The 288,358-nt window shown below is 40.0% G+C and overlaps 2 protein-coding genes, 2 long non-coding RNA genes and 1 pseudogene across 4 annotated transcripts; 3 read left to right on the forward strand and 2 right to left on the reverse strand.

Annotated features, from left to right (window-relative positions):
* The first annotated feature begins 3,098 nt into the window (after positions 1–3,098).
* On the forward strand, positions 3,099–103,457 carry LOC110207463 (uncharacterized). The gene is made up of 3 exons (XR_002324168.2): positions 3,099–3,203; positions 97,719–97,853; positions 102,718–103,457. It is a non-coding gene; the product is annotated as an uncharacterized LOC110207463 (long non-coding RNA).
* On the reverse strand, positions 5,407–22,792 carry CUNH16orf78 (chromosome unknown C16orf78 homolog). The gene is made up of 3 exons (XM_020985127.2): positions 22,677–22,792; positions 11,805–12,066; positions 5,407–6,446 (listed from the first exon to the last, which is right to left on the reverse strand). Exons 2-3 carry the CDS (start codon positions 12,023–12,025, stop codon positions 6,299–6,301), a joined length of 369 nt encoding a protein of 122 aa, XP_020840786.2. The 5' UTR covers positions 12,026–12,066; positions 22,677–22,792; the 3' UTR covers positions 5,407–6,298.
* On the reverse strand, positions 89,675–139,689 carry LOC144455907 (uncharacterized). Its single transcript, XR_013484754.1, has 2 exons — positions 139,442–139,689; positions 89,675–90,141 (listed from the first exon to the last, which is right to left on the reverse strand). It is a non-coding gene; the product is annotated as an uncharacterized LOC144455907 (long non-coding RNA).
* On the forward strand, positions 117,812–118,577 carry LOC110207351 (peroxiredoxin-4 pseudogene; annotated as a pseudogene).
* A 642-nt stretch (positions 139,690–140,331) lies between the features above and the next one.
* On the forward strand, positions 140,332–144,540 carry CBLN1 (cerebellin 1 precursor). The gene is made up of 3 exons (XM_020985126.2): positions 140,332–140,602; positions 140,741–140,860; positions 142,160–144,540. Exons 1-3 carry the CDS (start codon positions 140,339–140,341, stop codon positions 142,355–142,357), a joined length of 582 nt encoding a protein of 193 aa, XP_020840785.1. The 5' UTR covers positions 140,332–140,338; the 3' UTR covers positions 142,358–144,540.
* The last annotated feature ends 143,818 nt before the right edge of the window (positions 144,541–288,358 follow it).

A 288,358-nucleotide genomic window follows, 5' to 3' on the forward strand; every position in this document is an offset into this window, starting at 1 on the left:
TATCCAAAGAGTTTATTCACTTTTGTATGTTCTCTGGTATATTGTGATCTGTATAACCACTATGATTTCTTTTTTTCTGTTTCTTAGATAAGGGTTTATTTCATATTCAAGATGCTTCCAGTCCCCTTTGCCTACTACACATACGGCAACTGGGGGCAGGTCTTGATCATCAGGAGGTAAGGTAGCACCTACCCTAGAAACAGCTGGCTCTTGGTCAGGGGTTGGCGGGCGGGGGGTGAGGTATGGGAGCATGTTATGTAGTAGGGACTATACCATGTATGAGTTGGACTAGAAGGCAGTCAGGGTCCCCTCCAACTCAAATTCTGTGAATCTGTGACTCTGGGCCAAACTCTTGGTTGCTTTGCCTAATGTTCTGACTTCTTGGGATTGTATCCAGTAAGGGGAATGGGGCGAAACAACACCCTTGATGTGAAATTAAACAACTTGGATTGGAGTCCTGGTACTTATACTAGACATGTAACCTTTTCCTCTTTGGGCCTGAAATTATTATTCTTCCAGAAATAGAGGGTCAGACTAAATGATCTTTAAGGTCCCTTCCATCTCTAAACTTTATGACTAGCCCTTGAGATCAAGGGAGTCCCTCCCTTTGAAGTCCGTCTCCCCCCCAGCCTAAAATAGAGACAAAATAACTAATGTCTCATGGGGAAACATTTCTGGGTGAATGCTCCATTCAAAACGTACTTGGCACCTCTTCTCCAACCCCCAGTGGCCACACGAATGGAATTAGTAGCACTGGGAGCACTAGCCTTCTAGTGTATGTTCTTCTCAAAGCCTCACAGGTTGTTTTGTTGCTGTTAATTTTGATCTATTCTGTTTTTATTTTCCAATGTATCCTTTTTCCTCCCCCTCCCCCAGAGTCATTCATACCTTATAACAAAGAATAAAAAGGAGGAAAAAAAAAACCTCAGTTCACCAAAATTGAAAAAAATTGACAAAGTATGTTGCATTCCCCATCCTTGTTCGTCCATCTCTGCAAAGCAAGGGTGGAGGTGTATTCCTTCCTCACCTATGCCTTTCGCACACCCTGGTTTCCTTCAAGACTCAGCTCATGTAACACTTTCTATAAGAAACCTTTCCTGAATCCCCAGTTTCTAGTGCCCCCACAATCGCCTTCTATTCACTTTGTATGTTTTCTACATATACTGGTTTGTGTACATGTTGTCTCCCATTAGAATATAAAATATAAGCTCTTTGAGGGCAGGCACTGGTTCATTTTTTTATTTGTATCCCCAGTGAAGAGCATAGTGTCTAGCTCATAGAAGGCACTTAATAAAATGCCTGTTGATTGATTCCCAAATCTCAGCGTTGGGCCTGCCCCATAGTTTTTAGAATTTCCAGACAGCTCCTTGCAGAGCTGGAGCTGATCAGCATATCATCGGCTGGACTTTATAGTTAACTCACCCAGGGTGGGAGTTTGGGTATGTGCTATTCAACCTACTGATTATATTTAATCTATCTATGATTTTGGAAATCGGTTACAACATTCCTGCCTTACGTAGGAAGAAGGAAAAGATGGGACCTATGTGCATGTATATGTGTGTGTGTGTGTGTGTGTGTGTGTGTGTGTGTGTGTGTGTGATGAGTAGGAACAATGTCAACACGTGTAGTGAAGATAACTCTTTTCCTGGGATCTAGAAAATATGATGAATTTTCTGCTGTAACTGAGCCCCACCTGGTGGTAGATTTCAGGAACTGATTTATTATGGAAGAAAGCTGAGGGGAAGAGTAGAAGAGTAGGTTAGGAACAGTTCTGGCTAGATAAGAGAGTGAGAGGTCAGGTCAGAACTCAGGGAATCAAAGTCAAAGATAAGATGAGCTGTAGAAAAGATATTTTCCCCCTCCGTTTAAACTATCTCAACTCAATTTATAGGGACATAGTTATATAAAACTGTAGTTCCAACTCCCCAGTTTTATAGATGAGAAAACTGAAGGTCAGGGAGGTCATTGGCTTCCCCATGGAAATAATAAGCAAAAGAGCTAGGATTTGAACCCAGGTCTCCTTAACCGCAATCCAGTACTAGTGCCACTATACCAAGATTCTTGGAAAGAGTGCTGGACTTTTAGTGAAGACCTGGGTTTAAATTCTAGTACATTTAATTAATTCATTCAAGATGTATTTATTAAGAGCCTAGTGTATGCATCACACTGTGCCAGGTGGTGGAAACCCAAAGTCAAAATCAAAAAGCCTGCCCCCAAGGAGTTTACATTTTATAAATTCTGTCACTAATAGATTATATTTATCACAGTGCCTAGGGCATATTGGTCCTTAGTAGATGTTTGTTGACTTGACTTTATTTGAACTACCTGTGTGATTTTGGGTGAGTCAATTCACCTATTTGGGCGCCAGTTTCCTCATCTATATAAAATTAGGAGTTGATGACCTCTAAGTTCCCTTCTGGCTTAAAATCAATGAGCCTGTGAATCTGATTTGATTCACTTCACCAAATATTTCTTAAGTGTCCTGGACTTATTAGGCTCGGATACTCCTTGCTGGAGATAAGACAAAGACCCTCAGGGTATTTGTACAGTATTAGGGGTCAGGCCAGGTATAAATATAAACAAAAAAGCATAATACAAAGTAGAATACAATGGAGATAAATGTGAGATCCAGACAAAGTCTCCCAAGAAATTTGAGGAGGCAGAAATCACTTACAGGTTTTAGATTCAAAAGGATCAGGGAGAAGTGGAATTGGAGCATTGCAGACCCCCATCTTCCTTCTATTCTTGGTCTCTGAAGTCCTATTTGCCAGTGAGTGGAATTGGATTTTGGAAAATTAGCTCTGATATGGTGCCAATTTCTTTTCCTTTTGTTCTTCCCAGGGTTTGGGGCTTGAGGGGTGGCAAATGTAGAAGCTTGGTTGTCTTTTATAAAAGCTGACTACTCTCAGAACTTTCCCCTGTTCTCCTATAGGATTGGGAGGTGATTGGAGTGGTAGGCAAGAACATTATGTCTTTGGCCACTTGTCCTTTGTAAGAGGAATAAAGGGCAGAGGTAAACTCTGGATCAGAGAGACAGAAAGACAGCTCCTAAAAGGCTTTCTGTGACATCACAGTCCTCTGGAACTAAGACTTCCTGGTCTCCTTACCCCTACTCCAGTAGACTCCCCTTGGTGGGTTGTACAAGAAGGATGGTTATGGAGCACAAGTCCAACAAGAAGCTCGTGTTCTTAGTGGGCCACAAGGTGAGGATGTCAGCTATGTGTTACCATTGGTAAAACGAAATGAAATGATGTGTACTGGAAAGAATGGTTTTTGGAATCAGAGTTTAAACTGGGTTTAAACCTCAGTTCTGCCCCTTGCAATCTCTGTGACCTTGGGGAAATTTTTAATCCCTGGGTCCCAGCTTTCTCCTCTGGAAAATGAGGGACTTTGATCTATAATATTTTGCAATTCTTTTGTCTCTTTTGTAATCTCAAGGCCCTTCATATACTTATCCATGTACATGTTGCTTCTGTTGGTAGAATATAGGCTCCTTTGGGGTACAAGATTGTTTGCATTTTCATCTTTCTCTTTGCAGCACCTAGTAGTTTCCAGCCTGGCACACAGTAGTGCTTAATAATTGCCTGTTGAATTGCTAAATTGAAAGTGTCTTTTAGCTCTAAATCTACCCTATGTTTTACATAAGTTCCCTTGTAATTCTAAATCCTATGAACATAAAGTGACATAGTTATTTATCAGGTATATGCTATATGCAGAAGTTGGGAAGCAATATTACTTTTCCTTGGCCAGAACTCTTACGTTTAGCCTTATGTGGGGGGAGGGAGCCGGGAAGATGAGGAGGAGGAGGTGAAGAAGTGTCTCGCTTCATTTTGATATCTGCATTTTAAAAATGCATGTGGCGAGGAAAAGTTAATGTAGTTTGAAGTCATTAAGCCTGAATGTGAGAAAGTGAAGGGGGACGGTATTGTTGCTTATTATTAGGATTGGAATTTTACTTTGTATACTACCCTTAACTTTTCAAAGCCCTTTGACCCTCGTAAACTCATTTGATACCTATTAAGCTCCTATCCCCACCCCCAAGGTAACTATGAGGAAGATGCTAACCTATTCTTCTCTTCCATGGATTACAAAGTAAGAGGAAATGGTCTCAAAATGCAGCAAGAAGTAGGTTAGATATGAGAAGGAACTTTCTATGGGTAAAGATGCTTTAAACACGAGAAAAGAAGCATCCATATGTATGTATAAAGAAGGCGGGGCAAAGATAGTTTTAACTTGACTAGGGAGTCTAAAAGTCTGAATTTGTCCTTCCGTAGTATTTTTCGTCTTTGTAAAAGGCAAAGCCATTTCCTTGTAGGACTAGCTGTTTGTAGATGACATTTTAAATGATCTGTTGCTTATTTCTCTGGAGACGAACAGTAAACCTCTTATTCATACCAGTTGTAATAGATCATTCAACACTGTAATGGATAGGGTTATTGGACTTTAAAAACAAAACAAAATATTGTTTTTGAGTTCTGAGCATCGATAGCTAACCAGACGGCTGGTTTCTTTTAATGGACTGAAACTACTACTACTACTAAATAATAATATCTGTCAAATAAGGAGATTGAAGTAGGATGATATAGACATATGGCACTTTCATCTCCAGCATTCAGTGGTTCAATGGCTCTATGGTGATTTAAAATATTTTTATATCTACCTTCTTTTGGGGTGCTTTTGGTTCTGAAAGGAAAAGAAACGTGGCCCTAGAATTTTTTGAGGAAGAAAGGACACAGTCTGGTTCCTACCTTTTGTATTATAGGAGTTATATAAGAGGATCATAGGTGAAAAGTTGTACAGTACAGTGGGAAGTGTAGTAGAATCTAACAAAGTCAGAAGACATGGGTTTTTAGTAAAGGTTTTGTTAATCTGCTGTGCAACCTTGAGAAATTAACTTTCTTCTTCTGTCACTCAATTTCCCCTTGTGTAAAATGAAGAGCCTTTTGTTTGGTTAATCTCTAAGGCTCCTTCTAACTAACGTGTTCCAAAGAAATTGGGTTACCTTTGAAAACTATGGACTTTGCTGCTGAGGAATCTGGAGCCTTTCAAAAGGAAATGCCCAGCTCTTTTTGTGGTGGCTAACAATTGGAAATTGAGGGGATGTTCCTAAATTGAGGAATGTAATTTTATTGTGCTAACAAGCGATGAGTGGGCAGTTAGGTGGTGCAGTGAATAAACTACTGGTCCTGAAGTCAAGAGGACCTGAGTTCAAATTGTTAGTTTTCCTTTAACAAAACCATAGTGTATGGCCTATGTGTTTGAAAGTGATAGAGTTGATGTTTGTCTACCGGACTCTCCAATATACAGGTTTTTCTAGGTTTTGAAGGCTCAAGTCAATTAACGAATAGAACTCAGACCCCCAGTGCTACAAATGTCTCTGATACAAGGATTTTAGAAACAGATGCAGAAAAACTCACCACCACGCAATTCAAGCAGATACCTGGCTTTCACCAGAAATTGTTGGGCACAGAACAAGGTTGGGGGTATGAGGGTATGTGAATGAAAGGAATTAGTCTTTTGATGCCCTTTCCATAACTCTGATTTTGTCTTTTCCATACCCCAAATCTTCTTGAAATCTGCATTGGAAAACTTGCACATCAGGATGGATTATTTTGACTTAAAGGAAAAATGAGTTTCTGTTGTCTGAGGACCAGGCTTGTTTTTAGAGGGTCTCATAACCAGATTGTCCTTGGGGAATGATGAGGGTTCCTTTTTTTTTTTTTTTGGTTATAACAATTTACAAAGACCACCATTTCCAGGGCAATGAGAGAGGTCTTAATGAAGGGAAAGAGGTTTTATGGCTTTGAAATTATAGATTCTTGAAGCATTGAAGGTGATTCGCCCTTTCTCTGTTCTTCACATGCCTGTTAATGAACCTGTACTAGTGCTTTGGTAGCCTTGGTTTCTTACAAGGGACTGGGCCTTAAGAGTCACGAGCCAGATCCTAACATTCCCAGGGAGAATTCTGGGTGGGGCAAAATGAGTCATTGACTTGTGATTAAAAAGCCTGCCTGTTTGAAGCCAATCTAGGTGAGTGTGAAACTTCTATCATTAGCTGTAGGTAACATTTTGGGAAAACTAAGTAATGGATTCTCCCAGATTGGACCCTCTCTGAGAAACACCATAAAGCATTACAATATGCAAATATCATAATCTTCTTTCGGTTTGCTGATTGTTACTGCTGTTGTTAAATTAGATATCAGACCTGCCTAAAAATTAGAGGCTAGCGGCATGGTTGGAGGACGGGCAGTATCAACTTTTTTTCAAGTAGACCCAAGTTAGCAAAAGAGAGAGTGACTTAGAGGGCTGTGTTAGGTTTTCTGCTGAATATCTTGTTGGCATTCATTTCAGATTCATTCATGTGAGGATGAATGTCTACATCCATTCCTGCATCCTTACACAGCTTAATCAAGGTCTTGACATTGTTCTTAGAGAGCCGCAAGTACCTGTAGGAGCAATTGAAAAAAAAAAAGATGTTTGGTTGAAAGTGTGAAGGTGAAACTGTCTCAGTATCCTTATACTTTATTGGAACTGTTCCAAAGAAATTGGGTTACCTTTGAAAACTATAGACTTTGCTGCTGAGGAATCTGGAGCCTTTCAAAAGGAAGTGCCCAGCTCTTTTTGTGGTGGCTAACAATTGGAAATTGAGGGGATGTTCCTAAATTGAGGAATGTAATTTTATTGTGCTATAAGAAGCGATGAGTGGGCAGTTAGGTGGCGCAGTGAATAAACTACTGGTCCTGAAGTCAAAGAGGACCTGAATTCAAATCTAACCTCAGACCAAACCTTGACACTTACTAGCTGTGTGACCCTAGGCAAGTCATTTAACCCCAATTGCCTTACCAAAAAAGAGAAGTGATGAGCAGGATGATCTCAGAAAAGCCTGGAAAGACTTGCATGAACTGATGTTGGGTGAAGTGAGCAGAACCAGGAGAACATTGTGCACAGTAATAATAATATAGTATGATGAACACCTGTGAATGACTCTGCTTTCTCAGCAATGCTATGGTCCAAGACAATCCCAAAGGACTCATGATGACAAATGTTATCCACCTCCAGAGAAAGGACTGATGGCTTCTGAATACAGACCAAAGCATACAATTTTTCACTTCCTTTCTTTTTTTTTTGTTCAAGTTTCCTCCACAAAATGACTAATATGGAAATGTTACACATGATCGTGTATGCATAACCTATATCAGATTGCTTACCTTCTCAGGGAGGGAGAAGGGCAGAGAGGGAGGTTTAGAATATGGAACTCAGAATAAACAACAAAAACAACAACAAATGTTAAAAAAGTTTATATGTAATTAGGAAAAAATAAAACATTATTTAAAAAACCAAAATGAATGCTACGCATATATTGGTGCTAAAAGGACACTTTAAATTACAGCATGGCAGATGTGAAAAGGCAGAAGACCAGGGCTGGGGTGCTGCCTCTGCTCAGTCCTGTTGGGAGACCTTGGACTAATACTTTGCCTTTCCTGGCTTCAGTTTATGCATCTGTGAATATGGGAGATAGGACTAGAGCTTTACGGTTCCCTTCCAACTCTAAATCATACACATCTATAATACATACGTGTCCCATGGTTTGGTGTAGAAATGTACTATACTAAAAATAATATATAATACATCATTATCATCTTCATCATTATAGTGGGAGCAATTATAGCCTCTGCCACTTGTTATTTGTGAGCGCTTAAGCAAGTCACTTGCTCCTCAGTTTCCCCACTTGTAAAATGAGAGGGTTAGACTCAATGCCTCTAAAGTTCCCTAGCCCCTCTTTATATATGTTTATGTGTATTCATATGCATATATATCTATGTATACATGTGTATCTATGTATGCATATATATCTATGTATACATTCATGCATATAAACAAATGTATTTATGCATACAAAGTACACACATGTGTGTGTGCACATGCAAGTGTATATATGTATGTGTATGTGTATATGTAAATATACACATACAATGAGAGAGAAACACACACAGAGGACCTTAGAGGCCACTGAATCTAACCTTCCCATTTTATAGGTGAGGAAACTGAGGAGCAAGTGCCTTGCTTAAACTCAGATGCTATAATTGCTACCACTATAATGATGATAAAGAATTACATAGAGATTTCAAGATTACAAAGCCAAACTCACTCGTGACCTTATTATAAAACTCACAACAAGCCAGTGAGGCAGGTGCTAGAGATATTATTTACCCCTGTTTTAAAGTTGAAGAAACTCAGTGTCAGGGATATGAAGACTACCCTGGAAAACAGCTAGTAAATATCAGTTCTGTGGACTCATACTCCCCCATTACATAGATCGCCTTCCATCACTATGGATCTCCTCCCTCTGGAGCTTCCAGCCCCTAGCTTTATAATGAAGAGCTATCAGACTTCTCCAAGTAAATGAGTTTCCTCCACAGATAGGGATAAGTCTGCATTAAGCAATGGAAGAGGAAATGTGAATTAGATGAACAAATTTCATGGCATTTCTGTTCTCCTCCCCCCAACTTTTTTCCAGCTAACTCTCCACCATTCATTTGTCAGGGTCCGGCCTTTCCAGAAAGATATGTACTTTCCCTGCAAACCCACATTGCCTTTGCCTGCTCCTGTAATGCCATCATTTTCCAGAGGAAGAAACTGAGGTCCTGAGGGCAAAAGTGACTTGCCCAAAGTTACATGAAGTCTTTCCCATGGCATAGGCTTCAATATATGCCTGCTGGGTTAAAATCACTCTCTAAGATTCTGATGGATTGGCTGGACTGATTTTGTTAGTGACCCCAAAACACTTTAGACTGCTTGTATTTTAAATAATGTGATATATGGCTGAGCCAGGATAGAAAAGTGATAAATTGTGGACCAGCCCTTGTTTATGGGCTATTGAAGTGACACCATGGATACTAAGCAGTCTTCAGTGGCTCTCTAGCTGGTTCCTAAGGAGTTAAACTGGATGAGTGTTCATTCATTCATTCAACAAATATTTGCTGTCGGATCAGTCCTCTGTTAGGTACAGAAAGGAAATGAAAGAAAATGGAAGACGTGGCTCCTGATCCCCAGAAACTTACAGTCAGCTGAGTTGAGGAAAAGACACACACAGAGAGTCAGAAAACAGTTAACAACACAAAGCAATAGTTATTAAGTGCTCAATGATGAGTACAAACTGTAAGGGCAGTCAGTGAAGGGGGCGAGGGCACCCTCCAAACAAAGAGAACTCCCAAGTTTGGGAAGCAGTTCAGAAAATATCACTGTCTGAAAAGAAAGGAAGCATGTGGCACGCTGGAAAGAATGGTGAATGTGGAATTCGGAAGAAACCTAATGTTGACACCTGTCTCTGACGCTTAATGGCTGTGTGGCCTTGTGACATCTCTGAGCCTTTGCTTCTGTACATGTAAAACAGAGAAGATAATAACACCTTCCCTTCACAGGGCTGATGTGATGATCAAGAGAGATAATGTATGTAAAGTGCTTTGTAAACCTTAAAGCCTCTATAAATGTCAGCTATTACTTTTCATTGAAACCAAAGGAAGCCACCAAGCTCGAATGCAGGCTGGCAGAAATGGTTGCCCTGTTTGGACCTGACACCCAGCTCACCAAGTAATTTTTTGATAACTAGTTCAATTCAAACCAATAAGCATTTATGAAGGGCTCTTCATAAATGTCAGGCTCTGAGTGAGGCATCAAAGACACAAAGACCAAAAAGTCAGCCCTTGCCCTCAAGGAGCAGACATCATACTGGTGAGAGACATGTGAGTCCATGATAAATATAAATTCAGAGTTTTGTGTACCAGGAAGTTTTGTGTACCTGGATAGCAGGTACGAAGTATTCTGCTCCTCCACCACATGCCGTACGTAATACATTGGCTTTCTAGCTTTTAAACCAACCTCTGGTGAATCTGGTTGCCGTGATTGATTTTGTATACCCTGGTCAGCCCTGGGCGAATGAGTAAAGTGGAGCTCTTAAATCAATGAGAAGCCTACAGGTAGTGGCTCATCTTGCCTGTCCAGTCAGCCTTCTTCTGACCCCACACTTTTCAACATCATTCTAATTACAATAAGTAACAGAGACAAAGAAGGCTCTCTGGAGAAGGTCAGCTTTGACTCTGGCCTAGGAAGACTGAGTGGAACTTGATCAGACATAAAGGAGGGGGAAGAGCACCACTGTATCTAGGGTCATGTGAAATCATGGCTTTGAATTAAAAAGCAAGTGTTTGTGTTGGTATGGTGTTCTCCCTATCCTGTAAAAGAGAATAAAGAAGAAAATTAGAGTCAATCCCAAAACAATCAATAGGACCTTTCTCTGTGAGAGTCAATTCCACCCACATAATGTCCAAAGGTTGGAGGCTGATTGCCTTCTGCGGCCTGAGAACCACCATGTTTTATAGTGGAAAGAGCACCAGGTTTGAAGTCAGAGGGCTGGGGCTCAATTTTTTCATATCCACATATTTTTCCATATTCACAATGAAGAGGGGCTAGATTAACAAAACCGCCTACCATTTGTATAGCACTTAAAGGTATGTAGAGGGCTTGACTTTAATTACCTTGTTTGATTTTCACTATAACCTCATGAAGTATATAGTGTTATTTTCATCCCTCTTATTTAGATGAGGTATCAGAGGCCCAAGGAGTTAAAGTGACTTGCCTGTGATCATACATCAGGATTTGAACTCAGGCCTTCCTGACTCCAGGACTGGAACTCTATCTACTAGACCATGTAAGGCCCTGTGCTAGATATGCATGGGCTAGATGGATTAGATGATAATGTCTAATCTAGCTAAAACCTACAATAATTAGATCATCTCAGGGGCAAATAGTACCTAGCAGAGTTCTCCAAGTGAAACTCAGTAGTAGGAATGTAAGAACATCGTGCTTATTATGGAAACCACAGCTTTAAGGCTATTGGGCCAGAAGTTGGTAGAAGCTAGTTAGAGGCCTAGCAGAACTCAGCAATAATATCTGAGTTTATTTGGAGTGATTCTAGAATCTGTTAAGAATTCATTCCTCTAGACATATATCATATGTTCTCTATCACAAATGTCCCTTAGATGTCCTTTAGAATCACCATTTTCTGTGAGTTGGTGAACTACGAAAGCTGTCAGCTTCTCCACTTGTAGCCAGGCTAAGAAGGAGTTATTCCAATGCCTAGAATATTCCCTGTATATAGTAGTCATGTTAACAAAGAATGTTTGTTCAAATGAATTGAGATCCCTCTAGAAGTGATGCTTTTCAGGTTAGGTCCACTTTCAGTGAATCAGACCATCAAGGTAAGGAAGGATCAGCTTGTTCACCTTTTAAAGGAATCAGTCCATGATTTTATCAGTCATGGAATCCTTGTAATCCACAGGGACCCTAGCAGTAATCTCACCTAACCTCTTACCCGAAGCTTAAATCCTCTCTTTAATCTCTAGAGAGCAGCTAGCCTCTTACTTGAAGAGGTTTAGTTTTGGGGAACTCACTATCTCCTGAGACAGCTGATTCCACTATTGAAAGGTTTTAATTGTGAGGAGGCACTTCCTTACACTGAGGTGATACCATCCTCCCTGTTTTTTTCCACCCAATTTCTCATAGTTCCGCTCTTTAGGACCAAGCAGAATAAATCTATTGCCTCTGTCAGCCTATCTGCCAGGCCATTCTCAGGTTGTTGAGTTTTGTTTTTGCTTTTGGTAATTTGCAAGGGAAGAGAAGATACCTAGGCCCATTGCCCTCTAGGAATTCAGTTGACCAATGAAGCTACTCTATCAGAGCCTTGGCTATCTGTGTCCACACCAGTTTCCTTGATAAACCCTGTTCCCTGCCCTCATTGTCCTTACCTACAGCTAAGAACTTCCTGAGGCTTCAATAGCATGGAGGTTGTTTCTGGCTTCACACTTGGAGTCTTCTCAATTAAATTCTTCATCTTCCAATCATACCCCTGGAAGCTAGTTGAGGGGTCTGTTAACTTTGTAATCGTTCCCTTACGGGAAGAAGAAAAGGTATCCTGCATAAACGTGTTGGCATTAGTATCCGTGCTGTTCCTATGTGGGATGTTCATTCGTGGGGTTACTGCTATTACAATTTCTGGGCTATCTAAGTCTGAAGAAGAAGAAAAAAGTAAGAAGAATCTTAATAACATTTATTTCTGGGTTCACTTTAAAGGTTTACAGAGAACTTTCCTTAAGATGACCATATGAAGTATAGGGGTGAACCTCATCTTAAGTTTACAGATGAGATAACTGAGTCCCAGGGTAGCAACTTACTTAGGGTCCCACAGAAAGTGTCAGAGCTGGACCATAAATTTAGATCTCTTGATCTCTTTCTACTCTACCACACAAAATCTAATAATCTTTGGAATTTGCCATTAGGGGATTGGGGTGGGGATGAAGGAAAGAACGGTGGTAGAAGGTAGAGACCTCAACAGAATTTTAATGAGAGGAAGTTCTTTGATAATTGTTTTTCAGACTACACTGGATACTCATCTCCTCTTCTGAAGTATCATGTGCAGAATAAGGGGAACTGGACTAGAGTTTCAATGGCTCCATCCAGCTCTGAAACTCTGATTCTGTGAGCTCTAGCCTCCATTTCTCCACCAGGAACTCCAACCTGATGCAGCATTCTTTGGCTATAGACTGAACTCACAGTCAGTCTAGGAAGTGGGATGGTATGATGGAAAGAATATTTAAACCTCGAGTTGAGACCTGTATTCAAGTTGTAGCTGCTAGCTTTAGCTGTGTGTCCTTGGGCATATTCCCCTGTGCTCCTCAGATTTTTTCCTATTTGAGAGCATTGGACTAGAAGACATCTAAGGTCCTCTAGTTCTCATGGTCTATGAATTATGTGAGCAGAGCTGCCTGTTAAAAGGTGTTTCCATTTCTCAGTTGTAAAACTGTGGAGTTAACATTTAAAGAGAAACCTGGTCTTCCTGCCAAAAGAGTAGCAGACAAAATGTTCTAAAGCCTTCATGAGAATAGTCATCCTAAGTGCAAAATCAGGGCCAATCCAATTCCCCCCAAAACAGTTATTAGATGCCTACTGTATGTAATGCACAGTGCTATGTTCTCAGGAGACAAGGAGCAATTTAGGGCAAACTTTGAGTGTTCTTGATGAGAATCATAGATGTTTTTGTTATTGTTAGAACTGGAAGGAACCTCACAGACCAGGCAAAGTGCTGGACTTAGAGTCAGAAAACCTGGCTCTGAATCCTGGCCCTGCCACTTATTCCCCATGTGACTTTGGGAAAATCATTTAATAACTGTGGGTCTCATTGTCTTCATTTGTAAAATGAAGGCATTAAATTAAAAGGACCTTTAAAGTCCATTATAGCCCTAAATTTATGATGATCATTTAGTCCAAACCTCTAATTTAATTGAAAAGGAAACTGAGTCCTAGAGAAGCCATGAGACTTACCCAAAAAGGAGTAAGGACTTAGTGGCATGGTTGATACCAGGGCTCAATCCTTGTGACCCTAGTCTTATGGTTTTTTTTTCTGTTGTAGCATGTTACCTCCCATGACAGCAGTAAAAGGAATAATTACTGATTGATATTATGAATGGTCAGAGAGAAGAAAGTGAAGTGTGGCATGGGAAACTGGAAGATATGCCTTCATTTTAAGGCAAATGAGAAGATGGAAGCATGGTACAGTGGAAAGAGCTTTGGCTCCAGTGCTAGACAACTAGGGTCCAAATCTTATCTTTGATGCCCTTGGGTAAGTCACGTTAACCTCCCTGTAAAATGAGAGGGATGAGACTAGATGGTCTCTGAGATCCTGGATGATTTCTCATGTCCTTTCTAAAGTCCTTGGGGCAGCTAGGTGGTGCATTGGATAGAGCCCTGAAGTCAGGAGGACCTGAGTTCAAATCTGGCCGCAGATACTTACTAGCTGTGTGACCCTGGGCAAGTCACTTAACCCCAATTGCCTAAAAAAAAATAAAAAAAAATAAAGTCCCTAGGGTTCAGAAAAGTAGAGATGGGGTAGTCATGGTTCCGACCTAAAAACAATAATAGAGAGATCTGTTGTATTCCTAGGGTATGTATCTAAGACATAACAGAGAACCTCCTAAGACTTATCAAAATAGGTGACAATAACCCACTTCTGGGTTAACACGGACACAACGACACTTCTAGAAGGAATTTTAAAAGTATTGCCAATGATTATGAAGCCTTGGGCCAGAAACTGAAGGTCATAGGAACATAGGTTGTTGTTTTCCTCACTGAAGATAAGGGATGTAGAAGATAAAAAAAAATTTGGGAAGTTGATAGCTGTTGTCTAAGAATAGGATTTAGATTTCTGCATCAGATCTTACAATATAGTGTTGGCAGATTCCTGACCAGAGATGGGTATGCATCTCACACAAAAGCTGGTAAGAATATATATTTGCCAGGTGTCTTGTAAATTTAATCAAAGGGCTCTAAAATATTAAGGATCAGGGAGGGAGAAGACTTCAGATTTGGGTAGCATTACACATTAAAAAGATGTACTCACATGAAGAAATCCAGGAACTGGAGTGGGGACGCATGATCAAGAATATTTGGGTGAAGGTCAGTGGAGGGAAAAACAATTTATTTTTTCAATAGAATATACTACAGACCACCTGGACAGAAAGAGGAAACTGATGAGTTTAGGAAACAGATCAATGCATTTGGCACAGAGGCATGAAATAGTAATGATAGGAGCTATAAGTAGTATTCAGACATCTGCTAGAGCTCCTTTTCCCAAAAGCAAAATAACTAATAACTTCTTAACTTGCTTTAGTGATAATTTCATCCTCTAAATCTTAGAGGAACCAAGAAGAAATTCTATTCTGGTTCTGATTCTCACTAATATGGATGAAAAGGCTGCTGGAGAGGAAATAACAGAAATGTAGGGAGCAGTGATCACCCCATCTGAGAGTCTGTGATAGAGAATGCGTGGAAATCTGAGCATAGTCTGACACATACCCTAGATTTTGGAAAAAACAGACTTCAGAGTGTTCAGAGGAAAGAAAGATAGGATCCCATGGACTAAAATGTGTCAGGGCAAGTCAGATCAGGAGAAACGGGACATGCTCGAGGGTGACATTCTGAAGACATAAAGGGAAACAGTTTTAACGAGGAGGAAAAATGGAATTTGCTTGAAGATACCATTGTGTCTACACAGGGAACTCAACAAATTTAGATTTTAAGAAGAAATGTATATGGGGCAGCTAGGTGGTGCAGTAGATAGAGCACTGGCCCTAGAGTCAGGAGGACCTGAGTTCCAATCCGGCCTCAGACACATAACACTCACTAGCTGTGTGACTCTGGGAAAGTCACTTAATCCCAATTGCCTCACCAAAAAAAAAAAATGTACAGAAGATAGAAGTAAGTCCAGATAACAGAGAATGACTATGAGTATGGAATGGTCCTGAAGAAATACTATCAAGATTGCTAAAGCTCAGAATGAGCTGGGGCTGGTGAGGGAAGCCAAGGTTGTCAAAAAGTTTTTTTTTTGGGGGGGAGTTTCGGGAAAGAGGGGAGGTATCAAAGAAGAAATAGGACCATTACTCAGGGTGGATAGGATGATATCTGAATGGAGAGAAGACATCCCTGCTCAATTTTAAATTTGTTTCTGTTTTCTTTGAAGAGGAGAATGCCTTTATATTGTAAATGATAGAATAAAAATGATTAACAGGGAGTTGATATCCAAGATAAGTGAGGAGACAGTAAAAGAGCATCTAGCTGTTTCTCCTGAATTCACATCATCACCTGGCCTAAATGACTCACATCTCTGGGTTCCAAAACAATTGGCAGATGTGATTTTTGAGCTATCATCAGAGATATTTGAATGGCCATGAAAAATAGGAGAGGTGCCACAAAATTAGAGAAATGCCAATGTTGTCCCAGTTGAGCCTGTACACACAACAGGTTAGCAAACTTGATTTTTCTTACTGAGAAAATTCTCAAAGGGATCATTTAGAGGGGTGGTTGGTGATCATCTAGAAAAGGAAGCAGGAATCCAAGGGGCCAGAGTGGCTTCATCAAGAACATAATCCTTTTCTGATGAGTTGGCTCTACCAGTAGAATGCTGTGGATATAGTTTGCCAAGGCATTAGCAAAGCTTTTGATAAAGTGTCTCATACTACCTTGTCGAGAAGATGGAGAGATATGGATTGGACAATAATATGATCAGATGGATTTGGACCTGGTTGGATGGCTATACTCCACAAGTAGTTGTCAATGGTCCAATGTCAACATGACTAGAGGTCTCCAGTAGAGAGCCCTAGGACTTCGTGCTTAACCCTGTGCTGTTTGACATTTTTATCAACAAATTAGGTAAAAACACAGATGGAACATTGATCAACTTTGCAGATGCTAATGAAACTAGGAAGGGAGGACTAATGTGGTAGATACCAGAGTCCAGATCCAAAAGAACTTTGATAAGCTAGAGCACTGAGCTGAATCTAATAAGATGAAATTTGATGAGATAAATGCCAAGTCTTGCACTTGAGTACAAAAATTCAGCTTCCTAAGTGTGAGAGAGAGGGATCATGGAGAGAAAACAGTTTTTCTTAAAGAGACCTTGGGGTTTTCATGGTTTTCAAGCTCCATATGAGTCAGCCATGTAACCTAGCTAATGCCATCTTGGGCTGCACTATGAGAGGCAGAGCTTCCAGGAATAGGGAAGTGATGATGGTCTTTGTACTTTGCCCTCATCAGACCTCCTCTGGAGTGATATGCCCAGTTCCTGATGCTGTGATTTAAGAATGACTTTGGTAAGCTGGAGTATGTTGAGAGAAGAAGATCCCTTAGTCTATGACCTACGAGGACCATTTGAAGGAACGGAGGATGCTTAGCCTGGGAAAGAGAAGATTCAGGAGGGGACATGATAATTAGCGATCTTCAAGCATTCAAAGGGCTTTCATGTGGTTTAGGGATTAGATTTGTTCTGTTAGTCCCCAGAGAGCAGAACTGGGAGCAATTAGGGAAGTTGCAAAAAGGTAAATTTCGGCTTGATATCAGGAAAAACTTCCTAACAATTACTCCTGTCCCTGCATGCCTTGAGAGCTGGTGGACCCCCCTTCCTTGGGTGGTTTTCAGTAAGGGGCTGGATGATCCTTTGAGGGTGTGTCATGCTGGGGACTCCTTTGTGGTAGGGGTTCAACTACATGGCGGCTGGGGCTCCTTCCAGCCCTGACATTCTGTGACCTAGTCTAGACTCTCTCATTTTATGCAGGGGGACCCTGAAGCCTACAGATGGGATGTGACTTGTCCAAAGTCACGTGAAGAGTTAGTGAATGAACCAAGCACTGGACTATAGCTCTTCTGGCTCTTTTTTCTATTACATCATATCACCTCCCTCCTTGGATCTTCAGGGGCCTCTGAGAGCCAGGTGATGCTTCTAATTCCCCTCCTCAAGTCTCAAAGTCCATTCTCTGGTCATTTCCTCTTTGCTAATAGGAACTCAAAACTCAGTGCCCCAAAGAATCAGTCCAAATAGGCCTTTTCCTTCCCGGCTGAGAGTCTCTTCTGATGACTTGAGTTATTTTGCTTCTGGAAAGTCACTTCTTTATATTAGCTATAAAAGGAGCCAACTTTGCCTCTTGCCTGATATTTGGGGTGGGAGGTGGAAGGTAAGATGGGAGGAGGAAAGCAGCATCTGACCCGATCTTTGTCAGTGTCTCCCAAAACCACAGAGTCCATCATTTCTAAAGGAAGAGAAAAGGCCTTCCCACTCCTGAGCCCATGTGGCTCCCTGCATTTGAAGATGGAGGCAGCAGGAAGGGCTGAGAACTGCTATATAGGTCAAATCAGAGGAGCCCTGTGAGCTCTCAGGAGGAATGTGGCTGCTTTACTCCCTCCACTGTTTTCACAAACTTCTGTTCCCCCTTCCCTGTGGCTGTGGGAGGCGGCCACTGCACCTGCCTTCTCGCCTCCAGCCTTCTTCCCCAATGCCCAAGGGCTCCTGCCTTGTGGGTCCCTTTGGCCCTCGTTCCAGTCTCTCTCCTCAGCCTGCCTCTGGCCCCAGGCTGTCAGCTCCTTATCCTGTGCCTTCTGAGGTGGCAGAATTCCCTTCCTTCATTTATATTGTCACCTTGCAGGTATTTATAGATTGCAGTGTCGTCCCCTCTCCCTTCCCCTTCCCCCCTTGGAATCTTCTCTTTTTAAAAATGTTATCTGCCCCAGTCTTTTAGAATGCAGGGACTTGAATTGAGAGATGAGATGGAGACAGAGACCAAGAAAATGATACTGCTTATAGTCTGTCTTTTCTTACTGATTCTGGGGAGAGGTCAGTCAAGGGAGACTGCTTTCTGGTTTTTATTATTATTTTGATTGTTGGCATTTCTTTCTAATAATCCTCAGGATTCCCCTGGCCTCATTCCTCTTTGGACATATTAAGCTTCAAGAGGAAAATATGCCGAGGTCCCCTTACCCTGGGTCTTTTTAGAACTTAGAACTATAGCTTCAGTGTGTTTAGGGATAACAAAAATAATAGGATCTAGAGCTAGAAGGGAAATTAGAGACTATTCCAACCCTTCCATTTTACAGATGCATAAACTGAGGCTGAGGGAGGTGAAGTAATTTGCTCCAGTTCATACAAGTAGTAAATTTCATAATCAGGATTTGAACTCAGGTTTTCTGACTGCAAATCCATGGAAAGTGAGCAAAGGCAACAGATTAAGTTAGAGATAGAGTCAGGACAGATAATCCAGGTCTCCCAATACACTAGATCAATGCTTTCCGTGGTGTGCTGTAAAGAATACTGGATTTGAAATCAGGGGGACCTGGGTTCCAATGCTGAATCTGTGAATTTTTACCTCTGCGCTTTCAAAACTATGTTTAGGAGGGGAATTCAAAACCAAGCAATAGATAGAGGAGACCACAATAGGCCAAATGGAGAGTTTTGACTTGTGCAAAATTTAAAAGCTTTTCACGGGCAAAATTATTTCAACTAGAATAAGAACACTATTGAGAGAGACTTCTGACAAAAGTCTGATGTTCAAGATATATAGGGAGTTGATACATGTAAGACTAAGCAATCATTCTGTAATGTGGTTAGTGGATATGATCATATAGTTTTAAAATGAAGAAATGCAAACTGTCAACAATCATATGAAAAATTCACTGCCACTAATAATAAGGGAAATATAGAAATTAAAACAAGCTTAGTGTTTCACCTTGTACCAGCACACTGGCAAAAATGATGCAAGAGAGAAACAGTCAATATTGGAGAGGCTGAGCTGGAAGGCACTTTAATACACTGTCCGTAGAGCTGTGAATTGGTCCAATTGTTCTAAAAGAAACAATTACAAATAACTGAAGAAAATCACAAAACCATTCACATGATCCAGCAATCCCCCTCTGGGGCACATAACTTAATGAAGTCAATGAGAGAAAGGTCCCATATATACCAAAATATCAGTAGCAGCACTTTTCATGAGAGCATGACATGAAAATTAAAACAGATGTACATAAATTGTGGAGAGGCTGAAAAAATTGTGATATATAAATGCAATGAAAGAGAAATATCATAAGGAATGATGAAAGAAGGAATTCAGAAAAATGGAAGATGTAGCAACTGATGCAAATAAAAGAAAGCAAAATCAGGAGAATAATACATACATACACAATGATTAGAAGAATGTAAATGAAAACAATGATTCAAGGCAGTGAACTCACATTAAAAGCAATGGCCAATCACGTAGAAGAGATAATGATACACACTTCCCTCTACTTAATAGGTTGGAGGGTTAGGAGTTTAGACTGTTTCATACACTGTCAGAGGTACTTACTTTGTTAGTTTTACTTCACTATTTTTTCTCTGTTACAAGGGAGGGTTCTGAGAGGTGTTTCTATTAGGAGATAAATTTGCAAATGCATATGGATGATAAAAGGCATCAGGCAAAACTTCTCAAATAATTGCTACCTATGTGACCTAGAGTAAATCATTTCTCTTTCTAGGTCAGTCTCCTCATCTGTAAAATGAGAGTTGAATAGGTTGAATGGGAAGCACTGAATAAGATGAGTTTTAAGGTCCCTTCTAGCTGTAAATCTCATAATCCACACTAACTCTTCCCCCGTCATAGATCTCAGCCTTTTTGCTTACAGTGTGCTCTTTGACAAAGGTAAGACTCTTGGGGTATGGTAGGACCCAAGTCTGAATATATAGATAAACAAAGTGCCCTGTAATGACTGGAGAACTGCAAGCTCTAAGTGAGAGGAATCCTCAGAAATGAGCAATGAAGTCAGAAAGCAGTGAAAGAGATAGTAATGAAAGTCATTCTGGATTGGCTGAGATTAGCCACAAAGGAAACACCCTCCCTTGGAGACAGCTTGTAAATGTGATGATAAGATAGGGACATTTCCTAAATCTGAAAGGACCTCTTTGTAGGAGAAACAGCTATTTGCAATGGAAGATAATACCATAATGTTGGAAAGAGTAGAAAATTAATCATGAAGAAATGTAAAGACAGAGAGGGCTTTGGTGACTGGGAAAGAAGGTTTAAAGAGGAGAGTTGAAGAGTCAGAATCTGTTGGTCAGTCAGTCAACAAACATTTAAGTGCCTGCCATGTGCCAGGTATCATGCTAAGTTCTAGGGATACAAAGAAAGGTAAACAAACATCCCTATTCTTAAAGGGCTCAGTCTAATGGAAGAGACAACATGCAAATAACTATGAATTAACAAGCAATATACTGGGTAAGTTGGAAATAATCACAGAGAAAGGGTACTAGAATTAAGGAGGATCAGGCAAGACTTCTCAAGGAAGGTGTGATTTTAGCTGGAACTTGAAACCAGGAAAGCCAAGAGTCAGAGATGAGGAGAGAAAGCTTTTCAGGCATGGGCAACAGCCAGTGAAAATGCCTAGAGATGGAAGATTGTCTTGTTTGAGAACAGTAAGAAACCCAATGTCACTGGATCACAGTATAGGGGAGGAGGGAAGTTGAACCGTCAAATGTCCAAGAGAGAGGGTAACCTGACTGCCCAACAGGAGTAGAGTGGTCCATTTATCCACTCTTTTTGTAGTCTTTTTAAACTTTGTATTAATATCCTTTGATTATTCTCTCTTGTAGATTCAAAGGCACAAAATATCAGAGCTAGAAGGGACCTTAGAGACCAAGTAATCTCTATTTCACATGGCAGATGAGGAAACTTGATCCCTGGAGAAGGAAGTTACTTGGTAAGGTCACCTACACTGAGGGAGAGGAAGAGCTAAAGCTAGAAGCCATTCATTCATTCTCTAGCATCTCATGTGGAGGAGAGAAGACAGTGGATGGAAGAAGTTATCTAAGGCTGAGGATTGGAAAGGCAAGATGCAGTGAGGGGTCAAGGGATTCAGGAGGACAGGGTAGGGTTGAATTGGTTCCCCAAGGGGTCAAGATGGGGAAGAGAAGAGAGTGTAGCCAGCACAGGATTGACAGTTTGGGAAAGAATTGAGGGGTGGAGGGATTAGAGGTCATGGTGAGGATGAAGAACAAGGGTTGGGGTTGCAATGCAGTGGGAAAGGTGGAATGACAGTAGACTATCATCAGATAAGGAAATTTCATAGTTCATGAACATGGAAGTGGTGCATTTCTGGGTGAATATTATTACAAGAAAGGATCAATATGAGAAATTTGGAGAACTATGGGGATTTTCATGAACAGATTGCAGAGTGAAGTAAGCAGAATCAGAAAAACAATATGCACAGTAATGAGTAATTTAAAAGAAAGAATAATCAATTGAAGCTCAGGGTTGTATACTTCTAATGGTCAGTGTCGGTTCTGGAGATAAAGAAGTGCTCTTCCTCCCGTCTTTAAAGATGGAGAAGACTATGGGTATACAATGTTGCATATGCTATTAGACTTGGTCCCTGCATTTTTGATTGACAGTTTTTGTTTGTTACAAGAGAAGGCTCACTGCATGGCTGGTGAAGGGCCACGGTGGTTAGGGTATATAACCAGAAAAAAAAAAAAAGAACTAGTATAAGAGCAAAAGGTATCAATAAAAGTTTTAAAAATGAAATGAATGGTTTGGATTGATGCTTTTTTTTAATTGAATTTTTTTTTTGGTGAGGCAATTGGGGTTAAGTGACTTGCCTAGGGTAACACAGCTGATGAGTATCATGTGTCTGAGGCCAGATTTGAACTCATGTCCTCCTGACTCCAGGGCCAGTGATCTATCCACTGTGCCATCTAGCTGCCCCTTTGATTGATTCTATAGTACTTATTTCATAGGGTAGCTGAATCCATTCAATTGGATGGATTGATCTATAGTACTTATTTCATAGAGTAGCTGTGAAACTTAACTGAGGTAATATAGATACAAAACATTCTGCAAGTCTTAAAGTGTTTTATAGATGTCAGCTATCATCATCATTATCATCATCACCAAACACCTGGTGCAATTCAGCCTGGAATTTCTATGATTCTATGAAAACATTGCTTATCTAACATCTCAAGAAGAAATGAGTTTTATCACCTTTTCCTCAGATCCTAGAGGGAAAGGAGAAGAGCACAGTAGGGAGGAGATATTGCTGAAGACCAACTTGGCCAACTTCACCACTTGACCAAGTTCTTTGATCAAGAATGTTCCCTGCTTTTTCCCATCGGCTGTTAAGAGAATATATAAATTAATCCTTTGCTTCTCCAGAGGAAGGAAATCCATGAGTCTCTAGAGGCATGATTCAAGGGTGCTGCTGATATCCTTTAAGAAACAGGAAAAGTTCCCTTTCAAGTTTGGGGGAAAGGCAAGAACATTATTCCCACTTACCTCCAATTAACTTCTTGTTTGCATCTTTCAAAGTGGAGAAAGAGGTGAGGTAAGGATCTTGGATTACTGTAGACTCCTCTGGAGATTTTTTTGCTTGTTTCAGGGAATTCCTCAGGAATAACTTAGTACAAGAAGAAATGGAATCATAATTTTGGTCTGGGGGGAAAGAGGCCCCAAAACTCTCATATCTTTCCCCTGTTCAAGAATAAATCTAAGCAATATGACTACAAAGCTATGAGCTTAGAAAGCCGAGTTCACAGGGGTTTCAGGAGATACCAAAGGGGTTCAGAATAAGAGATGTCTCCACTGGGGCCAGGAAGGTAGGTCACTTTTTAATCTTTTCCATTTTTACAACCCAGGGAACGTGGTCCCTTCTCTCTCTTAGAAGCAATTATTTGTGAGTCCTTTCACAGCCTGGATCTTATCTGAGCCATACAATAAACATACAAGATATGCATGGCAGGAGTGAGCATCCTCATTTAACAAAGGGGCTATTAGGTCTTTGCCTTCCCTTACAAAATTTGCCCATGGAAGAACTGAGTCAACTGAGAGTACTACCCATCCAGTCCCCCCAGATAGGAGTCAGGGGAGGGGGTGGTTGAATGTGGATTAATGAGAAGAACATGGGCTGAGAGACAGGAGATATTGGTTTGAATAACTATTCTGCTGTAATTAGCTGAATAACTTTGAATGAATCATTCTACCTTCCTAGGCCTTAATACTCATTTGCCAAATGGGGTTTATAACAAGCTACCTTACAAGAGGTGCCATGAAATAGAGACAATAAGTGAGGAAGTGCTTTGAGAAATGGACCTCGGCATGGTGAATGAGTGTGAGGTGGCATCATTAAAAATGAAATTCTATCTGTCCATGGATCTTTTGGGGAAGAGGATGGGAGGAGCTGGGGGATGAGAAGGGAGGATGGACAGGGATATTTGTGATTTCAGAAGGAAAAGGGCAAAATAAATGGACAGATGGATGGATGGAGTGAAATAGACACTTCTAAATACACACTGTTACAGATCAAGTAGCTTGAGGTAGCCACCAAGAGCTGTTGAACAGTCAGGTTGGGCCATTTGGTCTGCTCGCTGAGGCAGGCACCAAGAAGTCAGAGCTGCAGGCCTGACCATGTCTTTCTTTTGGTTTTCTCTCCCTGGGTAGTACCCAAGACTTTGGAAGTAGAAGAAACTGATTTACCGGGACATGGGAAAGCCGCTCAGTTGGTACTCTCTTGTAGGTTTCAGTAAGAGTTTTCTAAGCCTTTTTTCTTCTTGATGTATCTGGTATTCTTCAAGTTTCTTCAGGGTTTCCTGAAACTTTTTGTTCTTAATCAAACAGGAGAAAGAGGGAACATGGAAGAGATGAGTCATAGGGCTTAGAAGCATTCAGCTCAAATAGTTGGACCAATTGAATCTAATCCAATAAGCCCTTTATTGGAGCAGCGAGGTGGCACAGTGGATAGAGCACCAGCCCTGAAATCAAGAGGACCTGAGTTCAAATACGGCCTCAGACACTTGACACTTACTAGCTGTGTGACTCTGGGCAAGTCACTGAACCCCATTGCCTAGCCAAAAACCAAACCAAAACATAAAAAGCCAATAAGCACTTTATTAAGTATTTATTGTGTGCAAGGCAGCGGAGTACAAAGAGAAAAGTCATCCATCCCCTGCTCTCAAGGAATTTGCGTTCTCCTAGGGTTGATGCAACATACAAATGGATTGGTACTGCTACGGTGTGATGGAAAGAGTACTGATTTAGAGTTATTGGACCTGGCTTTGAATCCCCAGTTCTGCTATCTTTGTCACCTTGTAACTTCTCTAGTCCTCAGTTTCCCCATCTGTCAAATGAAGGTGGCGTTTGAGATCCCTTATGGCTCTAAGTCTATGAGCCTAAATATTAATTAATTAATCTTGGTAGCAGACTTGTGATTTCATTAGTACAGGGAACTCAGTGTGGAAACTCCTACCAGTTTGCTAGTCACTACAAGACAGGGGTGATTATCCTTCACCTTTGCCTTCCCTTGTGAAATCTGCCCATGGGAAAATAGTACCTGAGTCAACTGAGTCAACTGGGAGTCAACTGAGAGTACTGTCCATCCAGTCCCCTCGGGTAGGAGTGGGGGATTGAATGTGGGTTAATGAGAAGATCAGGGGCAGAGAGACAGGAGATACTGGTTTTGAGTAACTGTTCTGCTATTATTAGCTGAATAACAACTTGTCCTATATCTATATCCTACAACTGGGTTCCTTCTGTTTCCCAAGTTCTAGGCACTGCCCAGGGAGAGCAAACCAAAAGAAAGACATGGTCAGGCCTACTGCCTCAGTGAGCAGAGACCAAAAGGCTCAACCTTCAACAGCCCTTAGTGGCTACCTCAAGCTATTGGATTTGTAACAGTGTGTATTTAGGAGAAAAGTTTACTTCACTCCATCCATCTACCTGTCCTTCAACCATTAGGTAGAGTTTACCTGGGGTGCTGAGAAATTTTGACTTGCCCAAGGTTCACATAGCTTGTATGACTCACCAACAGGAGTCGAACCTGGAGGCCTAGCTAGCATAATGAGATGGATAGAGATCTAGCCTCAGAATCAGGAAGCCCTGGGTTTAAATCCTGCCATTGTCTATGTCTGCACATTAAAATTTGAGGAGGGATTTACTATTCTATGCATGTAGTCAGATCACTAAGGCTGAAAGTGAACTTTAACGCCATTGATCTGAAGAATAGGTTGCAGTGAATAACTGAAGAATAGGACTAGCAGTCTATGTAGCCAATGGCTGTGAAACCTTGGTTCGGGGATGTCAACAGAGAAAGACTGGCAACGAAGCTTCCAACTATTCCTAAACTCTCGTGATGGTGGCTTTTTAGGTCTAAGTGATCTCATTTGACTCCTTCTGCTGATCCAGGGATCAGTAACAGAAAATGTCAATTTTGTTCAGTTTTGAAAAAACCCTCCTGGGCATTATACCAGGAGGTGATTTACTAGGCAAACATAAACATAAGCTAGGAAAAAGTACTTGATAATTAGGCCTGGCTGGATTGAAAGTGGTAGGGGAAAGAGTACTAATAATAGTTCATAATTTATGGTCTTTGAAGGTATCCTCCCACTTGCCTTGAGAGGCGGGTCATCCAAGTAGCATCTATCTCAAGTGCCATATTAAAGATTAGGAAACTTAAGGCTCACGTAAGGTAAATGATTTGCCTATAGACACACAGTAGGAGATATCAGAATGTTGACTCAGTCTAATCTGGGTGTCTTGACCCTAATTAGACCAATGCTTTTTTCACCATGCCATCCATGCTTTAGGTATGAGCTGAGAGATGGTGAAGAGCCTCTTCTACTCCAAAATATCTGTAGCTGATGCTTGTGAGTACACGCTTCATAATGCGTCCTTTAAGTCTAAGAGCTGCTTTCTTCTAAAAATCGAAGATCTTTTTCCTCACTACCTTCCACTCCCATCCTCACAATACCATCAAGTCACTAAAAGCTTTTGTGAAAGAGTTCATGCCTCTCTCATAGCAAGACAGCATTGCTTGCCCGAAAAGGGGAGAGGGTGCTTATGGGAGGGAAAAGAGTGAAAAAAAGTTAGCCAGAAGTACAAAGACACTTTACCTTCTCTGCAACATAGGCTATGGAATGAGACAGCATTGTTCAGTGTCAAGAGGACTGAACATGAGTTGAGAGGCCTGGATTTAGTCTTGGCTCTGCCACAAACTCACTGTGTGACTTCCAACAAGTCATTTGCCTCTTTGGGCCTTGCTTTTTCCATCTGTAAAATTAGGGGGTTGGACATATGTGATCTGTCCAAGGCCCTTTTCACTGGGGTTCTATGAACTGGCAAGCAGGCAGCATCCTCCGTAGAAAGGAGACCAAATTCCACAGATACATGGCTATTCAGGGTCAATGGGCCTTGTGTTTCAATCCATCCCACTCATACTCTGTGTGAGTCAGATTATGTTCTAAGTGAAAGGAGAAATCAAAGGGGTCCCGCCCTCCAAGAGGCTTCACCTCTACCCATCCCATTTGCATACTTGGCTGCTTTCTTTCTTGGGGGCAACAGCCAAGGACTTCCCTTGCTTCTGTTCCAGCCTCTCCATGTTATATGTCATATCTGGCTGCTTTCTTTCCTTGGCCTCCCTCCATCCTGTCTTCTGCTTCACAGCATCCCATTTCATTGATTTTAAATCTAACATCTTAGTGTCCTCTGTTGGTTTTACATGATAGATGGCTTTTCTTTTTCCTTTTGCTGACGAGGATGAAGTGCTAGGTTTTTCTGTAGTATCTGGGATGTGAGGTGAGAAGGAAGACCGTGGTGCCAAGTTTGACATTTTGGTGAAGCATCCCCCGATCCCTGTTGCCTGCTGTGTGGGGCCCTCATGGCCAGTTGGAGAGACTAACATGAGAGGGAATTATGAAGTCACTTGTGGGACAGCTCCCCAGGCAGAGAGGAAATTGACATTGACCTCAGACTCCCCAGTACTTATCCTCTGGTAAAGGAGGTACCTGGTCCTGGTGGTGAAGGTTAGTGCTATATTTTAATCAGCCCATTCTCTGAGGGACATTCTCTTCCCCAAGTTCAGTGTTATCTGTAAGAACAGGGATGGGTAAGTAGATGCAACATGATGGGATGTGAAAAATATCTCCAGGAAAAAAAATTAGCATTTGTGCCTCTAGGATTCTCTTCTTCCAATTCCAGAATGATTAGTTATACTTGGTATAGGTACACAACAGTTTGCACATAAAAGATGTGTGTGGATTGAAAGCTCATTATGAGTCAGTGGTACAGTAACAGCATAGATGAAAAAGGTTAATGCAAAGTTAGGCTCTGTTTAGGGAAGCAGAAAAAGTGTTGTCTATACTAAGAGACTTCCTAATATCCTAATATCCCCTGCAACAGTTGTGATCTCTGTCAATAACCCTGGCTCCTATTGCCTGAAGATCTCTTCATATTTCACCCCTCCCTTAAGGGTTCTCCAGTATCCTTAAAGGAGGTTGGGGGGGGGGTCTCTAGTCTCTGTTATTGGCTCAAGCCCCCAACAACTGTGTTCCTCAATTTTAGAAGTCCAAGCATCCCAGTTCCATTTAACCACTCAACAGTGGGATTAACTTTTTGGAAGGAATATTTACTTCAAAACTATAGTAAGAACAATATACAAAATTCCTTCCCAACATCTGGTAGGGGGCATAATCCTCCTTACATCACGATTTTGGTCTCTTGGATTGGGAGTGGGATTAGGTTCACAGTTTAGCTCAGTTTCTAGATAGAATCACTCCCCCCAAGTTCTGAGTTCAAAGCTTTCTTGTTTTCAGCACACTGGCTTCTCAGGGCTTCCCTGCTGGGCCAGCAGTAACACTGTGCTTGGAATCTTGCCTCCAAGGTCCCCACGGCTCAAACTTCCAGGTGCAGGGACTCTATTCCCTGCACCAAGAACTGCAAACAAACCAAACAGACTAAAACCACGAGCTCATTTCTCAGGACCACTGAGCCTAGGGGAGTGGGATAGGTGGTGGCCTTTTTCCCCACCCAACATGGGTGCCCAGGCTGTGAGAGAACAAGATCTTTACTCCTGGATGCCACCAGAAAGAGAGCTGGAAGGGACCTCAGATGCCATCTAGCGCAGCTCCTTGCATTTTACAGATGAGCAAACTGAGGCCCAGAGGTGTGTTTGCCTGGGGTCACATAGGGAATAAAATTCAGAGGTGCTTTTCAGGTCCCAGGTGTTCCTCTGATTCTAGGACCTTTGTTATTTCTTTGTATTGTATCACACATCATTCAATCAGATATTTTTTATTATGTGCCAGATACTGTGCTAGATAGAGCACTGGCCTTGGAAGCAGGAAGACTCATCTTCATGAGTTCAAATCTGGCCTCAGACACTCACTACCTGTGTGACCCTGGGCAAGTCATTAAACCCCATTTGCCTCAGTTTCCTCATCTGTACAATGAGCTGGAGAAGGAAATAGCAAACCACTCCAGCATCTTTGCCAAGAAAATTCCAAATGGGGTCATGAAGACTCAGATATGACAGAACAAAATGAGATATTGTGTTGTCCAGTGGTAAAACAAGCTGCTTTGGGATGTAGGGGTCCCTAGCTATTACTGGAGCTTCCAAGCAGAGGCCATATGACCATTAGCTGGGATGCAGTGGGAGGTGTTGATACTCAGGTACAGGTTGGATTAGATGACCTCTAACCAGGCCCTGCCAACTCTGAGATCCTTTAAATCTTTCTCTCCTCTGCTACTCAGTTCTCTCTGTCCTCCTTGATCAGCATCCAATATTCCATTAGCAGCGAATTCCTTCTTTGTTTGACATTGAAAGTTTTGTAGCCTTACTGCCAATAAAAACCAGCTTTTAAGTCTTAAGGGTGCCAGCCCTTTTCCTCTGAATATCTTAAAACCAAATGTAAACAATCAGACCCGCTTTCAAACAAAGGTACACACTGGTTTCCTTAAGGCTATTAACACTTTGCACTGTGTTAGTTTCTCAGACCATTTCTGGTAGGGGCAGCTTGTTCAGTGGCAGTAATAGAATGAGGTGGACATGACCCAGTCCAATTCTGAGCAAGGAGAACAGAGCCTGGGAATGGCTTGGAGAAGGAAAACTCTGGCAGGAGGTTGTGTCTGTGGGGGCAGGTGAGGTGTCTGAGCGTCCTGGGGACACTTGGCTCTGAGTAAAGGACGCCAGGAGTCTGCTGGTCCTGAGATGCAAAATGGGACGTACCAAAAGACAAACTTGACCCATTTCACAATTTTGCAGAGAGTCAGACCTGCTCTTCCTCTTCCTGATACCCATGGATCCTTCTTGCTCCCGGTTGAGTTTGTTTTTTCAATTGAAATATTTATTAAGCTGCAACATGTTCAAGACACTGCACTGGATATTGAGGTAGGGATAACAGTCTTGAGGTAGGTCCTCTAGGTACTTAATAGGTAGTATAGCTATGAGGCCCTAGCTGATAGCTGATATTTTCTTCCACAATCATGAAATCTTCCATTAGGCACTACTAGATGGAGGAACCAAGGCCCACAGAGGTTTTGTAGCCTGGGCTCCAATGGAATCATTAACAATAACAATATTACTTTGATCCTTTGAAGATCCATGCTTTAATCCCTCCTGGTCTCCCATAGATCAGTGTAGTAGAAAGAGTAATGGATTTAGAATCTGAGGGCCTGGGTTCAAAAACCTGGTTCTATTACTACCTGGGGACCTTGGGCAAGACTTAATTTCCCTGGACCTCTGTTTGCTCTTCTGCAAAATGGTTGCATTAGATGATTTCTTTCTTTGTTTCTTTGTTGCTTTTTTTCCTTTTTCTCTTCCTTCCTTCCTTCTGTCCCTTCCTTTTCTTTATTCCTTCCTTTTTTCCCTCCTCCCCTCTTTCCTTTCTTTCTTCCCTCCCTCCTCCCTCTTCTCTTTCTTTCTTTCACAATCAGGGTTAAGTAACTTGACCAGGGTCACACAGCTAGTAAGTGTCTGAGGCTGGATTGGAACTCAGTTCTCTTGACTCCAGGGCAGATTAGATGATTTCTAAGTTCACTTCCAGATTCTAAATTGTATGATTCCTCCATAGATGACTTCATGAGGTCATAGAATTAGAGCTGGAAAGGACCTCAGAAAGCACCTACTCCAACGCTTTTATTTTACAAACTGAGGCCCAGAGAGCTTAAGACTCAAGGTCCCACAGGGAAATGAACAACAGAGTCGGGATATGGACCCTCATCATTTGATTCCAATGGCCTTTCCATTATGCAATTTGTGGATATAATGATGATAACAGTCAGCATTTCACTTTAAGGCTTTTAAGTGCTTTGCATACATGATCTCAGAGTAATGCTGAGGATACACAATGACCTCACAACCATGTTATGGAGCAGAGATTATTCCCATTTTACAGATGAGAAAACTGAGACTCAGAGAGGCAAATTTCATAAGCTCCCATAAGTGTCGGATTCTGGGTTTGAGCCCATGTTTTCTGACTCTCAGACTAGTGCTCGTTCCACTGTGCCATATATCTTCAAAAAGAGACCAAAGGCTGCTCTTGGGCAATGCTGTACTCCTTCAAAGATGCTGACCTTGGTGTCATCAAGTGATGGTACGTGCAGCAGCAAATTCAGGGGAGGAGGTAGGTACTCCCTGCCTTTTGTTCTTTTCCCAAATGTTCCTCATTCTGTGGAACAGAAAACTGATGCTAAGTTCACAGCTGCATTAAATTAAAACTAGAGCTCTCTGCAACAGCAGGGAAGTCACGAACCTCCAAATAGTTCTCTAATGGGCCTGGCTAGAGAATGAAAGGCAAAGTTCAGCTCCACCTTGCTAGGCTAAGGCTCAGATGAGCTGGCCTGGAATTCTCTTACATTTAGGCTGTGACCTGGGATGGCCACACACTAAAGGTGCAGAATGAAGAAATTAGCTAAGGGCTCAAATAATAAGTCAACTGAAGTTGACATGTAAATAGAAAAGGTAGGGGGTAGCACAGCAGACACAACTGAAAATCATAGGATGTAGAATAGGAGAGGACCTTAGAGATGGTCTACTGTTATCCTCTAATTTCCAGATGAGGAGACTGGCTTTAAGTGACTTACCCAAGGTCGTATAGGCAGTAAAAAGCAAAAGCAGATTTGTATTTCATAGCTCCTGACTCCAGATTCAGGGATGTTGCCACTACCCTGAAGCTGCTAAAATGGAGAATTCCACCATTTTGTTTTGAAGGTGCCTGGCTTTCCTTTAGTTAGGAACACAAAGAGCCGACCCTTTCATTTTGCCTTCATCCTGCTAGTGATTCTCATTGTCACCCTCTGAAGAACCAGAGGCTAAACTTAATCTAAAGTGGAGGCAGGGGTGGTGTCTAATCCTCTGAGTCAACTAAGCACCTGGTAATTGCCTTTCAGAGAGCACAGTTCAGCTCCTTTAGTTGTCTCATGGGTTCCATGGGTTGGTTGGCCCAGAGAAGCACATGAGGGACCATAGAAGGCCAGCTTCACAGATAATGCCCTACTACCACTGGGACACTTTGGTGGTCTATGGATCATCTGGGATGGGGCAGAGATTGGGTGTGTGTCTGTGTGTGAAGAGGCTCAGTCTGGGGCATCCTACCCTAGGCTTGGTGTCAACAGTCAGTTCAGCACTTACTATGTGTCAGGCATTAGGGATACAAAGAAAGGCAAAGATAATCCCTATCCTCAATTACATCCTAAAGTGGGGGGAAGGGGGTTATATAAAAAGGTATAGTTCAGATACATATAGAGTAAATGATAAGTAACCTTAGAGTGGAAAGCTCTAGCAGCCAGGATGGCCAGTAGGTGACTTTTGAGGTGAATCCTGAAGAAATTCTTCAAAATTTCTAAGGAATTCTAAGAGGTGGAGGTGAGGAGGGATCGCATTCCAGGCATGGGGATTATGCCAATCAATGCAAAGACATAGAGGTGAGAGATGGAGTGTCATGTTTGAGGAGAAATGAGTAGGCTAGTGTAGTTGGATCATACACTGTATAAAGGGCCTGGGGAGGAGTGTACAAATTCTGGGAAGAGAGGAAGGGACCAGGTGGTAAAAGATTTTTAATGCCTCCCAAAGGGCTTCATACTGGATCATAGAGGTGATAGACAGCTACTGGTGTTACTGAATAGCAGGGGGTGTCATGGTCATATTTATGCTATCAATTATACATATGAAGTCCTGTAAAACAGTTCCATGTTAGCAATATTGCAAAAAAAAAAAGGCAAGAGAAATAAAGTGGAAAAGTATGCTTCAATGTACATTTAGAATTCATCAGTTCTCTCTGAGTAGGTGCATAGCATTTTTCATCATGAGTCCTTTGGAATTGTCTTGACCATTGTGTTGATCAGAGTAGCCAAGTCTCATGGTTGATCATCGTTACAATACTGCTGTTACTGTGTACGATGTTCTCTTGACTCTGCTCATTTCACTTTGCATCAATTCACAGTCCTATGCTTCAGGATAACCACTGTGGCATGGAGTATGGTTTAGAATGAGGGGGGACTTGAAACAGAGAGAGCACCTAGAAGGCTATTGAAATCGTCGTGGAAGTGATGAGGGCTCGAACCTGGGCAGTCACTCTGTAAGTGGAGAAGAGTATTATGGGAGATAGAAGGGTAGAAACAAGATTTGGCAATAGGTTTGATATGTGGAGCTAGTGAGGGTGAGAAGTTGAAGATAACACCAAGGTTGTGAACTTGAGCAACCAGGAGAATGGTGGTGCTCCTGACAGTAATAGGCAAGAGGAGGGGTGGGTTTTGGGTAAAAGATATTAAGTTTGAGATGCCTTTGGGAACATCAGGTTCTAATTGTCCAATAGTCATTTTGTTAGGTGGGATTGCAGTTCAAGAGAGTGATTAGGGCTGGATAAATAGATCTGGGAATCATATGCATAGAGGTGATAATTGAACCCATGGGATCTGATGAGATCCCCAAGTGAGATAGTATAGAGATAAAAGGGAACAGGGTTTAGGACAGAGCCTGGGAGACACCTACAGTTAATTGGTGTGACATGGATAAAGCTCCAGGAAATGAGACTGAGAAGTGCTCAGACAGATGGGAGGAAAACCAAGGGAGTGAGTGTCACAAAAACACTGACAAGTATCCAGAAGGAGACAGGGTGATCAACAGGGTTGAATGATGCACCAGGGTCAATAAGATTAAGTTCGCAATTAAGAGATCATTGCTAACTTTAGAGTTTCTGTTGAATGATGAAGTTGGAAGCTAGATTACAGAGGATTTAGAAGACAGTGAGGACAGGAAACAGAGGCTCTGAGTATAGATGATTTATTCAAGGAGTTTAGCTGAGAAAGGAAGGTGTAGTACCTATATAGGATGGTAGTTAGCAGAAATGTCTTGATTGAGTGATTTTTTTTTAAATGAGAGAATACATGGGAGATACATGAGGATGTTTGTAGGCAACAGTGAAGAAGCCAGTAGCTAGAGAGAGATTGAGTGGGGAGAGAATGAATAGGGATAATGATAGGGGGAATTGGCTGGAGAAGATGAGAGAGGATGGGATTAAGGGTACAGTGAGGAGAAGGGCTACCTCTTCATCAGAGACTGCAGTGGAAGAGAGTGGGGAATGATTTCAGAGGAATGTGAGATGAAAAAGGAAGAAAAGAAAGATCTTGGCAAGTGCCCTTGGCTTTTTGGGTTTTTTTTTTTTGATGAAGTATGAGGCCCAGTCCTCAGCTCAGGGGGGTTAGAGTACTATGGTGGGCTTGCGTAGGGACGAGAAAGTTTGGAGTAACTACCGTTTTGAGTAGGATAGAGAATCATTTAGGAAAGTGTAGAAGGATTGTTTTGTTGCAGTGATGGCCTGGTTGAGATTAGATAACATAAATTTGTAGTGAACCAAATCAGCACGATTCCATGACTTCCTCCAGCTCCATTCAGCAGCATTTGAGTAGGAACAGAGTGAGCAAGATGGTGGGAGCAATCCAGAGTTGGGATATAGTAAACATGATAAGGCATGATGAGTGATAAGACTATGGGGATATTGGAGGGCAGTGTAGAGTTGGCCTCATTCACCAAGTGTTCAAGACGGAAGGGAGAAGAACGTAGCTATTGCACTGCAGTTGATGACCTGGGAAATAATGGAGGGGTGGAGGGACTGGAGGTCACATTGGGGATGAAGAACAGGGAGGGCCTAGAGAGCAGTGACTTTAGCAATTCAGCATAGAATAGGATAAATGTGAATATGTGTTTCAGAAATGCAGAGCTAAGGAATTTTCTCTCAGACTCCAGAGTACAGGTTCCAAGTGCTGGTCAAGGACAGGCAAAGCAATTCCTTTAATAAGCAGTCCCTGAAATCTGTAATCCTTATTCACTTTTTCATTGGAGGATCTCTAGATGCCTTCACAGTACATCTAAGTTGCTAGCTTCTACATAAGGCTTTTCCTGATCCTTCCTTCTTTCCTTTCTAAAAAATATTATGCATTACTTTGTATATTTCTTTGCATTTGCTAATGATACATATTATATCCTCATGACAGAATGTAAGCTGCATGAGGGCAGGAACTATTTCATTTTTGCTATCTACAGCGCCCAGCATAATTCCTTGTACATGGCAGATGCTTAAATAAACCTTGTTGAAATTAATTGTAAACTTTTCAAAGTACTTTATGTCATACAGAGTCAAAAGGGACCTTAGAAAACTTCTTGTTTAAACTGATTTTACAGAAGAGGAAACTGAGGCACTGAAGGGGGGGGAAGTTACTTACCCTAGGTCATATAGCTAGTATGGATTAGCATTCATTATTTTATTTGACCTATCAGATTGTAAAGATTTTGGGTCAGAGGGCCCTGAGTTTGAATTCCATGTCTGTTACTTATTACCTATGTGACCTTGGAAAAGTTATTTAACCTTCTGGTCCTCAGTTTCTCCATCTGTAAAACAAAGAGATTGGATGAGACAGTATCTAAGATCAATACCAATTGTGTTTTATGATATTATGATATGATGTTAGACACCACAGTGTCTAACAATTTGCTTTGTACACAGTAGTTGCTTAATAATTATTTACTAAATTTATCCTCAAAATCTGAACATCATTGTGAGTTATGTAGGGCTGGTCTTACATCATCTATCTGATAGATAATGAAATAGTCACAGAGTTAAGTGACATGTCCAAGGTCATACAGAATTAGTAACAAAGCAGAGATGAAAACTTAGGGCTCTTGGTGCCTTTTCCCCCTTGGCTGGAGGAAAGAGGCTCAAATCCTGAGGCCCAGAGGAAGGCTATGGATGACAAAAAGTACAAAACTCACCTGGATTGGCCTGTGCTGGGCCAGGCAATGGAATGTGGGTGAAATCTACAGAGACTTCTGTTCCTCCATGCAGCTTCTGGAAGGATGGTGGTTAGGAGTTTTTATTTTGTCCTACTTTCTGGTATTTTAATACCCAATATCATTGTAATTCACAGGGGTCATTTAAAATATATATTATCTTATTAGAGTGAACTGGCTTCCCTGTTGCTGGACCAAGTTCCATCGAAAACCCATTAAGTCCCTGAAGTCACAGCATGGAGCCTGAGTCAGTGGAGCTGCTGACAGACACTCCAAGCGCCGTATCTGCCCTAGTTTTTGAGGACACACCAAGCAAATGTCTCAATTAAGTCACTGAATGAATGTGCCAGAGAATGTTCCACAATTTACCTATTCGGAAACTTACTGTCTCTTTTTGGAGGGAATATCCCTTCCAGGTCTGGGAGGATGCTGGAGTCCTTGCAGGGGTTCTGGGAAGATGGGTACCAAAGGCTGGCTGTGTCTAACAGAGGAGGGTCAGGGCTGAAAGCTGGGGATTTTGAAAGGAGGTGTGTTTGGGGGGCAGGATACAACAGTGGATATTGAAAGAACATTGCCCTAGGCCTCGGTTTCCTCATCATAAAATGAGGTTAGAATAGGTGCTTTCTAAGGTCCCTTCTAGCTGTGGTATTTTGTACATGGTTCAGTGGAAAAGGGGCTGCATTTGGAGGATCTGGGTTCAAATTCTGGCTCTATCACTTATAGGTCACTACATGACCTTACTTAGTTTCCTTATCTCTAAAATGGGGGTGGTGGTGATGAAATTGATGACCTCTAAGGCTTCCTTTCACCCTGAAATCTGATTTTAAGTCAGGAAGCCAGGCTTGAATTTGACAAGATGTGTCAGCCTGGGCAAGTCATTTCATCTGTGAACCTCTGTTTCCTCATTTGTTAAAAGAAGCTATTCAACCTGCCCAATCTTCCCCACAGAGAAGTATTGCTAATATAACGAGATAATGGATTTGAAAATGCATTGTAGAAAAGAATCTTCATCCATAAGGGGCTGCTATGACACGGGTGTGGGTTTGGTCTTGGCTGATACCCAAGACTTGTACGTATGGCGCGGTAACTGCTGGCCCCTTCCTGCAGTACCTCCCAGGCCTGTGAGATCACTAGACCAGGGCAAGGAGTGATTTGACAAAGAAACTAAGGTCAAACCTCATTGAAGTACAACTTCTCCCCTTTTTCCTCTCTACATTTTTCACTTACAAAATGGGACTTGGGAGGGGAGAAACTGCACCCCATTGGCCTGGTTGGGCGCCCCATCAAGTATTGCTTGCTACATCTGCCCAGAAAGATCAAACTAGGACTTACTTACCTTTGCCAGGGCCCCCTGGGTAGGCACATGCCTTGTAGGAAATAGAGTCTAAGAACATTAGGGTTCCTGACCTCAAGAGCAGAGTAACTCGATTAAATGGAAAGGTTTAGGACTGACCATAATGAGCTGGTCCCAAATCATACCTCCAGGGGGCCGTCTGGCACATCCCAGCCCCTGAGCTCCAACTTCCTTTCCAGCCTAATTATTATAATTGTAATTTAAATAGGAATAAAACCCTAGATCTCCAGGGGCTGGAGGAGGGAGAGTGTGGATCTGCAGGAAAGAGGACACGGCACTCCGAGAAGGATAATTAGAGACGATTTAATTTCCCTCTGTCCAGAAGGAGATTGTTCTAGTAGCATCTCCATTCTTAAAAAGCCGGAGAATGAAGCTGACATTTCTCTCTAGGAAAAGGCCTCCCTGGTGGGGGACTGGGTAAAAGAAAGAGGTGACTTGAGCCTTAAATGTGCTCTTCAAATGGTCAGAGTTCTCTGTTCCCACTGATGATGAGAATACTGATATTTGTGAAATCATAGGGGCCCAATATCTTTGTGTATGTTATTTGTTTGGGGGGTGAAGAGAAACAGAGGTGACTAGAACCCAGGTGACAATATCTATATATAGTCTGTCTATATACATATCATCTATATTTATATCTATGTCCTATGTCATCTAAATTTAGGATGAGGGGATGAAAGATTTAGAAATGGTGTCCCAAAAGTCATAGTGCAATTTTAAGCTTTAATAGCTTATATATTTTAAGCTTAATTAGCTGTAAGAGCTCAAAACTGTATTATGACTTTTGGGTCACCCTGTATAGTTACTACATAATTTGCAAAGTCGTATCTTACTCTAGCCTCGACTGGCTGTGGTATGATGGTGAGAGCTGTCACATGACCTCAGGACTTACTTTTTTCCCTGCTCCCCCCAAAGGATCAATACACTGTATTAATCTGTGGATATGTGAATAAATGCATTATAGATGCATGTAATATTTCTCTATAGAATATAATAGCTTTAGGATCAGAAATAATCATGGTATAGTAGAAAGAGCCTTAGAGTGGGAGTCTGAAGGCTCTGCATTCTAGTTTTAACTTTGTTACTTATTTCCCGTGTGACCCTCAGCAAATCATTTAACCTCTTTGGGTCTCGGTTTTCTTATTGTAAAATGGGGAGTTTGTATTAGATCATGCCTAAAGTCCCCTTCAGCTGTAAATACAGTGAGCCATTGATCAGATTTTGAGTTTGACTACCAGCTGTCATTTATTCATTCTGTGGTCTTGGTAAATAATTTCACTTTTTAGGACTTTGGTTTCCTAATCTGTAAAATAGGGGTAATAGTACACACCCTTCTCATGTTACAGGACTGCTGCATGGAACAAACAAACACGATGTTTGTAAATTACCTGATATGTGTACACTCTTGGTGGTGGTGGTCACGGGGACATTCTTCTGGTTGAGTCCTGCTAGCCCAGGGTTGTCCTATCTACTATCTCAGATGGCAGCTCCATTGGCAGCCCTCTCCCTCCATTAGTCAAATATAATGTTAGGGGAGATGTTCTGGTGCCTGGGAAACAGCCTACCCTTCCACAGGTTTGTTACAGATCTATCCCCAAAATTGGGTCCTTTTGAGGGAGTGTTGCCCTTGAAATTCTAGGCAGGTAGTTAGAAGAGAGCAGCTGCCTTCGCATGAGCCAGAACTCAACTAGATTCCCCAGGCAGATTCACCAGTGTCAGGAGCCCCTCTTCCTGTCTTTGCTGTCCCATCTTGTTTCATGGTCCCCACCATTTTCTCACTTCCTCCTACCTTGACTGCTAGTGCCTTCCCATGGTGAGATCATGAGCTCCCTGAGAAGAGGGACAGGTTTTTATTTTTTTAAACTTTATTTCCCTAAAACTTTGCACAGTGCCTGGCTCATAGTAAGTGCTTCATAAATGCTAGTTTGACTGACTGATTGACTGATTCTCTATCTTGGATGTGCAGTTATTTGTATGCTCTCTTTCCCCTTGTAAGAGAATGTAAGCTGCTTGAGGGAGGGACTGTTTCATTTTTGCCTTTGTATCCTCAGAGCTTAGCCTAGTGCCTAGCACGCAATAGGTACTTAATAAATGTTTGTTAACCAACTTCATTATTTAAATATGTTATTTATATGTGCTTAAAGTAAGTAAATTGTTTCTCATTATGCACCATTAGGACTTTCTCAGAGTTTGGAGATTAGACTATGAAGATGATAATGGCTCACATTTCTATAGCTCTGTGAAGAAACAGAGCTGTGTGCAATGTATCACCACAGAAAAATATGCTTGATTGGGAGCCAGAGAACCCGGGTTCAAATTCTGGCTCTGCTAGCCATCTATCTGTTGCTGTGATCTTGGACAAGCTGTAGCTATATTTGTTGTGAATCCTGGATTCCTTATATACCCCAACCCTACCACATACAGACCCCATGCACGGACTAAAAATACCTAGTAGTGAATATAAGAGCACCAACCACATGCCCCCCCAAAACAAACACACACTCACAAATGCTCCTGTTGCATACCTTAGTGCCACCTGTACACAAACTCATCAGATAACAGACACAGATGCATAGTCTCCTTGTATACAAGCATATTCTACCCATAAATATGTTTTCATCACATGTTCACATGCCTAGGATTCCTAGGCTATAGAACTTGGAAATCAGATGACCTGACTCCCTCATTTTACAGAGGCCCAGTGAAGTCTGGGTGATTTGTTCTTACTATAGAAGTAAGCAGTGCCAGTAAATAGAAGTAAGAAGTTTCAGACTTTTTCTTTTCTTTTCTTTTTTTTTTTTTGCAAGGCGATTGGGGTTAAGTGACTTGCCCAGAGTTACACAGCTAGTAAGTGTTATGTGTGGGAGACTGGATTTGAACTCAGGTCCTCCTGACTCCAAGGCCAGAGCTCTATCCAAAGTAGTGGATTTTTAAACAAACCCAGGTCCTCTGGCTCCAAATATAAAATGATAGGCTGGTTTCCTGCAGGAAGGGGCCTCAGAGGCCATCTAGAACAACTTCATTTTGCAGATATAGGAAATGTGGCTCAGGAAGGTTAAGTCATTTGGTCAAGATTGTGTGCTTTAGTAAGTGTTAGAGGTGGAATTTGAATGCAGGTCTCCCGACTCCAGATTCCATTGTAACCTCACTGCCTCATTCCACATAAACACAAAAATCACTAAGTACACAGAAACCCCTCCCCCATCCCTTTCAGTCTATCTGTCTCTCTTCGCATCTCTTTGTCTCTGTCTCTCTGTCTTTTCTCTGTCTGTCTCTCTGTGTCTCTCCATACCTGTGGCCCAGCCAGACGCAACTTGACAAGTCTGGAGACGTATTACATGCACAAACAGCCATGCCTTCCAGGCACCAGTCTGAGCAGATAGGCAGTGGCTGCCTCCCTCTCAGACAGAGCTCACCAATCGCTTCTCTATTCCTCATGGGCACTGGGGGCCGGGGTAGATGCTCTCTGGTGGTGGCAGTAGCAGCAATAACAGCAGCCGCAGCACGAGCCAAAAGCACCAATTGTGTTACTGAAAGTGCTCCATCACCACAGACTGGGGGAAGCGTGATCAAATGTGATTCGCAGAACAGCTGCCCGAGATGGGTTGGCAGTTAATTAAAAGCACCATGTACTTAATGATTAACTAATCACAGCATGATGGCATTCAACAGTGATGCAAGAAACTTCTCTGCTGGATTCAACTGAGAAACTCCGAATGTCTGCCTTCGGGCGGCCTGGAGCAGTTTGTTTCAGTAACACCAGCAGAGACAACAGGAGTGCTCTGCCTAGTGCATTCCCAACTGCCTGGCTTAGTTAAAACTTAGAGAAGGAGAAGCAAAACATGAGCTTAGGAAACTGGAATGCTCAGCTCTAACAGGGCTGGCTGAGGAGGCATGGGGGTAGGAGACTGGGGATGTGTGGGGCAAGAGAAGTGGATTCCGAGGCATAGACCTGGGTGGCTCTGCCACTTACTACCTACAGGGCAATGGGGAAGCCATTTAACCTCCCCAGACTCAGTTTCCTCACATGTAAAATGAAGTGTTGAATTGTATCATCTTAAAGTCTCTTCTAGATTGAAATTTATGATCCAATGATAGGCAATTTAGAAAGTGTTGAGGGAGGGGGGGTTTTGGTAGGAGTGATACATTTGGAATCATAGGACATAGGTTCAAATCCTGGCTATTTTACATCTCTAAACTTATGATGCCATAGTCCTGTGAAGCAGGTGGTAATAAAGAGGGGTTCTGAACAGAGTCATCACAAACACAGGGACACTAGGTGGGTGAGAGAGGAGAATTATAGAACCTAGGTTCTATTCTGGAGCACTTAGGAGGCATTTGATCCAATCCACCAGGGCCAACACATGGACTAAACACACAACATACAAACAATAAACATACAACATATAAACATATACTAACTCTGTCTCTGGGGCTTCTCTGATTGGTATGTTCCTGTCAGGGACCATCATTTGAAGAAGATCCCAGGCCATTTGTGGTCTCTTCTTTCCTGGCTCTGATACTGAATCTCCAGACTTTATTTTACCTTCCTCTCATGCCAAACTCCCCTTTCAGCTCCCTTATATACATGTTGCCTTTGTCTGTTAGAATGTAAACCCCTTGAGGGGAGGCACTGTCTTGCTTTTTAGAAATTGATTCTATTTTAAATTTATAAAATAAGACAAGCATTTCCATAACATAAATAAAGATGATTGCACATAAAATTGCAAATATATTTTGCATAACTTTCTATTCCTTTTAAATACATAATAAAGTTACCATGAATTTACATTTCCCCCCTTTTTCTTCCTTCCCCTCACCCTAGAGACAGCTACCACTAGTCACAAATATGTGTATGTACACACCACACACACACACACACACACACACACACACACGTTATATATGGTTGTTCTTCATTCTCAAAAAGACCAAAATGATATCAATATGCTTGATTCAAGTTACAATATGTCCAACTGTGGCTGATCAGGCCATTACATGCTCATAATGCTCTAGCACAAGTTAGGCACAAATAATCCATATGCACATTTGGAGTGGATTCTCTAAATTTTCACATTTCACGTTTCTTTTGAGCTCCTTCAATTCTTCTTTGTTCGTAGAGCACAGCACCTTCTCTGATGTGGGCACGGCATGCTGGGCAGTCCCTGTGCCAGTGTCTCCTATTTCATGCAATCAATTCCAAAGTTCTTAAGAGAGACCTTGAGAGTGTCCTTATATTGCTTTTTCTGGCTACCATGTGAGCACTTGCCCTGTGTAAGTTCACCATAAAATAATCTTTGAACAATGCGGTCAGCCCACTGTAGTTGCACTCTCTACAATAGAGTTTGAATGTTTGGCAGTTTGTTGAGAAATGACTTCAGTGTCTGGTATCTTACACTGCCAGGTAATCTTCAGAATCTTTCTAAGACAATTCAAATGAAAGTGATTCAGTTTCCTGGCATGGCACTGTCTATACTGTCCAGGTTTCAAAGGCATACAACAAGGTTGGCACAACAGCTCTGTAGATCTTCAGTTTGGTGGTCAGTCTAATACCTCTTCTCTCCCATACTTTCCTTCGGAGCTTCCCAAACACCGAGCTAGCTCTGGCAGCGCGTCAACCTCATTATCAACGTGTACATCCCTGGAAAGTGCACTACCAAGATACGTGAACATATCCATAGCATTCAAAACTTCTCCATTTGCTGTAACTGATAGTTCCACATGCGGATGGTGTGGTGGTGGCTGATGGAGTACCTGTGTTTTCTTGGTGTTAATTGTTAGGCCAAAATTAGCACAAGCAGCAGAGAATCAATCCATACTTTGTTGTATCTCAGCTTCAGAGGCTGCATTCAATGCACAATCATCTGCAAAGAGAAAGTCATGCGCCAATACTCCCTCTACTTTGGTCTTGTCTTGTAGCCTTTTCAAGTCGAAGAATATACCACCAGTTCGGTAGTTGACCTTGATGCCTCATTGGAGGCATTTGACAATGTGGCTGAAAACATGCTAAAAAGCATGGGAGCAAGCACACAGCCTTGCTTCACTCCATTGGCAACTGGGAAAATGTGAGAGCATCATCCATTATCCAGAACCTCGGCAAGCATGCCGTCATGAAACTGATGTACAATACTGATGAACTTCTCTGGGCGACCAGATTTTGACATAATTTCCCATAAACCCTCAAGACTGACAGTAGCAAAAGCCTTGGTCTGATACATATGCAAAACCATTGTATACATACTTCTATTTGTCAGTTCTTTCTCTGAATGCAGATAGCAGCTTCCTTTACAGATCCCTTGTCGTTAATTTGGGTGTTTATGACAATCCAAATGACTTAGTTTCTCAAAGTTGTCTTAAAACAATATTTCTGTGACTGTGTACAATGTTCTCTTCACTTTGCTCAATTCGCTCTTCATCACTTTGTGCAAGTCTGTGTTTTTCTAAAATCCTCAAGCTCATTTCTTATAGCACAGTATTATTCCATCATGATCATACCACTCTTGCTTTTGCTTGTGTTTGTATTTCTAGCTCTTCGTACAATAGCTGGCACATAGTAAGCACCTAAGAAATGCTTTATCTAACTACATAAACCATCAAATGGGATACCTGGGTCTCAAGCAATTCCTTCTCCTTGTCCTTGGTCTTATTAGATGCTTTTCTTCTTTCCTGAAGCTGAGATGTCTTCATTGGTGAGTGACAGAAAATTCATCTGGTCTGCCAGATACTCCTTGTCCCATCCACCTGTCCACCCAGGCCATCTTGCAATTTGCCCCTAGCTACCCCTAAGCCTCCCCCTTCTTCCCTACTTTTTGCCTCTTTCTCTTGCTTTTTGGTGAAGCAATTGGGGTTAAGTGACTTGCCCAAGGTCGCACAACTAGTAAGTGTCAAGTGTCTGAGGCTGGATTTGAACTCAGGTCCTCCTGATTCCAAGGCCAGAGCTTTATCCACTATGCCACCCAGCTGCCCTGTGCCTCTTTCTCTTGATACAGTCATCAAATCAATATCATTGCTTTTGGAAAAGGTATGTAAATTGACTGCCCCATGGGCAAATTCCCCATTCCTGTGACTTCCCAGAGTAAAACTCTCTTCCCTGGCTGCCACTCCCTATATATACGGTTTTCCTTTATTAGGATGTAAGCTCCTTTAAGTGGCGATAGCTATCTATCTTCACTTTTGTATTTGTATCCCAAGTGCTTGGCTATACTAAGTTCTTAATAAATGAATTTTCATTCATTCATTCATTCATTCATTCATTCATTCATTCATTATCATAGAATCAAAAGTTTAGAACTGGAAGGGACCTTAGAAGACATTAAGACCAACCATTGAGGCAGCTAGGTGGTGCAGTGGCCAGAGCACTGGCCCTAGAGTGAGGAGGGCCTGAGTTCAAATCTGGCTTCAGACACTTCCTTGCTGATTACCTGGGGCAAGTCACTTCACCCTGCTTGCCTTAGTTTCTTCATCTGCAAAATGAGCTAGAGAAGGAAATATTCCACTATCTTTGCTAAGAAAACCCCAAATGAGGCAATGAAGACACGACTGGAAACAACTGAACAAATGGAGGAAATTTCTGCCCATGCTGTGAGAGTAAAAAGATTGGATGCTGAGCATTCCTGGATTCTTTCACTTGGCTTTATCCTCTCAGGAATGAGGAACATTACTAACAATGTCGCCTACTCAGTCTTCTACCCCATGCACTTCTTCCTGATTGTAGCTAGGTGGCTTCCCTATCCTCCTTCTCTTACTGCTGGCCCTCATCCTCACTTCCCACATACAATCCTAGGTTTTTTCCTGCCACATTTCCTGCTTTATCTGGTGGCCTTAGCTGTTTTCTTCCTCTTTCTCCCATCTGCCTAGCTGAGCAAGTTTGAATTTTCTGGGGCTATCATTGGTTTCTCCTGGTGGTGGGGGAGTCCCCAGGTCTCAGGGGTTCTCTGATTGGGGACTCTTTCTTTAATTCTCCTGCTGCTAAGAGATGGGAAGGTCAGGATCCCTCTTAGTTGTTCCAGCAATCCACTGGGTCTGGGCTCTATGTTTCAGTGTGGAAAGAGAGAGGAGGCCTCTGATTTGGATGCAGAAGGTGATTGTTTTGTACTGTCCCCAGGGCCAATTCATCTTAATTAGCCCCATCAGCTGCTGTAGCCTGAGGTCTGAGCCCACTCCATTATTGAGACATTTCATGGTGGGCTCCTGTCTTCTAGGCTGTTTTGCTGAGGGACAAGAGGCCAGATCAGTTACTACCTCAGTTCCTAATGAGCTGAGATTAATGCCTCAATCAGATCTTTCCTTTTAACTTAAACTCATCAGTCTAGGACAAATGGAGGAAGCAGGTGCCTGTATGTGGTAATGTTTTTACAAGAAGGACCTACACTTTGGGGAAAGATGGATTTCCTCCGTTGCCGATCTCCAAGTTTTCAGGCTTTATTTTGCAACTAAAGGTAGGTAGACCTACTCACTGAATCCAGAAACACAAAAAGAAGGGGACCCTTTGGAAACATCAGTGAGGTAAATGTATTTGTTCATTCTACAGCTTTAAATAACTTTTCTTACAACTTGGTAAGGGAAGTAAATGATTCACTGTCTTTTATTTCTATTACCAGAATTATCATTTACAAGAAAATTACTCAGACAATGACTGTCCTTCTCCTTCCTCCTCCATCCTCCATCCCTATGAAGACCTCATTCAAAGTCTTGAGGCTACTCTGGAAGCTTCTCTGGCCCACACACCACTCAGGATCCTTTGCATCCTTCCCTTTTATCTCCCCCACCCCCGTCAGAAAATCCCCAGTAAATGGCTCATTCTGAATGCAGCTACAGTGACTCACAGTAATGACTCATCCTTCATGCCTCCTGTGGTAGCACCCACTCTGCTATCTGGGGCTCCTCATACCCAACCATTCTGGCTGGCCTGGATTCTTTACCATGTCTACTTCAAATGACACTCACTGGGTCTATACAACAGCAGGATGGTTGCTGGCTACTTCTGTGGCAACTGATCAGTTTGGCCAAAATGGTCAGTCCTACAATACTCAGACAAATTTTCAGAGAAAGGTAATTTAAAATTGAAGAAGGGAGAGGAGAAGAGGGGAAAGAAGGGAGGTATCACAGTAGAGTGGGAAAGAATACTGGTAAAGTCACTGGTTCAAATCCTACCTTAAGCAAATCCGTTCCTTTTTCTGGGCCTCAGTCTTCTCTTCTGTAAAATGGGAAGACTAAATTAGATGATCTGTAAATTCTCTTCCCAATCTGACAATCTGTGGTTTTGTTTAAAAGGGAAGGGATCCATTGAAGGGGTTGGTTCCACCTGTGAGACACCATTAATGGAGGCACCTATATACTACTGTTCCTTTTTTTTTTTTAGAATTCTGAACTTAACCAAATAAACCCCAAGTAAAATGAGCATTTCCATAAACATAGCAGAGCAGAAAAAGGATCATATAGGAAACCATAAATGTCTTTTATGTAGAGCTTGTTTTTCGCTTTACATGTATAATATATTCAATATGTAACTTTCAAAGTGCTGCTGCTTGTTTATTATTCTTTCTGGCTTTCTGCTATCTTCTGTGCACTAAAAAATGTTTGATTGATCTATTCTTTTTTCTTTCCTATGCACTCTTCCCCATCCATAGATCTGAACGATATTTTCTTCCTTACTCTTGTAATTTGTTTTTTATGTCACCCTTTATGTCTGAGTCATGTATTTATTTGGAGCTCATCAGTCTATGGCATGAGATGTTGGTCTCTGCCTAATTTGTGCCAACCTGTTTTCCAGTTTTTCCAGCAATTTTTGTTAAATCCTTAGCCCAGTAGTTTGGGTCTTTGGGTTTATTGAGTACTATGCGTCTGTGTTTCTTTGGGCAGCTAGGTGACCCATTGGATAGAGCTTGAGGTCTGGAGTTAGGAGACCTGAGTTCAAATGTGACCCTGGGCAAGTGACTTAACCCTGTTTGCCTCAGTTTCCTCATCTGTAAAATGAGCTGGAGAAAGGAAATAGCAAACCATTCCAGTATCTTTGCTAAGAAAAACCGCAAATGGGGTCACAAAGAGTCAGACACGACTGAATAACAATGACAATGCTACTATGTTTCTTTGCTTCTGAATACTATGTAGCTAATTTGTTCCTCTGCTGACTTCTCAATTTTTAAACCAGTACCTAATAGTTTTGATGATACGTGCTTTGGAGTGGAGTTTGATATCTAGAACTGATAGGCCCCCTTCTTTCTCACTTTTTTGAATGGATCCCTTCCCCTTTAAACAAACTCACAGATTGTCATATTTGGAAGAGAATTTATTGATCATCTAGTCTATCGAAGTTAGTCACTGCACAACATGGCTGTTACTGTGTACAATGTTCTCCTGGTTCTGCTCACTTCACTCAGCATCAGTCCATACAAGTCTTTGCAGGTTTTTCTGAAGTCCACCTGGTCATCATTTCTTATAGCACAATAGTATTCCATTACGTTCATATACCACAACTTGTTCAGCCTTTCCACAATTGATGGGCATCCCCTCAATTTCCAATTCTTGGCCACCATAAAAAGAGCTGCTATAAATATTTTTGTATGTGTGGGTCCTTTTCCCATTTTTATGATCTCTTTGGGATACAGACCTAGAAGCAGTATTTCTGGGTCAAAGGGTGTGCATAGTTTTATATCCCTTTGGGTATAATTCCAAATTGCTCTCCAGAATGGTTGCGTCAGTTAACAACTCCACCAACAATGCATTAGTTTTATAACTGTATTTCCCCACGTTTTCTCCAACATTTATCATTTTTCTGTTTTGTCATGTTAGCCAATCTGATAGGTATGATGTATCTCAGTCATTTTGATTTGTATTTCTCTAATTAATAATGATTTAGAACATTCTTTCATATGACTATAGATAGCTTTAATTTTTTCTTCTGAAAACTGGCTGTCAATATTCTTTGACCATTTATCAGTTGGGGAATGACTTGTATTCTTATAAATTTGACTCATTTCTCTATATATTTTAGAAATGAGGCCTTTGTCAGAGACACTGGCTGTAAAAATTGTTTCCCAGCTTTCTGCTTCCCTTCTAATCTTGGTTGCATTGGCTTTGTTTGTACAAAAAATTTTTCAATTTAATGTAATAAAAATCATCCATTTTACATTTCATAATGTTCTCTGTCTCTTGTTTGGTCATAAATTCTTCCCCTTTCTATAGGTCTGATAGGTAAACTATTCCTTGCTCTCCCAGTTTGCTCTCCCAGTATCAGCTTTTATATCTAAATCATGTATCCATTTTGACTTTATCTTGGTGTAGGGTGTATGCCTAGTATGCCTGCTGGTCTATGCCTAGTTTCTGCCATACTATTTTCCAGTTTTCCCAGCAGTTTTTGTTAAATAGTGAGTTCTTATCCCAGAAGCTAGAATCTTTGGATTTATCAAGCAGTAGATTACCATAGTCATTCACTACTGTGTCTTGCATGCCTAACCTATTCCACTGATTTACCACTCTGTTTCTTAGCCAGTACCAAGTAGTTTTGATGATTGCTGCTTTATAACACAACTTAAGATCTGGTACAGCTAGGCCACCTTCCCTTGATATTCTGGACCTTTTGTTCTTCCAGATGAATTTTGTTATTATTTTTTTCTTGCTCTATAAAATAATTATATGGCAATTCAATTGGTATGGCACTGAATAAGTAAATTAATTTGGGTAGAATTGTCATTTTTATTATATTAGCTTGGCCTACCCATGAGCAACTGATAATTTTTCCAATTATTTGGATCTGACTTTATTTGTGTGAAAAGTGTTTTGTAATTGTGTTCATATAGTTCCTGGGTTTGTTTTGGCAGGTAGACTCCCAGATATTTTGTAATATCTACAGTAACTTTAAATGGAATTTCTCTTTCTGTTTCTTGCTGTTGACCTTTTTTAGTAATATATAGAATGCTGATGATCAGAATACATAATTTATAAAAGATATTATTGTATCCTTTTATTTTTGGGATATTCTATCTTTCATTTAACACTTTTGCATTGATGTTAATTAGGAATATTGTTCTATAGTTTTCTTCCTCTATTTTGTCTCTCCCTGGTTTAGGCATCAAGCTTATATTTATATCAAAGAGTTTGGAAGGATTTCTTTTTTATCCTGTTTTTGTGAACAATTCACATAGTATCGGAATTAATTTTCTTTCAGTGTTTGAAAGGATTCACTTGTAAATCCATCTGATCCTAGATTTTTTCTTTATGAGTTCCTTTATATCTTATTCCATTTCATTTCCTGATATTAGATTGTTTGTTTGTTTTTAATTCAACTAATGTTTATTAAGCATCTACTTTATGTAAATTCTCCTTCACTCACACCCTGCCCTGATGCCTTATTATGGTGTGGCATTGACCCAGAGTTCTCAAAAGTCTATGGCAACAAAACATGAACTCCAGTAGTCTCACACATATTAACTCATCTCGTGGCAAAATTTTGTAGCACAAAGAATATTAGGTGTTCATAAAATTTAGCCTTGAGCCTTGGCTATGTTATTTTTTTATCCACATACTATGACAAACTCACTGTGACTCAGTTTCTTCATCTGTAAAAAAAGGAGTAATATTTGTACTACCTGTAACTCAAAGTTGTGAAAAAAAAAGTATTGTAGAAATGTGAGCTCTGCTGCTCAAACCAGTAGCTCTTTTTTGTTTGTAATTATTGAACCTAATTATATCCACACAATGTAAGAGCTAGAAGGAACCCCAGAAGGCATCTAGCCCAGTGACGTCAAACTCAAATAGGAAAGGAGGCCATGGAACGATATGTAAGGATCCCTGTGGGTTGTGTTTTGACTTGGAAAACAATATGCAACATTATCTATATTTTTATTTATTTTGTTAGCTATTTCCTAATTATATTGTTATTTGATTTGGGCCATGCTTGGGAGTGTTACAGGCCACAATCACGTTTGACATCTCTGATCTAGTCCAACCTCTCAGTTTATATAGGTATAAACCAAAACCCAGCAAAGTTAAATAACTTGTCTCAAGTCAAATAGCTAGTTTGTGGCAGAATTATGTATTCTGACCCTCAGTCCGGAGCTCTTATTACTATATCACAAATTTCGGGATTCTTTCCAGTCCCCCAGTGGGAAAACCAAAGACTGATTTAAACTCAAAGAAAAAGTTTCTGCATTTGAAGAGCAGGGAGGGAGAGAGGAGAAGAGTGGTGAAGCCAGGGGAAGGTCAGTTTCACCTGGATGGACCTTAGAGAAGTCTTTCTGAAAAGGTAGGGCTAAGAAGAAAGGAAGGACTTCAAATAGAAAATGTCCTTTGGTGCCACTATAAAGGAAAGAATGCTAGACTCAAAAAGCTGATGGCCTGAGGGAATATGGTATAGTGAAGAGAGTAGTAGATGAAGAATTAGGAGACCATTGGGGCTCCACATTTAGCTCTGTGACTTTGGGCAAATGATAGCTATAGATAAAATGAACATAATGATACATGTCCTAACTACCATATACCTTAGGGTGACGAGCATGAAAATAAAAAGAACTAGCAGGTATTTAAGTGCATGTTAGGTGCTTAGCTTTGTTCTCAGCCCTATGTGCTATGAAAAAATTCCAAGAAGGGTGACCTTCTGTGCAGAGGCGTATAGTTAAGTTGGGAATACAGGACATAGAAAACAATCAGTAGATTAGACTAAAACTAGATACTTACCATTACATTTTGCTATAGGTAGGATATGAGAACCATTATATAGTGATACAATACATTAAAAGATTTGTGATTTTATTGGTACCATTACTATACTATTTCTGTCGATTCAGATTTCAATCCTTCTATACCCTAGTTGCAGAGGTGGGGAACCTGTGGCCTCGAGGCCACGTGTGGCCCTCTAGGTCCTCAAATGTGGCTTTTGACTCAATCCAAATTTCACAAAACAAATCCCTTTAATAAAAGAATTTGTTCCATGAAACTTGGATTCAGTCAAAAGACTGCACCCAAGGAACTAGAAGGCCATATGTGGCCTCAAGGCCGCAGGTCCACCCCTGCTGTAGTGAATAATCCCCATGAGATACCATGACCTACCCAAATTCATCACCTGCCATCCAATCCTCCGATGATAGGCTTCTGTAAATCTTAGCGCTTCTGGTATTCGAAACATAGTGGCACAGTTTGTCCCTAGATCCATACTCAGTCCATCTCCTTTGTACCAATACCTCAAGCTTTGAATAATCTCTCAAGACCTGAATTTTCCTGGCATAGCCATAGAGAACCTAGGGACACTTCTGTGAAATAATGGAGTATTGGAGTAGTTTTATAATGATATGGTCAGTGTTAATACCAATTTACATTTTTAGTTAAAATTTTTTCCATCAATGAAAAATTGCCGTTTCTCCCTCCTACTTCCCTCCTCTCCCCACATTAAGAAAGAAAGAAAAACAAAAACATGGTTAAAAACATGTAGAATCAATGTGTCTCCATCTGTAATCTGAATTCATCATCTCTCCGTCAGGATGTGGGTAGTATGTTTCATCATGAGTCCTCTGAAATAATGGTCAGTCACTGCATTAATCAGAGCTCTTAAGTCTTTTGAATTGTGGTTGTTGGTAAGTTGTTCTGCCCATTTCACTTGGCGTCAGTTCATACAAGTCTTTTCAGGTATCTCCGAAATCATCCCCTTTATCATTTCCTATAGCATAATAATATTCTATCACATTCATATACATAAATTGTTCAGCTTTTCCACAATTGAAGGGTACTCCTTCAATTCCCAGTTCTTTACCAGTACAAGAGTTGCTATAAATACTTTCATACATACAGATACTTTTCCTCTTTCTCTGATGTCTTTGGGATACTGAGTTAGTAGGGGTATTGCTGAGTCATAGGTTATGAACAGTTAATAACTTTGGGGGCCATAGTTCCAAATGGCTTTCCAGAATGGCTAGATCAGTTCACAGTTCCACCAAAAAGGCATTAATATACCCATTTCCACACACGCTTCCAGCATTTGCATTTTCCTTTCATGCCAGCTTTGCCAATCTAATTAGTGTGAGGTAGAGCCTCAGTTATTTAAATTTGCATTTCTCTAATTATTATTTAGTGCATTTTTTGTATTTTGTTTTTCTTCCTCTGAAATGCTTGTTTGCATTCTCTCCTTTTTAAAAATCATTATTTATTTTAAACATTCTTTTCTTTTCAAAAATTTGACTTTCATATGCTCTCCCTTCCTTTCTTCCTTCCACTCCCTACCCCACCCATTAATTTCTCTAATTATTATTTAGTGCATTTTTTGTATTTTGTTTTTCTTCCTCTGAAATGCTTGTTTGCATTCTCTCCTTTTTAAAAATCATTATTTATTTTAAACATTCTTTTCTTTTCAAAAATTTGAGTTTCATATGCTCTCCCTTCCTTTCTTCCTTCCACTCCCTACCCCCAATTGAGAAGGCAAGCAATATGATATTAATTATACGTGTGAAGTCATGCAAAACATATTTCCATAGTAGCCATATTGGAAAAAAAAAACAAGAAAAATAAAATGAGAAAGGCATACTTCAATTTGCACTTAGTTCACTTTTCTCTCTGGAGGTGGACAGTATTCTTTCACCATGAGTCCTTTGGAATTGTCTTGGATCATGTATTGATCAGAGTAGCCAAGTCTTTCCCAGTTGATCATCATTACAACATTGCTGTTGTTGTGCACAATGATCTCCTGGTTCTTCTCACTTCACTTTGCATCAGTTCGTATAGGTCTTGCCATATTTTTCTGAAACTACCCCCTTTGTCATTTCTTATGGTAAAGTAGTATTCCATTGCAATCATATACCATAGCTGGTTCAGCCATTCCCCAATTGAAGATCAACTACTTGATTTCCAATTCTTTTCCACAAAAAAAAAAACCTGCTACAAATATTTCTGTAGATTTAGGTTCTTTTCTTTTTCTTTGATTTCTTTGGGATATAGACCTAGTACTGATATGGCTAGGTTAAAGGTCACAGTTTTATAGCCCTTTGGGCATTGTTTCAAAATGTTTTACAGAATGACTGCATCAGTTCACTACTCCACCAGCAGTTCATTAGTGTATCTATTTTTGCCTCATCCCCTCCAGCATTTGTCATTTCTGATAGGTGTGAGATGGTACCTTAGAGTTGTTTTAATTTGCATTTCTCTAATCAATAGTGATTTTGAGAACTATTTCCCATGTGATTTTAGATAGCTTTGATTTCTTCTTCTGAAAACTGCCTGTTCACGTCCTTTGACCATTTATCAATTGAGGAATAGCTCTTATTTTTATAAATTTGACTTAGTTTTATACTCAATACATATTTGAGAAATGAGGTCTTTATCAGACCTTGTTGCAAATTTTTTAAAACATGTCTACATTGTCTATGGTACCTTTTAGCAAAATGTGGTTTCCCTGCTTATCTCTTTTAATTAGGTCTATTTTTGTTTTTGTTTTGTCTGAGCTCCTGATTATTATCCCTGTCTTTTTTTTTTTACTTCAGCTAAAGCATGTTAGATTCTGCTCCAGCCCTTTATTTTAACTATGTATGTGTCTTTCTGTTTGAAGTGTGTCTCTTGTAAAGAACATATCATTGGATTATAGTTTCTAATCCATTTTGCTATCTGCTTCTGTTTTATGGGTAAGCTCATCCCATATACATTCACAGTTATGTCTACTGTGTATTTCCCTCTGTTCTATTATCTTTTTCTTCCTCTCTCTGTCTCTGTCTGTCTGTCTGTCTCTCTCCTGTCCCTCCTCAAAAGTCTGTTTTGCTTCTAATCTGCCTCCCTTAATCTGCCCTCCCCTTTTTCATTCCCCCCCTTTATCTTACCCCTTTCTCCTCCTGTTTCCCTATTGGGTAAGTTACATTTTCATACAAAACTGAGTGTATGTGTGTGTGTATGTGTGTGTGTGTGTGTGTGTGTGTGTGTGTGTGTGTGTGTGTGAGAGAGAGAGAGAGAGAGAGAGAGAGAGAGAGAGAGAGAGAGAGAGAGAGATGGGCAGTGTTAATATCAACTTACATTTTTAATTAAAATTTTTTCAATCAATGAAAAATTGCCATTTCTCCCTCCTCCCTCCTTCCCCCACATTGAGAAAGAAAAATATGCTCAATTCATTGATCTGCTCTTTCACTGATGAACATGTTTTTATATATACATTTCCCCCCACTAAGAACTGCTTTGACAGCATCCTTTTAATTCTGGTATGTTGTCTCACTGTTGTAATTTTCTTTAGTGAAATTATTGTTTCTTTGACTCATCCACTCTGTATGATTGTCATTTAGTTTCCAATTATTTTTCATTATTTATTCAGTTGCATTGTAGTCCATAAAATATGTATTTAACATTTTGTTTTTCTGCATTTGCTTATGAAGCTTTAATGTCCTAATATATGGCCAGCTTTTGTAAAGGTGCCATGCACAGCTGAGAAATAAGTGTAATCCTTTCCATTCTCATTCAATAATTTCAATAAGTATACCATATCTAACATTTCTAAAAATATTTTCAAATCCTTTGCTTCTTTCTTGTTTACTTTTTCATTAAATTTATGTAGGTCTGAGAAAGGTTAACTACTATTATAGCTTTATTATCTATATCTCCACATAACTCCTTTAACTTTTCCTGTAAGTATTTAGATGCTAAGCCATTTGGTGCATATATGATGAGTAATGATTAACTGTTAATATTGAATTAACATTGTTATAGTATATTCAGAAAAATGTTTCTCTCTTTATCTCTTTTAATTATATCTTTTTGTTATTGTCTAAGATCATGATTGCTATTCCTGCCTTTTTTTTATTTCACCTGAAGCACACTAGATTTTGCTGTAGCCCCTTATATTTAATTTTATGTGAATCTTTATGTTTCAAGTGTGATTCTTATAAACAAGTTATTGGCTTCTGCTTTCTAATCCATTCTGCTATTCTCTTCTATTTTATGGGTGAATTCATTCCATTCATGTGAACAGTTATTGCTATTCATTGTGCCTTTCCCTCCATATTCCTTAGGCTTAAATAATTTTCCAGTTTAATTTTAATCTATCCTTCAAAAACCTTTACTGAATACAATTTATTACGTTGTGGTTAAGAAGAATGTATTTAATATTTCTGCTTTTACACATTTATTTATGTGTGGGTTTTCCTCTAATACATGGCCAGTTGTAAAAGTATCTTGCCCAGTTGGGAAATATATAAACTTCTTTCTGTTCCCATTCAGGAATTGTGAAAGACTTAAACATATTTAACTGTTCTAAAGTATTTTGATCTGTTATTTCTTGTTTATCTTTTGTTAGATTTGTATACTTCCACATCAGTATTATTACGAGGTCTTTGGGACTAGTTCTGTCCATCAATTTCTCCTTTGTTATAGTGCTCCCTGACTCATAGTTTGTAAATTCCAACCCTGTGTTTTTCTAATCATTGTTATTTTGAACTTATGTCTGCTGAGGCAGTATTCTCTTTCCATTACCATTCTTCTGATACTTTCTTTCCCATTCACTTAGTTGTTTCCTTCCTTTGTTCCTGTCCTTCTCTACATTCTTTTTCTTCTTTGTCTTCATTTTCTTCTTCTTTGTCATCATCTTCATCATCATCATCATCATCATCATCATCATCAACAACAACAACAACAACTCCTCTTCATCCTAGATCTTTTTCGAACAAAATTTTCTACTTTTGGTTCTCATGGAATCTGACTTTTTCTGGGGAAGCTACCTAATCCCTAGTGACTCTTTCCAGTGTTGACAAGCCCTTTTCTCTCAATATTATGATATAGGAGGAGAGATCCTTGTTTCCTATTGGATCCTACCTCTTTTGCTATTCATAGTACCAGTAGGTGGCACTATTGGTACTTTCTGCCTTTTCTGGGAGGCATAGGGCTGAATCTCACTTAGGTCTTGCCTTTTTCACCCTGTCCCCTTTCCTTTCTTACATTGGCTGGAAATTGAATTCAACATACCCTGTTATGACTAGCTCACTTGTAGTCTAGGGCAATATAAAGGTCCTTAAGTCTACTTACCCTCTTTTCTCTGCTGTTTTATGGAGTTTATTTTAGAAGAAGAGTTATGAGTATAATGACAATAACTTAGGATCCTCAATTAGGAAAATTCCTAACATTTAAGAGGCAGCATGGACAGAACACTGACTCTTAAGTCAGGGGACCAGGGTTCAAATCTCACCTCTTATGATTATTACCATCCATGTCACTCAATGTCTCTCATCCTCAGTTTCCTCATCTATAAAAAGAAGAGGTTGAGCTAGATGGACACTGTAGCTCTTGTAGCTCTAGATCTAGAATCCTACAACCATTGCTCAGTAACCTTCTTGCTTCTACAGCACAGGATTATATCCTTTCCAGATAACTTTTGCTACTATCTTCTGACCTGGTAAATCGTCCTCCTTCCTCAAGGACTTTAGTGCCTGACTCAGTCTTCCTGCTTACCCCAACTTCTAACTGACTGGGTGACTTCAGTATTCACATTTTTACTCACCAGACACCCTGGTTTACAAATTTATAACTCTTTTTACTTTTCCTCACTTCCCTTTTTTCTCTACCTGAGTCACCCAAAGGCATGGTCATGCCTTAAGATTCAATTCAACAAACATTTGTTAAGTGGCTACTGTGTACCTGAGACTGAAATAGATCTATCAGCTCAAATTGTTTTCATTTCCAGGATTTTTGCACTTTGATTGTTCCCTTTAGAGGCAGCTAGATGGCATAGTAGATAGAGCATTGGTCCTGGAGTCAGGAAGACCTGAGTTTGTCTGGCTTCTGATGATAACTAGCTGTTTGATCTGGCACAAGTCTCTTAACCTCTGTCTGAAACCTCAATTGGAAAATAGGGATCAGAGCACCTATCTCCTGGGGTTATTGTGAGAATCAAGTGATATAACATTTGTTAAGTAATTAGCACAGTCCCTGACACATAGTAATCATTTAATAAATGCTTGTTCTCTTCCTTTCCCCATTTCTGATCATAATCCCTTATTTTTCATTTTACATATGACCTCGCTCCTCTCATATCTGCTCTTCATTCTCACTGTGACCTATATACTCCAAATCAAATTCTTCTTTGTCATCCCTGTTCTACTATTTACCACCCCTTTCTCTTTAGTCTTGACCCTATAGTTAACAAGTTTAACAAGCCACTATTTCTACCCTTAAATCCCTTGCCACTTTGTCCTACTAATCCTCAGCCTCAGCCTCAGCCTCGAGTCATTCACATCAACTTTCTGTGCTCCTATTTTCAAGTCACTGAATGTTGCTCAAGAGCTTCACAAGTTTTCTTCCTTTTTAAATAATTTCTTGAAGCTCTTTTTTTCTTCAAGTATATATCATTATTATTTCCCAATTTCCCCCCAAAAAAATCCCTTCATAGTGAATACAGTCAAGTGAAACAAATCTATTATTTGGTCATGTCTTAAAATGTATGCCTCCTTCTGCATCTATTGTCTTCCATCTCTGTGGTGAGGGGCATATGTCACCATCAAGACTTCTGAAGTCATATTTGGCCATGGAATTGATCAGAATCCTAAAAAGTCTTTCAATGTTGTATTTCTTTACATAATTGTAAAGTCACAATTTTTCTTTTTTTAGGCAATTGGGGTTAAGTGACTTGCCCAGGGTCACACAGCTAGTAAGTGTCAAGTCTTTGGTCTGAGGCTGGATTTGAACTCAGGTCCTCCTGACTTCAGGGCCGGTGCTCTATCCACTGCGCCACCTAGCTGCCACCTAAATTCATTACATTTTTCAAGCTCATGACAGCCTACCTCAACTGGGCCTTACAACTGCATGACAAAATTTGTATTACTGTAGAAGATAAACCTGGTAAAGCCTTCTGAATTCCTCTAGCATGTCCATAATGAGATGCAGATCCTCTGACAAGATTAGCTTTTTGGTAAGTAGTGAATTCTCCTGACTTGGAGTAGTCAGTCCCCTTGCCCCTTTATCATTAAACCATTAAAGATGATTAATTAATTCATGATCAGTTAAGGCACCTGAGCTTATACCCTTGAACATTTCCTTTAAAAGGAAGAGGAGAAACTTAGAGGAAGAGAACCATACCTGGGGAGGAGAGAGGGAAAGGAGAGGGAAGGGGAAGGAGGAAAGGCAGTGGGTGGGGACCAGAGACTGAGACCAAGACAAGACTAATTCTTTTTCCTGGGGGCCCTTGGCTTTGCTTGGAGATGCAGGAATATCTGCTGACAGTGGAGAAGTGTCAGTGGCAGAACAATGACAGAATTTCTGGACCAGGCCTTTTGGACCCATCAGAGGAGTTCCTGGGGTAGCTGAGGATAGCTTGAGCGGAGGATAATTTGGGGCCAGAGCCAAACCTAGATCTTTCCCTTCATTGGTACTGTGAGTTATATGAACTATGCTGATCTGGGGTAAAAGGGTTAACACTGTGACCTGAGTGCTTTCCTTATCAATGGTAGGGATTGAGTTTCAACCTCAGGTTAGTACTATAAGCTTGGAAGTTTGTATATGTTCACAGCAGTGGAGAGTTGGGTTTCTTGATTTGTTAGCAATTCTTGAGTAGTGGTGGTGGTGGTGGTGGTGGTGGTAGTGGTGTGTGTGTGTGTGTGTGTGTATGTATGTATGTATTGGTGAAAGTAGGGGTACAAAGAATACGTATATTATAAATCTGGAAGACAACAGCTTTCTGGGAGGTGGGACTTAGTGGGGAGGAAAGGAGAGCTGTCTTTTGACCATTTATGAACTTTGATTCTTTGTATTTTTCGTTTGAACAGTATAATTAAGGTCTGTTTTATGTTTGATGTATCTGTAGTCTGGATGCTTATGTGATAGCTGAGGGTCCTTTTATCCTATTCTGTTAGCTAAGAGAATTCCTCCTTATTCTACCTCTAAAACTGAACCCTCTCCATGATTTGGGGCCATAGGTTACATTACTTTTTAACTATCACATTCTCTGCAGTATCTGGTCTCAAGCTTCTCTTATTTTCTCACCTTCTCTCCCCCCCTCTCAGCAGATGATCTTTTTAAAAAAAATTTTTATTAATTTATTTTGATTTATCAACAATCACTTCCATATGCTTTTGAGTTTAAAATTTTTCTCCCCTTCCTCCCCATCACCCTCCCCAAGACGACGCACAATCTCATATAGGCTATACATTTGAATTCCTATTAAACATATTTTCACATTAGTGAAGTTGTAAGTAAAAATTAAAACCAATAGGAGGAACCATTAGAAAGAGGAAACAAAACTCAACAGAAGAGAAAAAAAAATGATAGTGGTTCAACTTCCATAGTTCTTTCTTTGAATGTGGATAGCATTTTCCATCATGAGGCCTCTGGGGATGTCTTAGATCCCTGTATTGCTGAGAAGGGTTAAGTTCATCAATATTAGTCATCACACAACGTGGCTGTTCTTGTGTACCAAGTTCTCTTGGTTCTGCTCACTTCACTCAGCATCAGACCATATATGTCTTTCCAGGTTTTTCTGAAGTCAGCCTGTTCATCATTTCTTATAGCACAATAGTATTCCATTACATTCGTATACCACAACTTGCTCAGCCATTCCCCAATGGATGGGCATCCTCTCAATTTCTAATACTTTGCCACCACAAAAAGACTCAGCAGATGATCTTGCTTCCTACTTTACTAAAAAGATTGAGGGCATTTATCATGAGCTCTCTCATGAACCCTGATACCTGATCTACTCTTCAAAACTTTTCCATCTTATTCTTTCCTTATTGGCTATAGTCTCAAAGGATGGTTTTCTTTCCTCTTGTCCAAGCTCCTCTTATTATGTGAACTTGGACCTCACTTTTCCCATTTGCAAAATAAGAATTTGTACTAAAGATCTCTCACATCCCTTCTAGCTCTAAAATGCATGATTTTATAAGTCCCAGCTAGAATGTAGATGGCACAGTAGATGGAATGCTGAGCCTGGAGTTGGGTAGACTCATCTTCCTGAGTTCAAATCTGACCTCAGACACTTACTAGCTGTGTGACCCTGGTCAAGACACTTAACCTTGTTTGCCTCATTTGTAAAATAAGTGGAGAAGGAAAAGGCAAACCACTCCAGTATCCTTTCCAAGAAAACCCCAGATGGAGCCATGGAGAGTTGGACACAATTAAAACTACTGAACGACAACAGAATGTAAGCCCCATGAAGGCAAGTCTCACTCTAACCATTAGGTTAGAATGATGGCCTGTGAACCTATGGAGAAAGGACTTAAATGTATAACAGCAAACCCCACCTCTTACTTCATTCAGATGGGTGAGGGGAAGATGATGAGAAAGTAGTTTGGACTGTACCTCCCTTAGCACCTAGTACAGTGCCCTGAAACTTGATAGGTGCCTACAGATATTTTTTGAATTGCTGGATTGAATTATGACCTTGGACAAACCCCTTTACCTCCTCCTCTATATAATGAGAGGGTCTAGATAGTTAATATCTAAGTTCCTTTTCAGTTCTGAAATTCTATGTTTCTAAAAGTCATTTTTTCCATATCTGAGTCTTAGTTTCCTCATCTATAAAATGGAGATAATAATACTTGCCTTCCAAGGCATAGGAGTGGGGGAGAGACTGGAGATAAGGAGACAAATTATGAGGTTCTTTTAGTGGTGAAAGCAAAGAAGTAATGGGGTTAGAATAAGGGCAGTGTTAATATGACTAGAGTAAAGGGAATTGACGCATATGTCAACAGAACTTCGAAGACATGAGAAAAAGGGAAGAGTTGAAAATGATTGAGATGTCTAGCTCGGGTGAATGGGAAGATGATGGTGCCATCAGCTGAAAGGGGGAAATAGGCAAGTAGGGTATACTGGGAGGAAGATGAATTGCATTTTACATGTTTATTTGAGGGGCTAGTGGAAGTTCAGGTTGGGATGTCTAGAGGGGAGCATGAGATATGGAACTAGAGATCAGTGGAAAGATTAGGCCTGGACTCACACTCAATATACATCCAAAACACATGCTCACACACACACATACACACACACTCAGAGTCATCTAGATAGAGGTGACAATAAATGTTTCTTTTTTAATTGACCAAACCTATAGCAACAAACGAGATCACCATGAGAGTGTGTAGACAGAGGAGAGATGGGGCCCTGTGATAGAGCCAAAAGAGGAATTCATACGTAGGGCTTGGGAAGATGAGAAACTGTCTCAGCAAAGGGCACTAAGAAGGAGTAGTCAGAAAGGTAAGAGAAGAAGCAAGAGAGAGCAGGGTCATGGAACCACGACAATTTCCATGAGGAAAGGATAGTGCAGGTCCTTGGAGTCAGGAAGAACAGAGTTTAAGTCCTGGCTCAGATGTTTCCTAGCTCTGTGACCCCAGGCAAGGTATTTCATCTCTGTTTGCCTCAGTTTCCTTAACTGTGAAATGGGAATAGTACCTACCTCACAGGGTTGTTGTGTGAGGATCAAATGAGAAAACCTATAAAGTGCTTTGTAAACCTTAAAACACCATAGAGATGTGAGTTAAGAAATGAGATTAATGTGAAATTGCTTGTGAAATTGTATGGCAAAATTTTGGGAAAGATGAAGGATTATCATTTGTGTTGGGGGTGGAGAGATTATAACTGTAGGTGTCAAGGACCCGAAGGCTGAGCTGAGGTAGGTAGGTGTCCAGGGGACTGCTTTCATGCTGAACTGTTGTTAAAAGGGATCATCAGGCCCTAACAATTCACTTCAGGAAGGATGTTTTCATTCTTCCTGTTATCCCACATAAGAACAGCAGATGGCAATAACACTACAAAAAAAAAAAAAGAAAAAAAAAAGAAAAAACCCAACCCTGAATAGAGGAGCTCTGGCTACAGATCCGGGCAGAGGAGATTAGCTTCCCAACCCCTGAGTGTTAAATATAAACAACCGCAGCTTGTAGCAGCTCCTAGAGAAAGTTGGGAGCACTGCCCAGGCCCTGGCCTGACAGGGAGGGCAGGACATCAACAATGTCTTGATTCTGTGAGGGTAGCTCTGGCAGCCAAGGGCCTTGACCCAGATGCACACTGGCATGCACATAGAGCCAGCCACAGGCTCTCATGCATGCACAAATATATACATTTGCATGCGTACACACACATGTGTACATGCATGCATGCATGCGTATACACCCTGGTGTAGTGGGAAGAACACTGGATTTAGAGTCAGAGAGTCCAAGTTTGAATTCTGGCCAGGCCATTTATGGCCCATGTGACCTTGGGCAATTCATTTCATCTCCAAAGTCAGTTTCCTATATGTAAATGAGGGGATTGGGCTGAACTAGAGGTCTGTAACCATTTTGGGGGTCATGGACCAGTTTGGCAGTCTGGTGAAGCAGCTTCTTAGAATAATGATTTTCAATGTGTAAAGCAGAATACATATGATTACAAAGGAAAATTATTATATTGAAATAGTTATTGAAATATTAAAAAAAAAGTTCATAATCCCCCAGGTTAAAAATCCTTGCCCTGGATAATCTCTAGGGACCTTCTAGCTCTGACTCCTATGATCCCTGACATATATACACATGAGCTAACTGTCTAGCCTTATTTCAATATGTTTCCCTTTGTGTATTCTAAATTCCAGCTGAATTGGAGCTACAAGAATTCCCTGACCTTGTCCTGTCCTCTCCTGCTTTCTTATCTTTATGCCTGGTATGGAGTCTACTGAAATCTTTCTCCTCCTTCGAGGCCCAGCTTGGGTGTCACCTCCTCAATGAAGTCTTCTCTGATAACACTAAGTAGAGATCACATACCTCCTCCTTCAAATTTATCATGTTCTACTTTGCATGCATTACCTACCCCAACTCACCCCCAGCCACCTCCTGCATAGTCCCTAACTTCAAGGAGCTTATAATTATGCAAATTATAAGTTTTCTTGAGGGCAAAGATTGTGTAGTTTTTCATCTTTGTACCCCTAACTCTGATCAAACTGAACTGGGCATGCTAGAAGTTCATGGCATACCTAAATGAATAAATGTACATATACACAGGAGGAATGATAACAACAGCTCAAATTAATGTAATATTGTTTTTATGGCTTACAAAGCACTTTTCTTTTTTAATATTTTCTTTTTTCCCCAATTATATGTGAAACAATTTTTAACATTTGTTGGTTTTTTAAAAAAGTTTTGAGTTCCAAATTCTATCTTTCCTTCTTTCCTTCCCCCTTCCCTATGACACAAGCAATCTTATATAGAATATATGTGTGCAATCATGTAAAACATTTCCATATTAGCAATTTTGTGCAAGAAGATTCTAACAAAAAAGAAAGAAAGTGAAAAATAGTATGCTTCAGTCTGTACTCAGATAACATCAGTTCTTTCTCTGGAGGCAGATAGCATTTTTCATCATGAGTCCTTTGGAATTGTCTTAGATCATTGGATTGCTGAGAATGGCTAAGTCATTCACTGGTCTTCATCATATAATATTGCTGTTACTTTGTACAGTGTTTTCCTGGTTCTGCTCACTTCACTCTGTATCAGTTCATCTATGTCTTTCCAGGACAAAGCATATACATTATAACAAATCCTATTGAGTAAATAGTGCAAGTAAAATCATCATCCTATTTTACAGATAAGGAAATTGAGGTTTAAAGAATTAAAGGGTCTTGCCCATGAGACCATGGCTAGTATGAGATGGAGTATAAAATACAATTGCAGAGATTTAGGAGTTAGGTGATAATTCCTCAGTTCCCTCTCCCAGGAAGTGTCTCTAGTGGGTGGGCCTCAGGGTAGTGGGGTGGGGAGTAGAACTCAGGGCATATTGTTGGTTTAGGATTCTTTCATCCACTGGATGGGACCCTATGGCTCAGGGTGGGGTAAAGGTTAGTATGTATGGTTAGGGAAGAAAAGAAATATGAGAAAGCAGAAAAGGCTTGGTTTATTCAACACTTTCCATTCGTTGATCATCTTGCTTGCAGGCTGTTCCCTCTTTTCTTTCTCCTCTTCCTTCCTTGGTTACTTTCTCTCACTCTCAGTTATCCAATTTTCCTTCTCTCATCTTCATTCTATTTCATTTTCCCCCTCCTCTCTCCCTTATCCCTCATCCCTTAATTCTTCCTCTGAATTTCTCTATTTCATCTTGTTCTCTTCCCTTCCCCCATTCTTTTCTTCTCTTTATCCTCTTTCTCTTCCCACTCTCTCTCCCTTTTGGCCAGACATCATTAGACCTGGGAGGTAGGAGTTCTCTAATCATCCTATTGCTAAATGCCAGGACATCTCCTCATAGTTTTGTAACCAAGGATATATAGGAGCAATCTCCTCCCTGACTTTGTCAGAGAGACCCTACATTTTGGCACAAAGCACATTGTGGACTCCCCTTGGGGAACTGAAAAGAAAATATGTAGCTCTGAGCTGGAAAACATTGTTTTCCATACCAGCACAAAATATCTTATTTGAGAAGAGTTTGGGGGTGGCAAGAGGAGGAGATTATAGGGCAGCTAGGTGGCACAGTGGATAGAGTTCTGGCCTTGGAGTCAGGAGGACCTGAGTTCAAATCTGGCCTCAGACACTTGACTTTAGCTTTGTGACCCTGGGCAAGTCACTTAACCCCAACTGCCTCACTAAAAAGCAAGTAACAACAACAACACAAACAAACAAAAAAACCCCCAAACAAATAAAAAAGAATCTCTAGGTCTAGAGCAAAGATTTCTAAACTCGGATACTCTCTATAAAAGTTCCAAACAAAAAAAATTGTATTTGGAGGATTTAGGGGTTGCCTTTGGAATCTGATGGGTCTGTGAGGGCTATGCCTGTTTGCAGGACACACACATAGTCAGTCTCTCTGTCTCTGTCTCTGTCTCAGTCTCTGTCTCTCTCTCTCTCTCTCTCTCTCTCTCTCTCTCACACACACACACACACACACACACACACACACACACACTCACTCACTCTTGGGTAGCTAGGCTGGATACTGTCTTCAGCTTGTCATGGCCCAATATAGAGAATCATTTTCCAAGTTCGCAGTGACCCTTCCTAGCTCAGGGACTCCTTTTCTTTTTAATAGTTGATTGTTGGGATGATACTCTCTGAATCTACAGTGAAAAGACCTACTGAATACATGAGAGGAAACTCCACTGGTACCAGAATTCAGATGGGTGAGGAGAAGATGGGAAGGTAGCTTGTTTTCCTGCCTTGGACCAAGTGGTGGAGATTTTTCTTAGAGAAAGGAACATTTCTTAGTTTCTTGGACTTCATAATCACCCAAGGCCCCACTGAACTAAATAAATGATACTCAGACAATGAAATGCCAAAAGAAGACTGTGTATAGCTGGTGTCCTCATTGTTGGCTCAATAATTTCCCTGGGGTAACTCCAACAATTGTAGAGTATCAGGTGGGGAGTCATTCAATTTATCTCAAAAACATTTATTAAACACTTACTGTATTCTGGGCATTGTGATTCAAGCTGAAAAACAAAATACATGTTTACATACATGTCTCCTTGTAAGCTCCTTGAGGGTAGGGACAGTTTTCACTTTCTTCTTGTATTCCTCGTGCTTAGTATAGTGCCTAACACATACACAGTCATTATTTAATAAAGGCTTATTTATTAATAGGTGAACCTCATAAAGCTTAAAAATTCTCAAAATAAGTTGTTTTAAATTTGCTTTAATTTTAAAGTAATACATCTTTTGAACATGGAGCTATAAAGAGGGAAGCAGACTGGGGAATCAAGTCATGATTTCAAACACTTGACAAAAGGTGTTGGCCCTGCCTCAGTGATGGGGAATCTCTAGCAACATGATGCTAAATGGGTTATTTGAGTGAATTTTTCGGCGACTTTGTTAGATCAGTAGTTCTGGGCTTGTGGAGACACAGTGACAAAGAAAGGGAGAAGGTAGAGAACAAGAGAGGAAGGGAGAGAGGGGCAGAAAGAGATGAGAGAGAGGAGAGAGAGGGAGACAGAGAGAGAGAGAGAGAGGAGGGGGGGAGAGAGGAGAGACAGAGACAGAGACAGAGAGGAAAGAGGGAGGGGGAGGGAGGAGAGAGAGAGAGGCAGAGAGAGACAGAAGACAGAGGAGAGAGAGGGAGACAGAGAAAGGAGAGAGGGAGAGAGAGAGAGAAAGGAGAGAGAAAGAAGGAAGAGAGAGAGAAGGGGAGAGAGGAGAGAGAAGGGGAGAGAGGAGAGAGAAGAGAGAGAGAGAAAGAGAGGGAGAGAGAGATTGAGAGAGAAAGAGAGAGACAGAGAGGAAAGAGGAGAGAGGAAGATGAAGAAAGAGAGAAGAGAGACAGAGAGAGGGGAGAGTGAGGAAGAGCACAAAGAAATATATCTTTTTTAATGTTCCTGTGTTTTGAACATCTGACTTCTCAGAACTTCATCCTCTCCAGAGTGGGGACCTCATGCCCTTAAGTAAGTTGCTGAATAGATTCTAAGGCTGTGACAGATTCTGATGAGAGGTTGACATAAGAAATTGGGGCTGAGAAGCTACTGGGGGAGGGGTGTGGCAGAGAGATTGATGGGGTTTGTTAGCTAGACCTGACAAAAGGAATTCTTTCAAGTCAGCCCCTCTGGGGCTGAGTGATGCCCTCCTTTCTGCCGTCCTGCTTTCCCTCCCTCCCTCTTCACTTCGCCCAGGGATCTGTATCATCAGCACCAAGGTCACCAGCAAAGGGAATGCTGTGCCCAGCCCACTTAAAGAATCATCTCTCTCCTTTCTACTTGGGAGGAATTCCAACTGGAGAGATAGAGCTGAAGCAACTGCTGCAAACATAGTCAAAAAACCATTGATTTAATGTCGGTCAATGGCTAGCATACTGTAAAAAATTTGTTAGAGATAAACATTCCTGCCTTCTGGAAGCCTCCTTGCTAAGGAGAGTAACCATGGTGCTAATAGGCCTTCCCAGCAGAAGTAATGGTGAAAGAGGTTGTGAGTGGTGTGGTTTCCTGAGGGATCTAGAATCTGAGGTTCTAGTGCCAGTTTTTTCTCTGAATTGCTGTGCAACCTCAGGCAAATCACTTCATCTTTCTGTGACTCAGTTTTCTTTTCTGAGAAGTGGGGATGATTCTTTCTCTAATGACTTCCTGAAGTTGTCAGGAAGATCAGATGAGTCAATTATGTGTATCTGCTAGATGGCCTCTAATCTCTATGACTAGATGATCGTTTGACCTTGTGATGACATTTTGAAAGCATAAAGGATTCTTCACTTGTAAGGTACATTTTAGACAAGGTATTGACAGATCTGCTTTGGAACATGAAAAGACCTAATTGGAATATGCTTGCTTATTGACTTATTTTCCCAAAAGATTCTATGAAGTACTTGGTAGAGGACAAGAGGGTATAGATTCTGACCTGATTTGGTAAATGTCCTCCATCCTAAACAGATTTAGTCAAGAAATCCCCTAAAAGTCAGACCTATGTTTAGAGTTGTAACTAGAAATCTTTCTGTCTGGTTCAAAGAGCACAAAATATGCCCTCAGTTGAGCACAATTGGGGTAGGGTGGGAAAGGGACTTTGGGACATGTCTGTGAGGAACCTATTTGAGAGGCCACTATGCAGGGGGAATAATTCATCTCAGTCCACCATCTGGTAGCTTCTCATTTTAAAACAAATGCTTCTTGCTAACTAGGTGCTACACTGTTTTGTTTATGTGCTGAAGGATGGCAAGTGCTATTAACACCCTCTAAATTTGATGCCCTGGGGCAAAGCTCTGGTCAGCCTGCCCTAGTTACAGTTCTGTTGAAGAAAGAAACTCTCCTCAGAGCTATTCCCACCCTAGGTTATCTGAACTATCACCTGCCATCTTTGCTGGAGAAGGCAATTCCCAGGACATATGGTTACAGATTAAAAATGACAAAGTTGATTTCCTTCTCCAGATCCCAGTCTGTTGTATTTGTAGAGACTAATAAAGTTCTTGGTTTCAACTGTAAGTAGAGTGCATTCTGTTTACGAACTGTATGTGGACAGGAGAATATACTCCCACCATCTCTAGACACACTAGAGACGCTTAAATCTAATAAGTTAATCTAGACTTCTAGAAATAAGATTAAAATTTCAAATAAAGGCAGGCTCTGACAGCTAAGGCATAAATCTTTTATTTAAAATAGAAAATAAACCCATTCAAATGCAATCAGAGAAGACAGATGTAGATAAAAACAAGGAGTGATGGAATATACAATGCATGAATTTGTTAGGTTGGCATGATAGATCAGAAAGGGTGACCTTAAAAAACGATCTTAAGAACTCAGCAAAAAAAGAGGGGCATTTGCATACCTTTAAATATTGCTTGTTAGTCTGAGGTGGACTGAAAGTAAGTACCAGGATGCAGGTATGAAAAAGTCCGATTCAAAGGTCACTTTCACAAGCAAAACAAAATAGTCTTAACTGTCTGGAGCTGGCTTGAAGCGCTAGACCAGATGTCCAGATGGGGAAGGAGCGGGGGAACAGCCAAGGAAGAAGGGGCAATTTGGTCAGTTCAGTGGTGTGGGCCCGAATGATAAGGAGCCAGACTAACCCTTAGATCTGAAGGCTTTCTGAGAGCCCCAGGGCAGATGAAACCTTCCCTGGAGCTGCTGGGAATTATCCCTGCAGGTGACTTTGGATGGAGAGGTTTTGAAAAACCTAGACTGAACCCATGGGGATAGGTGATATTGTTGATGAATTAGTACCTCCTATTGTTTGGCTTTGCCCATTCAGAGAACATAGACTTCTGAATTAGACATGTGGAAACCTCGGGTGGAGGTAGATTTTGTTTTTTAAGTTTGGGAAAAGAGACCCCTCCCCCTTTCCCTCTTCTACTCTCTTCTTTTCCCCCCTCCCCCTCTCCTCTCTCCCTTTATTTTCCTTTCCCTTTCTTCCCTTCTCCTTGCACCACAACTTTTTCCTTTATTCTATATTCCTTCCCACCCCCCAACTTTCCCATTTCTACTCCTAACCCCATCCCTTCTTAGCATCTGTTTTATGAGCCTCCCCCACACATATACTCCCAACACTTTCAAGGGACAATGTGGGCCATGTATAATGGTGAGTCATTCCCTTGGGGTCTGAGGGCTTTTCTGCCTCCCATAAAAGCTGCTTGGGGCAGCTAGGTGGTGTAGTGGATAGATCACTGGCCCTGGAGTCAGGAGGATCTGAGTTTAAATCTGGCCTCAGGTGCTGTAACACTTACCAGCTGTGTGACCCTGGGCAAGTCACTTAACCCCATTGCCTAGACAAAAAAAAATGCCCCTGCTCCTGTCAGGGGGAATGGCTGACCTTTTGGTGGGGACATAAGTTGAGGGCTAGCTGATAGCAAACCCTTAAGGATTTGGACACAAGACAAGTAAGAATTCAGGAAGGGTAGAATTGGAGCTAGGGGCAAGGTACCAAGTGTGGAGCGGTGGTAGCACCAAATATAAACATTTCCACCTCATAGTTTTGCTGAGGGCTGAGCCTGGATGCGTGCCAGATGAGGGGAAAGAATCCTGATTTCACGTATTCCTTGACCTTTATGCCTTTGTTGGGGAGAGTAGACCAGTGATCGGATTTGGGGGACTGATGTTCATCTGCAAGCCTGAGTTAACGGGTCCAACAGAGTTCTTGGCTTTTTCTAGCTTTTGGTCACATTTTGTTCCGGCCTGATGTTTCTGGGATTCATTGAATTAGGTTCAATAGATGCAGAAATTGAGATGCAGGACAACTTACTGAATTTTTTTGCTGTCAGGAAGATGGCATAGCTAGGGGATCAGACATGGACTCAGCCTTCAGAAGACTGGAGCTCTAGCCTTGGCTTTGACACTGGCCAGCTGTGTGACTTTCAACGCACTGCTTTGTGTCTTAAAGTCTCAGTTGTTTTCTCTGTGATATATTTAGTGTAGGGGCTTGGGATTGCCTAGGTTTGGGGGCAATTCTTGGTGTGGAAGCTCCTATTACCAATGCAAATCAGCAATTCTTTTGTAACTTAGAGCCTTTGAGAGTTGCCTGGAGAAGTGGGAGGTCAAGCAACTTGCCCATAGCAATGTTGCTAGTCTATGTGTCAAAGGCAAGACATGAAGCCAGGTATTCCTGACTCCAGGGCCAGATCCCTATTCAATGCACCATGCTGTTTCTCTTTGCCTGTGACATGAGGGTCAAATACTTGTTCTACTTACCTGATATTAGTCTGAAGTGAGATAATGGCTGTATTAAACTTACATAAATATAAGCTATTCTTTAGCTTTGTGAAAACACCAGAACAGTTAATCTTTCTAAAGAAACATATGTGATGATTATCACTGCTTTTCTTGGCCCACATCTTCTTTCTTTCAGCCCAGAAGGTGATCTGACAGACAAATTGCTTTTGGAGGATTCAGCTCACACCACCCTGGCCAAATGAGCCATCTCTCACAGGGTTATGCAGCCAATGGCTCCTATTGATCCCTTTCTATTTATTATTTACCTTCTCCCTCATCTGTTTTCCAGCTTGTTTGCCTCTTCCACCTCTTCCTCCCTCTCTCCTTCTCTCTGTGCCAGCTACAGAGTCACTTTGCAAAAAACCCAGAAAACTTTCAAGAGGTTCAAAAAAGATAGATCCAAGTGAGTGCAATGTATATTCCTGATCAAGAGCCTCAGCCCCCTCAGCTGAGGATTCTGTCCCTGTCCAGGGTCTTGTAACAAATATATTGAATGCACACTTGATTTGCCTCTGATGCCATAGACAGCTGTGACTGAGGACAGTGTGATAGGGTCTGCCAGAAGCTAGAACACGGGCAAGTACAGGCTGCTAGCCAATTTTGGTGATTTAATATTTCATACTTATTTGTGAGATTGGCTTAAAGGAGCTGATGCCTTTTCTTCCACTTGTCTTTAATATCCACAAATCTTAATGACTTGTTAGGGCCTGATGATAGGAGGCTGGACTCCAGCGAGAGTTTTCCTAGGATCATGACCAATCTTCAGAGGAAGGAAAGACCCTAATGCTTCCAGACAGGGAAGATAATATGCAGTGAGGAGGGCAAGCATGAAGGGATGAGAAGTATTAGTTAATGAATAAATCAATCAACTAACATTTATTAAGTGCTAACAAGTGTTAGGTGCTCTTTTAGGTAGGTTCTGGGGATCCAAACACAAAAATGAAATAGTCCTTATCCTCAAGCAGCTTATATTTTATCTCTAAATTTGTGTGAGGTGGGGAAGAGTAATAGCAGCTGGGAGTATAAGGAAAGGCTTTATGGAGATGCTGCTTAAACAGAATTTTGGGGAAAAGCCCCCAAGGAATTTTAAAAGAAAGTTGAAATGGAAGTACATTCTAGGCATGGGAGATAGCTGGGGCAAAAGTGCAGAGAGGAATGGAATGTGTGTGAGAAACACCAGGAAAGATAGTTTGGCTAGACCATGGGGGAGGAATGTACTGGATAAGGTTAGAAAGTTAGGTTGGAGGCAGGCTGTGAAGGACTTTAAAAGCCAAACAGAGGAGCTTATATTTAATCCTAGAGGCAATAAGGAACCATTGGAGTTTATTGATTAGGGGAGTGGCAGGATTAGATTTTCACTTTAAGAAAATCCCTTTGGCAGCTGTATGGAGTATAAGTTGACAAGGAAAAGACTTGGGTCAGGGAGAGCAGTTAGGAGGTTATTACAGTAATCTGTTTGACATGTGAGAAGGTCATGAACTAGAGTGGCAGCCACTTGAGTAGAGGGAAGTGGATGGCTAGAAGAGATATTACGGAGATAGAAACAAGATTTGGCAACTGATTGAATATGTGGGATGAGGGAGAGTGAAGAGTTGAGGACAATGCCTAGGTCATGAAGCTGGGTGACAACAAGGGTAAGGTGTCCTTGAAGGAAACAGGAAAGTTCAGAAGGGAGGTGGGTTACAGGGGCAGATGAACTGAGTTTTGGACATGGAGTAGGGGAGCTAGTGAGTAGTGTATAAACAGGTTAAATTAAACTTCTTCTCTGCTGGTGTTGACAAGTTTTCAAAGCCTCCAAGTGGGCATAGCTTTCAGTGAGTCTGTGACATAATTGCTCCTACATTTCTTGCATCTCGATGGGCCTGCTGACAGCAATAATGTTGTCCCCTACGGCTGACTGATGTATTGGATTGGCTGACTGGCAATCACCCTCTGTGGTAGGTTGTAAAGAAAGGTCTGGTGGTTTGTGGCATTGGTATGTGGCAGACAAATGGTGCTGCAGTGAGAAACCTCTGGGTTTTGGTGGGCTGTATTTTGAGGGGTATCTCAATTTGTTTCAGCTCTGCTAAATGCCCTTCTTGGCCTTCAGTGAAGCACTCTTTCTGTATTTCTTTACTCTTTTCCACTAGCAGCCAATGATAAGCTAGGAGCTTACCTAGAGTAAGAGCTAACCTAGAGTTACCCAGATAGTACCTTCAACTGAACTCGAGTTCTTACTTGCAATAGACATCCCACCAATGTTTTTGGTTGCTTCATTCTGCCCTGACATTCCCCTACCCTGTGGCTATGTTATAATAGCAGATATCTGAAACAAAAATGCCACAGTGCCATTTAGACATAGAAAAATTTTTCTTCTGCAGGAAAGAAGAGAAAGGGAAGCAGTGGAGCTATAATAGAAGTACTAGATATGAATAATTTGGATGTTGAATTTTTAAGGAGCATGAGTACTCCAAGAACATAAGTATGCAACCAACCAAATTGTAAGGTCTGATAAACAGATGCATATGATGAGCAGCCTCGTTAGCCTGACCAATTAATTATTTATACTGGTCAGGATGGACAGAACTGTTTATTATGGGTGACTCTGAAGTGTGAAAATACATCCATGTATTAGCACAAAGAACCCTGGCCCTGGTTATATGAGTAAAAAGCTGATCAGTCAAGTTTCCCTTAGAAGTAAGCCATACTGAGCCCAAGTTGCTACTTCTGGTCATTACAAAGTGGCCTGGTGCTAGATTGGAGACTGGTGTAAACCCAAGCAGAATGGAGCTAAAATAGGCTGGCATTAGTAATACCCCAAGATCTGAGAAGAAAACACATAACAAATTTCTAGTTTCCTGGAACTTAAAGGGAATCTACTGTAGCCTCTTTAGAGTTCCAGACCAGGCAGGGTCTGGCCCCCAACCATTTCTGCTCACAGCTACCCAATCTGTCTGAACAGATACAAATCTTCATACCCTTCACCCTCAAACCTGCAATCTACCACCATCATTTCAAAAAACCTGGGAGTGGTAAGATTCTATTGTGGGTAGTTTGAATGAGATGTGCTGAGTATTCCCTAGTATACACCTCAGGCAACTTAAATGTTCTACTGTGTGATGCTGGAATTCAGAGTATGGTGTTTTTTCTTTCTATTAAGCAATTAGATGATGACATTGATCAAACCGAGTGCATATATTGCCTGAAATAAATGAAAGTAATTTGACCATATCATTGTGTGCCTTAACTCTTCTTGAATGGTACTTCTTAGTTTTGGCTACTCTGCTGCCCTGACCACAAATTCAGCCATGTCTCACTCATCATCAAATAATTCTCACTTGATTCATCCATCCCAAATAGCTTTCGTCCTATATCTCTCCACTCTTTTGTGGCTAAACTCCTTGAGAAGGCAACCCATGTTTCCATTTCCTTTCCCCTCAGTTTCAGCTCTTTGCAGGCTACCTTCTGACCTAATAAATCAACCAAAACAGCTCTTTCCAAAGTCACTGGTGACCTCTTAATTGCCAAATTAAATGATTTTTTCTCAATCTTCTTCTTCGTTGACTTCTCTGCAGTAGTTGACATTGTCAATCACTCTCTCCTCTATGATGCCTTTTTCTCTTGGGGTTTTCATCATGCTGCTCTCCTCTAGTTCTCCTACCTGACTGCTCTGCGATCTCTTTTGCTAGATTTTTACTGGATCTAGTTCATACCTACTAACCACAAGTATGTCCCCAAACTCTGTCCTGGTATACCTCTTCTATTGTCTTCTCTTGTCTTGTATTCTTTCTCTATAATATTTTACTTGGTGATCTCCCCAGCTCCCATTGATTCAGTTATCTCTATACAGATGATTTTCAGTCCTAACCTTACACTTCGCTTCCAGTTTTATATCTGTAACTGCCCATTGGATATCTATAAGTGGATGTCCTGCATACATCTTAAACTCAACATATCCAAAATTGAACTCATCTCCCCCTCCCCACCAAATTCTCCCTCTTCCCAACTTTCCTATTAAAGTCTGTATGTCCCTATCCTACCAGTCATCCAAGCTTGAAACCTAGGTGTCATCCTCTAGTCCCCACCCTGCCTCACTCCCCATATTTAATCAGTTGCTGAGTCTTGTAATTTCTACTTTCGTAACATCTCTCCTATAGGCCCCCTTGTCTCCTCTGACACTGCCACCATTCTGGTGCAGGTTCTCATAACCTAATATTCTGGACTATTGCAACAGCCTCCTGGTTGGTTTTCTTGCTCTCAAGTCTCTCCCAATTTTAGCTCAGCCTCCTCTCACATTGATTTTCCTAAAGCCCAGGTCTGACCATGTCAATTCTCATATTCCATAAAATCCAGCAGCTCCCGACAATTTCCAGGATCAAATATAAAATTTTGCTCACAGACAGAATTCCTTTCTATCTTTCCAATCTTCTTATACCTTATTTTTTTCTACGTATTCTGCAATCGAGTGACACTTTTTTTTAAAACAAGACATTCCATCTTCCACCTGGCTATCTCTTATGCCTGACATTCTCCCTCATCATCTCCATCTCCTGGCTTCCCTGGCTTTCTTCAAATCCCATCTAAAATTATCACCTGAGTGTGTATATTGACTGAAATAAATGAAAGTAATTTGACCAAATCATTGTGTGCCTTAATTCTTCTTGAATGGTACTTCTTGGTTTTGACTATAAGATTCTCTGTAATGATAATGCCTTCCCTCTATGATTATTTATAATTTATCTTCCTTCCTTCTTCTTCCTTCCTTCCTTCCTTCTTCCTTCCTTCCTTCCTTCCTTCCTTCCTTCCTTTCCTCTCCTTTTTATTTCTTTCTTTCTCTCCCTCTTTCTTTTTACCTATCTTGTTTGTATATAGTTGTTTACATATTATCGCCTTCATTAGACTGTAAGCTCCTTGAGAGGATGGACTTTTTTTTGGCCTTTTTATCTCCTGTGCTTAGTACAGTTCCTGGAACATAGTAGGTTCTTAATAAATTCTTGTTGACTTGACAGAATCCTTTGGGTACTTGTAATCAAGATGTCAATAAAATACCCTAGTTAATTGCAGATGATATGCAAACAAATGGAAAATGTTCCATTGGAAGACATCTCTTGCTCCTAACTAATAACTTGTTTTAAATTCATGTCATATCTTACCTCACAGAGTCCATGTCCAAACTCACCTGTCTTGCAAAGTCCTAGCAAGGGAATCCCAGAGCTTGTTTGACTTGGGCAGATGCAATCTGTTTATCCTATTGAGTTATTTCTTAGAATAGGAGCTAATAAAACCAGAACAGGCTCCCCCTGCACAAGAGGAGGGGAAGGTGCACCCATGAGGACCTATCAGTTGGGCTCACTTATTAGTGGTCACTTACAAACTGGAAGTACTAGAAGTGGTTAGTATTATTCACTTCTGACATACATTTACAAGAAATATAAAGTACATAGTGTGTACAAAAGCACGGTGTTTTGCCTTGGACGACATACTAAGTTTAGTATGTAAGATATGCTCCCTGCCCTCAAGGAGATTGTAGTCTAGTAGGAGGATACATCCACCAGCATAGAGAACTGTTTTTAGAGAGAGTGGATCTTTTGTAGTAGCTACAAGGCAGCTCATAAAACAGCTGTTTGTCCTTCTTTCTTGAAGAGGACCATGACATCTGGGAGGTGATGCCATGACATGCAAGTGAATTGTATGTAAGTGAGGGAGGGCTGTGCAAAGTCACCAGCCTCACTTTCTCCTCTGGAGCCATCTGGGTCGTGGGGCAAGATACAGATCAAGATGACTGGAGATAGTATAAAACAGCAATTAACAAAAGAAAGCCATTTTGCCCCTAAGGGAAATGGAACAATGTTTGCTAGCCATTTTCAGATATGGATTTGGATTCAAAGGATTGAATCCTGGTACTGCCACTAACCACTTGTGTGACTGTAGGCAAGCCACTTTGCCTCTCTGAGTCTCAGTTTCCTTTTCTATAAAACGAGGGGGTTGGATTAGATGACTTTTTTTTTACCCTTAATCCTATCCCACCCCTCATTTATTCTACCCCCTCCCCCAATTTGCCCTCCTCTCTATTATTCTCCTGCTCTCTTGTCCCTTCCCCCCTATTTTCCTGTAGGGTAAGATAGATTTCCATACCCACTTGAGTGTGTATATTATTCCCTCCTTAAGCCAAATCCTATGAGACTAAGATTCACTCATTCCCTCTTACCTTCCCCCACTTCCCCTCCACTGTGAAAGCCTTTTCTTGTCTGTTTTACGTGAGATAATAATTTACCCCATTCTACCTTTCCCTTTCTCCTTCTCCCAGTATAATCCTCTGTCAGCCCTTAATTTTATTCTCCAGATATCACCCCTTCATCTTCAACTCACCCTGTGCCCTCTATCTATCTATCCATCTATCTATCTATCTATCTATCTATCTATCTATCTATCTATCTATCTATCTGTACATATAATTTTTTCCCTCCAACTACCCTAATACTGACAAAGGTCTCATGAGTTACAAATATCATCTTTACATGCAGGAATATAAACAGTGGATTAGATGACTTTTAAGGTCCCTTCCAGCTCTATACCTAAGATCCATTGATCCTAGGATGATTTTTTTACATTCAGCCTAGCCCCTGTGATTTGCCTAGAATGTGAAAGGCATAATAGGGGCAGAGAGTTGAAAAAAAAATCCCCTTACCAGACTTTCATCCAGATCTTTTGCAGTTTGCTTGTGTGGAATCTTGAGAACATTTGGCAGGAACTAGAGGAATGAAAAATCAGAGTTAGATATGCGGATTCAGAAACGGTAGGGAGTAAGGAGGCTTAAAAAAATGAATTAATCTTACTTAGCCTTGGGGATTATGCAGACTTTTACTGGTTTTTGGGTTATGTGTGTTGGCTTATGGCTCTAGGGTATGCCCCAAAAGAGTGTTAGCCTGTTCTCATCTGGGAGAGACTTACTAGCCACTGTACCCTAACACATAGTTCTGAAGAGATTGAGTAGCTAAAGCCCAGCAGACGGTAGCAGGGAGCAGCCCACCAACCATGAGAACAGTGGAGATGCTGTTAGCTATTGGAGATATTGCAACAGTGCTGAGGCATCAGCAGAACGTATCAGTTCTGCCATATCAGTAGTTTCAGTTGCCCCAGGCACATGTAGGTCTTGGCCAAGTGTGTCTGGCACATAGATCTCTTTATATGTATTCCCTGACCACATAGTTCCCTGCATGTGTGCTTTTTAATGAATGTTCCCTGGTCACACATGTTTTCTAAGCATGTGCCCTCCACAATGGCTTTCCAATCATACATATTCTCTGCATATGTTCTTTTCTCCACCTACGGTACGGTTATCGATAGGAGAGTGCACCCCTTGTGTGTGGGGGGGCAAGGAGAGTCTTAGTTATTATTTGACTTGTTACAGTATTTAGCTATCTAGCAGTTACATTTTTTGAGGTTTGCGAAGTGTTTTTTAAAATATCTCAGTCATCCTCACAACAACCCTGGGAGATAGATGCTATTGCTATAGTCACTTTATGGATGGGAAAACTGAGGCAGACAGAAGTTAAGTGACTTGCCCAGTATCAGTCAGCTAGGAAGTATCTCTTAGCTCTAGGTCCTGCACTCTATCTACGGTGCCTACCACCTGCCTCTGTTTAATGAAATGCCTTAATTAAATAATATGTCCTTTCCAGTGGGCTAGTAAAAACAAACACATCATTGGGAACCCATAAACTAGATGGCACAGTGGAGAGAGTGCCTGGCCTGGAGTCAAGAAGACTCATCTTCCTGAGTTCAAATGTGACCTCAGGTACTTTCTAGCTGTGTGACCCTGGACAAGTCACTTAACCCTGCTTGCCTCAGTTTCCTCATCTGTAAAATGAGTTGGAGAAGGAAATGGTAAACCACTCTAGTATGTTTGCCAAGAAAACCCCAAATGGAGGCACAAAAGATTTGACATGACTGAAAATACGAAAACAAAAATAACTATAACAATAACAATAAGCTTTGGTTTTGAGAGAGTATTCATGGTATCTGGATCTTGGTGTTGCTTCTGAGGGCCCATACATGTAAGGGTGAACATTGGTGTTCTGTAATATGTTAGGGCACTAGACAAAAATAAAGCACGTATACTCCGAGGTCTGAGGGGGAAGATAGTCACCAGCTGGAGGAATCAGGGAAGGCTTCCCATAGGAGGGAGCAGTTGGATTGGCCCTTAATGTTGTGTTTCTCTTCTCAGTAGAGAAAATGTCACAGAGGAGGCTTCACATTCATGAGGCCAGAATGTGATGGCTGCTGATGGCAGCATGGGATTGTATGGTGAGACTCAACTATTCAGTCAGACCCTGTAGGGATGGGCTCCAGGGCTGCTGGCAGGATTTTCCATCATCCTGGATTCTTGTACCCCCTGTACCTAACCTTGCACAGGGAGCACATTTGGTTTTCTTTTGCTGTCTCTTTGTCTACCGCTTCCTTGATTTGACAAGTAGAATAGGTGAATGTCATGTCGACCTTTTCAGCTCCTACTTCTCTGCATTGTTCATTCCAGCTGTAGCATAGGAATAAACTTGCAGCAGGTTTTCCCAACCTCTTGCAAGCCCATGAGCCATTGTTATTGTTGTTCAGGCCTGTCTGACTCTTTGTGACCCCATTTGGGGTTTTCTTGGCAAAGATACTGGAGTGGTTTGCCATTTCCTTCTCCAGCTCATTTTACAGATGAGGAACTGAGGCAAACAGGGTTAAGTGACTTGTCCAGGGTCACACAGCTGTCAGGCCAGATTTGAACTCAGGAAGAGGAGTCTTCTTGACTCTAGGCCTGGCACCTTTTCCATTGCACCACCTAGCTGCCCTCCATGAGCCCTTACTAAGGTTTTTTTAAAAATACTTCCTCCTCAGAGGACTTCTATAATTTCTTTTTTCTTGCTGCCTGGGCTGTTGATGAGTAGTTCCTGGCACTGAACAGTCTGCTCTCTAACTTAGTTTTTGACAGCTGTAGGATAAGGGGATGGTAGATGATGTTGAAGTCTGTGATGGGAAGTTTGGGTTTAAAACTTTTGGTAATTTGTCATGCAGATATCTTTAGTAATGGAGTAGTGGAAGGGGGGCAGAGAGGGCACAGAAGCCTTTCAGATGAAACTCCTGCTAGGAAAAGTGGCACTTGGAGTTTTCATTCTCAAGTGTGGGCTCTGGATTGAACAAGTGCAGAGGTCACATTTCACACAAGAGATGTGTTGATGGAAAAAGAAAGTCTGCCTGAAATACTGTATGTCAGAATAAGAACACCATATCTTTTTGACACCTGAAAATTGCAAATTTGAAAGGTTCCTTCTTACCCAACAGCTTCTTGTTCCCGCCCCTTTTTTCCTCCCCCCTCCCCACCGTGCACAACTAGAAATCAGGACTTTCTTTCCCATATCCAATTCTCCACATACACACAGCCAACAAGTACTTACTGAGGATTGCAGAAATTACCTAAGGTGCTTAAATCTTAGGTCCTTAAAAATCAGGCTAGAACATACCCTAAGGGTCATCCAGTCCAATACCCTCATTTTTCAGATGAGGAATCCGAGGCCTAAGGACATTAAATAACTTGCTTATTATCTTGACCCAGGATTTGAATTCAAGTTCTCAGATTCTAGAACCAATGTTCTGGGGGACATCACCAGGCCAGAATTAGACACGTCCCTGCACTGAAGTTTCTTTTCCTTTTTTTTTTTTTTAGTGAGACAATTTGGGGTTAAGTGACTTGCCCAGAGTCACACAGCTAGTGAGTGTTATGTGTCTGAGGCAGGATTTGAACTCAGGTACTCCTGACTTCAGGGCTGGTGCTCTATTCACTGCACCACCTAGCTGCCCCTGAAGTTTCTTAAACTCTAAAAAGGATGTGCATGAGCTTATTTCAGTGTTAATAAGCATTTATTAAGTGATAAGCCTTAGAGAAAAAATTCTCCTAGCCACTTGGCAACCAGGGCCCAACATTAGAGAACCAAGGTCCCCAAGGTGTTTACATTCTACTGGGGAGAATATGATATAACCACAGATAAGTATAACATAAAATGGTAAGTGATGTGGGCAAAGGGGAGATGAAGACTAAGTGCTCTTGGATAACTTGAAGAAAGAGAAATCACATTCAGCTGGAGTAACCAAAGAAGCCTACATGTGGGCACCTGATATGAATGTTCAATTTAAGAGGATTCCATGAAGTGCAGATGAGGAAGGAGTGCATCCCAGGGGTAGTGGGGTAAATCTATATAAATTCAAGGAGGTGGGAGATGGTGTGTTGAGTTTGGGGCACAATGAGTGGTATAGTTTGGGTGGAATGTAGAACACATAAAGAGGTCAGTAACGTGAAAGCCTGGAAAAGATAGATTAGAGCCAAATTGTGGAAGGCCTCAAAAATTGGCCTGAGAAATTTGCATAGGTCAGATTTGGGCCTCAGAATTCTTATTAAATGTCTTATATTGCTCTGTCAAATACTGTATGGAAGATGCAGAAAACAGGAGAGTGCAACACAGCCACTTCCCAAATGATTGTACTGCTTCCTCCCAGATTTGTTTACGGATTAGATTTGCTTTTATTTTCATTCTCTTCTCCTGTTAGGAGTGGGAGGGCATGGGCATTCTGCCAGGCACCATTCTGATGCCGTTTTGCACAGAAATGATTTAATTGGGAAAAAAAGCTGTAGTTGAGTTGTGAGCTGCTAGTGTTTGGAAACTGTTCTCCAAGTCAGCTGCTGGACAGAGGCACAGAGTGACCAGATAAGATGATGATGTGTGCTGACATTCAATGCCTATCCTTATTGACACAAATGTTTTGAGCAGAACTTGCCTGGAACATCAATCTTACTATTGACCTAAAATAGAAGATATTACAGGATGTTCATCGTCCTATGAGAATGATGTATCCCTTTGTCCATCAACATGGATTGTTAATATTTGATCATCAAATTATGATCTGGATTTCAGTATTTTTGTAAGAGGAACCTACAACTGAAACACAAGTGGAAGCAGATTGTCTGGTGGGTCTGACTTTCTGCCATGGTACATAAGGGCAGAAGGCATGTTCTGGGTAGCTGCAGGAAGGTGGACTGTGTCTCTTTCACACAGATCCTGCAAGGACAGACCATGATACCCTGTAATTGCCCAAGGCATTCACAGTGGGAACAGAGCTGGAAAAGCAGTGATTCTGCTATAGTAGGGCACCAAACATTTTGGTTCAGCTGTGTTTGAAACAAGAGTCCTTTCAGCAACTGGGCTTTCAGAACCCAGGTGGCACATTTTTCTCTCCTTTTCTGTGACCAGGGAGTGGAAGGAAAAATCAAGCATGCTTTTGTTGAGGATTGCTTTATAATCATGGGAATAATAATAAAAGGATTTGTTCTGTAAAACTTGGACTCAGTCAAAAGGCCACACATGTAGCCTTGAGCTTTCAGGTTCTCCACGCCTGTATCTGGGCAAATCATTTATCTTCTTTCTTACAGTTTCCTCATCTCTAAAATGGGGATAATAACACTTACCTCCTAGGGTTGTGAGGATAAAATGAGATATTTGTAAAGTACTTTTCAAACCTTCAAGTGCTGTATAAAATGTTAACTGCTGTTACTTATGATGATGATGATGATGATGATGATGTTAGGGCTGTAGTGTCTAGATTTTTCATACAGGGAGATCTCATCACTTAAAGAAGATTTGGTAGATGGATAGGGTAGAAGGTAAGTATACCAGAAAACAAAGTTAGCTGGCCAACATCTGGGCATCTTAGGCAAAGTGGTTTATACAGGAGAAGTTTTTAAAATTAGGGGTTTTTTTTGTTGGGGGGGGGAGGGCAGAAATGGCATGATGTAGTGGCAAGAACATTGGAGTCAGAACCTGGATTTGAATCCTGGCTCTGCTACTTACTACCTTTTATTTGACCCTGAAAAAGTCACCCTACGTGTCTGGGGCTCTGTTTCTTCATCTGTAAAAAAAGAATGGTTGGATTAGATAGTTTTGTAAGGCCTCTCCCAGTCCTAAACCCTGTGATTCTGAATTCAGTCTTTGTACTTGTCTTAAAAGAACTAATGAACTAAAAGGAATAGAGAACATATAGCACCAATATGGAGAAAAATTATATTGATAATTTTTAAAAAAGGTTTTCATTTATTTCCCTCCATTAAGTGTTCTTGATGGCTAGCTGGGATGGTAAGCAGAGCTTGGGAACACTGGATGGTGTGAGAAGTCCAGGAGGTTGTTTAAATACCAGGCACTTCATGAAAAAAGATTCAACAGCTTGGTAAAGGAGGCACAAAAAATACTGAAGAAAATAACACCTTAAAAAACAGAATAGGCCAAATGGTAAAAGAGGCACAAAAATGTAATGAAGAGGAGAATGCCTTGAAAAGCAGAATTGGCCAAATGGAAAATTCACTGAAGATAAGAACTTCTTAAAAAGTAAAATTGGCCAAATGGAAAAAGAGGTACAAGAGCTCACTGAAGAAAATAATTTCTTAAAAGTTAGAATTGGGCAAGTGGAAGCTAATGACTTTATGAGACATCGAGAAACAATGAAACAAAATCAAAATAAAAAATAGAAGAAAATGTGAAATATCTCATTGGAAAAACAACTGACCTGGGAAATAGATCCAGGACAGATCATTTAAGAATTATTGCACTACCTGAGAATCATGATTAAAAAAAAAAAGAGCCTAGACATCATCTTTTCAAGTCTGAAGTCATTAACTATTCAGGCTTTCCTGGTTCCACTTTGCTCGGATTTAGATTCTATCTTTACCAGAGCAACAGTTCATTTCATCATGACTCAGTGTAAATAATTTTTATGTCAGACTTTACCAATCAGCTTTAAGCAGACAGTCAATATCTAATTAATGGCCAAGGGTGTTTGTGTTAATGTAGCAATCATTTCAAGGTGATTTCCAGATATTTTAATAAACAACTTACAGCAAGTTAGTTTGGTGTTTGGACCAGCACAAACTATCTGGTTATCACAACAGACAAAGAGGATGTCTACACATTTCATAATATGTCTGTATAAGTCACACTAATCAAGTGCTTAGGGTGCACATCCTCACTGCAAATTCAAAATGGAATCTCTCATGTGACAGACTCTAAGGACATCTGTGGACCACAGGGTATCAGGATCATGTTTTTTATTTGTGCCACTTTGGATTTTGCCCTTCACTCACACTGATGATGACCTTCAAAATGTTCATAGTTACAAAGAAAGCTCTGGCATTTGGGTAACATTACATATCTAGATGATTTAGTATTTTTAAAAGAGAGTGGATAACCCAAGGAAGAAAGGGTGTGAGGGAGGGGAATATTGGATTTTTAAAACATTTTGTCCAAAAATAAGCATAAATATAAAAATCAGATACAAAGAATAGCAACAGGTGTTCTTTGTTCTCTTCAGGACAGGGACAATATGTATAAGGTAAAATACAGGAATCAGTGATTAAGATGAATAATAATCATATGGTGAGGAATGTAATTTTCCAAGTATGCTGTGATATGTGAACTTGACAACAAGATCTTTGAGGGGCAGGGAAGTGGCACAGTGGATAGAGCACTGCCCCTGGATTCAGGAGGACCTGAGCTCAAGTCTGGCTGGCCTCAGATACATAACACTTACTAGTTGTGTGACCCTGGGAAAGTCACTTAACTCCATCACCTAGCCAAAACAAACAAAACAAAAAAACAGACAACAAGATCTTTTTACACTCTTTAGCAAAACTAAATATTTGTTATCTCCTAACCATTCCCCCTCAGCCCCACCTCATACTATCATTGTTCTATTGCCCTACCCTCTACTTTAAATGTCCTCTTGCCTGGGGGCAAAGAAACATGGACACTACAATGAAGACTCAAAGAACTAAGACCTGGAAAGATCATGTAATCCAAACTTCTGATTTTAAGATGAATCCAAGTTTTCCCAGAAAGGGCTGATCTAAGGTCATACAGGTTGTAGTAGTATCAAAACCAAGTTTGGAATCAAGGTTATGGTCATTCATTTTCACATTAGAAAGAAGTTTCAAGATAAATAGAAGAACACAGTTCTCACTTGGAGAAGAACTATCAAAAATTTTACTTTTTTTTCTTTCATATGGAGTCATGTTTTACCAGACTAAACATTAGACTAGGGGGTCAGAAGACCTGGATACTAGTCCCAGCTGATTGGTAAAGTCTGCCATAAAAATGTCTTATACTGTGTCATGACAGAATGGACTGGTGCTTTGGTGGAGAATCTAAGTCCAAGCAAAGTGGAACCAGAAAAGCCTGAGTAGTTAACAACTTCAGACTTGAAAAGAAATTATACTGTAAGCCTCTGGCTTCTGGAGCCCAGAGAGGATGAGTTGTAGCTTTACAAGAGATTGGATCAAGTGGGGTTCAATCCCTTACCATCTACCATATCTATCTGCCCAGATCCAACTCCCTAAACTTCTCCCAGAGTCCTCTCATTCAATATTGTTATTTTTGCCATGGAGAAGGAAGGCACTAAGATTGTATTTTGGGTATTCCCTACTACACATCTCAGGGAATTTAGGTAATTTAATATTGTGTGGTCTGAGAATCAGTAGATACTTTTACCCTCTTAAGTAACTTGAGTAAACACAGTGCATATATTGACTGAAGTAAATAAAGGCAGTTTGATTGACTAAATCACTGACCATCTTGCCTTTCTGTGAAAGGTATTTTCTATTTGGGGTGGGTTTTTTTCCCTGTAATGCCCTGATTATTTGTATTCAAGAAGGCAATAAGAGGACTTTAGGTAATCCCCGCTGAAATAGTTATCAAACCATTTTCCTGCATTTAAATTGTGGATGGGAACTACATTTGGTAGTTCCCATTTGACAATGGGAACACAGTTTTCCTGGCAAAGGCCTGAGGGCATGTCAGTATTACTGGGGCAACATTAATTACAACCAATATTTATAAAGTGCTTTGATTTGTAAAGGTTATTCTCACAACAGCTTTGTGAGGTAGGTAATATTTGTACCAATACAGTCATTTTGCAGAGGAGAAAACCAAGTTGGATGTTGTGACTTTCTCATGATCACGGAGGTAATTGGGAGACTTGAACCTGTTACATGTGAAGCAGGGTTTTCTGACTCCCAGTCCAATATTAAACTTCCTCTTCTATGACAGGATGATGAAGTACAGAGTTATTTGAGAGTATATTAGTCACATTATTTTAAAGTACTTGTAATAAATGTGTGCATGCGAGTGTGTGTGTGTGTGTGTGTGTGTGTGTGTGTGTGTGTGTGTGTTTTCTATATATATAGGGATAGAGACTGGACCTGATTTCATTGGTTTAGGGAATTCTTGGGTAAGGAAACTCCTTCCTTGTATCAATGTATCAATGTACAGTCTTAAAGATTTGCTTAGAGCACCGAGAAGTTGTGTGACTTGTCCAGGGTCACATATCTAGTACATTTCAAAGGTGGGAATTCATATCTTCCTGGCTTTGAGGTCAGCTCTTTTTACTGAGCTATATATCACCCTCAGTGACACTATGAACAATCATTCAGCATTTATTAAATCATTTGAGTTTCCTTTTTCCTCTCATCTATATTTAGACAAAACAAACAAAAAAATAACAGTTTGCTTTTCAACCTCATGGTTTTGTTTATCCCTCCTTCCCCTTCCTATTCAAACATTTATTTTCATTTTCAGAGGAACTTGATACAGTATAGACAGCTACTGATGAAGCCTTTGCCCAATTACACTTCAGAAAATTTCTGGCCTTTTGAGATCATTTCATAGAATATATTGTTCCTTCTTTCCATTCCTCCTTTCCTCCCCTCCCCTCTATATATTGTTAATGCTGTGGATTTCTATATTTTATTCTTGCTGCCATTTAGGAAGCATACTGTGTTTTTGTTAGACCCCTTCACATTGACTACAGTTATTCACCACTCAGTATTCAGTCAGAAGACTGGGTTTTGAATTCTGGCTCTGCCATTTAATGTACTGCCTGTGTGGCTTTGGGTAAGTCACTTAACCTTGGTTTCCTCATCTATAAATCAGGAGAATGGTTGGAGTAGCTGATCTCCAAGATCCCTTCCAGCTCCAGATCTATAATGATAAATTCACTGACAAAACAACAACAACACTGGCTAGTGTTGTGATCCTGGAAAAGTCACTTAACTCCAATTGCCTTGCAAAAAAAAAAAAGCAAACAACAACAATCCCCCAATACGCACATAAACAAAAATTAAAACAAAGCAGTTGTTTGGCACTATTTAAAAAAAAACCCTGCAATGAACTGATTTTTTTTTACATTTTAACAAATTGTTTTGGTGGTATATAAATCAAAACTTTATCTAACAACCAATACTATGTAATATGGCTTCCACATCCTTCAGGCAGTGCTTGTTGAATCACATAACAGGAATATACCTATCTGTTAATAACTTACAAGGCAGTAAATCTTAGCCTGCAAATCTAATGGGGCAAGAAATACATGTAACATTATTTTATAAAAAAAATTTAGCATAGATTCATACTCAGGAAGGTACTTGTTAATATCATGATGATAATCATAACTTAATAGAAGATGGGATTCCACTGAAGTTATATTTTGATGCTTTATTGTCATCATCATCACTGAAACAGAGAGAGAAGGTGGTCTAGTTCAACCCTTTTACTAGAGGACAGCTAGGTAGGTGTTCCCACCTCACTTGGGATGGAAATGCAGCTATCACTCAGGTCTGATCCAGTTGCTGATCTGCATGAAATTTTTGATCTCCTTTTCTGTCCTAAACTGGTTTGTCCTCCCCCTCCCCCTGCCCCGTGAGGTAACCTGGTGGGGCCCTGTTCCTAGGGGCTCACCATACTGGTATTAGACTTAGTACAGACACCTGATTGACTTAGCCCTACTGTAGCTCAGAACTCCTGAGCTCAATCTTACATCATCCTCAGTCTCTTGAGTAGCAGTGATTATAGGAGTGCACCACTGTAGCTCAACCTTTTCCACTTTACAGATAAGGAAACTGAAGTCCATAGAGGCGTTAAGATCACATAAGATTTGAACTCAGGTCATCTGTCTCCAAATATAGCACTCTGCAGAGGTGAGCCTGGATTCTTGAAGGTGTACTCTCAATAGAGCACATCTGGCAGGCCCTACCAAGATGGAAAGGCTTTGAGTATGAAGGGTTTCTGCAAGTCTGTTTTTGCAGAATCAGCCTGGCTAAGTTCAGAGACCTGTTGCCATGTTGCCTGTAAGGTAACAACTTTTTTTTTTTAAAGCCATAACCATTCTTGAACACCCTTTATGCAGAAAGGTGCAATGTTCTTGATTTTTTTTAGATCATATCAACACTAAGAAAATCACAGTTCTCTTAAATAGTAAAGCCTTTGTACAGTAAAACAACTGCTGAACCATTATAGTGAATCATATATAAAAGAAGTTAGCGTAGGGAGTTGACAGAGGATTCCCCTTGATGAACCTCACATACATATGAAATAGAATTAAACTACATCTCAATCTGACTTTCTCAGAAGAGTATTATGGAATCATTTCCCCTTGAGCTTCTTGGAGACCTTTTTGTAAAATGAAGGGTTTGGCTAGTTGGTCTACAACATAGTTTCATCTTCTTCCTCCTTTCTATTCCAGCATATATTTCTTTCACCCTCCCTTTTCTTTCCCCTCTTCAAACCTTCAGGACAAAGGGTTTGTCCTATCCACCCCCGAAACTTGTTTTTCTCATTTAAATCCCTCAATGCCTTTGAAGGGACGATTATTTCTTTTCTCCCCTTAGAATGTTAGTAGTACATTATTACACAGTTCCTTCCAATTGCTCAAATGAATTTACCTTTCTAGGTCTCTCTGGATTCTTGTATTTATAGTTCAGAGTTTCTACCCAACTCTGGTCTTTTCATCGGAAGTGCTTGAAAGTCCTCTATTTCATTAAAGATTTATTCCCATCCTCTAGAGGATTATACTCAGATTTTCAGAGTAAGTTATAAGCCTATATCTTTTGCTTTTTGTAGTATTGTATTTTAAGATCTGTTCTTGTTTATAGTAGAAGCTACCAAGTTCTGCATGTGGTCACCTGATACTTGAACTGCTTCTTTCTGGGTGATTTCAGTATTTATTCTTTTACATGGGAGCTCTGGATCTTGGCTATGACATTATTGGGACTTTTTCTTTCCTTGGGATACCTCTTTTCAGGAGGTGGTATGTTCTATCTTTATCCTCTGGTTCTAATAGATCTTCACAGTTTTCACTTATGATTTCTTGAAATATGCTATCTGGGCTTATAAAAAAGGCCAAGGTTTTCTGGGAGTCTAATGATTCTTAAATGATCTCTTCTTGATCTGTTTTCTAGGTCAGTTGTTCCTGACATCAGATAGCTTAAATTTTCTACCATGTTTTTAATCTTTTGATTTTACTCTAATATTTTTCCTGTCTTGTAGGACCATTTATTACTGTTAAAGTATTCTAATTTTCAAGGAGTCAATTCATACTGTAAGATTTATCATTTTTCTCTTCTGAGTTATTTAGTTTTTCAATTCTTCAAGAGATTTTCATTTTTACCTAGGTGCTTATATAGTTCTAGTAGAAAATCCATTTTTCTTTTTATCTCTGCTTACAGTTTTACTTACTTCTTTTGGTGGATCTCTAGATTTGCAATTATTTTTTATGCTGGTCATTGTTTTCTTTGATTTGTTAATCACTCCAGCTTTAAAGCCTAAATTAGAGTTTTGGGCTGAACAATAGGCTCTGTCCCTTGCTCTGCACTTTTGGGTGGGACAGTGGAGTCCTGCTTGGTCTTGCCATGGCTTCCCTTCACTCTTGAGCTGATTTCTACCTTCTGGATCCTTGAGATTCACAACACTGGAACTTCAGGGCACTATCTGGCATCTTGGGACAGAGTGTTACAGGGCCTTGGCTGTCCCCATCAAAGCACTGTAATATTGCTTCACACATCTTTTAAATTAGTTTTAGGTACATTTAGAAAATGAGTTATTTTTATACAAAAATTGGTTTTCTTGGAATACCAAGTGTTTACCTACTTGAGGTCTGATATAAGTAATAAATAATAATAATTTTAAAATAATAGAATAATAATAAAATAAATAAATAGTAAATGATAAACCTCATATTTGAAGATGAGGCCTACAAGGGCAATACTGACAGGAAGTTATTTCTAATACAGGGAATATGCCATCCCTAGGGACGACATGCTACTGAGTAAAATTCTACTGAATTCCTTAAGTAATCGTGCTAACTAAAAAGATTTTCTTTTAAGGAATAAAAAGACCTGGGGCAATCCAAAAGTATCATTGAATTCTGCTACATTTGTTGGGAGCTGAAGATTGCCATGGTATTTCTGAGCTTTCATTGAAAGAGCCGCATTATTGTCTCATCTAATCTTTTTGCCTTAATCACTTTAAATGTACTGACAAGCACAATTGACCAATTAATAGTGCTTATGTTCTTGTTATATCATTTGTAATCCATGATCCTCTTTCTATTGTAAGGGCCTTTCAATTTTTCATGACTCAAAATGGAGGACATGCATAATGAATACAAATAGCAAATTGATTAAATGTAATGCACATTCTATTGCTGGCTAGGTTTACGCCTGTTATTAATGACAAAATCTAGCACATTCTCATGAAAACAGCAATGACATACAACTTTAAACATAAGATGCTAGGACACTAGGGGTCTTAAATTTTCCTAATTACTGTGTAACAGCAGCCATTAATTTCCCAGATGGCCTCCTTTGTAAATAAGAACATTGGCAGGGCTGCTTTGTCCAACTTTTTTTATATTTGGTGGTACAATAACCACCAAAAAACATATTTTTTCTTTGCTACATTATATTCTGTTATAGTTCATAAAAGATGCACTTGGGAAAAAAGCTGTCTTATGAACAAAACAAAAAGGACATCATGTATAGGAAAAGGAAATTTATTTTTGGCTGAGATTATATGAATTTACTTGTAAACATATTTGTAAAGGGTTCAAAATATAGATTCTACATAGTAATAGCTGACACTTAGATATAGATTTACAGATATAAAGGTTGTGCTTTTGTATATATATCTCACATAGTTTCAAAGGGACATTTAGCATACTACTGTCAAAGAAGTGATATAACAAAACCTCTAAAAAATGAAAAAAGACGAGCCAGCTGAGATAAGTCGATAGTGTAGACCATAGAATGGAGAGGGCTTGATTTTTCTTGTCAGGTTGCAATCCTAGTCACTGAGGTAAGTATCAACAGATCATCCATTTTGTGTGAAGATGTCATGTTTTATTTTCTACAAACATTTCAATCAGCTGGAATGTTTCCTGGTTACGAAATGTGTCTTCTTTGACATATTGGTATATATGGTGATTGATTCATCTATTCTGGGACCTGAAAAAGAGCAAAACAGTCCATTGACAAATCTGCAAAGAAAAGTGCTAGAGTGGAGAGATTATTTTGGTGAGGATCCTCATGTAATATTTATTTAACACCCACACCCAGCTGGCTGCTAGAAGTTTACTACTAATAAATTCTCCCTCTTCCACCATGAGCTGGCAAGAATTCAGAATGCTGCTAGTAGAAAGAGTGGGCAGCTATCTGCTTTGTTTGTGTACCTAACAGTGCTATTGACCTAAGCACTGACAGTTAAGTATCAGTGATGGTGATAAGCCGTGAGTGGGCGAAATTCTAAAAATTGGGAATGAAAAGGGATCAGCAACACCCTGCTGATAGCATCAACAACTGTTATTTTGGCAGAACCTCAGTCAAGTCCGGTAGATTCCCTTGTCTGTCTTTGGGAGTGTGCACATATACAACTGGCCTGGGACTTATTCAAACATGTTTAATTTGCTGTGTTAGGGTGACTTTCAAAGGCACTAACAGTGCCCACGATAAAAAAAAATTGTCAGATTTATGAACATTGGGCAAAAATGGATGCATTATGCAGTTCTAAGAAGGGAACAAAATTAACAGACTCTTTCTGATGAGTTTTTCACTCTATGGAGATGGAAGACAGATTTCTTGTTAAAATTTAGGAAATACACATACCCTCCTCCCCCACTGTCATATGTCTATGTGAGAGAATGAAGAATTCACAACTAGTTCTAAAAAAAGAGCCAAACTATAGAAAGAGAACTATACTAGCAAGCTTTGGAGTAAAATGCAGGTGGCACTCTGGACACAGTGAAGAACCACAAAAAAGACTAGATATGTGATTTCCTATGTTGGGGGGGGTTTAAAGGAAAGCAAACAACAGAAAATAATTTCTGAATGCTTTCAAGCACATTTTAAAAGGCAAATATAGGAACTGATTCTGAGCTGTCGTATGTGAAAATTACTAGTGGAGAGACTTCTCTTCAAGGCATCTTATTACTGTCACAAATTACTAATTTTTGTGGAAGCCATGTTTCCAAGTAAAAGAATTCTCAACTTGTCTGTTTCTTTTGAAGCCTAAATTCCTACATAAACTCTTGATTTCATTGTGCCCTTATTATTCAAATAATTTTTGTAAAGTGAAATAAAATTCAAATCCACCTCGGGTGAACACTGTATCTTCAAATAAACTTGCTAAAACAAAAGGGGTGTGTGTGTGTCTGTAGGTTTGTGGAAACTACCTAAAGTACCAGGGTACATTGGTTCTTAGCTAAGATGCCCAGTTTGCCTAATGGATTGGGCCTTTAAGATTTTTTCAACAGAAGGTAATACCCCCCTTAAATAAGCCTGCTCTGTAAACAGATGGAATCTTACTCTCTTGTCTATAGTAACTCAAAGCTGTCTCATCTATTTGCTACCACATTAAAAAATGTCCAACCAATGGATTCCATCGTGAACCAGAATTCTAAACATGCAAATGAAAGCACCACTAATTAGCATTTCTTAAATCCTCAAAGGATATATCATACTATATGTAGAACAGTTGTTCAGAAAGCACTTGAGATTCAAATGATTGATCAAATTTATATTTGTATTTATGAAATCCTAAGCCCCCATAATATTCCTCCCAAAAGGGTTTTAATCAGAAAAGGAGGGGCTTGTTTCTTCAAATTTCTTTTGTTGAGCAAGAGATCAAAAAATCACGCAATACTAAATCTTAGATATAGTTTGTGGTTTGCTTCTCCATGGTTATTCACATTACTATCTAAGTATGTCTATGAAATAGGTGCATATGCATACATAAATGTTATTTGCTAAATTTAAAGGATAATTTTCATACATTTAACACGGAGAGGATTTATAGAAGATAATCCTTTAAGAGCATGCAACTCTTACACTACATACAGCTATTAGGCTTTTTATTTTGCTAAATGTTTAGAAAATCAGCTCAGAATAGGGCTACAACATTTGGTCACTTTTAGAAAAAGACTCGAAAAAATACAATATATTGTCCTAAGTTACCTAACTGATTCTTAGTGCTCAATAATAATAAGAACTGAAAAACTGTCATGCTTAAATTCTACCAGAATATATTAGTTTAGAAGATTCAACTGAATCTGAACTGCATTACTTAATCTATACTTTTGTCATTCGTCAGAACAAGTAATTCTTGGTGTAGTGAGTGAAAAAACAGCTAATCAGTTTGATGCCAAAATGTCTCCAAATCTCCCTCTTTTGCCACCCAGGGAATCCAGGCAGCTATCACAGCTTGAAGGCAGTAGGCAGACTTGTCTACAATGACCATTTTATATTGTCCATTGGTTTACATTATAAGCATCTGGTCTATGTTGAAAATGATACCTGTAGTCAGGAAATCTGAATCTTGAATTCATTACTGCCTGGAGTAAATAACTTATAAACCTTGCCTCAAATATTCAGCTCTTATATGCTGGTTGTAGGAGTAAGGATCATGGAATTAATGAAGTATTGTAAGAGAACTCCTTGAAAGAACTCTGCTCTACAAAGTGACACTTATGTATAATACTTGAGATCGTTATAATTATTAAACTAGACTGAAATGAATAAAGAAAAATTAAGAGGCCTTTAGATGACAACATATGGTAGGGATGTCAACTGGGCACTGCCTTGATTGATTTTAATAGCTTCATAATAATTACGAAGATAAGCAGCCAGTATACTGACAAAGGCAGATTATATTAAATTGGGGGATGCTATGAACATTAGCAAAAATTACTTAAAAGAAACTTGAAATTGAAAATAGAAATTGTTGAATTAAAAATAAAATATTGGGCAAGGAGAGAGGGAACTGCGTAAAGAACAGATAACCATGGGAAAGGAGAATTAGAGATAATAGGATGCCAAGAGAGAATGGGAAACTAAATGGGGATGATTAAAAAAGTTCTTTATTACAATTGAGTGGCCAAAAAGAAAAGCAAAGAAACAATTTATAGAAAAGTAAAGCATTCCACAAGGTAAAAATGGTAATGCTATGCCTGGCTATTGTGACTGTAATCATCCATAATAGCAAGATTTATTTAGGGGAACACCTGAGAGAGATAAAAGAATTCATTTATGTATATATGGATGGATGGAGATATAGAGATGGCAGCAGTAGAATGTCTAGGAGTTCTCAGGAAAGGAATTCAAACTTGCAATAGCAGAGTGGTAATGGCAGAATAACTGTGGAGTTTCTGGCTAAGTGGAGGGACTCCAGGATTAAGTTTTGGACATTGAGGAATTGTTCCTAGACAATACTTGGACTAAAGAGAAGAGTCCTGGCATCAAGCATGACTTGGAGACAAGGGACAGCAGCAAGCTTTCCTTCAGTGAATCTAGAATCTAGGTGTGTCCAGTTTGGCTTTCACTCTTTAAGCTCTCCTCTTTTTGGAGAGAGAAAAAGGAGCCAATCAGAGATCAGAGACCAGAAACCACAGGCTTGAGAGTGGACTGCAGTCCATGGGGGGCCATGCCAATGGGGTTGTCCTTGACCCTGTATCATGCCTACTTCCTAGTTTGATATCTATCAGATTTGAAGTAAGTAATTAGTACATGGAACATTCTATAATACTGGGAACAAGAGCATAGCTAACATCTAGGAAAGCAATGCTAAATTCTCTGGCTCTTGCCTTAGTTTCTTGACTTCATCATGGAATCATACAACCTCAGAGTTAGATGTGAACTGAAATAAATTATCTCTAAAGTGTGACATGACCTTGACAAGGAAAATGTTTATGGAAAGAGCACTGGCTCTGAAGTCAGTGGACCTAGATACAAATACTGCCTTTGATCACACAATGCCTGTGTAGTATTGGGAAAACGAGCAGAACCAATAAAACACTGTATATAGTAACAGCAATATTGTTTTAAGAATGCCTGAGCAAATAAGTTATTTTGTCTATTATAAAATATCTAAATTAACTATAAAGGAAATAGGAAGAAAGATACTATTTGCATCCAGAGAAAGAATTAATAAATAGAAGTACATATAGAATAATTTTACATGTATGTACCTATTTGTGTCTAATGGTTGCCACCTCTAAGGCAGGAGGGAGGGAAGAAAAAAAGGAAAATTAGAAAAAAAGAAATTTACATGATAATTTTGTTGTATATTTGAAAGGAATAGCAAGTTGTGCATAATAGATTTGTAGTCACATGTATAATGCTTGTTTTGTTCCATAAACTAAAAATAAAATAAAATAAATAAATATTGGGAAAGTGATCTTACCTTCATGAGTCTCAGTTTCCTTATCCATAAAATGAAGGGGTTGGACTAGGTGGCCTCTGAAGTCCCTTCCAGCTCTACATCTGGATCTTCTGATCCTACAGACCTTAAAGAAGTCTAATGACGGAGATCCTACTCTCTGCTGAGGAAGTCTGCTCCACTACCAAAAAGCTTGGATTATTAGCAAGTTTTTGAAAAAAAGAATTGAGCTGAAATGTTTCTCCCTATATAGGACCCCTATTTTTTCTATTTTGTTCTCCAGAGTCACACAGACAAAGTCCTCCTTTTCTGCCATACACTAGATTTTCAGATATTTGAATATGGCTTTCAGGGCTGCCCCTTGGTCACACCACATCTAAAACACTGTGTTCAGTTCACCCTTCGGTGACAAGCTGACAAATTGGAGAACGTCAAGAAAAGAATGACCAGAATGGTGAAGGAGCTCAAGATCATGCCATCCAGTGACTGACTGAGGGCAGGAGAAGAATTTGGGGAAGCATGATAACTGTCTTCAAATATCTGAAAATGTGTCAGAAGAAAGAGGGAGGAAACTGGTTCTTCTTGGTGTTAACCTTGCACAATGTGGCTCCAGACTACTGTTCCAAGATTGTTGTATATCATAGCCCTTTACAAACTCAGTGTTCCAGACAAACTGGACTACTTGGTGTTCATCAAATTTGGCAATCCATCTCCCACCTTTGTGCCTTTGCACAGGTTGTCTCCCATTCTTAAAATCAACCCCTTGTTTTTGTTTTTTAGAGTCACTAACTTCATTCAAGGTTCAGCTCATGTGACATCTATAAAAAAAAATCCTTCCTGATTTCCTAAGCTGTTAGTACTTTCTCCCTCTTCTCATGATCACATACATCCTTATCAAATAAGATAATAAGATATATAAAGTACTTTGCAAATTGTAAAGCATTATGTAAGTGCTAGCAATTGCTACTGTTATTTTCTGTTTACATGTTTTTTCCTTCCAATAGAATATAGGCTACTGGAGGGCAGGGTATCTCTTAACATTTTGTCTTGGTAATAACCCTTTCACCCTGGCTTACATATAATAGGTTCTTAATAAATAGTTGTTAGATTGTTTTATTTCTTTCCTTCAGTATCAATTTCTGCTTTCCTTTTAAAAAGCCAAGTCCAAGGGCATAGGCTCAGTTATATGACTGGTCATGACTTCTTCAAATGTGGCATTAATGGGGATGTTTCTACTTTGTATAAGAGATATCTTCAATGCCAGAACCAAAGCTACCACCACAGGTATCAAAGATGACCCAGTATAATTCCTAGACAATTACACATACGCACACACAGAGCCTGAAGTGAACATGAAGGTTTTGACATGAGAAAAAGAACACAATTTGATAAAAAGTAATTCAAATATATCTAGAGAAAGTAAAATTATTTCTTATGCTACACTGGACCTAGACAATGACACTTAAGAGCATTTCCTCCCTCAATAATTGAATGATTTCCAAATATTATGTCTATTACAAAATATTGTATTAAAACAAAGAATGGAAGTTCCTTTTTTGTCTATAATGATAAAATAAACAATGAAAATGTAGGTTAATGGAACAATTATTTAACAGCTAGAAAATGGACATGTGACATAATATATATAACATATAAATATGTAAAATCTAAATATAATTTCTCTGATTCTGAACCTGAAGGGCCTAAGTCAAAATATAGCTTTACATATCTTAAGAAGTAGAGGTTCTTTGAAGTAACAGTCTTACAGACTTTAATTAGCATAATTATACACTAGGCATTAAAAATACCTCAAATAGATCACATCAGTGTTAATGAAATCAAAGAATAGGCAGTTTAGAAAATAATATTTTCCCATTATTAATCCAATCATTTTTAACACCAAGATAAGATTAGAAATTAACAATGGAAAGGGAAGGTGGTCAAAGATAAAGTCCTCCAAGTGCTAGTGAAGACACATTCTACCAGAATGCTGTGTGATAATATCTTAAGACGGAAATCTTTCCTTCAGCAAAAGGAGAGTAGAAAGATGCTAACGTGACAACTCTAGAAAAGTCTAGAACCTTAAAGTACAAAATGTTGATAGGTAAATTTCCTTACCCATGCGATTTGGAACCAAAGCTGCCTTTTCTTCAGTCTTGGCTCTCTGCACATGCTACCTTCCTTTATGGTTTTCTTTGTTAACAGGATAGCATTGTATAGCTCTACCCATTCACCATTGCACAGGGCAAGTTAAACAGACACTATGGCAACAAAGGTGTAATTTTTAGGGGGAGATGAAACTACTGAACCATTCAGTGTCAGTAGTCCATGTGCTTTGAATTGCTTTTCTAATAGTTGGGATGAGTGGCATACTCTTTCCTCCCTCTTGTGACCAAAACCACAAAATTAGCAGCCTAGATAAAGCCTCTGAAAATGTTCCTATTAATCCTGTAAACACAATCCAACTTGATACCTATGATCCCCCAAACTCAAAACCTCAAAGCCTATCAAGGTTTGGTCTTGAATAATTTCAAATGGTGAGTATAAATGCAATACAAAGGGCTTTTGCATTATTTCAATATTAAATTATCTCTATATGTGACTTCAGATAAAATAGTAACTTCTGATGTGCTCTCCTGGTAATAACATTGCAAAACAACACAAAAGGCAATAAACGGTACAATTTCTTCAAGTCCAAATCCGGCAAACTACAGTATCTTTCTCATGCTGAAGGTATTACAACTTTGTAAAAATGCCATTACAAAGACAGAGCCTCTTTCCTAAATGCCCTGAAATTCCTGTCCTTTTTAATTGCCTAGAATTCATGTCAGTTGTGTGAAAAAGCTATAAACATACACAATCATAAAAACACATTTAGACACCCTGAACAAAATCAATGCCATATTATTTTAGTTTATTATTCCTAGTAGAGTACACATCGGTCTTCTTGCTTTGATATTTATTTATACCAAAGAACTGAAAGAACATAAATGCCACACTTGGGATAACACTAATGCTAGAATCGAGTACAATACATATAGCTTCTGCCTTAATTTAAAAAAGTAAGGCAGTGTTTAGGAATCATCTTCACATAATATGGGACAAAGCTGAAGGTCACAGTATTATTCATAAAAATGTGAATAAGGATTAAAAAATTATGGTTCATGAGACATGAAGAACTGTTAGTTTGCATAAATGGTTTTTTTTTCTATCTTATGGGGAAATAAATATCTGAGGAAAGAACGTGCACAGTTCCCTTGGCTTTGTTATTCTTCTCTCTTTGGAACCTCTAATAGCTTTATTCAAGAGATTCTCTGCTATTCAAAACTTTGCTGCTCTTATGAAAAATTAATGATTGCTTTTTGCTCAACAGAAAGCCTCCTTATTCTGCACCTGATTAACAAAGAAGCCTTAGTGCAGGAGTGAGATACTCGGCAGGAGAGGCTTCTCTCACACCAACACACTGAAGGCGATGAGAAAATAGCCCCTGTTAGTTCAAGGACACCAGGTAGGCAGACCACGTGCAGCCCCATACACACTGTCTAACAAGAAATGCGTCTTGAACAAAGGCAAATGTCAACAAAAATAGCCAGACACCAACAGCAGGACACCCCTACACCGTGCCCACTGGCTGTTCCATGCCTGCAGCAAGAAGAAGTGCAATGTTATGTTTGCTAGCTATTGTTCTGGAATCATCCTGGGGGTTAACAGGTGATTGCAGTGCTCCCATATGCAATTTACAAAAGCAAAATAGAGAGGACCTTTTTTGTAAATATCTGAACACTTAGAAATCACTTTTGAAAATATGAAAGTCAGGTATTGCATCATTATCAAAGATATTGAGTTTAAATGGTGCAGAGTTCAGAATAATTGTTTCAAAAATGATTTACAAAGGAAAAGAGGGTAGACGTATATGGGCATAAAATTTTAAGTCCTTGGCTATACACAAGTGAATACGGACACATACATATTTGTACACATGCTAACCATGTGTGTGCATACAGCAACATTTAATTTCTGATGGTAGCCAACAATTAAATCCCCCTTTACCCTTGATAAGATATGACTATGAATGATATTGGTCATGAGGGCAGTACAGTAAGAACTGAAGCCATCATTTTATCCCTGGAGGTGACAGCTATGCTTTACTTTCCCAACTCCTTCTAGAGTTAGTAAAGAAAAGACTGGGGTGACAAAAAGGTAAGAAGGTTGAACATGGGAATCTGAAGGAGATGGTTGGATCTAGTACAGTATTACATACACATTTAGTATAAAGAAGCCTTTAAAGTAAACACAGTTCTAGAGAGGTTAAAAGCCTGAAATGACAGATGCATAGACATTTCTAGCTGTGCATTTTATTTCTGCAATATTTCTACTTATCTTTCAGGATTTTTATTGCCATATGCAAATGCATAAGACAATATGGTTATAGAGATGATTAGAAGATAAGCTGTCTTTTCATTTGAATACAGCTAATAAAAGTGGAAATATCTCCTGCTGTTTTTCCTTAACTAAAAAAATAAAAATATTAAGTAGGTGAAAAATGATATTTAAATGGCCTAATGCTATTTGGGAAGTGATTTTGAAAATGTATTCAGATGGATAAGAATTGTGTACAGAAGATTATGAGAATAACTACAAAAATAAAATCTCAAAAGCTCTTCAATTAAAAACAAAAATCAATACTTATTTTAAAATCTATTCCAAGGATTTCACCACTGTCAACTTTTATTATCAGACATCCAAAGATCATTGCCATAACATCAAAAACTTCATTACAACATAAAAATGGAGTTTGGTCCTCAAGGAAAATGGTATAAATATTCTTAAGAAGACATTTTTTTTCCCTCTTGGGGACATGGCAATTAGTAGTAAACAAACCTATACATGTATAGGTGTATATATCTATACCTAATCTCTCTGTCTGTCTAGTTCATCTCCTGGCTCTCATGAACATGTAATAAGTAGCATGGTAAGTTCAACAGGATGAGAGAAAAGGAACTATTCAGCTGGGAAGATACAACTTGTGATAGAACTTCAGTGTCACTTGTAAGCGTCAATGCTCAATGTCTTCACCATTATGTTTTATTTTTTCCTATTCAATTACCTTATCAAATAATGGTAACTTAGATTCAGAACAACTCGATTCTACATAATATTTTATATTTTTTAAGAAAATGATTTGGCATAATGTAATTTAATATCTTAAAAATCTTAAGTGAGAATGATAAAAACTATGACTTTCACAACTTATTGGCTGCATTATTTGGTATGTTTGAATCACATAAATAGCAACCATTTTATAGAATTCTGTAAAGACTTTAAACATTTCAATTTAACTGGCTTTTACCTCTTGAACCATTTGGTCTTCTTTTTCAGTTCATTTCTGATTTCTCTATCATCTTGTGGGTGGTTTGAGAACACTGTGCAGCACCTCCCACACTTCTCTTAGTACCAGCTCATCAAAAGGACGTGACCACAGGAGGAAGCACTGTCCTGATCATTTCAAGAATATCACTGTTTAACTGATCACACATGAGATAACTGCTTGTCTAGCACTAAAAACTTCTTGAGATCATAGATTTAGTTTGGAGAGAAACCACAGAGATCTTATGTACCATACACTGTCATATTTTTGTTTTTAAATGGATTAGTTATCACCTTAGACTCATTCTTCCCTGCCCCAGTTGGAGTTTGGAGAATTACATTATAAAAATCTTTTGTGCTCTAAAGTGTACTTTGACTTAAAAAGGTTTTTTTTTGGTGCTCTGGGCCAAGAACTCAATTTAGAGTCTTTATAATGGTTTACAACTGACTTATTATTTCTGATTGGTTTGTTATTTATTTCTTCATCATTTTTTACAAGACTGTAAGCTCCTTGAGGATAGACACCATGTCTTATTCATCCCCTAGTACTAGGACAAGGTCTTACATACAATAGTTGCTTGTAAATATTTGCAAAAAGGATGAATGATCTTAAATAAATAAATAAATCAAAGGACCATAGATCAGAAGTTGGAAGGAATCTTAGAGATCATCTAGTTCAACCCTTTCATTTTACAGAGGAGGAATGAGGCCTAGAGAAGTTAAATGATTAGCCCACGTTCTCATAGCTACTAAGTATAGTATAGGATTTGAACTCGAGTCCTATGATTCAAAGTTAGCACTCTTTCCACTTTCCTATAGTGCCACTGAATTGATCTATAGGTGGCAAGCAATGACAAATATTTAAACTTCTATTATTTTGCTTCACAGTATAAGGGCTAAGGGGATATAGTGGAAAGAGAGCTTCACTCAGAGTAAGGGGATCAGTTTTAAATCTTGGCTTTCCTACTTAATAAGTGTGTCACCTTGAGCAAATTATTTCCCCTTTCTGCATCTCCATTTCCTCATCTGTAAAATGAAGGGATTAGACTGATGATCTCTTAGGTTCTTCTTAGGGAAAATATTGGAAAAAATGGAAGAAGCCCATGGATCCATCTAAAATCATTCACATGTGAACCTGAGTTGGAATGACTCATTTATGGTTAAGGAAAAGGTCTAATTAGATGAAAAATCCCCTTTAGAAAGCAGAAATCAGTTTTGAAACAGCTAGAAGGTGGTAAATAAATAGAAATGCTTTGGACTTTGAGACAGTGCTGACTGAATTCATTTGTACCAGTTTATTCTCTACCAAAGCATTGGCTTGCCATCATAGATTAACACAATGAATCCATTTCACACCCTCCAGCTTCGTGAAAATACATAATACATAGGATATTAGAGCTAGTCTATGATTCACCTTTTCCACCCTCCTCTGTTTATAGATAAGGAAACTAACTTCCACAGGATGGGGGGGGGAAGGAGAAGTATTTTGAAGAAAAGCTTTTGAAATGCTTGCCATTTTTGTGGCCAGTCAGTATGAAAGCATTTCTAGGGAATAGATACAGTGGAAATAGAAGTGAATTCTGGCTCACCATTTATGACTTCTTTGTGACCTTGGGCAAGTGACATAACCTCTCTTTGGGTCTTAGGTTCTTCATCTATAAAATGAAAGTGTTGGATTAGAAGATCCCAAAAAATTCACTTCCAGTTCTAACTTCTGATCTTAATATCTTTTATTTTGTGTAAATAAAATTTTTGTTATTTCTAACATAGACTATATTTTACTTTTTTATGCTTTGTATTAAGATGACTTTCTAGGGCAGCTGGTGGATAGAGTGCCAGGCTTGGAATTGGGAAGACTTATCTTCCTAAGTTCAAATCTGGCCTCAGACACTTACCAGCTGTATGACCCTGAGTGAGTCACTTAACCCTGGTTGCCTTAGTTTCTTCATCTGTCAAATGAGCTGGAGAAGGAAGTGGCAAACCACTTCAGTATCTTTGTCAAGAAAACCCCAAATGGGATCACTAAGAGTAGCACATGATGAAAATATGACTGAAACTAACTTTCTAGGGTTTTATTCATTATGTCAAGCACTTTATCACATGATTTTGTTGCTATTATTTAGTTAAATAAATGCTTGTTGTGAACATTTAAGCAAGCATTTTCAAAGCTTTCACTCTAAAATATCTCTTCTCTCTTTCCTTTTACTATTACTTTCTCCCTCACTTCACTTTACTCTATTAATGTTGGTTTTTCTAAAGCTGGACAAAGTGCTAAAGATAAGGCAGGATCTGAATCTGACTCATTACATATGTCTGCTCTTTGAAGGATGGCAAGAAAAGGTTTTGACAGGGAATAATGACCAATGACCCCGCCAATATTTTAACATAACAGATATGAACCAACATAGCTTTTTCCCCACCCACTCCCCAACCAAGCATTTCATAAAATGTAGCCCAAAGGAAAATGAAAGGCAGCAGTAAGTTTTTAGATGCAACAAATACAAGAGGAATTGAGACAGCAACTGGGTATGGGTAACCAGCAAGGGAATTTCAGAGAAGTGAGTCAAAGTTATCTTTCAGTTCTCAAGTTTCAGAAGAAGGAGACATCAGTCTAACAAGCATGAATAATAAGAAGACTAGCCAATGAGGGCCCAGTCCTTAGAACATGCAAAGGTCTGCCCTTCTTGTGAGTTATACAGAATATGGGCAATATTCTCTTCCTCCCATCAGTCTGACATGTAGAACTTTGGGGGTTTAGTTCCTGGCCATGGATGACTATCCATTAAAGTTTTTCTGGTTAGCTAAGGAGCCCAAAGGACTAAAGATTCAGTACAGGCTGAGCCAGAACTGGGTGTGCATACAAAAGATTTGAAGGATATTTTCTCACCCATCAACTTCGGAGTGAGGAAGATTGCTACGAGCCACTGATAGGGAAGGGGCAATAGGCCCTAATATATGACACCTCTGTTTCTAGTCTCTTTGTGTTTATTCTTTTCTGGTCATAGGTGCCTGAGTATCTGGAGACAAAATGGACCAAAAGTTTCAAAAGTTCAGAGGAGCCATCAGAGATCTAGCAACTAAAGTCAGTAGTGGAGTACCCAGCTGATAGCAGCAGTAGCTGAGTCTGGTGAAGATCAAGCTTGAGAAATGATCTGGTGAACTCTGCCCACTAGTGAAGTGATCTAGCAACTGAGATACGGGTGTGCAATTGAGGGAGTGACTCATCCAACTGTGATATCATACCTAGAAGTGAACTTTATGGGGACTCTGAGCAGAAAAAAAAAACCAAACCTACCAGAAAGTCCTCCTAGCCACATGTGATCCTTACATGGTGCTTCTGTGCCTTTGTCATTCAAGTTTGAGCCCACTCTCACCAGGAATCTTGGGTGTATATGGGGTGTGGGGAGAGTTCCCCTCCCAGTTTGGGGGGCTGTTTCTGTAAAAACTGCCCTTGCAATAACTGCAGAATAAATATCCCCTTATAAAAGCTCATTAACTTTGGCCAACTGATATCAATTAGTCAATATTGGTGGGAACATACTGTATAGGGACTTGAATGATAAAATTAGAAAACCCCAGCCCTTCAGAGCAACCCCTGGAATCCTGAGGGAAGCAGTAGCCAGTTGCCCTCTGGGGACCAACTTACTAGTGCTAGTGTGGCACTGGAGAGTGAGCTCAGGGGGAGTCATGAGACATTAAATATAATTTTTTTGTGATATGAAGAGAAAAATAAAAAAAAAACCTGTCCCCAAAGTGTTTACATTCCATTGAAGGGAAACAAAAATAATGAAATATAAAATATATGAAACAAATATGATGTAATTGAGGGGGAGAGTACTAGCAATTGAGGGAGGGAGTCAGGAAAGGCCTCCTGTAGGAGATGGTGCTTGAGCAACTAGATGAGACCAATTGTACACAGAGGAGATCCATGTTGGAGGTGACACAATTGCAAGGGAGTTGAGGAACCAATCACAAGCCATCCAAAGGACAGAATGATAAGAAAGGCATAGTAAGCTTTAAGGGGAGCAAAGGGTTCTAAGATACACATGACAGGAGGGATAACACCTCAGACGAAATGATAAGTGTTTGAAGGCAAAGAGAGAGGAGAGAAAATACCGGGGAATAACAAGTCAGTTTGCTCAAACATACAGTGTGTGAGGTGAAGTAATGTAAAATCAATTTAGAAAGATGGGCTAGACAGAAGTACTTTAAAGCAACAGTAATTTTAGGCAATGGAAAGTAATGATAGTTTAAAATGACAATATGAAAGGATGCCAAGAAGTCCTACTTCAATGCCTCATTGTGGCCCTTGGTTCTTGAAGGTTAGCCAATGGAGCACAAACCCTAAAAGTTTCTGCCATGGTGGAAAAGCTTACAATACAGTCTGGGCAACAGATTGAGGCTGCTTCCTGAGGACCAGCCTGGCTAGACATAGAGATGCTAATCACCAGAGACGTAGTGATGAATCATTTAGCCACAGCATGATCATTCCCACTGTACTTAGCAACAGCAACAAAAGTAAAGCTTTGGCTTTGGTAGGGGAAAATATGAACTTAAAGGCTTTCTTACAACAAGATAAGTTTCCCATGCATGTCAAAATCATGCAAAATTCCTCAAAACACATAACAGCACAGATAATCTTGTTTAATGACTCTTTGAGCATTAATGTCAAGTGAGGCATAAAAAAGATATATGCTTGACAATTATTTGCCATTGTGGTGGAGATCCAGCATTGAGTGCAAGATGAAGAGGGATTTCTAAAACATGGTGATATCTTTCAGATGCTCTTTATGGATGATTTTGTGCAAGCTGTATCAATCTCCAAAACAATGGAGAGTCTCTTCAGCAAGACACATAACCTGGAACCTCCTGGAATTAAACAGGAGAAGGGAAGTAGGCTGAATCCCCTGTGGGAAATGGTAAAGCTCCTTAATGACTGACTCTATAGAAACAAAGGCTCATCTTTTTTTTATTGTTTTATTTTGATTTATCAACAATCACTTCCATATGCTTTTGAGTTGAAAATTTTTCTCTCCCTTCCTCCCCCCACCCTTCCCAAGATGGCGCACAATCTGATATAGACTTTACATTTACATACCCATTAAACATATTTTCACATTAGTGAAGTTGTAAGTAAAAATTAAAACCAATAGGGGGAACCATCAGAAAGAGGAAACAAAACTCAACAGAAGGTAAAAATAAGTGATAGTGATTTGACTTCCATAGTTCTTTCTTTGGATGTGGACAGCATTTTCCATCCCGAGGCCTCTGGAGATGTCTTAGATCCTTGTAATGCTGAGAAGGGTTCAGTTTAACAATATTAGTCATCGCATAATGTGGCTGTTATTGTGTACAAAGTCCTCTTGGTTCTGCTCACTTCACTCAGCATCAGACCATATAAGTCTTTCCAGGTTTTTCTGAAGTCAGCCTGTTCATCATTTCTTATAGCACAATAGTATTCCATTACATTCATATACCACAACTTGCTCAGCCATTCCCCAATTGATGGGCATCCTCTCAATTTCCAATTCTTTGCCACCACAAAAAGAGCTGCTATGAATATTTTTGTACATGTGGGTCCTTTTCCCATTTGTTTGATCTCTTTGGGATATAGCCCTAGAAGTGCTATTGCTGGATCAAAGGGTATGCACATTTTTGTAGCCCTTTGGGCATAGTTCCAAATTGTTCTCCAAAATGGTGGATCATTTCACAACTCCACCAACAATGTATTAGTGTTCCAATTTTCCCATCTTCTCCAACATTTATCATTTTCCTGTTTTGTCATGTTGGCCAATCTGATAGGTGTGATGTGGTACCTCAGAGTTGTTTTGATTTGCATTTCTCTAATCAATAACGATTTAGAGCATTTTTTCATATGACTATAGATGGCTTTAATTTCTTCATCTGAGAACTGTCTGTTCATGTCCTTTGACCACTTATCAATTGGGGAATGGCTTGTGTTCTTATAAATTTGTCTTAATTCTCTATATTTTAGAAATGAGAAGGCTCATCTTTTTTTTAATACAAATATTCTACTGGTGTTACCATATGGCTAAGAGTCACAAGACACTATAGTTCTTGAAGAATTATAAGTAAATATCCCTCAGGAGAGATAAATGGCAGGAGTGAACAAGCTGCAGCACATAAATAAGGAACTATGAAGAAATGAGTAAAGCATGTCATTAAAGAAATGTATTATCTTAAAAAAAATGGGTTGGTCACTTGGCATGAATGAGGGCTACCTGTTAGACAGCCCATGAATATGGTATCTTTGTGCTATCAAGAGAAGCCCCACCCCACCATAAATTGTGTGTCTCCCATTCCTCTGGGGCAAACTTAGGGGAGGACAGACAAGAATCATAGAGGACAAGAAGGCATGGATGAGTTACCATCTGCATAACTAGAAGGCATATACACATCAATGAGATTACAGACCTATATGAGCATTGAAGATGTAGAACTAGTGAAAATAACTTTATCTGAGGTTACCTGAACACTTCTCATTCTAGCATTTGCTATAGAAAGTTGGTTATAGATGAGAAAATAAATGATCATGCTAGTAGGAGGTGCTGAAGTATTACTTCTGATGTAGAAAAGGGCTGTTTCAAAGCTTTGCAATGTGCTTCTTTTTAGCTCTCCCTGTTCCAAGCTTCAAGTTTCATTTATTTTCTGTCAGAATAAATCAATGCCAAGAGCTAGAATGGTATAATGGCAAGAACACTAGATTTGAAACTCAGACCTCTACTTGAATCCCAGCTCTGTTACTTACAATAAAGTTCTTTATTTAAAAAAATGGGTTTCACTATTTTTAAGCTCTGAAACAAATTACTTCCTTGGCATTTCACAGATAAACCTATTTTTACCTACTGACAGTAAAACGAAGTCTAAGTAAAAAAAAAAATAAACCAAGCTGCTAGAAGAATGGGGTTAAGTCTTTTAACCTACTTATTGGAATTCAAGTCTTTACAGCAAGCTTTTGTTGACTTCTTATTACTGTTTAAGGAGACAGGTTACATGCTTTGATGTAAATATCCCTTGATATATCAAGCCTGCAGGTCAGTATTCATTCATTCAACAAGAGATTCCTGAATGCCTATTATATACATAGGGCTGTGTTCCTTATTGAAGGGGACACAAAAAGACAGACACTATGGCCCTTGTTCTTTAGGAACAGTGTGTGAAGAATGTCAGAATGAGAAATATGGACTAAGTATTATAGGAGTTCAGTTTGGGAAATGGACTAGTTTACAAAGTAAGGCAGAACAAGATTTGGACCAAATAACTCTTGAACTCACACACATAGACTTAGAGCTGGAAGGAATGTTCAGGTTATCTAGACCAATTCCTTTTATACAGATAAAGAAACTGAGGGTCAGAGAAGTTAAATGACTTACCAGAAATCAGAGGTAGTAAACTGGGATTCAAACCCAGGTCCTCTGATTCCAAATATAGCATTCTTCCTAAAGCATGACACTACTGACTGTCTCCAAAACACAGTATGATTTACTAGAAGGAAGTGGCCTCAATTATTTTTATATTTTAGTTAGGTAGAAAACCCTGGTTTTGAGCTCCTTATAGACACAGACTTTTTTTCTAGTTGCATATCATTTCAGGAAAGCCATGAGGTAATGAGTAGAGAGAGAATTCTAGACATTAGGAGGTGTCCAGTGAAAATGTCAAGAGTTGGGAGATGGAGGGTGTTGTTTAAGGAACAGCCAGAAAGTCATTGTCACTGGATCACAGAGCACATGGTGTGAGGAGAGGAAGGAGTAAGGTGTAAAGTGGTTTGAAAAAAGTGGTTAATTAAAAATGTTACCTTTCAACTTCTTATGTTTAATAGCTTTCTTCATTTTGCGCTTTTTTCTAAGAAGATTTTCTTTGCTTTGTTTTATTTATTCTCTTCCCTTCTTGCTTATTCTGAAAATGCATTCTCTGATTTGTGGTCTATATCCTTACTTGTTCATTTTGAGTGAGTGTGTGTGTATGTGTTTTACTGAATTTACAGATCTTGTTCCATTCACTTTTTCTACTGTGCTTCACTCTTAGAATTAACAGCTCATGAGGAAAGCAATATGGAAAGAAGCAGTGCCCTATGGTAGAAATTGCCTTGGGTCCTAAACAACTCGTTCAATTCTGCTTTCCCATGGCCATTCCCTACTTCCCATTTGTCATGCCATCTCATCAATGGGTCTATGCCCCCTCCTCCAAAATCTTTTGAGTGCCAGTTCCCCCTAGAAGGTCACAAACCTCTTTTCCCGGGGCAGGATATTGTTCATGGAGGCACTCAGAGGTTTTTCCCTACTGCCCAACTTTTTAAGAATAAATGCTTCATGATGTCAACAGTTTCCATCACAGGCATGCATCTTTTCCCCCCCGGGGAAGACCTTCCCATTTGATTTCCCCAGTTTTGATCATATACTTCTGCCAACTCTTATTACCTTATAGTCTTGTTTTAGGGCTCATCACCCCTTCATTGTTCACTTGATAAGGGTACATCATTCATTTCCCTCTGAACTTGACCTTTCTTCTACCCATCATGTACCTTTTTCACTTCACAATTTTCTCCACAAAATACACTGATATACCTATAGTGGGTGGGAGTTGTGGGGATAAGTCCATAGTGTTTCAGTTTGGTTAATCACACTTCAATTTAAATTTTACTTACACTTTATCTCCCTTTATGCTTTATCTCTCAATCATCCTCTTATTCTCCCCTTTAAGTCATCACTTTATTTTTAAAAAAAAATCTCTAAAATATGGTAATTTATTTCATTATTTGTTCTTATCTTGGTTTATACTTATTTAATTTTCTTATGTTTCTGTTTGGGGGCCATTTTCAAGTCTAACAAGAATGCTTCAAATATTGATTTTTCATTGAACATTCTGAAAACTTGATCATTAAGTTCAGGTTTTCAAGGTATAACATTTAGGTTGCAAGAGGTACAGAATGGCTTGTGTTATTTGATTTCCTTTACCTTTATATTTGAAGTTTGTCTCATTAGAGAGGGATACCATGCAAGTGCTTAAACATTAGAGTTTTACTTTGGTTAATTCATAAGGATTTTACCTTGCTGGGGTTCATTCTCTTTCTGGTTTGGGATTTTTTTGAGAGTTATATGGGGATGAGGAAAGTGTTTACTATATCATTTTGTATAGCACAAACCATTCTTATGTATTACAGAGGTCAAAAGAAGAGATACTATCCAATTGTTGGTATCAAAGGAGGTTTCATGAAGACAGCTGATATTTGATATGGGCCTTATAGGATTGCTGTAATTCTGATAAGCAGAGGAGTGGGAACAACCCAAACAAAAGCTATTGGGACAAGCATAGGTTGATTTCATGGACCAGTAAGTAATTCTCTATGGTTGAGGCATAGGGATATATGGCATGTTTAGAGGAGTAGTAGGAGATAAGACCATATAGTTTCAGTTCTTAATCTAGTTTTTTTTTTCTCTATACTTGTACAGTTCTTGTTTGTCAATCTATAGATGGGCAGAGCTACTTGCAAATAGAGCCTTCCTGCTTTATAATATAATCATAACAACATTATACTTAAGAAGAAAATGGAAAGAACCTAGATTTAGAGTCAGGAAAATGAGTAAAAACCTGCTCTGGATTCTTACTAGCTATGTGACTATGGGCACCAATCCTTTAACTTCTCTGGGTTTTGGTTTCCTCATCTGTAAAATGGAAATAATAGCACCTCCCTCATAGGATTATGAAGAATGAATATGATACATATAAGTTGCAATGTAAATGTCAATTATTATTATTAAAAAATCTTTAATATTATAGGAGGTTGTTTCCTATTTATTTTTCCCAAAGAGGCAAAGAAAAATAACAGTGGCTATTTGCTCACTTTCAATGATTTAGAATGTTGATTATATACAATATAGTTATCTGAACATACAAGAGGAAAAATATTATCCCATTAAAACTCAAAGTAAGGAAGGATATTTTTGAGATTATTGATCTTCTGTGTTAGGCTATTAAAAATGCAAAGAGATGCTCTCATAGGAGATATTGAACAAAATGGCCATTAGAGAAAGTCTTTGGTGATATAGTGATTAAGCACCAGACCAGTGAATGCGCTAAATGAAGATATTGATTATGTTCTCAACTACAATACTTACAAAAAGAGACTGAGGAGGACAGACTCGAGACAAATCTTTCTGACTTAAGATTCTTGCATCTCTGGTTATTCATCACTCACTGTAAACACATTGCCTTGGAGTCTACTTTGTACAGGTGTCTTCCAGGTACAGTGTTTTCTTCTAAACTTGTCACTTAAATAATAATCAGTAGACTGATCATTGATGATCTCTTTATATTTGTATTATATAAAAATGCTACTATTGTGTGCTTGGCCAATAACTGACCACAGCCAAGAAAAAGAAGATAATTGCCTCAAACCTGGTCATTAGATTTACCTATTAAACACAGGGCTTAGGCTACTTATCTAGTGTATTACTTGATTAGGCTATTCAGTACTGTTGATAGTGTGGATGGCTTTTTAAAGTCCACATATTCCTCAAGCCCCTTCCATATTTGAGATTTAATGAAATTCATAACTGGAAAGATTAAGTACAAACTTTAAGTTCCCTTCCACTTGAACCTTCCCATCTTACTATCTAAAATATCAGTAATACTTACCAAGTTACTACACTGTACCAAGGCACTGAGTGGAATATTAGGAATAGATTCCATATCCATTACCAGCACTAATTTAAGTCCTAATCAGTGACTGAGGCAATATTCCAATAGCTTCATTTTTCTCTTAAGAATCTCTCTTATCTCTGATTCTCTTGATCATCCAAAAATCCCTAAAACTTCCAATAGCAAATACTGATTCCACATATTGTTGTGCACCTATGGCATTAAACCTGTTTTTGATAGCTTTTCTCCTTTATTGTAAACAATAAAGTTCTTGTAGTTGGTTTTTTATTAAGACATGTATGCGCCTGGATCTAATGACATCTTTATATACACAGGATAAAAAAAGTACTGTTATTGTGTACTTGGCCAAATGAAACACTTGGGTACTCCTATGTTTTAACAGTGAATGGCTTACATTTATCAAATTCTCAGACAGCACATAAAGCTAAGTCACACAAATATGTACTATCCCACGTACACTACTCATTACTGTAAGAATAAAACTGACAAATGTTAGCTTTAGAAATGTTTTCTGGAAACAATGTACAGAAGAAAGCTTTTTTATTCCACATGATGGGGGAACAGGAGATGCCCATTAGCAAAAAAAAAATCTAATTCACTAAATTTATTCATATTGCCCAAAGTGACCTCCCTCTACTTCAGTGCATGCAATGGGAATCCTGGGGGGAACAAACCAGTCATCAGACACATGGGATAGTTCTGCTATCAGAAGCAGCCAAGACACAGCTGGCAATAATTAAGGGAAGAATTTTACAAATTTGGATGCACAAGTAATGTACATTGCACAAGTAATCTTCCTAATGTACCACTACAATCTTATCACCTCTCTACTCAGAAACATGCAGTGGCTCCTCATTGTTTAACAAGTAAAGTATAAACTCCTGGCATCCAAGGCCCTAGGTAATCTGTTGCCTGCCCCCTTCCTTTAGTGAACTTACAGCTTAAGTGGACTACTCTCCATCTCCTATTCTCATATTGCCCTCTCCAATCTCCGTGTCTTTTCTCATGACGTCTCTCATGCCTAGAATGAACTCTACTTCTCTTAATCTATCAAGTCTTTCACTTCTTTTAAGGTTCAATTCAGGTGCAACCACTTCTTAAAGCTTTCTATAATGCTATCCCTCAACACACATACTTCCCTAGCTGAAGTAAGATCTCCCTCCTCTAAATTTTCTCTAGCATTTTCTGTGGAGTTCTCCCTTGTGTCTTACTATAGCTTGTAAATCTTGTAAGTCATAATTCATAGGATCATAGGATTTATAGGCCATCTAAATCAGAGTCAAAGAATCACAGAGCTGGAAGGAACCTTAGAGGCTAAGGGGTCCAAAACATAGCTCAACAAAAATCCTTTTATAACATAATTGGGTAGTCATCAACTTTTTCTAAAATACCTCTGGTAAATGATAACTCATTACTTTTTTCAATCAGCAAAATTGCACCTTCTCTCCCTCTCACCCTACTCCCCTCAAATGAGGATGAAAGAATAAAATCTATTGCAAACATGTATAGTCAAGCAAAACAAATTTCTATATTAGCTATGTTCAAAAAAAAGTTTCATTCTGCATTGATTCCTTTACCTCTCTATCAAGAGGTAGGCATGTTTCATCATTATCCCTATCATGGTTAGTCATTATATTGATGAAAGTTCCTAATTTTTCAAAGTAGTTTGCCTTTCCACGTTGTTATTTGTATAAATTGTTCTGGTTCTGTTCACTTCACTCTGTATCAGTTCATATACGTCTGCCCAGATTCTTCTGAAACTATTCTCTTTATCATTTCTTATAGCAAAAATGTATTCCATCGTATTTATAACTCATAACTTGCTCAGTCATTCTGTAATTTATTGAAACCTCCACTGGATTCCCATTCTTTGCCACCTCAAAAGATTTTTTTTTATCCTTAGAATTTGTTTTGCCTAAGATGAATCACTTAATCTACCCTTTCTCCTTCTCCCCTTTCCCTCTCACTTCTCTGTTGAGTAAAATGTATTTCTGTACCCAAATGTGTGTGCACGTGGTTCTTCCCTCCTTTGATTAGTACAGATGAGAGTGAAACTCAAGTGTCAGCCATCTCCTCCTACCCCTTCTGTTTGTTTGTATAGATGTCTGCTTGCATACTGATGTGAGATAATTTTCCCTACATTTCTCCACCACCCATCCTGTAAGTGTATTTCTCTTACCCTCTATTCTTCTTTTAAGATCAAGGCACAATAAAATCACTTCTAGGCCTTGTCTAATTAGACTCCATCAATAGATCCTGATGATAGGGTTCAGAAAAGACACATGTATCATTTTCCTATATTAGAATGTAAGCAGTTTATTCTTGTTTAGCCCTTTATCATTGGTATTCATGTTTGCTTTTTTTATGTTTCTTTTAACTTCTGGGTTTGAACTTCAAAGTTTCTATGTAGCTCTGGTGTCTGATTAGGAATGCCTGGAAGTTCTCCATGTCATTAAAGGTCCATTTTCCCATTCTCCCCATAGGACTGACTATACTCAGTTTTTCTGGGTAAGTTGTTCTTGGTTGTAAGCCTATATGTTTTGCCTTCTGGAATGTCACAGCCCAAGCTCTCTGATCCTTTATAGCAGGGCTGCTAAATTTTATGTGATCCTGCCTATGGCTCCTTGATAGTTGAATTCTTTCTTTTTAAATGCTAGCAGTATTTTTTCTTTGGCCTCAGACCTCTGGAGTTTCTGGATTTTCCTGGGAGTTTTCATTTTGGCATTTTATTTTCAGGTGGCAACTGTGAGATTCTTTCTATTTTTTTGTCCTATGGTTTGAAGAGACCAAATAGTTTTAAGATTTCTTGAACTAGAATATCTATGCTCTTTATTTGGTCATAACATTCAAGTAGTCCAAAAATTCTTAAATGATTTCTCCTTGATTTGTTTTCTGGGTCAATTCTTTTTGCTATGAGATATCTTACATTGTTTTGTTTTTCAGTCTTTTGACTTTAATATTTCTTGTTGTCTCATGGAGTTATTGGCTTCTATTTGGTCCATTTTAATTTTAAGAGTTTCTTTGCTTGGGAACTGTTTTGTTCCTTTTGTGCTAAGCTACTAATTCCCAATTCTTTCTCTTTCTTTTTTTTTCTGGCAAGGCAATTAGGGTTAAGTGACTTGCCTAGGGTCACACAGCTAGTAAGTGTTAAGTGTCTGAGACAGGATTTGAACTCAGATCCTTCTGACTTCATGGCCAGTGCTCTATTCACTGCAACACCTAGCTGCCCCACCAATTCTTTCTTCTACAGCTCTCATTTCTTTTCTATTTTTTCTCTAATACTCTCATTTAATTAAAAAATTAAAACTTTCTTCCTATTTTCTAGGAATTCTAGTTAAATTTGGGCCTCTGTTGTGTTTTTTCTTTGAAGGGATCTCATCTTGCAGATGTTTTGGCATCATTTAAGCATCCTTGTCACCATAATAGCTTTTTACAGTGGGATTCTTTTTTGTTTGCTCATTCTTCCAGGCTAGATCCTGACTTGTGACGATGTTAGGGCTGGGCTCTGCAAGTTCCGGGAGGGAACATCTAGGATGGTCCTATTGGTTTCTTGAGGGTACTGAATGTTGTGTTATTCTGGGATCTTAGGAACACTTCAGTCAGTTGTCTGTTTCAGGGCAATGTTGCTTGCTGTGTCACATCTCCCTGCTCCTGCCCTGCCCCCTCTTTCTCCCAGTCTGGGCTCTGCAAGTTCCTGACCTGGGTTTGGTTCTGAGCAACAGTAGAATGCTATTGTATTTAGCCACTGGGAAGCTCTGCAGGTCCCCCTTTCATCAGGGATTCTTACCCTGGTTATCCCTCTGCAAGCTTCAGACTGGAATAAACTAGAACTGAGACCCAACTCTGCACACTGCTGCTGCATGTTTCTGAACTTGATCCTCTCTTGGCACACAGCCTAAAGCCTGTGCCTCCTCTTACCTTGGAATGCCACCCTATGCAAAGACACCTCCTCTGTCTGCCTTGAATCTGTGACACAGAACTGGGAAATGGAGAATAAAATTGCCTGTTGGCACTTTGCCTATTTATGTACTCCCAGCCAGATCCCCTCCCCAATGTCTGTCTGTCTGTCTCCTGTCTCCCTACTCTGATGGGCTGGAAAAATGACTGACTTTTCTTTGGATTCCCCCTTCAGGATTCAGTTTGGTATGTTTCTTAAATCTGTTTGAAGGAGTTTGGGGGTGGTGGTGGTGATAGAATATCACTGTGCTACTTCATTGTCAGCTATCTTAACTCCACTTCCAAATCTGTTACTTTTTTGAAGCATTCCTTTTGACTTGTGGATAATTCTAACTGTTATGAATTTTCTTACATCAAACATGGTCTTGAGGCTGAGATGGAGGTAATGGCCTTTGTGAAAATGACTATAAATTTTGTTTGTCAAGGGAAATGTAGTTCTAGGACTACATGGATCCTCCAGTGTTGCAACCAGAGAGTAATGGAGCAGTGGTGGAGTGCCCTTTTACCCTCTTGGAAGAAAAGAAACTACACAAAAGCATTTTTCCTCTATCCAACTGCAAGGAGAAATGGACCAGAGTTTTCAGGTTTTCTCCCCCCTTTTTTCCAGCTACAAAGAAAAGAAGAGACATATTTTAAAGAGCTAAGTTCTTCAGAAGACCTGTGTCTTTACAGAGTTTTGGTTCCTGCTTGTAAAGATCTAGGCATCCTCAGTAATTTTTTTTCAAGTTTATTTTTATTATCTTTTTAATGTACATTAAAAACATGCTTCACTCTGGGAGAACAGTAGTTTTTTTAGATTAAAAACATTAAATTTATTATTTTAAACCTTCTTTTCTTCTTAAATTTTGAGTTCCAAAATATCTCTCTCTCTCCCACCCCCCCTCACTGAGAAGGCCAGCAATGATACAAGTGAAATCATGCAAAACCATAATAGCCATATTTCAAAAGAAAGGTAAAGTGAGAAAATTATACTTCAATTTGCATTCAGAATTCATCAGCGCTCTCTCTGGAGATGGATAGCATTTATTTTTTAATCATGAATCCTCTGAATGGTTTTGGATCATTTTATTGATCAGAGTAGCCAAGTCTTTCACAGATGGTCATCATTACAACATTACTGCTGTGCACAGCGATCTCCTAGTTCTTCTCACTTCATTTTACATCAGTTCATATAGGTCTTGCCATGCTTTTTTTCTGAAAGCACCCCCTTCATCATTTCTTACAGCATAATAGTATTCCATCATAATCACATGCCACAACTTCAGTCATTCCCCAATTGATAAGCATCCCCCTGATTTCCAATTCTTTGTTACTACAAAAAGAATGGCTATATTTTTGTACATATAGGTCTTTTTCCTTTTATCTCTTTAATGTACAGACCTAATAGCAGTATTGGTGAGTCAAAGGGTATGCAGAGTTTTATAGCTTTTTGGGCATTGCTCCAAATTGTTTTCCAAGAATGGATAGACAGTTCACTACTCTACCAGTAGTTCATTAGTATACCTATGTTTCCCTTATCCCTTCCAGCATTTGTCTTTTCTGGTAAGTGTGAGGTGGTACCTCATGGTTGGTTTAATTTGCACTTCTCTAATCAGCGATTTAGAGCATTTCTTCTGTGACTACAGATAGCTTTGATTTCTTATCAATTGGGAAATGGCTTTTTTTTTTTATAAATTTGACTTAGTCTGATACTCATACACACGTATGTATTCATTCATGTATGTCTAGCTGAGAAATTGGTTCTTATTTCTGTTTTTTTATATGAGGCAATTGGGGTTAAGTGACTTGCCTAAAGTCACACAGGTAGTGAGTATTATGTGTCTGAGGCTGGATTTGAACTCAGGTTCTCCTGACTCCAAGGCCGGTGCTCTATTCACTGTGCCACCTAGCTGCCCCCAAATTAGGCCTTTATTAGAGAAACTTGCTGTAAAATTTTTTGATATTGTTTCTTCATTGTTTATGATACCTTTTAGCACAAGGTATTTTCCCTCTTTATCTCTTAATTAGGTTTGTTTTTGCTTTTGCTTTGTCTGAGATCATAATTGCTACCATCCTTTTTAACTTCAGCTGAAGCATACTGGATTCTGCTCCAGCCCTTTAACATTTTTTTTTTTGCTAGGCAATAGAGTTAAGTGACTTGCCCAGGGTCACACAGCTAGGAAGTGTCAAGTGTCAGAAGCCAAATTTGAACTCAGGTCTTCCTGACTCCAGGGCTGGTGCTCTATCCACTGTGAGACCTAGCTGCCCACCCCTTAACTGTTTTCCAGTGTGTCTCTTGTAACAACATATTGTTAGATTATGGATTAGATTATCTAACCCATTCTGCTGCTTCTATTTTATGGGTGGGCTCATCCCATTCAAATTCACAGTTATGACTGCTGTGTATTTTCCTCTATCCCAACTGCTTGTTTCTTCTTTTTATCCTGTCCCTTCTTAAAAGACTATTTTGCTTCTAACTACTGCCCCCCTTAATCTGTTCTCCCTTTTATCATACCCTCTTCTACAGTCCCCTTCCTTTCCTATTACTCTCTTGGGTAAGTTGCATTTCTGTATACAACTCTCTCTTTCTCTCTGTGTGTGTATTCCCTCTTTGAACCAATTCTAATGAGGGTAAGTTTCAAGCATTGCCCTCCGCCCCTTTCTCCTACACTGTAAAAAGCTTTTCTTTGTGTGTCTCTTTCAGGTGAGAATTTTTTCCCCATTCTACCTCTTTCTTCTCCCTTCTCCCAGGGCATCCCTCTTTCTTGCCACTTCATTTTTTTTGAGATTATTCCAACATAATCAACTCACACCCATGCCTTCCATGTAAACTCCGTTTAATTGCCTAATAATGATAACGTTCTTAGGAGTTACCTGTATCATCTTCCCATATGGGAATGTAAACAGCTTAATACTGAGTCCCTTATGATTACTCTTTCATGTTTACCTTTTTTATGCTTCTCTTGAGTCTTGTGCTTGAATGTTAAATTTTCTATTTAGTGCTGATCTTTCCATCAGGAATGCTTGAAATTCCTCTATTTCATTAAATATCCACTTTTCCCCCTGAAGGATTTCACTAGATAAACTATTTTTGGTTGTAAACCTAGCTCCTTCACCTTCTGGAATAACATATTCCAAGCCCCCTTTAATATGGAAGACTTTAAAGCTTGTGTGGCTCTACAATATTTGCATTTTTTTCTTTCTGGCTGCTTGAAGTATTTTTTCTCTTTGATCTGCGAGCTCTGTAATTTGGCCGTAATTTTTCCTGGGCATTTTCATTTTGGGATCTTTTTCAGGAAGTGATTGGTGGATTCTTTTAATTTCTATTTTTCCTTCTACATCTAAGATATCATGGCAATTTTTCTTGATAATTTCTTGAAATATGCTGTCTAGGTTCTTTTTTGATCACAACTTTCAGGTAATTCAATAATTCTTTTAAAAAAAATAAATTGAGCACTTCCCTTGCATGGCCATGGAGGAGTTCAGTTGGCCCCATGGGCTGCGCTGCTGTGGTGAGGGAAGCCTCAGCAACGGCAGTGCTGCTATTGCTGCTGGTGCTGCTGCAGGCTGCACCCTTGCAGGGCAAGGTGGCCAAGAAGCCTGCCAGCCCCGGCCAAGTGTGCCTGAGAGAGGCAGCCCACATGACAGTGTTGGACCACTCCCTGCATCTCAGCTGGCCAAGATTTCTAAGTCAGCACTTTATTGGGAAGGAATAGCTGTGATAAATGGAGAATTTAAGGAGCTCAAATTAACCAATTATCGAGGAAAATATTTGGTTTTCATCTTCTATCCACTTGACTTCACTTTTGTGTGTCCTACTGAAATTATTGCTTTTGGTGACAAAATTGAAGAATTCAAAGCTACAAATACTGAAGTTGTTGTTGATTCACAGTTTACCCATCTGGCATGGATTAATACCCCTCAGAAGCAAGGAGGCCTTGGGCCAATGAAAATTCCACTTCTTTCAGATCTGACACACCAAATTTCAAAGGATTATGAAGTTTATCTGGAAGACTCAGGTCACACTCTAAGAGGCCTTTTCATTATTAATGATAAAGGGATCCTCTGACAGATTACAATGAATGACCTTCCTGTTGGCAGATCAGTTGATGAAACACTACGTTAAGTCCAAGCATTCCAGTACACTGACAAACATGGAGAAGTCTGCCCTGCTAGTTGGAAACCTGGTACTGAAACGATAATTCCAGATACAGCAGGAAAACTGAAGTATTGCGATAAACAAAATTGAAATGTTTGTTCAGGTCACATCTAGTTCAAAGGTTACAAATAAAACTTTAGTTGTTTTGATAAAAAAAATAAATTGAATTAATTTTTTGTTACATTTTAAGTTTTGAACTGTCTTCTTCCCTCCCCATCCTACATTAGAGAAGGCCTTCTCTCCCTCTTTTTTTACCCTATCCCTCCTCAGACATCTAACTTACTTCTGATCACTGCCTCTTTTAAGAGTTCCTCTCTTGTCCTCTCTCCTAGTCCTCCTATTTCTTAATCTGCATATCTTAAGAGTCCCTCCCTTATCCTATTCCCTCACTTTATTTCTCTGTAACTTAAGAAGACTTTTATACCTTCCTAGATGTATGTTATTCCTTCTTTCACCTAGTTCTAATGAAAATAAGGTTCTAGTACTACCAGCCCATTACCTGCTCCTTCCCTCAAGTGTTAACAGTCTTTCCATTCACACCTTCTTTGCATGAGATAATTGCTCCATTTTACCTCTCCCTACCTGATTTTATTTTTTAGAGTTATCCCATCATACTCAACTCAATTCAAAGCCTTCTAACTATGTATGCTCTTTCAAATTATCCTAGTAATGACAACATCCTTAAGGGTTACAAATAATGTCTTTCCATAGAAGAAGTAAACCATCTGATCTTATTAATTATAATTGGTCTTTCACATTTACCTGCTTATGTTTTTCTTGATTCTTATAGGTCATATTTGCTGTTCAGTTCTAGTCTTTTCCTGAAGAATACCTGAAAGCCTTTAATTCATTAAATATCCATTTTAATTATTTCTGTTGCTCTAACGTTCAGTTTGAGGCATTTTAAATTATTTGTGGGGGAATTTGGAAGAGCCAGGTAATTTCCTGCCTTATTCTGCCATCTTCCCAGAATCTAGTCCAATAATTCTTAAATTATCTCTCCTTGATCTGTTTTCCAGGGTAGTTGTTTTTCCAATGAGATAGTTCACATTTTCTTCTATTTTTTCCATTCTTTTGACTTTGTTTTATTGTTTCTTGATGTTTCATGAAGTCATTAACTTTTGCTTCCCCAATTCAAATTTTTAAGGAATTATTTTCTTCAGTGAAATTTTGTGCCTCTTTTTCTATCTGGCCAATTCTGTTTTTTAAAAAGTTCTCTTCAGTGGATTTCTGTGCCTCTTTTACCATTTTGCCAATTCTGTTTTTTAAGATATTATTTTCTTCAGTACTTTTTGTGCCTCTTTTACCAAGTTGCTAATTCTCTTTTCATAACTTTCTTGCATCATTCTCATTTTTTCCAATTTTTCCTCTACTTCTTTCTTTCTTTCTTTCTTTCTTTCTTTCTTTCTTTCTTTCTTTCTTCTTTCTTTCTTTCTTTCTTTCTTTCTTTCTTTCTTTCTTTCTTTCTTTCTCTTTCTTTTTCTTTCTTTCTCTCTCTTTCTTTCTTTCTTTTTTCTTCCCTTCCTTCCTTCTCCTTTCTTTCCTTCCTTCCCCTTTCCTTCCTTCCTTCCTTCTTTCTTTCTTTCACACTTCTAGGAATTCTTGTAGTCTTTGGGTGCAATTAGCATTTTTTTTGAGGCTTTTTTTGGTAGCTGTTTTCACATTGTTGTCTTCTTCTAAGTTTATGTCTAGGTCTTCCCTGCCCACAGTAGTAGCTTTTCATTGTCAAATTCTTTTTTTCTTTCTTTTTTTGTTATTGTTGTTTGCTGACTTTCCCTGCCTACTTTTTTTTTTTTACTTTAAACTTTATGTTAAAGTTGGGCTTTGCTCACCTGGGGCTGGGGAGGCACTGTCCCAGGCTTTAGGCTTTTTTGTTCTCTCTTTTCAGAGCTAGTTCTGGGGGTCTTCCAAGGTGGTATGATCCTGGGAGAGGTATGGTCACTCACTGCTCTCCTATTCTGTGCTCTGGTCTTTATCCAGGAAGGGCCCCTAATCCCACTCAGTTGCAAGTGCTAGTGCTCCTCTTTGCTTTTGTGCTGTGACCAGGGCCCCTGCTCCCTTGTGACTGACCACCAGCACACCATGGAACCATGACTCAGAACTGCATATGGGCAATAGAGGTGCCAATAAGAAACAGTTGTACCTAGGGCCAGCAAAGTGTTCCCTATAAAGTCTTTCTGACTAGTTGTCTAATCCCTTTACAATCTCTGGGCTAAGAGCTCCTGAAGCTGCCCCTGCTGGGCTGCTGCCATGTCTGTGGGCTCCAGAATGGTCCCCACCCTTGTGTCACAGACTTCTCCTGCTGACCTCTTAAGTTTTCTCAGACTGAAAAATGTCTCACTTCAACCTTTTGTTGGCTCTGCTGTTTCAAAGTTTGATTTGAGATATTATTTTAAAGTTGTTTGGAGGGGAATGTTGGGAGAGTTCAGCTGGGTGGCTAACCCTAATCCACCATTCCTTCTTGAAGTTTAGAATCAATATTGCACCTGCTGAATTCCAAGCTCTGATGAATCGTTTTGAAGGTCAGTGGAGAGTCCCCCTTTCTAGGAATAAATATCTTTTGAATCAAGAGTCCTACACAGTTAATAACAGAAACTATCTTCCTGAATCCAGTCACATGACTTGTCTTAAAGCCCACTATTCTTCAGGCTGGATAAAGGGAGAGTCAAGACTTTACATTTCCCTATTCTAAATAGCCAAAAGGTTATTTGTTGTTTGCTGATAACCGAAGGGATCAGTAATCAACAAGATACAATGCCTAAAAAAGGAACAAGCCAGAAAAACCATGTCCTCAGTTGACAGCATACAAATGCTGAGTGAAAGCACAATGAACAAGGCAAACTAGAGATCCTAATGCAATGAGAAAAACCAAATTTCATGTCTTTTGTTAAGATTTAATGGGATAAGACTCATGTCTGGAACAGGACAATGAAAGGGTATACCTTATTCAAAAAGAATATAACAAAAAACCCCCCAAAAAGAATATAACAAAATGATCACTGCAATAATATTGTTTATTAATAAGAAATAGTGATGTGAAGGAATGCAGAAACCATAGTAAGGGATGATGAGGAGAGCATGAAGGTTAAGATCAACACAGGGAGAAAGAGAATCAAAAGTGTTGTTGTGGGTGGGGTGGTACACTATAGAATACCTGGATAGAAGGAGAAACAGACAAGATGTTAGGGAAACAGATCACAAACCTGGCATGTTATAGCACCCACAGAGAAATTCAATTGTCTGAATAGAGTTTTTTTTTCCTGATAAAATTATCACCTTGCCTAAATGGTATTTTTTTTTCTATAGTGAGTTAAAGACCACAGTTTTAATCCTGGCCCTGACAGTTATTTGATATATCACATTTAACAAGTCATTTATCACCTAAGCCTCAGTTTCCTCATCTGTAAAATTATAATACTACTTGTATTACCTATCATAGGCTTATTGTGGGGAAAGTGCTTTACAAACTTCTAACACTTTATAATTGTGCAATATTATAACACCAAACCCTTTATATTTTTCAGTAATTTTTGTCCCATCATCTGTATTTCTAAGTTTATGTGTGTGTATACACATATACATATGTGTATGTATACATATATACACATATGTATGATATATGTCTCTGTGGGTATGATATTCACAGTTCAGTGGAGAAAGAACAAAAAAGATAAGAAAGGGAGAAGAAACAGGATACAGGCAAAGAGGAAAAAGAGAAATGGATAAAAGGTGACAAAATAATATCTAATGTTTATATTCTGACATTCAAAGTGCTTCATATGCATGCTCTTTTTTCAACTGTTCCATTTCACAGGTGAGAAAACTGAAGTCCAGAAAAGTTATTTGCCAAAACTCACACAGGTAGCAAGTAATATTGGCCTATTTCCAAGTGCAAATTCTCACTCAGAAAACTTAACAATAATGGCCACTTGCTGCTTCTGCCTCTTTTGGTTAACCCCTTGGGTATAGAACAGTGAACAATGATCTGGCAAGATGGATGTCATTAGCGTTGGTAGGTACTACTTCATTAATTCAAGAGGTTTTAAAATAGATGCTAGCTGCCCAATGAGGGATGATTCCCATCACGGCACTGATTCTTAAAAGAAATAAAAAGCACCATTGCCAGAAAAGCCTGGTTGGCTAAGAGAGCTGGACCTTGCTCTGACAGTAAAGATTTGAGGACAATGTGAAAGTGAAATTTTTTTTTCATAGTCACACAAAATTGTCTTTACCTCTTGGGAGAACATAATGAATATGATGGATTACTGTGGTATTTTTCTGTTTTTGTTAATGCATGCTGCTGAGTCATTTGTGTTTTGAGCATTTTCTATGGTGAACAGGCATTATATCTAAAATCCATATTGTACACTGAACACCTTTTCCATAAGGTACTCTTTCCTTTTGAGAAGAGCATAAGCACAAACCATATCTAAGTTTTACTTTGGAGATTTTCCTGGGATTATATTCTGGAGGTGGGGCATTGAGCTAGAAAATGAATGTCCTTCTTTGAAGTCACGACGCTCAGGATGAAATCTGGCCCTGTGAGTTCAGATTGAGTCCCTCATGGATGCTAAAGACACAAAGATAAAATGCATTTCAGTATCCCTGGGCTTTGCCATCAACCCTATCATTGTAGCCTTAGGAGTTCCAGATCTTTCTATCCACCATGCAGCTCAACTTACTTTTATGTATTGTCTCCCTCAAATAGACTGTGAGCTCTGAGAGCAGGTACTGCCTCAGTTTTTCTGTTTGCATCTCTAGCGTGTAGAACTGTGCTTTAGCACATGGAAAGAGCTTAATAAATGCTTCTTCATTCATTCAATAACTCTTGCCCCCAAGCTTACATTCTAGGGGAATAGAGCATAAAACCAAATGGGTATATCCTTGGTAATTTGAAGAGGGAATGAGAGAAGATTAACTACCAAGGGGTTTAAGAAAGGCTTGCCAGAGGGGGTAGCTAGGTGGTGCAGTAGATAGAGCACTAGCCCTGAAGTCAGGAGGACCTGAGTTCAAATCTGGCCTCAGACCAAACACTTGGCACTTACTAGCTGTGTGACCTTGGGCAAGTCACTTAACCCCAACTGCCTAAAAAGCAAAGAAAAAAAGAAAAAAAAAAGAAAGGCTTCCCAGAGAGTTCTCAACCTCTTTTTGCATCCTAGTCCCCTTAGGCAGACTGATAAAACCTATAGATTCCTCAGAATAATGTTTTTAAATGCATCAAATAAAATACATAGGATAACAACAGGAATTAATTATATTGAAATAATCATTAAAGTATTTTTTAACTCCAAAGAGTAATGTCAAATGGTCACCTGCCTAAAAAGAATTCTTAGGAAAACTAAAAAAAAACAACCAAAAAACAACCCTTCAAAAATCAAATAAGAGGGATTGAGGAAATTTTTTAAAAGTAAGAACAACCCAAGAGAAACAAGAATATTATGAAAAAAAAGTCAACCAACTGGAAAAGGAGATTTTTTTGGGGGTGTGGTGGTTAGGCAATGGGGTTAAGTGACTTGCCCAGGGTCACACAGCTGGTAAGTGTTATGTATCTGAGGCTGGATTGGAACTCAGGTCCTCCTGAATCCAGGGTCAGTACTCTAGCTGCCCCTGAGATACAGAATCTTAAGGAAGTAAAGGACTCCTTGAAAATTAGAATTGGGCAAGGGAAGCCAGTGAAGTTATAAGCGATCAAAAAATAATAAAAACAAAATACAAAGAATGAAAAAATAGAAGAAAATGTGAAACATCTTATAAGAAAACAACTGATCTGGAGAACAGATCAAGAAGAGAAAACATAAGAATAACTGGATTACCTGAAAGCTATGATTAAAAAAAAGAATCTTGATACAATAATACAAGAAATAATTAAAGAAAATTGTCCTGAAGTGTTAGAACAAGAAGGGAAAGCAGAAGTAGAAAAAAATTTACTAATCAAACCTGAAAGAGATCATCAGAGGAAAACTTACAAGAATATCATAGCTAAATTCCCAAACTCCCAGGTTAAGGATAAAATATTATGAGTGACAAGAAAAAAAAAACAATTCAAATATGGTGAAGCCACAATTAGAATTATACAAGACCTAGAAGCAGCTATATTAAAAGACCTCAAGTCTTGGAACACTATATATCAAAGAGGAAAAGAACTGGGGTTACAGCTGAAAATATCATACTCAGCAAAGTTAAGCATAATCCTTCATGATAAATACGGACATACAATGAATTGACGGACTTTCAGGATTTTATTGAAAAAGACCAGAACTAAATAGAAAATTTGACATGCAAGATTCAAGAGAAATATAAGATACACGGGACTCAATAAGGACAAATTGTTTACTTTTCATATATGGAAATGTAAACTGCATGTCTAAGATTGTCATTAGTAATTGGGTAGTTGGAAAGAAAGAGTGGGGTAGAGCTGAGTATGATGTGATTCTAAAAAGCAAAAAGATCTAGGAAAAGGCAAAAGTAATTATTTCATACAAATGAGGTGTGAGAGGAAGAACTGATAGAGAAGAACTAGACAGAAGAGAGTGGGTAGTTCTGGAACCCTACTCTCATGGAGAATAGGTTAAAGAGGGAACAACACAGTATTTTTAGAAGGGTATTATATTAAAGTCTTCTAAATTCAGAAAGAAATGAGGGAAAGGGGATGGGGGGAGAGTATAAGGGAGGGATAAGAGGGTAGTAGAATGTGTAGATTAATGGAAATGAGATAACGAGGGAACAACATACATATTTATGTTGGGTATAAAATGGGTATGGGTATAAAATCTTCCAAATTCAGAAAGAAGTAAGAGGGTAAGAGGATAAGGTGAAGGGAGAGGATGATGGAGGGATTTTGGAGGGGGAGGTAGATTAAGGAATAGGAGGACATGGTAACGGACAGAAAGAAGTAGAGGAGTGAGGAAGGATAGGAATAGGGTGAAAAAGATAGTGAGGAAAATATACAACAAGTAATTATAGTCTGGAGTATGAATGGGATGAATTTACTCATAAAATAGAAATTGACAGCAGATTAAACATTTGAATTCAACAATATGTTGCTTTTAGGAAATGCTAGAAAAATGAGAGATATACATAAACAAAATCAAAGTCAGGAATATAATTTATTATGTAAAAAGGGGATAGTAATTGTGACTTCAGATAAAGTTAAATTTAATCAAAAGAGAAAAACAGGGAAACTACACTATATGTCAACCATATTAATCAATAGTTTTAGACCATATAAAATAACTAGACAGCATAAGAAAACATGAGAATATACCTGCCAAAACTGACAGAGGAACTAAGAGAATATAAATACAAAACACCTTTTATACAAACAAAGTTAGATCTAAATAACTGAAGCAATATTTATTGAGCATGGGTAGATAAAGCCAATACAATAAAAAATTACAGTTTTACCTAACCAAGCTATTTATGTAATACCATCCCAATCAAATTGCTAAAAATTATCTGAGTCAGAAAAAATAATAACAGAGTTCATTTGGAAGAACAGAGGATCAGGAATTTCAAGGAAACCAGGGGGAAAAGATGTGAAGGAACTAGATCCCACAGTATTAGATCCTAAATCATATTATAAGGTGAGAGCAGTGTTGAAGTACAAAATGGATAATTCTGATTGTTTTAAATTAAAATTTTCCTATATAAATAAAACCTATGTAGCCAAGAATAGAGGGAATGCAGAAAAATTGGGGAAAAAAACTCTCATAGACAACTGCCCAGATAGAATATGATTGGGTTAGAATATTGTGGTGTAGGAAATGATGAGCTGGTGGATTTAGAAAAATATGGAAAGACTTGGACTTATAAAGGAAGATGCTATCCACCTACAGAAAAACAGATAAGTGGATATAAGCATAAATGTGCTCTTACTTATATACATTTGAGTATATATGTGTATGTTTATGGATATCTATGTATATGTATATATGTGTATCTGTATATATGTATATGTGTGTATCTGTGCGTAATTGCAGCCTTTTTGGAGAAGGGAGGAGGAAGGAGAGAAAAAAAAGTAAAAAGTGCACAGCAGAGGACAAAAGTAAACTTCCAAGGAAGCAAAGGAGAACAGCTTTGAAAATAATGTGTAGTATTTATTATGTAGGTTTTTTGAAATGGAAACGTATTTCATGGCAATTTTTTTCTTTTATTTTGTATTTAAGTTTAAAATAAATTCAAATATGATGAAAAAAATTTTTTTTAAGCTAATGAACCTGAGATTAAGAACCACAGCCATAAAAGGTGGCACACTGAACTGGAAAGAAACCTAGTGAGGAAGCAGTACATTCTAGGTAAGAAAGGGACAGCCTGTGCAAGGACAGTAGTGGGAGATAGAATACAGAATTAAAGAAGAGCAGGTAGGCCAATATGGCTAGACAACAGAGTACATGAAGGGAAACAATACATAGTGAGCCTAAAAGACAGGTTAGTGCCATATTGGAAAGAGTTTATAAGACAAGCAGAATAGTTTGTATTTTATTTGAGGGGCAAATAAGGAGCCACCATCATCCAGAGGCAACAGTGAAGCAAGACAGCCATCATCCTCATTTAGGTGTTTATCGGCATTCAGCTAGTACTATAATAGCTTCCTAATTTCTTTCCACAAAGCTGCCAAAATAATCGTCCTAAGCCTTCCAGTGGCTAACAGAAATCTTCTGTGGCTCCCTGTAGCCTCTAAGACATGACAATGTTTCATCTGATTTAAGGCCTTCAAGAATGTGGTTACAATCTATCTTTTCAGTCTTATTCAAAACCAAACCAAACCAAACAAACCCTGCCCTTACTTGCTTTTTACCTGGTAGCCGAACTGAACTGCTAGTTGTATACTTGCCCAGAAATGCTGCTTCCAAGCATTTGCTACATCTTCTGTCCCCTGGACCTGGAACACCCTGCTTCTTCATCTAGGCCTTTCACATTCTGTTTAGCTCAGATGCTACTTGTCTCTCGTGAAACTTTCTCTGACTTCCCCAAATATAAGTGCTCTCTGTCCTTTCTTAAAAATTCCTTAAGTACTTTATATGGACTTTCCTTTGCCCTATGTATGGGTATGTATACTTTATATGCACGTCTGTGTATTATATGTGTGGATAATACACACAAACACATACACAGAATAGAATAGAGCTCCCTGAACCACAGACTGGTTTTGTTTTTGTCTCTGAAGTCTCTGAGTGCCACATAAAAAACAGAAGCTTAATAAAATGTTTGAGTTGAATTGAAATGCATTTTCACCTTGGACAACTTAACTTGGGGTTCAATTTACTTACATGTTAATTTAAATGAGGGAACTGGATGAGATAAACTCTAAGTCATCTTCTGATTCTAAATTCTATGATTTTCTGTACAGCTTGCAAGTTCTAGAAGACAAGAAAAAATCTTAATATACTTAACTGCTGTTTTTATATTACTTTATGAAAGCCCTGCTCTTCTAAAGGTACCTAAGTAAACTGGGTATATAAAATTCATTTTAAAAGGGTATTTACTTGGTAATTGCCTAAAATGGTCAAGAAATTAAATTTTAGTAGGTATACTTCAGTGGGCAATAATAAAAAGGAAATTAGGAGCCCTTGAATATTTCATATCTTCTTGATGTGAAACTAAGGTGGAAATTTAATATAACAAGTTCTATATCTAGGATATAAATGTGAATAACACACTTAAACCTCCACATTTATTTTATTTTAAAGAAGCATGTCCTAACCAGAAACTCCATTATATAAAAAGAAACTACTCTATTAGTTTGCCATAAGGTCATTGCTTTTGACTAATAAAACATACCTATTTTCCATCTCCAGGGGAATATGTTGGCACTCACCACGTTTAAGCATTAAAATGTATCTTCCCTAAATTACCTAGTAGCAATGCTGAACTTGTCAACTTCAAAGAATACAAAATATCTTCTTGGTTTCAGTGTGAAATGTATACTATAAAGAAAATGGACTCAAAATATAGATAGTAATCCTCGTAAAAAAGTTCTTCAGTGCTTGATAACTGGGCTTGGAATGTATGTTGTCATTGCTGTTTCTTCTATATGGTAATAGGAAGAAAGGGGAGGTTTTGTGGCTATTTCTTAAAACTGCAATAGTTAAATCTTAAAGAGATCACTAAGTGCTCCCTCCTTAAGATTTAACACTATGCTGTGAATGCACTGAATAGGCAAAAGTCACCTTGTACAAAGTGAAGTCTCAGCATTGTATGATACTTCTAGTTTAAATGAATACCGTCATCATAATAAAACCAAAAGATGAAAATTTATATGTGGACATTTAGAATAAAGAATTAAGAGACAGAATGTTTTCAATTATGCTTATGTAAATAGACCTGGGAGGGATAACTATTTGAAAAAGAAAAGTTGTGTATGTATGTATGTATGTATGTATGTATGTATGTATGTATGTATGTATATGTCTTCATAAGAATGGGAATTTTGAGATTCCACGAAGAGTAATATATATAATGTATACATGTACATCCAAATAAACTGCTCAAGGCTTTTTGCTACAAGGTCATAAAGCATCCTGGGACTTTTCAGTGGGGGCAAGAGAACAACTAAACACACTAAAGCAAAATGTAAGTTCCTGAATTTCTAATTTCTATTCATCCAAGCCTTCTCTCAATTAGCATGTTTAAAAATGAAATAGAAAGGACTCAAAGGGAACTTAAAAATACAACAAAAATTGTTCTCAATTTTTAAAAAATGCCCTGTTCTGACATGATGATTCAGTGTGTTAATTGCCTTTATCTTTCATTTCAAGTTCACAGACTTAAGCTTTTTAGATACATGTCAAATACAAAGACGAAACCACACATTAAATTTATAACAAATAATTAGCTTGACTTGGTGGTACACAGCTACAGTCTCTTTTACTGGAAAGGCCGAGGCTGGTGATGACAGAGCTTGGAGTTCTGAGCTGCAGTGAGTACAGCCAATCATGTGTCTACACTTAATCCCACATCAGTATGGTGGTGGTGTGGTGTTGGTGGGGCACCAGACTGTCTAAGGAGGGGTGAGCCTGTCCAGGTCAGAAACAGAGCAAGTCAAAGTTCCTGTCCTGAGGCAGGGCCCTTGAGTGGCCTATGCACTTCCAGCCTGGATAAAATAGGGGGTCAGTCTCAAACAAATAAACACAAATAATGAACTGCTTGATTAAATCCCATAATGGGAATACAAAATATCCAATTATGTATGTAACAACTTACAAGTGCCAAACTTAAGAAAACCAATAATTCCTGTAACCCAGGTTCACAACCTAGCAGTCCCCTCCCCGACATGCCATCAGTTTTTAAGTCTTGTTCATTCTGCCTCCAGGACATCTCTCATATCTATCTCTTTTCTCTCCCCTCACAACCACCAACCTTAGCTTAGTTCAGGCCCTGATTACCTCTTACCTGAATGGTTGCAATTGTCCCTTAAGTGGCTTCTCCTGGAGTATTGCTTCCCTCTCCAATCCAACCTCTACATAGCTGTCAAAATAACTTGCACAGATCTGACCATATCTTTCTTCTCCATAAAAATCTTCAGTGGCTTCATATTACCTTAAGTACAGGGTAATATTGAAGCCCCATACAATCTGGATCCAGCCTACTTTTTTAGACATTTTATATCATTCCTCATGCAGTCTGTATTTCAGCTATACTGGCCAACTTGCTCTTCTCAATCCAGGCCATTACATCTTCCTCTCTGTGTCTTTACACAGGTTATCCCCCAGGCCTTGGAATACACTCCCTCTTTACCTCCTCTGTTTAGCATCCTTAGCTTTCATCAATGCTCAGCTCACCTGACCCTTCTTGTATGACACCTAACCTAATCTTATCCAGTTGTTAGTGCTCTCTTCCTTTTGAAATTACCTTCTATTTATTTATATACATGTTGTATACAAACACCATGGCACAGGCTAGCAGGCCAGCTTTGGGGTCAGGAAGACTAGATTTCTGTCCTGACATACACACACACACACACACACACACACACACATTTATATATATATACATACATACATACATATGCATACATATATATATTTATACACACACACACACACACACACACACACACACAAACACACACACACACTAGCTCTTTGACCCTGGGCAGCTCACTTAATCTTTTGGTGCCACAGATAAACCTCCATGAATACAAACTATAGATAAGCTACTAATCTGCACTGGTGGAAGAGTTTGTAAACTGAAGGTTTCCTACATGGATGAAATCATAGATCAAAATATATATATATATATATATATATATATATATCTCATGCTGTTTCTCTGGCTAAGTCCCTTACAACTTTCCTTGTAAAATATAAGCTTCTTGAGGGAAGTGGCTATTTTGTTTTTGACTTTATATTCCCAGTGTCTCACAGAGTGCCTGGCACATAATAGAGACTTAATACTTATTGACTGATGCAGGAATTTAAATACTTGTTGAATGATATGTTACGGGTTCTTTCATTAACTCTAGCTCCTCAGTGGAAAACAAACTGACTCTTTTAATTGTGTTAACTCTACAGCTATCAGTACTAGTGATCCTGGTTGCAAAATAAGGTAGTGAACAAGTAATAATCATTCTAGCCAATAGATATGTAATTATTTATATTTCTTTTTAGTAATAAAATAAAGGCCCATAATAATAAACCTAATTTCCTACAGCTATAACTATAGGAAACAATGTATTACAAGCTTGAGAAATTATACCAAAATTTTCATGTTTGAGTTATGTCTTTAGAATTTATATATGAAAACTAGAAGTATCCCTACATGGATGTATGTATCTAAATATAAGAAATATTCAGAATCTTAAGGCTAATGGAAAAATTCCATAATTGGAAAGTTTAATTCTTTTTACTAGAGATATAGTTAAAATGCAAATCTGAGCTTTGCTCTATTTAACTTCTAAATCAAATAAAGTCAATTTCAACTGAACTCATATGTGACAAAAAAAGAAGCAGTTAAGTTTTAAAAATCTTGGTAAATAATTCTAATCTTTGCCAACTATTAAGGGGTGGCAGCTATAGAGGTAACTGTACTGACTTCAAGTCAGAAAACCTTGTTCTAGCTCTGGCTCCATCACTAACTAGATGGAAGTCACTTCCCCTTTTCCTCACTATAAATTGTGGGTTTTGGACTAGATCTTGTCTAAGATTACTTCTAGATCTAAATCTCATGGGCTCTATGATTCTATTTCTCGAAGACCAAATACATGTATATTAGCATCAGCATACTACTTCCAACAAAGTATTAAGGTCTTAAAGTCATTAACGCCTAAATGCTCAGATGAGATCCCATGAACAACAAAGGACAGAAGAAGTGATCTGTGAGATAAAAATTCTTCAATCCCAGATTGTCCATTAATTGCTCAAAACTATTATGCTCTGTTACAAGTTTTCTACAACCAGTTAAAAAGGAAAAAAAAAGCAAGTCAGCCAATCAGATGTTTTAACTGTATGACAAAAAATGCTATTTTTTCCCCACCTGAATTCAGAGTAAAATGACTCATTCTGAGGCCACTAATAGCTTAATGGTCACAGGTTTTATTTTCCTTCAGGAATACAAATATTGCCTTCCTACCTATAATGAAAGCTCCTTGAAGGAATGAACTTGGGCACACACGTTCTTCCTTTATTGTTTTCAACACAGGATTGGGCACATAGTGGTACATAATTTGACATTATTTTAGCCAATCATAATAAAATTCATATAATTTTTGAGTGCATGTGAAGATAAATATTTGAAGCTTAGCTAAATCAGGAAGAGGTTCTGCTGCTACTGCTTCTCCCTCTGTTTCTCCAAGACCAAGAAGGAAAGTCACCTTGCTTTCCTTTCCAACACTGCTATGAAGGTTAAGGCTGCTTTCATTAGAGGAAAGAAAAAGTACTGTGTGCTACCTGGGATCAGAGGCCTTCACCATTTAACTCCGTGGGCACAGCTGACATTGCAGAGGCTCCACAGCTGCTCTGCCCTTTCTGTCCATGAGAAGGAAGATCCCCAAGCAGACAGAGTACATGATTTCACTTCAGACTATTGAGAACCACCAGTCTCCAGACTTCGGGGGACTTTACTTACTTTCTAACTCAGACACTCAAAACTCCCAGCAGCTCCACCCCTAGCTCCTCTGAGTTTTTCCTCAAATGTTGTTGTTTCTCTCTCCATTGAGTAGCCTTGTTATCACAGGACCAAGGAGAATATGGGCCCATCAATTGGTACTTTCTCTCAGAGTTATAACTAGGAATCCTAACAAATTAAATTGAGGTATATTTGTGTATTGGGGGAGGGGTTAGTGTAGCAGTAATTGTGGTTTTGTAAATAGGTCCCAGTACATCCCTTGTCCTCTTCCTAGACTGGTAACCCAAGTTTGTAACCTCGGAGTCATCCTTAATTTTTCCCTTTCCCTGGCTCACTGTTTTGTCCCTACCTCAATCTAATCAGTTGTCTTTTATAGCTGTATAACATCTCTGGAATCTGTTCTTGTCTCTTCATCTCAGATGGCCGTATTCTATTTCAGGCCCCCTTCACCATTCTACTGGCTTAAGTAATAGCCTCCTACTTTATTGGTCTCTTTTAGTCTTTGTCCTTTCCTGCTCATCCTTCACAAAGCTGCCCAAATCTAACCATGTTACTCCCCTCACTGAAAATCTTTGGTGACTTTCTTGTTCTATGACAAAATATACATTCCTTGGTCTGATTTTTTAACATGTCTCCAAACTACCTTTCCAGACATATTTCTTATGAATCCTCTTCATCTATTCTATGTTTAAACCAAACTGGACTACCATTAGGTAGACATTATACCACCCACTTCGAAGAATTATTTATTGCACCCTCACTGAAATCCAATTCACTTGTAAGTCATGGCATAACCTTCCTGATGTTATGGTCCTCTTTGAGGAAGTACAAATAACAGCATTATTGCTCATGACTGTAATGAATTCCTTCTTCATGGATCCACATAAGTGCTATCTCTTTTGGGAAGCCTCACCTAATTCTTTCAGTTTTTAGTGCTCTCCCCTTCCTTAAACTACTTGCATTTACTTAGCTGTGTACACACAGCATCCCCCATTAAATCCCTGGAGATCAATGACTGTTTTTTTTTTTGTCTTTGTATTCCTACCACTTGGCACACAGTAGGTGTTTAAATTGCCAAATAGAACAAAAATTGGCTTTGTTGAAAATAAAGTTAGGTTGACAACAGTGGGGTATATACAGGGTGTTCCAAAGTCTTAGTACAGTTTAAAGCTATTATTTAGCTAGATAATAATAATAATATTAACAAGCATTATCATTATTATAGCTATTCCTATTTGAGATCCTAAACACTAAGACTTTTGGGACACCCGGTGTTACTAAATTCTGTGAGACTTAGAGTGTGATTTAATTTAGTGTGAGAAGTCGCCCCAACTGCCACAAATCAAAATCCTTCCATGCCTTCTCATCCTTGTAATTCTTGTTAAACAGTACCAAAATGATCTATTCAACTTATGGGAACCTTCCTTTAGTTAATTTTAATATTTAGTGGGTACCAGCTCAAGCTATTTTATCACTTTCTCTTGATACATAAATTGCCCACTTCCTTTTCTAATTATACATGTTCTTAAAGATATCTTTCCACTACTATTCTTGAGCACATCATTGTCTAACAAGGGTGATAAGCCTGACCACATCTCCTGCTGGCTTCTTCTGGTGGGCAACATATTCTGATACCTTCCTAAAGGACATGCATAGTGGAAAAGGTTTGCCTTCTCTATTGGTGGGCCAGAACTCATTTGGAACTAACCCAAGTCAGCTGTGTACTTCTAGCAAGGGATAGAGGAGGAAAGTATTTCTTTTACTTCTTCACCTGCAGCAGCCAAGTGACAACACTGCAATGATGATCACCATGTGCTTGCCTAGGTAAGCCTGAGATAGGGTTTCACGTTCCTTACTGCCTTTTCTACTTTCTTACCCTGAGCACAGGTCACTGAATAGTGATTTTGAGAGTTGGGCATTTTTACCCTTGGTGGTCACCCCATAAAGTGTGAGAGTATGAGGTTAGTATCCTCTAGCAGCCTAACCTGAACCTGGTCTGCATTCAGAGCTGATACCATTTACTGGAGGACCCCCTAATTGTGTCAAGGGTGATAATCTAAGGGTCCCATCTGGGATTTAAAGGGGTTAATTTCCATCAAACCCATCATTGGGAAGGGGTCCCTTATCAGAAATGAGGCTTTGGCCCACACTTATGTTTAACCCCTAAAATGAATGAATGAAAAAAAGCACTTAGCACTTTCTATACGCAAAGCACTATTTTGGGGACCCACAGAGAAAAGACAGTACCGGTTCCGAAAGAGCTCACATTCTTAGATAGAGAGAGACAACACTTATGGGGGGCAGGGTCTTAGATGCAAGTCATATGGAAAGGCCCCATAGTCCTCAGGGTACAATGGCAAAGCAGAATAATGCATCTTCTTGATGAACATTTCCATTGATGGCTATGGGGGCTCCACTAGAAGCAGGATCAGTTGTGTTGGAGGACACTGCAATTCCTATATAGCTCTTAGACTGTCTATCCTGTGCTGTCTCCATTGGACTCTGAGAGGAGATGATAGTCGAAGTGGTGGTTTGACTAGTGTGGCATGTTCCACCCCCCTGTCCTTCCCTTAGGACTTCTTGCTGATTCAGCTAGGTTGACTTGCCTGTCCCTGTCAGTGTCGGTTAGTTAGCAGGTGGTCGGGGTGATTGTGGGAATGGTAAGACCCCTTTGCAAAGGGCTTGCTCCCCTGGATGATATAGTAACTAGGCTGGAATTAGGGCTGGTGGTCTTGGGCTCCTGGGCCTACCTGCCCAATAGTGGCTTTTGGTTGGCAATCGGAGTCTGCTGGTTTTGAGGATGAGGATTTCTTCTCGCTTTCTATCTCATTTCTTTAGGATGAATGTTAGTAATGTTTTCACTGCTTGAACTTACTTTAGTATTCTGAATTAGTACAATTACCAGTCATTTTCTCAAAATACTAACATATCCTTGGACAAGCAGGATTACAGGTTAAAATTTAACTTCCACTAGGCTTTCCTCCCTATTATTATATGCAAGACAAAGGTTTAGTAAGTATAATTACTTAAAAGTAGCTTCCAAATTCTCTAATATTACATGCTGATGTAAATAAGGGACAATGACACTTGACAGAATTTATTAAAAGCTATGATATTTTTTCTCCCCACTTATTAAACTGTTCATATGTTACAGTTAATTTTGATTTATGAGGACTCAGCTCTTCACTAATAATTTTGTTGCGTTCATAGAATTTCCTGTTAACCACCACACTAATTTGGAAACAAAGCGTAACCATTAAAAAAAACCACTCAATTTATTCATAATGAGAAAAACAATGTTTCTTGGGATACCTTTTTCCCCAAATGTCAGTCTCCCCACAGATCATAACCACTGTCACCATTTGTTTGGGAAGTGCCAAGTCTACTTGTGAGCTCAACCTTTTAGGCTGCACACCTAACACAAATAGCTTTTCTTCTCTATTAAAAAAAAAAAAATGTTAGTTGGAATACTCAAATAAAAGGCTAATGAAAGATACGCTAAACAGCAAAGGGACCTGCAGTCCCATTTTTAATAATTAATAAACCAACCTAAACTACACAGGAGAGAAAGGGAACCTTTTCTTTAAACTTTTGATAATAAAAAAATTCTGCATGTAGAGCAAACCATCAACGAGATATTGTCTTTTACTTGAATGTCTTCTACTTGAGTAACGGCTTCAGATGAAAGTCCCCTTAAGGAGATTCAAGACAACACAATCAAAATAGTACCAGTCTTTTAATTTGGAAGATCTATATTCTTTTCTGAACACAGCTAAGAAAAAAATGTCTGAATGAATAATAACTTTTAAAAAACAGGCATTTTTTATTTAACAAAAATGATAGGATTCAATTTTAGCATCATTAAAAAGTTTGGTTATAGAAAGAGGGAACCATAGGCATGGAACACTATATAATGTCCGACTTTCTGATAGGTTGGTAAGTTTTGATGACTTGTATTCCTCTTCCCCTGTATTCTTTGTTATAAAAATGCTTTCCAGAAGGGTTCAGGGGAAGAGTCAATGGAAAATTTAGTTGATATAAAAATATAGCAATAGAAGTTTATTTTAAGGGAAGAATTGATTACCATGAGCTTTTAAACATTTTCTTTAATAGGGAAACAGAATTTGCCATGAATGCAGTCTATTTTAAAAGAGACTGAGTTTTAAAAATTGTTCTTTTTGTTTTACAAGATCATTTTACAATGGCAATTTTTACCTACAACAAACAGCATAAAGGTAAAATTTAAAGTATAAGAATCTACATTTGTATAGAATTTTAATATTTACAAAGTAGCATACTGTTAGCCCTGCTTTTTAAAGAAGCAGAAAACCAGGGAAGTTAAGTGACTTGCTAAGCCACATACCTAGTAAGTGACTAAGCCAGGATCAGGTCTTCTGATTATAAATCCAGAACTTAATTTGGCTCTACATCACACTGCCTTTAACACAAATGAACAATGGCTACTAAAAAACCAGTACTGGGGACAAAGGTGCCCTCCAAATAGAAATTATAATCTCATCCCATCTTTTGTGTGGCTTCTCTCCCATGACTCTTATTCATAGAATGAGCCTAACATTATGTTTTCAATGAACTTGGACCCCTGAAATCCTAAATTTATTATTATAGGATAGAATTGTCTCCTTTCAATTTTCTGGAAGAAAATGAACAGATACTAGGAAACTGTACTTATAAGGGTTTCTGAACCAATAGCAAAGGAAATGGAATCCTGTTTGGTGCACTGGGAGCCTCAAAGATTCCACTGAAGTTTAATAAAAGGATAGGTTTGTTTCATATTCTAAATCAAAATATCCCTTCTTTCAGATTCAATTCTCTAACTCCCTAAAGCAGTTGAATTTCAGTAGCAGTACTGTCATATTGTGAAAGTAATATGAAATGAAAAGCATTTTAATCAGTCATCTTCATATCTATATCAAAATAGTTGTTAAAATAATTTCTAACATTCACTGTGGTGAATCACTGCCATAACAAAAAAAAATTCCATCTTTAGCCATCCTTTTCTGATATGCCTCTGTGAACTTAGTGTTCTGGTTTTAGGATACATATAACATCCTTAACTGGACTTACATTCAAAGCTATTTCACAGAAACCTGTCAGAGCTTACACCATGATGATAGAGTCTTTGGGAACCTATGCTCACTTCCATTATAGGATGAAGCACAGGAATAGGTATAGGACTTTATAAAGGGTCAGGTTTAGAGAAATTATTTTTTTCTGTATTCATAATCACATATAAATGTGTGTGCATGCTTGAGTGCGTGTGAGATTGTGTGTGTATGTGTGTGTAAGAGAGGGGAAAAGAGATGGAAAGGGCACATCCTCTGCTAAGAATTTAGGAAGAAATTTGCTTAAACATCCTTGCCATCTTGCCTTAACAACAGTTCAAGGCAATTTTTTGCACAATGGTAGGAAACATAGAGAATATGATGGCCCAATCTACTCTACTGGCCCACAGTTTACCAATATATCTCCAATTTTCAGTGTTGCAAAAACCATATTACTCTGAATATACTTGAAAGTTCAGGCTTCCCAAACCTGTGTGCTATAGGATTAAATAAAGATATGTAATAGCTGGTAAAAATATTCTGTGACCAGCTTTAAGAAATTTTGGTTTCTAACAGGCATATATATGTTTAACAATATATGCATTTTCCACGCACTCATGATGAACATCTAATTTCCTTTTCCTAATTAATTATATGTTTATCACCATGCTAGGTTGGAATTGGGAAGGAAGATACAGGGACAAAAAAAATCCTTTGTGCCCAACTTCCAGGAGAACAAAGGATAAGGGTCTGAAAAAGAAAGAGCAATACTGCTCAGGGTGCTATAGAAACGAATTCCATTAAAGCTAGTGAGTCTTCCAGGTGATAGCATTCAAACATCAAGCATGGATTGGGGACTGGGGAATTAAGGTCCCTCACATCCCATGAACTAATAAACTACAACTTATGGTATTCCAAATATCCCTAAGATATTGTAGACATTGCATTGCTTGAAAATATCATTTCAGAAACTGAATCCTTTCCCCTCAATCACTTACACTAATAGAGGTCCTGAGATTCACAAGAACTGTAATATAACAGGCTTTCCACAGGAGGCTGGCACTACATGACGTGCTGACGACTGAGTTCATATTTAGCTCCGTCCTTTTCTCTAAATGTTTTTCAGCAACACACTGGGCTAAGAAGGGTTTTTTGGCTGGCGACAGAATTGCCATGCCTGGGACATACAAGAAGGGGTGTGTGTTGGGGGACGGCACAGCAAAGAGATCCTGAGTTGCTCCAAGTCCGGGGTGCCGGGGGTGGGGTGCGGGGAGGGTGCTGTCTTCAAACGGACTTTGGCGTTGGCTGGGTCTACAGTATAGTTTTGGGTGCTAAATAGCGCTGACAATGCAGAAAGGAGTCTAAGAAGAGGTTGTGACTCTTTTATCTCAAAATCTACAGTAAAGGAACTAACACGCTGGCGGAGCTCAATAACCTTGACTGTCCTTTATGGGGAAAGCTGGGCAACTTCTCTTCTGAAGCCCAGCACCGCAGGTCGCCCAGACTAGGAGGAGCTTCCATCCAGACTCCACCCTCCACCCCTCAGCCCCGGGAGCACGTGCCCTCCCTTAGGGGAAGGCCAAGAGGAGGGCTCCGCCCCCTTGAAGCCTTCTGCGCAGGCGCCGGCACACCCCGTCCCCCTACGCCTTGGCGTACACTCCCGCCACTATCCCTCCCACTTGTAATCAACACCAACCTAGCACCTCCCTACCAAGTCCCCTGTACGCCTTGGCGTTCTCCCAGAGGCTTATTTTGCTAAGCCAATCTCACAGAAGCCCGTCCCTCTCCCACCTCCCAGCTAAAGTGAAGCCTGCGCCGCCCCCCTACCTGTAAGCCGGGCGAGAGCGGTGGGCGGGGGCTGAGTGGGGAGAGGAAGGGAGGGATGGGGCAGAGGAGGAGGGCAGCAGTGGTGATCCGCTCAGCCCACGGCCCAAACTGAAAAGGACCGGCAATTGGCGATGGTTGATATAGTTAGGGCTGGCTGGCGGGTAGTCGCGTGCTCCCTCATCCAGGCTTCCCCCCAAGCCCTCCCTTTCTCTTTTCCTTCACTCCCTTGGTCGGTTCCGGGACCCGAGCTCTAGCAAGGATGCCGCGCGCCACCTGCCTCGGCGCCCCTAATAACCACAGCTCCCGTGGTCAGGTGGCTGTGAGCGGACCGCTCAGTCATTGGTTGGAGCGGAAGCGAGGCGCTGCGAGATTGGCTGAGGGGAGGGGCCTCGGTGTGGGGCTGGGCGGAGCAAGAAGAAGGGGGTTGGGGTTCCGGGGGGAGGAGAAGAGAGAGAGGAGGGACCAAAGGGGCGGGGCTTGAGACCAGCGGTCCGCGCCTTTGTGCTCAGCGCGCGCTCAGCTCCGCCCGGGCTCCGGCTGCAGCGCCGGCTGCATCAATAATTCAGATCGGCGGCAGCGGCGCGAGCGGGAGCTGGAGCCGGGCGAGAGCTACCCAGGCGGCGGCGACGGCTATGCATCCAAGGACTGCCGCGCAGCCCGGACCGCTTGCAGGGCGCTCCTGAGGGCCCCCACGGGCGGGGGTCGAGTTTGGGCAGGTTGCAAAAGGAGTGAGCGGCAGTTCGCAAAGCAGAGCCCCGGGAGGAGAGCTGCGGAGGCAAAGCTACAAGCGAAGCAGAGTGAAGGGGAGGAGAACAAGCAGCCCCAGCGCGGGAGGGGGGGCGGGGGGGCGCGGACAGACAGCCCCGGGGTGGGGGGGTGGGGAGGGGCTCCGGAGAGATGATGGGCGCTCTGGAGCTGCTGCTGCTCGGTGCAGCTTGGTTGGCTGGGCCGGCTCGTGGGCAGAATGAGACGGAGCCCATCGTGCTGGAGGGCAAGTGCCTGGTGGTTTGCGATTCCAACCCCACGTCGGATCCCACGGGCACGGCGCTGGGAATTTCCGTGCGCTCTGGCAGCGCCAAGGTGGCTTTCTCCGCCATTCGGAGCACTAATCACGAGCCGTCAGAAATGAGCAACCGTACGATGATCATTTACTTTGACCAGGTGAGTGGCTCCTGCTCTCTAGTAGCTCTAGCCGGTCTAGGGAACGCGGGTAGGAGGGGGCCCTGCTGTCAGGTCCCTGTCCTGCAGCTTCCTGCCTAACGTCTTTCTCTTCCCGCTCCTATCCCTGTCCTTTTGTAGGTACTAGTGAACATCGGGAATAACTTCGACCCGGAGCGAAGCACTTTCATCTCCCCACGGAAAGGGATTTACAGTTTTAATTTCCACGTGGTGAAAGTCTACAACAGACAGACCATCCAGGTCAGCCCTGGGTACCCCTGACCCTAGGCGACCCTTGGGAATAGGCTCCCTAGAGCTGGGTGGGAGTGAGGAGGACTATATGATGGGACTGCAGTGGTTAGATGGAGGGGCTGGGAGCTTTTCCATCTTCTTGGATAGTTGCGCAGGAACCAAGAGGGCTTGGGGGCTTCTCAGCTTCAAGGTAGCTTCCCGCTTCCCTGCCCCTTACTGCCTCCTGTGCCCCGTTTCAGGGACAGATTCCCCATCCAGCCTGCATCCTCAAGCTCAACAGTTATCTCGATAGTTGCCCCACGCTTTTTGACTGCAACGGCTGAGTGGAGGTTGATTGCTGAACTCGAGTTCAGCACCACGGACAAGAATCGGGCTAGCAGCCTTGAGACTTATTTTCCTTGTTCCTTTAAGCTAGCTGCTTGAGTCAGGAATCTGAAACAGGGGTGCTGCGGGGCTGGGTGGCTTCCGTTGTAGCCTTCCTGACTCTCTCTAGTTCTCCCAAGCTAATGAGGATCTTTGATCTTCACGGGGAAAACTCAGGAGGTGGAAACGCCAGTACTGGGCAAAGGGAGATATCTACCTGCCCATGAAAGACAAGAACCCAGTATATGTCTAGCACCTGTGTGCCTAATGCGAGGACTGATTTCTTGGGTTTGGAGATAAGGGGAGGAGCATAGTCCAAAAGAAATATTTTTAAGCAGCCGGGAGCTGCTGTCTGGCTCAAGGATACCGGGAGTCCAAGGGTTCTAGGGGCACGGGTTTGCTATATCGGAGATTGTAGAGTTAGGAAGCTACAATATGACCCGTCCTCTAGGAAGAAGCAGCCAGCTGTAGAGACTGCTGAACAGAGCGTTTTCAGTGATGTTGATATTAGGGACACTAAGTCTGAACTGCTTTATCCCCGGGCCTCTTACTCTGGGATTCCTGGGCCAGGCTCAGTGACTGCCCTTTCAGATCTATTTGGTGGCTAATAGAATCTTCTCCGTGCTAAGTACTACTTATTAAAAAGCTTCGGCAAACGTTCAAATTTACTATCTCCTTTAGCATACAGCCTCACACACCCAGTAAAGGCTCATCATCCCGAGTTTCTAGTAGCAATCACATTGTCTGGACGTCCTCCCACCTCTGCGCCCCCTCCCCTTGCCTCTTCTTCCTCCTCTGCTAAGAACCGTGTTAAAACGAAGTGCGATCACCCCTCTCTTCCTCTCCTAGCCTTTGTGAATATATCTCCTTGTCCCAGCTGGTTGCTTGGGCTACACGCTCTGTCTGCGCAGCTGACTCGAGCTTCTCCTTTTTTCTTGTCTCCAGGTGAGCCTGATGTTAAACGGGTGGCCTGTAATCTCGGCTTTCGCGGGCGACCAGGATGTGACCCGAGAGGCAGCCAGCAACGGTGTCCTAATACAAATGGAGAAGGGGGACCGAGCGTACCTGAAATTGGAGCGAGGGAACTTGATGGGGGGCTGGAAATACTCGACATTCTCTGGATTTCTCGTATTCCCTCTCTAAGGAACTAACTCATCGCTGGAGCTAAGCGGAGGGAGTGGGAGAGGGAGAACAGAGAGAAGGGGGAGGGAGAAAAAAGAGGGAGAAGGAGATGTAGAGAAAAAGAAATCGACAAGTTTGGAGAATTTCCTGCGAAGTCCCAAGTTGTAGCCAGGTATAAAGAGCTCTGGACAGCAAACTTTTAAAGTTCACTTATAGAAGAGAAACTAAGCCCCACTTAGATCTGTGTGCATCTGTTTTGAAGAATACCGTTCCTCTCCCCATTTTGGTAGTCTGTAGTCAAGAAAGAAGCTGCCTTGTAATTGATTTTTTTTTTAAAAATCTCCAATTGCAACATACTGTTCCCTATTCCATTATCCCGACCCCAGATTTAGCTGAAAGAAAGGTTGTGTTTCAACAGTGTAAGTTACAATATCCTTTTCCACTTCCCTCACCCACTCAGTGTCCCTCTAACGTTCTTGGCAACTTTTTTCTTTTTCTTTTTGGTTGTTGTTGGTGACGGAGTTTTCGTTTTGAGAAGCACTGCTCATCTTAAACTCCACCGAAGAATTAACTGCTGGAAGGTTTTTGTTTTGTTTGTTTTTTAAATACACAGATGCCAGGTGAAGGAGAAAAGACTGCCTTCCTGTTGTTGAATGACTGACAGTTAAAAAAAAACAAAGGGGGAGGGGGGGAGAATAATTTCTTCGTGAAGAACTATTCCCAGTGAAAACTGGCAGAATAGAGCATCTTTGTATTTCTATGTAATATTCTAAGTGATTGTGAACTATTAAGGCTGCTCAATGTTTTGGTCCTTGGTTTGCTCTTGTCGAATGTGTCCCAACTAAATGCCAGGAAGTACTATTGACCTTTTACTCTCTTATTCTGTAATATATGTGTGAATATCGAGAATTTAATTTGGCTCTAATACAATAAAGTTTAAGTGGGACTTTTATTTTTCTGAAACAGAAAGAAACAGGGTTTTTCAGTGCAATCCTCGATCCCTCCTAGGCTGGAGGCGGGGTCAGGAGGAGAAAGCGGTTCAGACGCTTAGCTATTTTTAGCGCACTTAACTGAAGACTGGGCCAGAAAGTACTAGCCCGACCAAACGGGCCTGTTCAACACGCTTAAAATTTAAGATGCCCTGCGTCTCTGTGCCTGCCTCGCTTTCTGCTTCCTCGCTGCTTTTACTCAAGACTTAAAAATTGGCCGACCCATCTGGTGACAGCTAACGCCCAGACCAGTGGCTGAAGTGCAGTTTGAGAAGGGAGGCGCAGCATCAAAAAGGGAAGATTAGTTTAAATACGAAACCACCCCGGGGCCTATGCTGTTGCTGCCCACCTTCTTCTGGATTTTCGGGACTGGATCCGGTGACATTTTATAGCACCCTCTCTGGAATCACCAACCTGTCCGCTCCTCTCTCAATCTGCTGTTCTGATTTGGTTTCAGGTCTTTAAGAGATGTAAAAATGCTTTAATTTTGCAGTACTCAGAGATGACTACTTTTATTAAAAAGGCCCGTCCGCGATTCTGACTGTATCTGAATATAATGTCAAAGCAAAAGTCTAATAAACAACTTCATTTGAAGACTAAATGGAAGGCTGGCCCAGTCGGAGGCCTGTGTGTGCGGGAGACTCGGGAGGCTTTGGGCCCAGGCTCTGGGCGGGACTGGGGAGAGGGTACCGGGCCCCACACAAACCCCAGAAATTTCGGAGATGTATTGTAAAACTGTTCACGCCTGATTTCCAACCCCTCCAGGGTTAAGCGTCTTCTGGTTATCTTCAGATTCCGGTTTCAGGAAGCAATTTAATTAGCTCCTAGGGGGAAAATTAATAGTAGCATAATAAGCAACCCTTCCTTATTTATTCACGGAGCTTGTCTAGATAATAGTTTCACAAGGCAAGTGGGGACTAGGCTGAAGCCCAAACCCTGTCCCGAATACCCCCTCACCTAACCTCTTTCTTTTCTCTGCTGCTTGCCTTCTGAAAAGCCTCATGTTCCTCAGACAGGCAGCCTTCTCCCTACTATCCTTATCTAGCCCCAAACTGTTTTTACAGTGACTGGGTTAGTGACCACCTCCTAGGGCTTGGATATTTGACCTGCGAGTTTCTTCTTGCTCATAAATAGCATCACTTGCAACTGGAGATTACCGTGGACTGAGGTCACAGCCAGCGCAGTCCAAGAGGAAAATAAAGAAAAAGAAAACTCTTTCCTTCGTCTCCCCTCTCTCTCCCTCCCCATTCGTCTGCGGGACTTATTCTTGCATATCGGTTGGTTGAGGGAACCAGGGTCAGAAATCAAGTGACCACAGACTTATGGAGGGCACTCAGTGGGTTGAGCGTCATTGGTCTCCACACCAGGCTTTTCTTTCTGGTGGCTGAGGCCGAAAATTTAGGTGTCGTAGAGGTCGATTTGACGGCTCTGGTTTACTCAGGTAGCAGGTTCCTCTGCAGAAGCGACCCCAGGCTGAGTGTAGGGCCTCTTTTTGGAGTCTGATGGGTGGGGAGTCTGGGGACTGGAGGGTCTGGACCCAGGGGCAAAAGCCATGGGACCTTTTGGGTTCACAGTTCTTTTTGGCCTTTCAGAAGTCTGAGGGTACTTTGCCCATTGAGCCGGGCTTTTTTGTTTTATTTTTGTTTTTTTCTGCCTAATGTCGCTGCATTTACAGTCTCTCGGCTACTGCCTGGGAGAAAACTATGAACCTTACCGTCTGCTTCTTGGGGTTTCGGATCCCAGAAGGCCTGTCTACCCTGATTCCTTTAATGATCCTATTCCCGCGGGCGGCCTAGATTCCCTGCCCCTCTCAATCCTTGGCCTCGCTGAGGGCTCTGCCTTGCCTGGGTGGCCGCGAGTCTTGGGGCCTGCAAGAGGGCGGACAAATGCGAGCGCCGCTCCTGCTCAAACAGCAGAGGGCTGAAGGCTCTGTGTTTGGGATGCTGGGACCTTCGCTGTGAGTCCAGGAGTTTCGGCGCTGAGGCTGGATATGGCTTCGGCTCAGCACTAGTAGCTTTTTCTCAATTCGCAGGCTTCGGACTTGTGTCCTAGCATCTGGCTAGGACCGGCATTGCGATCACTGCACACTTCTCCCTCAGCGGTTCCCCACAGGTACACTTCCCGGTTCTGACTGGGCAGTGCAGGCACGAGATCACTTCTACCCTCTTTCTCTGCTTTTCCTGGCAAGCCTAAAGGCCTTGGAACATGTGTGAACTGTCCACCTTCCGTGCTGCTCATCCCCTGCTACTTGGCTCCGTTCCTCTACCTGACGTACTAGAAAAGACAAGAGGTGAGACCGGGATTGTGGGGTAAGACAGGTGTGGAGGGGAACAGCATAGATTTCTTCTGCTCAAAGTCCCATCTACTTGATCAGGTTTCAGCCCCTGCAGCTTTGGTGGAAAGGGGAGGACTGTCCCAAGAGGTTTGGATGCCCGGGAAGGAAGGAAGGAAAGAAATAAATATTTATTAAACACCCGCTATTGCCAGATAGGGTGCTAAACACTTTACAAATATTATCTCATTTAGCCCAGAGAGAAGGGTTGTTTAAAATCACCTGCTGATCTGGAGGGCCATGGTTTCTACGGAACCTGGCCCTAACAACTCTTGCTCGCTCAGATGCAGAGGCAGAGCAGAGGCAGAGGCAGAGGCAGAGGCAGAGGCAGAGGCAGAGGCAGAGGCAGAGGCAGAGGCAGAAATAACCTTTGCTTTTCAGGAAGACCAAGAAAGCTAGTTGTCCATTTCCAGATAGGCCCTTAAAGTAAGGCTAAAGTTGGGTTGTGGATCTGAGCTATCAGGGAAGCCTCTAGAGCTTCCCAGAGTGCAGCCCACATCCCTCAATTCCAGTATTGGCTCAATCTGGGTCTCCCACAAACTCATCATTGGATTAGAGTGTCTCTTAATCTTTGAACCACAGCCTAATGGTAAATACCAGGGCAACTGATTATTAATGCAAATGTTACTAATGTTAAATAGAGAATTCGAACATTTCTACTTCCCTTAATATGATTTTTATTTTGGGGGTGGGAGTGGAATGGGAAGAAGAAAGGAGAGAGGATGTACCACGAAATATAAATACCAGAGAATGTCCTATTCCTGCTCAGTCTTCAGCCTGCTATTGTGGTCTTGGTGGAAAGAACACAAGTCTGGGAGTCAGGCCACCTGGATTCTAGTTCCAGAATTGTGATGAACTAGCTATGTGACCTTGGGCAAGCCTGACCCTCCTTTATTCATAAAAGGAGAGAATTGCACTAATTGATCTCTAAAGTCCCTTCCTGCTTTGGTATTCTATGCTTTAAAACATAGAGTTCTAGTCACATAATTTTATGCTTTAAAGCAGTGGTGTCAAACTCTAGTAGAAACTGGGGTTCACTAATGTGAACAAAAGGATCCCATGTGCTCCATATTAACTTAGTTTTAAAATGCAGTGTTATCTAGATTTTATTGTATTTTTTTATTGATTTTGTTAAATATTTTCCAATTACATTTTAATTTGATTGAGGGTAGCAGGAGTGTTGCTGCTATGGTTGACACCTCTGGTTTAAAGGATCCTTCTAGCTCCCAAATTCTGTATTCTAAGGGCACTTCCAGCTCTGCCATTCTGTGTCCCAACATCCTATATTCTAAGGATCCTATCAAAGTGAAGATACCATGTAACCTCCAACATTAATACACCCTTCTGAGAATTCCAGATACTAGAATAATAATAAGCTTAGTATTATTATATTAGAGTAATAATGTCAGCTTCAGATAAGAACAAGTGCACACGTCACTATTTTGTTGGCTGGATGTAATTATGAATTGTGTATGATAAACAAGGTTATTTCTCTTTCCACGTGTATGCCTTTGTACGAACAACAGTTCTCAGTATTCATCCATTCAGTAAACATTCATTAAGTTTATACCATGTTCAAACTTCAGATACTTGCATCAATTCTCATGTTATTCTGACTTAAGATGAGGTCTAAGCTACATACATATGTGTGTATGCACAGACATACGTGTATATGTATGTAAATAAACTGTCTGGCATTCTATTGCCATAGAAAATTGAATGCAAATGTCCTAATTGGCCCAAAAGATGCTTTCCAAGAGCCTGAGCTTGTGAGGAGTTTGAGAGCAAGGTGTATTCTCAGGATAAATGGCTCACTAATTCAGAAGTACTAGGTACTATCTGGCCAGCTCCCTTTTTCACTGATCAAAAATGATTCTTTGATAGAATGACACAGTTTACTTATCATCACCACTACTCTCATCATCAAACCACCTGGCAACCCTCCATTATCTACTGCCTTTTTAGACCTGGAATTTGGTTATGCTGTAGGTCAATTGTATGTATGGTATTATTCGTGTGTAGCTAGAATTACGGGATTTACACCCGTAAGGGACCTTAGAGACAACCCCTTCATTTTACAGATGAACAAACATGCCCAGGAAAGTTAAATGATTTGTCCTAGGACTCAAAATAAGGAACAGAACAGATTTGGGATCTTTAAATCTAGTGCTCTTTAATGCATATAAAATGTTTTGTGAACCTTAACATACAAAATAAATATCTACTATTAATCTGATATTGTTGCAGGTGAATCATATTTTCACAAAAGATTAATCAAGGAGTGATTGTTCACTTTATGAAAGAATCACTTAAATAGTTCCTTTATTGCATACACAATGGTATTTAATATTTTTTTTACATGCAATTCTTAAGGAAAGGTTCATCCGGGTAGTGCCTTTCCCTCACTGTAATATGATCTCTCTCTCACTCTCTCTCTCTCTCTCTCTCTCTCTCTGTCTCTCTCTGTCTCTCTCTCTCTCTCTGTCTCTCTGTCTCTCTGTTTTTCACATACACATAAAGGTGCTATATATATAACTCATATATATATATCTATATATCTCATGTATTATATATACACATATAACACATACATATACATACACACATATGTATGCGTGTATATATATATATATATATATATATATATATATATATATATATATATATATATATATATATATATATATATATATATATATATACCCTGGTCCCCCAACACCCACAAAATGATTAGTACTTATCATACTCATCAAATCCTTGAGTGTAAGTGGAGCTATACTGGGTAAATGAAACAGATGCCTTCCTGTCACCTGGGAATTTATAATCCAAATCGATTACACTGACATGGTCACCTAAACAAATCCTTTCAGGTGGAAAGAAATACATAGCACTGAACATGGAGGATGCCTCTCTCATTCCCTAAATCTGAGCCCCTAGGGAAAGAGAACCCCCATTAAGGAAAACTCCACCAAGAACCCCCCACCCCCCACTAGGAAAAGAGTGTTTCATATAGTTTACATTCTCAGGGGGCAGATTGTCTATGGAGTCATTCAGGATTTGGGTTAACTCTAGATTATGTGTATAAGTCACTTTTAGCATCCTTGCAAGGTTTATTTGATTTTGTAATACCTTGCTGTTTATTTAGACTACAATCCTTTTAGGTAGCATAATTACTGTACATCTTTGCTGGCAATTAGGGGAATTACCTTGTTTAGTAAAACAAACAAACAAACAAAAACACCTCTTGTGGTAACAGCATTATTACCACAACACAAAGTCAAGGCAGTCTTGCTAAATTTGCAAGAATTGAGAGGATAGGACAGAATGACCTGGAGTCCTCTTCCATTCCTTTCCAGTTATTTTCATCTGCGCAATCCTCCCTTGTACTAAACTTCATAGGATAGTTGTAAGGAAAGCATTTTGAAACTTTACAATACAATAAAAATGTGGACTGTTATCTGAGTCCTACCCAATCATCAAGGATCAATTTTCACTTCCTTTGTTACACCTTTCATAATTTTTCCAGTTCAGTGACAATAAAAATAATAACACTTACAGACATTTACACATGCCTCAAGTTTTACAAATCATTTTATATAAGATGTCATAGGAGCACAGCTAGAAGAAACTCTAGAGATCATCTAGCTTAACCCCCTCATTTTACAGATAAGGAAACTTAGACTTGGGCAGTCTAAATGACTCAAAGAATATGTCAATAACAATTCAATTCAGTAAACATTTATGAAGGATCAACCATGGACAAGACCCTGGAGGTACAAAGAAAAAAATAGTCCCTGTCCTTGGAGGAGTTTACATTCTATTGGACATAATAAATGTTTGGTGAGTTGACTTAGCAGAGTCAGAATCTCTTCCCACCATTTTCAAACTCCCAATGAAGCATGATTTCCACTACACCATGCTGCTTTGAATTTGAGGGCTTCCTTCTTCTGAATTCTCAGAATACTGATTGTACCCCTAAATTTGCTCTCACACAGAATACAAGGCATTATTTGTGTGTGTGTGTGTGTGTGTGTGTGTGTGTATTCTGCTCCTCAACTAGACTGTGGACTCTTCTAGTATAGCAAACTTTTCTCCGTCTTTGTATTCAATTTGGTTCAACAATCATTTATTTTAATATCTTTTTATTGGTAGCTTTTGTTTTTATATTACCTACATTTCACCCTATGCCTTCCCTCACCCCTCCAAGAGAGTCATATATCTTATAACAAAGACTTTTTTAAAAAAGAAGAGGAAAAAATTCGGCAAAATCAACAAACATACTGAAGAAATCTGACATTACATATGATGTTTCACCGCAGTGTACTCCCAACTCTGCAAAGGAGCAGGAGGAGGTCTTTTCATGTTTTTTTTTTCAAGTCATTACATGCCTACTGTGTGTAGGGTACTATGTTAGGAACTAGGGATAAAAATAAAGGGAAAACAATTCTAACCCTCAAGGAGCTTACATAGCCTGTGGTAAAGTGCCTTTTACATATAGTAGATCAATTACTGTTTGTTGCCCAATGTAGGAACAAAATTATTAAATTCTGTGGCAACTAGCAACTGCAGAGCAGAGTAAAAGTCCCATATGCACAATCAAGAGCAGCAAATCACTGGTGGGCTAATGTCTGCCTGTATCCAAATGAATGGAGGCAGGCAATTGTAGGGAGCAAGCTAAGGAGGAAGAAGGAATAGGGTAAGGATTATAAACCATGAAGGGGGAAGGCACTGGGCAGGAACAAGATATAACGAAGTATTGGGGTACAGGTTCAGTCACCTTATGTGGGTTTTGTTGTCTGGCTAAAGTGATATCATGTTGTTAGCCAGGGTGTGGTTGGTAGCTACCCAGGGTTGCTACTCATGAGGGTCCTGCTACTCAATGGGCTATAAAAACCACTTGCGGCTGACACTGGTAAATACCAGACTAAGTCTCAATTACAGTGAAAGTCAGAAACATTTGTGAAATCCCTCCCTGATTCTGGTTTCTGCTGCAGAGAAGGGTCTGGTGTAGAATTTGCTGATCTTCCCAAATGAAGATCAGAGTTCTGGGAACCTCCTTTAACTGGTCTCTCTCTCTCACCCAGAAGGAGTAGTACACTGCTAGGAAACTGGGTTGTCTTACTAAAGGGCTCTTTGGGATGCTCCCACCCATATCCGCCTCAGGAAGTATGCTTACTCAGGTGATACTATGCTAGTGCTTGCCTTTTGTCATCAGAAATTATTGCAGACCTAAACAGGGAAACTTTAAAGAGGGAAAGAAGAATTACTAACAAAGGAATGGCAACTGAACGTGTATTTCCTCTTCCAGCCCATCTTCTCCCCATTTTGAGAGGAAGTTTGGAGAGCTGCTCCTGCCTCAGAAAACAAATCTCCACTTCCTTTTGTATTCAGAATGCCTCAAAAGTAAATTCCCTAATGTGCCCTTTTGCTGGGAAATTCAGATGATTTTATAATGACTGAGTGGCTCCAAATATAGTATTGAAATGCTAGGCTGTTAACTCATCTTTATAAAAATTCAGTCAATGTAGGTCTTAGTAATATTCACTCTCTTTTTTAAAGTGTACATTTCAAATGAGTGAATTATTTACTTACTCTGAAGTTTTAATGGAGAACACCCCCAGTACATATTATCAATACCAACTATGACACAGCTTCTGACCTGTTGTTCTGGTTGTACTTCCTACCCATGAGGCCACATCTCTAGTGTTTTTTTTTTTTAACCTTCTCCCCAGGTATACTCTGTGTTTGGTCTCATAGGGTCCTGGGATCTTAGATGTAGAGCTTGAAGGAAACTTGGAAGGGATCTAGTTCAGCCTTCTCATTCTACAGATGAGGAAACAGTATACAGAAGCTATACTTGCCCGAAGTCACACAGATAGTGAGTAGCAGATGTGGGATTCAAAGCAGAACATGGAACAAAATTGCTGCTCCCCCAGCAATAGACATTGTTGAATAAAAAAAGTATTGAACATAAGAGTAAAGCAATGTCTTTATCACCTGGAAACACCACCATCTTGGTGGTAGGTTCTAGAATATATGTGAAAGGCTAATGAATGAAAAATGAATGAATGAATGAAGAAGTATTTAGTAAGCCTCTACTATATGCCACATACTGTACTATGTGCTGGAGATAGATGTAAAAGTGAGAGGTTTCCTGTCCTCAAGAGTTTACATTCAAGTAGAGGCAGACTGGTAGCCAGGAAAAGGAGTTTTGATGTGGTACACCACCTGGATGATGTGTGGAGCCATTGGGCAGTTGACTGTCACACCTAGTTCAGAAGCAATAGCAATATTGATTTGATATCTGTTTCCAGAATAAAGGATACAAATGTAAGTGAAGGATAGCACACATATGGCAGTCATGGCAGTATAGGTGTCAGGGTGCTCAGCATGGAAGGGTGGGTGGATTGGGAAGAATATACTAGGACCAGCTAGATAAGAGGGTTAGGAAAATTTCTATTTACTCATCAATTAGGAACACTCAGCCTAGGGTAGATTTCTAAAGTTGAGTGAATTAACTACCACCAGGAAGGAGTAGTGGTGGTGGCATGTTTTCTGGAGGTCTAGTCTAGAGGGGAATGTTCCAGGGGAGAAAAGTGGGTAGAGAATAGCAGGGCAGATGGTAGGATGCCTGGCTGGATGACAGAATGGTTTAAGGAGACCAACAGTATTCTTCAATTTCCCTACACTCTCTCATTTTTTGATCTACAGCTTTCTGCTGAAACATGCCATTAGCACCAGTACTACCCTGCACCTCCAAGGAAAAGTCCCTTTGTGGATTGACTGGTGGAGCTTTAGCAGTTACACGCCTAAGCTTGCCAGACAACCAGTTTCACCTGGAAGACTTTCTCTAGCACTGTACTAAACAATTAGGATGCAAACATGACCCAGGTCATGGAAATAGCAACTGAATTTCCTGTGACCCTTTTGAAAATGAAGTATTGAGGAAAACATCCCAGGAAATGGTCACTGAACACAGCTATGCTTGTACATCCTTGCCTTTGCTGCCAATACAAAGACCTATTTTGTAATGATAAGAACAAATAACCAGACAAAGGAAAACTAGGGTGAGTCAATATAGGTGGTGGCCTAGGTTACAATACCAGGATGAGAAAGAAGGGGTACAAAGAGGAATCTTTTAAAATAAGGCATTAAACAAATTCACATATTTTAATGTCTGAAAATTCTGATTTCCATGAAATAGAAAGAATTAATTTTATGACAAGAAAAGTCATGTGTTAGAGTAAAGATTCAAAGCCTCTGATGGATCTGATATTGTTACAAGTGTTGGGGAAGATTAGGAAATTTTCAGACTTGGTCAAGGATGCACAAATGCTTTGTCCTTACTCTGGTACTAGACAAGGGTATATGGAGAAATGGGTCCCTCAGCAAAGAGCAGAGCAGAAAGAGAACTCAGCTTCCTCTTTACAATCAGGGTAATCTTGTCATTTCCTCTCTCTCTGGACCTCAGTTTCCTCCTCTGTTAAATGAGGGATTTAGACTACATAATCTCTAAAGTCTCTCAGCTCTAAATCCTGTGATTCTATGCCTCTTGAAACTGGAGGTCAAGAGAGGAAAGTGAAGAATTGAGAGATTTAAACAGCAGACATGAAAGAAAGCTGTTTCTGGTCAGTGGCAGAAGTGGGAGGCAGGAAGGAAGATGAGAAACTGGGTTGGAAGTTTGCTGCTCTTTTTGGTTTTAACATTTCCTACTATCATATATAAACTCATCATTGCCCAAATCAAATCCTACCTTCCTCTTCAAAGCCTTCCCTCACCACTTCATCCCACCCATCCATCTATTCATCCATCCATCCATCCACCTCAAGCAACTTGCTATCTGACCTACTGCTCTTTTCTTCATTCTGCACCCCCCCACACCCCAGCACACTTATAACAGAACTTCCAGAAACCAGGCCTGCCTTTCCCACTCTGTGGAACTTAATCAGCTCAGTTTCAGAACTCCTTCCCAGGGTCTGAATAGTCGTAAGTGGTATATGAGTGAATGCAAACTCAACTAGCCCACTATATGTAGTTGGTCCCAGACCATACTTCATATCTCATTTGTTTATTTCCCTCTGCCTCCCCCCCCCCTTCTACTTTCCACCTTTGGCTTTAGCCAAATGCTACCATTGCTTCTGGAAAAGGGTGTGGCAAACATCAATTACTCATCATCCCTGTGACAATGACCCTCCCCTTCTCAGACCAAATATGTATTGTCTATCCCATTACAATGCAAGCTTCTTGAGGCCATACTTTTGTATTAAATGTATTTTTATTATATTACATGTGATTATATTACATATTATATGTATTTATATGTTTTACCTTTGTGTTTATGTCCTTAGTACCTTGCATAGTCCCTGATACCTAATGTTTAAAAATACTTTTTCACTCGTTCATTTATTTACCCAGCACCTAGGGACTTTTACCCTTTTCTGGACCTTTGCAACAATTACTGTCTTTCCCCTTGTTTGGCACTTGGCATATATGATCCTATACTCATTAATAATTTCATGTGTCTTATTTTCTCCTAAGATCACAAACTTCTAATGGTCATATCTTCCTCATCCTTGCCTCTTCTACATCTCCTAGCTCAGGGTTACTCACAAGTACTCTAACTTTGTGCTCCATAAATGTTTGCTGAACTGAGAATCAGTTCCTCAGTTTTTTCTGAGGAGCTTGGAAAGTGACGTTATGTAGGTGTGTTTGTGTGTGTGTGTGTGTGTGTGTGTGTGTGTGTGTGTGTGTGTGTGTGCCTGCGCACACTTGTGTGTTCTGGGGTGAAGGGAATGTGGGTGGAGGACAGGGTTACGTATTATTTTCCATAATGAAATCTGATTTTACAAAGGATATTGTTTCTAGATTAATATATGGGAGCTCATCTGAGAAGTGTAATTAACGTCAGCATGCTTTGCAGAAGAAAGGAGAGGCTCTGTTCATGTTGGCTAACATGCAAGCTTTCAAATAGGACTTTTGTGAATCTATTTTGTGAATACATCCTTCACATTCTACCTTAATGGTGACAGCTTATCATACCACATTGTGTTTCTGTCAGGCTGCACCTCCTGTATAATGAAGACAGCACACAAGGGCTCTTGTATAGATCGTACCTGACTGAGTTTCTGCCTGACTCTTATCATTTTAATTCAGCCCTTTAAACTTTCAGATTTGCCCTGGTTTAGTGTGAGTTCTTAGCCATGTTATTTTGCTTTTCAGCTCACCACTAAAAATGTGCCTATGCCGGCCTTTTTTCTCCTTTCTTGCTCTCCCCACCCCTTCTCTTTCCAGGGAAAGCCATTTCCTTCTTATTGTAGGAGGTTCTGTGAGAGTCATCTCCAGCTATTGTAGGAGATTCTGTGAGAGTCATCTCCAGCTTTTCCCAATCTTGTGCCTCCTTACTTTTCTAACATTTTCTCATGCCACTTACCTTCATATACTCTAGGTTAGACTCCAGCTAAACTGGACTATTCCCTGTTTCCCAAACATGACCTGCTCTTTCTTATTTCCAAGATTTTTCCCACGTGGGTCTCTACTCCTGAATGTCCTCCTTCCCTCTTTTTATTTGTTGAGTTCTGACACATCCTTTAAAATACAGCTAAAATGCCATCTCCTTCATGAAGCTATGTCGCATTCCTCCAGTAAATAATGGCCATCCCCTTGAACTCTACATAGCACTTTGTTCTCTACCTTTCTAATATACTTAAAATATGTACTATATTTTTGGGTGTATGTGTCTTCATTACCCTAATAGATCAGAAGCTCCATGAGGGCAAGAATTGTGCCACAGCTAAACTTTGTATTTCCCCTTGTACCTAACACAGTGTTGTTCACATAGTAGGTGCTCAAGAAATGATCTTTGATTGAATGGCTAAATAGATGAATCATGGTGGAGTAAAAACAAAAACAGAACATAAAACTTGAGGTCAGGATGTACCTAGGTTTTATCCTTGCCTCTTGTACTTATTAGCTTCATTTGACTCTGACCAAGTCACTTGGCCTCTTTGAGTCTCAATTTGTTCACTTCTAAAATGGGGATGATGATAATAATGCTCATAGTACCTGCTTCGCAGGTTGGTCATTGTGAGGATCAAATAAGCTAATGAAAACCACTCAAACCTTAAAGTACCACACTTTAAGTGTTAGCCATTATTAATATTGGAAGGGATTCTCAACCTGGAAGTTTGGAAGTTCCCCTGTGCTGATGAAATTACAGATCTTTTGTATATTCTCTAATTATGTCAGATATAGGGAGCTGGGTGGTACTATGGATAAAGCTAGGGACTTGGAGTCAGGAGGACCCTTCAGTTACTGGCTGTGTGACTGGGCAAGTTACTCTTTCAGCCTCAGTTTCCTCCTCTGTAAAATGATGATCACAGCATCTACATCCTAGGATTGTTATAAGGATAAAATGAGATAATATTTTTTAAGTGCTTTGCAAACCTTAAAGTGATCTATAAATGCTAGCTATTGCTATTATCTCCTATTAAACTATATATTGTTTATCATAAAGATTGGGAACTTCTTTTCTTTCAGATCTTGATCTGAGAGTCTGGATCTGAGATTTTATTGTATCTCTCTCTCTCTCTCCCTCTCTCTCTCTCTCTCTCTCTCTCTCTCTCTCTCTCTCTCTCTCTCTCTCTTTCCCTCTCTTTCTCTCTCTCTTTCTGTCTTCTCAATGTATACTCCCCCGACTCTTCCCTCTTGTTTCTCCTCTTTATACCCTCAGAACAAAACAAGTCTACTGCCCAGGGCCTTTTTTTTTAAATTCAACTCCTTCATTACCCTTTAAATATGTTACAGTTTTGAAGGAACAATTATCCCTTTTCCGTTTTAGAATGTTAGCATTTCATCATCATATAACTCCTTTCACTTGCTCAAATAAATTTAACTTTCTAGGTTTCTTTGTACTTCTGTGTTTATATTCAAAGTTCTTACTCAGCTTTGGTCTTTTCATCAGAAATGGGTGAAAGTCCTCTATTTCATTAAAGGTTTATTTTTCTCCCTGAAGGATTGTACTCAGCTTTTCAGGGGGAAGTTATCACTCCCTTACTCTTTTCAGGAAAAGTTATTTTAGGCTGCAATCCTGCATCTTTTGCCTTTTGCAAGAGTATGTTCCAACATCTCTTCTCATTTTTTGTAGTAGCTTTCAGGTCTTGTGTAATCCTGATTATAGTCCCTTGGTACTTAAACTGCTTCTTTCTGGATGCTCCCAGTATTTTTTCTTTGACATAGGAGCTCTGGATTTGGCTATGATAATCTTGGGACTTATTCTTTAGGGATTACTTTCAGGAGGTGATCATTGTATTCTTCCTATCTTCACTTTGCCCTCTGATTTTAATAGATCATGGTAGTTGTCATTTGTAATTTCCCGAAATATGGATGATGTCTAGGCTTTTTTTTTGTCATGGTTTTCAGGAAGTCCAATGATTCTTACTGCCTCTCCCCTGGATCAGTTTTGTATTATATCATATATCTTACATTTTAAAAATATGTTTTCAATGTTTTTATTTTGTTCTAATCTCTCTCTCTCTCTCTCTCTCTCTCTCTCTCTCTCTCTCTCTCTCTCTCTCATGGAATCATCACTTTTTGTTTGGGCTATTCTGGTTAAGGCAATACTTTATTTGGGTAATGTTTACCACTTTCTCTCTAAGCTATTTATTCTCTGTTCAATTCTTTCCCTTATAGATTTTATTCACTTTTAACTTTTGCTTAATTTCTTTCTAGGTATTAATGTAACCCTTGTAGAAAGTCCATTTCCCCCTGTGAATCTATGTATTCATTTGTTATGCAATTACATCTTTTGGGAGCTAAAGTTAACAATAATTTTTATGTACTGGTCAGTGTTTTCTTTGATTTACATACCTCTCCAGCTTTACTCCCTAAATCAAGGCCTTATTCTGGGCTTTGAGGGGCAGGGATTGTTGCTGCTTGGTCTTATATATTGGATCTTTTGGGTTCCTGCACTGATCTTCATTCCACGTCTTGGGCTTCCAGGTATCTTTGAAGTTCAGAATGCTGGTTCTGGTTCTTCAGAGCTCTCTTGTGTCTCAGCATAGTGGACTTCAGGGCCCTTAGTCCCAAGGAGTCTCAGTCTGATTTCTTTGGCATCATGTTGGCTACTGCCCACTGCTGCCTCAGAACTTTTAAGGTTCATACCCTGGGGTTTTCTGACTGTCCTGGGGCTTTCTCGGAGATTCCCTCCTCTTTTGAGACTTCTGGGCGTAGAACCTTAATGTCCATGTCTCTGTCAATATGAAAGACTATACTTTCTATACTAGCTTTGCTGATGACCCCTATTCCTATTGCTCTCGAGCTTCTGGCTGACCTCTTATGCAATTTGAGGCGGGGCATAAGAAGCCACTTGCTGTGGTTTCGCATTAAACCCTTGACTGTTACTCAACCTAGTGGGAACGTTAAAGTTTTGTTAGAGCATGTATATGGGAGCTATGTGGCATGCTTTCCATCCAGGAATTCATCTCATCCAAAAGCCCAGCTCCTATATCTTACAAAACAAAACTGAGGCCAAAAGAGGGAAAAGTAAATTGTCCCCAACCACACAATTAAGACATGGCAGAGCTAGGGCTTAAACACAATTCTTCCGAATCTGAGACCATCGATCTTCTATTATACCCCAATACCCTATTTCTTTTTTTGCAAAACAAGAATTCCATTGCCACCCATACAATAACTAAAAGTGACCAAATTTCTAGCATTTGTAAGGTACCTGCTCTGTGATCTGGGAGCCAGGTCACACTGGACTTGAAGAAAAGTCAGTTGCAGTTTATTGGGCAAAGGAGTCCCTTTCCAACCAACAACAATAACAATAACAACAAAAAGCTGGTCCTTTCCAGAAATGGGTGAGAAATTCTTGGGACCTGACCAATACCCTCACTACTAGCAGGGCCTTACCTAAAAGTAAACAGAAAGAATATAAATTTTCATTTAGCGGGAACAGAGGGATAGGTCATACCTAGATGTGTCGGAGTCCCTGAAAATATCTTCAGCACAAAGGCAAAGTGCACCAGATTTGGAGTCAGAGGAGGTGGGTTCAAATTATGTCATTTAGTAAAGAATGTCCCCTTCACTTTGATGAACAGGTGCCCATACTGGAGGTAGCCATAATGAACCACTTACTCTATCCCTCACCTTTCCTTTTTTCAGCTCTTTAAAATAACAACTTCGGACAATTTGGAAACCCAACCCAGTTGCTCTGGGAAAAGATAGGGTTAGAAAAACAATTGGAAAGGAAGCAGGAGTACCTCTCTAAACGCTAAAAAAATCAACAGGAGGTATTGATGTATACAGAGGGCCACCACCACGCACTGGGCAGAAGAAAGAGATAAATCAGTATGAATTTCTTTATACTAGCTGCACAGAATAGGAAACAGGGACATTTGAGTCAGGAATGGTCTTGATATTAAGTGAAGAAATGGTCATCTATTTTTGTGGAAGGTAGGACCTAAGTGTTAAAACAGGTGTTGGGGCAGGTAGATGGTGCATACAGTGGATAGAGTGTTGGGACAAGAGGTCAGGTACAACTGAGTTCAAAGCCAGTTTCAGACACTTATTAGCTATATGACCCTAGGCAAGTCACTTGACCTCTGTATGCCTCTGTTTATTCATTTGTAAAAAATGGGTATAATAATAGCACCTATGTCCCAGGGTTGTTGTGAGGATCAAATGAGATGATAATTGCAATGTACTAGCACAGCTCCTGACACAGTGAGAGCTATATGTTAGTTATATAATGTGCTATTATTATATTATAATATATAATTATTTTATAACTAATAATAATTATTATTATTAAATTAAGGTTTAGATAGGTCAGAGATACAGCATTCATTTCTAGAGGTATGAAAGAACTGAAACATGATCTGCTAAGAGCTCCAGGCATTGCTCCTTAGCAAGCTGCTAGAGAGCTGGAGAGGATGTGACTAGCACCATCTATTGGAGGAGAGCCAAACGACAGAGTAGTGAAGTACATCTGAGGGACCCCAGTAATGAGATGATCCTTGGCTACTGCTCTGAGTGGAGAATAGTGACAGGGGAACAGTGAAAATCCTAGGGAATAGCTGATGCAAAGCTTTGGTATGAAGAAAAGAGCCCTACCCCACCTTCTGACTGAAGCTTCACCAAACAAATAGCTATAAGCTGGGGTGTGCTGGTTAATGTTTAACAACCGGCTCTCCAAAAAAAAGAGAATATACTTGATATACTTTTAAGTTTAGTTTTTATTATTAATGTTTTCTCTAGCATGTTCTTAAATCTAAACATTCAACAACACAATACACTAAGGCTTGATTTGTTGTTCACACTGAAAATTTAACAATTGACCCTCTGGAGTCAGTATGACCTGGCTCCACACACCACAGGCAATAAGGTTTCTCTGAGGGGGTGACAGAGCAGAGGGGTGACCCTAAATGTGAGTTTTTGGGGCAGCCAGATGATACAGTGGATAGAGTACTGACCCTGGAGTCAGGAGGACCTAAATTCAAATGCAGCCTCAGACACTTGACACTTACCAGCTGTGTGACTCCGGGCAAGTCACTTAGCTTTGATTGCCTCAAAAAAAAAAATGTGGGGGCAGCTAGGTGGCACAGTGGATAGAGCACCAGCCCTGAAGTCAGGAGGACCTGAGCTCAAACCTGGCCTCAGACTAAACACTTGACACTTACTAGCTATGTGACCCTGAGTAAGTCACTTAACCCCAATTGCCTAAAAAAAAAATAATAAAAATGTGAGTCCTTTCTGTGTCTTTACTGTATAAATAAAACTATTTTATGTTATGAAGCCTTGTGAGCCTGAGTACTTGTAAAGGAAGTGGGTGACTACTTGGACAAGTTATAACCTCTCTATGCTCTATATTTGAGGAATGCGATTTGCAGAAGCTAATGGGTTCCATCTGGGTTGGGGTGGGGGTCATTGAACAAAATTCCTAAAGCATACCCTGCCCCTAAATGTCAGGAGGTATCCTTTGACATAAGATTCATAACTAGATGATTTGGGTCAAGTCATTTCCACTCTATGGGTCTCAGTTCTTCTAATTGTAGGAAATTGGACTTGATCTTTGCTTAAAGCCTCTTAGCTTTAAATCCTACAATCCAAGGGGTTATATTGAAAGCTCCTGCAGCTGATAAATCACCAGGCCAGTAGACTGAATTTGAAACAGACTACCTACCTCCTAGAGACAACTACATGCCTCGAAGGATAGAGCACTGGATCTGGAGTCAGGAAGACCCGAGTTCAAATTCAACCTCAGACACTTACTAGCTGTGTGACCCTGGGCAAGTCATTAACTTCTGTTTGCCTTGGAGGCAGCTAGGTGGCTCAGTGGATAGAGTGTTGGGCATGAGTCAGGTAGATCTGAATTCAAATCTGGCCTCAGACAATAGCTGTGTGACTCTGGGCAAGTCTCTTAATCTCTGTTTGCATGAGCCTACTGGAGAATAAAATGGTAAACCACTCTAATATCTTCGCCAAGAAACCCCACCTCTCAAAGGGAGCCACAAGGAGTTGTGCATGACTGAACAATAATAACCCACCTCCTGCTGGAGAGCTGATGGACTTAAAATACAGAATGAAACACATTTTTGGAATTTGTTTGACTGGATTATGAATATTTCTTTTGAGGATTTTATTTTTTTAATTGTTCATTTGTGGGGTGGTGCTGTGGAAGGGAGAGATAAGTGCTTGTACATATAGATAGATAGGTAGGTAGGTAGGAGATAGATAAAGCTTACGCAAAATGATTGAGGACAAATTAAACTGACATATGGCTGCTTTGTAGCTCTTCGGGCCTTATAGTTGTTCCAGATACTTTTCAGTTCAGAGGCAGCTCTTCCACACAGTAGCATAGGAGACCGATCTGGGCAGTGGCGCGATAGCGGGTCTCAAGATTAAGGAAAGGAAGGGCCCTCAGTTGGCAGTAGAAATTAGAAACTGGCATTTAGGCGCCTTTCAGGCTAAAAGTTGTAGGTGAAGATGCCAAATGGACAGGGGTTATGGAATGGGAAGGTAGGGAGGCGGTAGCAGTGGTGATACCGAGAAAGGTTGATTTGGTAGGTGTGAGTTTGAAGTCCAAAGAAGGCAGAATGATAAACCAAAGGGGCTGGTGACAGTGGCCAATTGAACTAAACCAAAATTTCAACCTAACTTTGCAATGGGTGTAAAAGTGGCTTCTTAATTCTCTGTGATCCCAAATAAATTTAGCAAGTTTTTAGAGGATGTGTGTTGTAATGGAAAGAGGGCTGGGCAATTAGGTGGTGATGGGGCTGGAGTCAGGAAGACTCATCTTACTGAGTTCAAATCTGGCCTCTGACACTTACTAGTTGTATAACCCTGGGCAAGTCACTTCACCCTGTTTGCCTGTTTCCTCATCTGTAAAATGACCTAGAGGAAGAAATGGCAAACCATTGCAGTATCTTTGCCAAGAAAACTCCAAATAGGGTCACAAAGAGTCAGACACGACTGAAAACAACTGAGCAGCCAGGAAGACCAGGATTCAAGTCCTGCCTTTGAAACCTACTGGCTGTATGACCCTGGACAAATCATAACCTCTCCATGCTCTAAGCAATTCTCTAAAGCCTATAAATTACAGAAAAATCTACAATGACAGAGTTTCCTACCTTTCCAGTCACCACTTACTTTGATCTTCTCAGCCCCCTTGATAGTCTTCGAACAAGATGCACCATCGCTTGGTTCCCAACATCTTCTTTGCCTGTCCCCTTTGCTTTACTCTTCCTCCTCAGCTCTGCCTCCTGGCTTTCCAGGCTTCCTTCGTAATCCAGCTAAAATCCCACCTTCTGCAGGATGCCCTTCCCAAGCTCTTTTAATTCTAGTGCCTTCTCTCTGTTGATTCTTGCTAAGGTTTCTGTATATATCTTGTTTGAGCATAGTCATTTACATGCTGTCTCTCTCTTTATACTGTGAGATCTTTAAGGGCGGGGACTGTCTTTGTCTTTTTTGTATCCCTAACACTTAGCATGTATAGACACTTGATAAATGCTTATTGCCTGACTGATATTTTCTTCATCAACACATTCTCTATAGCAATGAAGTCACAGGTCTAGTCCCTATCCCTTAGCTTTAAGTATTTATTCAGCACCAACTATATGCCTTCAGAGAAGGCCGGCTAGTGCAGTAGATACTTTAGAGGGGTTTTGATTTCCTAAAAACATATCCTGGAAGTGTTCACCTTTCCTTTCCAGGACTCAGTTTGCTCATCTGTAAAATGACAGGGTTGGTTTAGATGATCTCTTCCACCCTTTCTAGTTTCTATATTCAATGGTCTCTGTGTCTATATTCTCATCAGGCCACAGTCTACCTGGCATTTTTATTTCCACTTAATTTTTCCTCTTCTAATGCGGTTACTTGAAGAATTATGAGGTAGGCATCCCCTGACACTGTCAGGGGAAGGTGGGTATTGACGATGACATAAAAGTGGTTGGAAGGGAGAAAGCCAGGGCACTTGGAGCGTTTATCAGTGCTCCCTCAATGGTTGGCCCAGGAGCACAATCTGAGTTCAGAGCAGAATGTCTCTCAACGGTGGAGTGATAGGGTTCCAAGGTGATTTTAAGTCATAAAGAAGCACAGGCCTTAAAAATAGAAACACTTATCCATTTCAAGTTGGATAAAACATAACCCCCAGTCTGACTTTTCTGCAAGTATAAAAGACTGAACCCTCCCTTGATCTGCCCTACCATGCCACTCCCACCTCTACAATAAATGATCAAAATGTTCTTGCTGGCATATATGCATAAATCCTTTACTTCCTCACAGGACTGAGCAGAATAGACATAGAGGCGAAAACCGGATAGGAAAACTAGTTATCCCTTCCACATTGTGGGGGCTAAGAGCAGTGCCCTCGGGATCTGGAAAATATGCATAAAATTTTTTGGCCCTCCCTTTGTACCAAAGACGTCTGAATTACTATGGTATTACAAGATAAACTATGTTGATATCACATAATATTATACTTATATTTTATGCATTTTTGAGTTTCTAAACTTTTTCTGTGTTGTCTGTTGGCCTTCATGTGTCATCTGTGACTTCCACAAAGCTCCCCCAAATTCCCATTTAATTTCTTATGCTGCCCCATAATATATCAAAATGGCGATGGGGAAAGTCATGAGGTGGAAGGGATAGCCGTCCAGCAAAACACCATTGTAAAGTGTCTTGATGCCCACCGATTGGGTGATTCTGCCTCCCAGTTACCAAGTTGTAGGGGGTGAACCTCACCTCGTGGTAACATAGGTAGCTTGCTATCCTTTGCTTCTGATTCTGTTTCCCCAAGGTGTGATCATAAACTAAGGGGATTGAATTTTTGTTTGTTTTATTAGTGCCTCTTACTTTTTACATCACATTCTTTTCTCAGTGTCTCTTCCCTTTTCTTTCCCTTAGCCAGAAGAGCTTTTCATTTAATGAATACTTTTTTTTAAAAAAGGAACAATTCAGCAAAATCAATTGACACGTCAGGTGCGACTGGCTGCATTTGCAATATATCTCTTCCATAAGCCATCACCTTTTCAACAGGAAGTTCCCTACCCTGATAAAATCGCAGGTTTAGGATCATCCCGTCCTCTTTATCCCGGCCCTCTCTGCACCTCACTCTTCCTAATCTCTTAACAGCTGAAATGTTTTCAGGGGGCAATTCTTTAGACAAAGGATAAATTTCTAATGGTGGAATTTCCGGCTCCAAAATATGCCAGCAGGGGAGATATTTTGGAGCAAAGAGCCTTTCTAGCCTCATCCCAAGTCATGCCACTGAGGCAGTCACCTATTTCATTACGCCAGTCCTATGGACAGGTACATATATTTGAGGAGGTGTGATTAAATGTGCTTCACAGACATATCCCCACCTCCAGCCATTTTTTATTACCTGATCTCTATAGTTAGCTCGTTGCATTTTTCTCATAAAGTTGGTACCCCTCTCAACACCATCACTTTCACTATGGGGCCCTGCCATATTAAATTCCTTACATTTTAAATTCAGCTCTATGTTCTGTTGGTAAAAGCCTAATCCAAGGTGGGGAACCTGCAGCCTGGAGGCCACATATGGCCCTCTAGATCCTGAATCCAAACTTCACAGAACAAATCCTCTCTCTCTCTTCTTTTAAGGGAGTTGGAATTAAGTGACTTGCCCAGGGTCACACAGCTAATAAATGTTAAGTGTTTGGTCTGAGGTCAGATTTGAACTCTGCTCCTCCTGACTTTAGGGCTGCTTCTCTATCCACTATGCCACCTAGCTGCCTCTAACAAATCCTTTTATTAAGAAGATTTGTTCTGTAGAACTTGGACTCGGTCAAAAGGACCTGGAAGGCCACATGTGGCCTCAAGGCTACAGGTTTCCCACCCCTGGCCTGATCTTTCAGTTGCAAGCCAGATGGGAGCTGTCAATCAGTCAACAAGCATTTATCAAATGCCTACTATGTATTCAGCACTGTACTAAGTGCTAGGGATACAAAAAGAGTTCCTGCCCTCAAGGAGCTCACAATCCAATCTAATTTGTTTGAACAACAAGCAAATATGTACAAACAAGCTATATACAGGAAAAATAGGAAATGATTAAAAGAGATAAGGTACTAGAATTAAAAGGCATTGCGAAAGGCTTCTTGTAGAAGATGGGATTTTAGTTGGGACTTGAAAGAGGCAGAGATTAGGAGAAAGAGCATTCTAGGCATGGGCGACAGCTAGAGAAAATTCAGGAGTTGAGAACAGCAAAGAGGAAAGTGTCGTTAAAATTAAGAGTATGTGTGTGAATGCCAAACAGAGGACTTTATTTGATCCTGGAAGTGATAGCCACTGGAGTTTATTGAGTAGGAGGGTAATAGGGGTTGATAGCTCCTAGGAGGTCAGACAGAGGGATATATAATGAACAATTTTCGAAAGTCACTAGAGGTAAATGAAGACGTATTTCCTACTTCTTTACAGCTCTCAATCTCCTGCAATAGCTGGAAAACTTGGCATGAGAGATTTTTTAATATTTCCAACAGAATCAGTGGGCAGGAATGAACACCCTGGATTTATTATATTAGTGTAACAGTTGCAGTCAGGTGAACTCCCAACCTTGTGCCCCTACCATCAGCTCTGGCTAGAGTATGCCCTATGAACCTCAGGGATGTAGATTTCAGCCCTTCTCAGGCCATTGTATGCCATCCTTGGAGTTGGGCCCCTTACACACTGCCACTTTTGATCAAGTGCTTTTTAGTGGGCCATTTATATATACATGTATGACCCAAACTTTCTAGTTGGGTTCCAAAGAGGTCATGGAAGAACGTTGTGTCAAAGTTGTATCAGAGAGGATTGACCAATAAATAGGAAGAGTCACCTACTCAGGAGAACTTGAAAATGAATGACTATGCCCTCTGGTGTCCTCTATTCCTCTTCATTGCTAGGCTATGTAACTTGTCTAGATTTGTCTCCCTTTGTCTAGATTTCCCATGAAGAAATCTGCAGGAAAAATAGGCTGTTTGCGTGTGGTTCCTGGAGTAGGGACTCATCCATATGAGCATTACTCTGTATCTCAAGGCACTGACTGCTTCTTCTACTTTGCTTTCCTGAATTGAACATAGGTTTTCAAACTTTGATCCCAAGATGGACATTTCCAGCCATGGCAGCAACCTAGTAAGTTCAAGAGGTGGTTGGTGCTGGCTTCTGTAGCTGCTAGGGTGCTTCTCAGTAGACTACCAACAAGAAGATGAGCCCAACTCCTGTTCTGGATTGCCAGAAGATGTGGGCTTTAAAGGAGTTGTTTGGACAATGCAGATTGTAGGTGAAGGTCAACCATCTCACTAAGTGCTTCATATTTTGAGGTTTTAAGTATCAACCTTCCAGGAGAATATAGTAGTAGTTGTAAATTACTGTTTCATGTTTAAATCTTTGTCAATGTGTTTTAAACATTTCGTATGGAGGAAATAAATAGCTGCCCCATACTTGTTCTATGTTGTACACTGAGTACCTTCCTGCTGCCTTTTTGGGAGACCCTAAACCAAAAGTTCCCAAAATTATATGGCCTACTGTCCCCTTTTCAAAAAAAAAATTACTCAGTGCCCCCATCTGGCTTGCAACTGATTTGTGTCAATTCAAAAAAATATAAAATATTTTTTAAAAAATGATGCATCTTTAATTATTTATTGTAAATTTGTGGTTTTTTCTCCTGCATTGAAATTCTGATGATGCAATATTGTGTCATGTAACCATGTAGTATTGTATTGTAAACAAGCTATGCGCATATTCCCGCCCATGCATGCTAGACTTCCTGACAATGCACTACAGGCTTGCAAGCCAACTTGTTTGCTAAGACCTGTCAGCAGACTTGATCACTGATTGGTTATAACTTGCATTTTGTATGTTTATTTGGAAAATAATGCAATCACTAGGACTGTGACTCTGTTACACAACAGATGAAACATGTAGGAATGGTTTTTCAAAATTTTCTTCTCTTCTTTCCTTATGTTTCCACTGCCCCCTTATTTTTATTCAACATCACCCCAGGTGCATCTGAGTCTACTACCACCCACCCTAGATAATCCAGTGCCCCCCAAGGGTGGTATCACTCACTTTGGGAACTTATGCCCCACTGGGGATCTAAGGTTGGAGTGTAAAGAGATAGAGAGTTTGAGAAAAAGATCATGATCCCCTCTCTTTGGCTGCCTGGCTCCCCTGGGACTGAATCTAGTCTACATACATAAGTCCACATATAGGGGCACTATTAGAGAGAGAGGGCAGGCATCACAGCCCATCTGGACCTAGCACTGGTTTTATGTTGCTATTAGTAATAACAGTAGATATTTATACAAAACTTTATGGTTTGCTAAGCACATTACATGCATTATCTCAGCTGATCGTCGCAACAACTCTGAGACAGGTAGTGCATATATTATTTTATTTATGAGGAGATAGAGCTTTTGAGAGGGAAAGTAACTTGCTAGGAAGTAGTAGAGGTTGATCAGGGTCAGCTAGGTGTGACAGTGGATAGAGTGGTGGGACTTAAGTCAGGAGGGCCTGAGTTCAAATCCAGCCTCAGACACTTACTAGCTATGTGACCCTGAGCAAGTCACTTAACCCTATTTGCCTCAGTTACCTCATCTGTAAAATAAACTGGGGAAGGAAGTATCAAACCACTCTAGTATCTTTGCCAAAAAAAAAACCCCAAATGAGGTTACACAAAGTCAGACATGACTAAATAACCAAAGCAGAGTTGGGATTCAAACTCTGGTCTCAGTTGAAGGCTTTGCCTTCTACAATACAGCTGCTTCTTCATTCTAGATTCCTCCCAGCTGATAGTGTAGTGATCCCTTTTTCCCTCTTTCCTCTGTGTCTGTCACCCCACCCAATATTTCTAATAATTATAACATTTGGTTTGCTGTCCTGATCGGCGAAAGTCATAAAATCTGAAATCTAGTTAGGTCTATGTCTGAAGGGCTAGCCTCAGGCTAAATTCAGCAAAATTTGTATCTATTTTCCTCAGATCTTCTTTCCAAAGATCCTCTGCTCACCCCACAAAAAGTCATTAATGCTGTCATGCTGATTCCTGACTTTCTAGGGGCTCATATGCCCAGATATTCCCTCCCAGGTTGTGCCCTGTGGAGTGACTGTACTCTGTCCTTTCCTGCTATCAGTTAGTTGGCATATTGGGGAATGAGCTGATACAGTCTTTCATACTAAGGTAGAAAGTGCTAATGACTGTTTCCTCTCCTAGAAGCTACATGCATCTTAAGAGAGAACAATGATTTGGCTCAAGTCGATGAAGTTCTAATGGCGGAATTACAGACATCCACTTTATACATGTGTATAAATGAAGAAGGCCCATTTTGGGCTGGGGGAATTTTTCCTGTGCCCTTAAAATTATATTCATACACTTTACCTCTACATAAGGCCTATTCTGTATCCCTATAAAGGGACACTGTCTGATAGCAGCTTGAAAGAAAAGCTACGGGGATATGGAGACCTGAGCTATAGTCTTGGCTCTATACCAGGTAAATTGTGCAACCTTGGCTTAATCTCTTCCTGGGCCTCAGTCTCCTCATTTGTACAGTCTGTGCCCATCCCAACACTCCAGGGTTGTGAAAGATGAATGAAATAATTTTAAAGCACTTTAGAAGTAAAGTGCCATTAAATAAATTTGACCTTTTATTATTTTAAGATGCCAAATCAGAACTTATAAAGAAGAGTGTAAAAATGTCCTTGTAAATATATCTGTTTTTCCCTTTGAGAAAATGAATGAATGACTCTGCTTAAGCCTTGAGTTTCTCTTATCTTTTTTCCAGAGGCTACAGACAAGCATTTGAGGGATAAGATCCTGCTGTCAGTAATAACAGAAGCAGCATGGTGTTGGAAGAAAACACTTGATCTGAAAGGAGACAGGTTCAAATCCTGATTCCATTGATAATGCAGTTGTATGACTTTAAGGGAAACCCTTCCCTAGGCTCATTTCCCACTCTGTAAAATGAGAGGTTTGGAATAGATGACCTCTTAGTCTTCTTCCAACTTTCAGATCCTAAGAAGCCTCTGTGTTGTAGTGGAAAGAGCCCTAGTTTATATTCCAAAGACCCGGGTTTGAATCCTAACTTTGCCACTTCCTATCTAAGTGACCTCAGGTGAGAAAGGTCTCCCACTCAGGACCCAATTTTACAATGAGAAGGAAGAAGCAGGTGATTTTAAAAGCCTCTTCTTTCCATCTCTTCACATTCTGTGATTGCTGATACCCATCCACCTCAGCATCCTGTCAGGTTTGTTAAATCGGCCTGAATGTATGCACAGATTTGCCCTCTGGGAATATTTGATGGGGGGCCAGGGCTGGCCAAGCAGGCAAGGGGGAGTATTTAGTTGTGCATGACTGCTGACTTCAGCAACTCAGCTCACTCAGTGGACCCTGGCAAATTGAGCTCCGGCCACACTGGGCCTCCTGTGACTGGGGCCGCTGTATACTATGCATTGGTTTGGTATGAGTGCAGAGGTAATTGCAATATATTGAAGTTTGGTATTGTAATAAAAATCGAGACCATTAAGGACACCATTTCTGTCATTAGTATTTAGGGGTGGTGTGTTGCGGCTTTTTAGTGCTCGTAAAGCTGTCTCTGCCTGCAGATAAGTCATGGCACTGATATAAATTTAAAGGGTTAGAAATCCGTAAGTCATAAAATATAGATAGTAAATAGGAAGAGAACACCATGGACAGGGACTGTTCTATTAGGCATGCAAATGCTTATGGATTTGCATGTCTAGTGCCAGCAGTTGCATAATGAAGAACACGTTCATATTACAGACAGACTTCATTAAATAGAGCATTGGAAACAAGGTTCATTGAGCCTAAAGGGTGGGGTGTTAAAGTGCTAAAGGGGGAGGATTTAAGTGACTTCTGGACACATTCATATTAATAATCTTTTTTTTCTACCTAATTTCTCTAATGAACAGGTCTACTTATGTCCCTCTCCTGTGATATTCAGTGACTCCCTATTGCCTGCAGGATAATCTGACTGCAACCTACCTTTTCAACCTTACTTCATTCACACCCTCTTCATTTTAGCTAAAATGCACAGTTAGCTGTTCCATGATCTTATACTTGTCTTGTCTGTGCAATCAAAGAAGACTGTCCTGTGTGCCTGAGATGTATGCCCCCTCTTTTATCACTTCTTGTCAAAATTCTTCTCTTCCCTCAAGGTTCACCTCAAGGGCTGCCTCCTCCATGAAATCTTCTATGATTCCTCCAGTGGAAACTGCACCCCCTCCAATTTTTAGAGCACTTTATTTGAATCTTTCCTTTGTCTCATTATACTTTATCTTGTTTTACACTTAACCAAGAAAATGCCTCCTAATAGACTGTAAACTCCTTGATGGTAGGGACTGTCATTTTTTTCATCTTTGTATCTTCAGTGCCTAGAATACAGCAAGCACTAATGTGTGTTAAATTGAATTTCTTCGTTCTTCTCTTTCATGATTATCTCTGTAGAGCCGACAACAAATATTACTAGAATCAGAAGCCCTTAGTTAGATATCCAATTTGATTCAATTAAACACACATTTATTAGTTGTATAATAAATGCAAAAGGGGAAAGGAACAAGCAATTATTAAGCACCAATTAGGAGCCCATTGCAACCATCCAAGTGACAGACACTGAATGCCTGAACTTAGGTGGTGGCTATGTAAATAACAAGAAGGCAATGGATGGGAGAGATTTGGTGGAGACAGAAATGTTGAGTTTTGGCAATTTGTTGGATGTGTGTGGTGGGGAAAAGTGAGAAGTCAAAGATAATACCAACGTTGCGAATGTGGGAAATTGTAAGAATGGTGGTACCCTTAATAGAAATAGAGAAATTTGTGGAAGAGGGGTGGATATGGAGGTGGAGTTGATGAGTTCTGTTTTGGACATATTTAGTTTGAAATATCTATGGGACATTTGGCTTGAAATATCCAGTACATGGTATACAGACCTGAGCTTGGGAGAAAGAGGGAGGTGAGATATATAGGTTACATGGTTACACCAAGCTCTCACTGGGACTTCTGAGTCCATACTTTAAGACAGCTCAGAGAGATCTGAAGTCAGGGAAGCTTGGTCTTCAGGGTCAGGACAGTTCAAGTATTTTATAGGGAAGTATGTGTCTCCCTCTCAGTTGAGTCTGATCAGTTTCCCATCTTTGAGGTCACAGGCAAGGAAGCATCAATCAGATAAGAGAAGAGTCAGGGCAGAAGGAAGTGGGTACCAACAAATAGGAGGGGATGTGGCTATGGAATAGATAGCCTGTTGGACAAAGAGTGACTAGGCCAGGAAAGCCAGAGGTTTTTCTGACTATACAAGAGAGACTATCTGCATTAATGAAATAAGAGCTCCATTAAAGAAGTGAATAATGCCAACTGTCCTGCCATCAGAGGACCAGGGCTCCTAGCTCTGATGATTTCTGTCTGTGGAACCTTGGAAAAGTTCTTTTACCAACCTGGGCCTGAGTTTTCTTATTTGTAAAATGAGGGGATCAGGCTAATTAGCATTCAAGGTCTGTTCCAGGCCTAGATCTATGATCCTATGTTCAAGCACTGTGCTAGGTACAATGCTGGGGCAGTTAGGTGGTACAGTGGATAGAGAACTAGACTAGAGTTGCAAAGATCTGAGTTCATATCTGGCCTCAGACACTTACTAGCTGTGTGACCCTGGGCAAATCACTTATCCCTACTTGCCTCAGCTTCCTGATCTGTTAAAATGAGCTGGAAAAGGAAATGGCAACTCCAATATTTTTGCCAAGAAAACTCCAAATGGGGTCACAAAGAGTCAGACACAACTGAAAAATGAATGACTGAACAACAACAAAGACACAAAGAATACAAAGACAAAACTGGTCCCTCCAGAGGCTCTGGGATTATACAGTATGCTCACTAATGGGTACATACAAGGTAAGTTAGAAAAGGAAAAGACATCAGCAACTGGGAAGACATTCAGCTTTATGCATAAAGTGGTACCTGAACTAAGCCACGAAGAAAGATGACAGATGAGAGAGATGGCTCAGTAGATGCACAGTGATTTGAGTTGGGAAGATGGACCTAGGGAACTGGTAGTCATTTGCTCAGTATGGTTGGGCTGCACTGTAGAATTCAAGACAGGGAGTGATGCGGAACAAGACTGGAAGGGAGATGGGAGTTTGTGGAAGGCCTTAAATGCCAGTTTGTATTCCCCCCTAGGAGCAAGGGGAAGGCACTGAAGATTCTTGAGCTTAGGAGTGACACAGTCCAAATTATGGCATAGTAAGATAATTCTGGCAGATGTGTGGAGTTTAGTTTCAGGAGGGGAAGAAATTGGAATGAGAGACATCAGTTAGGGGATGACTACAATGGTCTAAGGGAGAGGAACTAGAGGTCTGAACTAGGCTGGTGTGTGGATGTGTGGAGATTTGGGTTCACTTAAGCTATGACAACAATACAAGCTTTTCAAAAGATAGCACCAGAATTTTTCATCAGGACCCCCTCCCCAAATTCCTGTCCCATCCCAGAAGTCTTTATATTCAGTTTATTCATTTGTCAAGGCCTCCAGGTTAGAATCGTAGATAACAATGCAAGTGCAGATTCCTGGCCTATTCATCTCTGAGACATGGTGAGTCAGCTCCTTCATCCTTCTCTGGAGCTGTGGTAGGAAAGAGATCTAAGTCAGGTGATTTCAGGACTGGAAGAGGCCCTTAAAAGCCATAGACTCACAAATCACAGGATTTCAGGGCTGGAATGGGGCGGGGTAAGAACAAACATTTACATGGTGCAGTGGATAGAGCACCAGTCCTAGAGTCAGGAAGACCTGAGTTCAAATCTAGCCTCAGACACTTAGGATCTCTGTGTCCCTGGGAAAATCCCATAACCTCTGTGTGCCTCAGCTACCTCCCAGGGTTGTTGTGAGGATCACAACAGCTAGTAAATGTCTGAGGTTGCATTTGAACTCAGGTCTTTCTGACTCCAAGCTCAGAGCTCTATCCACTGAGCCACCTAGCTGCCTCCTTCAGGATGTATATCCTTATTTAATTAAAAAAAATCCATATATGGTAAGATCTTGATGACCATAATCTGAGCCATACTCCTAAGGTTGTTTTCTAGCTTATCAATATCCTTCCTAAAGTATAACATGTAGATTTGACTACACTACTCCAGAGGTGGTCTGACCAGGGCATAGTACTTTGGGCAATTACCTCCCTATTCCTGGACAATCGTCTTTCCTTACTTCAGTCTAATTTGTCATTAACTTCCTTGGCTTCCATATGAAACTGCTGTATCATATTGAGTCTACATAGTAATAAAAGCATCGGGTCTTTTTCAAATGAACTTCTATCTAACCATAATATACTTGCAAAGTTGATCTTTTGAACCCAAATGTAAGATTTTACATTTATCCCTGTTTCATTTGTTAAATCTGACTCATTGTGTTAGCCTGTTTAGATCTTTTTAGCTCCTGATTCTGTCATTTGTTTTAGGCATATATCCCAGCTTTGTAACATCTGCAAAATAATAAATTATGCCGGTTATATCTTTATCTAAGTCACTGGTAAAGATGTTCAACAACATTACATCAAATACAGAGCCCTGTGGCATTCAACTAGAGACCTTTTTCCAAGTTTACATTAAACCACTAAAGACTACTCTTTGAGTCCAGCCATTCAACTGCTTTGGAAACCACCTTATTATTATTGTCTAGCCTACAATCTCTCCACCTATTGAGTGTCCAAAGGAGGATAACAAGGATGGTGAAGGGCTTTGAATCCATGCAATATGCAGGTTCGTTAAAGGAACTGACGATGTTTACCCTGAAGAAGAGAAGACCTAGGAGACATAATTGTTGTCTTCAAGTTTTTGGAAGTTTGGCGTGTGGAAGAAGGATTAGCCCCAGAGGGCAGAGCTGGGAATTATGGGTGAAGGTTGCAAAGAGGCAATTTAGGCTTCTTGGCTTGAAAAAACTTCTTAGCAGGTAGTGCTGCCCTAAACTGGAATGGGATGTTTAGGAGGGTCTAAATTTTCCTTCTTTGGAGGTCTTTATGCAGAGGATGGATAACCACTTGTCAGGTATATTACAGTAGGGATTATGCCTTTTTTTTTTGAGACCATCAGGGTTAAGTGACTTGCCCAGGGTCATACAGCTACTAAATGTTTGAGACAAGATTCGAACTCAGGTTCTCCTGACTGGAGGATCAGTGTTCTATCCGCTGTGCCACCTAGTTGCCCATATAATAGGGATTCTTAAGGGAAATGGATTGACTAGATGGCTGCTAAGGTCCTTTCCTACCTTAATTTCTGTGATTCTGTGGTCTTGCTCATAAGAATAACAAGAGAATTTGACAAACAATGCTGCACCATATCTAAAGTGATTCCCCTCATCTACGTTTTTGATGAAGCCTTACTGGCTCTTCGTGATAATTCCTATCCTTTCTAGATAAATATTCACTAGCCATTCCTGTCAAAGTACATGTGCCAGGAATCAAAGGCAGCTCAACGGTCTCTAGTCTGCAGATTTCACTCTCTTCCTTTTTTAAAAAAAAGGACCACATTTGCTCTCCTCTAGAATGTTACAGTAGAATGAATGTTGAATCTGGAATCTGAAGCTTTAGGCTCAAATGCTGATTTTTCCACTTACAACCTGCAGGCAAAACTTTAACCTCTCTGGGGCCCAGTTTTCTCATCGCAAAATAAAGGGGTTGGCATAGATGATCGCTACAATTCCTTCTATTTCTAAACCTATGATCCTGTGACCCTGCAGGTCTCCTATTATGCCCAATATTTCAAAATTGGCTCAGCAATCCCCTTCCAGTTCTTTCAGGTCCCTGGGATGTAGTTCATCTGGGCCGGGTGACATGAACACGAAGGGGAGCCAAGTGCCCTGTTGATATTTCCCTGGTACAGCCTCCTCATTTTACAGTTGGGAAAGTGAAACTCAGAAAGGGGAGGGGATTTGCTCAAGGTAACAGCTAGTGTGTTGCAGCTGGGCCATTGCATCTGGAGGTCTAATGAGGCACTTTTATGCCTCCAAATCCAACACTCAATTCACTGTACTCTGGAAAAAAAAAGTGGAAAGAGCAATACACAGTCTTGGTGTCAGGCTTGGCCACTGACTAGCTACATGACCTTGGTCAGGTCTTCTCCAGACGGCACCTTCTCATCTGCAAAATAAAGAGATTGGGACTGTATCAGAGGTTCTTAATCTGGGGCCTATAAACTTGTTATTTTTCAAAAAAAATGTTTTGATGATTGCATTTTATTTTAGTTTCCTTTGCAATCTTGTGTACTTTATTTTATGCATTTAAAAATGGTGTTCTAAGAAAGGATTCATAGGATGCACCAGACTGTGTTTAAAAACATTCTGAGAGGGTGTCCCTAGGCTTCACCAGATGGCTAAAGGGGTCCAGGGTACAAACACAGAAGATTAAAAACCTCTGGATTAGACGATACCCTAGGTCCTTTTTAGTTCTAGGTTCTTATGATTCAAACCATGCTGTAGGTAATTATCTCTTATGCCTATGTATAAGATTACAATGATTCATAGGTTATTTATTTTTAAAGGGGAGGAATGTGGAATGTTTCCCTTTGCGGGTCTCATTCCAGTCCTTTCTGGGGTCCACGGGTGTTTTGCAGTATTGATTGGTCTGGGTGTCTGAACTGCTGGCTGCCTCTTTGGTGGGGCTCAGGGATTCTATTTATATCTGGCTTCATGGCCAAGTCCTTTCGAACCTTTTGTTTTTCTTTGTTGTAGCTTGAAGCTCTGCCACTGTTCAGGGGGCCACCCACTGCCTCCTCTGAACAGACAATATGGCACCAAGTGGTGACTCAGGCCTTGCATCCTTCCTGCTGGGCAAAGAATGGAAGTGAAGAACACGTGAGCCCAAAGCCAGTGAGCTTCAGAATTGAGAGAAAGAACACAGGGGGAAAAACACCCAAACATTAAAGAGTCCCGCACAGTACTTTCTCACCTGCCTCCCACTTTCCTGTCGACTATTTTCGACCTCCTTCCTCCCCCGAACCATCCTAACACACACACACACACACACACACACACACACACAAAACCCTTGAGTAGGTTCGCTGGAGATAAAAAATGTCCAAGCTGGAAGGGACCTTAAAGACCATAATGTCTGGCCTTCTCATTTTACAAGTGAGGAAACTGAGGTTCACAGAGAAGAAACAGCTTAACTAAGAGTACAAAGTGAATGAATTACAGTTCACCCTGGAAGCCTGGCCTATGAACTCCTAATCTAATGCTACGTCCAAATGGAGAGAGAGAGAGAGAGAGAGAGAGAGAGAGAGAGAGAGAAGAGAGAGAGAGAGAGAGAGAGAAAGAGAGAGAGTGTGTGTGTGTGTGTGCGCTTGAATACACAGCAGTTCACGCTAGCATTTTGCAGTATACAAAGTACTTTCCTGCTAACAATGCTGTAATGTAGGGAGTATCACAGTTGCTCCTGGTGCCTCATACAGTGCTTTTCACGTAGTAGGTGATTAACAAATGTTTGTTAAATTGACTCGTCAAGTCCCTATGTTATTGAAAATGAAACTGAGACCCAGAGAGATTGTGATTTGCCCAAAATCACTTATGCTTTGTATATGGCAGAAGTGGGGTTCAGATCCAGGTTTATTGACTCTCAGTATAAGTCTCTTTCCATTAATATCACACTGCTCACAAGTCTTTCTGTCTGTCTTCATATGTCTAAAGCATGCTCTGCATATCTGTGTTGGTGGGATGTGTTTTTGGTAGGGGCATTTATGCACTATGTATCTACGTGTTGTGTGAGTATGTTTATAGGAGTATGTATTTGTCTGTGGGTGTGGATGCACATTTAGGGAAGTGCAGAAAGGTATTAATCCCAGGTTACTGTTGTCTGGCTTTGTTTGTGATAGGGCTTAGAGCTGCCATCGTGATTTCTTCCCAGCAATTTCCCAGGCTCTAAAGGATAAAATCCCAAGATAGGAGGAAGCAGCCTGAGTCCTGCTGATGGGCTGTAAATCCCTTTTATGTGGCTTGAGGTTGCTATTGAAGGCTCCAGACATGACTGTGGAGCCTTAGAGGTCTCTATAGGACTGAACTATTACAACTTACAAGGATGTGCAGGCAGGCCTCGGGGCTGTGGAGAATGGGATGATTCTCCACTTGCCTGGAACTAGGGCAGAAATGGAAGGTTTAGGAGAGGATAAAGAGAGAATGGTGCCATATTCTCCCAACTTGCCTGCTGCTCTGTACAAAAATGCTCCAGCGAACCCTATTCTGGCCCCTCAATATGGGGATCACATGGTTGGCAAAGTAAAACAACTGGGCATTAAGGGGAGGGGCCAACCTTTGGCAAATCTAGGTTGAAGTTTGTTCTTGGCTCCTTACCTTTCCATACCCTTCTCCCTACTTCTTATGTCCCCAGCTATCCCAGGACTCCCACTCTGGTCCTCCTTAAGGGCCTCCCTTCAGGTTCTCATGAAAATCTCACCATCTAAACCTTTCTGTTTTTCCTCATTAAAACTTTTCATTTTCTCGAACCATTTCTCCTCCTAAGGCGAATAAATGAATTCCTACCAAGGTAATACTGTGATGTAGTGTCACCTCTCTTGACAATATTTACATTTTAAGAAGAGCCTTCTGGAGCCTCAGTGTTTCACCCCCACAAGAATGAATATAACAGTGGGAACTTTGGCTACCGAGAAGAACCAATGGGGTATTTATTTGGGAGTACAATAGTCTTCAAATCACATTTTCATTTGCCCCATTCTAGTTTCTTCCATTTCCTCCATAACAAGGCCCTAATACATACAAAGCTCAGTCATGGCCTCTCTGGCCTCCATATCTTTGCTCCTGCTGTTCCTTTCCCCTGAAGTGTCTTCTCTCTTTTGAAATTCCTCCTTACCCTTTCAGAATAGTGCAAAGAGGAGTGGACTTGAGGGTCAAAAGCTTTGAGTTTGAGTACTGGCTTTGCCATAAGCTCTTTTATCTCCCTTGACAAGTCATTTCAACTTTCTGAGGTTGGATTAGCTTGAAGCTCTCTCATCTTGCTGACTAACTTTATACGATTCTACGTGCCACACCTGGTGGCCCAAACACTCCAGGGTCCCTTAAGTGCAACTGCTCCACCTCCACAGCTGCTTGAAATGAGTTTTCAAATGTGCCTTTAAGACTGGATTTACATTTGAGTTGCTACATATTAAATGCTGATTATTAAAAACACTTTCATGGGGTTTTAACAACGACAGATTATGTATCTGTTACCTAAACCTCAGTGAAGGCTTTATTAATTCATTATTATTTTATCAACATACAATAAACTGTCCTATTAAATCTGAATTAGACAGATATTTGGGGAGTGATCATTTAAAAGGACCTCAGCTGAGTCTATCCCCAGGGAAAGACTTAATGAAGTTTCAAACAGTTAATAATCCTTGGTTCATAAATAAAGCATGAGTGCTTAAATAGCTACAAAACACTAAAATAAGATGTTGGGGTCTAGTGGGGGGAGGGAAAAAGAGAGCACCCCTGGAATTTCCCAATGTGTAAACTGGTAATGTTACTTCAAAGGTTATTTATTGGACACTTGAAGGAATCTGTCATTATAAAGTCATATTAGAGTTGAAAATAGCCTTAGAGAGCATCTGGTCCTACTTCCTCCTTTGGCCCATAAGAAAATGGAGATCCAGAGAAATTGAATAAATTTCCTAAGGGTATACAGATACTTAAGACCTTCTGCCCTCCTTCCTAAAATTACCATAGAGGTTCACATATATACTTAAAAAACCTCTTCCTCCCAACCACAAGAAATGACACAGTATGCCATTTAATTTGAGGGTGAGGAGGGAAGGCTTGGAACAAAGGTAGGAGGTGGGAATTCTGAACCCAGTATAGAAGGAATTTGGTGATGCTGTGTGGTAAAGCAGATCATTAAATCTCCCTTCAATGACTTACAAAAACTTCTTGTAGGAGGTAGCTTGCTTACAACCTATGAGACGTACTCAAGCCCATAGCAATCTGTCAAGGCTTTTGACTTGTGGTCCATAGCTCTTTGTACCATACTCTGCTAAAAGTTAGGGTGGACATTTCAAAAGAAAGAGGATAGTACAGTAGATGGAAGGAACAGCAGGAGCAAAAACATGGAGGCTGAGCCTAGTCTGACTTAGGGCTTTGTCTTGAAGAATAAGGCAATCAAAATGTGATTTGAATGATCTCATATACCCCAAACACTCCACCACTACCACCCCTCCCAATAACAGGATCTAGCATTGGCTATCTAGACTTGCGATTTTATACCATTGCCTGGCCCGGGATTAGGGAAGAGACTGATAAACATATCTCAGTTTCTTAACACCTACAATATGTTGGAACAGGGAGCTTTTCCAAAAGGACTGTTTGTTAGCATTGTGTGAGATCTGATTCTGGCCCAAATGCCCCTAACATTTCCTCATTGAAGCATTAGAGATAGGGCATTGTAGTGGAAAGAACATTTGCTTTGGAATTAGAAAATCTGGGTTTAAGTTCCAGTTTGGTGAGTTACCATGTGTGGGACATTGTGTGGGTCCTTGATGTCTCCGGACTTGAGTTTCTCCATCTTTAAAATTATTGTTGGACTAGATATTCTCTGAGGTCATTTCCAGCTTAAATTTGATCTCCTCCATACATTCTTTTCTCCTCCATTGCTTCTACAGTAGAGCCTGGGGTTGTGACTGGACCTCTTGTGAACTTTCAGCCCCACTTTGAATCTATGCCAAGTCAGGAGCAGGTAGTTAAAAAATAGTATGGAATAACCAAAGCAGATCTGAATGTGCTATTTATAACTTTCCTTGACCACAAGTTCCTTAAACATAGGAAGTATGTCTTGATCTCCTCCACAGCACTTTGCACAGAGCCTTATGAACACCAAGTAACATGATGTGGCAAGAAGACTCTGGAGTCCAGGGAGAATTGGACTTGAGTCCTACTTCTCTTGCTTTCTACCTGTGTGAATTTGGGTAAATCACTTTTCCTCCCAGGGATTCAATTTTTCCCATCTTCAAAATGAGGAGGTTAGACGAGGATAATCTCTATGCCCCTCCTGAATCTAACCCTTTTTCGGATTTTCTTGGCAAAGATACTGGAGTGTTTGTCATTTCCTTCTCCAGCTCATTTTACAGTTGAAGTAACTGAAGCAAACAGGGTTAAGTGACTTGCCCAAGGTAATACAGCTCATAAGTATCTGAGGCCATATTTGAACTTAGGTCTTTGTAACTCCAGGCCCAGCACTCTATTTACTGTACCACCTAGTTGCTCTATATACATATACATAAGCATATGCATTTACACACACATACACACCTATAATACATGCCTACATACATGTGCATGCATTTATATAGTTTGTTTTATTAATGTGTTTTGTTTGTATATTGCTTTTATTTCTGACTATTCCTTCCTTCCCTCCCCAGCTAGTCATCTCTTGTAACAAAGAATAAAAAGGAGGGAAAAAAAGCAGCACAGTAGAACTAACCCACATATTAACTGAATCTAATAGTATATGGAGTGTTGTTCCACACCCATTGCCCCCTATATCTGTAAGGAAAATATGGGGGAAGGTGACATTTTCTCACCTTTTCATCTCTTCTCTGGGGTCAAGGTAGCACTTTCACATGTAACAAAGAAAAACAATTAAGAAAAACCAAATGTTACAGTGACTATGTCTGGTAATGTAGGTAATATTCCATACCCATAGTCCTCTACATTTCCAAGGAAAGGAGATACTCTTACATCTTAAAAGCACTTAAAATATTGATGAATGTATACATGGTGTAGTAGGAAGAGAAATGAACTTTGAGTTGAAGGATTTGTATTTGAATCCCAGCTCTGCCACTTGGTGACCTATATGACCTTGGTCAGATCACAGCCTTTCTGGGTCCCATTTTCCTCATTCATAAAATGTATAAGTTGGTTTAAATGACCTTTAAGATCACTTCTGGCACTAAATCCATACTTACATATCTCTATCTGTATTGCTACATCTCTCTCTCTTTCTCTCTCTCTCTCTCTCTCTCTCCCTCTCTCTCTCTCTCTCTCTCTCTCTCTCTCTCTCTCTCTCTCTCTCTCTCTTTCTCTCTCTCTCTCAGATATGAATGGAATGCCAGAAATACTTAGGAAATATATACAAGTGAAAGTAACTGGTGGGGCAGGGATATTTCAGGGAGACCTGGATATTCCCAGGAAGTGCTCCCAAATATCCACTGGCGTTAGGATTCTGGGAGCAACATAGCAAGCTTGGCAATTGTGGGCTCTAATTCCTGATTATCCCTTATGGGAATATAAACGCTTCTCTCCTCAGTCCCCTGGCTTAATGGACTGTGCGTGCTGGTGGATTGTCATAAACGAGGCCAACACAAACCTTTGACACTGAACTTATTCACAAGGTAAAACTTGCTTTGATTAATCTCCCTTTGAATGCAGCTAGTCACCGAGGCTATGCCAGAGCCTGTGTCAGAAGTCTTAGTCACACACAAGGAAACTGAGAGTGCTTTTGATGTTGTGCTGACAAAAGACCTTGGTTGCTAAGAAAACGATGCTGGAGAGTCTATACTGTATTGTCATCATGTTCTAAATTCACATTTAAATGTGATTCACTGAATACCTTTTAAATACAGTTGTTCAACAAATAGAAGTAACATTTTTTTTTCAGTAGAAGATGGCAGCAGGCCCACTAATTGTTAGGAAAAGGAATGTGCCTGATGTGTGCTGAGTTTAATTTCATACATATAATTTATACTGCGCAATGAAAATTACTACACACACATTGGGCACATTGGCACAGAGAGGCAGAGCTGACTAGCCATTCTGGTACATTTGAGAACTTCCTTTGAATTGCTCTTAAGAGATCATAAAGGGATAAATCATCAAGGGTAGTACAAAGAGTGTAATGCAGAGGACCAAGGGGCTGGGGTTCTAACCCTGGTTAGAACCAATTCTTTGTGTGACCTTGAGCAAATCCCTTCAGTTCTGTTTCCTCTTCTGTAAAATGAGGACCAGATGGTCTCTACATTCCCTTCTAGCACTAACCTTCTAGCATCCTAAGTTGTCTTGCCCAGCTTCTGAGAAGGTTAGTATTGCTACCCACCTGCTCTCACATGGATGCATGTCTCTACTGGAGAAATCCTTGCTCAGAAAGGTTTATTGTGAGTCTATAAGGCCTTCTAAAAATCCTGGAAATTGGCTTACACACAAACACCCAGAATGTAAAAGATATTACATAAATTCCATATATTTTCCTCCTTGTGCTAGAATTTTCAGGGAATCTGCATTTGTGACGTAAAATCTAAGTATTTTTGCTTTGTTCTAGATTCAAAGAGACCAATTAGAGGACTAGTGGGTAGGATCAATGCAGATTTCTTGGGTCTGATGACTTTGAGGACCTTTCATAAGATTGTAGGTGTGTCTTATTCCTCCCTCTCGAATCCCACAAATACACACACACACACACACACACAGACACACACATCATGGTGCTCATCCTATTCATTTCCCATGTAGCTAATTCCTACTGAGTTCTGGACTAAACCTTCAAAATGTGAGCATTTCTGGCATGACTGGCTGGTTCATAAGCCAGCCTCCCACCACAAACCTATACTGATTTTCATAGCCATCCACCCTAGGACTAGAGCTGCCTAAAGAGCAGGCAGCATCTGGTGCAGAGCCTGGGTAGGCCAGCAGGAATGTTTTATATTCTGAGTTAAATAGAGCAATAAGCAGGAAGTTAAGCTTTAGCACCATGAATTGAGGCTTTTCAGTCAATCAAATTAGAGTTCAATCAGTTCATTTTAATCACTCCTCCAGAGAGAAGTAAACCCACATGTTGGGGGAAAATGCAGCAATTTTATTGATGGCAAGTTTAATTGTTTCATTTTTCCTTACTATCTCTAACACTCTAGACTTTTAATCAGTGGGAGCTGAAGTTATAATGAAGGAAAGTCCACTTTTCCATAGTTCACAACTAGCTGAAAATAATTGGGCTGAGACTCCCATCCAGACACTGTAATGCCGTTGGCATTTTCCTGAAAACTACACTTAATTGCTTTGCTGATGTTGTTAAGTGGTCCTGAGGGGGCTGAAGGAGGAAAGCTGCCCACATATGCTGGGTAACAATACCCCAAAACGTCTTAAAAGCAGCCTCAAAGCCAATCTGACAGTGGCAAAGAGGGAAAGAAAACAATAAGTTTTCTTCTGGCAGGGCCTCGAGGGAACAAGCTGGTGTCGGGAAAATAAACGGTGGCTGTTTGATCAGCTTTGACATCAACATCAACATCAACATCAACAACTTTTTCGCCCTGAAATCCAAGCAGTATGAAAAGCACAGATGTTTCTTTTTTTTGAGAAGGGGAGGTCGAACTCTCCCTGGTTTACAGCAGCAGGTGGCTGGCAGTAGTATCTGGCCTGGATGGCTCATACCCAGAGAACTGGAAGAATAAGAGAGACTAAGCTGCTTTTGCTCAGGGAGGGGTAGAGAGCTTAGATTTCAGCAATGGGGAAATTCTAAGAGGGATTTGCAGTTGACAAGGTGTTTTCCCCTGGGCTTAAGGAAGCCATTTAAAGAGAGTGAAGTGAGGAGCTCCTAGAAGGCCTCCTCCTTCCAAAGATTTTGAAATCAAGCCACTAAAGAGTCATTCCTTTATCATTTTTCCTATAGGTGTCTTTTGTAAAAATACAAATCCGTATGTTAAAGGTATAATGTTAAGCACTAGAGTCATAATTCTGACTTTGACTTGAATTTAGACTTTTGATCTTAGTGCCATATCCCTTCTACACTGTTTCCACAGTTAATTGATGGTGTTAATTCTGGGTGGTTTTGATGAAAACCAACCCAGGCTTATTGGACTGTGGAGGAGCCTTTTTTTTTTTTTAAAGCAAGTGGTGAACTTCCTTTTCCTACCAGGTACAACACAATGTATGTGGAGATCAGTACCATGGACAGAAGCACCACCTGTTCCAGGAAAAGTTTTAACTCTTCCTGGGCCTATGTCCGTGGCATTGGACAGGATTATTTTCACTCTTTACTCCCATTGGGCTTGGTGCAATATCATATCTTGCTTATTGTATTCCCCTCCCCTTTTTTTTTTTCAGGAGAAGCATAAAATAATAGAGCCATGAACTGGAAGTCTTGAGGCCTGGGTCATTCTGACTGTTGCTAACTCATTTTGATGTCTTAGACACTAGGTCAGGGGTGGGGAACCTGTGGCCTCAAGGCCAGACATGGCACTCTAGGTCCTTCAGTGTGGCCCTTTGACTGAATCCAAAATTCACAGAACAAATTCCCCTTAATAAAAGGATTTTATTATATTATTATCTGTATTAAGGAAACAGACGGTTCTCTTCTCACTACATCTGATATAGTACTTGCCACTTTGTATTACACATAGTGGGCACTTAATAAACATTGCAAGTTGTTTGTTGGAAGGAATTTCAGAGATCATTTAGCACAATAAATACCTGAAACATGTATCCTTCTGTAATATTATTACTTATAATATTGATAAAATTTTTGTTGAACCCTTGTTGTCCTATTTCATCTCTTTTTTTCTTGTACAGGCAGGGCTGAGGGTTATTATCTTCACAGGTTAAGTGAGCATTTGTGACTTCTAGGGAAATGCTTTCTTCAGGCATTTGTTTTGATGTATGCAAATGTATTATGTGCCATATTATCACCAAGTCTGTGAGAGCCTTGGCTGACCTTGGGTACAGTGGAAAGAGAACTGGACTGAGAGCCAGGACACCTAGATCCACACTCTAGTACTTGTTAACTTTTATTTTTTTGAATCGTTATTCTTGACTAACAAGTGTACTTGACAAACACCAATACCACTCACTCCTTTCCGCCCATTAAAAATAAGCAATCTCTTATGTAAAATAAGTGTAGTTAGGTAAAACAAATCTACATAGCAACTATATCTGAAGTGGCACAGTCACTACAGCACTGGTCTTGGAGTCAGGAAGACTTGAGTTTGAATCCTGTCCCAGATACCAGCTGTGTGAACTTGGGAAAGTCACTTAACCTCAACTATGAAGTGACAAGATTGGGCATGATGTCTCTCTTTTAGATTCCTTTTAGTTACCACGTTCTACTGCTCTGTTATTCCTGGGAATTTTGAGAAACCATAGCTTGTTACAAGAATTATTTCTAATGGGGCAAAAATAGTAAGAAAATGCTATTCTCTTTTACCTCACCTCCATTTTGAGCCCAAGTGTTAACGCTCGCATGCACAATCACGTATGCTAATGTGTACATACACAAAGCTCAGTTTATTCCTCCTAATACTATCACCCTGAGCTCCTCCAGCTCTCATCTTCAAAGTAAGTCAAAGGTAGTCAAAGAGGGATGACATTGCCACAGTAGAGATGAGCAGATGCTTTTAATTTTTGCTGAGTGGACAGTTAGGGGAATGGGTAGTGTCGCATTGTGTGGGTGTCAGAGCTTGAGCAATTTTTGCCAATACCAGTGGCTGATGGAGAGTTGCCAGTTGGCTCATCTGTTTAGTATTCTTCCTTTCTTTTTTAAGACAAGGAAAGGCTGGCAGTTTTATTTTTTTAATGCCTCTCTCAGAAATCTTTTTGGTCATCACTCAAGATATGACAGATCTTATCCATATGCATGCGGTTATGGCTCTGTTTCTTCTCTGAGTCTGACCTTTGGCTGACACAAACTGGTTCCTTCATTGCTGCAGATAGGTTGAAGTATGCTCCTTCCCTCACCATGGTCTCTGGGCAGCTGTGAATATCTGACATTAGAGTGGGCATGGGGAAGAAGCTTTCTTGTGTTCTTCCAGGTGGGAAATATGAAAGGGAACCCTATTCTTTCGCATCATCTGGTCTCTAGTGTTTGAGCCATCTGCTTATCTTCCAATATATATTATTAGCTAAAATGACCATGCCAACATCTGGTCAGATCCGTATAGTTCCTGGGTCACCTTGATGGCTTCATAACTAGAGTCAATTGTAAATCTAGCAAAGGCAAAACCAAGGAATTGCTTTTGGATGACTCTGGGCCTCTGGTCATGGACATCTTAATTTGTGGCTATTCCTTCCTGTACCTCTCAGGTAAGGAAGTTGTCATAATATATCAGATACAATTTATTTTGGTCTTGGTGGAAGTCTTTCCCCACTCTCAATGCTTTCATTTTATTTCTCTTTCATTCTCTGTCATTATCTGTCAAATGATCCAAAAGCAATTTTTAATATTCTCACCTCACACTAAGAAAGGGGCTTGGCTCTTTTCTACTGGCCCAGGAATGATTAAATGTTTTCCAGTCAGCCACCAGCCTAGCCCATAACAAATTATCCTAAGAAGGAGATTAACTCCACTAAAATCTCTTTGAATAATAAAATGACAAGATAATTCCTCATAAACGCTAGAACAGAAAGTTCATTTAAAGATGTGTCCTTTTCTTGCTGGGGAGAACTTGGCTCCCCTCCACAGAATTTGCTTATTTCCTCCCCTAGTAAGGATTTATCATATCCAGTTTTGTGCTAGATGCCAGTGCAAAGGTGGGGAAGTTCAAGGAAAAGAAAAGGAATGGTTCTACTTTTAAGGAGTTTACCATCTTGTTGGGAAGAAAAGACACAAGCACACAAAACAAAACCCTGGGATCATTGAATCACAGCATGTCCGAGCAGAAAGTGAATAGTCCAGCTTATTCATTTAACTGATGGAGTATCTATTTAGATGGTGATTTGTTCAAGGTCCCACAGTGAGTTTGTGGAGGAAAGTGATACTAGGTCCCAAATCTCCTTGTCTTAAAGTTCAGGATTCCTTCCACTGCTCCATACTTCCTCCAGTTATAAAACAAAAACCAAAAACAATGCAAACCGTACCATAGGGCTATAACTAAGCAGATGCTAATTCACAGGACCATGAAGGAAAAGTCCAGCAAACTTCCTCCTTTGAATCCTGTCCCTCTCCTCAACCCAAATTCAAGAGGGGCAGATGGTCCAATTGCTTGATTTTTCTGATTAACTAAGAATTGTTTTAACCACTACTGTCAAAGATGATTCTAAAACATCTGAGTCATTTTTCTAAGTAAATATGCTTAGTGACCATAATAGAAGGTTTTCCCACTAATGAAAGTCCTTATGGGACTCAGAGTCATCATTCAAATGTCAGGGATCATCATACAGCCCTAGAGATCGGGATTAAAAAAAGGGCAAGAGATTAGGTTGAACATAGTCTGGCCCTAAGACACACCCTTTCAGGGCTTCTTTTCAAAATAACAATAATGGTGCAGTTCTACAGTCAGCTCTTTAAAAAAAAATCCTTCTTTTAAAAGTAGAATGTAGAGGGAGCTTACTGGTTAATGTTGATACTTTTTAGTTATTTTATTAATATGAAGGTATATAGTCAATGCTAAATTATCCATGCCAATGAATTGGAGTGGAGGCAAAATAATTATAAGCATGAGATAATAAATAAAACAAAATAACATTTTTACTTCCATAGGAATCCATAGTAGGATTGGCTAGTTTGTTTCCATGTATTATCTTCCTAATTTTATATCGCATGGACTCCTAGTAAAATTAGTTTGCATTTCATGACTATACCCCGACTGGGAGTAATGAGGTGGAGGAAGGGTCCAGGAAGTATTATGTATAATATTAAATTGCCGCTAGGCTGGTCTCCTTGTTTTCTAGGTTAATTCCCTCCCCATACTTTTGCTTGTGCTGTTCCCCTATAGGGAATGTCCTCCTTGATCTTCTCCAAGTCATATCCATGCTTTAGGAACCAACTTAAGATCTGCTTCCTCTCCAAAGCCATCTCTGGTTACTTTAGCTCCTGATGACTTTCAAGGACTTTACTGAGCTCTTTGCTCTTAAAATGTTAGAGTTGGACAGAGCCTTAGAAATTCCATTTTGTTCAATTCAACTCAATAAATATATCTAAATCGTTCACTATCATGTATTATTGTTTAATCGCTTCATGAATGTGAGTTTTGTCTCCCCAGTGAGGTTTTAAACACCTTACCAATGGTGGCAGTTTTGTTTCTTATCTCTGCAATTCCTACCACAGCACTGGATCTGCAAAGCATTCTTAAGGACTTGTTGAAACTAACTGAATTGAATTTGAGGGGCCAATGGCCGTTCAGCTGCGTACCTGGCCTTGAGAGATGATATAATGTCCATGGAGTTCAACTAATGTTGAATTATATTATGATATTGATATATACATATATATAGCCTAGTTCATCAACATAAACTTTCCACTGGCCTGACACCAGGCATGGGGAGAAAAAGAAGACTGGGAATGAAACTCTATAGGCATCTACTATGAGAAAGTAGAGTGTCTGCTTTTTAATAGGTAACAATATTGTAGTAGGGCTTTGTAGGGGGAAATGGTAGAGGGGGACATCATTCCTTTGAATAAGAGATAAAGGAGGTAAGCTCATTGTAAAACTATCATTTTCCTATGGAATTAATCTAATTTTCTTGAGGAAATTTTACTTATTCGGAATGAATTATTTCTAATGATTCAATAATTTTTGCCAAATAGAAGAAAACCCTATTATGGAAAGGAAATTAACTGAAGGTAATAGAGTCCTCAGTACAGGTCCTTGTAGTGATCAGATTCACTATGGATATTTATGATTTTATCACATATGAATTTGGAGCTTAAATGTGAGGTTTTCTTTTAAAAAAGCCATTGCATTCACTGGAAACTGCAAAAATAATTATGAATAACGCCTTAAATATTATCTTTTGATGTTAACTGAGTGCTAATGATACAGGAGGTAATGATGGTAGAATACTCTGGCCTCTGAATAGCAGAGGGAACATTATTTGAATACAGTGAAACCATTGTTGGTGATATTCCTATAAATTTGAAGGTTCATTGCTAGGAAAATTAGAAAATGACTTCGGTGTTTGTTCAATTAGGCTCACAGGGAAAAAAAAAACCCCACCAACCTGTTCCTGTTGATTCTTTGCTTGATCCCTGTTTGCTGCAGAGATGAATACCAGGCTGATGGTGCATTGGCAGCTTGAAAAATGTTCTTGGGTTTTACTTTACATTCAAGATAAAAGGTGTCTTTTATTTTACATTTAAAATAGGAGTATTGAATCAATAACCCCAGCCTAACTTCACCTAACAACTGCAAGTGGATATGGGGAGTCCAGCATAATTGATTACATGACTTTTCTTTCAGAACAGGGACAAGGGCAAAAGATAGTTGAGCCTAAGCCTATGGTTTTGAAGGGAATTGCAGTCTTTTAAAGCACAATTAAATCTTTTGGTTGAATTTCTTTGGCTCTACAAAATAGAACATTAAGTAAACAGACTTGCGGATGTTAGTGGACCCCAAGGTCAGCATGAGTCAATCATGTAGTAAAGCAGCTCCCCTCTCCCTTAATGCCATTTTAGACCGAATTAAGAGAGAGTCTAGAACTAGGTAGGTCATAGCCATAGGATCATAAGGTCATAGATTTAGAGCTGGAAGGAAATTTGGAGGTTAAACCTAATCATCTCATATCACAGATGAATACATTGAAGTCTGTAGAAGAAGTGGAAAGACTTGTTCGAAGTCGTACAGATTAGTAAGTAGTATAGCCAGGATTCAGCTAGGTAACAAAATGGATAGAGCACTAGGCCTGTAGACAGGAAGATTCATCTTCCTAAGTTCAAATCCAGCCTCAGACACTTACTAGCTGTGTGACCACAGGCAAGTCACTTAACCCTGTTTGTCTCAATTCCTCACTTGGAAAAGGAAATGGAAAACCACTCCAATATCTTTGCCAAGAAAACCCCAAATGGGGTCATGAAGAGTCAGACATAACTGAAGCAAATTACAAACCCAAGTTTTCTGTTTCAAAACTCATTTTCCAAGTATAACTATATTCTGCTCAGGTCAGAAAGCACTTACAGTATTTTTTTCCAGTTGTAGGACCCACATTTTCATTACCTGGACAAGTGGGAGAGCAACAGGGTAAAGAAAGACTCTATAACCCTGGTACCACAGTCTAAATTCTGACCCTGATGCTTATAACCTGTATTACCTTAAGTGCTCACTATGTCTCCCTGGGCCTCAGTTTCCTCTTCTCAAAAAATGATGAATTGGCTTAGATTCCCTCTGATGTTTCTTCTAGCTCTAGACTTATTTTCTAAAGTGCTCTAGTATTGAGAAAAGGATAAACAAGCTCATGAAGGGCCTTATGATCATCCGTATAAGGAATGGTTGAAGGAGTTGGGGACATTTATCCTGGAGAAGAGTAAGGGTTTAGATTTGTTCAGCTTAGTCTTAGATGGTAGAACTAGATGTAATGGGTGAATGTTGCAGAGGGGCAGATTCCAGTTTGATATAAGGACAATATTCCTAAGACTTAGACCTATCTAAAAGTGGAATGGGCTTCTTCAAGATGTAGTAGATTTCCCTTCACTAAAAGTGTTAAGCAAAGGTTGGATGACCACTTTCTAGTTCAGTTGATTTTAACTTTCTAAGCACTTCCAAATATATTGTCTTATTTTATCCTTATAACATTCTTGTTTGGTAGGAAGGAGGACTTTCCACGTTGAACAGATGGTAAACTTGAGGCATAGAAAGATATGGTGACTCACTTAAAGAGTTAAGTTAGTTATGGGGCCAGAAGTGGAACTTAGATTCCACTTGGATTCTAAAGCATGTCCTGGGAACTGCTAAAAGCTCAAGATCGTCATTACTCCATCCCCCTTGTCCCCATTCCAGAATGTTGCTATGGAGCCCAAACTGGGAAACAGTTTGCTTTCTGTTTCCTTCATCCATCTTTCAGGGCTTCTCTTTTACATTTCAGCACCAGCCCTTAGGGAACTCAGTACCCTCAGTCCTATGTCTAAAGAGCCCTACCCAGCCTGTTCCCTCTGACAGCCTAAATCCCCCACATTCTAAATATCTTTGCTACCGATCATCTTGCCATCTCTCCTAGTACTGTACTCATTTATTCAGAGACCTGCTGAATGATTGGCTAACTAATCATATAAACTAATTGGAGCTCAAATTTTAACTCACTATAAGGACAAGTTAAAACAAACAAACAGAGCTATCCAAGGATAGAACAAAATTCCTTGTTGGGTAGTGAGTTCCTAACTCCTAGAGGTATTCAAGCAGAGAATGGATAATCACCCATCAAGGGTAGTGCAGATAAAACTCTTACATGGGGTGAGAGGTTCAAACATTTGACATTCAAGTTTTCCCCAAACTTAGATTCCATGGTTCTGTGGTTTTTAAACATTTGATTTTTTCAACTGACAAAAATTGCCTTCTCTTCTTCCTGACTCTCCCTCAAATGAAAAACAAGGGCAACTAGGTGGATAGAGCACTGGCCCTGAAGTCGAGAGGACCTGTGTCTAAATACGGCTTTAGAGCAAACATTCGACACTTACTAACTGTGTGACCCTGGGCAAGTCACTTAACCCCAATTGCCTAAAATAAAAAAAAGGAAAGAAATTCAAATGAAAACCAAAACAAAACTCTTATAACAAATATGCGAAACAGTCAAACCAAACAAATTCCTTCACTGGCCACAACCAAAAATATGTATCTCATTCTGCAACCTGAGTTCATCACCAGTCTGTCAGTAGCTGAGTTTCTGGTCAGTCCTTTGAAATCATGGCTGGTCACTGCATTGATCAGAATTCCTAAGTCTTTCAAAATTTTTTGTCTTTACAATGATGTTATTATATAAATTGTTCTCCTAGCTCTGTGTACTTAACTTTGCATCAATGCATACAAGTCTTCCCCGAGCTTCTCTGAAATCATTACTTTCATCACAGTATCCCTGGTTCAATGTTAATAGATAATAAGTAGGTTGATGTGTTACTATTTCTATATCATAGGGCTGCATTTTCTACAGAGATATTCAATGCCTTAAACCAAGACAGTAACTAAGAGTAGAAATTTAGGCTTCATTGCAGGTGGGTGGGAAACATATTTTAGACTGGGAGTTCACATCAGACCAACTATTTGATTATATACTCCACATACTCTGAATCATAGAAAATAGAACATCAGCACTGGAAGAGATCCTAGAAAATATCACTTGAGCACTTCTTTTCAGTCTAGGTCTTCCACAGTTCAAACCAGATGCCATAGGGTAGAGCAGAGGTTCTTAACCTTTTTCATGTTATCTATTCCTTTGGCAATCCATGGATCCATTCTCTGAATAATGTTTTTAAGTGTACAAAATAAAATACATAAGACCACAAAGGAAACCAATGATATAAAATGCAGTTATGAAAATATTTTTAAATTGTGATATATTAATATAACTCATGGCAGGTCTAATAAGTATAGCCATTTCACAATAATGAGCATAAATAATATTTTAAGATATCTGTAACAACTGTGATGTGATATAAAAAGCCAAAATCCTGTGATTTCTTTTGGTGACAAAATCACACATACTGTGGTTTGTTGCCTACATTCATAACTGAAGGAAATGCTAAATTTCAGTTAGAAGTTAGTGAAAATAAAGTGATATATATTTATATATGTATATGTATGAAGTGATGTGTGTATATATATATATAGTGATGTATATATATATATAGTGATGTATATATATATATATATATATGTATATATATATATATATATATATATATATATATATATATATATATATATATATTATAGTGATGATTTATGCCCTGGCAGAAATTCTGCACCTGATTGGTTACCGCCTTGCCCTGACTACTATATCATGAGAACCCCAGCTTTCTGCTTCACTTTACCATCTCCTGCTTGTTACCTCCTCTTAAACCTCACATAGCCATCTTGCTGCCCTTGTACCCCTTCCTCCCCACTCCCCTCCAATTCTGGAGCTATGAACCAGATAAACTCCACCATTGCTCCAGGATAGGGTATGTCAATCTATTTCCTTATGGTCCCATTTATCATCACCACAACTTTCTAGGCCAAAGTGCCCCTCCCTTCCTTATTAGAATGTAAGCTTCCTGTGGGCAGGGACTACCTTTGCTGCTGTTTTTTAATTTAAAGCCCTTGGTTTGGCACTTAGTTAATGCTTAATAAATGCTTTTTCATTACTTCACTAATTATAGTTCTAATCTTCTCTTTTGTTGAAGGAGAGAAAAAATCAGAGAAGTGAAGGCTAATATTGCCTAGGGGATAGAGCACTGGACTTGAAGTCAGGAAAACATGGGTTTAAATCTGACCTGGAACGTTTATTAGCTGTGAGACCCTGGGCAGGTCACTCTCTGCTTGTTTCCTCATCTGCACAATGAGGGAGTTGGGCTTGATGGCCTCTAGCATCTCTTTCAGGCATCTAGGTGGTGAGGTGGGTAGAGCACTGGGCCTAGAATCAGGGAGACTCATCTTCATGAGTTCAAATCTGGCCTCAGACACTTATTAGATGTGTGACCCTGGACAAGTCACTTTAGCCTGTTTGCCTCAGTTTCCTCATCTGTAAAATGAGCTGCCAACTCCAGTATCTTTATCCCAAATGAGGTAACAAAGAATTGGACTGAAATGAATGAAGAGCACCAAAAACATCCCTTTCAGTTCTAAACCTCAATGATTTGCCCAAGGTTATACAAGTCAGTGGAACAAAGAGGAATAAAATCCAAGTCTTCCTCCTGTCGTCGGCTGGAGCTCTTTCTATTATGCCACACTATCCCACTGCTGAGACTGATAAATTGGCGGATGTCCGATGGATAAAAAGATTTGTACCACATTGGCAAACCCAGCCTACTTCCTCTGTTAAGGCGACTAAGCTGTCTGTGATCTTCATTCCTTTTACTGCACAGTCTGGGGCCTTGTGTTTCATTCTATCGGCTATGGCTGCTGGTCTTCATCAGAAAATTCCTGCAGATAAGTCACAATCTGAATGCAACAATGCTGATAGCTTCCAGTTCTGGGTTGTTCCCTAACCCTTCTCTTGGACTAGGCAGTCAATCTTCCTGGAATCAGGGGTATTAATGCTCCTCCTTTTCCCCATTTTAAGCAAAAACCTCAGCTTGATATTTGCTGATACTGTCAGAGATACTGTAAAACACTTAGCAGGGTGCCTAAGTCTTCATGGAGTACTCTTTTTCTCAACTGTATTGAGAACACTTCCCATCTCCGCTTCAACCCTTCCATCTTAGGTAGACCCATAAAGACTTCCTTTGACCTATGGTCACCTCACCCTACACTCTCAACTGATACTCTGTGGTCCACCATTATTATGATCTATGGCCACTTTTCCAAGCCTCTATACCCCAGGATAGTCAATCAATCAGTCAATAAGCATTTATGAAGTGCTTAATATTAAGCATTCCATAAAATATAAGCTCTTTGAGAGCAGGAGGCATTTTATTCTTTGTATCTGAATCCCAAGCGCCTGAAACTGTGCCTAGCACAGAAACTTTTTATTAATGCTCATTGATTGACTGGTTGATACTATGTGTCATAGTATGCTGGGGTCATAAATGGAAAGTTAATACATTTGGTGGCCCCTGCCCTCATTGGAAGAATGGCCGTTGGCTAATGATTTTTTTTAAACTAGAACTACTCATAAAGAGTAATTACTAAGTCAGGGAAAGCTTGTAATCTGGCCCACACCAACAAAATCATTGCTCTTTGAAATCTAAGTGCAGAAGTGTACAATCTAATTTGCTGTTGGCCTGATGGACTTCAGCCCCAAAGGACATCACATATACACTTTCCTTTTCCTTCTCTTGTTATACGCAATTTATTAGTCATCATTTCATTTTTGTTTCCTTCAGTTTGCTCCTTGGGCAGCTCGGTGGTGCAGTGGATAGAGCGCTGGGCCTAGACTCAGAAGACATCTTCCTAAGTTCAAATCTGGCCTCAGACGCTTACTAGCTGTGTGACCCTGGACAAGTTACTTGAAACTGTTTGCCTCAGTTTCCTCATCTGTAAAATGAGCTGGAGAAGGAAATGGCAAACTATTCCAATATCTTTGCCAAGAAAACCACAAATGGGGTCACAAAGAGTTTTACATAAATGAAAATGACTGAACAAGCCTGCTTCTTAATATCTGGTGCCTGGTTTTGTGTAGAAGAGAGATCAGAGATTGAAATGGAACTGTGCTGTTTCTTCTTCTCCCTTGATTTTCTGCAGGACTTCCTCAATCCATTCTACTCTTCTCTTTTTCCTTTTGTCCACAGACAACAACCAATTTGATTTTTATTCAACTTCCTATTTGAGGGAAGGGGATGAAGGGGGGAGATGGATACTATTAATCCCATTTTCTACGTGGGGAACCAAGGTTGAGAGATGAGGAATCATTTATCTGAGTCTGAGGTTCACAGTGACATAGTATAGCAGTATGATCATAGGCTTATAGAGTTGGAAGGAGACTTAGAGATCATTGAAGTTAACCCTCTCATTCTAAAGATTAGGAAACTGAGGAACAAACAGGTTAAATGACTTGCCTAGCATCATATAGCTTGTAAATGTCTGAAGCAGAATTTGAAACTAGGTCTTCCTGTCTCTAAAACTACACTATCTACTATACCACAGGTTATCAAAACATTTAAAAAAAAATTCATGGACCACAGATCAAGAACCTCTGATACATAAGCACAGCTTTGAGTTATTATTAATCATAATTATTATTAATCATAATTAGTAACATTATTCAATAATAGTAATGTCATTATTAATAATATATTTTAATAATAATAGTAATAATTGATAATAGCCATACTAACTATATTCGAGTTCTCCCACTTCTGATGTATACTGGCTATGTGACCTGGGGTAAATCACACAATTTCCCAGTGCCTTAGGCAATACCCTAAGACTGTAAATTATAGAGCAGTTACCTATCTTCAGTGGTAAAGTGAGTTTCCTCATTGGGAGCATTCCACATCAAATGAAAACAGAGATCTGTGCAAAAAAATATAACTGGCATTTGTATAGCACTTAAAAATTTGCTGGGTGTTCTGAGCCTCAAAAAAATGCTCTCAGATAGATACTGTAGATACTATGATTCCCTTTTTTCAGTTGAGAAACACTGAGGTTCAGAGACACGTGACTTGTCCGTGGTCATACACATGCCTAGTAAGAATATGAAGCAGGGATGATGGCAGAGTGAAAGCAGTGACTTGCTTGAGCTGTCCCCCAAATCCCTCCAAATACCTGTAAAAAAAAATGGCTTTAAACAAGTTCTAAAGCAGCAGAACCTACGAAAAGACAGAGTGAAACAATTTTCCAGCCAAAGATAGCCTGGATGGTTGATCAGAAAGGTATATTGTGCAGGGTAGGGAGAGGAGCTCAGTTCAGTGTGGGCACGCAGGTCGCAGTGAACCTGGAGCAGGCCTCAGAGGGCTGAATCACAGGCAGCTGTGGCAATTTCCAGACTTCTCAACTCACAAACCCCAAACACAACTTAGAAGGTCAGTGGGAAAAGTCTGTTTCTGTGGTGAGAGAGAAGCTAGGTCTAAGCCCCAGTTCCCAAGCATGGCACCAGGGCAGCCACTATCTCCTGAGCTTCTGGCCCACCGACTGAGGGCGAATCGAGTGGCCCATCAGAGGGGGATTTCAGGGATGTCTTTGCCAGTGCTGAGGCAGGAATCTCTTGCTTTGCCCATGCTTGGATCTGGGTCACAGTACTGAGGGGCAGTCCTGGAGGGGAGGAGGAGTGCTGACATGGTGGAGCTTGTAGTGGTGTTGCAGAGAAAATCCTCACAGTTTCAAGACAGAAAAGAGTACTTGTGGTCACTCATAGACCAGGGCACAGGCCAGGAAAGGAGTAAACACCTCACCCCTTTACATACCACCTTGGAAGAACTGAAAATTTACAGGTCCCTAGAAGTATCTCTGAAAACAGCTGTACAAACCCCCAAAGCTTGGGACAGTACATTCTCCACACTGGAAGTAGACCTCTACCTTAATAAAGAGTTTATAACTCAAGTAATTGGCTGGGATCATGAGCAAACCTCGCAAGGAGTGTCAGACCATAGCATCTTTTTTGGTAACAAAGAAGATCAAAACATACAACCAGAAGAAGACAACAAAGTCAAAGCTCCTATATCCAAGGCCTCCAAGAAAAATATGAATCAGTCCCAGGCCTTGGAAGAGCTCAAGGATTTTGAGAGCAAGTAGAGAAGTAGAGGAAAAACTGGGAAGAGAAATGAGAGTGATGCAAGAAAATCATGAAAAACAAGTCAACAGCTTGCTAAAGGAGACCCAAAAAAATACTGAAGAAAATAACACCTTAAAAAATAGCCTAACCCAAATGGCAAAAGAGGTCCAAAAAGCCAATGAGGAGAATGCCCTAAAAAGAAAATTGGCCAAATGGAAAAGGAAGTCCAAAAGATTACTGAAGAAAATACTTTTAAAAATTAGAATAGAGCAATTGGAAGCTAGTGACTTTATGAGAAATCAAGACACTGTAAAAAAATCCAAAAGAATGAAAAATTAGAAAACAATGTGAAATATCTCATTGGAAAAACAACTGACCTGGAAAATAGATCCAGGACAGAGAATTTAAAAATTATTGGACTATCTGAAAGCCATGATCAAAAAAAGAGCTTAGACGTCATCTTTCAAGAAATTATCAAGGAAAACTGCCATGATATTTTAGAACCAGAGGGCAAAATAGAAATTGAAAGAATCCACCAATCTCCTCCTGAAAGAGATCCCCAAAGGAAAACTCTTAGGAATATTGTAGCCAAATTCCAGAGTTCCCAGGTCTAGGAGAAAATATTACAACAAGCCAGAAAGAAACAATTCAAGTATTGTGGAACCACAATCAGGATAACACAAGATTTAGCAGCTTCTACATTAAGGACCGGAGGAATATAATATTCTGGAGGCAAAGGAGACAGGATTACAACTAAGAATCACCTACCCAGCAAAACTGAGTATAATCCTTCAGGGGAAAAAATGATCATTCAGTGAAATAGAGGACTTTCAAGCATTCTTGATGAAAAGACCAGAGCTAAATGGATAATTTGACTTTCAAACACAAGACTCAAGTAGAACATGAAGAGGTAAACAGGAAAGATAAATCATAAGAAACTTATTAAGGTTGAACTGTTTACATTCCTGCATGGAAAGATGATATTTATAACTTATGAGACCTTTGTCAGTATTACGGTAGTTGAATAGATAGATAGATAGATAGATAGATAGATAGATAGATAGATAGAGGGCACAGGGTGAGTTGAAGATGAAGGGATCATGTCTGGAGAATAAAATTAAGGGGTGAGAGAGGATTATACTGGGAGAAGAAGAAAGGGAGAGGTACAATGGGGTAAATTATCTCACAAAAAACAGAAAAGAAAGGGCTCTTACAGTGGAGGGGAAATAGGGGAAGGTGAGAGGGAATGAGTGAATCTTATTCTTCTAGGATTTGGCTTAAGGAGGGAATAACATACATACCTCAGTTGGGTGTGGAACTCTGTCTTACCTTACAGGAAAATGGGGGAGAAGGGGACAAGAGAGCAGGGGAATGATAGAGAGGAGAGTAGATTGGGAAAGGGGGTAATCAGAAGCAAACACTTCTGAGGAGGGACAGGGTCAAAAAAAGAATAGAATAAATGGGAGGGCAGGATAGGACTAAGGGAAATAGAGTCTATGTTTTGCAGCATGACTATTATGGAAGTGTTTTGCATGAGTAAACATGTACAACCTATATTGAGTTGCTTGCCTTTTCAGTGAGGGTGGGTCGGGAGGGAGGAAGGCAGAAAATTTGGAACCCAAAGTTTTAAAAACATATGTTTAAAAAAATGTTTTCATATGGTACTGAGAAATAAGAAATATAAGAAATGGGGTACAGAAATCTATCCTGCCCTACAGAAAAATAGAAGGAGAAGGGGATAAGAGAAGAGAGGGAGAGATAGAAGGGAGGGCAGACTAGGGGAAGGGATATTCAGAATGCATGCCATCTTGGGGTGGGCGGAGGGGCAAGATGGGGTGAAAATTTGGAACTCAAAATCTTGTGGAAGTAAATGTTCAAAACTAAAAATAAATAAATTTTTAAAAAGATACAAAAAATGATGAGCAGACAGATTTCAGAATAACCTGAAAACACTTGTACGAACTGATGCAAAGTGAAAAGAACAGACCAGGAAAACATTGTATACAGTATCAGCACCATTATGTGATAATCAACTATGAATGACTTAGCTCTTCTCAGCAATAAAATGAACCAAGACAATTCCAAAGACTCATGATGGAAAATATTATCCATATCCAAAGAAAGAACTGATAGACTCCGAATGCAGATTGAAGCATAATATTTTCACTTTCTTTATTTTTTATGTTTTTTTTTTCCCTTTTGGTCTGTTTCTTCTTTCGCAACTCTAATATGGAAATATGTTTTATATGACTGCACATGTATAATATATCAAATTCCTTACCACTTTAGGAAGAGGAGAGGGAGGGAGGAAGAAAATTGGAACTCAAAATTTTCTAAAAATGAATGTTAAAAATTGTCTTTGGGGGCATCTAGGTGGTGCAGTGGATAGAGTACTGGCCCTGAAGTCAGGAGGACCTGAGTTCGAATCTGGCCTCAGACCAAATACTTGACACTTACTAGCTGTGTGACCCTGGGCAAGCCACTTAACCCCAATTGCCTAGAAAAAAAAATTAAAAAAAAGGTGTCTTTGCATATAATTGGGAAAAATAAAATACTATTAAAAAGAAAAAAATAGAAAAAAAAAAGAATATGAAGCAGGATTTAAACCTGGTCTTTCTGACTCCCAGTCCAGACTCCATCCATTATTCAACACTGCCACGCCAGGGTTAAAATCAAGGATAATTTATTACTGTTATCATGACAATTTGTTCCTTGGGAGCCGAGGAAGATACTTACATAAATGGGATATAATTGGTGGGGAAAGCTCTGTGAATGATTTACAGAATTAGAAGCCAAGACTCTACCAGGACTAGTAAGCCTAGTGGGCAGAGGGAAGTCTACATATGGGAACTGAGGCTGAATGATGAATTTAGAGAGGCTAGTAAAGTATCTGAGGCCAGATTTGAACTCAGGAAGATGGGAAGATGAGTCTTCCTGACTTCAGGCCCAGCACTCTATCCATTGCATTATCTAGCTGCCCTGCCCCCTGCCTCATTGCAATATATTAAATAACAGTATAAACATTCTGGTGTATTCTAGGCAAACAAGTGGATTACTTAAGTCTCTGTCTCTGTCTCTGTCTCTCTCTGTCTCTCTGTCTCTCTGTCTCTCTCTGTCTCTCTCTCTTTCTCTCTCCCTCTCCCTCTCCCTGTCTCCTTCCCTTCCTCCGTCACTCCTTCTGTCTGTCTCTGTCTGTGTCTGTCTGTCTCTCTCCTTCCCCTATCTTTCTTTCTCTCCTCTCCTTTTACTCCCCCCCCACTTTCACTGAAGAAGCTTCCTTACTCTGAACCATGTCAGCAGGAGACTGTTTTCATGCCTCCTCCATCAATCTTGGTTTGATTATTCTGTGATGGAGTGGCTGGATCTTGAAAGATTAAAACTCAGCTTGGGTGAGTGAGAAGCCGAGAGCTGCCGTGCTGTTTGAATGTAAGCCAGACATCAAAACAGCTTCTGAAATGAAGCGAGTCCGAGCTCATGCTTTGTCACGAAAGAGACACAGCCTCAGGCACAGGGGGAGGCAGCCCTGATTCCAACTCCAGCTTGGCCTGCCATCCCACCTGAACAACCCACCACTCAGTGGGATTCTTGGCTTGGAGCCTTTCAATAATACTACTATTAATTTATCAGATACAGCATGTTGTAGTGGGAAGGACATTACATTTAGAATGATGGGACTTGGATTTGAATCCAACTTATGATCAGTGTGACCATGAGCAAGTCACTTAATATTGCTGGGCCTCAGTTTTCTCATCTGTAAAATAAAGGGTTTTTTTCTGGATTATTTCTAGCTCTAAAGTTTATGATCCTATAATAATGCTTTGTGAATCTTGGAGAACAATGTAAATGTGAACTAATGAGCAAAAATCTCATAATAATAATGAAAATAATTAAATGAGCTAATAATAATGATCAATTACAATTCTTTAAGTTTTCATTATACTGCTCCAACATCTATCTCCTAATCTACTACCTTGGGCATTAGAATCAGGAAGTCCTGAGTTCTAATCCAGCCTCACACGCTAGCTGGGCATGTGCTTTATTTTCCTCACATGTAAAATTGGGATAATAATAGCACCTACCTCCCAGGATTGTTACGAGGTTCAAATGACATACTAAATGGCATAAAAAATGTAAAGCACTTAGCACAGTGCCTGGAACATAATCAACGGTATATAAATGCTGGCTGTTATGTTAGCTATTTGTAACTCTTGAGTTCTGCCTAGAATTTGACCATATTTGACAGAGGTGAGCTCTATGATTTTCAGCAAACATGTTTAAGCCAAGAAGTAATATTGATAGGTTTGTAGAAACACTTTTCCAACTTTGATACAGGACTATGCTAGTAAATGTTTAACAACCAGCTCTCTAAAAGTACAACATACTTTAAAGTTTAATCTGCATGCTTATCATTTTCTCTATCACTTTCTTAAGCTTAGACAATTAAAAAAAACAATAATTCAAGCCTTGGTTTGTAATATTTACCTATTTCCCAAGGTTTACACCTTGTTCTTACTGAAAATTTAACAACCTATTCTCTTCAGCCAGTATGAGTTGGCTCTAGCACACTCCTGCTTTGATGTGACCTCAACAATATGGGTCCTTATTCCAAAGATGCAGATTTCCATCTAACTGTGCCTCACCTTCCCTTTTGATTTTTGCCCATATCTTGTCCATTTAGACCAGTGGTTCTAAACTTTTGTATGTGTGTCATGCACCCCTTTGGCCATCTAGTGAAGTATATGGATCCCATCTAAGGGCAATATTTTCTAAATGCATAAAATAAAACACATAGGATTACATGAGTACCATTGTGGCACAGAGAAAGTGAAAGTGCTTAAGACCGTCCGTGGTAAAAAAGGGATGGGAGAGGAGGAGGAGAAGCTAGATAGTCTATGCATAGAAAGAACAATAAATCCAGAGAGAGAATTCAGCCAACCCCCATGATGCTCTTCACTTTGGAAAGGGAGATGAAATCTCAGCAGTGTCCCTGTTTTAGTGTCTCAGTCCCCCTTATCTGCCTGACGTTTGGCAGATGTCAAGTGCTGAGGTGGTATGAGTGTGTGTTAAAAAAAATACCAAAACCAGTCCAGAGTCTATTAAGCACTTTTATCCCCATGTAGCATCTTCCCTCAGCCAGCATCTTGCTGCATCAGTCTAAATTCACTTTGAAGCTGGGGATGATGGAATTGTTCAATATCATGCGCACAGAGGGCTCTGACCTCTGTGATCATCCCCAAGCATGACTGTATCTTACTTCTGGCCCTGCTGAACCCAAGCACAGAAATCCCTGCCAAGCACTTGGACAGCTGAGGTGAGGCTGCCCACTTGGCAGGGATGCTTTTTGGTCAAGTTCCCCCAGCAAGAGCAGGGACCAGCTACTTCAGAAACCTTCTTACAGACATGGGCATGTCCCCAGCCCTAATGCCATCCATCTCTCCAGAAGCTTCAGCCTGAATGTGTAAACTCTCATCCCTGCCTTGTGGGATTCAAGGAAATAGATGATCTATTCAGCTCTATATCTTGCACACAGTAGGTATTTAATAAATGTCTATTGCGTGATTATATGAATGAATGAAATGAGTAGGGAGCTCCTTACAAAGTGGCATTTGGGGATTGCTTAAAAGCCTCCCCCCTAAGAAATGGATCCACTGTTGGTCCTGTTATCAATGCCTATATTCCTATCATTAGAGTCACTCCTATGGGTTAAGGTATCGAAGACCTCTGTTGAAATGCATATATGTTACCTGTGATGGTTAACTCATCATAGCAAGAGATAGTTATAGTAGGTACTTAAAAATATATGAAGAGGTTGACATTTCTTTCCATATGAGCCATCAAACAGCTGTGGTTCAGCTCCAGTTGACTCTCTGCAGAGGTGTCCAAGGTAGTCTATTCCTACGAGGATGGTGATCAGAGCCAGAGTCTTTTTCCTCCTGGTGGGGAGAGGGAGAACAAGTGGAAAGGATCTATGCTGCTCACTTAAATTGCAAACTCTGACGTAACCTGGACTTCACTGCTCTTCTCTGTTCTCTTCCCAAACTCTTTTCTGACCCCAAGACTTAAGCTGAATTTGGAGCTGAAAGAGGCCTTAGAAGCCTAGTCTAACCCCACAGCTTGGATTCAAGCCCATTTTCTCTGACTCCACAAGCAAGTGTTCTTTCTACTTCATCACCCCATGATATGGATGTATGCTTCTCCACCCCCTTGGGGGCATTCAGCTCTCTTACAGTGATAACTCCCAGTTGAGTCTTATCTACATTTTGTACTAATAGCTGTTCCCTTTGTAGGTGTGGAGAGCTGGACTGAGAAGACAATGCTAGCAACTCCTCGATGAGTTCCCTGCTTTCATTTCTCGCTAAGCAAAATCACAAGCTGAACATGTTGTATGGTTTTTTGTACCACACTAGATTTATACTATATGGGAAATACTGGGCCAAGTATATCTAATGATAACAATAATAACTGTAATTTACACATTGCTTTAAGGTTTGCAAAGCACTTAAAAATATTATTTCATTTGTTCCTCACAACAGCTCTGTGAGGTAGGTGTTATTATCATTCCCGTTTCTGAGATGAGGAAGTGGAGACTAAGAGAACTGAAGTAACTTGCCTAGGGTCACACAGCTAAAAAAAATATCTAAGGCAGGATTTGAACTCTTGACATCATTCTTGACTCCAAGTCTAGCATTCTAGCCATTGTACCATCTAGATGTCTTTCTAATCCTGACTTGTGTTTTACATGACTATATAATTCAGAAGTATTTTTGTGTTTCATTTAATTCTTATAAAACTGTCATGAGAGGTTGGTAGGGCCAATACAATTCCCTTCTCCATCCCACCCCACTCCCAATTTATGGGGAATTGGGGTGGGGAAGATGTACTCTTGAAAAATATCACCTAACTAAAAACCAAAGGCATCATAAGTCTATTGGAAACTGAGAGATAGGGACTTGCAAGCAACAGAGGAAAATCTCATTTTATGAAAAGAAAATAAAAATGAGAAGATTCAAGCACTGAATCCTGTGATTGAATTAATAGCCTTATAAAGACCTTTGCTCACAAGTTACATCTTGATGAAATTACAAATTAATAAATTGGCTTGTACCTGCATATTACATAATCTGTTATATAACTGATGGATGGCCCTGCCTACCCTTTCCTACCAAGAAGTGCTAGCAGTCTCTGATGAGACCAGCTGAAGCTTGGAGAGCCTCTAAAGATGACCAGATCCCTCTAATGTAGGGATATTCAAACACTCTTCTTTCCTTTTTCCCTGTACTGCCTACCTTCAACGGCTCCATTTATGTAGCTGGGTGTTGGGAGAAAGGGTTCCAGATCATGGGAGATAAGAAGAGAAAGGGAAGTGGGCCATTGCTCAGCGCATCACCTCTCTTTGCCTGTACTGGGGCTAGAAATGTTGTCTTACTTTTCTATAGGAGACCTTGTGGCAGTGATGGAAAGAAAGCACTTTGAAGGTAATTCTATTTTTAATCAATTTCATAGGATCAGAAGCTTCTTGTCTTTGACATTGAAAGAGTCATAGAATAGGGGCTGGGCAGGAAACATCAAAACCAAGAAGTATTTCAACTGTTAACAGGCGGGCTGGATTTCAATGGGCTGTTATTTCCATAAGATCACAGGATTCAGAACTGGAAGGGACCCTAGATATCATCCAGTCCAACCCCTTCATTTTGCAGTTGAGGAAAGTAAGACCCAGGCAGATTATGTGACTTGTCCAAGGTCACACAGGCAGTGGCTATATCAGAGGTGGGATCTGAACCCAAATCTTCTGACTTCAGAGCCAATTTTCTTTCCAAAGAAGCACTGAACTCCCCATTTCCCATTGTTACATTAAGATTTCATGTCCCACACTTATTTTCACCTAAATGAGTTTACAAAACATGTACACACACACACACACACGCAAATTTAATTATAGAAATTTATCAGTTTGCCTCTTTAAATCCAAGTGTTTCAAGATAGGATTTTAAACTATTGTCAATGTTTAACAATAACAGCAACAAAATGAATGCCTTCATTTTTCTCAGCCAAGGAGGCTTTTACCACACCTTATGTTGGTGAGAAATCTTATTAATCCATGTCTGCTGGTGCCTGAAGTCAAACTTTAGTGATTCTACCCTGGACATCATGAACTTTGTTGTAAAAGTTTTTTGTCTTGGGATTTGACTTTTTTTTTAAATCCAAAAGAAATGACTAGAATACAAGTATTACCTGTGAAACCACATTCAGCACACTAGAGTTTTTTTTAATTTTAAATTTTGGGAAAGTCATACAGCAAGTCATACTGAGGATAACAGCCTCAGTGCCTTTAAAGGCAGAAAGCCATCTGGATGATTCAGGAACACTGTTGCTCACTTTTGCCTCAGGTTGGGTCTCTACATAAATTATATAATATGTATATGCCTATCTCTATCTCTATCTCTATCTCTATCTCTATCTCTATCTCTATCTCTATCTCTATCTCTATCTCTATCTCTATCTCTATATATCTATATATGTGTGTGTGTGTGTGTGTCCACATGCAATTTTTGTACTTCTCCTTGAAATGTGGAGATAATTGGATCAAAATGTATTTGTTTTCCTCAATTTTCCCAATAAATTTCTACTATCCCTGGACCGAATATAGTGTTTCTCTTAGTGAGAGGTAGCATGGTGCAGCTGAAAAAGCAGTGGATTTGGATTCAGATGTGGAACTGAAATCCCAGATTCTTTATGTTAGGCAGCTAAGTGGTGAAGTAGATAGAGCCCCGGGGCTGTAGTTGAGATATCAATTAAAATTTACCCTCACACACTTACTAACCCTGTGCTCTTGGGCAAGTCACTTAACTTCTGTTTGTCTGAGTTTCCTTAGCTGAAAAATGGGGATAATAACAACACCCACTTTCTAGGGCTATTGTAAAGTGCTTGGCACATAACAGGTGTTTTATAAATGCTTATTTCCTTCCCTTCCCTTGTTGACAATTTGCAACATCTTTGGATCTTGGTCTCCTCATCTATAAAATGTGAGGTTTGGAGTAGAAAATCTTTAAAGTCCCTTCCATGTCTATTCTATGATCTATTATAAGTAATGGCTCATTTGGCTCTAGTCCATCTAATAGTTAAAGTCAAAGTTCTTACTTGTTTTGATGTTTCCTGTCCAGCACCTGTTCTATGATTGAGCAGGGACTCTATGGGTGGCAAAGGACAAGGCTAAGACTCTGCAGATATTCTAAAAATACCTACACTAGAGAAGAAGGACAGTACAATAGAAAGGCAGGGTGGTATAATGAAAATAACACTGGATTTGGTAGTAGATGATCTGGTTTCAAATCTCAGGTCTGATACTACATGTGTGACCTTGAGTAAATCAGTTAAGCTCCCTGGGCCACCTTTTCATTTTCCATTTTTTTTTTTTGCAAAGTAAAGGGCTTGGATTATTATTCTCTACAGTCCTTTCTGCTTCTAAATGATATGATCCTGTAAAGTGACCCTGCAATGTATTGAAGTCACTTCCAAGAAGCCTTCCTTGATGATTGCGAACCACACTGATCTTTTCATTTTCTAATTACTTTTGCTTCGGACTAACCAAATAGCATATTACTACCTAATACCTTTCTAAGCCAGAAACAAACATTTGAGGCTTTTGTTTCTCAGCCCCTTGGCCTTGTTTATAATTAAAGAGTTGTCAAATTGTCCTTATCAGAGAGAGGCTTTTAAATCATTGTACCCTGACAGACATAGCCAAGGTGCCAGCAGGTAGCATTGAGAAAGTAGAACTTGTAAATGGCAACAACAAGAATGATCCTATACTGAGAGTTGAAACAGCATGGCCAATAGAAAACAGTATAAAACATGGAGCCTGATAAAGACTGAGTCCATTAAAATAGCATGATGACATCACCAGGAAACATTGGCAACCTTGCAGTATCATGTATGTGATGTGCCACATATACACTACGTGTGTGTTTCTCTATGTGTGTGCCCTGGCCACACATATTTCTTACATGTATGCCTCCCTATATACTCCCACTCTTCTCATTGATGTTGTATGTATGGATGGGATAGTGTGCCCCTAGCTTAAAGACGACATATTTCACTGCTACTTACTAGGCAATTTCATTGTTCTCAGGACATACATTAGTGGGAGTTTTTGAGCTATGATTTTGAGTGAGTACCTAGAACTTGAGATAGTTTTTCACTGGGCCTACGTATGAAAGTGGCTGCCGCAGCTGTTACATAGAGGAGGCAGTGTTGTAGAGTTGGTGAACCTGGGTTAGAATTCCACCTTTGATGATTATTACCTATGTGACCTCCATGGATCTCATTTTCTCCATCTGTATGACAAGGGGGTTGGACTAGATGATTTCTGAGCTCTCTTCCTCCTCTAGACCTATATTGCTATTACTGTAGCAGCTCACTCAGAATTTGCATTTTGGGTGCCTTAGTACAGCTGAGCTCTTTTGGAGGAAAAAAAAAATTTCTCTAACTCTTTGGACAGCAGGGGTTTCCAAGTGTATGTGCATGTGTATATGTTTTACAGGTCAGACTGATTCCTTTACAATAATTATTATACTGTTGTGTGTCAAGGTACCATTGAAGTATTATTAGTTATTGCTATTAAAACAAAATGTAAAAGTGAATGTTGAATCTCCTGGTTCACAGCAAGACACCTAGAGTAATACAGAGCACTGCTAATTGAGGAATGCATCACCTCAAATAAGGATATTGAAGTGTCGTAGATATTTTTGGGAGATGTAAAGTACTTACTAATCTCTGCAAACAATTACCTGCAAATTATCTGAATTAGTAGACTCTTGTAAAATTCCTGGTATCATAAAAGTTTTGGAGTACATGTAGAGAGTCATTACTATGCTTCTTACCTAGGATGTGAGTTCCCTGGAGTAGGTAACACCTGTAGGACTAGGAGAAGGTAAAGCTGTTAATAAGCCTCTGCAAATCCCGGGGTATGGATCTAACTAAGGTAAAGTAAAGTAATCAGAGGAGGCCGCATGTACTTCTTGGGAGGAACCATTTGAATCCTAACTAGACATGCAACTGATGTACTGTGATAATGGCCATTAGTGCCGATGCTCAGAAATGGGGTAGGCTGCTGGAAACTCTCAGGTGATCATCATTGGGTCTTATATTTGGTCTGAGGTCACAGCGCCTCCAACGTTGATCTCACCTACAGAGATACTTGGTCTAATTTGGCTCACTTCTCACTCTTGTTCCCTTTACTCCCATTTCTGGGACATTTCGAGCACAACTGGGAGGGATGCTGATGTTGGACTTTGGGTATGGAAGTTCTACCATCCTTGATGGTAAAAGCAGTTTGTTATACAAAACTTTGCAGATCTCTTCCAGTGTTTCCTTGGGTTGTTTTCCTTATCCTAGATTTATCCTTAAATTCTCTCAGGTTGACTTTGTTTAGTTTATTCTCTTGCCAAGCTTTCATTAAACTGGTTCTACTCTCTATTGTCTCTTTCTGCTCTATGAAGTGATTCTGTTCACAATCATTCATCATCCTTTTGTAAAAAAATTTGTTTTCTAAATTGGTGCTATGTTTGGCTTCCATCTCTCTCTGCTTGGCAAGTAACTCAAGTATTGGCTGGCTAAGGATTTTTTAGTCTTTCTTTTGCCTTCTTGTTATCACAGTTGATTTATATCAGTTACACTTCTCTATAAAATTATTAAAGTTGATGTTGATGTCATTTCTCTTATCCATTACTCATTTCACTGTATTGCTATGAAAGAACTATGTTTTGACTTTGGACATAAGTTAAAAGAGACTCCTAGAGCTGGTACGTAACCAATTCTACTGGCCCAAGATGGCAACATGCATGTGAATGACATGCTCAAAGGATAGTACTACCTATTCTTGCTGCATACTTGGATAGTATAAAGACCAAAAGGCCACTGGCATTTGTATATGTTGGGTTTTTCTCTCCAGAAGATAGAAAGAACATAAGTGGCATCCAAGTAGTGAAAGATCATTTTATCTGGACTGCATAAGCATATCCAAAGAAACTTTGTCAGGTTGCTAAACCATTGTGGGACAAGCATTACTCTATATCTGGCTTCTCTGCCAGTATATCCTTAGATCAAGGTAGAGATTTTGAAAGATAACTATTTAAGGATGTATAAACCTTGTCAGGAGTCATGAAGTCTAGAACAACTTATCAGCCTCAAGGTGACCCATAGCCTTTTGATTACTTGCTGCTGACCATGCTGAGGGCTGAGATCTGGGGGAACAAAAGCTCAGTTGAGTTAATATGTGGCTTTTCTGGGGCATGAATATAATGATACCAGGAGTTACAATATGGGCTTTGCTGCAAACCCATTGATGTTTGGAAAAGAGCTATGTTTCAATTCACTGTTGCTACATGTGTTTCAGAATATGTCATATATTTGATTACTCTTTGTTACTCTGATATATGTTATGTATCATTTATTGCATGGAATTTGCATTCCTAATTTTATGTAAGTAAAAAATTCTGATATGCATCTTGTGATAAGACATGAATTATTATCTTTGATTCATATATTATGGTTAGCTTTCTTTTAGCCAGTAAATGAATTTATTAAGCGCCTAATATGTGCCAGGGACTGTGTAAGCACTGGGAATACCAAAAAACTTGGAATTAGTGTCCTGAGCTCTCAAGAAGTTCACATTCTAATGGGGGAGACAATACATAAACAATTACGTATGAACAAGTTAGAGACAGGATAAATTGGGGACAATCAACAGAGGGAAGGCATTAGTATTGAGGAGGATCAGGAAAGGTTGCTTGCAGAAGATAGAATTTTAGGTGGGACTTAAAGGAAGCCAGGTAAACTAGGAGGTAGAGATGAGGAGGAAGAACATTCCAGGAAAGGGGCACAGCCAGTGAAAATACCCTTGTCCAAGGAGTATCTTGTTCAAGGAATAACAAGGAGATCAGTGCTGCTGGGTTGCAGAATATGTGGTGGTATAAGAACACAAGTGAGATGGGGCAGCTAGGTGGCACAGTGGATAGAGCACTGGGTCCGAAGTCAAGAAGACCTGAGTTCAAGTTTGGCCTCAGACCAAACACTTGACACTCACTAGCTATGTGATCCTGGGCAAGTCACTTAACCCCAATTGCCTGAAAAAAAAAAAGAATACAAGTGAGGTAGGAGGGGACCAAGTTATGAAGGGCTCTGAATGCCAAACAGAAGATTTTATATTTGATCTTAGAGGTGACAGGGAACCACAGAAGTGAGGTGACATGGTAAGACCTGGACTTTAGGAAGATCATTTTGGTAGCTGAGTGAAGGATTGACTATAGTGGGGAGAGACTTGAGGCAGAGAGACCAACCAGGAGGTTGGTGTGAGTCAAGATGAGAGATGATGAGGGACTCCATCAGGGTAGCAGCAGTGGCAGAAGAGGTAAGAGATCATGCAAAGGTAAAATCAGTAGGCCTAGGAAACAGATTGGATACAGGTCATCAGAGAGAGTGAGCAACATGTGATTCTAAGGTGACTGTTCTGGATTAGGTACTTAGGTACTTGCATGTAAATCATACTATGTAATAGTGATGACTACTGATGACTATGCTATATGCTAATTTCTATACCATGTCTATAGATATCCTGGCATACCCTCATATAAATTACTCAGAGTACAAATTCTTCACTGGGAGAAAAAAATAGGATAGCAGAAAGTATGGTTGGTTTGTTTCCCAGCTACATCCACATGGGAAATGTGGTCTAGAAGGATGGAGATCTATGACCTGGACCTCTTGGTTTAGCTTCTGTGCTTGCTCAGATTCATGTGAATGTCAATCCTTAGAGAATCTTGGGAGCAAAGTTGGCCCAAGCTGTACATGATTTCTCTCTCTCTCTCTCTCTCTCTCTCTCTCTCTCTCTCTCTCTCTCTCTCTGTCTGTCTCTCTCTGTCTCTCTCTCTGTCTCTCTGTTCAGCAGCACTCCCTGAAATGGGCTTGGGGGGAGGGTTGGAACAGAAGAGGGGGGAGTAGCAAGGAATTTCTAACCCTAAATCAGACAATTGTCTGGAACATTTGGACTTTAATTTAGCAATAGATACCAGAGTCCAAAGAATAGACTCAATTCTTTTCTTGGCACATATTCCTATGTCAAGCTTGTTTGGTGGTTTACTACATGTGTGTGGTAGCTCATAGCTTTGATTATGACCAAAGTGATGCCAGCTTGCCTTTATAAGAGGTTAGTTTTCTAGTCATGTCATACTCTAACACAGAGTAGTCAAGATGACCAATCCCGTATCTGAAGGGGGAGAGAGAGAGAGAGAGAGAGAGAGACAGAGAGAGACAGAGAGAGACAGAGACAGAGAGAGAGAAAAACAGAGACAGAGACAGAAAGAGACAGAGAGAGACACTAGCAGGGAACAGTGGTGTTATGGTACTTAACAGATCACAGACTAAAACAAATAACACAATGACCATAGCAGTCCTACAAAAAATTGGGGGCACAAGTTGTCCCCCAAATGCAGGTGCAGATCCAATATGTTCTAGAGTTAGGTAGGGGGCACAGTGCTTGGCCTGGAGTCAAGAAGAACCGAGTTCCAGTCTGGCCTCAGATTCATACTAGGTGAGTGACCCTGGGCATGTCACTTAACTTCTGTTTGCTTTAGATACCTCAAATGTAGAAAGAGGATAACAGTAGTACCTGCCTCCCAGGGTTGCTGTGAGAATTAAGTGAAATAATATTTGAAAAGTACCTCCACATATGAGGCATGTTATAAATGTTTGTTTCTTTCCTTGTTTCCTTCTACATCAGGCCTGCACAGCCTGCTGCCCATGGGCTGCTTATGGCCTACATGCATGCCAAAGAATGTTTTCATCTACATTTTTTGAGGGCCACCTGAAATCCTTTGACAGGCCACAGGTTGTGCAGGCCTGTTCTACACTCCCTTTCCTTTACTTGTGTGCCCTGGCTACACGTGTTTCCTATATGTATATTACCATATGTGATTCCTATAAATGCTTATTCTTTCCACTGACAGTGTGTGTATTTATGGAACAATGTGTCCCAGGAAGGAATGTTCTAATGCTATTTTTCTTACTATTGCTTATTTCATTAAGTGCCTTTGCTTTGAACTAAGAGTGTTCTCTGGCTGACTAGTAAAAGTAAACACATTGGTGGGGGCTTATCAGCTATGATTTTGAATAGATTCCATCCTAAATAGTGCTTTGACCTAAGGTAGATTTTCTGAGAGTCCATATGTGGGAGGAAATGCACCAGATGCTACATCTTATTTACTAGTTGCTTCATGTATAGATTGTCAGCTATTTGAAAGCACCATGTCTTTCTTCCTTCTTTTATTTCTCCCTTCCACAGCACACATTAGGTGAGCGATAAATATTTCTTGATTGGTTGAGAAAATTTAATCTTCAACTCATTTTAGGTTCCTTCTACCCAGTTAAGTGATCTGATGAATTATTCCTATGATTTTATCAGTGTAGACAGCCTAAGGGGATTTGGGATGCAATTACCCAGATCATTTCTCCTCCTCTATTCTCTTGCCCATACTGTTTCCTAAATATCTTTCTTTGAGGGCCAGCTCGGATGAAGCTTCTCTAGTTATTTCAAATATGTGTTATCTGCCCCTCCACTGAAACCCAAGCCACTGCATTCATACTTCTTTTAAAACCCTTACAACATTCTGTCTCCTATTATAGTAGACATGTCTTAGCTCCCATACTGCACTTTAAGTCTATTCAGGAAGAAGGTTATTTCTGATTCTTTGTTCTTGGTGTTCCTCACAGTGTCTGGCACATAATACAACAAAATAAATGATTGTTAAGTGAATAAATGTGTCACCACCACTTAGTGACAGCCATTTCCTCAAGGAGTTATATTGACGGTGTTGTTGGGAGCTGTTTCATTGCAACTAATTTAGAGGAAGCTAGAAGGCAGGGCCATCCTCATAGACCCAGGCACACAGATACCAGTGCCTCTGCAAGAAACGCAGTGCTACAAATTGATTGAACTTTGTGCATTTAGTAATAAAGCATTCACCCTGACTCCCAGACCACATACCTTCATTTGCTTTTTGAACTTTGCAGGATCTTGATACTAAATCCTGTTATTTTCTTTTATTTTTGATCCATACAGCATCTTCTGCCTCTAGCCCCTTGTCTCAGCACCCTGTATCCCTGGCAACCAACTTCAGGTCTGCAAACCAATGCTGCAAGGCTTCTGGACACTTCTTGATTAGAATCTTATACCTGTGGCTTTTCTCCTCTTCCTAGCTCAGGGAGTCTCAGCCTTTGTTCCAGAAGATTATCAACTTCTCTATAGGGAAAGTCGCATCCTTTCCCCTGGCACAGCTCTTGGGTGGGATCAGGAAGAACAATACAAAGTGAATGAATAAATCAATGAATGAATGAATGATGTAGATGCAGCAGTAGAGGGGCAGTGGGTGCAGTTCAGGACACATGGGTAAAGATGCCCTGGAGAGGCCACAGAGATAGAAACAGCCATCCCTGGTATTCCCAAACATCTTTTTCTCTCATTTTGAATCAGAAGGTGTCTCAACATGAGGAAAAGAATATATTTGTTCTTTGAGCTGAGGCCCGGCAAGGCACAAGTGCTGTTTTGGCAAAACCAATCTGACTGTTCATCTTGGGATAACAAATGGAGAGGTGTGAAGATGAAGATCATTTAAAACTCTCACGTGGCATATTTGGAGAGTGAGCCAGGCAACAGACTTGTCAGCCAATGCATCCTGCGAGGGATGGATTGTTGGGACCTAAGACTGGAGTGGTGGTGGTGGGGGGAGGGTTGAGTGAGCTAATGCTCAGAGGGAAGAGCCTTCTCGATCTTCCTTTCTTTGAAGCAAGAATTATAATTACAAGACCAGGCCAAGGCTATTTGTTGGCCTAGAAGTATTTTAGTTCTGACGTAAGAATAGGTTGTGGTGATAGAATCCTTAATTCTCCATAGCATGACTATCCTTGCACACAGACTTATGGGGTACAATTAGAGAGGAAGGGGGCAAGATTCTCAGCTCCCAAACTGTCTCCTCCATTAACTGTCACTCTTCCTAAAATCCCATAATTAGAGAGACTCTCCTTTGGGACTTAAAAGCGTATTTAACTTGCTTCTATTAAAATGCAAATACTCCTGAGAAGGTAGAAATATTGAGATAACACTTAATGAAAAGTATGAGTTAGGAGCTAGGTGAAAATAAGACCTTTTAGGAATAGAACACAGAATAAATGCTTGGGATGGATAAAAGGGACAATGGAAAGATGGGAAATGGCCAGTGACCAACTTTTTCCTCTTTATAATTGTAGCAGGGAGTATACTGCCTGAGAGTAGGCATACTCATAGAGAATCATAAAATCAAAAGGTCTTCCTTTCCTTGGAAGTCCAGGGAATGTTTCTGCCTGATTGTGACCCCAGACCCCATAGTTGACCAACTGGGAACAACTTCTATCCTTACTCATCTCTACTGAAGTTAGTGATGATTCTTATCTTTCATCACTTAAAGATTACAAAAAAAGCAAAGCTACCCATTTGTTCATTTTTATCTTCTGTTCCCTTTTCCTCTCCCCTTCAAATGGTGGCCATCCTACTTTAGTCTCTCTGCCAGTATTATGGTGACATTCCCCTAATTGTCTCCCCTGCTTCCAACCCTTTCCCTTTCCAATCCATTCTCCACAAAGTTGCAAAATGATATTCCTAAAGCTCAGGTCTGACCGTGTCAATCCCTACTGAAGAAGCTCCAGTGTCTCCCTTTTTCCTCTGGGATAAAATGCACTCCTCTGTTAGGCATTTAAAGTCCTTCACAGCCTGGTTCCAACCTACCTTTCCAAACTGATTTACATTACTCCCCCTCACTCACTCTTCTCTGCAGCCAAATTGTCCCATTTGCTTCTCCTAGCACAAGGCGTTCTACCTCCCCTAGCTGTGCTTTTGCAGACTTTGCCCCTCATGCCTGGAATTCTCACCTCACCCTAACCTCTGAGAAAGCCTAGTTTCTTTCAAGGCTCACTTAAAGTTCCATCTTTCAGAAAAGGTTTATCCTAACTCTTTCTTTCTCTCCTCTGATTTCTCTTTCCACTGGTATGTATTTATTTAAAATGTAGTCCAATTCCCAACCAAGTTGGGTTGATGAGGGGCAGTCTTGTGCCAGATCTTAATACAGTTGCTGGCACATGGTGAGTACTTAATAAATGCTTATTGACTAACTATGCTGCTTTCTTTCTGCAGAATATGATTCTGCATTCTTATGGAAAATGCAGACATGACTTTAATTGAGCTTCTGAGGGGCTAGGTTGCTGTGAGAGTTTTGGAGAGGAGGGACCTTCATTCTTGCCTCAAGAGAGGACATGCATAGTTCTAGACTCTCTTGGGGAAGTAATGGAGACATGGGGAGAAAAAGAAAGATGAGGAAGAGAGCAAATGAGTTGGGATGGGTAGGCTTTGGAAGACATGCATGTAGTTGAAGCTAGCTCTTCAACATATCTTGCTTTTGAAGTGTGTCTCTCTCCTTGTGTCTTGAGTTGGTCCCCAAGAGAACCTGGAACAATGTGTCTTCTCTTTCAGAGGGAACGAAAATCTCTCTTCTCTCTAAAGCTCTCACACCAACTCCACCCTGACACAGGCACACAAACTTTCATCAACATTCTCTCCACCAATATGGAGTCATACCTAAGTAGCAGCAAGCAAAACATACCAGATTTGAAAACCCAGGTTACAGGCATATAATTTGTATTTATTTTTTCCATGTATATGTTGTTTACTCAATGGCATGTAAGCTCCTGGAGAATGGAGATGATTTGGTTTTTGGTTTTATATCTTCAGTGCTTACTAAATGCTTGTGGAATTGAGTCATCTGCAGGTTAATAAGTAAAGTAGGATGGAGCCTACATTCTGACCTGAACTGCAAAACATGGTCCCTTGCCTAGAATGGGGTATTTCTCCTTTGGTGAAGAGATAGGAAGGAAAATAAGGTTTCTTATAAAAGATCTCTTCATTACGAGCACCTGCCTTAATGGATGTTCCAATTACCTTCCCCCTTCCCTTATGACAAATGTTTCTAACTGGGTCAGGAGAACTCCAAAATTGTTGCCCCAAATCAGATTCCCCAATGACATCTCTCACCTCCATTCCAGTTCTATGACTGGTTTACAAAGGTAACAGACACAAAGTATCCCTACCTCTTCCTTTCACCAATATATAGGTAACCCTAAAACTATGGTTACTCTACCCTCTTCTCTCATCCATCTGCCTCTGGGTCCAGCTATGCTTATGCAGTGAAGGGCAGGTCTTGGGCATTATTGCATTGGAAACCTACTTTTCCAACCTGTTTTGTCTGGGAGGAGGTGCCCTAGAAACCTGGACTGTCAGAGCTGGAAAGGACCATAGAGCTCATCTTGCTTAATCTCATTTTGCAAATGAAGAAACTGAGGTTGAATAGTTTTGACTTATACAAGGCCACACAGCCATTTAGTAGCAGTTGGAACTAGAACTCAGGACTCTAGATTACTGGTCCAGTTTTCTTTCTACTATACTATACTGCCATGAAATCAAGGCCAAATCCAGACCTCAAGGAATTTGGCTGAGAGGAAGATTCAGAGCTTAGTCAGGCCAAGTGGAAAGCAGCAAGGAGAAGACTGGGCCCTTGTGAGGGTTGGTCCATTAAGTGCAAATTAGAAACTCAAAATATTTCCCAGGATTTGTTGTAATGAATGACTCTCAGTATCTATAGGATGGAAAACCTGGAACTGAAACTCAGCTGAATTGCTGCCTTCAGGTGATTTAATGGCTAGCTTAGCTTCCTGTGTGGGTAACCTAATGACACCATTGAAGGTGATGGATCAATGGGCCACAAAGACCTGCCTCAGCCCTGGGTTCTGAGCCTCCTTGGTTCTACAAAGGGGGAGGCTGAAGGTCCCCACATAACAGCGTTTGGCATAGGGCTGCTGTCGGTTTCCTCTAATTGGCTTGGCAGGCTCCAGACAAGAAATGAAGTTGGATTGTGCATTGGAGGACAGAGAGGGATGCCTTCTGTCCAACATCCTGACTTATGATTTCCAACTGCCAGCTAACAATGCCTCTGAGGAGGCTAAGGGGGGCAGGGAGAAAAGCAGCTAAGAAGTGGGCGGGGTCTGAGATGAGATTCTGTAAGATGTTGGGGGAGTCATCCCTGTGGCTGTTTAGAGACTTGGCACTAGCTTCATGGTCATGAAAGAAGGTGGGTGAGGGGAGGAGGTGATGAACTAGAAATATGGAGAAACAAGAGGTATGGATGGTGGTGGGGGGTGAGGGTGGGGAACAGGAGAAATCCATCATCTGCCATATTTATTTATTTTTGAAAACTCGAACTTGAAGGGCTTTTCTCCAGCAAGAGCAGCCTATACAGCTGCCGGGGGAAAAAATAACAGAACAAAGCTCTCCAACATGTTCATCACCCTGGGGTTTGCTGTTATTCCATAGCACACATGAAACAGGAGATGGAGGCCTAACAACTAGAGAGAAGGCAGCTGGCGTTTTAAAAATGAAACTCTTCTGCCGCCGGTGATAAAATATCATCTTCCAAAGTAAATAATCACACATTCAATAAGAAAACCAAGTGCCTCCTTCCTCCCTCCATTTTGCCCTCCCCTCCGCATCCCCTCTAAACTTCCAGAGCCTCCTGGGCTCAGCAGTCTGAAGCTGGCTGTGTTTCTCTCACATAACCCAAACCACTCTCCTTCTTGTGGATCACAGTGGGGATTCCTAGGGGACAAAAGGTGTCTGCCATTAAGCCCTAGGGCTCGCTTTGTGTGCCCCTACCCTTGAGAAACCAGAAGATCTTTTCAACTTGAAATTCTGTCTCTGGCAGAAATACTTAAAGGACAGATTGAGGTAGAGTAAGGTATTCTGTCTCTCTCTCCTTGTCCCCCAGAAGTGCCAGAACCGGTGGTCTAGACCTAGAGGGGTCTTTAGAGGTCATCTAGTTCATCCCCTTCCTTTTACAGAAATAAAGGCCTGGAAAGGTGATTACACTTGGCTATATTACACAGGTACTAAGTGGCAACGCTGGAATTTTCATATTTCATATCATTCACTGTCCAGAAAAAACCCTATTATTTAAATTAGGGGAAGATGCTTTTCTTGGAGACAGGAAGTTTAGGTCCAAACATCCTAATTTGCATTTAATCAATCAATTAACTAATTAATCTACTTTGGGCCACACTTGTGATTTCATCAAATCAACAACCATTTATTATGTGCTTACTGTATGCCAGGCACTGTGCTAAACATCATGGGAAACAGTCCCTGTCCTCAAAGAACGTGTATTCTAAAGGGAGGAAGACATTTACATATGTAGGCAAATACAAGATACAGACAAAGTGGGTACAGTGTAATTTTAGCAGGCAAGGCACTACAAGGTCTTCTTGTCTCCAAGAAATAAGCTGGAGAGACCAGGCAAGGATTCCTGAATATGAATAAAAATAGCCAGCACGTACCAAGTATTTTAAGATTTGCCAAGTACTTTACATAAATGACCTTCTCACAACAACCAGGTAGTGTTATTATACCCATTTTACAGAGGGGAAATCTAGGCCCAGAGAGGTAAAGTAACATGTAAATGCTGTCTAGGATTTGAACACAGGTTTTCCTGAGTGCAAGCCCTGAATACTATCCACTGAACCACCTAGCTACCTGAAATAGGAAAAAAAGAATAGAAAAGGGAGAAGGTAGATGGGAACCAGAGGCAGTCAGAGCTATGAGCCTAATTCAGCTCATTCCAGCCTGACCTAACTCCCTAAAGACCCCACTAGACTCAAAGAAGAAATGAAACATGAAATCTTTGAGGATGACAGTTAGGGTTAGGGGTTCTTTTGGACATGGTCACACAAATCATATCTGTTGGAGGCAAGATTTGATCTCAAGTGTTCTTGGCTCTTTCCATAAAACCATGCTGCCTCTTAACTGACCTAATCAAACTACTATGTTATAGAGTTTTAAGTTTTACAAATTACTTTCTTTACATTAACCTTGTGAGATAAGTAGGTAGTGCAAATATGATCTCAGTTTTAAAGATGAAAACAAACCCAAACAAAACAGAAAGGCAGAGAGGAGGTGCTATCATACCTGTGCTCACATAACTAGGATGTGTTGTGGCTGGAATTTGAATCGAGGTCTTTCGACCCTAAATTAGGTCCTTTTTTCACCTCTCCGCTTATGCTGATGTCAATTTAAGAGTTTGTCTAAATGCTTCATAAATAAATGTCTCTCTCTTTTTAGAATGTACTTCCTACTGGAGTCATACGATTCCCTGTAGTGATGACTTACTGTGTGGAATAGGATTTCTCTTTGAGCTGTAAATCATGAAACAGTCTTTTAAGTTTTTTTTTTAGGAGGGGGTCCCATAGTCAGTCTTAGTATCTTGGGATTTGGGGAATTGTGCCTGAGTTCACCCCCCCAGTTCTTGCTCTCCTTTGGGAATTTTTAAACCATTCCCTCTCAAACTTCATCTGCCATGACCAGAAATACTTGTGTAGGGAGATCAAAACCAAAACTCACTCATGTTTTCTGGGTTTAGGGGACATCTGGAACTTCACAAAAACAGTGGTGTCTGGAAAGGGGCTTGTCTTTCCTGTACCTTTTAATGGTACTTTTTCCTTATGAGCTCTCTCTCCCCCTACCCCCAACATGGAACTATTGACCCTGGGAAAGAGAGGAAACTTGAGGAAATTCAGGGTTTGAGCTGAAGCTTGGATTGTTTGGCTGTCAGGTGTTGTGCGTGATACTTGGCCCAAGCTCCAGGGATCAGTGGTATTTCTTCAGCTCACCTCTCTGCATAGGGAATGGAGGCCAGTCATTCCATCTCAAATGGGAGAGCTACAAAATGGAGGAATTAATAAAGATTCTAGCCCTGGTGATGCATCATCATCTGAAACTAAATTATACACTTATCCCATTATCATTACCATGCTTTTGGGTTAATTACAAAGTGGGGAATTAAAGTTATTAATAGGAGAGAAAGCCTCCCAAAGGTTGGGGAGGCCCATCTCCCCCCTCCTTGCCAGCAGGGCCCTTCCACTCCCTTGGCCTCAAAGCCTCCCACCCTCTGCTGACCCCTGGCACTGAGAACCGCTCCCCACTCTTCCCCAATGCAGGCTTATGTACATGCCTTCAGCCATCACATTAACAGCTCATAGCAATCACATTAAAACCAAATGTGCTCATTATACCTGATGGCACACACTCCATGTGAAGGAAATTAGTAATGATTAGGGCATCATTAGAGGGAGATGTCTCTCTTTACCCAAAATATCGACAGTAAAAAACACACACACAGAAGCAAAACCCAGTGGTATAGAGAACAAATTGGCAAAACTTAAAAGCACAAAGTATGGCAGTCATCAATGTCTATACCCCTAGACAGCTGGAAGCAGGGACACTGTTAGCAAATGTTTCTGAACACAAATAAGGCAAAGGAATGTGCTGTAGTCAACAACAATAGCCGCCGCAGCAGCAACAACAACAACAACAAAAACGACTGGGGTTCAGGGAATCTGGGGTTCTAATCTCCACTCTCTCACTCACTTGCTGTGTGACCTTACACTAGTTTCTTCCCCTCTCTGGGCTTCAGTTGCTTTCTTTGTAAAATGAGTGTCCTGAGAAAGTAACTAAATACTATGCAATCATAGGTACCAAGCTTGCCTCTGAAGAAAGGATGAGAATGTATGCCTCTTTTCCTTCTTTGAAGAAGTGGGAGGCTATGGGTGGTGAGTGCTGTCTATATGATCAAACTCAACTGATGAGTTGGTTAGCTTTGTTGAATTGCATTTTTTTTTCTCCTTTTTTATTCATTGTCATAAGGGATGGCTGGCTGGGGAGGGAAGATCATGGGGGGAGGGAGCTATTCAGAATTGAAAGCTATTGAGCAGCTAGATGGCACACTGGCCCTGGAGTCAGGAGGACCTGAGTTCAAATCCGGCCTCAGACATATAACATTTACTAGCTGTGTGACCCTGGGCAAGTCACTTAATCCCATTGCCTTGCCAAAACATAAACAAAGAAACAAACAAACAAAAAAAAAGAATTGAAAGCTATGTGAAAAGAAATTAATAAAAAATTTAAAAAGAAAAATAAAAACAAGAGGATGAGACTGCATAGTTTCTAAAGTGCCTTCCAGCTCTGACATGGTATGGAATTCTGAACTGTTAGAAACAAAGCTTCACTTTCTGTTCCACTCTGGAATTTTATGTCAACCCCACTTGGACCTCTCCAAAAATGGCATCCTGCCTGGGACAAAGTTTTTTTTACTTCTGTCAGGTGAAGGCTGTTCCTTCCTTCAAGATCCAGCACAGGCCTTGCCTGAAGTAGGTGCTTCATAGATGTTTGTGAATAGGTTGTCAACCATAAGAGCCATTTGTATGGGGAAAAGAGTTGGGGATGAACTTTCCCAAGCAGAATGTGCTTCTTCATCAAGCCCAGATGTAGGCTTTGCTGATGCTCTGCAGCAGCTCTTTTTCTCATTGAAGGCTTTAATTAAAACCAGTAATGCTGTCCATAGGTCAGACACCGAACAATCTGATGGTCCCCCAGTTCAACGTGCGTCAGTCACCTCTTTCACCAACTTGGCTTTTCAGCTCAGCTCCAGAGCTGGGAGGTGCTGTCTGTTCTCCCTAAACTTTAGAGTTGTTTATCACCTGCTCCAATGAATCAATTTTTTAGTTTCCTAGAATTAATAATAATAATAGCAAACATTTATATAGCACTTAGTATGTGCCAGGTACTGTGCTAAATGCTTTACAATTATTATCTCATTTGATCCTCACAATAACCCTGCGAGGTAGGTGCTATGATTATTCCCATTTTACAGATGAGGAAACTGAGGCAACAGTGGTTAAGTGATTAGCCCAGGATCACACAGCTAGCAGGAGTCTGAGATCAGATTTGAACTCCCTGATACCAGGGGTAGCTAGGTGGCCCAGTGGATAGAGCAATGGGCTTGGAATCAGGAAGACTCATCTTTATGAGTTCAAATATGGCCTCAGTCACTTACTAGCTATGTAACCCTGGACAAGTCACTTAACCCTGTTTGCCTCAGTTTCCTCATCCATAAAATGAGCTGGAGAAGGAAATGGCAAACCACTCCAGTATCTTTGCCAAGAAAACCCCAAATGGTGTCATGAAGAGTTGGACACAACTGAAAGCTTTCAAAAAGAATAACAAAAAGCTTCCTGATTACAGGCCTGGCACTTGAGCCACCTGGATGCCTCAATTTTGATTGAATTTAGATTTGGAGAGGACCTCCAAGGTAATTTAATCCAGCCCCCTCATTTCTTTTATTTTATTTTCAGTTCCACATCCTTCTACTACCTCCACACTTCTCCCACCCACTGAAAAGGCAAGAAACACAAAACCCATGGGCCCCATGCCCCCTCATTTCAAAGAGGGAGAACTTGAGTTCCAGGGATGTTAAGCGTCTTTTCTAAGGTCACACATATAGCAAATCATAGAGCTAGAAACTGAATCCAGGTCTTCTGGCTCTAGAGATATTTTTCCTTTGCACCACCCCGAAAGGGAAAATGGTCGTTGTTGAACACAAGAGGTGTGTACTAAATGATCTGAGTAGTTTCTGGGAGAGATTTATCTGGTCTCTATCAATCAGTGAGTTCATAATGAGTACTTACTGTGTACCCAGCTCCAGACCATGGAGATTCCAAACGTGCTATGTGTGGTCCCTGCCTACAATCTTGCAGTCTAGCAAACTAGGCCTCTAGGTGGCGCAGTGGATAGAGTACTGGGCCTGGGATCCAGAACACCTGAATCCAAATGTGGCCTCAGACACTTGCTAGCTGTGGTCAGGGTCTCCGATTGCATCCTGAGCCATCTCCAGTTGTCCTGATCTTTATCTGGCCACTGGACTCAGATGGCTCTGGAGGAGAGAGTGAGGCTGGTGATCTTGCACAGCCCTCCCTCACTCAAAACAAAGTCAACTGTTGGTCATGTCACCCAGATGTTATGGTCCTCTTTGAGAATGCAGTACAAACACAACATAACAACAACAACATGTGATCTTAGACTCTGTTTGCCTCCGTTTCCTCCCGTGTAAAATTGGGATAATAATAGCCCCTACTTCCCAGAGTTGTGAGAATCAAACGAGATAATAATTGTAAGTAAGACCTTTAGCACAATGCGTGACACATAGTAGGTGCTTTGCAAATTTTAGCTATTATTGGTGGTAGTCGTAGAACAGACAAGACAGACAAACATATACTATGGTATCATAGGATTATAGACAACAAGTCAAAAGAGGCCTTAGAAGCTTAGAGTCCATTCCCCTCTAACCCCCCCCCATTTTTTAATGAAGGAAAATGAGGCTCAGAGAGATTAAGTGACTTGCCCAAAGTCACATAAGTATGTGGAAGAGTTCTTATTTCTAGAAAACTTGATAGTTTACAAAGTACTTTTCTATCAGTTATCCCACTTGGGTCTCACGTCAACTTAGGAAGTAGATAATACAGAGATTACCGCTCCCAATTTACAAATGAAGAAAGAAAGTTTCAGAAAAATTTTCAATCCATCTACCCTTCCACTGCCCCGATGAACAGTTAGTGTGAAACATGTGTCAAAGGGATGTAATAAAGAGAAAGATTACGTGGGACAGAACATAGGAGCAACAAAAAATTGTGAATGAGAAGTCAGAGAAGGGAAAGATCTCTTGGAGTTGGAGTGATTGGGAAGACTTCATAGCACTGGCCTTGAGCCAATCCTTGAAGGAAGTCTGGGACTAGGATAAAGAAAAGGATGTGGGATGCTGAAGTGGTCAGAAGAGCACGAGTCAAGCCCAGACTTTGGAACAAGCATGGTGTGTGGTGGACATGGAGAGGAGATGATGAGGAGAGACTCGTCTGGCTCTTGATAGGCAGTGGGTCAGAACCATCAGACAAGCTCTTTGTTTTCCATGTTGCTTTTTCTGTGTGGTTTAGGCTCAGGGAGAGCAGATTTCAGCCAGACAAAACATTCTGCTTTGGAGAGACTCCATCAGGAATTCTGTCCATGCAGGTGACCGAGGTAGCCCCCAAACTCTCAAAGTGAGCAATGGTATAATTTAATAATGCAGAACATGCCAAGCAGGCTCAGTCAGATTAGCAGCAGTGATTAGTAACCACAAACGGCAGCTGGGACTTGCCTTTCGAGGTGAAAGACAAATTTTTTTTTTCATCCCTAGTTCTACTGGCCCGTGCTGCCTAGGCTCATTTAAATCTTAGGCTTATTCCTTAAATTGTCCTAGAGTGCTTCGCATCTCTCCTTCATCCCCAGCAATATATCTTGTAATAGAATTATCTGGGTCCATATTGTATTCTACAGTTTCCTGCCCCCTCCTCCCCCAAGTAGCATATAATCTCTTTGAAGGTAAGCACTGAGCACAATCAATGAATTCACAAGCATTTATTAAAGACCTGTGTGCAAGAAACTATGTTAGGACTGGGGATAGAAATAAAAAAATGAAACACTCCCTGCCCTCAAGGAGTTTACTTTCTCCCAGGGAGGAAAGCCTATGGCGGCTATGATCATCAACTCAAACTATATATATAAAATACATTGTGTGTACGTGTACAGCTGTGTGTGTATGTGCACATGTGTGTGTGAAGTTACTAGCAGCTGGGGAGAAGAGGAAAAGTTTAATGTGGAATGTCTTGGAAATAGCAGGGGCTTAATATGTATTTGTGGATTTGAATTGAATTAGTATATAAGGCAGATAGCATATGGATATATTAATCAACTCAAAATACATACATAAAATACATTGTGTATATGCGTGCATCTGTGTGTATGTATATGTGTGTATATATGTATCTCTGTGTATAGCAACTGGGAGAGATGAAGAAAAGCTTTATGCAGAATGTCTTGGAAGTAGTAGGGGCTTAATAAATATTTGTAAATTTGAATTGAATTAGTATATAGGGAGGCAGCATGGTGTAGTGGATAGAGTGTTGCCTTTGGAATCTCAAAGACAGGTTCAAATCCTGTCTCTGGTACTTATTACCTGGGCAAATCATTGAAATTCTTTGTATCTCAGTTTCCTCATTTGGAAAACTAGAGTAATAATATCTTAGTACTTACAGCACAAGGTTGTTTCAAAGCTTAAGTGAGGTAACATATGTCAAACATCTTGTAAAGCCTCAAAACATTATCTAAGGGCTAGTTATTTTGATGAGGATGGCTTATTGGGATTATATCAGCAATATCAAAAAATTCCACTGGATTCCTTCCTTTCCCATTCCTTTAGTACCATATAAAATCGGAAAGGTTGGCTGGCCCTTGGTTGTGGAGATCCAGTTCTTTCTTGTTATACAGGGGGAAGTCACCAAAGGGTTTTAAGCTGGGAAATGCCCTGATCACTGTTGTGCAAATAGATGTATAATCTGTCAGTGAATAAATTTCAAGATCAGAGGCTCAGACAGAGAAGTAAAGTGACTTGACCAAGGTCACAGAGGCAGCACATAAAAGAGGTGGGTCCAACTTTAGGGCCAGCTCTTGTTCCATCATACTACACTGCTACTAAATCCATCTAGCAATTAAATAAAAATCCAAAGCATTGTAGGATTCAATTCTGAATGAATAAAGTCATGAAAAACATTGATTAAGTGCTCACTGTGTGCCAGGCATTGTGGTAAGTACTGAGTGATCTTAGCAGTAATTGCTGTAGGGATCTGGATAAAAGAAACTCAATGGCCAGAAGCAGACAGAGAAGACAACCCGAGGGAGGTGTTACAAGAGGTGAACCTTGAAGAATTTCGGTAAGAGTTGGGGTAAGGAGGGCTATGCCAGACCAACAATGTCGAAGTCAAATAGAAACTGTACATAAGTATCCCTGTGGGCCACATATTGATTTAGAAAATCACATGTTAACATTATCTATGTTCTATTGTAATTTTATTTATTTTGTTCAATGTTTCCTGGTTATGTTTTAGTTTGGTTTTGGTCAGACTCACAATGTGCAGGCTGGCTGTGTGTTTGGCACCTCTGCTCTCTCTGGGCAATAGAAATGGCATGGCATGAGTAAAGGCATGGATGTGGGACTCAGCCTGAGCTACTAACACTGAGGAAATCATCAGAGCTGGAATGATGTGTGCACACTGGAGAGAAGTGGATGGACAAGGTTGAAGGTGCATGATGGATCTGAATGTGGTGGGCTTTTAATGCCAAGTTAAGGAGATTATATTTGACCCTATAGGAAGTTGGGAATCCCTAAAGGTGTTTGAGGCATTTAATCACAGAACTGGAAGTGACTTCACATGAAATTTGATATTTACTTGGGCTAAGCAGGAACCCCTTCAACACCCTTGCCGATATGTGATTATCTGGTCTCCACTTGAAACCTACAGTATTAACTCATCTCATTTTTAGGCGGCTTAAGTTACCATAAGCTTCTTTTAATCGAATTAAATTTGACAGACTTTTGTTCAACACTTGCATGTGTAAGATACTAGGCTTAAGTGCTGGGAATACAAAGACAAAAATAAAGGAATCTCCACCTTCAAGGAGTTTCCATCCTACTAGTGGTACATAACATGAACACAGATAATTACTAAGTAACTACTAAGATACAAATTAATATAAAGAGATTTAAAGGTTTGCTGTTGGTCAGTTGTTTTCAGTCATGTCTGACTCTGTGTGACCCCATTTGGGATTTTCTTCCTGACTCCAGGCCCAGATACTGGAGTAATTTGCCATTTCCTTTTCCAGATCATTTTACAGATGAGGGAACTGAGGCCAACAGGGTTAAGTGACTCGCCAGGATCACACAGCTAGTTAAGTGTCTGAGGTCAGATTCAAACTTAGGTCTTCCTGACTCCAGGTCTAAGGCTCTATCCATTATTTCACCTAGCTGCCCTTTTAAGATTTAGAGAGCGTTGATGACTGAATGGGAAAAGGCATATTTAGAAAGACCTTGTGTAAGACATGGCACCTGAACTTTTCACTGGGTACAGTGGAAAAAGTACTGGCTTTGGAGTTGGAGGGTATGGATTCTAATCCTTCCCTGAAACCTTCTGTCTGACTTTGGGCAAGTCATTTAACTTCTCTGAGGCCCTGTTTCCTCATCCTACAGAGGCAGCTAGGTAGCGCTATGAACAGAGTGCTGGGACTGAAGTCAGGAAGAACTGGGTTCAAATCTGACCTCTGATGCTTACTATGTGACCTTGAAAAAGTCACTTAGCCATTGTTTGCCCCAGTTTCTTGAACTGTAAGATGGGGATAATAATAGCACCTATCTTGTGGGGTTGTTGTGAAGATCAAATGAGATATTTGTAAAGGTCTCAGCATAGTGCCTGGCATATAGTAGGTATTATATGGTTGCTGTTGTTCACTTGTTTCAGTCCTGTCCAACTCTTTGTGACCTCATTTGGGGTTTTCTTGGGAAAGACACTGGAGTGGTTTACCATTTTCTTCTCTAGCTCATTTTACCGATGAGGAAACTGAGGCTAACAGAGTCAAATGACTTGTCCAGGGTCACCCAGCTAGTAAGTGTCTGAGGTCAGATCTGAACTCAGGAAGATGAGTCTTCCTGATTCCAGGCCCATTTTTCTATCCACTGCTCATAAATGCTAGCTATTATTGTTATCTGTAAAATGAGGACGTTGCATTAGATTGTTTCTGAGGTCCTTTTTGGCTCTAAATCAATGAGACTGTGCTTTGAAGGAAACTATTGATTCTAAGAGTTAATGGTGAAGGAAGTGATACCGGGTATAAGACACCGTGCAGAGTCACAGAGGAGGAAGATGGAATGTCTTGTTTGGGGAACAGTAGATAGTCCAATACGCTTGGAACAGGAAGTAAGTGAAAGGAAGTAATGTAAATTAAGACTAGAAAGGTAGGAGGGAGTCAGGTTGTGGAGGGCTTTAAGATGCCATGGTAAGGATTTTGTATTTTATCCCAGAGACAGCTGGGAGCCACTGCAGGTTTTTGAACAGGGGAAGGAATCAAAGTTTTTCCTTCCTTAAGCCAAAATCTTCTTCCCTGTAACTTCTATTCACTGGTCCTTGTTCTGTTCTCTTGAGCCACGCATAATACACCCAATTCTTCTTCCACATAGAAACCCCTCAACAGTGACTGCGTGCCCCCAAAGCCTTCTCCTGTCCAGTTCCTATCCCAAGTTTTTTTCATCTGATCCTTCTAGAGCAGGGGGATTCTTGCATGGCATGGTTCGTAGGTCCCTCCCTCTTCTGATTGCCTTCTTCTGGATATGTTTCATAAACAAAGCAATATTTTAGGAAGATCAACCTAGAAGGCTGATCAGGACGGATTGCAGGATGAGAGAATAGAAGTAAAGAGACCAGCTAAAAGGCTTCTGAGGACCCTGACAATGGGATGTTGCTGACTACAGATAGGCAAAGGTTGAGATGCCACCAGTTCTTACCATGGCTCTCTGCTGTCCTATTTCCTTCTCATCCAAAATTACTCAGTTGATAAAATCAAATAACAAAACACAGGGCACATAAAGCATGTTATAAGACAGGGTTTTAGAACTCCCTGATTCCATATTTACCCCCCAAACATTCCAGAAAGCAGAATCACTTCAGGCTTGTAATGAGAATGGTTTGAAAGCTTGGTGTTCAGCAAATTTGGTCTCAGTACATTTAGGGAATTTCAGAAGCTGAGGTCTACTCAGAGCTGACGGCACTGGACTGTTAAAGTTGCCAATCAGAGAAAGAATAGAATCTCCTCCTTGTTCACTCCCCACCCCCACCCCCATCCATTCCCTCTATTATGAAGTATCATAGGATTTTAGCTGAAAGGGCCCTTTGAGATTGTTTAATCCAGCCCTCTTATTTTATAGGTGAAGAAACTGAGGTTTATAAAACTTTGGTGACTTTTCTAAGGTTACTTATACAGGTAGTAAGGGGCAGATCCCAGATTTACCCCAGGCCTTGTGGTTTGAAATTCAAACCAATCCCATGCTCTGAAAATTCCTATCTCTGAGCCTTCCACAAAATCAGGCATTGGTCTTGATCTGCCTGAAACCCAGCTAGTAATTTTTGTGGGTTGAACTCATAGCATATTGGTGCTAGGGAATGAGATGCTGATGTGATTTTAATGCTATGGTATCAAATAAATTAGTGATGAAGGACAATATGGAAATTGGGAGCTGACATTTTTTAGTCTGTAGTCAAAGTCTGTGTGTAAAAAGGAAAAAGGCTACAAGACCGTTTTAGTTCCCTTGATACCCAGGGGTGGGGAACCTGTGGCTTTGAGGCCACATGTGGCCCTCTAGATCCTCAAGTGCAGCCCTTTGACTGAATCTAAACTTCACAGAACAATGTGGGACTTGTATTCAAGTCTTGCCTTCATCATGGACTGGCTGTCTGACCCTGGGCAAGTCAGCCTCTCAGTGCTCTAGAAAACTCTTTATGAGGATGAGTTGTAGAGAAGAAGGTGCCAACCTGAACAGGATAGAGGGAGTTTCCTCACCTGGGCCAATGAAATCACAGGTAAGCTCCTTGAGAAGAGGGACTATTTTTTGCTTTTCTTTGTATACCCAGTGCTTAGCAAAATACCTGGCACATATTAGGTGCTTAATAAATGCTTGTTGTCTTGAATCTCCCCTAATAATGTCACCCATCTTGCATAATTGTTATGAGGATCCAATGAGATAATATATGTAAAGTATTTTGTAAACCTTGAAGCACTTTATAAATGTTAGCTATAATTCTGATTATCTCTAAAATGAGGGGTTAACTGTAGGGCTGGGTTAGATGGTATCCAAGATCTCTTTTTTCTCTAAATCTGTTATCTGCTGGTTCTGGGTGTTGTGCTGAGGCCTGAGTTCCAACCTTGACTCTGCTACTAACTCATGGTAAGACTTTCTTTTTCTGGGCCTCAGGTTTCCCCTCTGGGGAAGAGGGCTTTGGATGAGATGCTCTCTTCAACTTCCTTCCAGTTCCGACATCCCATGATGCTCGTCCATCAGTGGGCCTTCATCAGTTCTGCCTGGATACCGGAAGCTGGTACTAATGCTCCTCAGAGGACCGTGACTTTATCCCTAGATTCTTTTGCTCTTCAAAGAATCAGAGCCTGCCTCTCCTCCCATCCCACCAACCCAGGTGCAAAAGTACATTTCTCTCAGTGTGTCCTTAAATGCCAAGTTTAGCTTGATGCAGGGTTTTATGGACGTGATAAACCCTCCACCTCGGGTTTACAGTGGTGGCAGATCTTTAGCATTACTATACAAACAGACCTGCTATAATAAAGCCCACCTCATTGGATATTATATTGCATCAAAGGCATTAAATACACATTAAAGAAGTGTTTCAAGGCTCTTTTCAGTAAGTGGCAGATGTTATGAATAAAAACCCATAAAATTCCTTCTGAATTCTAAAAAGGTGTATTCCGTAAAGCTTTCCCATAAATCCGCCACACAGCCGGGGCACATCAAACAGTGATTAGAGGCAATCTCTAATAGTATTAAACTGTTAGAGATAACTGGGAAAGGAATGAAAGGCTCCAAAATAGAAAATGAAATCAAATCAAATGATATAGTGCCCTGCTTAATTTATGATGGGAAAGGGCTTTTCCATTTAGACTTTAGGTGGGGCCATTCCTGGTGGCCAGGCCTCTCTTGGGCATCTTGCCTCGTCTCTTCAACTGCTAGACTGCTAGTGTTCTCCCTTCCAAATCACTTTCTATTAAATTAATTTGCATTTATTTGTCATTATTCTCTTTATTTATTCCATGTTCCTATATTTACGTGGGTGTGTATGTGTGGGTATCCTTATGTTCTGAATTAGAATGTTAGCTCCTTGCAAATGGGACTTTTCCTACATAAAACCTTTCCTGATTACCTCAGTTGCAGGTGTCATCCTTGTCCCTTCTAAACTACCTTATATTCAACTTCTTTGTATTTCTTTATATTTATTCTGTGCATACTTATCAATGTACTTGTTTCTCCATTAGAAGGTAAGCTCATTGTGAGTAGGGATTGTTTCATTCTTTCTGTTTCTATCACTAGTGCTGGGTGAAGCGCTTGGCACATAATTATAGATGCTTAATCAATGCTCCGTTGATTGATTGATTGAATGTACAGGCAAATGTAATATTTCACCTTGACTTCTGTCAGTGAATATGTATTTCTTTGCAGGAAAAATCAGCAACATCTGCCCACTATTTAAACAACCTGATTTAATGGAGTCACCCAGAGATAAAGTGCAGGACAGGGGGAAAAATGAATGACCTTATCTACCCTACCTTTAGTGTGTCTTGAAAAACAAATAAAATAAAATTGAGTTTACCAGCAAACTAAACAGCTCCGAAAAGACGGTCCCAGTGGATCTTACTTCCCAGGAAGCAGGGCTGTTTAAGGAGAGAGAGACAGAGACAAAAGCCAACTGCAATAAAGTCTGGCTCAGTGAAACTTAATTAACCCCTTAGTGTTGGCACAGGGAGAATTATCAGCACAGCTGCTGGGAGCAGGTTGACACTGTGCCTGGCACCAAGGGCTTAAGCTAACATGGATAGGAAGACAGTAACCAGCCAAGTCTCCTACACAGAAGCCAATCTTGGGCCATGCAGGGGTCTTTAAAAACAATGGGAAGATGTGTCTTCTGTCACAATTCTTTAACCACTCCGGTGGCCCACATGGGGAGATCTGCAAATCCATTTGGAGAGGCCAAATCCAATCGAAAAATAATGGAACAGGGTGAAAGGATCATTTTTCCACCGGATAAGATTTCCAACAGTATAGTGAAGAGGTTATAAAATGAGAGAGACAAAGGCTGGGGAAACCTGTCTTTTTTCTTGAATTTGTTTCTTTTGGCCTTCAATTCTTCCTGAAGCCTTTGAGTTTGGTTACCTCTGGGACTCTGGACTGTATCCATAAAGGGTGAGTACTCCTCTCAGATTGCATCCCTGACATCCCTGACATTCATGATACCTGAGTTTCATAGAGGACTATGAACCCCCCAAATATTATATGCTACAATGGTAAAAGTCCAAATAAAAAGACCTGGATTAAAGTTCCAGCTCTACTAACTCATTGTGTAGCATTGGACAGGTCACTTTGTCCCTCTTGACCTCAGTTTCCTTCTTTATAGACTAAAGAGTTTAGACTAGATGACCTCTGAGGTCATCCTAATGCTAGGATTCTTGAATCCTGCAAAATGGCAGATATTATGTACTGTATAAAGTAGTCTTATAATTACTGAATCACAGCATCTCGGCAGTTTAGAGGCCATCTAGTCCAATATGAATTACCTGAACAGTAATTCCCTCTGCAATATGGATGAGAAGAAGTCGTGTGGCTTCTGTTGGAACTTCAGTGATGGATCATGGAATTCAAGCCTCAAAGGAACCTTATCAATTGGCCAAATATCAAGAATTTACATAGTGCCTACTATGTGCTGGGCTCTGTGTTAGATAATATGGATACAAAGCCAAAAAATCCCTGCCCTCAAGGAGCTTACTTTTTTTTTTAACAAGGGACAAATATGTATAAATGTAACATATACAAAATATTGACAAAATAAATATAAGACAAGTTTTTTGAGGGGAAGTCACTAGCAGCTTTGGAGATTAAGGAAGGACTCATGTAGAGAGTGCTGATTGGGAGCTTTGAAGTATACAAGGGATCATAAGAAGTGAAGATGAGGAGGGAGGGCATCCTTGGAGGGGGAAACAACATGGGAAAAGGCACAGAAAGGGGAGATGATGTGCTGTGTACGAGGAACAGCCAGAAGGCCAGTTTGGCCAGACTATATATGAAAGAGAGCCATGTATCATATGGCTGGAAAGGAAGGCTAGAGCCACTCTGTGAAGTACTAAATGACAATATATGGATGGATTTATATTTGACCCTAGAGGTAACAGAGAGGCTCTATTAGTAGTGGAGTGGCATAGTCAGATCCATGCTTTGGGAAAGTCACTTTGTGAAGGATGGGGTGGAGAAGGGAGAGATTTGAGGCAGGGAGACCAATTAGGAGTTAATTGCAATCGTTCAGGAGAGAGGTGATGAGAAGGCGAGCTAGAGTGACTGACTACAAGTAAAGAGGAAGGGACAGATGTGAGAGGTCTCACGATGGTAAAATTAACTGAAAGGATGCAATGCTCCTTATAAAAACAAAAAAGTTGAATCAAACAATCAGCAATCATTTATTTAGCACCTCATATGTGCTGGACACTGTGCTAGGCACTGGGGATATGAATATAAAGAATTAAACTTTAGTAAGTAAAGGTAGGTTTGGTGGGAAAGATGAGATCCGTTTTGTACAGGTTGAATTTGAGATGCCTGTGGGACATCCAGTTCAGTGTCTAATAGTCTAATAGTTGCCTATGCTGGATTGGAGCTCAGTAGAAACTAGGGCTAGATATATAGATTGGGGAATTGTCTATAGAGGGATGATATTGAAACATATGCTAGGGGATGTCACCAAGAGACAGATTCTAAAGAAGGGAAAGAGGACCTTGGAGTACAGTTAGGGGTAGGAGAGATACATGATGACCTAGCAAAGGAGACTAAGAAAAGGGCAATCAGACAGGTATCAGAACCAAGAGAGAACAATGCCCTGAGAACCCAAAGTGGAGAAAATATTGAGGAGAGGGTGGTCAACAAAGCCAATGCTGCCAAGAGGTCAAGGAGGATGAAGCCACCAGATTTAGCAATTTCACAGTCTAGAAAGCTTTGTTAACTTTGGAGCAATCAGGTTTATTTCAGTGGTGGTTTGAAAGCTTGATTGCAATGGGACAGATGATGAGGAGAGGAAATGAGAGTATTGAGAACAGATAGATTTTTTTTCTAGGTATTTGGCTGTGAAAGGGAGAGGAGAGATGGCACCATAGCTTGAGAGGAATTATAAATTGAAATTAAGGTCTTTTTAAGGAAGGAGGGATTTTTGTGGGAGTGTTTTGGTAAGTAGAAGAGAAGGAACAAGTAGACAGGGAGAGAATGAAGATAAGAGAAAGGAAAGGGATGATTGTGGGTGCAAAATGCTGGATGAAATGGAAAGGAACTGGAATCAAGGGTGCATGTAGAAAGGTTGGCCTTGGCAAGGAGAAAGGTCAGGTACCTCTTCATCAGAGACTAGTGTAAAGGATGAAAGAATGGGTGAAATTATGGGGAGGGGACATTATATTTAGAGAAGGGAAAAGAGGAACCTTATGGCAAATTGCCATAATTTTATCACAAGCATAAACTAGGGCTTTAGCTGTGGGAGGAGGTAATGTGGAAGGCTTAAGGAGAGGAGAAAAGGTTTAGAAGAGATATTGTGGGGAGGGTTTTGAGAAAACACTGGCGTGTGTGTTGAAGTCTCTTAGTACGAAGGCAAATGCTGGGAGATAACGATCGGTAAGATCTGGATTGGGTGATGTTTGGATAAAGGGAACATGAAAGGAGAAGATTCGAAGTGATGATAGCAGAGGGAGGTTCTGGAAATGGCAACAGGAACCTTATATATCTTATAGATCATCTAGTCCATCCCACTCATTTTACAGATGAGAAAAATAAGTGACTTGCCCACAGTCACACAACCACAGTTATTGCGAGAGGCAGGATTTGAACTCAGCTCTCTGATCTGAGAGGCTATATGGTATAGTGGATAGAATGCTGTACCTAGTATCAAGAAGGGCTAGGTTCAGATCCTACCTCAGATACTGACTAGCTTTGGATCCAAGGGCAATTTACTTGATCTCCCTAATCTCGTCACCATGCTGCTAACCCAAGTCTTGACTGATAGGAGCTTTCTCAGCTTCCTCTTCCCTCTGATCTGAGAGCTGGAGGATGGAGTACCAGACTTCATGTAAGTCTCTCTCCACCTCTCTTTCCTACGTCTTTGCCTCCTTTTGTGGGTCTCCCCCCTCACCGCCTGTTAGATTGTAAGTTCTTTGAGGGCGAGGATTGCTTTTCTTTTAATTAATCATATCCCCAGCACTTAGCACAGTGCCTGGCACATAGTAGGTGCTTTGTAAATGTTTATTGGATTGGATTGGATCTTTATGAACCTCCATTTCCAGATCTGTAAAGTGAGGGGTCTAGGCTTGATGAAATTTAATATCTTCTGTAGCTCTAAATTGGATTATAACTCCAAGTCCAGTAGCCTTTTCAAGAACTCACTACCTCCTGAGGCAATTCGTTTCACTTTGGTATGACTCTTATTGTCAGGCAGATTTTCTTTATACTTGCTAAAATCTACGTCTTTGAAAAATCCACCTATTTTTCCTAGTTTTGCTCTGTGAGGCCAAAAAGAACAACTCTTGTCCCCTTTCCACATGCATTTTTACTGGCTTTCTCCCCCTCCTCATTTCTACCCCCTTGCTTCCCTTAAGTCCTAGCCAAAACTCCACCTTCTGCAAGAAGCCTTTGCCAATCCCCTTCCCTCTAAGATTATTGCCAATTTATCTTGTTCATATCTTTTTTTGTGCACAGTTGTTTATATGCTGTCTTCATTAGACTGTGAACTTGTGAGCAGGGACTGTTTTTACCTTTCTTCATGTCTCCATGCTTAGCACAGTTCTTGGCACATAGTAGGTGCTTAATAAATGTGTTCTGACTTGTTTTGATAGCCCTTCAAGCATTTGAAGACAGTTATTATGTGTGCTCTATTTCTTTAGGATAAATATACCCGCTTCCTTAAACCTCACATGGAAAGGTCTTCTCACCAGCTTGGTTTCCCTATTGCATAAGGAAGGAACCATGGATCATGTGGCCTGTGTCCACATCCCTTGCAATACTGTATTTCACCTAAGCATTCAAATTTCCAACTTAGTAAATCTTTTCCCAAATCTTGAAAAGTTATCTTGCTGGTTCTGAAGCTGGGCCTAGAGTGTGATCTTCTGGGCTGTCCCATCCCCCTCCCTAGCCCTTTAAGTGTGTGGGCACTTCAGTTATGAGGACAAAGCAGAATCCTTGGCTCCCTGAGACCAGCAGAGCAAAGGTCTGGAACCAAACAGCTGGGGAGGCAAAGTAGATGGCAATAAAGAGGGGCTAATATTATCCTTTGAGCTGTTTTTCATTAGCGCAGCAGATATAAAACATTTGACTCACCTGGGGCGGCCCAGGGAAAGGAATAGCTCTACTGGGCCCAGTCTTGCTTTATCCACAGGATGCTTCATTTAATTTCTCTGCCAGGCCGAGCTCAGGGCTCAGTGGAGACCTGACTTAGTCCTGGGGATCTGCTGTTGTCTTGGCCTACTTTACTAACTGGCTCATGGGAGATGCCAGGAAGGCCTGGTGGGTAGAGTCAGACTTGGGGAGTCAGGAAACTTGCTATTGATTTACTGTGAAAGTTCAGCTAAGTCATTTAACCTTTCTGTGGCCAGTTTTCTCAACTAGGGAATGCAGGTACCTAGGCCTTAATGACCTCACAGAAAGCTATCAGCTAATTTAGGAAATGACCTTTCAGTGCAGTGGATGGTGACCTTAGCTGGGGGAATCCTCATGGTTGCCCTGAAATATGTTCCTCCATATTCTACTATAAAAATTTCCCTATATCTGTTCTGTAGCAGCTGGCTTCTCTAGCACACCTCATCATAAGCCTTTGATTTAAGAACCCTGTGAAACTTTCATTCTGACCCTTCATACAATTAAGATCATGGATCTAAAAATAGGAAAGAACCCTGAGACCCTCTTGTCCCACTCCCTCATTTTATAGCTGAGGACACTAGGGCCCAGGGACATTGAGTGACTTTGCCTAAGGTCATACAGGTAATAAATGTCGAGGTAGGAGATATTTGAACTTGGATTCTCTGAGTCCCGAGCCAATGAATGCTCTTTCTACTCTACTATTCTTCTTTTATTTGCACCTCTACAGAATGCCTTACATTCTATCTTTCTTCGCTTGCTTTTGCAGAGGTTTGCACAGGTGATGCAGCTCCTTCTAAATTTCTTCCTTGGCATAGTTCAGCTGGGGTAGGTAAAGCCTATGGTGTCTTTCCAGAGCTCAGCCTGTTTGGCTAGTCAGAAGAAGTTGGTAATGATTCTGACAAAATCTAGAAACCTTCAGACTTGGTCACTGGGGCCCTGGATACCCTACTTTGCACCTTTATTCCCTTTACCTCAGGAAGCCTCTGAATATATTTAACATTCCTGTCCATGGAGCAACGCTAAGCCATTGATTCTTTGTTTCTCAATGGAACCTGGTAGGCCCCACCAAGCTTGTTGCCAGTGAAAACAATGATAGGGGCTCTGGCGTTTTATTAAATCTGCTCCATCACCTCTCCAGGGGACCTCGTGGTCTTTGCCAATACCTGCCAACAAACTTATTCTCATCTCATTCATATTAGGTAGAAATAATAATCACAATAATATCAACTCACATTTTCATAGCGCTTTAATGTTTACAAAGGGTATTCTCACAGTGACCTAGATATCAGTCTCACAGTCTCACAGTGAGCTAGATGTCACAAAAATTATACACATTTTATAGATAGAAGAACCAGGACCATAAAAATGAAATAACCAGTACTGAGTTACAGTACTAGTAAGTGATAGAGTCTGGATTCTGCACCCATATCGTATGACTCAAAGTCCAGTCTAAAGTGTGACCCTTCCCAAGAACAGAGAATTGAGGGTTCAATAGTAGAATTTCAGGTACCAGACATTCAGTGGGAAAGGATTTCTGGGGAAATGTCTTTTCCTACACTCTAAAAAATGCACCTTGTAGTGTTTTCAGTTGGCACTGCCTGCTCACCACTCTGACTATCCGATGTTGGAATCCAACTCAGCATTTCTCAGGCTGCTAGTGGACTACAGAGCTGACTGGACATGGTCAGGATCTTAATCAAATGTGATGTTTTCTTGTAGGTGAAACAAAGCATTGATGGCAGCCCAAGAGGGAACATGACATAGTGGGAAGTACATTGCATTTGAAAGTCTGGAGCCATGGATTCTAATCTTTTTTCAACCATGTTAATTATTTATGGAAACTTGTACAAGTCAACCTTTTCAAGTCCTCGGTTACTTCATCTATAAAATGAGAAAGAAGGTAGGATTAGATGATTTCTAAGGTCCGTTCCAACACTAACAGTCTCCAGTCTCTCTTGGCATCAGCCACCCTGATACACCGTAGTCTCAGGGTGGCATCTACCTGTCCATTTAGCAAACTCAAATCACTAATACACTGTCTCTGAACAAGTTGGTGGTCTCCACTTAGCCCAGTGGAAACAGTGATGGGGGCTGTATATTTTGGCAACCTTGTCGTTGGTTGTAAGCAGGCCAGGCAACAACCTCGGCTTTTCTCATAGGATTTGAATAGTTTCCTTCAAAAGCCTAAGAGGAAACCAAGGGCATTCTAAAAAGGGACAGAGACTGAAGAAAGATTAACTTTTAAGACATAGGAAAGCTTCTTTTATTTGAACTTAACTACTTTGGAACTACTGGACTATAAGTTCCATGAGGGCAGGAATTGTATTCTATCTAACCTTCTCCCAGCAATTAAAACAGTGCTTTGCATACAATAGGTGTTTGATAAATGGCACTGTAAACTTTCCATCATTAGGGCCAGACCACAGCAACAGAGATACTGTTTACTTTTGTACCATCAATGAATGGAAGAGTTGGTAAGCAAATCAATAACAAAAAATAGTATTTTAGCATGCAAAGCACATTGGAATGCAAGTCAAGATACAAGTATTTGAACACTATTTTGTCTATATTGACTCACTGCATGATGTTGGGAAAACCTCCATTTCTCTGGCTTTGGCATCTGAAAGATGAGGAAGTTGAGAGGATGACAACCAGTGTAGTAGAAATGGCAGTGTCTTTAGAATTGGAAGACCTAAGTTTGGGACCCAACTCTGCCATTTACTCTCCGTATAATGCTGGGCAAGTTACTTCCTCTTTCTGGGACTCAGTTACCACATCAGTAAAATGTGAGAATGAAACTAGGTCACCTCTAGAGTTGCTCCTAGCTCAAGGATTCTGTTTAACCTAAGAGAACAAACTTTTTGCAGGCACATACAATCTATATGGCAATTACAAATGAATACCTATTCATTAATGCAGGTCGGTGGGGAGTAGAATGAGCTCCAGTGAAAATGATGGAACAAGGGATTCCAATGTGAGGCTGCTGTCCTCTGGGCTGGTCGGACTACTTCTGAAATGCTACAAGATTCTCTGATTTCATAGATGGGAAGTGGAGGAACATTACCAAGTCAACAACTGCTTCTTTTCAGATACCTGGAGAGCAAATCTGTAATCATCATTAATGGAGAGCGAGAGAGAGAGAGAGAGAGAGAGAGAGAGAGAGAGAGAGAGAGAGAGAGAGAGAGAGAGAGAGAGAGAAATGCAGAGAGACAGAGACAGATGGAGACACAGAGACACAGAGAAAGACAGAGACAGAGAGAGACAGAGAGATCTGCTCTGGGATCTTGTTCAAACTTTTGCTTAGCCTGAGGGCCTCCTTCAAGGAGATGTTTGTAAATTCATCCTTGTCCTACAGGGCACATTTAGTTTGTGAATAACCCACCATTTATTAAGGGAGGGCAAGATGCCCAGAGTAGAGGAAATAGACATCATTTTTTTCCTCCCCTCCCACTCAGCACCATTCTTAAGATTTTCTATCAGTTCAGAGGGAGCTGCTAAACATCTCTAAGAACCTCTACGCATTGGACCTGGAATCTGAGGAACTGGGTTCTAATCAGAGCTCTGCTACTTATGACTTGTATGACCCTGGATAAGTCACTTCATTTGCTTGGTCTCTGGGGATTTAAAATAAAGGGATTGAATGGGGATCTTTAAATCCTAAGATTCTATGATCCTGACTTGTGATTCCTGTCTAAGCTATATGGTCAAAAACCAAAAACTTTTACACCTTAGACCCTGCTTCAGAGGCAACATCTGGTGTTGGAATTTCCTGATGATCTAGGATGAGAGTCATGAATGTACATTAGCAAAAGAACTTAAGGAATTCTCTCTCAAAGAATCTTTGGTTAAGTAAATGGATTCTTTACTGGGTAGTCTAAATGCACTCCAAAGGGGCAGCTAGGTGGCGCAGTGGATAGAGCACCAGCCCTGGAGTCAGGAGAACCTGAGTTCAAATTTGACCTCAGACACTTGACACATGCTAGCTGTGTGACCCTGGGCAAGTCACTTAACTCCATTGCCCAGCCAAATAAACAAACAAGTAAACAAACAAACAAACAAATAAATAAATAAATACACTCCAAAGAAAGATCAGAACTCTCCCCCAACTATGGTTCAGTTCTGTGCTCCATCTAGTCCAGGATTCAGTCTCAGGTAGGAGCACCAGCGGATCCCCACTCTTCACCCCTGATAAAATTGGTCTCTCCTTCTTCATGTTTTCCTAAAGCATTTTTGCAGTTTTCCTTTTTCTCTATCACATTCTATCTGGTATCATTCACAACTATTTGTGTATTTGTGTTTTCTTCTATTAGACTACAAACTTGATGTGGACAAGGGCCATATTTTCATTTTATTTTTTGTGTATCTGCCATACCTTATGCCTCTGAACATAGTACACAGTCCCACACTATTGCCAGTATGGAGGACCTCCTTAGCTCTCATCATCCTAGGACAGTCATATCCCCCACACATACACACACACACACACACACACACACACACACACACACACACATTAGACTGTAACTCTTGGAGGGGAATGAGTGTGTTATTTTTCATCTTTTAACTCCCAGCACCAAACTTAGCATCTTGTACTTATTAATTGCTTTAAGTGTTTGTTGAATCAAATCCAATTTTTTTTTTATTCTGAGCTTAAACATCACCAACCAATTAAAAAAACATATTTCTGTATACACAGCAGAATACAAAAGAAGGTTGTGTATGAAGCTGTAAAACCCCATGTCAAACCACTTGTTTAAAAAGGTATATAATAAATTCCACACATTGCTTTCAAAATTTTTCAGCTTGTCCATGCTTCCTTTTGAACATCTTTTGTTCTTTGCATTAAAAAAATGTTTCAATGGCCCCTTTTTTCATCACTATTATCAACTTTCACTTTCCCTCTCCAGCATCCCTCTCCTCCACAATGTAACGAATACATATAGTTTAGCAAAACAAATCCACACAGTGAACATGTCCAAAAATGCATGTCTCTTTTTATACCTTGAATGCATTGCCTTTTTGTCAAGAGGTGGGTAACATTTTTATTAAAGATCTTCTGGACATGTGGTTGGTCATTGCTTTGATCAGAGTTCTCAGGCCTTTTGAAGTTTTTTCTTTATAGTGTTCTCTTTGTATAAATTGTCCTCCTGGTTCTGTCCTACTTCCTTGAATTCTTTGAAATTATTTCTTTCATAATTTCTTACAGCGTAGTAATATTCACTTACATTCATATTTACTCTAATTTGTTCAGCAATGATTAAATCGATGGGTATCCCCTTAAATTCCAGTTCTTTACTTCCTTTCCCCACCCCACAACCATTCTAACGTCCCTTTCAGGGTTGGGAAGTTTGTTTTGCTCCTACCTAGTTCCTCTGAAGTATTATTCTTCCTCTTCTTCTTCTTTATTTTTTAAGGAATGAAGGAATCCTTCATTCCTTTTCCAATCTGCTTATTTACCTGTTGAGTTTATTGTATTTTTACACTAAACTGTATTCGACCCTTTTTTTTTTGGTTCAGATAAGAGTGAGATTCATCTGATGCCGACTCCTTCCCCACTTTCTTTCATGTTTGTACACCCTCCTCATACATTCCAAATTCTTAGAAATAGCAAGTTTTACTCCTTTCTTTGTTGTTGTTGTTTGTCTTTCATTCTCAAAGAGGACCATGATGTCAGGGAGGTGATGCCATGACATGCAAGTGAATTGGATTTAAGTGAGAGAGAGAAGTCTGTGCAAAGTTACCAGCCTCGCTTTCTTCTCTGGAACCATCTGGGTCCAGTGAACAGATATAAATCAGAAAGACTGGAGATGGCCCAATATGTAGTGGGGGACCTTGGCCTTTTCAAGCTATGGTCTTTAACAGGTCTCAGTTTGACTGAGGCAACACCTTTCAGTGATTAAGGCTTAATAAGAAATGAGGCAGAGAATGACTTTTTTACCTACTTGGGGGAAAAAAAAATCAATCTGAGAGGGAAAGACCCTCAGGGTTTCTGGTCAAAACAGAAACAATTGCTATTTACATTCATTCGAAGCCAAGTTGTGCCCAAACCATTTTTTTCCCCTTAAAGACCAGCCTTAACCTCAAATCACTCAGGATCTCTTTGACTGGCCAAAAATAGGTTCTTGGCCAAGCCCTTTCTTTGTACTTTTAACAGTAATGTATTCCTTTTGTTCTGCCATCTGTTTCCCCTCTTACACTCTTCAGAACACAACCAATCCCACCTACTCCCAAGTCCTCTGTTTTTGTTACTTAATCCTCTCAATGAAGGTCCTGAAGGAACACATCATAAATATAGCCTCCTTCTAATTGCTCAAGTAAGTTTGCCTTTCTACATGCCTCCAGACATGTGTTTCCATTTCAATGTTTCTACTTGGCTCTGGTCTTTAATCAGAAATGCTTAAAAATCCTTTATTCCATTAAAGACTATTTTCTCTTTGTAGGAATATGTTCCGTTATTCTTAGTTGTAAGCCCCATATCTTTTGCCTTGCAAAAAATTGCATTTCAGATCTCCTCTCTTTTACAATTGAAGCTGATAGATCTCGTGTGATCCTGTGGTTCCTTGGAACTTGGATGTCCTTTCTGATTATCTTCAGTATTTTGGCCATGCCATTCCTGAGAGTTTTCTTTTGGGAGTCTATTTCTGAAGATGATTAGTGAATTCCTTCTGTTTTTACTATGCCTTCTGTTTCTAATACATATAGGTAGTTTTCATTTATGATTTCTTTGAATTATAGTGGCCAGGCTTTTTTTTTTTTCATCATGATTGTCAGGTAGTCCAGTGATTCTTAAATTATTTTTCCTTGATCTATTTTCCAGGTCAGCTGTTTCTGATATCAGATTGCTTTCATTTCCTTTTATTTGTTTAATTTTTAAAATTTTGTTCTAATATATGCATATACACACATATACATATCTTATATGTTTGTATATATATATATTTGATTTCTCAAGGAGTCATCGATTTCTATTTATTGTATGCTAATTTTCAGGTATTTATTACTTCAGAAAATTTATTTCATTTTTTTAATCTCTTCCTTTGCTTCTTCTAGGTATTTGTGAAGTCCTTGTGGAAAATCTATTTGCTTTTCTTTTGAGTTTCTGCTTGTAGTTGTTATGGTATTATACTCTAGTCTTATTAGATTTTTGGTCATCTTTGGTTTCAATAATTCTTTAGCATGGTCAGTATCTTCTTTGGATTGCTCATCTCTTCAGCTTCAGTTCCTTTGTGTCAGGGACAGGCACTATTTACTGCCATACTTTTAGATGGGCTGGTTAGCCCTGTGTGATCTCCAGCTAGGTCATCTGGGTTCCTACATTGACTTCTATCACCTGGAGTTGGGTTTCCATGAATCTGTGAGGTTCAGAGCACTGGATCTTCAGGACTTTTTGTCATTTCTCAGGACAAAATACTAGGAACTGCAGAGGCCCTGGGTTGCCCTGTTCTGCTCATACTTTTTACTGCTATTCTCAGAGGTTTCAAAGGTCAATACTGTGAATTTTTATCCCCTTGGGGCTTTCTCAGTGAAGCCCTACATTCTTTCTACCTTTAGATACCGGGCCTTGCAAGTTACACATATTTCTGGTCACACTTAGAGCCTGCTGGCTTGTTTGGCATTGGTTTTGCTATCAGGCCCCTTTCTTATTGCTCCTGGGAGTCTGGCTAACTGTTTTTGTGCAGTTCTGGGGTAAAGGAAGTCACTCACTGTCATTTCTCATTGGATTTATTGATTATTATTTGCTCTGTTGCATCTTTAAGGTTTTTACTGGAGTACATATATGGGGTCTAGGCTTCCTGATTCTGTTTTGGCATCTTTCTTGGCCAGAAGTTCTTAATACAATGATTTGTCAGTAAACATAGTTTTCTTCTATAATGAAAACATGACATATTAGTTATGATTCAAATTTTCACTTTAACAACCTATCCATTAGCTATTATCATACTAAGAGTTAGGGGAATGCATTAGATGATGAAATTATATAATTCATACAAAATGGTCTACAAACTATAAAGTATCACAATGGTGACATTTTGTGTGATTTAAAAAATGATAGTTATGACTGTGAGATGGCTTTTACCCCACCCAGTTTATGATTCTTTATTCAGCCCCTTAGAGGAACTTATATGAGGATGCCGTGAATGAACACGCTCTGCCCAGAAGGAATGCATTCCCACATTGCTCAGCAGTAGGGTAACCACATGAAAAGATAACAGGTTTGATGAAGAAAAAAATCAGGCTTAGAAATTGCTTGTGTGAGCTGATCAGAAAGGAGAAAAGAAATGAAGTCATTAGCTTAATTAAGGGGCAGGAGGGAATGATGAAACATCTCTGGCAAAACTAAATTAAGCATTGAGAAGATATTAAAAATTCATTTGAATTCCACTGGTGATACAGGTTATAATAACACTTTCCAGGGCCTGGCCTTTTAATGGGTCAGTTTGATACCAGAAAGAAATATCCCTGCTCCCTCACTCTATCCTTACCCCATCTCCTCCCACTAAGCACCCTGTCCAAATGATTTCTCAAATCACAAAGCAAAATCCAAGAGCATACATTAGTTCAGGGAGTGGTATAATCTCTTTTTTCATCTTTTTTGACTCTTTCTCATTATGCAGGTTTTGACTATTGGTGGGGAATAAGTGAGGAAATGTGAAGCTGGAAGTAATAAGATGCGACACTGAGGGGAAGTTGTCTTGGACAAGATCACTTAGCTTAGAGGGACAGAAGGCATGTGACATAACTTCCTGGAGACCAGGAATGGTAACTGAAGATCAGAGACACAAAGGCAGAATGGTGGTAGGTGTGTGTGTGTGTGTGTGTGTGTGTGTGTGTGTGTGTGTGTGTGTGTGTGTGTGTGCGTGTAGGTTACTCTAAGGGACCTGCCTTTGAATCTTTTTTTCCTTGATTGTGAACAATGAATCAGCCATGGTGAGACACCATCGAGTTCCTTGCCAGTGACAGGTCTCTGAGAAGAAAACTTCCAATTGTGAGAGTTTTAATCTGAAGTACGTTCTAGGTACATGTTACTATGTTGGAGGAGAAATCCAGTCTTGGGTCCAGGACCTTCACCTGATACCCAGTTCTACTGGATGTATGAGTTAAACATCAGTTGAAGAATGTGTTGTATTGTCTTTCATTTCCTTTAATACTCTTGGTTTGGAACAGCCTATATACCATACATGTTTTAGGGGTCAAGGAGAGTCTCTAAGTGCAAAGTTTCTGTGGCAAATCAATTAGTATGTATTGTTTTATTGCCTTTATTAATTTTATTTAAAAATAAAATACTGTATATACTATCTAAGAATGCCTGTCTCTTCAACTCCATTATGTCAAGATCAAGCTACTAGGGCTTGATAAAATAAAGCAAGTTCAGGGAGAAGGAGGGGTGTTTAGAAGGATAGAGGTTTAAGGCCTGATTCTGATTGGGCAAATCCACACTAGCCACACCTCTTACATTCAGTAGTTTGGTTCAGGCACCTAGAGGGAAAGAGAAGTGGGAGAGGATGGAAGGTCTTCATTCTCTGGGAAACTTAGGAAGTTTGACACTTCCCCAGCATATACATGTAGCAGGGTAAAGTGCTGCAACCACCAAGGTTATTGTGAGGGACACTTTCTGTTTCTTTCTGTTGAATTAGGTTAGTGGCTCTGCTCCCCAAAGCTATCATTCTATTCTAAGGGCAGTCAACCAGCCCTCTAGAAGCTCCAGTCCACCTCATCCAGTAGAACCCTTATCCTATCAAAACTTCTGATGAATCAGGATATATTCGTGTTACTGGCGCCAATTCCTGCTTAACTTTTTAGGAGAGGAATATAAGCAGGTCCATAAATATATAGTAGCCCACAATGTTACTTCCCATGCCTAGCCTGTTTTCAACACAAAGGAATCAAAGATAGGAAAATCATTTATTTATTTATTTTAATTGTTAGTTTCAAATTTTTTCCCTCCCTCCACCCTTCCCCCACACATTGAAAAGGCAGGAAATAGGGTACCCATTATACATATTAAGACATATAAAACATTTCTGCATTAGTCATGTTTAAAAAAAGCAATAAAAATAAAAGGAAAAAATATGCTTTAATTTGCATGCTGAGACCACCAGTTCTCTCTTGGGAGGTAGATAACATTTTATGTGATGAATCTTTTGGAGTTGTGGTGGATTAATCAGAGTTACTAAATCTTTCATGGTTGATTAACTTTACAATATTGCAGTTATTTTATAGATTGTTCTCCTAGTTCTGCTCACTTCATTTTGCAACAGTTCATACAAGTCTTCTCATGTTTTTCTGAAACCACCACCTTTATAATTTCTTATAGCACAATAGTATTCCATTACATCCATATACCATGACTTGTTCAGCCACTCCCCAATTGACAGGCATCCCCTCAGTTTCCAATTCTTTGCCACAATAAAAAGAGCTGCTATACTTTTTTTTTTGTACATATGAGTCCTTTTCCTTTGATATCCTTGGGAATATAGAACTAATAATGATATTGCTGGGTCAAAGGGTATGCACAGTTTTATAGTCCTTTGGCCATAGTTCCAAACTGTTCTCTAGAATGGTTGAACTAGTTCACAGCTTAGGGAAATTATTTAAATTTGTGTACTTCCCTTCAGCCATTGCAACTTACGTATATCACATCTCATTTCTTTCTTCTTTTAACCACTTTTAAAAATCATTGTCTCATCTGATAATTTCAAAACTCCTGTGAGGTAGCTAGGATAAATACTATTCCTCCCATTTTATAAATGGGAGGGCAGTGTCTCAGAGAACGTAAATGATATGCCTAAGATCATATAGGGAGCCAATCATATACTCAGGGCTAGAATCCGAACATCCTGAATCCTAGTTTAGTGTTCTTTCCATCACCCCACTGTTGCTGCTCTATGCTCCAAACTAGACCCATAGAAAACCACGTACCAAAGTAACTAAGCCACTCAGCTCTGAACTGCCACCCTTTGATCATGCTTCTCCATCCAGGACATCTCTCACCCTACCACCTTAAGCATCCTTCCAACTCCCCTTTCACTCACCCTCCCATCCTCCTTTCTGCTTGTTCTCTGAGAACTATAATCAAAGCAATACAGTCATTCCTGGGGAAAGGGTGTGTCAAAAAATACCTTCCCCTGGTCACCATTCCCCTGGATGTATTCAACTCTCCTTATTTAAAAACAAGCTCTTTGAAGGTAGAAGCTATTTGATGACTTTGGCATTTATATTTCCAGTACTTAGCACAATGCCTGGCACATAGTCAATGCTTCATAAATGCTTTTCAATTGATTTAAACATTCATTCATGCTACACTAGTTTAATATAGTCCTTTTTGGAATCTTGCATATGTAGACCCATGCCACAGATATTTTAAAAAATACATAAGATGAAGGGATAAAGTCAATTCATCTCCTGATACTCAATCACTTCTGGGGAATGATCTAGTCATAGCTTAGCAGGGTATATCACCACTATGTGCCAGCTTCTAAGCATAAAGTCAAGCATGTCGTCTGACTGATGCTGTGGGGAAAAAATCATGTTAACTTTGTCTGGTGGCCTTGTTGGTCCCAGAACTGGGACTAGGAGCTTGAGGAACTGTGTATTACTTGAATGCGCTATTCTTTGAATGAATATTCACTTTTCCCCTATTATATGACGTTCCACGGCCCTCCTCTTTGCCTTCTTGGAGTTTGTCTCCCAAACCTGGATGCTCCCTCTCCTTACCTCCACCTAGCTTAGTCACAGTTTAGCTCATGTGTCATCTTTTGCAAGTGGCTTTCCTGATGCCCTGTTGCTATTGCCTCTCCCAAATTTCTTTGCAATAATTATGCATTGTTAAAACATTTTCTTATCAGTTTACATGCTATTTTTTTCATTAGAATGTGAGCTACTCAAGGGCAGCAACTTTTTCATTTTTTGTCTTTGTATTCTCCAGCACACAGCACAAGAAATAGCACATAGGAAGTGCTCAAGAAAAACTTGTTGAATTGAATTAAATTCAAAATACCCACGTAAGCCCAACAATAACAATCAATACAAATCAAAAAGTCTTTCCCTGAGCACCTACTATATGTTCGTCACCCTGGTAATAATGTTGGACCATATAGGTTTAGAGCTTAAAGGGACCATAGAAGTCAATTAGTTCAACCTTCTTATTTATAGATAAGGAAACTGAGTCTTAGAGAGATTAAGTGACTTGCCCATGGTCAGGGCACATAGTAAGTGGTAGAGCTGACATTCCAACTCAAGTCTCCTGATTCACAATCTAGCACTCTCTTTACAGTATTACACTGACTCCTATTAATTAAATTCAGCAAGTATTTATAAAGTGACTGCTGTGCTAGGTGCTTGGAATACAAAGACAAAGCAACAACAATAAAAAAGTTCCTACCCTCAAGAAGCTTTATCTCCTGGGATTAAGGGGTTAAGCAGATAAATGTATACAGTACATGATGATTGGGGGGGGGCCACTAGTAATCGTGAAGATTTCCCATAAGAGATGGCACATGAACTGAGACTTGAGGGAAGTTAGAGATTCTAAGAGATGGAAGTCAGGCAAGAATGCATTTCTGGTATGGTAAGAAAGCCGAGGCAAAGGCACTAAGGTGGGAGATGGAATGCAAAGATGGTTCCTGTTCCTTGTGGAGTCTGATAGGGGAGATAAGACACACAGAATAAAAAAAAGGACAGAACAACGATATCAACTCACATTTGTGTGGTGCTTTTCTCACAATAACCCTATGAGGCAGATCATGTTGAGTCTCCCCATTTTATGAACGAAGAAACGGTGGCTCATAGAGGTCAAATGACTGTCATCCAGCTAGTGAATGCCAAGGTCAGCCTTGGGATCCGGGTCTTCTGACTTTCAGTTCACTGATCTTCCCACTCTATCATAGAGCAACGGATTTCAAGAGCTACATAGTTGTTGAGAAGTTGTCAAATCCAACGCATATGTTGATAGGGAACCTCCTCTATAGTATCCTAACCAGTTTTGCCATCATCATATGTAGGTTCCACTTGAAGACCTCCAGTGATAGGAATCTCATCACATTTCAGGATAACCCTTTCCACTTTGATAAACCATTAAAAATGTTTCCTTCTACAACTTGTAAAACATGTGTTGAGCTACCCAGGCCACTTCCAGAGAACATTTACTCACTTCTGAAGGACTTATCACTTTGTGATAATGCAACGATGAGTGATTCCTTGGTCCTTGACTCCATGGTAGCCAAAGGGAACAGGGAATGGATAAGTCACAGATTCATTAGATAGGTTACTAAGTCAGGAGCCCTGGCGCACTCAGAAGACCTTAAAAAAGGAGTGATTCCAACCTCTGTCTGCCTTTCTTTGAATCTCTAGTGGAATCATGGAATCCTGGTCCTTAATGTGTAGAGTGAGGAAGAAGGGGCCACCCCACTCCAACAGCATGCTATCCACCAACATGGGCTGGGTTAGATGACCTGAATGCAGGCCTTGGAAACCCTGGCTGTCTTTTATGCTTTGTGTCTCCTTCTCTTAGCACAGATGATGGAAGTGATCCCTAGGTAGATGTGTCTAGCCTTGGGGAGCAGTCTTGTCAGTTTGAGAGGTTGGGTGATCCTAGGTCTCTAAGTCAGAACTGGAGTTTTTGCAACAAAGAGGATGACCATTGACAAAAAGATTCACCCAACCCCGGGCCAGTATTACCAGAAGACATGGACCTGGAGGGAGTTGTTTGTACAGTGTAGAGCTGAGGTGAAATGTAGAATGCTTATTCAGTAGGTCTACAAACTGCAACATGTTGATGTTTTGAATATTAACCTCCCAGAAGAGTATAGCAGCAATAAGTAATTACTGGGGCTTATTTAAGTTTTGCTGTCAATGCATTTTTATGTGTCTGTTGTGTTTAGCATTTATTTTGAGAAGAGGAAATAAATAGTTGTACTATACCTGGTCTAGATTTGCTCTTAGGTATCTTTAAGCTCCCTGCTTTTTGGGGAAGAACTCAAGATGTTCTCCAAACTTAAGTAGTATTAAGTCATTTTTTTTTCCAGGATCTGAGGTGGGGACATAAAGATCCAAAGACAAAATGAGCCCAATGAACGTGATCCCTCTTTTTGTAGGTCAGGGTCCCCAGAAAGATTCTGAGCTGAGAGAGGGCCCTTAGTGGAGAGGGAGAGGACATAGTGCTGAAGCCACCCAGGCCCAGCAGCAGTTCTTATTACACTTATATTAACCAAAATCTGCCTCTTTTCAACTTCCACCCAAAAAGCCTGGCTTAGTCATTTGTCCTTCTGAAATATATCAAAGACCTCTTTGTTAATTGCTTGTGGATTTTAGACCTACTTCTAGCTCTTTTATCTAAAAATCCACCTGAAGGGAAGAGAATGAATTCTCTGCTTGGTATGTGTGTTCCTCTGAACGAATCACTTTATCCTTCTGAACCCCAGGTTCCCCTGCCTTGGATAACAATTCTTCTCTACTCTGTGCCTTATGGAAATGATACAAGGATAAATGAGATTGAAACGAAAAGCACTTTCTGGTCTCTGGACCATAAAGTGTTTTAGGAATTCAAGGAATCCATTTGCAGCATTAGATTTCCCCAGATTTGGTCAGCTAGAGTAATTTAGAAAGACCTTCTCATCCATTGTCAAGTCAATTACCTACCCTCTCTTCCATTTCTGGGTCTAGTGAGGAAGCAAACTTTTCCTGAATGGATACCTTCTCTATTAGCTCTGGTGCGTCTTACAAAACCAATGAAGAAAACTCTGCTGGCCTCCTTCTTTGCCCAAGTCATTCTTCAGAAAGTGGGACTCAAAAGGAAAATAATTTTTCTACTTTCACTCAAATTCTCTCTAGGACCTTCACTGGTTTCCTTAAAGCAGTCAATTGTGGTATGAGAACAGAGGGAGGTGGCAGCCAATTTCACCTGCTTGGTGCTCTGTGGTATTTAACCTAACTCTACCTTCCTCCAGGAAATCTCTGATGGCTTTGATTGGCATGTGGCAAAAGGAAGACAGGTACAGAGATAGAGAAGCAGAGGCCTAGGCAGATGGAGGTGGGGAGGGAGGGGAAGAGAGAGAGAGAGAGAGAGAGAGAGAGAAGAGAGAGGAGAGAGAGAGAGAGAGAGAGAGAGAGAGAGAGAGAGAGAGAGAGAGAACAAGAACTTACTTATTATGGGTCACTGCTAAGCCCTGGGTATACAAGCACATGAGCTTGTTCCTGACCTCAAAGAGCTTATATTATAATGGGGAAAGGCAACATATAAAGTAAGCAGGAAATAGAGGTAAGGGTGAGAAGGGTAAAGTTACCCCTAAACTAGGGAACATTTAGACTCTTATATTCACTTGTATCCCCACAGCATTGGGATGAAGTCTGCTGAGGGGAGTAGCAGGTAGAAAAACTCAGTAACGTCTTGACTTCAGGAACCTTCTTGCTCTCTTTTGGAAAACCCTCAGTCTTCCCTGACACATTGTTCAAAATAAGCCCCTTCTGTGCAAAGTTCCATCCCACCCTCATCTTCATGCTCTTTAGCAGTTCCACAACAGAGACATTTCTGGCTCTGCGTCAGCCTCTAGCTAGGGCTACAAGCTACTTGGCTGCTTACCATTCAATTGACTCTGCCCGTGGCTGAGGAGAAGAAAAAGGAAATTAAATTGCCAAAACAGGCCCTCCAAAGGAAAGAATTGCTCTCCCTTTCTGACAAGGATTGGAATGAAAGAGAAAATCCTCTGGGAAACCTGGATATTTGCCGGGCCCTTGAGCACCATAGACAATAACCACAGGAAATGGATGGCTGGAACAGGAGACACTGGCTAGAGTAATTGAGAGATGGCCCCTGGGGACAGGATTAAGTTAGTGTCTTCTCTCTGTGGTTTGGAGCAATGTGCCAAATCCTGAGAAAGGGAACATTTGGGGTTTCTTCTTCATCCCTTCTTCCCCTTCTGCCCCCCCCCCGCCCCACTCCAGGGACTGTGTGTCTGGGAGGGATAGCTCAGCCCTGGGACAAGTAGGGAGTTAGCAGAAACACCATCCATCATGACCCTCTTTGAATTGGCAACTCAAGTTGGCTTCAGTTTATCCTTAGGGAGCTCTGGGGGATGTGAAGGATTCTCTTCGTTGCTAATCAGGGCTCCAAAATCAAGTTATGTTACTGACTTGTTTTTTTTTTTTTTTAACTGCTGCTCCCTTTAGCAAGATTTGCCCTACACTTAATGCTGTGGGGATATAAGTGGGGGAATGCCTTTAAGGAATAGTGTCAAGGAAAGAGTAGGATGATAGAATATTAGAAGAAGAGAATTTAAGAGATTATCGAGTCCATCCCCTTCATTTGACAGATGAGGAAACTGAGGCTGAGAGACTTGAAGTCCCATAGCTAGTCCGTGACAGAGCCAATCGATATAAGGACCAAGGTAAGTCATCCTGTCTCCTAGTCCAGGGCTATACCATGTTGACTTTGACTAGTATTGAAAATTAACCTTCGTGAGATTTTTTTTTTTGTGGGGGAGGTTAAGTATCAAAAATGTGTCTCTAATTTTTGGGCAGGTTTTCTTTGCATTCATTTAGATTAGCCTCTTAGAACATCTATCCGCTGCTTCTAGCACTGCCATCCATGGCTAAGCACAACAAGATTAATCCTGATCTCACTTGATAGTTATCATATGTCCCCAAGTCATCTCTTTTTTAGGCTAAGCATTTTTGGTTCTTCCAAGGGATCTTTATATGGCATCAATTTGAAGCCCTTTACCATTGTGATTGACCTTCTATGGATGTTCTACCCACTTATTAATCAATCCATTAATAAGCATTTATTAAATATCTACAATATGCTTGGCATTGAGGATCCAAAGACAAAAATGAAATGGTCCTTGCCTTCAAACAATTCATATAGTTGTTCTTAAAATATGACCCTGGAACTGAACACAATACTCGCCTGAACAGAAGAGTACAACACTAGCACCCCTCCAATTCCTGATGTTATGCTTCTTTTAATCAACCAACCAATAAATATTAAATATATAATTTATTATATATAATATTGTATATTTATTATAATTATATATAACTATCCACATTTATTATAATTATATATAATCAATAAACATTATCAATGAACACCTACTATATGCCAGGAGCTGTGCTATGGCCACTCTACTCATTCTGTAAAATTCATTTTTTGAACCCAAGTGCAGGACTCTGCATTTATCTCCATCAGATTTCATCTTATTTTAAAATTCAGGCCAGTATTCTGGTTTATTGCAAACTTTTAGAATCCTGACTGAAAGACATCTGATGAAACATCCAAGTGAAGATGTTTCCCAGACATTTGATAATGTAGAACTGCAGAGAAGAGAGACAGGGTCTGGTAAACTAAATGTGAGGTTCATTTGTATGGAGCTTGGCAAGTGATGAGATACCTTGATAAAGAGGCAATAGGGCAGAGTCTTGGGGAACACCCACAATTAGGGGATGGAAAAAAAGATGATGATCTGTTGCAAAGAAGCCTCAGACACTTAGGAAGAGACTCTAGAGCAAGAAGCATCACAAAAGCCAAAGCAAGAAAGGGGTGAGGATGGTCAACAGGGTTGCAAGGGGGAATAAGACCACACCATCGTATTTAATAATTAGGAAACTGTTAGTCCTCTTGGAAAGAGCAGTTAAGTGGTGGAGACTGATACTGTATTTCAAGTGTAGATTGCAAGTGAGTGCGAGGTAAGTGGAGGCTAAGAGGACCATTTTTTTTTAAATGCTCTGGCTGGAAAGAGAGAAGAGACAGTGGCCTGAGGGCATGGGACTAACAGAAGTTTTTTTTTTCTTTTACAAGGGAAAGACCTGAGCGTAGGTTCAAATCCGGCCTCTGCTACTACATCTATGATTTCAGGTGAGTCACAACTTTTCTGTGCCTCAGTGTTCTCCCCTGTAAAATGAGGGAGTTGGAGTAAATGGCTTCTAAGGCCCTTCCCAGCTCTGAATCCATGAATCTATAGTTACAGGCAACAGGAGAGAGCTTGCAGATGAAGAGAAAATGAGAATCAAAGGCAGAATGATTTAAAAGGAGAGGGGCAAGCTCTTGCAGGAAATGGCAGGGGGAGGAGAGGAGAGGGAATCATGGGACCACAGAACCATTGATTTAGAACTGGAAGGGACTTTAGAGTCCATCTGGCCTAAACCAGCATTTAAGAAATGAGGAAATTAGGCCCAGAGAAGGGAAGTTACTTGCACAAAGTAACCCAGGTAGTAAATAGTTCAATTAGTTCAATAGTTCAGATTCAGGATTTGAACCCAGATGTTCTAGATACTAAATCTAGTGTGCTCTATTTACTGTGCCATTTAGATTGGCTTTCTCTTCCTCTTTATTCTTAAAAAATGCATTTTTGAATGTCTTTTGTTTTTATATTGCTTAAATTTTCTCCCAAGTCCCCTTTCCCCTTTTCAGAGAGCCATCTCACATAACAAAGAAAAATTTTTTTATAGATAGAAGAAAAAGATTTAAAAAAGCATCACATTCTCTCTTTTTAACATCTATATTACAAGGGAAAGCTCACTGAGTAGGGGAGGAGAAGGGATATATTCAGAAATGAATGTGATATGAAAATTAAAGGTCAGTAAAAATAATAGCATTTAAAAAAAAAGCGGCACTTTAAATGCTGTTTGTGCCACATCCTATATTGTGGGGACTGAATAATCCTTTGAAAGCTGGATTTGGGGGTCTTTAATGCTTTACAAGTACCAGTGATACAGAGATGGTGTAAAGGGTGGGTAATGCCGCTTTTGGATCAGATTTGAACATTTAAAAAATATAGTTTAGGCTTAGCAAGAATCAAGGACTCAAGGAGAAGGCTTGACCTTGGGAAAGTATAATAGATACATTTCCAGTATACTTGTGTTTGCCTACTGATTCATCTCATAGTTGTCAGACATCCCAATACATGAAGTACTGAGCAAAAGCCCTGAGTGAATGTTAACCTATTTTTTTCCTTTCTGTGATTTCACGGGTTTAAAAAACTCTGTGAAGAAAGCTTTCTTTTTTTTTTTTTACCAATTCAAGACTATATCTGCTCTGTGATTTATGGCCTCAAAGAGTTGCCTGGGAATACCAAGAGGTTAGGTAAATAGCTTAGGGTCATATAGGCAACGTATGACAGAGTAGCATTGTGAAATCAGTTCTTACTGACTCTGCTAGCTCTCTATCCACTATATCACACTGCCTTGTACGTATACAACATGACTTGAAGTTTGGGGGCTGTCTCAGGAAATTAGAGTTGTTACACATTTTTTTCTGATATGATTTGGACAAGATTTCTTCTGAGGTCCCTTAAAATCATAAAATTCTGTGATTCTGTGATATTAGATCCAAGACCATTTAGTCGACGATAAGATACCTGGGTTTCAGACCTCATTCTGTCACTTCTAGTCTCTCATCTACAGCTGCCTATTGGACATCTTGAACTCAGCAAATCCAAAACTGAACTTATTATCTTTCTCCCAAAATCTCCCCTCTTCCTGACTTCCCTATAACTTCAATCTTGATCCAACTTTATCACTCAGCTGAAACTACCCTCCCAAAATTATGAATGATCTCTTAATCACTGAATCCAGTGGCATCTTCTCAATCCTAATCCTCCCTCCTCTCTAGCAGCATTTGCCAGTGTATCGCCTTCTCCTCCTGTGTATTTCTCCATTTAGCATTTTCAGGACATTATTCTTCTGTAGTTCACCTCTAACCTGTCTGACTGCTTCTCAGTCTCCTCTGCTGAATCTGTACTCATGCCGTGCTCACTAACTATGAGAGGGACCCCAAGGCTCTGTCCTGAGTCCTTTCTTTTTATACCTTTTTTTCTTATAGATCTCATCAGCTCCAATAGTCTATGCAGATGACTCCCAACTCTATTTATCTAATTCTATTCTCTCTCCTACATCACCGTACCTATATCACCAACTTTCTATGAGACATTTCAAACTCGGTGTCCCACAGGCACTTCAGACTAAACATATCTAAAACAGAACTCATCATCTTTCTGCCAAAACCCATCCCTCTTCCAAAATTCCCTATTACTCTCAAGGGTACTATCATCCTTCCATGTACCCAGGTTCTCAATCTTGGGGATCCTCACTGAATCCTTAATCTCACTATATCAAACCAATTGCCAAATCAATGTCCTTTCTAGCTTCATAGTCTCCTCCTTTCCACTCCACTATTCTGATTCAGGCCTTAATAACGTCTTGCCTGGACTAATGTAATAACCTATTTGGTGTCCCTTCCTCAGGTCTCATTCCACTATGTAATCCATCCATCACACAACCATAGAAGTTATTTTCCTAATACATAGGTCTGATTATTTCACACCCTCCACCCAATCCCTCAACTCAACAAACTCTACTGGGTCCCTCTTATTTCCAGAATATGCTATAAACTTCTCTTGTTCCTTGTAAATGAGGCGTACTCATCCAGATCCTTATTCCAGTCATGGATCTCATCAGTATCTGTGAAATCAAATGTTCACAGGATTAAAGGTTTAGAATTGTAAGAGACCTTAGAGTCCAACTACTTCACTTTACAACTGAGGCCCAGGGCCTGCTCAAGGTAACACAGGCAAATAAATGCCTGAGAATATGTTGAAGCCAGGCTCCTCTGACTCTAGAGCCAGTCCTCTTTCTACTGTACCATGCTGCTTCCCTCCTCAAATTAGGATCTCTAGATCACTTTGTTACTCATAGTTTGGTTCTAGAGATCTAGGGCTATGAGTTTTATTGCTGGCTCCTTTCCTGGCTCTTATCTCCTGTGAAATTCAGGGCATCACTATTTTTTACTATTTTTCTTGCTACATCATGACTACTTTTTTACATCACTTGACTTTGTGAAAATACATAGGAACTTTCTCCCCTATCCCTTTCTTTTCAATCTAAAGCTCTATTTGGTAAGATTTGTAAGACTCAAAACAAAGACATTCTTAATGGCCCTTGCTGTGGGTACTCCATACTTGGCCAAGAGCTTGGTATTCCTCTATTTTAAGCTGTGGTGCAGAAATCCAAATCTCATTCTCAGACATCTCCCAAACTCACAATTCACTTTCCAAATCTTCCTTTCTCTTCTGTTGATCTTGGTGTCTCTTGGCAGGAATTTCCCCTGCCAAGACTTCATATGTGATGCTTTCTAGATTCTTGGCAGTTTCATTATTGCCCCCATGGATCACTTAAAGTGGGTAGTAGTCATCTGACTTAACAAATTGTGGGAAACTCTCTGCTTTATCCCGGATATGAGCCCCAGGAAGACAGCAGATCTTTATTGTTGATGATAGGGTGACAAATAGCTGATTCAGTATCCTCAGTTGGGAATCACAACCTACCAACACTCTTCTTCTGACATTTACTGAATGTTCTTTCACCTGAGAGTGCCTATGGAGCCCCATCATCATGCCTTGGAGGACAAGTAATTGCTTTGTCTTCAGAGGATCCAGCTCATCTCTTTGAGAAGAGACCCACATCCATTACTTAGTAGCATGTGTTCAGTTGTTTTCTTACCTTTCTCCCCCTAGTCACATCCTTTATTCTCTCTAACCATCTGAAACTGCTCAGGAGTCTTTATGCCTTGTATCTCTTTTCTTCTTTGTTTTAACATTGAAGACTTTCCATTTTTGTTTTTGTGTAGATTTTTTTTTCTTTTTGGTGATGCAGTCGGGTTGCTCAGGGTCACAGCTAGTAAGTGTTATGTGTCTGAGGCCAGATTTGAACTCAGGTCCTCCTGACTCCAAGGCCGGAACTCTATCCACTGCACCACCTAGCTGCCCCCCCATTTTTGTTTTTAAAGAATTTCCTGATACATACCTGGAGAATGGTCCCCTTTACCTTCTTTTCTACAAGGATGGCTACTATCCACTTTAAGGACTGATAGTAGTTCCTTGGTTTTGGCAGAAATACACACATCATATACTCTACACAGGCCACTATAAATTTCTCCCTACTCTTCATATCTGCTGGAAGCCAGATCCTCAGTCCTTTGTTGTTCTTATAGCCTACTTGGAGACTGTAGTTTGTCATCAACTCTAGAGCTGTTACTCTTTTCCTTGTCTTCTTAGCACCTTCTCACATCATTGAAGACTTTTTACGTATTAACACTTCTATAATCACATTCTAATTCCTCTTCCTTCTTTGACCAATTTCATCCAAAATCTCTTGCTTACCTTGTGTTAGTGACTTCTCTTCCTTCTTGAGTCCTCTTCTCTTTTATCTTCTTATTCTTACTTCTCTGCCTTCTTTTTATCCACTTCTTTCTTCCTGGAGTCCTCCTCCTTCAGCTTCAGCATCTCTTCCTTCTCAGTTGCTTATCATTCTCCTCTGCAGCCTCTCCTTCTCCTCTCTTGTCCTTCCTTCATTCCTCCTCCTCACATTTGGTCTCTTTTTCTTTTAGTTCCATCCCTTCTCCTTTAGCTCTAGCCTCTCTCCTTTGTTTTCTCCCCTGTCAAATCCTCTAAATTTTTCACTGCCCCAAATTTAATCGCTGGCTTTCTTTCCAATCCTAAAACATTCCCAATCTCATTTAGAATTCATTTTCCTTTTTGCTCCCTGCCCCCCCCTTTTCAGCTCAATTCCTCATGCTTCTTCTTCTACACAACTTTTACCCTGTAAAACCTAGAAGTCTATTTAGATCTTCCTAAATGGATTATTAGGGCCAATTTCTTTTGGTCAACTGTGGATCTTATTGAGGGGGCTAGTAATGGTTGATCATTTGTAAAATCAGCACAATATCACTTATAAAAAGTGACATCTGGATGGTTTCACCAATTAGAGGAAATCCATCTTCTCTTAGTATTCAGTCCAGTGTCTTTTCAATAACTTTGTTGAACACCTTTGGTGAACATATGTCTCTTTGTGGGTGCTCTTGGGTATTATATTATCCTTATCAATGCATATTTTCCTGGCATTGGTGATGTTTGGGTAAGATATAAATTTCTTGCCTTGTCCTCGTTTGCTCCATTGACACCACATTAAGGATGATTGGGGGAAAGAAATAAATATTTATTATATTGCCTACTCTGTACCAGGCACTATACAGCACTGTATAAACATTATTTCTTTTAAGCCTTACAACACTCCTGGAAGGTAGGTGCTGTTATTATCCCCATTTTACAGTGGAGGAAACTGAGTCAAACATAGGTTAAATGACTTGCCCAGGGTCACAGATAATAAGTGTCTGAGGCTGGATTTAAACTTGAGTCTTTCTGACTTTAGGCCCAGCACTCTATCCACTGTGCTACCTAGTTACCTCAATTAATTGATTGACTGCCAGTTCATACACCTGGGTCACAACCTTAGCTAAAATTGTTGGAAAACTGAGAGAGAATAAAGTAGAAAAGGAGAGCTTGGATGTCAGTCAGTGAAAATCTAGCCAGATGCACATGAGAAGCTCTTTGTTGGAGTAGAGATTTTGAAGTGTATTTTGCATTTTGTATTACTAAATTAAATAAATTTTTTGGTAACCCATAAATAATAAAGATAGTGGGATGCTGCATTCTCTATCCCTTAAATCAGTCCTATAACAATAAAGATGTAGGCTTCTATAGAATATATATTTTTTTATTTTTTATTTATTTTTAGTTTTCAATATTTACTTCTACAAGATTTTGAGTTCTAAATGTTCTTCCCCTCCCTCCCCTTCCTCCTTCCCAAGACAGTATGCAATCTGATATAGGCTATACATATACATTCCTATTAAACATATTTTCACACTAGTCATGTTGTAAAGAAGAATTAGAACCAATGGGACAAAACACAAAAAAAGAAGAAACAATAACAAAACAACAAAAGAGCAAATAATATGCTTCCATCTGCATTCAGACTCCATAGTTCTTTCTCTGGATGTAGATAGCAATTTCCATCATGAGTCTTTTGGGGTTGTCTTAGATACTTGCATTGTGGAGAAGAGCTAAGTCTATCAAAGTTAGTCATTGTACAATGTTGCTGTTCGAATATAATTTTTAAAAGCCTGCTTAATCCCTTCTCATATTTTCAAAAGGAATACATTCAATACATATGCAGATCATTTCCATAAAGATTTTGCAGAGGTGAGAATGTAATCATATGGGCCAGTATTTATTGATAGCATCCTGATTGCCTTTTGAAGTGGGTAATCTTGTCTCTGATTTTTCCCATTTTAAAAATTTCTTCCTCTTTCCTGACATTTCTTGTAAAACAATATTTTAATGCTGTCAAAATTGAGTCATCCCCGGAACAGGTTTCCTCAGCATATATTTGATCTGATCCAGCCATTCTTGCCAATTTCATCTTCTTAAGTACTATTTCTATTTCTTCATGTAATAAATTGGGAATAGATATATTAGGGTCCAATGTTCTACTTTCACAGATATTGAAAATTGATCATTTTGGAAACACTGAAAAGTCTTTCATTTTTTTCTCTACTTGTTGTTCTCCTATCAGTTTCATCTATGAATAATCCTGGGATTATATGGCTTATTTCATTCACATTAAATTTTCCATAGTCTTACTTTTTCTCCACTGATTTTTCCTGATTTGTGGGGTAATACTCTTTGTAATCTTGTACCATTCTTCTTTTCCATAAATTGGGTTTTTTTATACAAATGAGTGCATATTATGAACTGGTATTGCTCTTAGCTCCCATGTCCCTCAAGGAGATCAAGTGGTTGTTGACTGGGGAAGATCCTGGGTTACACTGGCTTCCTCACTGTGGTGATTGCTATATATTATCAGTAAAACTTTTTCAGAAGAAGGTGCTAATCAAGGATTTTCTGGCTTTTTTTCACTTCCCATTTTTCAATTTCAATAGCTTCTTTGAATGTTATGTTGAAGCTGCGGAAGCTTTCTTCTCATCAATATCTTTTTAATTTTATGTGAATTTTGACCTTTTCTCTGCCTGGTTGATGATCTTACTGCACACAGATGGCTGATTCCGATCTGACTCCCATTTCAGTGCTTGTTTTTTACTGTCTGTTAAGATACAATTTCATTTTTTTTTATGATGTTGTTTGGTGTTCTCCATGTTCTTTTCAACTCTCTTTTTGGAGAAAATATTCATTTAATATAGATGTTAGCAAGGAAACAAGCATTTGTTTATTTACTTACACACTTACTATGTGCCAGGCACTGTGCTAAGTTCTGGTCACACAAAAACAATAAAGACCAAATAGCCTCTGCCCTCAAGAAGCTTACATTCTAATGGGGGAAGATAACACACAAAAGGAAGCTTTTTCAAAAACAGAATTGGGGTGAGGGCAGAGAATTAAGGTACCCACATAGGAGTGTGATTTTGAAGTCTAGGAAGTCAAGAATGAGGAAAATGAATGCAGGTTAGCCTGGGTCTTGTCACAAAAAGACAATTCCATGAGGAACTCACCAATGGGAGAAGGGAGGCAGGCCCTGAGGAAAGCTATTCCAGAGTATATAGAGCATAGGGGTGTAGGATGTTCTATGGTGAGGAAGCCCCAGAAGATGAAAGAAGTTCCAGAATAAGACAGTATTCTATTGTCATGGCAGGATTTTGAAATCCAGAAATGTTAGGAACACGGCTGGAAATGGAGTGGTAGGCTTCCGAACGGTCTACTAACCATATCTTTTATTGATTAAACCTAAATCATGTTTTCTTACTATATTTTTGCCATCATCTCCCATGTCCACTTTTTCATTCATTTCCAAACCAAGTTTGGAAGATCCTGTCTAGTTGTTAAAAAATTTTCTCTACTTCTTAATTTTCTGCAGCAAATTCTGGTACATGAGTTACAATTATTTTTATTTAGGCTTTTTGCTTATATTCAATACGATGTCCTTCAAGTTCCTATGACCAAGTATTTAATGAAATCAACTATGCAACTTCTTCATTTATCCTTCCAAAGACAGCCTATGAGCCATCCTTCCTCATACCTGCCACTTCTATTTCTCTTCTGGTTATTTTTACCATGAGCATGTTAGTATTGATGTGAGCCAGTTTCCCCAGTTATTCTATGAATATCAATTTGTTGGTCCATGAACAGAGATCTGACTTAGAGTTCCCACAATTGAATTAGATAACTTATAAACCCCATATTTCTTAGAACCATCTGCCCTTCTTTCCATCACTTTACCACCATTACTGCAGAAGTAGAAGGGGACTACATGGAAGAAAGCCATTTAAAAACTTTTTAAAGTTTTCCATGGTCAAATAATTCTGTCCTTATGTATCATTAAATCCTTAATCCTGGAAGCCTTCTTATAAGGATGTGTGTGTGTGTGTGTGTGTGTGTGTGTGTGTGTGTGTGTGTGTGTGTGTAGGGGTGAGTGGGTTGGGTTTGGGAACTGAAGAACATTTAGCTAGCTATTAGGCTTAGTTCTGGATGCCATATAATAGAGTAGTTATTGGCAAACTGGAGCATGTCCAAAATAGGATGACTAGTAAATTGAAACATTTAGAAACGGTGTCATTTTAGGGTTAGCTAAAGGCACTAGGAATGGTAAGCCTGGAAAAAAGAAGTCTTAGGAAATAGTCACAAAATTAAATTTTTTAGGGTTGTCAGGTGGAAGAGGGAGAAGACTGTGGTACTTTAGGAGACTAAAGTTATAAGTAGTTGGTCGTCAGCTCAAAAGAAGTGGCATTCAAATAATTAGGGCTCGACAAGAATGAAACAAGCAGTTTTGTGAGCTGAGTGGGCTCCCTCCTTGCCAGAAGTGTGGAAACAGAACTTGCTATGAATACTATAGAGATTCCTTCCCGCAGTGAGTGGCAGATTGGAGTAGGTAATTTCTCAGGTTTCTCCTGATTCTTGGATGCTACAGTTTCTAAACTGTTATGAGTCTAAAATGCTATGATTCTAGATGGGATTGTATATAAGATTATTTTAAACTTTTGTACAAAACAGTCTAGATCAATAGTTTTCAAACTTTTTGGTCTCAGGACCCCTTTACACTCTTAAAATTTATTGAAGACTCCCCAAAACTTTTTGTTTATGTAGATTATATCTATTGGTATTTGTTGTAATAGACATTAGAACATCTTAATATTATTATTAAAATAGTTTTGATATCACAGACCTCTTGAGTATCAGAGACCTCCAAGGGTCCCCAGATCCCACTTTGAGAACCACTGGTCTAGACTATTTCCTTGATGCTTCTTCTCAGTTACATGACCCAAACTCATTTCAGGTTGTATCCCCTTGAGAGAAAAGCTCAGCCCACTTAGCTTGAACCTTCCAGTTGAGAACAATCCCATTGTCAAGCCTTGTAGGGCACACTTTTGGGCAGATTGCTACTGCTTACTTCACATTTAATGAGCAGTGGTCTCAGTGCACTGATGGACAGCGATTGCAATGATAAATAGGAATTGGTTTGTGTAGGTCTCTGAAAGCTTTTCAAAGGTGTTCCACTTGTCAGTCTTCTCTCCACTGTAGTGGGATGTAGGACATAGGAGCAGTAGAACCATTTAAAGGTGTTTAAAATGACAACAGGGAGTAATTAAAGAAGGGAATAACTTTTCCAGAGGAATGGGGAAAGCTCTTCTCTCCCATCAATCTCTTTAGTGTTCACAACTGGGTCTGCCCCTTGTAGTAGGGCTCACTGCATACATCTGGCCCTGAAAATTGGCAGAGACAGGAATAGGGACAAACAGTGGGCCTGGATCTTTACAAAAGGATGCCCAAGGGCTTACACTAAGCCCAAAAAGCTAGTCACTCAGTAAAGTGAGTGAGATTTATTGTGGAGTGTATTATAGTCCAAAGATACCAGGATGCAAATGCAATGCAGTTAGCCAGGAATACAGTCCAATTTAGTAAATATTTATTGAGCATTCGCTGCCAGCCATATCAGCCTTATGCCAGGCATTGTGGAAAATATGGAGGCATATAAGATTTGGCCTTCACCCACAGGAAACTTACTAGGGAAGTAAAACACAATAGAGGTCAAATAATAAATAGTTAACCTCCCCCAACCCCCATGCCTTTGAATTGCTATTTAAACGTCAAATAAAATAGACAAGAAGTATTGTAGGAAATGAGAGGAGGGAGATGTCCCTAGGTATTGCTGTAGTAGTCTTAGAAGGCTTCATGGAAGAGGCAGAGCTCAAGCTGGGTGCTGGAGAATGAGCAGTATTTGAATGATGAAAGCTTTTCAAGGGATGGGAGTGGGAACAAGGTACAGAAAACAGCGTCTGCTCTTGGATTCACTGATTCTTATGTTTGGAAGGGACCCCTGAAGCTATCTAGTGTATCCTATACTCAACCAAGAATGCCCTCTACAAAGGAAGATAGAAAATTGGGAAAGATTTTTTACAATCAGTCTCTCTGATAAAGGCCTCATTTCTAAAATATATAGAGAATTAAGACAAATTTATAAGAATGCAAGCCATTCCCCAATTGATAAATGGTCAAAGGATATGAACAGACAGTTCTCAGATGAAGAAATTAAAGCCATCTATAGTCATATGAAAAAATGCTCTAAATCATTATTGATTAGAGAAATGCAAATCAAAACAACTCTGAAGTACCACATCACACCTATCAGATGGGCCAACATGATAAAACAGGAAAATGATAAATATTGGAGAAGATGTGGGAAAATTGGAACACTAATACATTGTTGGTGGCATTGTGAAATGATCCAACCATTCTGGAGAACAATTTGGAACTATGCCCAAAGGGCTACAAAAATGTGCACACCCTTTGATCCAGCAATAGCACTTCTAGGGCTATATCCCAAAGAGATCAAACAAATGGGAAAAGGACCCACATGTACAAAAATATTCATAGCAGCTCTTTTTGTGGTGGCAAAGAATTGGAAATTGAGGGGATGCCCATCAATTTGGGAATGGCTGAGCAAGTTGTGGTATATGAATGTAATGGAATACTATTGCGCTATAAGAAAAGATGAACAGGCTGACTTCAGAAAAAGCTAGAAAGACTTATATGGTCTGATGCTGAGTGAAGTGAGCAGAACCAAGAGGACTTTGTACACAATAATAGCCACGTTATGTGATGACTAATATTGTTAAACTGAACTCTTCTCAGCATTACAAGGATCTAAGACATCTCCAGAGGCCTCGGGATAGAAAATGCTGTCCACATCCTAAGAAAGAACTATGGAAGTCGAATCGGTATCACTTATTTTTACCTTCTGTTGAGTTTTGTTACATCTTTCTGATGGTTCCTCCTATTGGTTTTAATTTTTACTTACAACTTCACTAATGTGAAAATATGTTTAATAGGAATGTAAATGTAAAACCTATATCAGATTGTGCGCTGCCTTGGGGAGCTTGGTGGGGGAGGAAGGGGGAGAAAAATTATCAGCTCAAAAGCATGTGAAAGTGATTGTTGATAAATCAAAATAAATTAATAAAATTTTTAAAAAAGCAAAAAAAAAAAAAAGAAAAAAGAATGCCCTCTACAACATCACTGATATGTGGCCATTCAGCCTCTGCTTAAAGACCTCCAGAGATAGAGGACCCCTCTGATGTTTATTACCCATGTGACTTTGGGCAAGTCACTTCACTTTTCTATGCCCCATTGTTTTCATCTATAAAATGAGGCAGTTAGACCAGACAGCTTCCAAGATCCCTTCCAGCTCTACCTCTCTGAGTCTATGAAACACTCATGACCTCCTGGGACAGCCCATTCTGCTTTGGGGCAGTTTGAGTTCTTAGAGTATTTTCCTTACAAGAAAGTGAAATTGCCAGCTTCCAGCTGTTGTTTCATATTTTGCCCCTGGAGGCTGAGCAGAATTTCTTCTACATGACAATACTTTAAATTCTTGAGAAAAGTCAATATGTCCCTGTCCAAGTGTTCTCTTCTCTAGGATAAACACCCCCAGATCCTTCAGTGTATTCTCTTATAGCATGGACTCCAGCACCCATTTTGTCCCAGTCACCTTCCTTGGGGCTATCTGCAGTGTCTCAATGTCAGCACTACAGATGTGGTGCAAGCATGGCAGAGCACAATGGGACTACCTTGGTTCTGAACTTTATACTTGTTAGTACATACTAAAATCAAGTTAGACTTTTTTGGCTGTCAGAAAAAGCAAAATAACTTTTTTGAAAGAAAATTTTGTCTAAGATCTCCTAGCCTATACTCAGGTAGTTAAATGTATGAATGGGACTTTGCTTTCATCCCTATTAAATTCCACTTTATTAAATCTGATTGTCTATTGTCATATGATTAAATCTACTGTTTTTGCTGAATGTTCTTCAAATAGAGAGCTGTGAATTCACCTCAAGAGGTCTTTGATCAATCAGGGAATGGTGGGAAGGTTGGTCACATCACATGCTCCCCTTTATAGCCAATATTAAGGCTTATCTTCAACTCAACCACACCTATCCTTACCCTCTAACAGTTCCCCAACTTTGTCCCTTTCCCCAGTATAAAATTCCAAACTTCCCATTTCTGAGCCAGGGATCAGCCCTTCAGGGCAATTATAATCTAAGTGCTACCCAGGCACCCATACCACTATCTTTTTAAGTGCTATTGGGACAATTCCCCTCTCCCCAGTTTATCAGACCCCCAAGGGGTATATATGTACATATGTGTTCAGTTGTTCAGTCTTAGATCTGACTCTATGTGATCCCATTTTCTTGGCAAAGAAACTGGAATGGTTTGCCATTTCCTTCTCCAATGTGTCCCCATTTAAAGATGAGGAACTGAGGCAAATAGGTGCTAAGTGACTTACCCAGGGTGACACAGCTAGCAAGTGTTTGAGGCCAGATTTGAATTCCTGACTCCAGGTCAAGTGCTCTATCCATGGCTCCACCTATCTGTCCCAAGCCCATGCACATGTGTGTGTGTGCATGCACATGTGTGTGTACACATAAATGTTAAGATTAAATTACATGTAGCACGGACAGAAAAGGGAGACAATGAAATACAAAGACTGGAACAGTCTCCAACAGTTTTTATCCCTGGGTTGAGTGCTTCCTTCATTTTCAAGGGATCTCCCCACTCCTTCAGCAACTGAAATTTTTTTTTTCCTGACACAAATTCAAGCAAGATGGCTCTGATTCTAACAACTTGCATGCTTACTTATTGTTGTTTTAACTTTTCAAGCTTTTGCTGCTGGGGTAGATAAGTAAGCCTGCTGGTGGTCCTATTTCATCTTGGTGCTCCCCCTGGGCTGACTGCCCAAGCCCGGCTTTCCTACCTCTGGTGCAGGCATTCAGCCAAGGTCATATGCCCGTGCTCATCAGAATGGAGGAGATGATCACATCTGGAATTTACACAGGATGCCATTCAATAAGGCAGATTCAGCTTCCAATGTAATCACATTCTCCAGAGCCTCCCACTCTTTCAAGTAGAATAAAGATGTTACTAGGAGAGTGAATATAATGAGATTAAACATAGTGGGGAGCAAGGTAAGTGGCCTTGCCTCAGAGAGATTCCTGAAGCAAAGGCTATAATGAAGACAGGACATGTATTAAGACCCCCATCCTGCTGCATTTCCATAACAACTAGGCCAAGTGAATTCTACCGATGCAAGGGCAAGACCTCATAGCCAGTCTCACTGGCCCCCTGCTAGGAGCCTGGTATATAAAACTGAGAAACAGCCCAGCTCATGGAAATCTTTTACCAGTCAGTCCTTTTGCCAGGCTGTCCAACTGATGCTTCACAGGGAATACAATCCAGAAAGTCCACATTTTGTTCCGAAACTTATGACCCCTGGCTGCTTGTTGTTTGAAGGTTTGCCTGGTGCTAGAGTGTTTGTCTTTTTCCTTTGAAGGGTCCCTGCATTCCTCCAATTTTTTTCAGTCTGTTCAATACAAATGAAATGATGGAATTCAGACTCAAGCAGTCAATTCAAAAGTTGCCCCAAATAAACTTGTTATTTGGTGTCAGTCAATATGCATTTATGAAGTGCCTACTGTGTGCCAGGCACTGTGCTAAATGCTGGGGATAAAAAGAAAAGCAAAAGATGGTCCCTGCCCTTGAGGAGCTCACAATCTAATGACCTCATGCCCTTACTGTGTCCTAATTTATATAATAGTTATTTGTGTACGAACTTCTATTAAATTATAAGTTCTTTGATGGTAATAAAAGAGCCTTAGCTTTCTTAGTATTCCCTGAAACCCCTAGCCCAGGACCAAGTATTCAGGAGCTGCTTAATAAATGTTTGTTGAACAAGTAAATGAGTGCTTGAATGAATTAAGAATTTTTCAAAACAGGTTTTGGAATAGATAGCATTGTGGACTGGGATTGAGGGGTGGCTGGGGGAGTTTGTAACCCCCTGTGCAAGCCTGATCTGAGAAAGGGCTTTAATCCCTAACTTGAAGTCAGTGGGCCTGCCCTGGGACATCTTTATTTCTTGGTGGCCAGAAGTCCTCCAGAAAGACTGTGCTCCCTTCCCCAAAGTCAAACCCCTGCTCTCAGGATATAAGGAGACCTCAGGCTGCCATCCTAGAGATTGTTTCCCATGTTCACAGAGGAGGATGCTCTTAAAAAAATAACCTATTTTAACTTACAGCAATAACTGCAAAAATAAGGTCTCCACCTGCACTGGGTTTTTATAGCTTCTACTTGCAAGCACTGGCTCTGCAATGATGGAATGCTGACAATCACCATCAAAGGGAGAACTAGGTGGCACAGTGGATAGAGCACCAGGCCTGAAGTCTGGAAGACCTGAATTCAAATTCAGTTTCAATCTCAGCCACTTACCCTATTCGCTTCATTTTCCTTCTCTGCAAAATGAGCTGGAGAAGGAAATGGTGAACCTCTCTAGTATCTTTGCCAAGAAAATCCCAAGTGAGATCACAAAGAATTGCACATGACTAAAAAACCCCCCCAAAAACACAACTGAACAGCAACAAGGCAATCACCAGCTGAGGTGGCAGAACCTGTGTGGGCCAGCCAATCATGTATTCTTAAACATACATACACACACAGACACACACACAGACACACACACACAGTGCATAGATGCCTCAGACTCTACTAATTGAAGTCAAGTTAGGACAAAAATCCAATTTGTCCCCATAGGACAAAGCACATAGAGGAATGAAGGAAATAAGTTTATAGAATAATAAGAAGGGCAATGTGACATAGTGGCTAGTGAGTCAGCCTAGGAATCAGGAAGACCAAGGTTCAAGACCAGACACTGATACTTTTACTGGTCATGTGACTCTTGGCAAGTCACTTAACATCTTAAGTGGCCCAGGTAAATCTCGACAGGTTGTAGAAAAAAGATTTCCCTCAGCAGACCATAATAATAATAGCTGACACTTATGTGATACTTTGAAGTTTGTAAAGCCTGCCTTTCAATAGCCCTATAAAGGAGGTACTACAAGTATTATTGTCTGCATTTCCTAAATGAAGAACTGAGGCTCAGGAATATTACATAACTTGTCTAGGGTCTCATTTCTGGTAAGTGTCAAAAGCAGGATTGGAGTCCAGTTTCTCCCTCCTCCAGGCTCACCATGTTAATGACAATTTTACCTGGCCTAAAGCACAGTTCCTCTTTTCTTTTTTGATCTCCTTCTACATGTATCTGTTCATTCATCTGGGGGCCGTCTTCAGTCATTCTGCTCTATATCTCACCACTGGACCCGGAGGGCTCTGGAGAAGAAAGTGAGGCTGGTGACTTTGCACAGCCCTGCCTCACTTAAATCCAATTCACCTGATATCATTGGTCCTCTTGGAGAACAAAGGACAAACCACAACTACAACAACAAGTGTTCGGATGCATCTGTATGACAATGCTAAGTGTTGTCATCAACAGAAACCCCTAACAGCTCACATGCTTGTAACAAAAAACAAAAGCTTTCCAGGGGGAGAAGACAGCAAGAGAAGATAGCAGGAAACCCTGTTCTCTTCTATGATTCTGCGATTTTTTTCAAAGGCTTTGCTTAATTGGTATTGAACTTTGTATGTAATTAACAGGACAATTTGCATTAAAATGGATGAGAATTTATTAAGTACATATTAGGTACCAGCCACTGTTAATGGAAGGTGGTGAGATCCTTACTTCCTTTAGAAAGCTTAGGAATCCTCATCTCCCCTCTTCCCTTTCCTTGAATCAGGAACTAATCTTTTCCTCCTCTGAATTCTCATTCCATTCTATTCATTACATGCTTCTACCATTAATGTATTCTTAGAAGAACATGGATAGACTTGTACAAAATAATGAAGAAAAAATGAGTGGAACAAAGAGAACATCATATACAGTAACAGCAATATGGTTTTAAGAACAACTTTGAGTGAATGTTATTTTGACTGTTGTAAATACCCCAATTAACTACAAAGGACATATGTAATACAATAACATATTAATATAATATTTAATTAATTAAATTTAAATATGTAATAGAATAATAATGTAATGGTTTTTATTATATTTGTTTGTGTTCATGATTTACTTCCCCTACTATACTACAAGCTTCATGTGGCTATCAAACATATTCAAAGAAAAAAAAGCAAGCTAAGAAATAAAGCAACTGCAGGCCTACTGATGGATGGAGGATCTATGAAAGCAGCCACATTGTGGCTTGCTATTTCCTGCAGGCCAAATCGCAGAAATGTCAGAGACTGGCTTGGAGGTGTGACCATAGGGAATGCCTCTGTCTAGCCAGCTGTAGAAGCCTTTAATTTGTGTCTTATAGAGCATATCTAATTGAGGAATAATGAGATATAGCTAAGAAACTCATTTTAGGCTTTTTTTTTTTATTTACTAGTTACTGATCTGTATCCAATAAGACTTTTCTTGAGAATTCTCTACCTGGTGAGAAGATGGTGTAAAACGCTGTGAAATGGTCCTCAGGATTAGGGAAAGGAAGTGACAAAAGCCCCAGGCTAGGATGGGGAGATCTGAGGTCTAGTCTGAATCTTCAGCCTCACTATTCTCATCTATACAAGGAGAGTCTGGTTAATTTTTAAATATTTTTTGTGTTCTGGACCCTTTGATAGTCTTGTGAAGACTAATTTTTTCAGAATAATGTTTTTGTGTTTAAGCTAATTGCTCTTAATAATACATAAATTAAAATACATAGAATCACAGAAGAAATCAAACATATTGAAATATAGTTTTCAATTAAAAACTTTACAGACCTCCAGGTTAAGACCCTTGCAATAGTCATGTTATGGAAATTTGTTTTGTGTGATTGCATATGTATAACCTATATCAAATTTCTTTCCTTCTAAATGAAGGGGGGAGGCAGGGAGAGAATTTGGAACTCAAAAATTAAAAAAAAAAGCAAATGTAAAAATTGTTTTTAAATGTAATTTGGGGAAATTATATATTTATGCACATACACATACATATATATGCATGTGTTTGTATATATGCATATGTGTGTGTTTATATATATGTATGTGTATATATATGTTATTTTCTACCTTGCCCTACTCAATAAACTCTAGTGGCTCCCTATTAACTCTAATATAAGACATAAATTCTCCTGTTTGGAGTTAAAGCTCTCCAGACCCTGCCCCTTTCTACCTTTCCAGTCTTCCTATATGTTGCTTTCCTCTACACATTATGGCCCAGCCATATGGCCTACTTCCCATTGCTCACACAGGGTGCTCCAATGCATTTGCCATGGCTGTGGTTGGAATACTCTCCCTCTTAGATTTGCCTCTTGTGGTCTTTGGTTTCCTCTAACACACCTCAAGGACCACTTTCTGAAAGAGGTGTCCTCAATAGAAAGCACTTTCCCATTCAATATTACCTTGTACTTATTTTGTTTGTTTCTTGTATATACCTAGGTATATTATCTCTCCTGTTGAAATATAAGCTCTTCAAAACACTGCTTCATTTTGGTCTTTGTATCCTTAATAGTGTCTGGTAATCAATTAATCAATCATTTAAAATTTATTTTATTTTATTTTTAATTTATGGAATAAAACAAGTATTTCTATAACATAGTATAATAAAGAAGATGATTGTACATGAAACTGCAAATCTATTATATACAACTTACTATTCCTTTTAAATATATAATAAAGTTATCCTATAAATTTCTTTTTTTTCTTCCACTCCTGTTGCCTTAGAGATGGCTACCATTAGAAAAAAATTTGTATGTGTGTATGTATATATGTGTGTAAAATCATTCTATTTATTCTTCTATTTATCAGTTCTTTCTTTGGATGAAGATAACGTCTTCCTTCATATGTCCTTTGTAGTTAATTTGGGTATTTATAACAGTGAAAATGACTTATTTGCTCAAAGTTGCTCCTAAAGCAATATTGCTATTATTATATACAATATTTTCTTGGTTCTGCTCATTTTACTCTTCATTATTTTGTACAAGTCTATCCATATTTTTCTAAGATCATCAAGCTCATCATTTCTTATCATAATAGTTTTCCACCACATTTTAAAAGCACTTACTATACGCCAGGCACTGTGCTGACTGCCAGGGATACAAAGAAAGAAAGAATACAAAACCCATCCTCACCCTCAAGCATCTTATAAACTGATGGGGGAGAAAACATGTAAAGAAATAGGTGCTTTCAAGATATATGTCAAGCAGAAGAAATGTAACTTTAGAAAGAAAGTAGTTCGAAAAACCAGGAAGGCCTCCTGTAGAAGGTCAGGTTTGAGTTGAATCTTGAAAGAAGCTAGTGATGTCAAGAGGCAGAGGTGAGCAGGGAGAGGATCCCAGGTATGGGTGAAGCCAGTGCAAAGGCAAAGGGATAGGAGATTGAATTATCCTACATGAGGAACAGCAAGTGGACCAGCATCACTGGATGCTAGAGTAAAGTAAGAGAAGGCTACAAAGGTAGGAAGGGGCCAGGTTGTGAAGAACCTTAATTGCCAAACAGAGGACTTCATATTTGATCTTAGAGGCAATAGGAAATCACTAGAAGTTATTGATTGCAGGTAACATATTCAGAAAGGGCAGCTATGTGGCACAGTGGATAAATCGCCAGGCCTGGGGTCAGGAAGACATGAGTTCAAATCTGGACTGAGACATTTATTAGCTGTGTGACCCTGGGCAAGTCACTTAACCCTGCTTGCCTCAGTTTTCTCTTGGATAAAATGAGCTGAAGAAGGAAATGGTAAACCACTCCAGGATCTTTGCAAAGAAAATCTCAAATGGGGTCTTAAAGAGTTGGGTATGACTGAAATGACTGAATAATATGTTCAGAATTTTGCTTTCAGAAAATCACTTTGGCAGCTGCATGTAGGATAGATTGGAGTGGGGAAAGACTTGTCAGGGAGACCAATTAGAAAGCTATTGTAATTGTCAGTTAGTCAATAAACATTTATTAAGTATTTACTATGTGCCAGGCACTGTGTTCAGCCCTGGGGACACAAAGAAAGACAAAAGACAATCTCTGCACTCAAGGAGCTCAAAGTGTAACAGGGGAGATAACATGTGAACAACCATGTACAAACAAAATTTACACTGAAGAAATTGAACATAGTCAACAGAAGGCAAGTATTAGCAGTAAGGGGGATTGGGAGAAGCTTCTTGTAGAATATGAAACTTTGAGACAACGAGGAGATGGAGATGAAGAGGGAGAGAATTCCAGGCATGAGGTGCAGTCCATGAAAATCCTGGAGCCAGGAAATGGAAAGTCTAGTCTGTCCTTGTTGCTGTATTGCAGGATAGGCAGTGGAGGGGGGCAGAACAGGGGAAAGGAGAGGAATGTAAGGTATAAGAAGGTATAGAAAGAGGCCAGGTCTCTGTTGTGTCTGGAATTGCTCCTGAAGTTGATTGAATGGGGAAGTGGGTGTAGAGCAGACAACATGGTCAGATGTACTTTAGAAAAATTAATTTTGAGGGGCAGCTAGGTGGTGCAGTGGCTAGAGCACCAGCCATGGAGTCAGAAGGATTTGAGTTCAAATCCGGTCTCAGACACATAACACTCACTAGCTGTGTGACTCTGGGCAAGTCACTTAACCCTTATTGCCTCACCGAAAAAAAATAATTTTACAGCTGAGCAGAGTATGACCTGGGGTGGTGAGATACCAGAAGCAGAGGTACCAACCAGCAGGCTATTATAATAGTCTAGTATGTTGTTGGTGTTAGAGGAGAGAAGGGGGCTTATACAAAAGATGTTACAAAGGTAGAAACACAGTACTTGTCAACTGATTGAATATGGGAGGGTAAGAGAGCATTCTCTTAGGAATCAAGGATGAAAGCTAAGTTGTAAACTGGGTAACAGGGATGGTGGTACCCTTAGCAGTTATAGGGAAGTTAGGAATAAGGTTGAGTTGTGGGGGGGAGGGATGATTATGAGTTCAATTTTGGATGTGTTAAGTTTAAGATGTCTAGGTTGGAGATATCGGCCTGTATGTTTGGAAGGCAGTTAGAATTGAGATGATGAGGCCCTGAACGAGGTTAGTATGACTAGAGAAAGAAATGTAGATTAGAAATGTGGAGGTAGAAATGAAAAGCTATGGCACATATTTAGATATATAGGATGAGTTGAGATTGATGAATTAAGGGGATGCTGAGATTATGAACCTGGGAGGTTTGGGGATGATGGTACCCTCAAAATAACAGGGAAGTTAGGAATAAAGAAGAAGTTGGAGGAAGAAAATAAATTCTGTTTTGGATATGTTGATTTTGAGATGTCTATAGGACATACAGTTCAAAATGTCTAATGAGCAGTTGGAGATTGGAGATTGGAGCTCAGGAGACAGGAATGGATATATAGATCCAGGAATCATTTCTATAGGTAAGATAATCAAACCCATGGGAATTGAGGTGATCACCAAGTGAGAGAGTATGCAGGACAATGAGAAGTTGACTAAAGACAGAGCCTGTAGGGGGATACCTAGAGTTAGGGGATGTGGCAAAGGTGATGATCCAGCAACGGATGTCACAAAGGAACAGCCAGACATTCAGGAGGAGAGCAAAGAGATAGGAGTGTCATTAAAAACCCAAAGAGGAAAGAGTTTACAGAAGGGATGGTACTCGAGGGGGTCAAATGCTGTAGGTACCTTGGTGTCAAAGAGAAGGAGGACTAAGCAAAAACCATTGCCCATCAATGGCAACCCAGTTATTTCTGATTCCAAGCCCAGAACTACATCCACTTCACTATACTGAGTAAAAGAATAAAATAAGAAAAATGAATATATCAGCTGAAACCAACTAATTGAGAAGAGATTTATCATTATAATTATGAGAAATAATAATAATTATTAACATTCATATAGCATTGTAAGGTTTGCCAAGAATTTAACATATACTGCCTAATTTGATCCCCACAACAACCTTGTTATTATCTCCATTTTGCAGATGAAGAAACTGAGGTTGAGAGAGGCTAAGTGACTTGCCTATGGTACCTCCAATTAGCACATGTGTGGGGAAGGATTTGAACTCAGGTTTTCCTGATTCTAAACATGTCCAGCATTCTGTCCACCTAGTACAGAAACTGTCGTTTCTATTATTTACTAATCACAAGATCATAACATCAGAGAATTAAAGATGGTAGAGATCTTAGAGGTCATCTAATCCAACTCTGGCATTTTCAGAAAGGTTATGCAAGGTCACACAAGCAGTAAATGACTGAGGCAGAATATGAAGCCAGTTGTTATGGTTACAGATATAGTGCCAAATCACTATATTCCACCATCTCATTAACCTTGCAATCACAAGATGTGCACATTGACTTTATCATGGTAGTACCAACCTAACCTTTGTTTGTCTGATCCTTTACCAAAATAATCAACAATAAAAACAAACTTTCCTCTGCATATAACATGAATTTATTTCTATTATTTTTGCCTTTAGCTATATGGTTTTACTCAACATGAAGATCGTTAATTTGGTTCTGTCTTCTTTACTGTCAATTGCTCACATAAGCCTCATACTTTCTCAATTCTCCACATTCATCTATGCTTATGGCACAATTATATTTCATTATACTTATATAGGGATAAGGACAGGGCTTGTTATTTCCTTGTATTGGTGAGAAAACTCCATCTACCCAATGCACATTAGTACCTTCTCTACAACATCCCATCTTAGAGAGTTGTCTAGCACGGAGAGAGACTGGCCTAGGGTCAAACAGTCCGTATGTGTCTAAGGCAGGAAGCCCGTTCACTGACCACTACACTGTTTATTCAGACATTGCCTAACTGGTGGACTCTAGGGCTTCCCCCCATTTCCTCCCCTACAACAAAAAGTTCTAGTGAAAATATTCTTCTGTAGATAAGTCTTGCCCCCTGCTAGCTGTCAACAATCTCTTTAAGGTAAAGTCCCAGGAGTTGAGTCATTGGAACAAAGTACATAAATATTTTATAACTTTTATTGAATAATTACATACTGTTCTCTATAAGTCTAGTTTAAGGATAAATCAAAACAAAATGTATCATTTTCTCATTTATATTCTTGAGGGGGAACCACTTTGCTTCACCCTCCCCAATAGAAAACTCTTCTTTAGCACAGACTGACATCTCCCAAAGAGAAGTTCATTTTCTTCTCTATTGCATTCAGGTCTCTATTCTTGTTTAAGAAGCATCAAAGTATTTCTTCAATCAAGCAAAGAATCAGATGTGTGGCTTTGAATACAGAAGATATTCATGTAAACAGCCAAAGTTTTCCTGCATTGACACGGAGCTATTACTCTCAAGTGTCTGGGCCTGAAACAAACTGCCTAATAGCTAGGAAGGTCTAGCTATTATTTACAGAGTGAGTTTTGGGAGATGTGCATGTATATGTGTGCACACACATACATACACACACACATATTTTGTTTTTATTTTTAGCTCTCTCTGTTTTGCTGAGTGATGAATGGCAAAGTGAACTGGTTTGCACGTTTGCTTGATGCCATCTTACACCTAAAGAATTTTCCATCCAAGTCTCTCCATTCCCTCTGGAAAACAATCTGGAATTATTGGGGCTCTTTGTGCCTTTGGTTGCTTCAGTTCACAGACACAGAGTCCTCAGGGAAATATACCACCACCCAGTCAAGGAAACAAAAAAGGAGTCATACCTCTAATTAGAACCTTGGACAGCACCAAAGAGATTTAAAAATTTCCACTCTTCCTTTCTTTCCATTGGCTACAAAGTGGATCTTCATTCCTATGATCAGATCCACAGGATTTAGAACTGAAAGACACCTTAGAGATCACCTAACTCAATCTTTTCATTTTACAGAAGAAGAAACAGAGGCTATTAGAACTGGAAGGGACCTTAGGCACCTTTATTATAGCCCTTTCATTTGACAGAGACCCAGAGGACAGAGATGACTTGCTCCAAATCACACAATAATCATTGATAGATATGAAACTAGAACCTGTCCACTGACTCCAAGTTGGGGGCTCTTTCCAATATGCTATTGTCAATAGGGCAAGTACTTTAAATTGTTTTCCCTGTAGAGATGATTAGTTGCTTGGAAATGACAAAGTTGTTGTTATATTATTTCTTCAAGAGTATCATCATACTTTTTAATACTTATTACTATTTCATCAATGTGTGGACTCCCTTCATTGATGCAAATCACATACCTCCCATGCCTTATCAATTAAATTAGTCAATTAGCTTTTTAAAATTCCTATGTGCCAGACACTTTACTAAGTAAGTACTGATCTTCTCCTCCTCCTTTTCCTTCTCCTCCTCCTTCTCCTTCTTCTTTTATAAAAATTAATGGCATGGTGACCAACCCTTGGATAATGAATCTTTTCTCATTTAGCTAGGTTCCTTTGCAGATGACAGATACACATTCCATAATTGGACCCATACTGGAAGATTTTTCACCTTGAGAATTTTTCACCTGTATGTATTTCACTGACAAAGCCTTAAGCCCATTAGGGCCACTTTCATGCCAAGATGTGGTATCAGAGAAAGACTTTAGTGGAGGAAGAACCTTGGTGGATGATTATCATCATCATTATCATTATCAATAATATAATATTGATGAGAGACAGTGTGGACTGAAAGTAGGATTGGAGTCAGACAACCTGAGTTCACATTCTACTCCTCACACATATTGGCCATATGACCCTAGACAAGAATCTCTCAATGTCTCTAGGTAACTCTCTAAGATTATAAATTGCAGAACAGCTGCCAATATCCTTTCATAAAGTGTTCCTTATGTAAATTAAATCACAGATCTGGACAATAACAATATTATTACTATCTTATATTTATATAGTAGAAGTAGTATTGCATATTGGATTAAATGTTGGGCTTGGAGTCAGGATAAATTGGGTTAATTTCCCAGTCTTACACTTACTGTGTGACCCTGAACAAGAGACTTGACACATCTGGACTTCAGCCTCCTCATCTATAATATGAAGGGGCTAGATGACTTCTAATATCCATTCCAGGTCTACATCTTTGAGGGTATAAACTTAGAACCTTGTGACTCAGGCCACTCTTTAGTATTAATTGCCCAAGGCCAAATGGTTACAATTTACAAAGTAAAGTAGGTTCTCACATTGAGAGTTCTCCATGCTGACTAAATCCCAGATCTATCCTGTGTGTAGTTCTTTACAGTTTATAAAGCACATATCTGTCTCATTTGATCCTTGCCACAATGCTGTGATTCACTTAGGGATTATTATCCTCATTTTACAGGTGAGGAAACTGAGACTCAGACATTACAACATAGGTAGTCTAGTCAGACATATAAGGTAGGACATGTAGAAATGGTTATAGTGACTTATGAAACCACAGGTAAACAAGTAAGTGCCAAAACTGGTGTTAAATTGGTGGTTCATTCTTATGTAGTTGACATTTGATTGGTACATTTAAGAGTGTATGAATTTGCTTATGCCCAAATTGATTAATTTGGGAAGGATGTCAATTTCTTTTGTTTATTTTTAGTATACAAAAATGCATCCCCTGGGATGGCAAGAGCCACTCACACTCCGTTTGCCATCCTGGAAGAGCTGGCCAACTCCTGGTAGGATCTCATGTGTTCCTGTGGCATACCTTGGAATGAGGACAAAAGGGACCCAGATGGCACATTATCTTCATTGTTTCCTTTGCTTTGATATTGATAAATTAAAACTAGTTATGTTCTCTGAGCTGTATATTCCTTGAGTCCTAAGAGGATTAGAAAATTAAGTGACTTGTCTTTATTGGTGTTTGCCTCAGTTGCCTACTAATTCTATGTCCAACTCCAGGTACATTTTTACTTCTTGGTCATCAACTCGACAGCCATCATACCACAATGTGCATACCCTCTTTGCTCTTTCTTTCTCTCCTTTCCAGTTGTAGAATTATTATCACATCAACTCTGTCATTGTTCCTGAAAAGTATGTGTCAAAATACTCAGCTGTGGCTCCACTGTAACTTTCCAAGACCAAATATCTCTCTCTGACCATCATTCCCCTGTATATTCTGTCTCCCCTTCTTAAAGTGTAAGCTACCTTTGCTTTTGTATATGTATCCCTAGCACTTAGCAGAGCTTGGCACACAGTAATCACTTGATAAATTCTTTTTCATTCATTCATACATACATTCATTCATTCAAGATCTCACAACTATACAATTGTAGAGCCAGATAATAACCCAAATCTTTTGACAGCTCTTTTCACTATATCTCACTGCCTCTTAAAAATCCACCCACACTCTTTCACCTGGAATTCCCTGTAGTATAAATATTTTGAAGCTTATAAGTGAAATTTGGGATGTCATGTATGGCTATGAAAGAAAAAAGAGGCTTATTCAACTTTGCAAAAAGAGAATTTGATTTCTTGATGCTCTAATCGGTGGGGCTAAGATTGGGGAAAACTATTGCTGTCACTATTTTTCCCCATCCTACCCAAGGAGGAAAAGCTAAGACTAGGTGTGTTTTTAGGACTGTATATCAGACTATACTTTATAGATACTTAGACAATATAGACTTTAGAGTTAAGGTATTTTAGAGAACATCTAATCCACCCACCTCTCATTTTACAAGTCACAATGCGTAAAGAATCTAGGTGATTTGTCCAGACAAAGTCTGATGTCATTTCAACAGAGAGCCAAGAATCTAGGGAAGTATAGTGAAATATATGCATCTCAGAATTAAGTGGAAACAAGACTGGTGACTGAATCTAATTAGGTAACTATTATTTTTTCTTATAGAAGGGTTCCTGTTTATTTCTGTTTTCATAGAGATTGTGACAGAAATATGCTAATTGATAACTAAAAGCAACTGGGAAGATTGACCCCCACAATCTTCTCAAGCTACCATACTGTATCATTCTTCCTTTTTACTGTCAAACACTTAGAAAGAATCATGTGTGTGTGTGTGTGTGTGTGTGTGTGTAATATATATATTGTCTAGTAGGATATCTATATCTATCTACCTATCTAATCTCACCTTACCAGAATCTTTTTTTTTTAATGAGAAATATAGTCCTAATACCTAAGCCAGGCAAAGATAAAACAGGAAAAGAAAACTGTAGGCCAATATCATTAATGAACATTGACTCAAAAATTTTGAACCAAATCTTATCAAACAGACTACTGTGATTTATCCAAGAAACCACATTCATTATAGCCAAGTGGGATTTATACCAGAGATGCAATGATGGTTAAACATTAGGAAAACAAACAACATAATTAATCATATTAAAACCTGAAAAATCCCAAACTGCATAATCACCTCAAACAAACAGTAAAAGCCTTTGACAAAGTATAATAATCTTTCATGCTAAAAAAAAACTTACAAAGTATAGGCACAGAAAGATTTTTTAATATCACAAAAAGAATCTATCTAAACCCCAAATCAAGCATCATTCACAATGGGGATACACTAGAACATTTTCTAATAAATAAAGGAGTGAAGCAAGGATGCCCACTCTGCCAACTATCATTTGAAATAATTTTAGAAATGCTAGCAATAGCAATAAGACAAAAGAAAATAATTAAAGGAATATATTTAGGTAAAGAAAAGATAAAACTATCTGTTTGCTCATGATATGATGGTTTGCTGATTCTTGAGGGACTCAGCAAAGATAAAATTGAGGTAATTAATAGCTTTAGCAAAGTTGTAGGCTACAGAATAAATCTTCAAAAAACAACAGCATTTCTATATAATAATAACAAAATACAAAACAATGGAAATGGAAATAGAATGGGATAGAAATGGAAATCTCATTTGAAATAACTACAAAATACATAAAATAGTTGGGAATCAATCTCCAAAAGTACATAAAATATTTGTATAGATTCAATCACAAAGCACTCTTTAAAGAAATTAAAAAAAAACCAACTTAAATAGCTGGAGGAATATTCAGTGCTCATGGCTAGGCTGTGCCAATATAATAAAAATGACAATACTACCAAAATTAACTTATATTTTAAATGCTATGCCAATCAAATTGCCAAGGGCATACTTTATAGAACTTCATAAAGTAAAACAAAATTAATTTGGAAAAATAAAAGATTAGAATGTCAAGGGAAATGATGAAAAGAAATAAAAACAGATTAAAGACAGATAGGGAATAGCATTTCCAGACCTTAGACTATAGTATAAAATAGCAGTCATCAAAACCATCTGGTATTGGTTAATATAAAGATAGATCAATGGAACAGACTAGACAAGAGAAATTAAGAAATAATAGAACTCAATAACCCAATGTTTTATTAAGTGGAAAACATAAATTACCTAGGCAAAAACTCACTATTTTATAAAAACTGCCAAGAAAACTGGAAAGTAGTTTAGAAGAAGTTAGGTTTAGACCAACATCTTATACTGTACTACATAAAACATTCTAAATGTATATGTGTCTTTAATATTAAAGATAATACTATAAAAAATTAGAAGAGAAGCAGATCATGTAACTTTCAGGGATATAGGTAAGAGATATATTCTTAACCAAGTGAGAGTGAAATAATTACAAAAGATAAAATAGATAACTTTGATTACTTAAAACTGAAAAAGCTTCTGCATAGACAACATTAATGCATGTAGGATAAGAAGGGAGTGGCCAAGGGCAGATCTTTATATCAAATTTCTCCAAGATATGAAAACAATAAACATATATGACTAATAGCTATTCTCCAATAGATAAATATCAAAGGATATGAACAAAGTTCTCAAAATAAGAATTGAAAAGAGTTTACAACCACGTGAAAAAATGCTTCAAATCACTTATAATGAGAAATTCAAATCGAAATAATGTTAATGTTTTTCTCCACACTCTGAAAACTAGCAAAAATTGCCCCCAAAATGACAACAGCAAATGTTGGAGGGGTTGTGGAAAGATAGGCATACTAATACATTGTTGGTGGAACTGTGAAGTGGTATATCTGTTTTGGAAAGCAATTTGGAGTTATGCAAGTGAAGTGAGTAAAATGTCCATGCCCTTTGAACCAGAAACTATAATTATTGATTATTAATGATTATACCCCAAGGAATCCATAAAGAAGAAAAAAGTCCCTATATACTCCAAAATGTTTATAGCAGCACTTTTTGTGATAGCTAAGAACTGGAAACAAAGTAGATGCCAATCAACTCAGGACGGCTAAATAAACTGTGGTACATGAATGTGGTGAAATATTATTGTGCTGTAAGAAATTAAGTGTGAAAGAAATACAGAAAAGCATGGAAAGATCTATACACACTGATGCAGAGTGACTAAGCAGATACAAGAAAACAATATACATATTTGCCACAACAATGTAAATGGAAAAGACAATAGCACATTATAATTTTGTTATATTTACTTCTAGTTTTTAAAGATCAAATAGGATGAAAATGAAGAGATATAAGAAGACACTTCCAACCCACCCCTTTGTGGAAGTGAGAGATCCATAGGTGTTTCAAATTACATATGTTTTGGGGCCTTTTCAATGTATCAGTCAGTTGTGCTGATTTTCCCCCCCTCTCTAAAAATACCATTTTTCATATGAGATAGCTATCTGGGAAGGGAAGGGGAGAGAAATACATCTGGTGATGTAAAAAACAGAGAATAGCAATAAAAACATACACACACATTTCATTGATGCCTTTTTTGTCTTTCATTATAGTCATTTCCCACATATTCCTCTGCAGATTGAATTCTTCTTTGTAACAAAGAAAAATAACTTAGCAAAAAATATAATATAGAAACTATCTGACAACACATACCATATTCTGTCCTACTAGTTTTTCACACCCATGCTGTGATGGCAGAGGTAAGTTCCATGATCTATTCTCTGGGATCTTCAATCAATGAAACCTTTATTGCTAAGTCCAATGGCTTTTTTCAGTCCTCATCATTTTCTCTTTTGATACTGTTGATTGCCCAGGTATTCTTTTTTCCCTTGCCTACTATTAACACTTCTTGTTTTGCGTTCTGTTCCCATCTGAGTGACCATTTCTTCTCAGTCTCCTTTGCTAGTTCATAATCCATCCATCTATCTCTTTCCCCCTTATTGTGAGTGTTCCTTAGAACTGTTCTGGCCTTTCTTTTCTTTCAATAAACTATCTTTCTTGGAAATCTCACCCATAAATTCAGTTGCCATCTCTATGCAGATAACTGCAATAAGTATATCCATCTCTAACATATCTCCTGAGAAAAATAGAAGCTGTTCCTGGACATTTTACAGGTATCTCAAACTCCATATGTCCAAAACAGAACTGATCATCCTCATTAAGCAATAATTACACTTTTCATTTATATAGTGTTTCAAGATTCTTGAAGTGCTTTACAAATATTATCTCATTTTATTCTCACAACAGCCCTGAGGAGTACTAGTATTCTATCCATTTTCACATGAGAAAACTAAGGCCCAGAGAGTTTAAGTGACCTATCCAGGACCTCACAGCTAATAAGTGTCTAAGGCTGGATTTAAAGTCAGTTCTTCCTGAATCCAGGGGCTGCACTCTCTCCACTGTGTCATCTAGCTATGACTCTCCCAAAATTCCATTTTCATTTAGAGTACCTTATCCTCTCCATTACCCAGGGCTTTAGCCTCAGAGTTAGCTTTGGCTTTTTTTGCTCCTTCATACCCATCCCATATGCAATCAGTTGCCAAGTCTTGCCAAGTCTACCTTCACAACCTTAATCACACCCACGCCTTTCTTTCCACTCATACAACCAACACCCTAATTCAGGTTTTCATGACCTTTCACCTGAGTTACTGGGTATCCTTCTAATTGATCTCCCTGCTTGAACCTCTTCCAATCTCTAATTTCTGCTTCACATGGATACCAAAATAATATTTCTAAAGCACAGGTTTGGCCGTGATAGTCCTCTACTTTTAAGCCTTCAGTAGTCCTCCATTCCCTGAAGGAGAAAATACAAGCTCCTTGGTCTGCTATTGCTGGCACTCCATGGTTTGGGTCCTCCTTACCTCACAACCTTATTTCATACTACCTCCTCTCCACAAACACTAGATTTCAACCCAAGCGGATGACTAAGCTGAACTCAACATTCCATCTCCCATTTCTTTGCATTTCTATTAGCTATCCCTCATGGCTGGAATCAACTTTCCTTCCATCTTTACCTTCCTGAATCCCCATTTTCCTTCAAAGTTTTTCAGTTTTCTTTGTGCCATATTTCTCTGTTTATATGACATATCTTCAAGTAGAATGAATGTTAGTTCCTAGAGGGAAGAAAATATTTTGTTTGTGTCTTTGTGTCCTTAGGAACTAACGTAGTATTTGCACTCAACACATGCTTAACAAATGTTTGTTGACTTGAACTGAACTGCGTAGTACAATTCTAGCTTGAGAAATAGTGGGTATCTCCTGTAAACAAGTTAAGCCTCACTCAGGAGTCTCCAGCAACTGAGCTCACAGTGAGGTGAGCAGATGTGGCTAACAGCCACAATGCTCATTCAAGAGAGATGACAAAAAGAAGACAGAGGACTTAGCACAAGCTCGCACAACCTGTGGCTTACGGGCCTGCCAAAGGATTTCAGGCAGCCTGAGAAAAAGGTAGAAGATGTTTTCCTCTACATTTTTTGTGGGCCACCTGAAATCCTTTGGTGGGCTGCAGGTTGTGCAGGCCTGACTTAGGAACTTATGTCAAACAAGTATAGAGGGCAAGGAGGATTGGGTAATGACCTGCAGAGATAGATAGAGAGATAGAGATAGAGATAGAGAGAGAGATAGAGAGAGAGAGAGAGAGTGGTAATGTGAAATACTGTAATGTACACTAGATCTAGAGGCAGAAGACATGGGTTCAAATTCTTCCTAGCTGTGTACATTCACACAGGTAAATTTAGGCAACAAAATGCCTCAATTGATAGAGAACTAAACTTGGAGGCAGGAAGAACTAAATTGAATCCTGCCTCAGCCATCAGCTTTGTGACTCTGGGCAAGTCACTTAACTTCTTTCAGTCTCAATGTTCTCATCTGTAAAATGAAAATAATAATGCTACCTTACTTACCTCACAAAGCTGTCATGAGGATCAAATGAGGTAATATATGTAAAGTGCTTTAGCATTATATAAATGCTTACAGCACTCTAGAAGTGCTACCTATTCAATTCAGTTCAACCAACGTTTATTAAGCACTTGCTATGTGACAGGCACTGTATTAAGTGCTGAGGACATAATTGAGGAAGAGAAAGACAGTCCCTGACCTCAAGGAACTTACAGTCTAATGAGGGAGACAAGACACAAAGGGAGGTAGAAAAGTAGAGGGTTTAGGCTTACCCAGTGCAGGGGCATCTTGTTCAGTGGAGCTGAACCTAGACAGAGTGGCAGATGTGGAGCAGAATGAGCTGAAAGTCCAACCTCTATCCTCGATAAAGTAAGACTTTCAGAGGATTTTGGTGCTCCACCCTCCAGTCCTCTAACCTGGGGGGAGAGGAGGCTGAAGGAGGTGGTGTCAATCAAGGCTTGATTAAGCACCATGATGATGAGGTTGAAACCAGGCAGGGCACTTGGTGCAGAGTGATGGTGATAATGATGATAATGATGGCAAATCACTTCATCTCCGGGCCTCAGGTTCCAAATCGGAATATAAGGAAATGGACTGAAGATCATTAAGTTCCTTTCTACTTTAACATAGTATGATTTTTTTCTTGTTAATATTGACATTGAAGCCATGTACTACTATGATTTTCCAACCAAGGTGACTGGTAGATACCATAGATGAGCTGGAGATAGGTGGTAATTCTTATAAGTAAAGCTAATCTTTACATGGTGTTTTAGGTTTAGCTAAGCATTTTACACTTATCTGATTTGAACCTCTCACAAACCCTCTGAAGTAGGTGCTATTATTGTCCTTAATTTGTTGACAAAGAAACTGAGATGAAGGAGGGTAAGTGACTTGCCCAGGATCATGCAGTTAGCAAATGTCTGAGGTAGGATTTGAACTCTGGTCTGACTTTAAGGGCATCACCCTATCCTCCATGCTACTGTGCTGCCCCTGCCTACAAAGGTGTAGAACTAAAGGGTGAGAGAGTCAGAGAGAGCTTGGGGTGAGTGGTGGGCAGAGCAGGTGATGGATGGGCATTCTAGTGACAGTACTTGGTCCTTACAAGTACTTGTCACCAGTGCCCCAGGCAATGGCACAGGGTTGTTTTCACAAGTAATCATTCTAGGCAAAAGGCACATAGCAGAAACTCATCCGTAGAAAGTGCTAACCATTTGGGCTCCTTATTGCTCAAGCAAGTGAGTAAAGTAAAAGGGTAAATTGCTCTGGTGCTACAAAAATTTCTCCATTTAGCATGTTTTAGTTCATCCTCCTACTCTGAGACCTGTTTTTTTTTTTTTTTCAGTCACAGGGAATGATTGGAATTCCCAGTTAAGGTTGGGAAACTCCTCTATTCTCAGAGAGACAGTAACTAGAGGCTGCTCATCCACTCAGGTCTTTCTCTCTCTCTCTCTCTCTCTCTCTCTCTCTCTCTCTCTCTCTCTCTCTCTCTCTCTCAGCAATCATGGGTAAATGACTTGCCCAAGATCACACTGCTCGTAAGTGTCTGAGGCAAGATTTGAACTCAAATCCTCTTGACTCCAGGGCTGTTGCTCTATTTACTGTGTCACCTCACTGCCCCTCAGGTCTTCCTTAAGGTCATAGGATTTTAGAGGTGGAAGAGACCTTAAGATCATCTGTATCTAGAATTCTACCATCCAGTGATCCCAGTCCAACCCCCTAATTTTATATATGGGGAAACTGAAGTCCAAAGATGCTAGGGAACTTGTCCAAGGTCACATAAGTAGTAAATAGAAGAGCTGGGATTCAGATTCAGGGGTTCAGATTCCAAATCCAAAATCCAAATCTTTGCTCCACAATGCGTACCAGACTACCTCCCTCAGAAGCCTGGATTTCAAGACACTGCTCTACCTAGACTCCTGCCCATGGGAGTCCACCCACCATAGGAATCCTAGATTGCAGGAGTCTTTTCTTTCCCTCTTCCTTTATTATGCTCTGAGAGTAGAAGAGGTTGGGGTCAAGGTCCTCAGTCCTCAGGAATCAGATCCTTTTTTAGCGATATAACCACACAGCCTCCTTTCATCCCCATGTTCAGAGAATAAATTAGTGAAGAGGTCAGCAGGATAATGTTATCAAGAGATTACCTCTTCTGGGAAAAAAGGCAAGTTGTCTCCAGGCTCAGCGCTCTGCTGCCTTCATCTTTAACCAGGAAGCAGGGGCTGTGACCTTAACCATTCAGGCTAGCCCATCTTTATTAAGAAACTGAAAACATGAAGGGCTGGGAAAGAGAAAAACTCCTCTCCTGCCTATGAGAAGGCCCTTAAGGAGCTGGCTACTGGGGCTGTATTTGCTCTACTCTTCTCCTATTGTGGGAGTATCATCCTCCAGCTTTGGCTGTCCCACAGATTTGCCCTTACAAGTCCCTGATTCATTTTTTAGCCAGTGTCAGCTAAAGGAGAAATGGGCTACAGGTTGCACTGTACACTGGGAATTGTAGTTCTGCAGCATCTGCAACTCTGCTGTTGAACACGCAGGAGATGCCTCCTCATTATCGCTCCAAGACTCCACGTGCCCCCTCTGAGGGGAGTGATAAGAGCCCATTAAATAGTGAAATGTGAAATATCACGTTACTACATTTTGAATTAGTTTCTCTGCACCTTGAGAAAAAAAAATCTGATTATGTAAATAATGCATAAATCACCTAAGAAAAACTTTAGTCAGCCTTTGCAACTCAACTTGAGCTTCTTGTTTTGGATGCAAAAAGAAAGCAAATTCCTTTGTGTGTAAATTAGAAAACTGTTTTAAGCCATGAGAGAGGCACTATTACACATAGTAAAAGCCCTGGATTGAGAATCCTAGGTTTTACTTCTAGCCTGGGTCCTTCCTCCTTCTTTCAATGTATTATGAGAGGAAGAGGAGAGGAAGGAGGGGTGACCATTGTTAAATGCCTCTCTGGGCTTCAGCATCTTCCTCTTGAAGATGTAGGGGCTGGATTAGATTGGAGGTGTCAAAAACTTGGTCATTTAA

The sequence above is a fragment of the Phascolarctos cinereus genome, unplaced genomic scaffold, assembly GCF_003287225.1.
Source record: "Phascolarctos cinereus isolate Bilbo 61053 unplaced genomic scaffold, phaCin_HiC Scaffold_2;HRSCAF=192, whole genome shotgun sequence".
In the NCBI taxonomy this organism is placed as follows: domain Eukaryota; kingdom Metazoa; phylum Chordata; class Mammalia; order Diprotodontia; family Phascolarctidae; genus Phascolarctos; species Phascolarctos cinereus.

What these genes read in the sequence shown, in the direction of transcription:
- CUNH16orf78 (XM_020985127.2), bottom strand. Translation starts at nt 12,025, where the DNA reads ATGAACATCCCACATAGGAACAGCACGGATACTAATGCCAACACGTTT. An exon ending in CAGGAAGTTCTTAGCTGTAG is followed by an intron (nt 6,447 to 11,804) that starts GTAAGGACAATG and finishes TTGCTCCTACAG; the next exon opens with GTACTTGCGGCTCTCTAAGA.
- CBLN1 (XM_020985126.2), top strand. Translation starts at nt 140,339, where the DNA reads ATGATGGGCGCTCTGGAGCTGCTGCTGCTCGGTGCAGCTTGGTTGGCT. An exon ending in TGATCATTTACTTTGACCAG is followed by an intron (nt 140,603 to 140,740) that starts GTGAGTGGCTCC and finishes GTCCTTTTGTAG; the next exon opens with GTACTAGTGAACATCGGGAA. An exon ending in ACAACAGACAGACCATCCAG is followed by an intron (nt 140,861 to 142,159) that starts GTCAGCCCTGGG and finishes TCTTGTCTCCAG; the next exon opens with GTGAGCCTGATGTTAAACGG.